The sequence below is a fragment of the Ursus americanus genome, chromosome 16 (genome assembly GCF_024610735.1).
Source record: "Ursus americanus isolate L20-20 chromosome 16, mUrsAme1.1.p, whole genome shotgun sequence".
In the NCBI taxonomy this organism is placed as follows: Eukaryota; Metazoa; Chordata; class Mammalia; order Carnivora; family Ursidae; genus Ursus; species Ursus americanus.
Window position 1 is genome coordinate 19,241,803 of NC_142142.1, and position 250,202 is coordinate 19,492,004.

Sequence of the window (250,202 nt, forward strand, 5' to 3'; positions counted from 1 at the left end):
GAAGCTGGTCTTAAAAAAATCCATGCCCAAGAATGTAGGTTACGGAAGATTACTGACTCAATGAAACGATCCAATGTCAGAATCATCGGCATCCAATGTCAGAATCATCGGCATCAGGGGGTGGAGAAAAACGGAGGTCTAGAGGAGATATTTGAACAAATTGTAGCTGAAAACTTCCCCAATCTAGCGAGGGAAACAAACATTCGTGTCCAAGAGGCAGAGAGGACCCCTCCCAAGCTCAACCACGACAAACCTACGCCACGTCACGTCATAGTACAATTTGCAAATATTAGATCCAAGGATACAGTATTGAAAGCGGCCAGGGCAAAGAAATTTCTCACGTACCAAGGCAAAGGCATCAGAATTACATCAGACCTGTCTACACAGACCTGGAATGAGAGAAAGGGTTGGGGGGGCATTTTTAAAGCTCTTTCAGAGAAAAACATGCAGCCAAGGATCCTTTATCCAGCAAGGCTGTCATTCAGAATTGATGGAGAAATAAAGACATTCCAGAATCACCAGTCATTAACCAATTTCGTAACCACGAAACCAGCCCTACAGGAGATATTAAGGGGGGTTCTATAAAGGTAAAAAGGCCCCAAGAGTGATACAGAACAGAAAGTCACAACCGATACAAACAAAGACTTTACTGGCAACATGGCATCATTAAAATTCTATCTCTCAGTTCTTAGTGTCAATGTAAATGGTTTAAATGCTCCCATAAACGCCACAGGGTTGCAGACTGGATAAAAAGAAATGACCCATCCATTTGCTGTCTACAAGAGACTCATTTCGAACCCAAAGATGCATTCAGACTGAGAGTAAGGGGATGGAGTACCATCTTTCACGCAAATGGACCTCAAAAGAAAGCTGGGGTAGCAATTCTCATATCAGATAGATTGGCTTTTAAATTAGAGACTATAGTTAGAGATGCAGAAGGACACTATATTATTCTTAAGGGAAGTATTCAACAAGTGGATATGACAATTATAAATATATATGCCCCCAACTGGGGAGCAGCAAGATACACAAGCCAACTCTTAACCAAAATAAAGAGACATATAGATAAAAGTACATTAATAGTAGGGGACCTCAACACTCCACTATCAGAAATAGACAGAACACCCTGGCAAAGACTAAGCAAAGAATCAAAGGCTTTGAATGCCATACTCGACGAGTTGGACCTATAGATATATATAGAACACTACACCCCAGAACCAAAGAATACTCATTCTATTCTAATGCCCATGGAACATTCTCAAGAATAGACCATGTTCTGGGACACAAAACAGGTCTCAACTGATACCAAAAGATTGATATTATCCCCTGCATATTCTCAGAACACAATGCTCTGAAATTGGAACTCAACCACAAGGAAGAATTTGGAAAAAACTCAAACACTTGGAGACTAAGAACCATCCTGCTCAGAAATGACTCGATAAACCAGGAAATCAAAAATCAACTTAAACAATTTATGGAGACCAACGAGAATAAAAACACAATGGTCCAAAACCTATGGGATACTGCAAAGGCAGTCCTAAGGGGGAAATACATAGCCATCCAAGTCTCACTTAAAAGAATAGAAAAATCTAAAATGCAGTTTTTATATTCTCACCTCAAGAAGCTGGAACAGCAACAGAGAGACAGGCCTAATCCACTCACGAGGAAGCAGTTGACCAAGATGAGAGCAGAAATCAATGAATTAGAAACCAGAAGTACAGTAGAGCAGATCAACAGGACTAGAAGCTGGTTCTTTGAGAGAATCAATAAAATTGACAGACCACTGGCAAGACTTATCTAAGAGAAAAGAGAAAGGACCCAAATTATTAAAATTATGAATGAAAAAGGAGAGGTCATGACCAACACCAATGAAATTGGAAGGATTATTAGAAACTATTATCAACAGCTATATGCTAAAAAACTGAGCAATCTGGAAGAGATGGAGGCCTTCCTGGAAACCTATAAACTACCAACCTGAAACAGGAAGAAATTGACTTCTTAAACAGGCCAATTAATTATGAAGAGATTGAGTCAGTGATAAACAACCTTCCAAATAACAAAACTCCAGGCCCGGACGGTTTTCCTGGGGAATTCTACCAAACATTCAAAGAAGAAATAATACCTATTCTCCTAAAGCTATTTCAAAAAATAGAAACAGAAGGAAAGCTACCAAGCTCATTCTATGAGGCCAATATTACCTTGATCCCCAAACCAGGCAAAGACCCCCTCTAAAAGGAGAATTACAGACCAATTTCCCTAATGAATATGGACGCCAAAATCCTCAACAAGATCCTTGCTAATAGAATCCAACAGTACATTAAAAGGATTATCCATCATGACCAAGTGGGATTCATACCTGGGATGCAAGCGTGGTTCAACATTCACAAATCGATCAGCGTGATACATCATATCAACAAGAAAAGACTCAGGAACCATATGATCCTCTCAACTGATGCAGAAAAAGCATTTGACAAAATACAGCATCCTTTCCTGATTAAAACCCTTCAGAGTGTAGGAATAGAGGGTACATTTCTCAATCTCATAAAAGCCATCTATGAAAAGCCTACAGCAAATATTATTCTCAACGGGGAAAAGCTGGAAGCCTTTCCCTTAAGATCAGGAACACGACAAGGATGCCCACTCTCGCCACTATTATTCAACATAGTACTAGAAGTCCTTGCAACAGCAATCAGACAACAAAAAGGGATCAAAGGTATCCAAATCGGCAAAGAAGAAGTCAAACTGTCTCTTGGCAGATGACATGATACTCTATATGGAAAACCCAAACGAATCCACTCCCAAATTATTAGAAGTTATAGAGCAATTCAGTAATGTGGCAGGATACAAAATCAATACTCAGAAATCAGTTGCATTTCTATACACGAATAACGAGACTGAAGAAAGAGAAATTAGGGAATCCATCCCATTTACAATAGCACCAAAAACCATACGTTACCTTGGAATTAACTTAACCAGAGACGTAAAGGACCTATATTCTAGAAACTATAAATCACTCTTGAAAGACATTGAGGAAGACATAAAAAGATGGAAAAATATTCCATGCTCATGGATCGGAAGAATTAACATAGTTAAAATGTCCATGCTACCCAGAGCAATCTACACTTTCAATGCTATCCTGATCAAAATACCGAGGACATTTTTCAAAGAACTGGAACAAATACTCCTTAAATTTGTATGGAAACAGAAAAGGCCCTGAATCTCCAAGGAAGTGTTGAAAGGAAAAACAAAGCTGGGGGCATTACAATGCCGGATTTCAAGCTGTACTACAAAGCTGTGATCACAAAGACAGCATGGTACTGGCACAAAAACAGACACATAGACCAATGGAACAGAATAGAGAGCCCAGAAATGGACCCTCAGCTCTTTGGGCAACTAATATTTGATAAAGCAGGAAAAAACATCCAGTGGGAAAAAGACAGTCTCTTCAATAAATGGTGCTGGGAAAATTGGACAGCTACATGCAAAAGAATGAAACTTGACCACTCTCTCACACCATACACAAAAATAAACTCCAAATGGATGAAAGACCTTGATGTGAGACAGGAATCCATCAAAATTCTAGAGGAGAACATAGGCAGCAACCTCTATGACATCGGCCAAAGCAACCTTTTTCATGATACATTCCCAAAGGCAAGAGAAACAAGATAAAATGAATTTACAGTATTTCATCAAGATTAAAAGTTTCTGCACAGCCAAGGAAACAGTCAGAAAAACTAAGAGGCAGCCCACGGAATGGGAGAATATATTTGCAAATGACACTACAGATAAAAGACTGGTATCCAAGATCTACAAAGAACTTCTCAAACTCAATACACGAGAAACAAATAAACAAATCAAAAAATGGGCAGAAGATATGAACAGACACTTTTCCAATGAAGACATACAAATGGCTAACAGACACATGAAAAAATGTTCAAAATCATTAGCCATCAGGGAAATTCAAATCAAAACCACACTGAGATACCACCTTACGCCAGTTAGAATGGCAAAAATAGACAAGGCAAGAAACAACAATTGTTGGAGAGGATGTGGAGAAAGGGGATCCCTCCTACATTGTTGGTGGGAATGCAGGTTGGTACAGCCACTCTGGAAAACAGTGTGGAGGTCCCTTAAAAAGTTAAAAATTGAGCTACCCTATGATCCAGCCATTGCACTACTGGGTGTTTACCCCAAAGATACAGACGTAGTAAAGAGAAGGGCCATATGCACACCAATGTTCATAGCAGCAATGTCCACAATAGCTAAATCGTGGAAGGAGCCGAGATGCCCTTCAACAGATGACTGGATTAAGAAGACACGGTCCATATATACAATGGAATATTACTCAGCTATCAGAAAGAACGAATTCTCAACATTTGCTGCAACATGGACGGCACTGGAAGAGATAATGCTAAGTGAAATAAGTCAAGCAGAGAAAGACAAGTATCATATGATTTCTCTCATCTATGGAACATAAGAACTAGGAAGATCAGTAGGGGAAGAAAGGGATAAAGAAAGGGGGGGTAATCAGAAGGGGGAATGAAACATGAGAGACTATGGACTATGAGAAACAAACTGAGGGCCTCAGAGGGGAGGGTGGTGGGGAATGGGATAGACCGGTGATGGGTAGTAAGGAGGGCACGTATTGCATGGTGCACTGGGTGTTATATGCAACTAATGAATCATCGAGCTTTACATCGGAAACCGGGGATGTACTGTATGGTGACTAACATAATATAATAAAAAATCATTAATTAAAAAAAATAAAAAATAAATAAAATAAAATCTCATTTAAAACTTACAATAATCTTGGGGCACCTGGGTGGCTCAGTCAGTTAAGTGTCTGTCTTCATCTCAGGTTATGATCCCAGGGTCCTGGGATTGAGGCCTGACTCAGGCTCCTTGCTCAGCAGAGAGCCTGCCTCCCCCTCTCCCTCTACCCTAACCCCCACTAATTCTCTCTTTCTCGCTTTGCTTTCTTTCTAATAAATAAAAATCTTAAAATAAAAAAAATAAAACTTACAATAATCTCGTTACATATTGTTAGCTCCATTTTACAGATATGGAAATTGAGGCTCAGAGACATTGAGTGAAGGCTCAAGGTTACACAGCTAGGAAGATGACTTATCTCCAAGTTGATTTAGTAATGTTCGCTTAACCACAGAAATATGCCTTCTACTCTTCAAAAAAGCAAAACACCTTTGCTTAAAAGAGGAACTGCATTAGCAGAACATGCAATGCTCCTGCTTGCAAGCAAGAATACCCACTGGTGCTAGCAAAATTCTACTGTGAATTTTAGAGTCCACTGTAAAAGAGCCATTAGCAGTGGGTGAAAACCTGATTCAGGCAATTTTTAAATGACTTTGAATTATTTACAGCCTAGTAAACCTGAGACCAGGTTTAAGATCAACGTTCAATTTAGAGCTAAGAATTCCTGGATACCAGTTAGAAGGGAAATGTTTGCCATTTTATTGACATTCTGTTTTTAGTCAGAGAATATGCTACACTCTTCATGTATCTTATTTTATATATCCTCAAAACTAACTCTGTAAGTATTACTATCCTCAATTTGCAAATAAAAACTATAGGACTCTGAGAATTCAAGTACCTTGCCTCAAATCACACAGTAAGTGGCAAAGCCAGGATCTAATCTAAAAGTCCATATTCTTTTCCCTATAGCATGCTCAAAGCCCATTCTTCTATTCCTCATTTTAAAACTGCTTTCCTCCAATCTAAAAATGACCTCTTTTTAATGCCCTCCATCAATTAGAATTCTCTAAAGCTCTCTCACGTAATTTTCTTTCATTCATTCATTTATTCACTTATCCTCATTTGTTTAGCCTTTTTATAAAAAGATTATTTATTTATTTATTTGAGAGAGAGAGAGCTTCAGCCAACTCTGCTCAGCACGGAGCCCGATGTGGGGCTTGATCTCAGGACCCTGAGATCACGACCTGAGCTGAAACCAAGAGTCAGATGCTAAACTGACTGTGCCACCCAGGTGCCCCTGTTTAGCCCTTTTACATGCCAGACAGAGCTAGAGAAAAAATGAGTTAGATGAAAACTTCAGGGAAATGACAATCTAGAGGAAGAGAGAGATTTGTGTAATTATAATAAAACGTCATAAATAAGCCCACACAATACTAACATGGAGAATGGACTGTCTAAATTATTTCTCCTTTCCTACCTATAATATCTTTTGGATTAAATATGTATTTCTTGCCTTACCTTTAAGACCTTTAATCCCTCTGCTCACATTTATTTTCCATTCAATATTTATTGAGGACCTGTTGTGGGTATAAAAAGGCTGCATAACATAATGGAAAGAGGATGAACTTGGAGCGAAACAGGCAAGAGTTTCAATCTATTCTCTGTCACTTACTAACTTTGTAAACTTTAGCAAGTAGCTTTACCTCCTTCGGCTTCAATGGGCTTTTTTTTTTTTTTTTTTTTAGAGAGAAAGAGTATGAAGGAGGGGGATGGGAGGGGCGTAGAGGGAGGGAGAGAGAGAGAGAGAGAGAGATAATCCCAAGCAGGCTCTACGCTCAGTGCAAGCCAGATGCAGGACTCAATCCCACGACCCTGAGATCATGACCTGAGCTGAAATCAAGAGTCAGACGCTTAACTGACTGAGCCACCCATGCGCCCTTTCAGTAGGCTTTTTAAATCAATTTTATTGAGGAATAATTTACATGAAATAACATGCTTCCTTTTCAAGTGCATAGTTTGATGACTTCTGGCAAATGTCTACACTCATATAACCAACACAACAACCAAGATATAAAATATTTCCATCACTACAAAAGAGTTGTGCAAAAACATTTATAGCAGCTTCTTCATGGTAGCCCCGAACTGGACCCCAAATATCCATCAGTAGGTGAATGGATTTTGAAAAGTTCCCTTTTGCCAATTCCCAATTTGCACTCCCACCCCAGACTCCAAACCTCAGACAACCACTATTACCTTTCTCTCAAAATAAATCAGGATTGTAATAGAATTTCATAAAATTTCATATAAATAGAATCATATAGTGTGTACTCTTTTGTATTTGGCTTATTTTCTCAGCATGTTTTTTGAGATTCATTTACGTTGTTGCAAGTAGTTTATTCCCCTTTTTTTGTTAGTGTTCCATTATATAAATAACATCAAAATTTGTTTACCTATTCATCTCCTGATGGACATTTGGAATCCAGTTTGGGGCTACTATGAATAAAGCTGCTATAAAAATTCATGCACAATGCTTTATGTGATCAAATATTTTCATTCTTATTTATTTCTCATTCTACAGTTGGTAAGAGTTCTTTATAAATTGTGCTACAAGTCCTCTACCAGATGTTTGTGTTGCAATATTTTCTCTCAGTCTCTGTCTTCCCTTTTCATTTTCTTGATGGTGAGACTTTCGTAGGGCAGAAGTTTTTAACTTTGACGAAGATCAATTCATCAGTTGTTTCTTTTATACTTTCGGGGTCCTAAGAAATCTTCACCTACTTTATGGACAAGGAATTTTTCTTATGTTTTCTTCCAGAGGTTTTATATTTTCACTTCTTTTTTAGGTCTGTGACCCATTTTGAGTTAATTTTTCTGTATGATGTGAAGCTCCAAAGTTCATTTTTTTCTACATAGCTATCTAGTTGTATATCTATCCTATGCCAGTACCACATTGTCTTGATTATGTTAACTTCATAATAGGTTATGTAATTAGGTACTGTAAGTCTTCCAACTTGGATCTTCTTTTTCCAAATTGCTTTGTCTATTCTAGGTTTTCTCATTTCTATATAAATTTTAGAATTAGCTTGCCAATTTCTAAAATATCCTGCTGAGATTTTTATTGAGATTACACTGAATTCATAGAATAGTTTGGGGGGAATTGACATTTTAACAATATTGAGTTTTCCAAGCAAAGAACATGTAACATCCTTCCAGTTATTCAAGTCTTATTTAATTTCTGATAGCTATATTTTATCTTGAAGAGATATCTGTACTCCCATGTTCACTGCAGTATTATTCACAATAGCCAAGATATGAAAACAACCTAAATGTCCATAAGTGGGTGAATGAACCAAGAATATATGTATATATATATATATATATATATATATATATATATATACACATACACACACACAATGGAACATTATTCATCCTTAAAAAACAAGAATACTACATTATATAATTGAAATTTGCTATGAAAGCAGAACTGTTCTCACCAGGAGTAAAAGGGGGTGGGGTAAATAGGTAAGGTGATGGATATATTAATTAGGTCAATGGGAGAATATTTTCACAAATTATATGTATATCAAATCATCACATTGTACACTTTAAATATTTTACAATATTATTTATCAGTTATACCTCAATAAAGCTGAGAAAAATCACTATCAATCCTCCATCAGGAGCCACTTCCAACTAATTCACCCTATAAGGATACAGTTCGGTTTATGTTCTTTTGATTTAAGAAATTGATTTCAGATCTATGATTTCCTATATACAGATCTTCTTTTGATGGAAAGTAAAATTCATAATTCTTTGTCCCAAAAAAAGGTCTTATGCAACAAATTTGCTAAATTTATCCCTAAGGATTTTATATTTTGATACATGGTAAATTATACTGTATTTTTTTAACATCTAATTGTTCACTGCTAGTATACAAAGTACAATTAATTTGTGTATTTTGTATTTTGTGTATTTTGTAATTTGTGTATTTTCTTATATCCGTGATATTTTTTTTTATTTTTTTATTTTTTTAATATTTTTTATTATATTATGTTAGTCACCATACAGTACATCCCTAGTTTTTGATGTAAAGTTCCATGATTCATTACTTATATCTGTGATATTTCTAAACTCATTTATTAGTTCTATGAACATTTTTGTAGATGCCATAGGATTTTCTACAAAATCATATGTCTTCTATGAATAAGACAATTTCACTTCTTCCTTTACAATCTGTATGTCTTTTTTTTTTTTCTTCCTTTAGTACAATGGCTAGGTTTCAGTACAATGAAGGATAGAAATGGTGACAGCAACTATCCTTGTTTTAGGGGAAAAGCTTATAATATTTTATGATTAAGTATAATGTAAATGAGGGGAGAGCAGGGCTGGGGATATAATTCACATAGAGTAAAATTCACCATTATAATCATTTTAAAGCATATATTTCCAATTTTAGTATATTCATAATGTTGAGCAACCATTACAACTATCTGATTCTAGAACATTTTCATCATCCCCCAAAGAAACCCCATATTCTTTAAGTAGTCATTTACCATTCCTCTTTCCCCCAGCCCCTGGCAAACACTAATCTTCTTATCTCTATAGAGTTGCCTACTGCAGACATTTCACTTAACTGAGGTCATATAATATATAACCTTTGATAATTGGTTTCTCTCCTTTAGCATAATGTTTTCTTTTTTTTTAAGATTTTATTTGAATGTGTCAGAGAGAGAGAGAAAGAGAGAACACTAGCAGGGGGAGCTGCAGAAAGAAGGGAGAAGGAGGCTTCCCACTGAGCAGGGAGCCTGATGTGGGGCTCAATCCCAGGACCCTGGGATCATGACCTCAGCCAAAGGCAGATGCTTAAATGACTGGGCCACCCAGATGCCCCTACCATAATGTTTTCAATGTTTACCCATGTTATAGAAATGTATCTATATTTTATTCCTTTATATGGTTGAACAGCATTCCATTCTGTAGATATATCACATTTTAATTCATTCATCAGTTAACTTATTTATAAATAATAAATTATAATAAATCAGCCATATAAATAGATAACAAATATTACATATATTATCATAATAAATCAGTTACTTAGGTTGCTTCTACTTTTTGGCTATTATGAATATCACTGCTATGAACATTCTACAAGTTGTGTAAATGTATATTTTCAATCTCTTGGGTATACACTGTGAAGGAAAATTTTGGGGTCATATAATAACTCTATTTTTAACTTTTTGAGGAAGTCACACTGTTTCTCATAATAGCTGCACCACCTTGTACTCCCACCAGCAATATATGAGGGTTCCAATTTCTCTACATCCTTATCAACAATTGTTGTTTTTTATTTGTTTTTATTACAGTCATACTTATGGGTGTGAAGTGGAATCTCACAGTGCTTCTTATAAAATTTTTTATTATTTAAATATAGTTTGTATATAATATATTAGTTTTAGGTACACAACATAGTGATGATAATTCTATACATTTCGCAAAGCTCATCATAAGCTAACATACAATGTTATTGCAATATTTTTGATTATTTTCCCTATGCTGTATTTTAATCTCCATGACTTATCCATTTTATAACTGAAAGTTTGTACCTCTTAATCCCCTTCATCTATTTCACCCACCCCTCTACACCTTCCCCTCTGGCAACTACTTGTTTATTCTCTGTATTTATGAGTCTGTTTCTATTTTTTGTTGGTTTTTTAGATTCTACATGTAAGTAAAATCATATGGTATTTGCCTTTCTCATTGTGCTTTTGATTTGTATTTCCCTAGTGACTAATGATGTTGAACATCTTTTCACATGTTTACTTAATGTGAATGATTAGTTTTATGTGTCAACTAACTGGCCACAGGACACCCAGATTAAATATTATTTCTGCATATGTCTGAGAAGATATTTCTCTATGAGATTAGCTCAATAAAATATATTGCCCACCCCAGTGTGGGTGGGCATCATCTAATCTGTTAAGGGCCTGAATAGAATTAAAAGCAGAAGAAGGAGGAATTCACCCCTTTTTTCTGCTTCACTGATTGGGACACCTCATCTTCTGCCCTTGAACTGAAATTTACACCATCATTCCTCTGGTTCTCAGGCCTTTGAAATTGGACTGAATTATACCAATTGCTTTCCTGAGATTTCAGTTTAAGGACAACAGATCACGAGACTTCTCAGCCTCCATAAAATCCAATGAAACAATTCTTCATAATAGATCTCCATTTTAATATAAAAATGTTTATATTAAAAATATATAATAATTTATAAAATATATATATATATTTGGGTTGGTTGGCTGAAACACAGACCAAAAGGTGGCCCACAATGAGCAAATTGAAAATGCCAGACATGTCTTGGTTTAATGTTGAAGGGATTCAAAGGTTTAGGAAGACTGAAATGGTAGAGTAGATTAGTCATGTAAAACCTATCATCCACACTGGGAGTGTTCAGAAGACACACCTTTCACCAATACAGGGAGGAATAAATTTGTGATGGGAACCCCTGCATCCTTGATGACCTCTATAATTGTTCTTCTCTGTAGGCCAGACCTCAAAGTGGGAACTGCAGGCACTGAACTGGGAAACCTGAATGCAATGGAAGTAATCAAATCCCCAGGTAGCAGGGGCCAAGTGGCAGGACTCAACCGCCAAAGGCAAGGTGGGCATGGCTACCATAATAGACAGCAGAATGAAAAGCATCAATCAGACCGCTGAGTGGTGCAGATATATGGTGTTGGCCAACTGATCGTGGTGTTCCTAGAGGTGGGATAGATAGGAAGCCTACTAAATTTTTTTTTATATGTAAGCAAAAGAGTTCTAAGTGAACAGAAGTTCAACCTGAATCATAAAAAGAGAGTCATGGCCCCTCAGTCAATTCCCTCAGAATGTCACTATGGCTCAATAGTCAGAGCTAGGGCTTTTGGAAGACAGGTGATCATTTTAAATATTATAATGAAGAAACCATGGAACTTAGGTTCTCTCGCCTACCCAGGATTTGTTGTTTCCATTTGTTATAGTTGTTTCTGTTTGGTTGTTTAGTGACTATCTGGATTAATTTTGTAAAGTCTATATTCTTTGTCATGTGTGGCCTCTGAAGTCTCCATTCCATTTGCTTAGTGGTCAGCTAATGACTGGCCAGAGATTTCGTTAATGACCAGAACCAAAAATTCTCCCAATCTTTTCAAGAGTTATTGAATGCTGGGTTATATCTTCAACATTCAGCCAAGCAGTTTACAAATCTGCATGACCCTTCACTTCCTAATTTTGCAGAGCCTCAAGGTCAACCAGAGGTTAGATCTTAGGGTCTACTCAGATCCTTCCTGAGTATGTGCACAGTCACACACACACACACACACACACACACACACACACACACACATTTTCTAGTTTCCTAGGAATATGTCAGAGCTTTTCAAAGCCCTTCTTATATGAAGTATCTTATTCACCAGGCTTTCCTCTGATGTTTATTCATTACAGTTTGTGCCAACTATTAACCACTGCATTGAATAGCAACAACTAAAATGTTTGCTTATAAACATTTTGACTATAGTCAATTTAGTAATGGGTAGGTTCTGAGTTAGGTGAAATAAAAGTAAGGCTTTTGAGCCAGTATTCCAGGAAGCCACCAGATAGGTCAAAACAAGTTTGTTGTTGTTGTTGTTTTGCAGATGAGGTATATTCTCTTCATTTGTAGTGGGAATGCAGGGTTTTATTTTCAAAGATATTGCTGATTTAGAAACATGGGATGTGACCAGGGTAAGTTTTGAAAAAGGCACATCACTATAAGCTTTTGATTAATTTCCAGAGTTCTGAAGAAGTTGATTTCTGAAAGTTTTTGCCAGTTTTTATTTTTCTTTGTGGAGAAATGAACTTCTATACTGCCTTAACCCACCATTTTTTCACCTGCAGGTTTTTCATCTATGTGTCTATATCTTCACAGATTTTCTCCTTGCTCTAACAATTACTGAAAGTGCATTTTAGAAATCTCTTACTGAGGGGCGCCTGGGTAGCGCAGTCGTTAAGCGTCTGCCTTCGGCTCAGGGCGTGATCCCGGCCTTCCGGGATCGAGTCCAACATCGGGCTCCTCCGCTGGGAGCCTGCTTCTTCCTCTCCCACTCCCCTGCTTGTGTTCCCTCTCTCGCTGGCTGTCTCTCTGTCACATAAATAAATAAATAAATCTTTAAAAAAAAAAAAAAAAAAAAAGAAATCTCTTACTGAAATCATGTATTTGTCAACCTTTCCTTTCAGTTTCTGCTTCGCAAATCTTAAAGCTCTTCTAACAGTTGCCTACATTTAAAGTTATGTTTCCTTGAATTGGCCCATTTATCATTATGAAATACGTGTGTTAACCCCAAGTAATATTCCTTGTCGTGATGCCTTTGTTGTATTGATATAACCATTCTAGCTTTCTTATGATTAGTGTTTGATATTTGTTTTTACTTGCAATCCATCTGTGTCTTTATATTTAAAGTGGATTTCTTGGGGCGCCTGGGTGGCACAGCGGTTAAAGCGTCTGCCTTCGGCTCAGGGCGTGATCCTGGAGTTCCGGGATCGAGCCCCACATCAGGCTCCTCTGCTATGAGCCTGCTTCTTCCTCTCCCACTCCCCCTGCTTGTGTTCCCTCTCTCACTGGCTGTCTCTATCTCTGTCAAATAAATAAATAAAATCTTTAAAAAAAAAAAATAAATAAAGTGGATTTCTTATAGATAGCACATACTAAAGGTTTTCTTTTCTGTCCTGTCTGGCAATCAAATTGTTTGAGTTTAAATCCACCATATTGCTATTCATTTTCTGTTTGGCCTATCTGTTCTCTAAACTTTCTTTTTACCTCTTTTTGATTCCCTAAGTACTTTTTAATATTATACTTTATCTCCACAGTTGGTTTATTAGCTATATCTCTTTGCTTTATTTTTTTAGTGATTATTCTAAGTTTTACAATATAGATCTTTATCATGGTCTACCTTCAAACATTATTATGACCCTTCATGCATTGTATAAACCTTACAATAGTGCACTTCCATTCCCTTCCTTTTGTCTTCCACACTATTATTATTATATATCCCATCATATATCATTATTATTTTTGCTTTAGATAATCGATTATCTTTTTCTTAAGATTTTATTTATTTGAGAGAGAGAGAGAAAGTGGGGAGCAGTTGAGAGTGGCAGAGGGAGAAGCAGACTTACCTGCTGAGCAGGGAGCCCAACACAGGGCTCCATCCCAGGACCCTGGGATCATGACCTGAGCCGAAGGCAGACACTCAACAAACTGAGTCACCCAGGGGCCCCTAGATAATCAATGATCTTTTAAAAATTTGAAAATAGGGGTAATTTTTTTCCTCACTCACTTAATATTCTCATTTTTTAATAGCACACATCCAAATTTCAATCTCATATAACTCGCCTTTCTCTTAAACAATTTTTTTTGACATTTCTTATAGTGCAAGTCTGCCTACAATTAATCCTCCCAAAATTGTTTTTTTTCTGAAGCATATTTTTATTTTTGAATGAAACATGTCATTTTTGAAGGATGCTTCTCTTAGATAGAGAATTCTTGGGTGACGGTTTTTTTTCCTTGCATCAATTTTAAGATGTCATAGCACTGTCTTCCTGCTTACATAGTTCCTAACAAGACATCTGTGTCTTTATTTCTCTGACTACTTTGAGGATTTTCTCTTTATCACTATTTTTCAGCAATTTAATTATAATGTGCCTTGGTGTGATTTTCCTTGTGTTTATCCCGCTGTGGATTCACTAAGCTTCTCAGATTTGGGGTTTTATAGCTTGCATCAAATTTGGAAAATGATAATAATTATTAAACATTGTTATAAGGCTTATCAATAAGTTACAAAAAGAGCTCAAAATAACACCTTGCACATATAACACTCAACTTGGAAATTATTTTGTGATCTGTGCCAGACACAGTAAGAAAAAAAAAAAAAGAACGATAAAATCTGCCCTTTAAGAACTCAAAATGTATCAAATCTTTATTTCTTCAAAAGTCCCACTTCAAAAAAATATTCCCACATTTTTGTAAGTTATGGTTTATTTACTTTCCTTCTTTTGCCTCAATTTCTATCTTTTCCTCCTTGTTCCCTATATATCTAGCTTTCTTTGTATAACCAAGAAGTTATACAAGGTCCTGATCAAGAGTTCCTTTTGGGAAGCTCATCACAATTTTCCCTGCAAGAAACATGAGGAGAATGAAAGAAAGTGCATCCAACTCAACCATGAAATGCATGGTTCTCTTAGAAATACACAAAATGCATATACACACACAACTTGAACATCTGTGAGCTGCCTCAATTCACTGAATGTGTTATGAGTCACATTAATCCACATCTAATATTACAACTTTCTTGTAGAGGCTGTCTTTAGACAACAGGCTTGAGCAGTGGAAAACTTGATCAAGGGAAAAGGGCCCGCAGCGACCCCCTGGTTGAAGACAGAGAGACCCATCAGATGACCCACCTCAAAATATCCATAGGCCCTAACAGACCATGGGCTACCTACAACCCACTTACAAAAAGTAAAAATTCCAGGGACGCCTGGGTGGCTCAGTCAGTTAAGCATCTGCCTTCGGCTCAGGTCATGATCTCAGGGTCTTGGGCTCAAATCCTGCATCAGGCTCCCTTCTCCCTCTGCTTGTCTGCACTCTCTCTGTCTGACAAATAAATAAAATCTTCAAAAAAATAAAAATTAAAAAAAAAATTCCATAGGTCCCTATACCTCTTCACCTTCCCAATTTAAATACAGCACCCCCCCCCCAACTGCCTTGTTACAGATAGTCTCTCCTTCGCTCTCCTGCCCTGCCGCTCCCTTTGAGGTGTACTCAGTAAACTTCTATCTCCTTTGTTCTGCCTTGGGTGAATTTTTTCCCTGCCTGTACCATCTACCCCCACTGATCTCTCTGCCCTGCATTTTAAGAGCCCCCATTGTATCTATGTATAGATGGAGATTTCTGTGATTTGTCCTGCATAACCAACCACCCAACGTGCAGATAGGCAGGCAGATTAAAGAATGTTCTTTGTGAGATTTGTGATGCATGAGTGACCTCGGGAGCCTGGTTAGTTGACATTATCTGGCCTCCACAACAGAACTGGCCCTTCTGGTCTAGATGCTAAGAGCTATAAATTTTGCCTTGCATTACGTCTGGCTCCAGGCTGGGCTGGCTCCCCAGAATGGAATCTGGGAGGAAGGCAAACACACCTAGCCCAGGCTCCTTGAAGATGTAAAGACATGATAAAATAAAAATGCAGCTCGCTCCAAAGCGCACATAGGCAAAAAAAATGTTTAACTTCAGACCCCATCACTTGCCCTATAAATACAGCCCTTATGGGGATAGTCAGTTGGAAGTCTCACTTGAGGGGAGGACACTCTGCCCAGGCCTCTCAAAAGAGGCTCCACCTGGCTGTCTCCACAGCGCATCCCCAGCTAATGAGGTCGGATATTGTTAAGTACCCGATTTGATGTAACTTTCTTATTCTCCTTTACTGCTTACTATTGCCCATCTACGCATAAATTTCCCTTTTCTTCTTTCTGTTTCTAGTAGGATTTTTATAATATCAAGAAAGTGTTTTTCCCCTTCAAAACTGAGACTACAAGCTGCCGTGAATCTTTTGTTTAGAACACCCATCCGATTGGGACAGACACCAGATTTCTGATTTCAGACAGCCCTCCTTATACCATTTCACTCTAACTCACAAGCTGCAATCCTTACAACATTCCTTCCCACAAGCAAACTTCAGGTCTCTTTCAAGGTACTGAGTGCCACAGTAAGAAATAAACCTCTGTCTCTTATCTCAACAATCTACTCTAAATACTTCTGAACTCTAAGTGTGTAGGAGTTCCACCACACCAAAGCAATTCTCCCATTCTCTGTGGATAACAACTGGGTGTCCTACAATTCGATTCCATTCTAACAATATCTACCTAAAGTTAGCATCAGATTCCATCGGTTAAGGGATCAGTTCCACAACACCAGCCACCTGATTTCTGATGTTAATCACAAGTCTAGGTTGTCACCTATGCTTCTGACCAACCAGTTATAAATTAGAGGTTTCTACCCCTTCCTCAGGTTCAACAATTTGCTACAACAGCTCACAGAACTCAGGAAAAGTTTACATAGTAGATTACTGGTTTATTATAAAACAATACAACTCATTGGGTGCCTAGGCAGCTCAGTCATTTAAGCCTCTGACTCTTGATTTCTTCAGCTCAGGTCAGGATCTTAGGGTTGTGAGATCAAGCCCTGCATGCTCCTCCGCTCAGCATGAACTCTGCTTGAGATTTTTCTCCCTCCCTCTCCTTCTGCCCCTCCCCCACTCGCACACACTCTCTAAATAAATAAAATCATTTAAAAAAAACTACAACTCAGCAATAGCCACATGAAACAGATACATAGAGCAACCTTTGGGGAAAGAGGTGCTGAACTCCCATGTCCTCTCCAGACATGCTACCCTCCCAGCACCTCCATGTGGTCACCAACCCAGAAGCTCTCTGAACCCTGTACTTCAGGGTTTTTTACAGAGGCTACTTTTACACAAGCTTGACTGCTTAAATCATTAGCCATTGGTGATTGAACTCAATCTCCAGCCCCTCACCCCTCCTGGAGGTCAAAGGGTGGGACTGAAATTCCCCACCCTCCAATCACTTGGTTGGTTCCCTTGGCAACTAGCTGATCCTGAGGCTATCCAGGAATCCCCAGCCGCCAGTCATCTCATTAGCATACAAAAAGACAATTCTCACTTTGAAGATTCCAGGGATTTTAGAAGCCCTGTTCCAAAAAAGAGGAGGTGGTGGGGGACAAAAAAAATAATAATAATAATTCATGATGAGTACGGTAGAATCTAGAGAGTAAAGCGCAGTGGTAAATGTTAAAGAGCCAGAATCCAGCAGTGTGGTGGCTAGTAGGCACTGGTAATGGCAAAATCGCCAAGATCCTTAGAACTCTCTTCTGTGGAAAAATCTTGACTGGTCTTTTTTGGGTCTTGTCTATTTTCTGAGTCTGATTTCCAGCCTTCTACAGTTTCTAGAAGGTATAATACATTGTCCCACTAAATCCCTCTTCTACTTCAATTACACAGTATTGGTTTATTTTCAGTCAAGAACTTTAAATCCAAGAGTCTTATCTTTCTAGCCTAAATCTCTGTCACATTAGAAATGATCTTGATAATTCAATTCCAGAGGCTTAAAAGTTAAATTTATGTATACTAATAAATCATGTAGATTCTTAAAATGCTTACTTAAGTATGACCTCTTTTAAATTTGAAATTGAATCCCATAATGCCACTGTTTATAAAAATTAGAACTCAGGTCAGTTAAATAAATTTTTTATCTAGTAATTGACACTTTTGATAAGTTAGGAAATAAATTAATTTAAAAAAGGTAGAAGCTAGTAAAAAGCTGTGCTGTATCCAACTAAGTAACTGGTTTCTGTATGAAATTTTAATGCATATTTTGCATAAAATTTGGCAAGAAAATAATTTTAACAGCTCCATTTTGAACATTATCAGCTTCAGAGAATTTAATCAATATTTTAATAGTACTGTGCATGTCATGACCTCTTGCTTCTCCCTCCAGTCTCCTGGTTTTAAAAAACATTAATACTCTAATTTTCCCCAAATTTAAACTTCAATCCTTGATATCTCCCCAGATTTCTATATACAACTATATACTTAACATATCCACATGGCTATCTCAAATTTCATAGTTCCAAAACCGAACGCCTGATCTTCCACCCCAGCACCAAATATACTACTTTCCTAGACTTCCCCATCTCTGAAAATGGGGATGCTAGGGAAAAAAGAAAAAATTAGTCCTCCTTAATTCCTCTATTTTTTCTCATCCTTGACACCCAATTATTAGTAAATCCCATTGGCTATGCCTTCAATATCTAGAATCTAACTACTTCTCATCACTCTCACTACTGTCACACCATTATCTAAACCACAATCATATCCACCTGGAATATTAAAATAAACTTATCTCCTCCATTTTCTTCCTTGCATCCTTTCAGTAGATTCTAATAATGCAGAGTTGATCATTCCCGAATAGGTCGGACCATATCATTCTCAAAATCCTCCAACATATTCCTAGCTCATTCATAACAAAAGTATTTATAATGACCAATAAATCCCTACATAATCTGTCCTCCTATCATAACCAAGCTCATTTCCTGCTACAGTCTCTCAACCAAGAATGACTGAGTCCATTACACTGGATTCCTATTATTCCTGGAGTAACCTAGACATGCTCGTACTTCAGGGCCTTTGCACTTGCTCTTTACTCCACAAATAGTCATATGATTCATTCCTTCAGCTCTCTCAAGTCTTTACTCAAATGTCTTCTTAGACTAGACTGTATAAACTACTCTATTAAAAATCCTTCCCCTCCATAGTACTCTCTATTCCCCGTCCCCACCCTATTTTTCTCCATTCTATGTTTGTATATTGCTGATACCCACTACTTAACTATAAATTCCATGACAGCAGAAATATCCATCTTGTCCACTGATGCATTCCCAGCATCTTTATCAGTGTTTGACACATCATAGCTGCTCCATAAATATCTGTTCAATTAACAAATTAATGAAAAGCTTCAGAAAAGATATCATAAAGAATAAATGTATGAGTAACTACATTTTTTAAGTGGTAGTTTTAAATTTCTCGAAACAGCTGAGATGGAATTAAGAATTTTAAGAGAAAGGTTCAAGTTCATAACAGAAAAAAAGGTATCTAAGAACTCTTCTATATTAAATAATAGAAGCCAAGTCATATTATTAACAAAGATCTATATTTTTATTCTGTTAAATTTTCAAAGTATTGCATATCACAATGTTTTTTCATATTACCAACAGTAACCTCAAAAAGAAGCAGGACTCCTAAACAAGTAAAATTTACATGTTTTAATAGGACTAGCAATTTTAAATGATGCTGTTTTGATCATTTCATAGCGGCAAACTCTAAGAGATTGCTTGGCAATGCAGTAGAATAATTAACCTAATGTACTTTCTTGACCTCATAAATCACGTTCTACGATGCCCTGAGCTCTTGGCACAAAGACCCTGACAACAAATGCAAAATTCCCACTGTATTAACTATAAAACATTGCAAACACAAGAATCCTTTTTTAAATGAATATCTTTTTTTCAACACTGTTCCTCTAAGAATCCAATGATTGTGATTTGATAGAAAAAGCAAAAACAAAGAAAATATTAACATAATTATTTTGCCAAGATCTAAAATTTGACCATCAGTAATAAATTAGCTTTTCCCTCATTCACTAAATTATATTAGCTTCTGTTATATTTCATGAACTCTACTAAGTGCTGGGATTAGAAGAGTGAACAAGACTATCAAGTCCCTGCCCTCAAGAAGATTACATTATAGGTGGGAGGAAAAGACCACAATAAGTAGCACAAGTAAATATATGTTGAAAAGTACAATAAAGAAGAATTAAATAGAGTAAGAAAAAAAGAGTAATGGATGAAGGATGAAGGGTGGTTATTTTGGACAGAGTGACCAGGAAAGGCCTGAGGAGGTGACAACTGGACAGGCACTTGAACAAGTGAGAAAGCTGGTAAACATTTGCAAAGAAAACAGAAATTACAAATGCCTTGAAGTAGAAAGCTAGTTCAAGGAAAAGTCCAAGGCCAACAGTATCGGAGCAGACTGAGCAATGCTGAGAGTGTTAGTAAAACTGGTAGGAGAAATAGCCAGGAGTCACAATACCCAAGGATTTACAACCAGGTGTCTGAGAATTAAACTCAATTCTGACAATATCTACCCAGAGATAATGTCAGATTCCACAGATTAAGGGCTCAGACTGCCACCAACCTCCCCCACCCCAACCCACTTCAGAACCAGTAGCAAAGCCAGGCTGTTACTTGTGCTCTTGACCCACCAATTACAACCTGAAGGTTCTCACATCCTCCTCACATTCCATTAATTTGCTGGAGAGACTCACAGAACTCAGAGAATCTTTTCACTTATTAGATCACAGGTTTATTATAAAAGGATATAATTCAGTCACAGATTAAAAAGATACATAGGGCAAGGTATGGAGACAAGATGCTGAGCTTCCATGCCCTCTCCAGGAACACCGGTCACCCCAAATCTCCACAAGTTCCCCAACCTGGATGATCTAACCCTGTCTTTTTGGGTTTTCATGGAGGCTTCATCATGTAGGCAAGACTGATTAAATCACTGACCACTGGCAATGGAATTCAATCTCTAGGTCCTCTCCCCTCCTCCAGAAGGTGGGGGGAGGGGGAGGTTGTAAATTCCAATCCTCCAATCACATGGTTGGTTCTACCAGCATCAAGCCCTTTAGTCTTAAGCTACCTAAGGGCTTTCCAAAAGTCACCTGATTAACATAACAAAAGATACCTTTATTGCTCTTATTGAAGGAAATTCTAAGGGTTTTAGGCCCTGTGAGTTCAGAACAGTGAAGAAATACCATACATATATGAAAAATACATATTTTCTTATATTTCTTATAAATCACAATATCACAATAACCCGGACAACTACAATCTCTTTAGGGTGGAAAGAAGAGTCTAATCTTGAGTAGCTTCAAGACAAAATGGGAGATGAAGTGTTGACTGGAAATACAAACAATTCTTACAATAAATTTTGCTCTGAAAGGGATTACTGAAATGGGAAAGGGACTACACATAAAAACTGTGTCCTTAAGTAGAAGAATGCAGTCACTGCTAAATCACGGCCCAGAAGAAAGGGTCTCTTTCCTCTCCCTCTTCTGATCTGTTGGTACCTTCCATTGGCCAAACTTGGACAGAAACCAAAAAATAAGGTGAAGGGAAGGGACAGCTGAAGAGAAGAGATTTTAAAGATGACAACAGTAGCAAATACTTACTATGTATCAGGCACTGTTTGAAATGCAATACATGTATTAGCTTATTTATCCTCATAACAACCCTACAACATAGGTACTTTTATTATTATCCTCATTTTATAGACTGAGAAATTGGGGCACAGTATGGTTCTGAAACTTGCCCAGAGCCACACAAATACTAAGTGGCAGAGGAGCCAGGATATAAACCTGACTATCCTCTTAACCCTTACTCTGAACTATTCTTCTAAGAAGAGACGTTTATGTATTAACAAGCATAATTGAATAGGAAGGTAAATTAATTGCAAAGAGAAAAAGAATATTTACAGTAGCCTATTCTTTAAGTAAATGAGGAAAACCAGGATAAAACCTGTCAAGAATCTGGTCCATTTGCCCTTCCAGATCATCTTTTTTCCCTTATCCATGCTGCTCTGAGCCCTAGGAGGCTGACCTCAACAAACTATGTCACCCAGTTCCCTTGCCCTCTGGCTTCCATTTGGGGTCCGCTAATGGGAGGCACCAGCAGAAGAAGATCAGGGGAGAAAGGGGTTGGGATGTTTATTCCCCCAGCTCTCTCCTTTCGGGCCACGGTTTGGCTGTGGCTGGGTTCCTCTTTCTAAAGCCATAGTTTCTATCAGGCGGGCCCTCCACTGGTTAGTTCTCTCTCTGTTACAGTAACATCTTGCCCTCCCTGCTCCTTCAGGATTCCCACTATCCCTAGTTCCCAAGTGTTTCCATCCCTGAATAGTTCCCTTAACTCTGCCGATATCTTTCCTTCATTAAACTCTGACAAGGCTTTCTGTTACATTCTAGGACTCTTGACTCAATACTCTATCCAAAAGGAGGATTTGCCCTTAGATAAAGAGGGACAGTTTATCCACTTTAATAAATGGGAAGGCAGAATATAAGGATACAGATATAAGTAGGTTAGTAGATTAACTGGTTAAAAAAATGGAAATTCTCGGGGCGCCTGGGTGGTGCAGCGGTTAAGCGTCTGCCTTCGGCTCAGGGCGTGATCCCGGCGTTATGGGATCGAGCCCCACATCAGGCTCCTCCGCTATGAGCCTGCTTCCTTCTCTCCCACTCCCCCTGCTTGTGTTCCCTCTCTCGCTGGCTGTCTCTATCTCTGTCAAATAAATAAATAAATAAATAAATAAAAATCTAAAAAAAAAAAAAAGGAAATTCTCTTTTATTTTTATTGTCTCAATAAAATAAGAAGAAAAGTCAGAAGATAATGTTAAAGAATGTGAGGTGTATTGCATATGAGGAGGAAGGAAGGAAGGAAGGAAGGAAGGAAGGAAGGAAGGAAGGAAGGAAGGAAGGAGGGAAGGAAGGAAGGGGAAAGAAGTGGGATCAAGAGAAGGTGATGAGTGGTGGTCAGAGAGTGGAGATTTTAGAGGAGTGTAGCTATTAATAATGATAACATATAGAGTAAAACATAGGAGAAGGTGGCCGACAGGTGGTAGAGGAGGAGATTGTTGCTAAAAAGGAAATCAAAGAACTGACCCAAGACATCATTTGTCCACAAACAAAACCAAAATAATGACAATAATTCAAATTTGAAATACAAAATTATCATGTGGAATATTACTGAAACAGTGCCTCTTAGGGTTAATAAGGTTAGACTAACAGAAAACTTAAAACTCGCTTTTCAGAGACCTCTTTCTCCTTGAACGCCTATTGTTTCTTTTCAGACACTACTAACAAATCCACTAGCTGTCTCTACAGAGGCCTGGCCTGACAGAAATGAAGGCCACTGATATGATTCCAGCCTATGAATAAGCAAGGCTCTGCATTTCTCACCAGAGATAACGAGCCTAAGACCCCATCTACTTTATGTCAGCTCTGAACATGTGCACAGCCCCTCTCCTTGTCCTGCAGATGACCTCCTGATGGCAGGGGCCAAATTCTGCTTCATTTTAATAAGCCTGCACCCCAAAGTGAACATGGGATGTATGTTACATATATTTGCTCAATATGCATATTCCATCTTTCCTTATGAATAGTGATAAATTTCCCTGCCCTTTCCATCAGTATGTATATAATCTCAATCCCTATGATTATAAAAATGTGTTCTAATCTCAGTCAGGGGAAACAAACTTGAGCCAGCCTCCATCTCCTCATTTGACTGCCTCTCAAATAAATCCTGTCCTTGCTGAATACTCAACATCTCAGGGTTTGGTTCTACTGTATACTGGGGCATATGAACTTCAGTTCAGTTACATTACTGTCTGTTTTCCTTCATTCAATATGCAGTGTCACTATTCCTCTCCATAATTATCTATGCTTATAAAGAAAGTCATTCAATTAGTTCATCTCCTTCCATGTTACAATTATAAATACTCAAATTTGGGAAATGGAAGTATCCAGTATCAAATTTGGTTTAGAACTTGCAGAGAGCTGTTAAATATGTTTAATTTTCCATATTTCCAGGGGCTGCCCTTCTAGAAAGTTTTAAAAATTAGATTTTATGAGAAAAATGGCAAGAAGAATGTAAACATGTATCCTGAAAAATGTTAATGGAGCGCTGCACCTAAAATAATCAGGTTTTGTTCATGTATTAATTATCTCAATTAATGGAATCCAAAACTCACCTTTATATTTATAATTATTGTCCTATTTTGATCAGTTGAAGAGCTCCTAAACTCTTCTTCAAAAAACTTTTGCAGCAACTATTTCTAATGCATGAAGCTTATTGCTGAAGTAATTGTTTATATTCAAGTTGTTATTTTTATAACTCAAGTTTTTGTGAAAGTATTATTTAATATTCAGTATAATTTGTTTCTGTGAACTTAAAAGTGCTTTAAACTTCTAGGGATTCATGATTAAGGCATTTCGTAAGAACTGGCATGCCCACAGGAGTTTTGTGGTTCTAGGTACATTTAATGACTCAATTTGTATATATACATACAGCCCTGTAAAGAGAGTGCTAATCTTACGATTTCATGAAGGTTTACCATTTTGACAACCAACTGGAAATTGAATATAAAATAGAACCCAGAGACTCAGAAACTAGAAATCAGGGAAATTTATGCTACATGGTATATCTGTTGGTTATTACTAGAACGTTTGGAATTCCTAACATACTTTAAAAAATTCCAGGGCTGGGCACCTGGGTGGCTCAGCTGGTTAAACATCTCCCTTCAGTTCAGGTCATGATCTCAGGGTCCTGGGATTGAGCCCTGCATTAGGCTCCTTGCTCAGCAGAGGGTCTGCTTCTCCCTCTCCCTATCCCTCTGCCCCTTCCCCCCCATGCACGGTCTCTCTCTCTCATAAATAAATAAAAAGCTATGGAGCTTCTGGCAACAAATGAGGTAGGGGATAAATGTTTTCTTAAGGAACTTTTAGGAGCAACTCATGTAAGTAAACTTAAGTAGATCAATGTTCGTCATTCTCTATCACTTCTATCATTTGCCAGGAACCAGAAGTAACAGGATGAAAAGGAAGCATTTCCTATAAGATACTTGTCAGATAATTCCTTTCCCATTGTCCTTTTTGTGGTTAATCCTTTTCAACATTCAATATCAAATTTGAAAAGAGCATGAAAAAGTTAGAATCTACATTGAGATCTATGCTCAGGATAATGGAGTCACACATAAAACTTACATTACACCATGATCTGCAAGCAAAATGCATAAATCCTTATTTACTGTGTCTGTGGCTTATCCAGCTGCTTCAGAAACCCTAAATTCCTATGGCTTACTCCTCCTCCTGCTTATCTCTGGCTAAAATAATGCCCAGTTATATGGGAGTAGATAATTCTGGAGGTGGGCAGAGGGGACATATGGTTTATCTGCCATCATAGCTATATGTCTTAGGGGCAGAAATCAGTTGGGTTTATTGGATCTAAATGCTGTTCTTCATCTCCTCTGATCCTGGAGCAATGTTCCTGTCCATCTGGTCATTGAGCATACTCATGGGCTCTTATGGAGAAATCTGTTTGGTGGGACCTGGAGTTCATTCTCTTGGCTCAGGGGAAGTTGCCAGGTGCTCTTCCCAGCTGACAACACTTGCCTTGGGCTCTCCAGTCACTATATTCCTACATTCCACCCTAATGACATGTTATAATTTCAATTCAGCGGAGACATTGACCAGAACTTTACTGAGATGCTGACCTAATGCCAGCAACTGCCTACCTTCAGATTTCTTCTTAAGTAGTAAAAAATAAAACCCTACTTGCATAAGCTTTCTATTCCTTTTAAATAAGGACATTTTTAACTTAAGAAGCTAGCACAGTATCAGGCATGCAGCAACACTCACTTATTCATCCATTATTTTAATAAATATTCATTTAGTGGCTATAATGTGATAGGCACTAGGCTAATATAACAGATATAGCAATGAATAAGGCAATATGGTTGCTTTAAGGAATTTACATTCTGGTGGAGAAACTCATGCAAAAAACTCATAAACAAAATTTCCCATAGTGATCCATACGGTCACAGAAAATAAAACAGGAAATGTGATAGATGTGACTTAGGGGTAGAGTGGAAATGGAGAGTGAGACAGAAAGGCACTTTAGAGACACTGGACCTAAATGATGACAGAGACCAATAAGGCAAATTTGGGTAGATTTAGGTAGAAAGGTACTCCAAACAAAAGAAAAGCAAGTGAAAATGTCATTTAGGAACATAAAGAAGGCTATGTGCCTGGAATACAGTGAGTAAGGAAGAGATGAGATGAGAGGTAGGCAGAGGAGATGGGGAACCTTACAGGTGAGAAGTTGAATTTCCAACGATAATAGATACTACTATAAGGTTTCAATAAATACATAGTATTTAAACTTGTTTTTACGACATATCAGATAAAGGGCTGGTATCCAAGATCTATAAAGAACTTAACAAACTCAGCACCCAAAAAACAAATAATCCAGTCAAGAAATGGGCAGAAGACATGAACAGATACTTCTCCAAAGAAGATACACAAATGGCTAACAGATACATGAAAAAATGTTCACCATCGATAGCCATCAGGGAAATACAAATCAAAACCACAATGAGATACCTCCTTACACCAGATAGAATGGCTAAAATTAACAAGTCAGAAAACAACAAGTGTTGGCAAGGATGTGGAGAACGGGGAACCCTCTTACACTGTTGGTGGGAATGCAAGCTGGTACAGCCACTCTGGAAAACAGTCTGGATATTCCTCAAGACATAAAAAATGGAGTTACCCATGACCCAGCAATTGCACTACTACATATTTACCCCAAAGACACAGATGTAGTGAAAAAAAGGGGCACATGCACCCCAATGTTCATAGCAGCAATGTCCACAATAGCCAAACTGTGGAAGGAGCTGAGCTGTCCTTCAACAGATGAATGGATAAAGAAGATGTGGTTCATATATACAATGGAATATTACTCAGCCATGAGCAAGGATGAATACCTACCATCAACATGGGTGGAACTGGAGGGGATTATGCTAAGTGAAATAAGTCAAGCAGAGAAAGACAATTCTCATATGGTTTCACTAATATGTGGAATATAAGGAATAGCACAGAAGACCATAGGGGAAGAGAGGGAAAACTGAATGGGAAGAAATCAGAGAGGGAGACAAACCTCTGGACTCCAGGAATCAAACAGGGTTACAGAAGGAGGGAGTTGGAGGAAGGAGTAACCAGGTGATGGGTATTACAGAAGGCACGTGTTGTGTTGAGCACTGAGTGTTATAAGCAAATAATGAATCATTGAACACTACATCAAAAATTAATGTTGTACTATATGTTGGCTAATTGAACATAATTTTAAAAAACAGTTTAAAAAAATAAAAATAAAGATTTACTTATTTATTTGGGGGAGGGAGAGGCAGAGGGTGAGGGCAAGGGGGAGAGAGAATCCCCAGCAGACTACCCGCTGAGCATGCAGCATGACAAGGGGCTCAATCTCACGACCCTGAGATCATGACCTAAGCTGAAATCAAGAGTCAGACGCTTAACTGACTGAGCTAACCAGGTGCCCAAAATACATAGAATTTAAACATTTTTAATGGGGCACCTGGCCGGCTCAGTCGGTAGGGTATATGAATCTTGATCTCAGGGTCATGAGTTCAAGCACCATGTTGAATGTAGAGATTACTTAAATAAATAAATGGTTTTTTAAAAATAAATAAATAAATAAACAAACATTTTTAAACAAACGCAATACAATAATATAAACTTGGCCAGTTCAAGTAATTCCTTATGATTTTACTGTTTAATCCAAATAACTTTTCTTTTTTTTTTTTTAAGATTTTATTTATTTATTCGACAGAGATAGAGACAGCCAGCTAGAGAGGGAACACAAGCAGGGGGAGCGGGAGAGGAAGAAGCAGGCTCATAGCGGAGGAGCCTGATGTGGGGCTCGATCCCATAACGCTGGGATCACGCCCTGAGCCGAAGGCAGACGCTTTAACCACTGTGCCACCCAGGCGCCCCCCAAATAACTTTTCTAAGTAGTTATCACTATTGTATGTATTTGTTTAATGTTTCTCTCTCTCATAGAGATAATGAACTCCATGAATATAGGTCCACATGTCTCTTGTCACTAAATTCCCAGAGCCTAATACAGTATCTCTTAGATAATAGGAGTTCAAACTATATTTTGTCAAATGAAAGAAATTTAGTGATAGAATATTCTATGACAGACAATGTGCTATACACTTAGAATCAGTCTGACTGAATTAGAATCAGTCCCTGCATTCAGGAAGCTCACAATCTACAAGGGAAACTAACATGTAGTCAATTAACAATAACACAATGTAATAACTGCTACCCACAAATATGAACAAATACAGGAACATAAGGAAGAAAGTGACTAATTCTGCTTAAAGATGAGGAAAGTAGTAAGGAAGTTTTTAACCAAGAAAGTAATAAAAATTCATTTCCTTTAGATGAATGTTTACACTAAGAAAAAACACCTATATCATGTTCTATTAATATTTAGTTCTATAGTTCAAGAGACATATACTCTATTGACAAAAAATTTTTAACATATTATTATCATAATATTTCAAGACATCTTGAAAGGCTATTCTTAAAATAATCTTTTAGAAATTTCTCTGTTTTTATTATTATATATATCAAATCCCTACATCTGAAAGTTACATTCAAGGTTAAAATATTCATAATATTATTATGCCAGCTATAGGAAAACTTAGATGGGGAAACCTATTGTGTTCTGTTTTTTTGCTAGCTGCCATATAGTAGCGACTATGATTATTACCAAACTTTTATTTATTATGTACTTAGCAGAAATTGCCTGATCCTTTCATGTTCCCAATAAACTTTTGGGGTTTTATTACCTTACTCTGTATAGAAGTCTCATATGCCATCAAAATAAATTAATTTTTTCCTAATTCAGCTATAGAACAAATAAAAGCATCTTTCATTTAAAAACAATCAGCCTTGTAAGCATCCAAAATATATAAATTTAGTTAAATGGTGCCATCTGGTGACATAAATCCTGCAGCAAGTATACAAAATCCAGAGCCAAGAATGGCATCCAACCTTTTTGATGGCATCCAATGTAAAGTGTCAAATTTAACTTAAGATACACTCGATCCTATGTGACATGAAACACAACTAATCACACTCAGTATACAACAATTTATAAAAGGGCTATAAGAAGGATTGTGAGGGCCACATTTTATGCTTACTACTCTTGTTTCCCAAGTTTACCTTCAAATATATTTTTTAATTAATTAATTTATTTTTTAAAGATTTTTATTTATTTATTGGACAGAGAGAGACACAGCGAGAGAGGGAACACCAGCAAGGGGAGTGGGAGAGGGAGAAGCAGGCTTCCCACTGAGCAGGGAGCCTGATGCGGGGCTCGATCCCAGGGTTCTGGGATCATGACCTGAACCAAAGGCAGACGCTTAACGACAGAGCCACCCAGGCACCCCTATTTATTTATTTATTTATTTATTTATTTATTTATTTGAGAGAGAAAGTGAGAGCAGAGCAAGAGCACAAGTAGGGGGAAGGGGCAGAGGGGGAGGGAGAAGCAGGTTCCCCGTTGAGCAGGGAGCCCAACACAGGGCTCAATCCCAGGACCCTGGGATCATGACCTGAGGGGAAGGCAGACGCTTAACTGACTGAGTCACCCGGATGCCCCTCAAGTTTACCTTCAAATTTAAACAAGTCTTTGGAAGAGACTTAAGTTTAATGTAATGCCTTATCTAATTCCTATAGGACATTTTAAAAACATAAATATCAAGAACATCTTGAACCCTTGTTCCTGTTGTATCCATTTCCTCACTCTCCTTCTGACCTCTATCAATCAGTATAATTTTTATCACCTGACACTTCCCTAAGAAAGCTTTTCCTGATTCCACTGCGAAGGTTAAGCCTCTTGCTCATAGCACCCTCTCCTTCTCCTTTGTAGCATTTATCACAATTGTAAATATAAACTATTTATGCAATTTTGTTTAATGCTTATTTCCCTATTGTATATCACAATGGCTAGCACGGTGTTCAGTATATATCTTTTGAATCCTCTTGTTACCCAAATCCTATCACTGACAAGACCCAGTTCAAGTTTACATTTTATAGAAAAGCTATCCTAGCAACATCAATCTGCAATTACCTCATGTTTCTCTGAACTCTACAACACTTTGGTCTAGCTTTCTGAGTTTAGTCTTGATTATATCCTGTCTTGTACTTGTTTGTATATACATGAATATTACCTTCCCAATTGACCTTAACCTCCTTAAGGGAAGGGACTTTGTTTCTAGTAACATCCATCTTCATATGTCCATATAAATTAAACATGTCATAAATACTTTATTATTATTACTCAATTGTACTGAGTGAGCCTTGAGTGTGCCAACAGCAACATCTCAGTGTAGCTTTGCTGTTCTCTATCCATAGCCTCATTGGTAGAAACTACCATCAAGTTTCCAAAGGGAAAAAAAATCACTTATGTGTATAAGATATACAATTGTATTTTAAAAAGAAAATTAGATGCCATAATTATATTCTTTAATTTATGGGTTCTTAAAGTGCTCAAGATATATCCCAGAATAATAATGGCTCATTATACTTGTTAAAGATCAAATCAAATCTTTATTAAACTCAAGAATAAAGAAATGCCACTGTCATATCTCACCAAATTTATTAATAATATTCACATACTATATTACTTTCTTTGAGTGGCCAAATATCTAATCATTATGAACACATGTTCTCAAACTTCAGCATGCCTCAGAATCACCTGGAATGCTTATTAAAATGCTATTTGCTGAGCATTCCTTCCAGAGTTTCTGTTTCAGTAGGTCTGGAGTAAGGCCCAAGAATTTACAAGGCTAGCAAGTTTCCAAGTGATGCTGATGCTGCTGGTCCAAGAACCAGACTTTGAGAATGTCTGCATGGAGGATTAGAGCCAAGTTTTCCCAAATTCATAATAACTGTGTGGACTTTCACATTCACTATAATCTATAAAAAAAAAATCCTTTGACTATCTTATTATCAGGTGGCAAAAATTATACATTATGATGAATAATTAAGACCAAAATAGCCATGATGTCTTCACATAAATGTTATTTTGAAATAAAATATTATACTGTAATTACTATATTGGAAAAATATGTAGGGGTTTTTATTATACTCTAACTAAAATGTGATAAAACTTTTAAACACATTGATTTTAGAGAACTTATCAGCATTACATTTAAGTAATTACCTAAATTCATAGCTAATGTCTCTTTGCCCATTTGATTTCTCTCATTTCTCTATAAGGGCAAGGACTATCCTCTCCTCTATATTTTACTGTTGTATCCCCACTGCCTAGCACAATGTCTAATACATACCAGGCATTTTTAAAATAATTATTGACTAAATGAATAAATAATATGTACTGAAGGCCTACTATTATTAAGGTCCATATACTGGGGGTATAAATGTTACTTAGATATAACCTCAACTCTTAAGCTACTCACAGTCTATTGAGGGCACAGAAATATATTCACTGTATCATAAGGCAATAGAATAAACGATTTATAGTAATCTGAAAAAATGTTGTGAGACATAATAAAAGGGTTGGCTAAAGTGACTATCAAGTAGGGACATGGAAGAAGGCTTCAACAAGGAGGTGATAAATCCTAATACAGTAGTATATCTCCTGTATATCCCGATAGCTAATATATTCCACTATACAGTATATCTACTATATCACCCCTTTGAGTCCATACGGTTCTATGTTACGATTTATGGAAATGAAAGTATTCTACTCTAACACAAAGTCTGACATGCAAGGGATAAGCATTTTTCTAACATGTTGCTACTGGCAAGGTTTTAAGGAAAATACCACTTTACTGCCCATTCTGTTCTGAAGCTTTCCCCAAAAGTCCCCCTCAAACACTGCAGTGAAATAAAAAGAAATATGGAAAGAGCCCAGATGTCCATTGACAGATAAATGGATAAAGAAGATGTGGTATATATATATACAATGGAATATTACTCAGCCATCAAAAAAATGAAATCTTGCCATTTGAACCAATATGGATGGAATTAGAGGGTAGTATGCTAAGCGAAATAAGTCAATCAGAGAAAGACAATCATCACATGATTTCACTCATATGTGGAATTTAGAAACAAAACAGGATCACAAGAGAAGGGGGGAAAACAAACTAAGACAAAATCAGAGAGGGAGACAAACCATAAGAGACTCTTAATCATAGGAAACAAACTGAGAGTTGCTGAAGGGGTGGGAGGTGGGGGGATGGGGTAACTGGGTGATGGGTATTAAGAACACGTGATGTAATGAGCACTGGGTGTTACATACAGCTGATGAATCACTGAACTCTACCTCTGAAACTAATGTTTGAAATTAATGTATATGTTAATTGAATTTAAATAAAATAAATTTTAAAAAATAAAAAAAAAGGAAATAAAATCAGATAAACAAGATTAACAAGATTTTGAAAGGAGTTGAAACTCATTAATATATACATAGTTCTGTCCACAATTGTATAAGTAATGAATAAAGAATAAAAAAATTTTCAATAAGGTATAAAAACAAAGAACATTTGTGGTACATATCTGAAAATGAACTAGCCCATTATATTATTAAAACAGCTTTTACAAATAATTATGGTGGTAATATAAGTGTGTAAATATTCAAAAGAGATCTGTAAGAGAAGTATCAAAATAATAAAAACATTTCCATCTTGCTCCTTCACCACATAAATGAAGAATAAATAACCAAATAAAGTACCTTGAAAATCTGAATTTTTAGCCATACTAAATAAGAGAGACCTAATTTAATCTATAAAATATCATGGAATTCCAATTCACTTGTATTCAAAATCTGTACTGTTAATAATGTAATCATATAAAACTGTAATTATCCATCTGACAAAACTTCTTTCTTAGTTACACCACAAGATGTCACCCTAAGCCCAACATCTAAATGTGCAGCTTCTAGTACATTGCTGTTTTAGGTGTTTTTCTTTTTTTGTACATTACTGAACATTAATTACTAACTTTTTTAAAGTTTAAGTGTTTTCTTCCACTGTCAGTTGTCAATAAATGGAAAATTAAAGGATACAGAAACTGTAGAAGCAAGGGGGGAGACAGTTAATCAAACAGTTCATCATTCTCTATGCTTATCATATATCTGCTATTTACCGTAAGAGGAATGTACCTTACCATAAAATTTTATATTCTTCTTTTCCTTTATTTTTAATTTTTAAAGGATGAATATATACTACTTTTGTAATCAGATAAGTTTTTATTTAAAAAATTAAAAAACACAATACCTTAAAGCACTATAATAATGGTCAAAATTATGTAGACAGAATTCTGTCTTCACAGATTACACCACCTAAGACATACTAGTGTTTGGGATTTTTTTTAAGCCTATGATGGAAGGATTACAGAAGGAGGCTGTATTAATTTTTGAAGTGATACTTTCTGTTGATAAAAGGGTTGGTTTCCTGGTGATATATAATTATTACAGTATGTCTTATAATAATAATATTTTACTTTACTATGTATTTGTACTGGGTTTTCTGCATTATGATTCCCTTCTATTTCTAGTTAACTGAGATTCATGCAAAGTATTATTTCAATATACTGGCTATCTGAATATCAGAAAAATGGGTAAAGCCACTATGCTCCATTACTTGTAACAGAAAAAAGGGCAGGTGGTGGGTTAGGAGGTAGTTGGTCCAAACAGAAAGTTATAGACCACAAATAATACTCTAATCAATAGCTCTCTGCTTATCTTTTTATAATGATATAATCCCTTTCATGGTTTTTCTTCTTTTGGGTCCTTAAGGAAGTACACAGTGAGAACACTCAAACATTCAATAATAATAAATTAGTTATCAGTATTTAGCAACACACATAGAATTGAAATGAAAATTCTGTTTTGTTGTATAATGTTGCTCCATTCTTTGCAGTCTAGTTTATCCCAAAATGACTTTTAAAGACTGGCCAGAGTAAATCTATCCATTCAAAGCTGGGCACCAGGATTACTTATATAACAGCTTTTTACAGATTATTGTTGCCTTTCATTTTGTTAGAGAAATTCAAACCTTGCTATAGGCTTTTTGCCAAGATTATTTATAACTCACCCAAAACAATGGCAAAATGCAATTCTCTGTCATTCATTTGCCCTTTTATTCCCCATGTAATGATATTGTGATACCAAACAGCGACATTACCGAAGTACAGTAGAATTATCTAAAGCATCCAACAATACTCTTCCTAAATCAAGTTCTCAAAAATTCAAACTCTCAAAAGACTTGGTCAGTCTCAACTAAGCACATCATACAAATCTACTTAGAGATACTGCCATTCAGTTAATGGCCTTTACTAATTATCAACTAGATGAAACCATTAATTTTTAATTGAGAAACTTGTGGCTTAAAAATGTTCTCTAAAATACTATTCTCTAATGACAGGATTTATTTAAATTCTGTAAGACTCCATTTAGAGTTGTTTTTATTTAATACCAGCTAAGATGATTATAGTTATTTGTGTCATTAATTCTCACCAGCCACAGAAAAATATTTTAAAGAAATTAATCCACAGGCAAAACAATCCTATGAAGCTTTTTACTTCTATTTTTACTCAATAGATGAATTTTTAATTTTCAAAATTTAATGGTTTTTTTCAATTATATTCACACCCTAAGGTTGCAGTTTTTGTCAAGTGTGGACATAATAAAAACACAGACAAAATATTTTCAAAATTAATCCTAAGTTCCCATTTTTAGATTTTATATCCATACCACCAGACCCCAGAAAGTAATAATGTCTAGGAGACTCAGTTATTCTTTAAAATGTACTCTTCAAGCATAGTAAAATATAGTATCATTGAGTGGGGTTTTTAAAATTGTTTAGTTAGTTGACTGTTTTTGTTGAGGGGAGGTGTTTGTTTATATCTTTTGCTAGTTTAACTACTAAAATATTATGTAAAGAATTAAGTTATCTGCATAAATACAAAAGATACACATATAAAGACACACATACATAAGCAAAATCCCTGATTTTCTTCACCATTTTTAATGTTAGAGATTAAACTAAGGTTGACATTACGTGGTTAAATTTAGAACAAACTGACCAAAATTCCAAAGCACTGAGATTTTCATCAATCAACTTTTCAATATGAATCATAACCTTTCACAAGAGAAGCAAAAGATGAAAAAAGTATTTTAATTTTAAGAGGAGTAAAAATAGAACTATGATTCTGAGTAGAAATGACCCATTGTTTTTAATGCTAGCCAATTCCTTCTCTAAAGGAAGGCAAGTTTCTTCTCCAGCATTTGTCCCCAGTTTTTTTGCAACTGACTTTGCAGGTTTCTTCCTGTGTAAACTTTTCTTCCTATATAAAACATTCTTTCAATATTTATTAATTTTTTTAAAGATTCTATTTATTTATTTATTTGACAGAGAGAGAGAGCAAATGCAGAGGGAGCAGCAGGCAGAGGGAGAGGGAGAAACAGGCTCCCTGCTGAGCAGAGGACCAGATGTAGGGCTGAAGGAAGACACTTAACCAACTGAGCCATCCAGGTGCCCCTCAATATTTATATTTTTAATAACCTACACTTTTTTTTCTATTTTATAACAGTTCTTTTTTAGGTTAGCCTTAAAGAAGAAAAGGAAAAGAAAATCTTTCCCTCCACTATCAAGGAAAATTATTCCCGTTTTAAATTTGGTTAACATTAGGTTCTTTGGCCACATTACTCAAACAATTAAGCCCCATTCTGACCATTAATGATAAATAAATTTGTAATACATACCTAGCAAAGCTTGGAATAAGCTGCTCTTAAAAATACCCATCACCTTTTTAACAGCGTTTTTCAACTGCTGTTCCTCTGGTTTCCTTAATTTTTTGCAGTATTCTTCCAGTAATGATAAAGCTCGGTCAGTATCTGAAAAACATGAATTTAAAATTCTATCTTACAATCCTAGAAAAATAGAAACCTAATATGAAACATGAAATGTACAAAAAATAAGATATATAACTTTTCATTATAAATTCCATATAATCAATTGAGTCTCAAGAATATTTTTGTTGATTTTTGCCCAGATCTTATAATAATGGCCAACTTACGGTTGTAATTGATGAATGAGTAGTTCGGACATAACTATTGGTTGATTTTTTTGTTACATTAACACGATGCAAATGAAACAAGATGGCTTATGTGACAAACCTTCACTCATTCCTTCATCAATTTTGTGATTTCTTTGCTGAATCAAATAATTTTTGAATAACGGGCAAATACTTCTTCAATTTTTATGCTAATCACAGTATAACAGCTAGAGACGTAACACAGTTCTTTTGAGAAAGAGAGTGCATGCACACAAAACTGGGGGGAGCAGAGGAAGAGAGAGAGAGAGTCTTTTTTTTTTAAGATTTTCTTTATTTATTAGAGAGAGAGAGAGAGAGCACACATAAGCAGGGAGAGGGAGAAGCAGACTCCCCGCTGAGCAGGGAGCTGGACACAGGGCTCGATCCCAACACCCTGGGATCATGATCTGAGCCAACGGCAGTTGCTTAACCAACTGAGCCACCCAGGCACCCCAGGGAGAGGGAGAATCTTAAGCAGTCTCCATGCCCAGTGCTGACCTGAGGTGGCGTTCGATCCCATGACCCTGAGATCATGACCTGATCCCAAACCAAGAGTTGGATGCTTAACTGACTAAACTATCCAGGTGGCCCAAAATAATATACCTTTAACTTTCACTTACATTATTAACATTTCCTTTATCACATTTTTAGCAAAACAATAAAACAAGCCCTGATTTGTAACATGTGCAGTTTTCAAGGTGTAAATATTCCCATCATGGCCAGTTTCAAGATGCCAACATGACGTCATTGAACACAGAAATGGGAAGAAGCACAGCAGTGCACCATTATTTAGCTTTAACACCATAGATAAAATAGATGCAAATAACCTCAAGAGCATATGTGGTATCAAAATGTAGAAAAATATTAGGAAGTGATAAGTTTCCAGCATTTGTTACTTTTATTTTTAATATAATTTAATGTAAGTTTACATAATTTAATTTTTAAATGGCTGTGTTTAAACCAGCTTACAAATTTGTTGAAAATTTAACAATAGGCTCTGGCAAGCTGGTGTGAGCCCATTCCAGCATGCCACTGCTTCCAAGGCAGCACTCTCTTATAGCTTCTCTTCCTATACTGATACTTCTTAATCACTTTCCCGGTTCCTTCTCATTCCTCAAGCCCCTAAACATCTACAGACTCCTCTCTATTCTTACTATCTAGGTAACTTTAGCTAGTCTCCTGGCTTTAAATATTATCAATCTTTAGGATTCCCAAGTTTATATGTATAGCTCAGATCTTTCCCCTGTATTCAAAACTCATATTCAACCATACACTCAACATTTCCATTTGGGGGCGCCTGGGTGGCTCAGGTGGTAAAGTGTCTGCCTTTGGCTCAGGTCATGATCCCAGGGTCCATAGGGCTCCCTGCTCCACAGAGTCTGCTTCTCCCTCGGACCCTCCTCTCACTCGTTCTCTCAATATCCCTCTCTCCCCCTCTCTCTCAAATAAATAAAATCTTTCAAAAAAAATTTCCATTTGGATGTTTAAGAAGCATCTCAAACTTAACTTGTCAAAACTAAACTACAGATCTTATCTACCTTTACTGTTTCTCCTACAGCGTTCTCTCTCTCTCTCTCTCTCTCTCTCTCTCCCTCCAATTTTTCAGGCCAGAATCCTTGGAGTTATCACTTGTTGTTCTCCCTTTCTAATTTTCTACATCTAACCCATCAGTAAATTCTGTTGCCTCTAACACTAACTACCACCACTATCATTTGTTAGTGCTACTACCCTGGTCCACTCCACCAACATCTACCGCCTGCATTACTGCAATAACCCCATACTAGTCTACAAGCTACCACCTTTGCCATCCTGCAGACTTTTCTAAACACAGCAGTCAGACAGATCATAACCCAGATAATGTCATCCCTAACACAAACCCTCCAGTGATTTCCCAACTCACTCAGCAGAAGACTACCTGTCTAATTTCAGCTATTAGTCCTCTCTTCTTGCCCAGTCTACTCCAACCACAGTGGTCTCTGCTCTTTCTCACATATAACAAGAACTCTCCTACACCAGGACCTCTATTCCCACTCTTCTACCTAAATATTCTTCCTTCAGATAGCCTTTCTGCTCCTACACTAGCGTATCAATGAAGCCTTCTCCAATTTTCCTATATAACATAGCAAACCTCAAGCTTACTCCATTGAAAGAAAGGGGAATATCAATAGGCAATAACAAATGGAGAAGGACATCATGTAATCAATTTTTTACCTCAAGAGGTTATAAACATAAATGAATATGGATGCACAGGGAGCCCTCTCCAATTTTAGAACAAGACATAAACATATGCTAATACATTTGCACAAATGTTTTCATACTTTGCATGATAAAATACTTTATTTAAATATAATAAATTCTTTGAATCAAGAACAAATATTTGAATCCACAGTTTGACAACAGTTAAAAAATCAGCAATTTCCCTGAAATGATAACGGCTACTGGTCTCACTTTTGAACCCGTTCCTAATCACTAATGTAAGCAATCAACGATACCATAATTATAGTATGCCTTCCTCAGTACTTATATGTATCTTTGGGCTCTACATTTCTGATACCCCTAGTGCCTCAAGGTTTAGTATTTCTCATCCCTTCATTTGTTAAGTAGTCTTTTAAAATCTAAGTACAAGTCCTCTTTTTCTTTTATTCTCTTTTTTTTTTACAATTATAATTTTTAAGCTCTTTTTTTACTTCTGTGTCACTTTTGTAGGTATTCACTTACTCTGATCTTTTATACTTGTGAGTGGCAATTCTTAGAAATGTATCAACAGCATTTCCATAATCACATCTATAAATGTAATTTGCTAGATAAGAGGACTTTCACTAATTCATTCAACACATATTTACTTACTAACTACCCAGGGAAGACACCGTATCAATTCAAAGCAGCTAGATGTTCTCCAAACCAACAGAGCTTATCATGCTTCTCATCTCTGTGTAAGAAAAATCTGACACATAGAATAAGACGCTAGAACATAAGAAAAAACAAATGGTCAATACGGTCAAGTCTCTCTTAGACAATTTAGGCTTTTGCATGCCAGCATCTAGTGCTGGAATTATGGCTGCCCTTCTTGCTTCTTTTGATTATCAGTAATGATCACATTCTTGTGTCAAGTCCATTATGCCCTTTCTCTCTCTCTACTTAAATTCTTATTTCTGATTAATGAAAGCTTGAGCTTGAGGCTAATCTAAAACTAGATATCCTTGCAAAGATGAAAAAATAAGCAAAAAAATAAAAAATAAAAAAGACAAGATGACAAGGATCCTGTTGTACAGGACAAAAGTCCCTAGACAAATTATGACAAGCTGAATAAAGTAGAAAGTTGAGATAATTACCTAAGTCAGCACTGATATTTTAATCGATATTCAAATAACCAGTTATAAGTGGAGAATTTTTCACCTAAATTGCAACTATAATGACCTCAGTTCTCCTATTTTCTTTTTTTTAAGGATTTTATTTATTTATTTATTTGAGAGAGAAAGTGACTGAGAGATAGAGAGCATGAGCAGAAGGAGGGAGAGGGAGAAGCAGACTCCCCGCTGAGCAGGGAGCCCAATGTGGGGTTCGATCCTAGGACCCTGGGATCATGACCTGAGCTGAAGGCAGACACTTAACTGGCTCAGGCACCCAGGTGCCCCATCTCCTACTTTCTTTATTCTTAAAAAAAAATCTATCTTCATATGACTCCTCAATCTACTGAAAAAATGAAACTAAATTTGGATTACCTGAACACAGGCACAGGAAGAAATGGGGAGGAGGAGAATAATTTTTTAAAATAAATGTTTTGCAGGAAATATGCAATGCAAAGGATATGGTGACTGTTACATAATTGGAATTTTGGGTAGTCATGTGTCTCTTAATTAAAGTTAAACTCTTTGGTTTAAGAATAGCACTGCAATAAGTTATAAATAATTTGGGACACATAATTAAAATCTGAAACGGTGAATGGCAATAGTGCTAACAAATGAATTTTTAAAAAGAAGGAAAAGATGACACATAAAATTATTTGTCACAACTTAAAAATGGAACAATTACAGAATATATGGTGTTAAGAAAACTAAGATGAAAGTATAGTAGAAGAAAAGGTGGACTTAATACACAAATCTTGGAGAGCAAAGATGTTAGAATAATGAAATTCCTTTACATAAATTTATGCAACATGTCTTAGAGTTAAACTTTTTAAGAAATTCTACATGCATTATCTTCTCTGATTTTCACCAGTAAGAACCCATATCATATCTATTATACATGAAACTGCAATCCATAGTAGCTTGTCCAAGAGTACAGAACTACTAAATAACAGATTTGGAGCTTAATGCTAAAGCTTTTGATTTCAAGTATAGCCCTCTCTCCAAACTACCACTCTTAATCCTCCAGAAATAGAGTTGAGGAAATTGCTATGGAAAAAAAAAAAAAAAGGAACTTGGAATCAGACATAAAATGTATCAGTGAACTTCAGAATCTAAGTGTTAAATGTTGAATTACTAATTTTCACAAGTTTAATTGACATAAAAATTGTATTTATAACATAAAAATAAATAACATAAAAATAGCTCTACCTTTAGAAATCTGGTATATCAAAATAATAAAAATAACAAGTTCTTTCTTTCATTAATCAGCTATTTGAGTACCTAACTACATTCTGATATTGAAAACTCTATATAGGCAATATTCTACACTCTCAGAGATTTCTGAATGAAAGTAAAGGTAATTAAACAGGAAACTTCAACAAAGTAAAATATTAAAATAGAGTGCAATAATGCTATGATGAGGTACCAGGTACCATGAGAGGAGAGAAGCTGATGTCAAGAGAGACCATGTTAAATTTGGTCTTCTACCCAAGGAAGAATAATAAGCCCTGGAAGATTTCTTTTCAAGATTTTATTTATATATTGAGAGACGGCATATGTGTAAGCAGGGGAGAGCCAGGGAGAATCCTCAAGCAGACTCCCTGCTGAGCACGGAGACTGGTGGCTGGATCTTACAACCCTGAGGTCATGACCTGAGCTGAAACCAAAAGTCAGACACTTAACTAACTGAGCCACCCATGTGCCACCTAAGAAATACTATTATGCACATTTTGCAAATGAGAAAACGAGAGAGAAATGAAGTAACTTGCCCAAGGTTATGCTACCAGTAAGTGCTGAAACCAGGACTCAAATCCTGGTCTATCTGGCACCAAAGCCTACTTTTAAATATTATGCCATACTGAAATCTAACTTAGGGAAAAGATCATAGTATTTCTTCTTTCTGTAATTGTTTGTAGTAATTATACTTTACTCCCTCCCCCCCCAAAATTGTTTAATATACTTCAACAAGCGCCTGTTGATATATTTCCCCTGCTGAAACAAAAAGATACTATACAGAGATGTGAATTTTTACTACTACCTTTCAGATAAGCTATGTTTTCAGATTTTCTATAGAATTTTTAAAGAGAACAATGGGGAAATTGCAAGGTTAAATAGTAATAAATAGAAAGGAAGATGATAGCAAATTTCACCTTCAGCTGAACATTGAAATATTCATCCCTCCAGGTGTAGCAAACTAGAAAAAGAAAATGAAAAAAGAGATAAAACTTGGAATTTGAATTGTGGAAAAAATGTCTGACCAGACTTAGAGCAGATCTAAAGATTATAACCATTCTGTAAATATTGGAAGGTTTACTAATTACTTTAGCATCAGTGAGAGAGATAATACTCATAAAAAATGTCACCATAATCTATTTTAAAAACGCACAGTATAGCATTTCCTGTCTGTAAGCAGATGCGTCCTTGCCATATCTGAGCAGGCTTGCTCCAAAAGCTGACCAGGAAGCTGGACCTAGACCACCGAGAGAAGGGGACTGTCTCTGAACACAACTTCCCTCTTCTTTGGACCAAAGGAAAAAAAGTATTCTGATGATAAGCATTTGTGTAGCACTTTCCTACTTAAAACTTTTACATGGGCTAGATATTTTTATTTGGCCATCACAATAATCCTAAGAGATGAATATTATTCGTACAGTCATGTTTTAAGATAAGGAATTTGAAGTTCAATCTGTCAATTTTCTTTAGATAACTTAGCCAGGTAATAGTAAAGACAGGATTCCATCCCTGGGCTCTTCTCCACTGTGCTAGGATGCCATTCATTTGTTCTAAGAACACCATGCTCATACAATGAAAAGAACATTGGATGAGCTTCTGGTCCTAATTCTATCACTAACTGACTTTATAAAAGTGAAGTTCATATACATTATCTTATTTGATATAGAAAAGAAATAACATATTTTAAGAGGAAGGGAACATATTAAACCCCTTTTAGAAAAGGAAACTGAAGTTCAGAAGAACTGATTTTTACAAGGTAACCTGGTGGCATCATCATAAGGAGGCACGTAAACTCTTTTGTACGTGGGGGAGATTATTCCTGAATTCCCTGATTCCTCTAGATGAGGTTGGCACTTTGAGATATTAATTTTTTTCTCTTCCTAAATTTGACCATTGTCTTTCTTCTCATCTAAGCATGTAACTGGTTTTGTATTTTATTTGTATTTTATTACCCAAGGGAGGAATGTGCCGGGACAAAAACAGCAATTTTTAAGTTTTTCCAGTTTTGCTTTCCTAAAGCCTAAACTCTCAGAATAAAAGACTTTGCCATGGAGATGAAAGATTCCCATGTATGTACAGAGAGAGAGAGAGAGATCTCCTAGCACCTCCCCAGTCTAGAAAAAGATTTTCTCAGCTGAAGAAGAGAGGTCTTTGGATTCCAAGGCAGCAGGGATCTAGGCTCTGCTTCTTTACAGCATTGCCTGGAAGACAGAAAGAACCCAGTAAGGAATGGCATCATAATTGCATCTAGGTAAAGAGAAATGCAGAAATTCTGGGGCGGGGAAATCCATGTTTGGGAAGCATCAAATCACTGTCAGACCAGAAAGAACTATCTAGACACAACTCATGTCTTAGAGGTAGCCTATTATATATGGGATGATCAATGACCAGACTATACCACCATTCCAGGTGGAACTCTACCATGATCCCAGAAAAGTAAGGAAAACCTCAAAAGTGATTGGAGTGATTTTGTCCACCACTCAGTGACTGAGTCAAAAATAAAGTTGACCTATAGAAAATGAATGGATATTTCTTAAAAGTCTGAATTTATAGACTGAGGATCCATCTCAATGGTTATCTAATCTTGTCCCTTCTAGAAGCCAGGTCTTCTAACAACTAGTCTAGGTTTTATCCCCACAATATCACTGCTGTTGATGATGGTGATGATGATGATGATGATGATGGTGGTGGTGGTGGTGGTGGTGGTGGTGGTGGTGATAGAGGTCATGATGGTAAGTTGAAGGCAAAGAAAATAAATAATGATATGAAACAGCATCTTACCATCTCCCACATTGGTAAACCTCTACTGGTCTTTTGCATCTCATCTTAAATGTCACTTCTCCAGAAAGAATTCCCTGATTCCTCTAGATGAGGTTGGGTGCTCCTCATCTATGACATGACAGTGTGTTAACCTCACCACAAAACACTGAGATTGCCTGTTTCCACATTTATCTCCTTAATAGTTTTAAGCATCATAAAGGCAGACACTAAATATCATTTCCAACTGGAAAACATGCACCTAGCACAGTGCCTGGTACATAGCAGGCACTCAATAAATCTTTGGTGAGTGGATAAATGATAGAATAAATAAATGGAAGTAAAGCTATTCCCTTAAATACATACATATTTAGCTTTTAAAAGAATTTATAGTTTATTACTTATAAGGGATTTTAAATGGAACAGAACATAATGATTTATTCCAAGTCTTACCACACTGTCACTGATAAAAGATGTCACAGCTCTCCAAAATGACAGGACCCCTACAGAAACTTCAAAATTTTATCTAACAGAGTTATGGTCTCAGTGGCTAGCAAGATGGTATCATGAGAAGAAATAGGATACATAATCTTGCCATACTTATCGATAGTCTTTGAAAGTTTTAACTTAATTCATTTTCATATGACTTTCTAATTTATAATACATCATTCCTCCTGGTCTTAAATTCTAAAACAAATCAGGTCAGGAGAATTGTTTCATAATGTAGGTGATTTGGCCATAATTCTTGAAATAGCTTTGAGAAACTTACTAAAAACTAAACCTATGCAGAAAGCTTACTACTTGGAATTCAGAATGACTGACTGGACAGAAGAGACTGGGTAAAACACATGATCCTTTGCTGACAAAGCAAACTATATTGAGGATACAGAGCCCTCGTGCCTTGACTGATACAAATTCCTGAGCAGGAATTCTAGCTAAAGAACAGGTCCTCCTCCTGCAGTTAATTAAAAAAAAAAAAAAAAAGATTTGATACATCTTAGCCCCATAGTAAAAAATGTTATAATCACTAAAATGATTACATAGTAAATATTAATGAGAGCATATAATGAGAGTATATAATTAAGAAAGAAGGGCATTCTTGTAGTTTAGTGTAGTGTAGTTGATTAGCAAAGGCATGAGTGAATTGAATGCCTTAATTCCATGTTTTAAAAATCCAATATTTTGTGTACATCTTCCCACTAACTAGACTCTTCTACTCAAAAAAGTAACCAATGATAGGCCTAAAGGAGAGAGAAAATATTCTACCATATACGGAACACTTGGGCAGTTTCCAAAAACCTAATGGTTCAAATATTTCATGGTATCAAGTCATTAGCGTATCATTTTCACACTTTCCCAACACATAAGAATTGTGAAACAAATTCAATTAACAGATAATTTTAACACTACGTCTATTGTTTGCTTCATTACACACTCTTAAGCAGTAGTTGAATACAAAAAGTATTCTTCTGTTTCTCTCTCCGGATTGCTCTCTCTTTACGCCTCCTAGATTGATGAGTATTTTCCAACATCGAGAGTCTGCGGCATCATGGTTTCCAATAATTCTCACAACCAAGGTCAATATGACTCTTTTGAGGGATTTTTCAATCTAACAAAATCTTTAGTAAATTATCTATTTTACTTTAACTTACAGAAATTGGGAAAGTTTGAAAACTCTTTCCTATCCCTCTCCAGAAAGACTCAGTTCTTAACACTTTTGAGTTTTATTGGCTGGGAAAAGAAAAAAACACAAAGTTTTGTGAAATGGAAAAAGTCTCTGGATATAATACTGTTATGGCAAATATGAAAGTTCAAACAAATTTAGTAAAATGTATGCAAAAGGAATAAAATAGCCACTCAGGTACAATCAAAACAGGTACACAACTTTGCCTTTAAAGAATCTGAAAAAAAATTATTCTAGGAATTAAAAAAAAAGCTAGAGATGTAAAAATAATATATCCTGATAATGAAAGGCAAATATAAATTACTATAAAAAAAGAAATTAATCCACAAAGTACAGGAAACAGATAATGAAAGAAGAAAGCTTCAAATGAGGAAGGAATGAACAAATGAGTTTCAAGGGGTCCCTTCCCCAAAGCAAGGAAGAAAAAATGAAAAACAAAAGTGTCACTTTTAAAAAGTATGGTCAACCAAAAGGAAAGACTGTGAACCCAAGAAACAACAATCTCAATTTCAAGGGTGTCCATGAGATACATGGCAATATCAAGTCTTAGAATTCTAATTACACAACATTCTTTGGCTCCCTTTAAAAAGAACAATGTCAAAACATATGGAAATGATAGTATTTAACTTTCAGTACTTGGCAAAAAATAATTTTACACACTATTATATCACTGAGAACAGCTGTAAAAAACGAATTTAAAGGAAATAAAGTGTTATGTAAATGAAAAAAGTCAGCTAGACTTCTATATGAATTTAAAAGAAGCTAGGAGGATAATTAATAAGACAGGTTTTTAAACCCAGAGATGAAATGAGCATCAACCTCAAAGTATTAAAAGCAATGATTTCTTACACATATTTAATGACATTACAGAGAAAAAAAAATGCAATATACTAAAAAATTCTGTTGAAGTATATATTACCATTAAAATATCACCTTCCCATTGAAAACATAGAGAAGGACACAACTATCATTAACTTTTATTTCTTACATTAATCCAACATGAAATCAGATTAGAGCAATTCAACAAGTCTTGTTGAAATAGCCCCATCCGATACACCATGATCCTGTATCACATGAGAGAATGCTAATACAATTTATCTTGGATTGGCCCTGAATTCTCACAAATAGGCCAAAGATGTCCTAAAGGTTCAGGTGGGAGCAAATCAAGTTACTACAATAGAAAAGAGAATCCTGAATGAAAAACAACCGTTGGGGTGAAAAAAATCTCTAATGAAGAATCTTCTTTTGAAAAAACTGAAATCTATAAAAACATGGAGAGAGGGGTGGGAGAGATAGGAAATAATGTCTTAAAGCAAAAAAGCAGTGACTATGAGGGTTTCAGCTTATCCAAGACCTAGTCCAAGAACAGAGCCTAAAAATGGACTTAGTGAGATGTCACACTCATTCCCACTTCCCACCACAGTTGTATGTTACTAACTAGACCAATCTCCTCTCTACTTTTACAATAACATACAAAATAAATACCAAATGAAAATCTTCTGAAAATTTCTTGTTTGAATAAGAATATATTCAGCAATGAATAAATACTTGGTTCAAAAGGATAATTACTGTAAAATTATGTTTAATTTAGTTCTTTCATCATATCTACCACATGTAACAATGAAGAAAGAAAAATGATTCAGGATGACAAAAGACACTATTCTCTGCAGAATAAATCTAGGTTATACTTTAAAATATTTGTTTTACTTATATTTTAGATGTAATACAAGTAGTAAGCTTAGCCAATTAAAAATATAATGCGTATGTCATAATTTATTTGGTTAGTTTACTGTAAGATGCAAAAACATGTATCTAGACACTAAGTAGTTTTAAAAGATTAAAAACAACATAAATTGTTTTTCTACGTAGATCAGTTCACAAATTACATAATGCATAGATTTTAGCATAACCAAATATATACTTGCCTTGCTAATTAGAACTTGTTGATTCCTTTAAAAAGTTGACCCATTACCATCAATCATTATTAAAGAAGGAAGGAAGAGTTGGAGGGAGAAAAAGGGAGGAAGAAAAGAGGGAGGAAAGAAGGAAGAAATAAGGAAGGAAATAAATATTAAATTATTTCTCATAATGTATAATTTTCAATCATGTCACTGTAATTTTTATAACTTCCTTCAAAGGTAGGAACTTTTTAAGAAACTCAGCCTATTGTGTTTAGAAACCTTAAGATCAACCTGCTTACTGTTGGTGGGAATGCAAACGGTGCAGTCACTAGGGAAAACAGTATGGAGGTTCCTCAAAAAATTAAAAATAGAAATACTGTATGATCCAGGAATTCCACTACTGGGTATGTACACAAAGAAAACAAAAACACTAATTCAAAAAGATATATGCACCCCTATGTTTACGGCACCGTTATTTACAATACGCAAGATATGGAAGCAATCCAAGTATTCATCAATACATGAAAGGATAGAGAAGATGTGATATATACACAGACACACACACTAGAATACTATGCAGCCATAAAAAGAATGAAATCTTGCCATCTATGATAACATGGATGGATTTAGAGAGTATTATGCTAAGTGAATAAGTTAGAGAAAAGACAAATACCATATGATTTCACTCATATGTGGAATCTAAAAAACAAAACAATTGAATAAACAAACAAAAACCGGAAACAGACCCATAAATACAGAGAACAAACTGATGTTGCCAGACAGGTTGGGGGAAGGGGCGATGGGCAAAATGGGTGAAGGGGAGTAGGAGGTACAAGCTTCCTGGTATGGAATGAATAAGTCACAAGGATAAAAAGTACAGCACAGGGAATATAGTCAATGGTATTGTAATAGGTTTGTATGGTGACTGATGGTAGCTACATTTGTGAACATAGTATAATGTATAGAACTGTCAACTCACTATGTTGTACACCTGAAACTAGTGTAACATTGTGTATCAACTATACTTCAGTAGTATTTTTTAAAGACATCATTAAAAAAAAAGACACCTGCTTAGTTATGTTATACCTAGAACATCAATTCTCGTCTTCTACCTCTTTCCCAGATAACTTTTTATCCAATTCTCTGCCCCACCTCTCTCCTTTCTCTCTCCTCCTCGTCTCCTCTCCCTGTTACATACACACATACACAACGTGTAATTCAATTATTAATCTAAAATAAGGCAGTCCAGAAGGGACAATGTCCAGAGAACAATAAGTGGTAGAGAGAATAAAAACACATGGTAAGTAAGTCAAAGAGCCATGCCATTTATTGGCTATATCACCATAACCATTCTTGTTCCAGATAAACCAATTGTGTCAGGTCTGGACAGATATGGCTCCAAAATCTCAAAGAGAGTTTATTTATCTCGGTGATATTATCGGGGAGAGCAGGAGAAGGAAACAATCCCAGTCTCAAATCCAATGCACAAAGGAACGTTTCTAAGTGTTTCAGGGGTTTTCTATCCATCTGTCCCGTCCATCTCTACAGATACCAGTTGGGTAAAGCATCTCACTGATTTTAAGTTTCCTCAATGCACCTTCCAAATCCATAGGTAGAAGGATTAAACATCATGCAGAGCCAGGTTGCCCTTAAACCTTCACTCTGAACTTTAGTTTCAGTTTGTAGCAACTCACATAACTGGTCAGCACTTGGATCTATGCCAGTCCGGTATATGGAGTGCAAGGGTGTTCGAATAAATTTTGGTTCAAAACTCTTGAGAAAATTCTTTATCATTGATCTGATCTTCCACACCACGTCAAAAAAAAAAAAAAAAAACTGGTTTCATTAGGATCCTTAAGAACAAAGTTAACCTGGGGTAGATCTAGGTTAAAGTGAATTCCATGGCCTGACCTATAATAAACTATACTTTAGAAAGCCACTGGATCCTGATCCATTCTGGGGAGAAAGGAGGGAATCAGAGGTTTACCTCATTTGGGAAACTTGCCAATGGTATTATTAGATGATGCATACATCTGGAAAAGCACGGCAGTTACCAAAGTTGTGCTTTATCACAAAAGTGAGTATTTACCCTAGAGTAAACCCAAATTCATAATTTATTTTTTAATCAAAAGATTAATAAATCTGTAATTGTGTTCTGTACAGCTTTGTTATCTTTTACAACTATGTAATTCACTTGATAGATATTAAGTCTGGAGTGCCTGGGTGGCTCAGTCAGTTAGGTGTCTGCCTTAGGCTCAGGTGATGATCCCAGGGTCTTGGGATTGAGCCCCCAAGTCAGGCTCCTTGCTCAGCAGGGAATCTGCTTCTCCCTCTCCCTCTCCCTCACCCCCACCCTGCTCATGCTCTTTTCTCACTATCTCAAATAAATAAATAAAACATTTAAATAAATAAATAAATAAATAAATAAATATTAAGCTCATGAGGAAGAGCTCCACCTTACAAGTTTCATTTTTAAAGATTGTTCAAAAGTAACCTTTGACAAGCTGAGAAAACAAGCTAAAGAAAAGCTCAAATCTGTAGTATCAAATCTATGCTGATTATAAACAGTAATTTAGACAACCTGAGTTATGAAATCACAAATGTCTATAATTAAATACTATAGTCCTACTTCATTATACTTCAGCAAAATACTACTGAATGAGTACCACAGAAAAGACAGTATTACAATAAATATTTCCCAAAACCCAAGCAAAATTTTACTCTCAAATGGAATACAATTTAAATAGCAAATACCAGAACCAAGAAAAGGGAGAAACATATATAGGAAGCCTCATAGCCCACCTTTCTTCTTGACTGGCATTCTTGGGTCTTTCCACTGCCACAGGATCCAAGATCTCTTTTCAGGTCTCAACTTGATCCAGCTGGACTGAGGCCAAGAGCCAGGTAACTGTTGCAAACCACTTCACTGTTCAATTTTGAAATCCAGGCTGTCTTCTCTTCCAGATAGAGGGAAAATGATGTATTTTTTCCCACAATTAAACTTTTGATACTGCCCACAGAGTTCAGAGAAAAATAATCTTGAGTTTTTCAATTTTTATAAAATATTTATTCTGTTTTAAAAAACTGAGAAAATTTTGTAAGCATAGAAAATGTTATTAAAAATCCTCTTCAGACATCAACATTTTTGGAATTCAATGACTAACTCAATTAAGGCACAAACCAAATTTACACAGCTGTCTCATTACTCAGTACATGATCAAATTCAAAGATGAATGGGTTGATGATAAAGATCTTCAATTCTTTAGAGAAAAATTTAATCCCCTCCCCAACAAAAAATACTTTTAAAAACCTTTTTGACTCTGGTCTCTAAAAAGGGGGGTGAGTTTGAACAGTTTTCTGGGGCAGAACACAGACTGACTGAAAGACCCCTTTTTATTTACTGGACCAGAAGTTCCAGATCTCACCCCCTCAGTAAGACAGGATCCAGCTTGCTGTCACTTTCATTTTTTTCTTCTGTGCTCTCCAAGCCCCTCGGGCTTAATCCTTAATGCCCCTCTGATTCTGATCCTCCCATGTATTAACCGAGAGGATTGAAAAGAAGGAAAGCAATCCCTTGGCATGGAGACATTAAAGTGACAGTGCTACTCAATGGGCACTTGATGCAGGATGAGTTGGCGAAGCAGATTTCTTCACACTGGAGTCATTCACATCATGCCATCTCTTCGCATCCAAGCAGCTCCCTATCCGGCGAGGAAAAACACTGAGACTGTTCGAGATAAGTCAAACCTTCCCCCAAAGGTGTTTTCTGAGACGATGTAGTAGTATTAGGCATGTGAGCACAAGCCGTGCAAACGGTTCGCGATTTCCTAAATCAGAGTTCTGAGGCTTGGCTTCCACATCCACCCTTTCTTTCAATCTCTCTCCAAACTACCCACCTTCCTTTAGCAGAAAAGACAAGAAATCTCTACCGCTGGCCACCCCTGCCCACACCCCGTTCTTATATAGAAGTGCACAGAAATGTCCTGCACCCTCCACGCGATGAAATGTTTCCTCAGGCAGGAGAAACAGCAGCACTAGAAATTATATAACTCTCGAATTTGGCTTCTCTAAGACATGGAGACTGGAGGGTCGGGGGTTGCTGGTCTGGGAGATACTGCTGGGCACTGAACGTGCACAAAAGGGCGCCAGGCTTCCTCGCAGCGCCCCCCACCCCGAAACATCGGCTTGCAAAGGGGGATCTTCTTGGGAAGTGGGGGGAAATTTCTCTCTGGTCCCTTTCCAAGCGGGGTGAAAGGATGGAATATGAGGGGGCTAAAGACTGGGAGAGGAGTCAGACCGGTGCGGGGGGAGGAGGCTTGTCGGGGCTGCTCTGGCGGCCGGTTGGGGGCTCTGGGGAGGAGATGCCCGGGAAGCCGAAGCCTTAACACACGAACCAGGCCAGAGGGGAAAACTCCCTCAAGGAGTGAAAGGGGAGGGCAGGTCGGCCCCAGCTAACGGAGGTGCCCAGAAGAGAGGAAAGCGCGCAGCAACATCCCTGCGCTCGGACCGCCCCACGTAACCCCCTCAGCATGAGAGAAGAGGGAGCTCGGCTAACAAATAGCACGGTAAGGGAATGCATGACTGGCAAGAAGGCGGACCCACGGGCGTCTGGAACTCCTCGAAGCCAATGAGCGGCCCTTATTTCTGGACGCCACGCCCAATCACAGCCAGGATGGAGGGCGCGGCTTTTGACTGGACCGGGGAGGGCCGGGGCTGCAGGCTAGAGGCGTGAGCCGGCACCACTTCCCGCTCCGGGCGTTCTGGGTACCCACCCACCGCTAGTCATGTGAGCCGCCAAAATGGCGGCGCTCGGGCGTGAGGCTGGGGCTGACCTGAAGGATGCAGGTGTGGTACCGCTGAGAGCTGGGGAAGCGCCCAAGGTAGGCGGAAACCCGGGGCCGTATAAGTCGTGATTTCTGCAGCCTCAGTACATTAACGGATTCTTCTGAAATGATGAAATTTCAAAATCTAAAGAGAACAGCCTCCATGTCCATTCAGGGCACAATCAACGAAGCTCCCTGTTGTTATGGAAAGAGGCGGAGGGAAAGGAGACCTGAAGTCCAGTCCCGATTGCTTGCAGTTTCTTTTGTCTTCTTTGCGCCGGCTTTCAACTTGAAGTACTTCCGTGTAACTTCTCCCCACCCCACCCCTACCAAATCCTCCCCTTTCAGGTACTCGTTTAAACGTTACTTACTCTGGGAAACCTTCCTACATTTCCCTGGCTAGGTTAAGTTTGGTTTTTCTTATGCTTATTGTTTGGTTTGGTTTCATTTTTATGGCACACTAATTCTGCCTTTCAATTACCTGCCTTTTTGTCCTGACCTCGGTTGGGTTGTGGATTCCAGAGGACACAACTGCATCTTAATTATCCTGGGGTCTGTCAAATATCAGGCGCTGTGTAAATGATGAGTATTAAATAAAATTCAGAAAAGTCGGGTAAAATAATACACATAAAAGTAATCAAAACTGTAAAATACTTTGCAGACTATAAACCTGAATACATACACTCTTACTAGGATAATCGTGGTGACCAGTTGAGTGGCCTTGGACTAGTCAATTTTTAGATAAAATGATGGTTATATTTGGTGGACAGAGGTGGGTGGGAGATGGGCTAAATAGGTAATGAGTATTAAGGAGGGCAGTTCTTATGAGCACAGGGTGTATTTTGTAAGTGATGAATCACTAAATTCTGAAACCAATATTAGACTATATGTTAACTAACTAGAATTTAAACAAAAAATTTAAAAATTAAAATTAAAAAAAGTTGGTTATCACAAAGTCTTTATATTTCAGTACTTGTTAAAAGTCTATCAAAAAAATTACTAGTCTATTTCTCTGCTTTAATAACAGTGCCTTCCAAAGACTAGGCGCTAAATAAATATTTGCACTCAGTAACTATTTGTCCTGTTTCAGTGTTTTAGAATCATAATATGGGTGTCTGGGTTCTCTGTATGCTGATAGTGTAGACAAGGTAGAAGGTTGGTATAAGGCATTCCCTGAGAGTTTTCTTTGTGCGAAGTAAGGGACTTAAATGAATTGGATGACAGCAAAATAAACATTTATTTTAAATAAACATGATAAATTACCATGTTACTGATATCTGCCTTCATAGTACATTAGATGGATTAGATATAGAATCTCCCTTAGGTATACTGTATCTTCCATTTTCCATTTATATGTCCAAAAGAGCCAAAAGATTAAATCTCATCCATAAGAAATTGTAATTTATAATTTTTTCTCTGTCCTCTCAGATATTTTAAAGAAAAAGATAGTACTGGCTTAGAGTCCAATTCTGCAATGATGCTGGGCAAGAAAATTGTCCATTATTACTCATTGTGTAATAATATATGAAAGTTCAAAGGAGCCCATAGCTTCAGAATGTTGATGCCATGGATGAATTAGCCTTTCATTAGTTACGGTTAAGATTGGTATATATCACTTATTCAGCAAATGAGTATTACAGTGATGTTCAACAATTACAGCATGTGTCCACTGATTACTAGTGTCAGAATCACTTGGTCTATTAAATTGCAGATTTCTAGACTTCACCCTACTCCTATTGAATCCAGGTATCAGGAGGGAGCTCAAGAGACTGCATTTCAAATAAACCCTCCTTGTGATTCTTGTGCAAACTTAAGGTTGAGAATCACTGATTTATTATCTTCTAAGGTCATTATGCTTAATCCACTCTAATTCTCTTGCCCACAACTCCTGAAATTTGAGATCTAGTCTATGCCCTTACTATAAGTGTTAAAATGGAAGTCAGTATACACTGTGAAGGGCCATAATTTTTTTAATCTATTTATCAGCTAATATGGAATCCCATGCCCGAGTGTGGCAAAAGATTTAACAAATGTTATTGTTAAGACTTTTCACAGAGACCCAAGAGTCCTACCCAGAGCAAAACATTCAGAAAGGATCCTTTCTTAGGATCCAATTTTGTTTTGTTTTGTTTTGTTTATCACTGTTTTTTACTTTCTGTTAAGATGCTACTGTACAAACCCTCTTGGTCCCTTGACATTGGCAACTGTGTGTTCATGCATCACACTTGGGACACAGGAACCTTCACATCCTGGAGCCCAGTGCCACAGGTCCAGGCTCCCTGGTATACTACATATAGTTTCCAGCAAAGGCTGTGTTTCTGCCCCAGGTGCTCCTTGAGAGCTGGATATATAATTTATGTAATCCAAGGTATCCATGAGCATTACCTCAATCTAGCCTGGAATAGTGTCCCTCTCTCTGATGTTCTCTCTCATTATTCTCCAAGGCAATCCCTGCTCTCCTCCTTCTCCAGGAAATTCAACATAATCTCTAAAATGAGCTCAGGCTTTCATGAGACAGTTGTCAACAATTAGCTATTGTTTCTACAAAGGACCTGGCTACCTTTGGGGAAAACTGTAAGAAAAACAAAAATTCAGTATCTCAGGAAGTTATCCTTCTACACTAGGTCCTAAGGCAAGTCACCCTTTCTGAACCTCATTTTTCTTATCTATAAAAGTATAAAAGTAGAGATGATCATTATTCTACTGATTTCTCAAAAAGCCATTGTCTAGCAGATAATAAGAGCTACTGAATATTGATTGAATCATTGACGAAGTATGTGAAAGCAGATGACATTTTACTAGGGTCTAAATGGTTTTTAATCTGAATCTAAAATTTATAAGATTTATTATTAATATCATAAGCTATTATGGTTCTGAAATTTTGTGTTTTCCAGGACACCAGAATGGCAGCATACACACATGGTCAGCGCAGTCTTTCTCTAGGAGATGCAAAATTCAGAAGACCAATGGTCATCGAAATCATAGAAAAAAAATTTGAATATCTTAGAAAAGAAAAGTAAGAGACACACCCAGACTGAAAGTCAATAACTTTATTTGCACATCTTCTATGTTACCATTGTTTCTGAGTATCTCAGATCCTATTAACTTTATTGAGTTGGTTTTCCAGAAAGTTTATGAAAAAACTGGAGGGAAACATGGACAGATGAAAATAGTGGTTTGTTGGAATATTGGGACTGTGGATAATTTCTTTTGCTTCTTAAAAAAGAAAATGTCCAAAATTACTGTTGAAATGTTATTTGTACAATAAACATTTTTAAATTAAAAGCAATTAGGAAAATACCATTTTGGGAGCTACTTATATTTAATTGATGTTCAATTGTATTAAATTCAGTTTAGAATTGATTAACTCAGCACAGTGCTGAATTCAGCAAAGAGGAATACAGATTCCATGATGTACATATAGTGTCATATTACCGTTTCAATTTAAATAACAGAGCTCAAGAAGAAAATAAAAGGATGTTAATCTTAGACCTCAGACATTTCTGAATTTAGGTATGAGTCAGAATCAGTAAAACTAGATCTGTCAAATCTCTTTGCATGAAGCTTTAGAAATCCTGTACAAATTATTTGAAATATATCTGCACTAATTAAGAAATAGTTATTTGCTAAAGGGCCTAACCAGATGTAAACAACTTTGTTCATATGACTTAAATTAATCCTTTTAGTAGCAAAAGCAATATTCTTAGATATCTCATAAAATTTGGCTATATTAGAATTATTAATTTTTATTTGTGGCCAAAATTTTATCTCTTAAAAAAGTTCCATTTTAGAACCACTCTAAGTGATTTCAGGAAGAGACTTTTATCCTCTCATTAGAATGCAAGTTCCATGAGAGGTGGGATTTTTTTTCCTTATTCACTGCCCCATCCTCAACACATAGAAAATGTCTTTTGCATAGTAAGTGTTCAAGAAATATTTGATGTTGAGTAAATATGTAATAATAAATGACTACTCAGAAATTGATATATCCATTAAGAGAATATTATGTTGAATGTAATTTTTCTCTTTGTTTTTCCTGTTAGGACTTTAAACATATATGGCACAGTGTTCTTTGGAACAGCAGCTAGTTTCTCTGGAATAATAGCCAACTTCATTTTCAGACACTGCTTCAAGGTTAAACATGATGCTTTGAGGACATATGCATCACTGACTACACTTCCGTTTTTGTCTACTATAGTCACTTATAAGCTCCTTGTAACAGATGCTTTGTATTCGGGTAAATTTAAATTCATTAATGTATAACGTGTTTATGTTTAAGTAAAATTACACATTAACATATACTGTTGCTACTGTTGATAATGATCACAAATGCTTGTATATTGCTTTACCACTTAAAAAGTACCTTCACATATATTGTCCTATTTCATCCCCACAACAGTTGTCCTGATTAGGCAGGGCAAGTAGTATTGTGTCCTCTTTACAGATACACAACCAAAGCTAAGACATGTTCAGGTATGCTAAGAAATGGCATAACATACTGGGGGAAAAAGCAGGCTTTGGCATACTGCACACGTGATTTCAGATTCTGCCTCCCACCACTTAAGTTTTGTGACAATGGGCAAGTCATTTAATCTGAGACTCAGTTGTCTAATTTATAAGTTAGGACTACTAGTTCTTACCTCACAGAACTGTTGTGATGATTAAAATACTGTATGTTAAATGCCAAATGAGGTATCTGGCTGATTGTGGGCTTCTAATGTTATTTCCTGCCTCCTCCCCTTGCCTTAAGTTTCATAACTAGTAATGGTGGAACCTCTGAATCCTATTTATCAGGTCCCTGCTTAAATATCTCTTTCCCAGGGAAACGTTCTCTGATTCCCTCAGGGTAGATTAGGTTTCTAGATACATTCTCTATACATTTTACCTTCAAAGCATTGTGCACACTTAAAATTTTATTTATTTAAATAATATTAAATATTAAATATATTTATTTAAATAAAAATGTCATTCTTTCCTAGTGGGCTCACCTAAAGGTTAGAGATTGGGTCTTTTTTACGCAACATTATATCACCAATACATGCCTGACACAAAGACAATAAAAATGTATTAACCTAGAATCCAGATTTCTGGGTCTGCTGGTTTAGTATTTTTCATTGTCAAATTGCTTTCTGCAACCATTATATATATAAGAGATAACTCTTGGGGCGTGTGCATGGCTCAGCCATTAAGCGTCTGCCTTTGGCTTGGGTCATGGTCCCAGGGTCTTGGGATCAAGCCCCACATCGGGCTCACTGCTCGGCTGGAGGCCTGCTTCTCCCTCTCCCTCTGCTCCTGCTTGTGTTCCCTCTCTCACTGTCTCTCTCTCTCTCTCTGTCATTTATAAAATATTTAAAAATAAAAATAAGCGGTAACTCTCCTTATGTTAAGTATAATAAAAGCATTTTTAAACGTGCATTTAGTCTATCATGTGCCTAGACTGAATTTCTAATATTCTTTCTATTGTTTCACTATGACTGAAGACAGTACAGATAACTACTCTGTAAGGGCACAAGACTGTCTTAATAGTTCTTATCCTGAGTTTTAAAAGGAAATCAAATTTACTTTTGTTTTCCAGGCAACATAAGCCAGGAAAATTGTGTTCTGAGAAGTTCACTGATTGGCATAGTATGTGGTGTTTTATATCCCTGTGGTTTGGCTTTTTCTAAAAATGGACGCCTGGCAGTCAAGTAAGTTTGTCTGTTTGTTCCTTTTCTTCCTTCCATCCTCAATTTTTTTTTAATGTTCATAAACTTTTCTTATTCTTTAGCTGCCAGTGACACATTTTAATTACATTTTAATATAGCTTGGCACTTCAAATAGCTAGCTTTAAACGTTTTTGCTATCTACATGCAAGACCATAGAATAGAAATTATCCATTTAGGAGAAATCCATGAACTTTTCATAGAAAATACATCCAGAAGAAGTTCTTAATTATTTTTCTTTTTTAGGTATCATACTGTTCCACTGCCACCAAAAGGAAGGGTTTTACTTTACTGGGTGCTGCTTTGTCAAACAGAGATAAAAGCAATGATGATTCCTCTAGTCTTTCAGACGGTCTTTGGAATATTTAATGGTCTACAGCATTATGCAAGATTTGAAAGTACACTTGAGAAAACTGTACATGAAGATTAAAGAGTGAATGGATACTAAGTCAGCAGAATGGGTTTTTTTATGATGAGGACTCAGGCATTGCTGAAGCAGTTAAAAGTAACTCTGGACAATTTGTTTCTGTTCCTTTTGCCTGGTATACAGCAGGTTCTCAATAAATATTCAGTAATTCAGTATTTAAATGTACGTTTCATCTTTCTTCATTGTGTGTGGAAATGGGTTTGAGACTTCAAGGTCTGCTCTATTTATCTATTCACTCATGAGACATTTATTAAGCACCCTATGTCTCAGGTACCGTGTAACATGTAATAAGGAATGGTCCTTAACCCAGAAGGAACCCACAATTAGAAGAGAAATTTAAAATGTGAACACATAGCAAGAGAAAGTTTGAGAGGAACGCAAATAATTCTGTGGGCATACTGAGGATATGACTATTAACTACTTGCACAGAAGGGAAAACTAAGGGAAAAAAGTGTCATTTGACGTATATTTTGAAGGAGCAGTTGAAAGTTTGTAAGAAAGCAACACAGTAATTAACATACAGCCCATTCCTCTACCCTACATTCTTATTCTGTATACTTTCTAGCCTCTTATCATTAACAAATGTGCTGTTAAAGGAACTTTTATTGGGTGCCTATTATGCTGTGCATTAATATAGATACTGGGGGTCCAAAGATTCAGTCCCTGCCCTCAAGGAGCTCAAAATTTAAGGAGAGAGATTACAGCATACTTCCTAAAGTCTTCGAGAGCATTCCTTTATCTTAGTTCAGGAAATGAGCACTGTCTAATGAATAAGGCACAGAATGGAGCCCCACGGTTCATTCTCCTTGTCTTAACTATGTGTATCTTGAGATAAGATTTGGTCATCTGAGGCCCCAAGCAATCCAAAGCAAAATGGAAGTCTTATCAAGGTGCTCTATGACATTATAGATAACAAACTGGGATACACCCTAGTGCTAATGAAAAAAATAAAAATAAAACTAGTTAGCTATCCAACTTGGTGTTCTCAGAATAATTCATGATACTTGAAACTGAGGAAAGGGCAGGTGACTAGGGGGGAACAAAGTTAAACTGATAACTGGATCAATGGTATTCATATTTTAACTTTTTAAAAAAATTATTATACAAAGATGATACATGAATACCATCTCAATGTACCATATTCAAATGACCCAGAAATATATAGAGCAAAATTTGAAAGTCTCCCACATCTTCACTCCCACATCCTATTTCTACTCCATTCTCCAGAGGGAACCACTATCAAGTTAGCATGCCTCTTTCCTTGCAGTATTCTTTTGTAACTTAACATATTTTTTTAAAAAATATTATCCACACATAGTATACTGAAAATTAATTTTCACTTCACTATGTGTCTTGGAGGTATTTTCAACTCATTACATATAGGTCTAACATTTTTTTTAGTGACTAACATTCTTGGTGATTCCAGTATTCACGTAGGTGATCTTTCCAACACCCTGGTCTCTCTACCTCACCACTTACGCCCATGGTCATACTCTAGAACTGTGCCATCCAGTATAATAGTCACTAAGCCACATGTGGCTACTGAGCATTTGAAATGTGACTAGTTAAGATGTGTTGTAAGTATAAAATACACAAGTTTTGAAGAATTATGTAAAAAATTTAAATATCTCATTAAAATATTTCATACATGATTTATATATTTTTATTGACTATGTTGCTGTAGCCTGAGTCATTAAGTTCAAATTCTCTACATTCTTAATTTTAAAATTCCATTTTTCTGATCACTACCTCCTGTCCTTCCTGTTCATTCACTCTCCACAACTCGCATTACTATGACCTCACCAGAACCTATAATCCATCAATCCTACTACCTTCTTACTGTCCTGCATGCCCCTCACATCTTTACTGTTGTTCTCCAGGTTCAGCCACATCAATCTTTTTTAAGTGTACCAATCTCAAGGCAAAAAATAAAAAATAAAAATGAATCTAGTTAAGTTTAAATAAAAATACTGGCCTCCTTTTTGAGTTTTCTGTTCATGTCCTTGGCCCATTTGATTTGTAGAAGCTCTATAAATTCTATGTTTTATTTGTTCATATGCTGAGGTAGTAATCTGGGAAATACAGCAAGGTTGACTTAGGTTACCCTCCCCTGCCACCTGAAAGCTGACAAGATTGGTACCATACTCCATGACTTCACTTTGCCTTTTCTACAATAGAAAAAGCTGGGAAGTCTATTGATATTTTCCTCTGGTGATGGAAAGCAGTAACTTGCCAAAGTGGCTTTAAGAGGCCTGAAAGACAAAATTAGGGAAACCTTGATCTAGGCTTGAACCCAAAGGTGATGCTAGGTGAAAGGAAGCAAGGTAACAGAGACAAGATGGGTCAGAGGTGTTAAGTACAGCCTGGGCTCATCTCTCAGGTTCAAATGTCAGCTTTACTACTTACCAACAGGATGACTTTTAACAAGCCATTTCACCTCTCTACACCTCCATTTCCTCATCTGTAAAATAAAGAATAAAGATTTTACTGACTTCATAGTGTTGTTGGGATTAAATGAGTTAATATATGTAAATTGAAACAGTGGCCAACTCACAGGAAGTCTACATGTGTTACTGCTGCTACTGTTATTGTTGCTGGGACTCCATACCAGTCATCACAGCCCTTTCCCTGGCTGCAGTTAATGATTTTAGCATTTTTCTAGGAAAGATTAGAAAGAAGAAGCACAGTGAAGAAAATTCACAAGATATCTCTCATATGAATAAATATGTATTCACTTATTCAGCTAATATTGATTCAAGACCTAGTGTATGAAAGACATTGTATATCACACATTGAACAAGTTAACCTTTCTGACTGTGTTTCCTCAAAATATACTAATAACTCACAAAATATACTAATAACTAATAATCTCACTTTGCAGTGAGATTACAAAGATTAAAGTACACGGAACAATACCATACCATACCTGGCATATAGGTGGTGCTCAATAAATGTGTTTACATTGTCTGTTTTCCCTACTTCGTATATAACAATGACTAAGATATGGTCCCTACTGTGAGAAGTTACCTTCTCTCTTGCCTTTTCTTCTCCATTTCCCCCAACTGCCTAAACCATTTGATTTTTCCCCATTTTTGTATTGGATTGTATTACATTGCATTGCTTGCAATGTATTGTATTGATTTTCTCTCTGCTTTTATCAGTTGCCACCTAAGGTATTGGCACCTGGATTGCCTTGCTCAAAGAGCCAATGGGACTTGCATTCAGTCAGTAGTCCCATAGGATTGTAATAAACAAAGAAGTTCTTAATGAGCTCAAGAGCACCTCCTATGGCTATGTACCCCAGCCCAGTGCCAGTGCCGAGAAAATAGGCGAAAACTCAGAACTACCACTTTCTCCCTGGAGGTAGTCTACACATTTTCCTAGCTCCTGCCTATGGCATCCAGCCTCCAACCAGCCTGCTTTTAGATGCTGACTGAGATCCTCCCCTTTGAGACACTGATGGATTCAACTGCTGGGAACCACCAAGAACAAAGAAGGTGACTTGGACAATCACAGATTTCAGAGACAAACAGAAAAACAAGCCAGGCTAATTGATGAGATTCATCTCCTACATGCGACCATGGAAAGCCACATGCAAAATTGGACCCCTATCTCACACCACATAAAAAAATCAATCCAAATGGATTAAAGACTTAAATTTAAGACCTGAAGTCCTAAAACTCTTAGAAGAAAACACAGGGGGTAAGCTTCATGACATCAGTCTTGGCAATGATTTTTTTCTTTTATTTGACACCTTAAGCAAAGGCAACAAAAGGAAAAATAAACAAATGGGACCATATCAAACTGAAAAGTTTCTGCACAACAAAGTAAACTATCAACAAAATGAAAAGGCAACCTACTGAACAGGAGAAAATATTTGCAAACCATATCTGATTAGAAGCTAACATCCAAAGTATATAAGGAACTCATACAACTCAGAGCAAAAAGCAAACAATGTGATTTTTTAAATGGGCAAAGGAACCTAATAAACACTTTTCCAGAAAAGACATAAATGGCCAGCAAGTATCCAAAAAGGTGGTCAACATCACTAATCATCAGGGAAATGCAAACCCAAATCACAATGAAATAGCAACTCATACCTTTAGGATGGCTACCATCAAAAAGACAAGAGATAAAAAATGTTGGTGAGGATGTAAAAAAAAAAAAAGGGAACCCTTGTGCAGTGCAGGAATGTAAATTGGTGCAGCCACTATGGAAACCAGTATGGAGTTTTCTCAAAAAATTAAAAATAGAACTACCATATAATCCAGCAGTCCCACTCCTAGGTATATATGCAAAACAAATGAAAACATGATATTAAAAAGATCTATATTCCCATGTTTATTGCAGCATTATTCACAAGAGCCAAGATATGGAAACAACTTTAATGTCCATCAATGGATGCATGGATAAAGATGTGAGAGAGATATATACCCCATTGTGTTTATATACATTGTATATATATATGTACAATAATCTATAATATTGTGTGGGGGGATGCCTGGGTGGCTCAGTCCATTAAGCATCCCACTCTTGGTTTTGGCTCAGGTCATGATCTCAGAGTCATGAGATCAAACCTTGCATCAGGCTCCACACTTAGGGAGATTCTCTCTCTCCCTTTCCCTCCACCCCTAACCCCCCACTCATGCTTTCTCTAACAAATAAATCTTTTAAAAAATAATATTGTATATGATAACATATACAATTATAATTGAATGATTATAATATTTTAAGTAATATATAATAATGTATATTATACAAATAATGATATACTGTATCTGCATCTATAGACATATAAATAGCAATATTCTTCAGCCATGAGAAAGAAGGAAATCCTGCTATATGCAACAACATGGGTGGAACTTAAGGGCATTATATTAAGTGAAATAAGACAGAAAAAGGAAAATACTTCATGGTATCATGATATCATTTATAAGTGGAATCTTTAAAAAAAAAAAAGTCAGACTCGTAAAAACATAGAGTAGAAAAGTGTTTGTCAGTTAAGCGTCTGCCTTTGGCTCAGGTCATGATCCCAGAGTCCTGGGATGGAGCCCCACGTTAGGCAGGGGAGAGTCTACTTCCCCCTCTCCCTTAACCCCTTCCCCTGCTCATGTGCACTGGCGCACATGCGCACACACGTGCTCTCTCTCTCTCTCTCTCTCTCTCTCTCTCTCTCTCGTATGCATGCATGGGTGCACTCTCAGATAAATAAATAAAATCTTAAAAAAAGAAAAAGAAAAGTGGTTACCAGGGGCTAGGGTGGAAAATAGGGAGCGGTTTGTAAAAGGGTACAAACTTGCAACTATAAGATAAATAGATCTGATGATCTAATGTAAAACATAGAGACTATAAATGATAATACTGTACTATATAATTGAAATTTGCTAAGTGATTAGAACTTAAATGTTCTCACACTCACAAAGGGTAATTATGTGAGGTGATGGATGTGTCAATTAAATGGATGGAAGAAAATCCTCTTACAACATATACATATATCAAGTCTCCACAATGTACACTTTAAATACGTTATAATTTTATATGTTAATTGAACCACAGAAAAACTGAAATTTTTAAAAACCCCAGATGCAAAAAGCTCAATGAATTCCAACCAAAAGAAATACCAGAAAAAATATTTCCACACTACATCATAATCAAATTGTTTAAAACCAGTAAGAAAAAGAAAATCTTTGTAGGAGCCTGAGAAACACCTACAGAAATAAGAATGACAACAGACTTCTCACTGGTAACAGTGCTAGCCAGAAAACAGTAGAGCAAAACTTTTAAAGTACTACCATTAAGGGGTGCCTGGGTGGCTCAGTCAGTTAAGTGTCTGACTTTGGCTTAAGTCATGATCTCAGGGTCCTAGGATCAAGCCCCACATCACGCTCCCTGCTCAGCAGGGTATCTGCTTGTCCCTCTCCCTCTGCCCCTCCCCCTGTTTGCACTCACACACTCTCTCTCAAATAAATAAATAAAGACTTAAAAAAAAAAATTAAGTACTAACATTAAAAAAAAAAAAAAGTCAGGGCACCTGGCTGGCTCAATTGGTGGAACATGAGACTCTTGGTCTCAGGGTTGTAAGTTCAAGCCCCATGTTGGGCGTAGAGATGGCTTTTTAAAAAGTCAACCTAGAATCCTATACCTAGCAGAAATATTTTTCTAAAACTAAGGCTAAATGGGAGGGTGACATCAGCAAGATGGCAGAATAGAAAGCCATAGACCCCGACCCTTACATGAAGACAGAGATTTAACAAAATACAGTTGAAGTACCTTTATAAGAAATCCAGAAACTGTTACTCCAACACATGTGGCACAATTAGGAGAAAAACCCCAACTCCCTTCTCCCTGGTGAGAGAGAGAAGTGAAACCTATGTCCATCATTCTGACTTTTAGGGGGCTGCACAAGGAACCATTTTCTCTTACCTGAATCCAAATACTGACAGGAATGGTGTGCCAGGATAGGGATGTCTGAGAACAAAGGCCATAAACATGCACTAAAGTTTTCATTACCACAGAAACACTAGGTAAAACTCCAATATTGCAGCCTACCCACAGCACCAAAGACAATACAGTATCACAGAGCAACACCAGCAAGAGCTCTTGAGAAGAAATTGGAAAACTTCTTCAAGCACAGAGAAGATGCATCCCCAGAAAAGGCTGAAGCAATCTCCAGAATCTCTGGCTGGGCTGAGTAGAGAGAATTCTCCCTACAAAAAAGCAAGTTGAAAAACTTGGGAGCATAGAGTGATTCATCAAATGCTGAAATCCCAACAAAAAATAACAACCCATAGTAAGAAACAAGAAAAATGACACATTTAAAGAAACAAATTAAATCTCCAGAAATTAACCCTAAAGAAACAGAGATAAACCAGAAAAAGAGTTCCAAATTATTGTCATAAGGATACTCAATGAATTAAAAGAGAGCACTGACAGACAAAATGAAATCAAGAAAATAATACATGAATATAATGAGAATATCAAAAGAGATAGAAACTATGAAGAAGAGCCAAACAGAAATTCTGAAACTTAGGAATATAATATCTGGATTGAAAAATTCACTAAAGGTACTCAATATCAATCTGAAGAAATAAGCAATGAAGTCAAAGACAAGACTTTTGAAATTATTGTGGCAGAGGAGCAAAAAGAAAAAAGAATGAAGAAAAATGAAGTGAGCTTAAGTCACTTTTGGAGTATCATCAAATGGAACCATATATGTGTTATCTGAGTCCCAGAATGAAAAGAAACTATTTGAAGAAATAATTGCCAAAATCTTTCCAAATCTGAGAAAAGAATGGACACACAAATTCAAGAAGGTCAAGGAACTCCAATTAGGAAAAATCTAAAGGGATTTACAACAAGAGAAATTGTTGAAGGAAGTAATCAAGAAGATGTGATCACAGGTGGACCTGCAACCTGGACCTGGGCAATTGGAGGCTCCTTACCCCCTCCCCTGTCCCTAGAATATACATTCTGTCCACCATTCTCATAGTGGGAGCTTTCTTCAAGGATGCAGCCTTGAAAGAGCAATGTGTTACTGAGACCATCTGGATAGTATATGTGATTGAACCAAATAAGTTTCTGGTGGTTGAGGGCAGAGATCTACTTGTCTTGTGGCCACCCAAGACAAACCTTGTACATACATTCCTTATTAAAACTTCTACCTACCAATCTGGAGTGGTCTGCCTCTTGCTTTGGTCTCTCCTTGCCCTTCAGGTACAGAAGCCAGTTTGCGAACCAACAGACATCATAATCAAACTGTCAAAGTCATAAGCAGAGAATCTTGAAAGCGAGGGAAAGGCGATCATTATGTACAAAAGAGCTACTACTAGATCGTTAGCAGATTTCTCAGTGGAAACCTTGTAAGCTGGATGGGAATACGATGACATATTCAAAGTACTGAAAGAAAAAAAACTGCAACCAAGGATATTATATCTGGAAAACTTGTCCTTCAAAAACAAAGGAGTAATTAAGAATTTCTCAGATAAAAGTTGAAGGAATTCATCACTACTAGACTTGCCTTATAAGATATGCTAAAGGGAATCCTTCAAATTGAAGCAAAAGTACTATAAACAGTAACACAAGGGTGCCTAGGTGGTTCAGTCAGTTAAGTAACCGACTCTTGGGGCACCTGGGTGGCTCAGTCGTTAAGCGTCTGCCTTCGGCTCAGGGCGTGATCCCGGCGTTCTGGGATCGAGTCCCACATGGGGCTCCTCCACTGGGAGCCTGCTTCTTCCTCTCCCACTCCCCCTTCTTGTGTTCCCTCTCTTGCTAGCTGTCTCTCTCTGTGTCAAATAAATAAATAAAATCTTGAAAAAAAATAAGTAACCGACTCTTGATTCTGGCTCAGGTCATGATCTCAGGGTTGTAAGATCGAGCCCTGCAATGGGCTCCATGCTGAGCAGGGAGTCTACTTCAGGATTCTCTCACTCCCTCTCCCTCTACCCCTCATCCTGCTCTTGCTCTCTCTTTCTTCCTTTCTCTCTAAAATAAATAAATCTTTAAAAACAAAAACAAGAAATGAACAGTAACACAAAAATATAAAACTCCCTGGTAAAGGTAAATATTTAGATAAATACAGAACATTTAAGTATGATAATGTGTATATGCAAATCACTTTACAATCTAGTGTAGAATTTAAGAAACACATAAAAAGCTATAAATTTATGTTAATGAATATGAACTATAAAAGGATGTAACTACCTCATCAGTAACACATAATGGGAAAAGTGGAGATGTAAAGGAGTAGATTCTACACACAACTGAAGTGATTATCATACTTCAAGTGATCAGTTTTAAATAGAGTATTATAACTTTAAAATGTTTCATGTTATTGCAGTGGTAATCACAAAGAAAATATTCACATAATATACACAAAAGGAAATGAAAAGAAAATCAAAGTATGGAACATTCCCCCGAGAGAGACATGTTAGACCACAAAACAAGTCTTAAAAATTTAAGAAGATTCAAATCATTCAAAGTATCTTCGCTAACCACAATGAAATTAGAAATAGAAGAAAAACAGGACAATCCACAAATATGTGGAAACTAAACAATGCACTTTTTTTAAATTATTACTCAAATATATATCATTCTTTTTTTTTTTAATAATGATTTTTTATTATGTTAGTCACCATACAGTACATCCCCGGTTTTCGATGTAAGGCTCGATGATTCATTAGTTGTGTATAACACCCAGTGCACCATGCAATATGTGCCCTCCTTACTACCCATCACCGGTCTATCCCATTCCCCCACCCCCCTCCCCTCTGTAGCCCTCAGTTTGTTTCTCATAGTCCATAGTCTCTCATGTTTCATTCCCCCTTCTGATTACCCCCCCTTTCTTTTTTTTTTTTTTTAAGATTTTATTTATTTGACAGAGATAGAGACAGCCAGCGAGAGAGGGAACACAAGCAGGGGGAGTGGGAGAGGAAGAAGCAGGCTCACAACGGAGGAGCCTGATGTGGGGCTCGATCCCATAACGCCAGGATCACGCCCTGAGCCGAAGGCAGACGCTTAACCGCTGTGCCACCCAGGCGCCCCTACCCCCCCTTTCTTTATCCCTTTCTTCCTCTACCGATCATCCTAGTTCTTATGTTCCATAGATGAGAGAAATCATATGATACTTGTCTTTCTCTGCTTGACTTATTTCACTTAGCATTATCTCCTCCAGTGCCATCCATGTTGCAGCAAATGTTGAGAATTCGTTCTTTCTGATTGCTGAGTAATATTCCATTGTATATATGGACCACAACTTCTTAATCCAGTCATCTGTTGAAGGGCATCTCGGCTCCTTCCACGATTTAGCTATTGTGGACATTGCTGCTATGAACATTGGGGTGCATATGGCCCTTCTCTTCACTACGTCTGTATCTTTGGGGTAAACACCCAGTAGTGCAATGGCTGGATCATAGGGTAGCTCAATTTTTAACTTTTTAAGGGACCTCCACACTGTTTTCCAGAGTGGCTGTACCAACTTGCATTCCCACCAACAATGTAGGAGGGATCCCCTTTCTCCACATCCTCTCCAACAATTGTTGTTTCTTGCCTTGTCTATTTTTGCCATTCTAACTGGCGTAAGGTGGTATCTCAGTGTGGTTTTGATTTGAATTTCGTTGATGGCTAATGATTTTGAACATTTTTTCATGTGTCTGTTAGCCATTTGTATGTCTTCTATATATTAAAACTGTTACCTCAAAAGGCATTACTAAAATACCTCAAATTATAGTTCAAATATATTAAATTTGGTTAGTAAAACCAAATCCCTCTTAACTATGTTTAGACTCAATTGACATCTGTGTCAGAAGAGTCAGACCACTATCGGCCCTCCCACACGCACCCCCGTTTGTCTTTGCTGAGTGTGTCAAACTGCAAGCCTTAAGTGTCCTTTGACTCTGCACCCATTCTATAGCAAGTCACACAAATTAATAAGTCAAGTCCACCACAGCTGACTATCATACAACTCCCTCCTTTTTTTCTTTTTCACACCTAAAAAAAGCCTATTTATTTAGATTCTTTTTATAAAAGACAAAGTTTTAATTATTTTTTAAGTATTTATATGTTGGATTTTTAATGAGATATAATTAATATAACATTAGTTTCAGGTGTACAACATAATGATTCAATATATGTGTATATTTCAAAATGATCACAATAAGCTTAATTAACATTTATCACCACACATAATTACAAACATCTTTTTCTTTTGATGAGAACTTTCAAGATTTACTGTCTTAGCAACTTTCAAATATACAATACAGCATTATTAACTGCAGTCACAATGCTGTACATTATATCCCCAGGACTTATTTATATCTAAAAGTTTATACCTTTTGACCACCTTCACCATTTCACCCATCCTTTATCCACCATCTCGGGCAACCACCAATCCATCATCTGTATCTGTGAGTTGTTTTGTTGTTGCTGTTGTTTTGTTTTTAGATACCCCATAAAAGTGAGATCAATGGTATTTGTCTTTCTTTTCTGACTTATTTTGTTTATTAGCATAATGCCCTCAAGGTCCATCCATGTCACAAATGGCAAGATTTCCTTCTTTTTATGGCTGAATAATATTCCATTGTGTATATATATCAGATTTTCTTTATCCATTCATCCATCAATAAACATTTAGGTTGAGTCCATGTCTTGGCTATTATGAAGTGCTGCCATGAACATGGAGATGCATATATCTTTTGGACATAGTGTTTTTGTTTCCTTCAGAAAAATACCCAGAAGTGGAATTGTCAGATCATATGATAGTTCTATTTTTTCCCCAGTTTGTTTTATTGATGCCAATGCTCAGGCCTTGACCAGGTACTTCTGCAGCGGCTATAGCCGCTCCTTCTTGATCTTCAGGTTTTCCTGGTGCTTGTTCAATCACAGCACATGGCACCTGTCTTCTTGGGCTGCAGATCCAGGGGCTTGTACTTCTTATACCTGTAGAATTTCCTGAGGTTCTCTTTCTGAGTCTGGTTGATGATGGTGTTAGATTAACTAAGAAAATAAGAAAGAAGACTCAAATAGCTAAAATTAGAAATGAAAGCAGGTTTTTTATAACTGATGTCCCAGAAATAAAAAGGATCATAAGGGACTACTATCAATAATTATATCCCAACAAACTAGATAACCTAGAAGCAATGGACAAATTCCTAGAAACATCTAACCCAACAAGACTGAATCATGAAGAAATAAAAATCTGAACATACCTGTAACTAGTAAGGAGATTGAAGCTGTAATTAAAAAGCTCCCAACAAAGAAAAGCTTAGAACCAAATGGCTTCACTGACAAATTGTACCAAACATTTAAGGAATTAATACCAATCCCCCTCAAACTCTGCTTATGAATTTAGGAGGATGGAATACTCCCATAGTCACTTTATAAGGCCAGCATTACAGCATTATCCTGATATCAAAACCAAGAAAGTTAAAGATTCCAGAAAAGAAAGCTATAGAGCAATATTCTTGATTAATATTGATACAAAGATCCTAAACAAAATACTAGCAAGCTGAATTCAACAGAACATTAAAAAGATCATATGCAGTGACCAAATGGAATTTATACTTGGAAAGCAAGGATGGTTCAATATAAAAATATCAATGTAATATACTGCATTAACAAAATTAAGGATAAAACCACATGATCATCTCAATTAATATAGAAAACTTAAATACTTTTTATGATAAAAGTTACTCAACAAATTAGAAATAGAAGGAAACTACCTCAGGGTGCCTGAGTGGTTAGTCAGTTGAGTGCCCGATTCTTGGTTTAAACTCCAGTCATGATCTCAGGGTCGTGAGATCAAGCTCTGTGCTCAGTGCAGAGTCTGCTTGGGACTCGCTCTCCTTCTCCTTCTGCCCCTTCCCGCTGTGTTCTCTCATTCTCACTCTCTCAAATAAATAAATAAATCTTAAAAAAAAAAAAAAAAGGAAACTACCTCAATGTAATAAAAGCCACACACGAAAAGCCCATAGCTAATATACTCAATGGTAGAAGACTGAAAGCTTCTTCTCTAAGATGAAGAACAAGGCAACCATGTCCACGCTTGACAATACTAATCAATATAATACTGGAAGTTCTAGAAAAAGTAATTAGATAAGAAAAGAAATTGGAAAAAAAAGTAAAATTATCTCTGTTCTCAAATGACATAATCTTATATATAGAAAACCTAAAAATCCCAGGGGGAAAAAAGTGTTACAACTAAAAACAATTTCAACAAAATGGCAGGATACAAAATCAACACACGAGAATTAGTTGTGTTTCTCTACACTAACAATGCCCAATACAAGAAAGAAATTAAGAATACAATCCCATTTACTATGGCACCAAAAAGGATACAATACTCAGGAATACACTTACCCTGAAAGATTCAGACTCAAAACTACAAAACATTGTTAAAAATAACAAAAAAGATACTGGAAAGACCCCTGTGCTTGTGGATTGGAAGACTCAGTGTTGTTAAAATGTCCATATGACCCAAATTGATCTACAGATTTAATGCAATCACTATCAAAATCTCAATGGCATTTTTTATAGAAATAGAAAAAATATCTTAAGATTCATAGGAATCTCAAGGTACCCTGATTAGCCAAAACATCCTTGGAAAACAAGAACAAAGCTGGAGGCCTCACACTTCCTCATCTCAAAACATAGTACAAAGCAACAGTAATTAAGATGATGTGCTGTTATAAAGATAGATATATCAACCAATGGAACACAACAGATAGTTCAGAAATAAACCCTTGCATATATGCACAAATGATTATTGACAAGGGTGCCAAAACTACGTAGTGGGAAAAGGATGGTCTCTTCAACAAATGGTGTTTGGAAAACTGCATATTCACATACAAAAATAAATAAATAAATAAATAAATAAATAAATAAATAAATAAATAAATAAAGTTGGATTTTTTCCATACTCCATATACACGACTAACTCTAAACGGATTAAAGACCTAATATAAGACCAAAAACTACACAACTCCTAAAAGTAGACATAGAAAAACACTTCAATACATTGTGTTTGGCAATGATTTCTTGGCTATGACATCAAAATCACAGGCAACAAAATAAAAGTAGATAAATGGAAGTACATCAAACTTAAAATCTACATGTCAATGAAGCAATTAACAGAATAAAAAGGCAAACTATGGAATGGGAGAAAATATTTACAAATCATACATGTGATAGGAGGTTAATCCAGAATATATAAGGAACTTCTACAACTCAATAACAACAAATAAATCCAATTAAAATGTGGGCAAATGACTTGAATAGACGTTTTTCTACAGAATATACACAAATGGCCAGGAAGCACAAAAAAAGATGCTCAACATCACTAATCATTAGGGACATGCAAATCAAAATTACTATGAGACGTCCTCTCATACTCATCAGGATGGCAACTATTAAAAGAACAGAAAATAAGTGCTGGTGAGGAAAAGGAGAAGTTGGAACACTTATACCCTGTTCGTAGGAGTGTAAAATGGTGCAGCCATCATGGAAAACAGTATGGAGATTCCTCAAAAAAAGAAAAAAAAAGAAAAAAGAAAAGAAATATCACATGATCCAGCAATCTCACTTCTGGGTATGTATCCAATAGCATTCAAAGGAGAGTCTTGAAATGGTATTTGCACACCCATGTTCATTGCAGCATTACTCACAACAGCTGAGTGATGGAAGCAATCCAAATCTTCATGACTGAATAAACAGATAAAGAAAATGTGATATATACATATATATACATTGGGATATTATGCATTCTTTAAAAAGCAGGAAATCCTGTAATATGCTACAAAATGGATGGAAATCTGCTAAATAAAATAAACCAGTCACAAAAGAACAAATAATGTATGATTTCACTCATATCAGGTGTCTACAGAAGCCAAGCCCATAGAAGCAGAAAGTAAAAAGTTGGTTACCAAAGGCTGGGGGGAGTGGAGAGGAGTAATTAGTATTTAGTGGATAAAGAGTTTCAGTGCTACAAGAAGAAAAGTTATAGAGATCTGTTGCATGACACTATGAATATACTTAACATTACTGAACCATTCATTTAAAAATGGTTAACATGGTAAATTTAATGTGTTTTTTACCACAATTTTAAAACTAAGGCTAAATACTTTGTAGAGTTGGAAAAAGTATGAAAGAATTCACTACCAGAAGATTTGCATTCTAAATGTTAGAGAATACTTCAAGTAGAAAGAAAATGATACCAGATGGGATATCGATCTATAAAAAGAATGAAGAGTACTAGAGATGGAAAATATGTGGATAAATATGAATTTTCTTAGTTCTAAAAATTCTTTCAAAGACGAATGAAATAAAAAATGGTAACTATGTATTGTGTGGTTTATAACATACTTAGAAGTAAATGTATGATAATAATAACATAAAGACCATACACTCTTTTACCATACATAAAATGGTACAATATTACTTGAAGATAGATTATGGTAAGTTAAAGATGTTGCAGGTTTAATTGGGTCCCTCCAAAATATATTTGCAAGTTCTAATCTTCCATACCTGTGAATGTATCCTTATTTGGAAATATGGTTTTTGCAGATGTAATCAAATTAAGATGAGGTATATTGGATTAGGACAAGCCCTTAATGAATAACTAACTGGTGTCCTCATAAGATTACGGAAATTTGGGTACATAGACACAGACAGAGAGAAAATGGCCCTGTGAAAGCACAAAGACACAAGGTTAAATGCCGTGTTAAGACAGAAGAAGATATTGGAGCAATGCATTGACAAGAGACACCAAGTGCCAACAAGGATTGTCAGCTACCACCAGAAGCTAGGAGAGAAGCATGGAACAAATTGTCCTTCAACACCTCCAACAGAAACCAATCCTACCAATACCTTGATTTCAGATTTCTTGCCTCCAAAACAGTGAGCAAATAAATTTGTTGTTGTAAGCCACCCAGTTTCTGGTATTTTCTTACAGTAGCCTGAGGAAACTAAAACAGATGTATATTACACATGCTAAAGCAATCATTGCAATTATTTAAAAGAATTGTAGCTAATAGGCCAGCAAAATGAATAAAATGGAATAAAAAAATTCAATTAGTCAAAACAAACCAAAATAAAAAAAAAGTAGAAGGAAAGGGGAATGTAAAACAGGAGAAACAGAAAAGATATTTCAAGATGATAGATTTTTAACTCTGGGATATAAAAATCATATAAATATAAATGGCCTAAACACCTCCTTCATTAAAAGTCAGAAACTGTCAATTTAGATTTTAAAAATCCAGTTATATACTGCGTATAAGAAGTCTGCATTAAGGTGCCTGGGTGGCTCAGTCAGTTAAGCAGCTGCTTTTGCCTCAGGTCATGATGCCAGGGTCCTGCTCAGCCAGCAGTCTGCTTCTCCCTTGCCCCTCCCTCTCCCCCTGTTCCTGCTGGCTCTCTCGCTCTCTCTCTCACTCTCTCTCTCAAATAAATAAATAACATCTTTTTTTTTAAAGCCTGCATTAAACATAAAGACGCAAACAGGTTAAAAGCAAAAGGATGGGAAAAACTATGTTATGTTAACACTAATCAGAAAAAGCTATTGTAGTGGTTATATTAATATTAGGAAAAGTAAATTGCAAAGCAAAAGATATTACCAAGAAATAAGAAGGTTATTTCATAATCATAGAGGAATCAGTTTATCCTAAATGTTTAATCATTTCATGTGGAGCTTCAAAATACATGAAGCAAGAGCTGTTAGAAATGAAAGGAGAAATAGGAAAATTTCCTTAATAGTTGAAGGTTTCAATAACCTCTCAGTAATTGATAGAACAAGTTCGTAGCAATTGAGAAAGGATAAAAAAGTCTTAAACAATGCTATCAACCAACTTGTGATAACTGATGGTTTAGAACACTTGGCACAACAGCAGCAGCATATACATTCTTTTTGATCATACATGGAGTGTTTATCAACAATGGACCAGAATCTGGGCTATAAACATCAACAAATTTTAAAGGATTCAAATCATACAAACTATATTCTGTGACCACAAGGGAATTTAGAAATTTGTAACAGAAAAGTACCCCCCAAAATTGGAACTATTAGAAAACTAACACACTTCTAAATAACTCATGGGTCAAAGAAAAAAGCAAAGAGAAATTAGAAGGTGTTTTGAACCAAATCAAAATAATAAACATTTCAAAACCTGTGGGACACAGTTAAAACAGTAGCTGGAGGGAAATTCATACCACTAAACACATATGTTAGGGGGGAAAAAAAGATCTCACATCAAATGACCTCAGCTTCATCCTTAAGAAATTACAAATAGAGGGGCAACTTAAATCCCAGGTAGGAAAAAGAAAACAAATAATATAGATCAGAGCAGAAAACAATCAAATTGAAGACAGAAAACAACAGGAAAAAAGCAATGAAAAAAAAAAAACCTAGTTACTTGAGAAAATCAAACCAATAATAAACCATTAGCCAAACTGATCAAACACTAAAAAAAGATACAAATGACAATTATCAAGAGAGATGTGACCTCACTACAGATTCTACAGGTTTTAAAGGCTAATAAGGAACAACCTAAGCTAATAATTTGAGAACTTCAATGAAATGGACATTTCTTCTTGTCTTGTGGAGAACTGATTTTTTAATAAAATCTCAATATACTAAATTGCTTTTATTACTCCAGAATGACATGCTATAGATACTGTACAATGAACATTTATAAATTTCAAAATAAGCTTCAAGCCATTAAAAATTAAATTGGAATAAGATTATAAAATGGAAACAAAGTATTCATATGCTCACGGACACATGTTATAGTTAGCATCTTAATAAACCGGTTTTTCTCAAACTGTCCCTGCATTTACCTCGGAAACTTTCCAGTTGGGGCATATGCTGCCTTTCTTCCTCGGAATCTCAGGATATGTTTTAATTTTCTGGTTTACTGACAAGTGACGATTTGACATTGGATAAATTCCTCGCAGCCAAAGGAGTTTTGGGTGCTCTTCTGCTCACCTCGCCAATGAAAATTTCCCCCTTTACCTGGAATACCACTTTCTCCTTGATAAAGCTCAGTGGTTCCCAAAGTAAACTTGATAAGCACTTTTAGGATCCTCACAACGTTACACAATAATCAAGGTGAGTGTTACCTCCTCCCCGTCCCCCGTTTTATAGATAAGAAGCTGTGGGGATAAGAACTGAGAGGTCTTCAGACGCTTGTTCCAAAACTTTGGTTCTCAATTGTTCTGACTTATGAAGCCACTAGCTCCCTCGCTCTCTAGTTTTTCTTTCACCGCACTCACCCAAACCTGTTTTTATAAGCAGTACTTGGCAGGGCACGAGCGATCCTCAGAAAAAGCTCTTGCTTACTCTTGAGGGGCTCAGAGTGTGGTGAGACAATTAGCCAGATTATAAAATAGCACAGGGAGTTTAAGATGGTAGGGAGAATAAAAAACCGATGGAACCAAGAAACCTCAGCTCCTTTTCGACTTTTTTTTAACTGAGTACCCATCGTATGCCGAGGGCTGTGCAGTTTCCATATACCCCATATGTCAACACATGAGGTAGGCTCTATCGGCCAGGAACTGGGGTAATGCGTCCAAGGTAGGTCTTCCGTGAAAGGGGCAGGAAATAAAAATTTCACAATTTCCACAGGCTCAGTACTGGAAGACAGGGGTAGGATGTAAAGTGTACCCTCCGCGCTCCCCGAAACCCCTCGCCCACCACCCCAGCACTTCCCTCGGCAGGAAGCCCCTACGCAGGAAGTCGCCGGGTTAGGCAATCTACGTCCTGGGAGTCCAATCAGCGGCAGCGCCCCCGCGCCTGCCCGACTCTAGTCACGTGTCAGCCAAAGATGGCTGCGCTCAGGGTAGGAGAGCAAAGGTTGGAGTGAGCCCCGGCGTGGCCGCGGAGGCACCGACTGCTGTGAGGAGAGCATAAGGTACTGGCATCCCGGGAAAAAGAGTAAATGCCCGGGTATCTGGAGAAGCACAGCGCAGTGACATGCTGTTCACCAGCCGCGCGGGGATGAGATCCCGGGACTGGGTCGGAAGAGGGGGAGGGGAGACGGCACCTACTATCTCTTCACTTTCCACCCTAGAAGAAAAGATCTTACATTTAAGTTAATCCAAGAGAAAAAATAAACGTCTGCGCTTGAATTTAACCCAGGTTTTACTGCCAATATCCAGAGTGACCTTGGCCTAACAATTTTCAGAGTCCCCACTTGACTCATTGTCTCATAGTTACCCTGAGGGACGTGAGCTGGCTAATGCAAAAGCCTTTTGAAATGTCTGTAGTATTTAAAAGTGGCATTATCTTGGATTAGGACTTATTATTAATAAGAGACACAACTTACTGCAGGCTGCCGTGTCAAACTTCTACCGAATTAAGGGAGACTTTTAATAGCTACACCTTAGAAATAGTTCACAGAACTCGAAACCTCGCCAATATGCAGAGCATATAACAGAAAACTAGTGATAACATTAGGCAGGACTTTCTGAGGAAATAACTTCTTCTATTTCAGACATATCCACCGTACACTTTCTAATATACTGTATTTATGTGTCTCTACACACACACACACCCCTCTGCCTCTAACATATACACCGTACACTTTCTGAGTATACTGAATTTATGTACACACACCGGCCTGCAACACATAAGCAGAATCATTCACAGCACCTGTAGGGCAGAGATTGTGTTTGTCCTGGAATTGCAACCAAGGCCCTCAAGAAGTTTGAGTCCAGAAAACCTAGATGTAAATTTCTAAGTCTACATTGTACTTACTAATTTTAAGCCTAAGGATATGAAATCTCACTTAACATGTTCCCAATGACCTCTTATATCTAACAGGTACCCAGCAGTAAATCAGTGTTGTAAATTAATCTTGTAGCAAATAGATAACTATGAAAATCTAATTTCATAAAACAATGTTGTATTTTGCAGTTGTGAACTTTTGCTTTTAACTTTGCTACCCTGAAATCTTGTTTAATGAGCTAAATATTGGATTAAAACTCACCATTCACCTTACTCTGCATTGATTCCAACTAGTGCAGGGATCAAGAAACTACTGGCCTATTTGACAAAGACCATGTGTGATCTGCAAAGCCTAAAATATTAACTATGTGGCCCTTCAGAGAAATTTTGCTGATTTCTACTTTAGAGTATACCAATAAGTGAAATTGGTAATATATTTCTTCTACCTACTAAATAATACCAAATTCTTTTCCAAAGTGGTTATACCCAAAGTGGGTACCATGTACACTTCTACCAGCAGCACATGAGAGTTTCAGTTACCCCACATTTTTGCCAGTAACTGAAATTGTCAGGTTTTAATTTAGCTAACCTAGGTATTGCTATCTCACTGTGTTTTAAATTTTTTCCCCTGTTTATAATGAGGTTAAGCGTATTTTCTGTTTATTGGCTGTTTGTTTCCCTCTTTGTGAAAGTACATGTTCAAACCTTTTGCTAGTTTTTCTGTTGGGTTGCCTGCCTTTTTCTTGATGATGTGCACTTTACATTTTCTGGGTACTAAATGCTCCTTTGTCAGTTATATTGCAGATATTTTCTCCCACACTGGCTTATCTTTATAGTATCTATTGATCAACACAAGTTCTTAATTTTAATATTAGTTTTATGTTCAGTGCTATTTGCAAATTAAGAAATATGTTTAAGGGTTATAAAGATACTCTGTATTTCCTAGAAGCTTTATGGGTTGTTTTTCATGTTCTGGTGTCTGTTTCACTTAGAATATATTTTTTTGGTATGGTGAGTATGCACTGATTTTTCAGATTATCATTCAAACTATAGTTAATTTTTTAAATGAAATATTTAATGGTATTTATAAAGCTTTTTATAAGCCTTTTGTTGTTTTTCTGTAGATATATATTATTGAAAAATATTTTAAGGCTCAAGATGGAAAATCATGAACCAGATGATACTGTCAAGGAAGACTTAATTTTCAATATCATAACCAGAAAAATTAACCAACTCCCAGAAGCAGAAAGGTAAGATTGCTTCTTAATTTAAAAATATTTTTTACCAGGTGGATTTTCAGTATTGGTTCATTATCTCACATTTATTTGGTTGAATATAAATAACATAGAACATCAGAAGGAAACTGAGCTTTTTCTTGCCTTATTGAGAAAACCTGAGACCAAGAAAGATTAACCATTTTGCTTGAAGATGAGGCTAGACTTCATCATGTTTTTGGATCTAATTATATGATCATTCCCATTTATTCCATTTGACTTAGAGTACTGTTAAATGTGAACATTTATGGACTCATCTAAATAACAGACCTTTAAGATGGCTTTTAAACTGTCTTGTCAATGCATTTCTATTATTATGTCTAACGGTCCAAGAGAGTGCTATGTAACACATAACTAGACAATGAATACCAGAGAAATGGGATCATGGCTAAAAGATTTTATCATTAAACAGAAAAAGGCTATATGGGAACCATACTGATATTTGAGGACAACACTGAGTCAACTATAGTGCACTTCCTTAGCAAGAAGACCACTCTGACTAGATTCCATTGAAAGAGAAATTATGAGGCCAAAAAGGATAAAAAAAAAGAGGAGCCAGCCTAGGGAGGGGTTGGAGGGACAGTATCTCAGGCAGAGGGGTTGGCATATGCCCACAGGCTAGCAAAGAGTTGATCATATCTGAGGAACCAGTGTTACTGGAAGTACAGGGAAGTAGGCATAAGGTTGAAGGAACGGGAAGAGTTTTAAGCAGGGAGTAATATGATCCAGCTAACATTTCTAAAGAACATTCCAGTTGCTTTTGGGAAATAGATTTAAGGTAGGAGAGAAAAAAAAAAGACGACCAGTAGGAAAACTCATATAGTAATCTTGGTGAAGTGGTGATGGTACGGGTTTGAAGGATTTGAAATACATTTTGGAATTATAATCTTATTGCCCTAAGTAAATTCCAGTCTTGCTGCCACTTACCCTCTCAATGAGAGAGAACCTATAAACCCAGGGCAGCAATAAGAACTTGGTGAGATTTCATAAGCTGTATGTCCTACAGCTCTTCCCCTACCACACACACATTGTACATCCCTTTTGTTATTTTCCTGAGGTAGATAACAAACTTTTCAAGTACAAGAGGGCCTGTGTTGGGGCGCCTGGATGGCTCAGCCGTTAAGCATCTGCCTTCGGCTCAGGTCATGATCCCAGGGTCCTGGGATCGAGCCCCGCATTGAGCTCCCTGCTCGGTGGGAAGCCTGCTTCTCCCTCTCACACTCCCTTGCTTGTGTTCTCTCTCTCACTGTCTCTGTCAAATAAATAAATAAATCTTTTTAAAAAGGTGGGGGGGCCTGTGTCCATGGTTCCAGGTCAGTAAGGTAGAACGCCAGACAGACATAAGGAATAGAGATGGTGGCAGCTTTGAAAAGAGCAGGCTATATCACTGGTACTTTCACCAAATTAGAATGGAGAAGCAGTGGGGAAATAAGCTGGAACTGCAAAGTAAGCTTTAGTTTGGAAGTAATAAATTGCTCTCAAACACTGGCACCTGAACAGAGCAGATGAGTGTCTCCTTATCTTTGCCTTATTCCCTATTTTCCCATGTTCCTATCTTCTTATACTTGTTCTCCTAAGTTTGAATCCTCACCTCTTCTTGCCTTATCATTTGATATGCTTAATAGTTATTTGAAAAGTCCTTAGGTGTAGAAACTTTAATATCAAACATCTCACTTTCTGAACTACAAAATAATTGTATATACCATATATTTCATTGCCACTTGTTAAATATGATCTTATAGTTCATGTGTTTCATTCATGTGTCTAGTTGTATTAAACGTGTGTGTCTTGCCAAACATTCATGAGTTTCCACTTTTTTGGAAAACTGACTTGCAAAGGAGCTGTTAGATAACAATTTTGTACTTACTGAATTAACTAAATAATGTGACTAAGCCACAGGAAATTAAAATTTGGGAGACCATAAACTTTGCTATTCAGATTCTAGTTGCACTCCTTTTTATTTACATATAAGTTTTTAAAATACTTCACATCAGTATATAACTTATATATTCAAAATAATTATATTAATATAGTAATATATAAAAATGTATATGGGCAAACTATTTACCTTTGAGCATTTGGTTGCTAGGACTAAAATGGAGATAATATGTATTTCACAGGATTGTTATAACAATTTCAGAAGTGCTCAAGTTTCCCATTCCCTCAGTGCCCACAAAAATACATAGATCTTTCACATTCATCTGTTTTCTTTTGTTATTGATTGGTAGGTTCTCTAGGCTCTCCTCACTTTTTAAATATTATCTTGTGTACCCGAAGTTTTTCGACTGCCTCTCTCTTGTACTTCCATTACCATTTCAGTAGATTTCTTTTTTATCTCATGCTCACGTGTCTTTCATCCTCCAATAATAAACTATGAAAATACTGAAGGTAGAAGATAATTTTTTGTGACTTCAGCATCAAGTCTGCTGCATGTAGTAGGTGCTGAATGATTGAATGACAAGCACCATTATGATTGTAAAGTGACAGGTAAGAAAAGTAATGCTTTATACAATTAGAAAGCTCTGTTAGGAATTCCTAGAAAAGCTGTTTTAAGATGAGTGTTAACCATAGAAGTTAGGGGGGTATTGTGTGGCTAGTCTGGCTAAATAAATAATGAGGAATTTAAGAGACTGATGCCTGTGTTGTAGATGGCAAGGCAGGTGGTAAAAAAAAAAAAAAAAAAAAGTGGTAGGCTGAAGAGTTTGGAGTACTTTCAGTATCTAGCATTATTATTTTTTCCAAAACTAAAGAAAGCACAGAATGTGCATTTTAAAACTCATATACACCTTGACTAAAAACCAATTCTACCACTTAGTCACTCAGACATTAATTTATTCATTATTTCAGTGGATTGTTGTAAAGTACCTAGCATAGAGTATCCCTTAAACGTTAGTACTCCTCCACCCCCCATCCTGACTCTAATGCTTCAGGGTAAAGTGAAAGTGAAACATAATTTACTCCACCTTACTGAATGCCTTTTAGGTGTCAGGTGCTATTGAAACCAAGATGAATATATCTTTGTATCCACTATCTTCTAGTTACTTACTTGAAGACTAGTGGGGAAGCCTGACATAAATCAGTGATTGTAAGATAGTACCACCTTATCATCTGTTGTGCTAGACAGGTAAGTATTGGGTATTGTGGGCGCCCAAAGGAGAGGCATTCATATCAGACTCTTCAGAAGCTCTGCCCTGTTACAGTTGGGGGAGAAATTTCTATACTGGTATCTTTTGCAGAATTGCAAAATACATTTAGCAAAATCTGAATGTATCACGCTATCCTTAAGTATTGACCAGTTTCCCTTCAGGCTGCAAATCTGTACGTAAAACACTTTAAAAAGATTTTTGTTTTATGGAGCTATAAGGGATAAATGTTGTATCCTGTTATTCCTAATGTCCTATTGAATCCTATAACATATACCAGAAATGTTGCACAGCTCACAGACAAAATATAGTACCTCCCAAAATTTTCTCTTTTTTGTCACCACTCAGGAATCTGTTTGAACATGGATCAACATATGTTGGACTTAATGCTGGTCTCTGTGGTCTAATAGCAAATAGTCTTTTTCGACGCATCTTAAATGTGACACAGGCTCGTATAGCTGCTGGCTTACCAATGGCAGTGATCCCATTTTTGACTGCGCATGTATCTTACAAAGGTTTTGTAAGTTTACCTCTGAATACAGGTAAATTCTATTTCACCATCACCAGAATTTGCTTTACTATATATAATTTGTACCTTACATTAATCCTTAAATATTAACATCAGGTAGCTAGCTATATGCTGTCATTGTAGTCAGTGCAGGGATAAGACTGAAACTTGCTAGCCTGTGTAAAGTGGCGGCTCATATTAGCAAAGTCTTCAGTACAAGTAAAATACACACATACATGGCAGTTCTAAATACTTTCCTTTTTCTAACTTACCTTTCCCACAGTACTTAAAGTAGGAAATATTCACAAACTTAATGCTGCCTTACTTTTAAAAAAAATTTAGAGAAGTCCCTCAAAAGAGAAAACACTTATAGGAAGAAGAGTCTATTTACATAGTGAATCTCTCAAAGCACTAAATGTATGTACAAGAATTATCAAATATATGGAGACTTGACTTTTGATAGTTTACCGTATGTGGAGATATTGCAGATTTGCCAGACTACTGCAATAAAGTGAATATTGCAGTAAAGTCAAATGATTTTTTGGTTTTCCAGTGCATATAAAAGTTATGTTTACAATATGTTATAGTCTGTTTAAAGGGTGCAATAGTATTATGTCTAAAAAAACCAATGTACATACCTTAAAAAATATTGCTAAAAAATGCTAACCATCATTTGAGCTTCCAGTGTATGGTAATCACTGATTACACATCATGATAACAAATATAATAATAATGAAAAAGTTTGAAATATTATGAGAATTAGCAAAATGTGACAGAGACATGAAGTGGGCAAATGCTGCTGGGAAAATGGTGCCTACAGACTTGACCAAAACAGGGTTGCCACAAACCTTCAATTAAAAAAAAAATGCATTATCTGTGAAGGGCAATAAAGGGCAGCACAGTATGGCTATTCACTACTTTCACATAAAAATATTATTACCACAGATGATGGTGGGATGGAAGAAAGACAGTCCATTTAAATTAAGTGCTGTTCCAAATTGGTTTAAACTGGATGAGTATTTTGCTTACTCCCCATGATCAGTATAGAATTTTTATGACCTAGGGAAACCTATCACCCAGTGAACTGAACAGACTGAGTAAAACATGTTATTAACTTAGCTATTTTTAATATAGCTTACACTAACTTGGAAATGAATAAAAAATTTTATAAAAAGTCACACTATAAAATGTAAAAACATAAGATGAAGTACAAATTATTTTTTAAAAATTCCCATGGATTAAAAGTTTTCTACAGACAGAAATACATTAGCTCAGGTTTGCCAATACAAGTGCAGAAAGGTAAAAGCAGTACAAACTGAGATTAAAAATCCGCTGTCATTTATTCCTGGCTATTTTAGGTTATCTGTACATATAATGATACCTTCGAACATGCCTTATAGATTTGTGTTTGCTGCCTAAAAAATTGAGTATCTGTGACACTTTTAAGATGACCTTGTATTCTTTATATCATGTTTGCTTGACTATCATGACCTTCATTTTCAGAACTGATTTATTTCCTAGGTGATTTGAATTGTGAAACCTGTACCATAACACGGGGTGGATTGGTTGGTCTTGTTTTTGGTGGTCTGTACCCTATTATCTTGGCTATACCTATGAATGGTGGCCTAGCAGCCAGGTAAGATTGTTTTCTCATATTCGGTGAAAAACTTAACAATATTTAAGCTATTACCTAGAAAATGCACAAATTAAAATAGCAGATACATTTTCTGCTTTTTAAGGTGATGTTTTTTAATTTGAAAGAGTTAAGACTTTTTTTTCTTGTAAGTAATATTACTTCTCAAGAATTTGAAAACAGTTCTAGAAGTTGATCCCATCATACTTCTTGCATATGTAGTTTAGGTTCTTTAACTTGCGTACTGAATGCCAACCACAGAGCTACAAACAGTACTATGCCTAACATGATAGGTAATTATATGCTCAGTGTTCTTAGAGTTTGAGCAGTTCCACTAAAGGAAAAGTCCATCACAAAATGTTTGGCTGTAAGCCAGTATAATTCAGTTATTTTCTGACAGAACTCATATCAATCTAAGCTGTATGAGCCTTCAGAGGTGAAATGGAGAAAGGGACAAAAGAAAACAAAAATACAGTTTTAAGGACCAATAGACATCAAAGAGAATAACTGAATTAACTTAATCTTTACCTAAACTACTTTTATCTTTTTATCTTAAGACTTCTCGGGTTAATATATATTATACATGGGTTTGCCATTTGATACACTATGTTTTCTAGAGAACTGTCTCAATGTTTTCTTATAGGTATGAGTCAGCCCCGCTACCAGAGAAAGGAAACATCTTAACTTACTGGACGAGGATTTCTAAGCCTGTCTTTAGAAAGATGTTATTTCCCATTTTGCTCCAGACTATGTTTGCAGCATACCTTGGATCTAGACAATATAAACTAATTATAAAGGCCCTTCAGTTACCTGAACCGGGCCTAGAAATTCAGTGACTGTTAAATGTGTACACAAAAATAAAATTGTTAATGTATGAAGAAGTGTTTGGTGTATGAATAAACATAGACTTTTAATCACATGAGGTACAGTTCTGGGACCTATAACGTAAGGCTACACAGAGCAGCAACCAAAGGCTGAATACTAGTAAGGGCTACCCCCTTAAACAAGAGCATAACTTCTCTAGTTTGCCCAATATTCTCTTCTACTTTGCTTGCTCCACTCCTTTACATAAGCATATTTTGGTCTGTTACAGGAAAAATAACCATACAGCAGGTTTTACTGAAGACCTCATAAAGAATCCAAGCAGGAATGAAAATGAGAGGTGGGGATGAGAATTAGTTCACTACAGCAAATGCTCACTTCGTTTTCCCTATTCAGTTTCCATAGGTATTATTAATCCATAGAAATTTATAACATATTTAACAACCTTCCTCCACAGAGGAATCAATGCCAATAGTCTTGAAAGATGGTAGACTCAGCTACAGCTGATACACTGATATAGCGGATACAGTGATACAATGATACAGCTAACTTCTTCAAGAGTCCTCTTATTTGTCTTTGGAAAGCTATATTCTTGGAAGACTGAGGCAAATTCTACCTTTGAAGCTTCCATTTAGTATGGGACACTGTTTTTGGAATCACCTACCCAGGCCTCTTCAGCTGTGTGATGTTAAGCAAGTTAACCTCTCTGGTCCTCAGTTTCTTCAGTAACCTCACTCAAGATTGGTATTTACATAATATATGGAAGTTGACTAACACAGTAGCCAACATAAATGGTAGCACTTAAATGGTAGCCATACTCGTCCTATTGTTCCTAGTTTTGTTTTCTGAAATACCATACTCTAATATTCCTTGTTTCCCAAGATAGATCATTTAAATTTTTGAAGTGACCTTTTGTGTTCCCCTTTGTAAAACTTTTTATCTCAGTTCTTTAAACCATTTTTTTAGGATCTAAATCAGCATTGTCCAACAGAACTTTACGTGATGATGGAAATGTTTTATACATGACTGACAATATTGACTACTAGCCATATGTGGCTGCTGAGCACCTGAAATGTAACTAGTCCAACTGGATAACTGAATTTTTAAACTAATTTAAATTTTTAGCCACATGTGACTAATGGCTATAGTACTGGCAATATAGATGTAGAGACCAACACTTCCTTATGAAATAAGCCAGTCATATGAAATAAAATAAGTGCCATCCCAGATCATATTCACAAGCATCTTAATTATTCCTTTCAAATATAGTGACATATCTGTTAAATACTCATTTATTCATATATTTTATTCTTATATTTATTCATATAATTACTACTTAATTATATGAAAGGAGAATTTAATTTAGCTTGTCACCTAGAAAAGGCAGCCTCGTAAATGAAACAGGCTTTCAGAGAGCAAGCAGTCCAGCTAAAGATTTTAAAATGCAAATGACATTAACAAAATATTTTAAATTTTTCAGAAAGCAAAGCTGATATTCAACAAGTACCTTAAAATGTATTCCCTAGCAAATTTATATATGAAATGATCCCAATTAGGAGGCAAAAAAATCTATATTTTGCTATGACTATTCTCTGGGTTAGAGAATTAGGGGTGATTTTTCTTTTTGTTTTCTTTCTGAATTTTTTGCTTTCTATAATGAATATGCTTTACTTAAAGCTCTCTGACCCAAAATTACACACTTCTATCTACAGTCTATCATTTTTGTTTAAAGGAGAGTTCTACTTACACAGCAGAGAAAAAAATTAGAAGTTAATTCCTGACTTCAAAAATAAGAAACCCAAATTACTAAATTAGACTCCTTAAAAAAGAATGGTGCTATCAACTTGGATAATTCAAAAGCCACTGACATAACTAAATTGGTAATTTAGTACAAATTGTTTTCTTATGTTTCCTAGCATAATACCATCTATAAATAGAAGAGTTTTCAAGGGTTTCTGTAACCAAAAAGGTTTCTTTTCTAGAATCTGTCCTCTGCCACGTATTTTTTAAATCATCTTTTCAATTAGTAAAAATGGGCAACGTATGCAAAAGACCATATTATTTTACATCTATTGCTACAAATCTACTTTACCAAAATTTTTGGTTGGGGGCAGGTAAATACATACAAACTTGCAATGATCTGTGTTACAATTTAGGGAACAGTTATTTGTAGCTAAGACCTAAAGAACACTGCCTCAGTCATTGGAAGACAGTTTTTAATAGTTCAGTCATACTAAACAAACTAAATCAGTCTTACAATTTACTTGGTGTAGTTATCCAGCCTTAAAGAAGAGGTCTCATACTGTACTTCGGATATTAATTTGTAAACCCTAAACTATAGAACATTAAAAGCCAGAGGGGTCTAGGAAACTGACCTCGGTGGGTATACAGCAAAGATGCAAAATTCAGAGGCACAGGGTAAAGAAAAGTTGGGCCACCAATAAAAATCAAATCTGTGCATATTAACACAACTACACGATTTTTCAAAATGCCATTAGATTGAATATTAAGCAAAATAATTTTCAACAAAAATTATTTTGGGTCAACAAAACTACAAAAATTAAAGTCCACTGTAAACTGGTTTCCTTTTAAAAAGTGGGGAAATGGCTCTACGAAATCTTAAATGTCTATAAATCAGGGAAAGTTTGTAAAAAAGGAATAAAAATACTATTATCAGTAACCAAAGCAATGAAAAAGGCAAAGGCAAGTTCACAAGCAACTTTCTATTAACCTATGTATTTTTTTAAAAATCCATTTTTCTCTAATATTGCATGATTTATATTCCTAATGATAGTTACTTACTTTCTGAATAGAACTTAAATTATCTCCGGTTTAATTTTTCTGCATTTCAGAACAAAGTAAATTACCATTTGTAGTCTACGTCAGAACTGAGAGTAGTCTGGTATTGTAAGACAGTAACAAGTGACTGCCAGAGGATTAAGATATTCAACTTCAAATATGTGAAAAATACTGTGCTGGCCACACAAAACACTCTACAAGTTTCTAATGGAAGACCTCCCCTTTTTGATCCCTAGCTTAGATAGTAACTACCTGGTTTCTGAAGAAAACACAAATATAAACATTTGGGAGGGTCTCAAAACTTCGTATTGATAATGAGTGTGGGAAGTATTTTACTGCCTATTCAACTTTCAAGAATAGCTTAAAAATCTGACTAAATTAGTGAGACCTTAAACAAGTGAACTAGGTGATCACATATTTTTAAAGGTGATTACTCATTATCAGTGAATCACTCTATTCTATCAAAGGAGTAATTGTCACCAACTAGTGTTAACACCATATCTTTGGTTGTAGAATTACAACCAGCTGTAGTGTTTGTACTGTAGGAGCATCCATAGTCAGGCATAAGCCACTGGGCATGCTCTTTGCGGCCATGCATCACACTGACTAAATTTAGATTACAAGAAACAGTGGATTTAATAAGTTTTGTATAATATCATACAATAACCAAACTGTATAGTTATGATAAATCATCCTGGGCCGATGATTTATCCTACCCCTCCCACCTCTCTGATCTGCACACTTCCCAATGAGTCAATAAAATAAAATGACTCAGTCTAGACCAGATGAAAGAATGTATTAACATAATCCAACGAAAATGAAATAAAACAATCCAGAGTTGAGTGTTTTTTCACACTTGTAATAAACTGGAAAAATGTTTCAATTAAGTAAAACAACCATATTATGTGGAAAAAAAAAACCACTCCCCATCATCCAGAATACTAAAGCCCTTACATAACACTAGAGACATTTTAATATATAACAACAGAAACTAGGATACCATTCATTAGAAACCTCAAAATAGTCAAAAAAGTGTCAAGTATTCAGAGAAAACTCAAGAAGCCAAAACCTCAGAATGCAAACATCCTATTACCCTGAATTGCAATTAACTACTCACATATTTAACCATAATCAATTTTTTCAAAGATACACAAGACAAATCAATGCATCTATTTTAAAAAGACTACTCTTTATAGTTAAGGACTTTACATTAACTTTTATATTTTACTCAGCAAGGTCTGCCTGTACTTCAGATTAGCTCTCAAATTCCAGGAAGTAAATACAAACTCATGATATGATTTGTGATCCCTGATGGCCTGTTTATGTAATTCTACTCCACTAAATGTAATTCCATAGAATGTGCTGATTATGTAAAGAATCTAATATTCCTTGATGAAATACTATAGTTCTCTTCTCCAAAGGTTACAATTTTTAAAAGGTATGCAAAGAACTGAGTATCACTCCCATGAAAGACAAAAAAAAAAAAAAAAAAAAGTATAATTTTGTTCCAAAATTAACTTAGTCTCATGTATTTCTATTAAGTCTTTCAAGGATTCCAGAGAATCTTTTCATATCTCCATTTCTGGAAAGTGAAATCTGGAAAGTGAAATCAGTATAGAAGTAATTTGGGAACTTGAAAATGGCATTCATTTTTTTCAGCAGATGCCAAATTTTTGACCGACATGGCTCCCACAATTACTTTGTTACCATCAGTCCAGTCAGTTAACAGGTTGTAGGAAAAGATTCGTTTTTGCAGACACTGCTAAGCTGTTTAAAGAGAAGAAAGAGAGATTAATTTAGTGATTACAAAATGCACAAATATTTAAAATATTTTGAACACTTTTTGTCGGATTATATCAGAGGTGTGACTATATTTTAACAAACGTGGACTTTTTAGTTAGGACTGGTCAAGAAAGTGCAGAAACAGTCAATATGATAGAAATAGGAGGTCAATATGATGTGTTAGTTCAATTAATGTATGAATTCCTGTCACCATCAGAAGACAAATATCAAAAAGTTACCTCTTTACACTAATTCTGTATCATTTTGCCATAGAGGCAATGAGGGAAGAAAGAAAAAAAGGTTCCCCAAATACTAAGTTGTTTTCAACCTCTACAGTAAATAGAGCCAAACCTTAAAATTTCAAAACAATCCATATTATATTCCAGAAATCTCCTTTATCCAACTACTAATCATTCAGAACACAATATTCTAAAAATAGTAAGACAACAGTTTCATATTAATCATAACTTTTTTTAATTAACAAGTAGTGAATAGGACACTTTAAGATATTGTTTACTACATACTGAAATAAACAGATCTGTTGTAAATTCAGAAACCCAAACATTTACAGTAAAATGTGCTTACACATAAATATGATCAAATTTATTTAAAGCCCCTGTTAGATAGGTCCTAAATACATGCAATACCATGTAAAAACAAGACCATGAAGTTGATGTAAAAAATGACAAAATCACTAAGTCACCAAAATTAGAAAAAGAAAAAAAAAAAAAAAGAGAATGAAATGGAAACTAAGAAAAGACACTTAAAACATAAGGAGCCTAACAAAGCAGCTTTAAAAATAGGCGATACTAATCTCCATTTTCAAAAGTTCTTAGTCAAGTATTTCCAAAAACTGCCATTTATAAAATGACATCCTAAAAATCTACACTTGGAATTTTCAAAGCATCCCAATTCAGAAAGCTTTGACTACTGTTTCTCCCCAGCCCCAAACTTCAAATAATGCAGGAAAAGCACTGACATTAGAAGAAAATATTCCAAGGGAATGGTATTTTAGAAAAACACTTACTGCTTCCAGAACCTTTTAAGACCCATAGTCAGCATTAACAACAATCATTTTTCCTATTTTCATCCATTATTTTCCAATGTCATGTTAGAGATGAATAAATTCTTTGAGCCCATAACTGAAAGATCAACAAACCTGGTTTTATTATGACACCATATTTTTGTCATTGGTACTGCACAAAATTATATACAAAGAAATATATACAAAATGTTCAAGTATTAATTAAATTTCAATTCAAGGCTTCTTTTTCAAAAAGCTACATTTAACATATTCCATAGAGATAGCACAAATTAGTCATTTCAAATAATTTTTCCAACTACTTTTGGTTTTTTTAATATATATATATATATATAATTCAGTAGGCACTAAAAATCCATGCAGCTGCATTGTGAGGGGCTTGCTCCTGCACTTAGGTATAAGCAGGTTCATCACTCCAGGTTGTGAATTTGGCTACTACCCATTCATGCTCAAGTGCAGTAGATGATTTTACAAAATATGCTGTAATGCACTGGAAACCAGAGACCGAGTTAGGTCTCAAATCGTGTTATCTAGCAACAAAACATTTACAGTTGTGCAAGAACAAGGATTCCATTTTTATAACCAAATAACAACAAAATAAAACATGTGTAAGATAACTTACATCTTTGGACTGCTGGAAAATACTTTTTTAATTATGAACATTGTAAAATAAAAGACAGCAGAAGCCCTGATATTACCTCTTTTTCCTCATTTCTTATACTACCTTTTAAAATAAAGCAGGAAATGTGGCCAGCAGCTGGTCCCGTCTCTTCTGCCCCAACAGCTGTATCCACTTTAGCACAAAGAAAAACAAGGATGCTAAATATGTATATACTTTATCAAACAGTGATGTTTCACAAAGAATTTCTTAATGCCTCTTACACTGAAGGACACTGTAACTCAATCTATACAACTGGACAATGAATAATACAGTACTTCAAGAGAAGAATATGCCCCATCTTTGGAAAAAGTGTCAATCATGTCCTTAAGTAGCCAGAACCACTCAATTTTCAAAATTATTTTTAAATAGGACAAAAACCTTTGAAATAAGGAGAATAAGATTCTTTGTGAAGCCTCACTTTACACGTTTTCATTCACATTTCACAACCTTCAATACTAATCATACATAAATTTAACCTAAAATTTTAATACAACAAAAGTAAGGTGTTCAACAATTTATTTATAATCAGTGATAGGGTAATCACTGTGCTGGTCCTCAAAGAAACATTTCATTAGCCATTCTTATTCCTCCTTCAATTAATTAACACAGAAATGCATGTTAATTTCCAACTTCTTTAAAGGTGAGATATTAAAATTTTTTTACTCTAAATAGATTGTATTTCTAGATCTCCTACTGAAAACTAAAAGGCATACCCAAATATTTAAGATATTTCTGTCATCTCCAGCAAAATAACTATCACATTTGTGCAAGCCCCAAATACTTATTGTCAACCTCTAAAAAGTTGCTCTAAAACTGGAATTCCAATTTGCACCTTGTACAACTCGGAACTTCCATTCAACTTCACCTGTTTCACTGTCTCCAAACTGTATCTCTATTAGCAGCTTTCAGTGTACAGTGGGAACCGATGTCATCCAAGGCCATGTCCACACTGGGGACAGAAGAGCTAGGTACACGCAAGTCTGAACAAGGGGACACATTAACAGCTATTTCAACCAGAAGAAGCATCTTAAAATACATTATTGACCAGCACAAGTCTGTTTCCAGGGTGGACAGGGCCCAAATTAGATTTCCCCTCCCACCTTCCAAAAAAGAAAAAAGAAAAGAAAAAAAAAAAAAAACCCACACACACACACACAAATTGAGATGTTGCCCATTAAAGTAGACTAAGCAGCAGAGCATGAGCGTTACGTGAAGAGATGGATCCTTACCAGGTTGTGAGGCGGGAACGACTGTTCTGTAACCCCTACAACGGAGCCTGGCAGGAAGGAAATCACCTAAAAAAGAAACTGTCAGAGAGATTTAATAGTCACATGTTATTATTAGGAGTTGGTTACAGTGTCACATTCATGCTTTTAGCTAAACACTTAAAGATTCAATATTACTTTTTCCTCCTCTGAAATGTGTCCAGTGAAGATGTCCCACTAAGGTGTTTTACATGGTGTAAGGGAGTTGAAAGGGGTAAACGCGGATAAAGAGCAGATTACTTGACCCTACATTTTAAGAGAAGACGACGCCTTCCGGGCGCACGCCGAGCAGAACTCCACCGACACCTTATCCTTGTCCACATGAAGACACACTCCTCCCGCTGAGTCGTCCTCTTCCAGCAGGTCCTGCTGCTGCTTTCCCACGGGCAGAGCGTAGTCATGGTCACCGGCGGGCGAGTCTCTGAAGAGCGAGGTGGTCAGCCGCAGTCCCACGCCGCTCAGCCGGCTCAGCAAGCGAGCCAGTCCGGTCTCGTTGGCTAAGACGGCCCGTAGGTAGCGACTCTCCTCCTGCAGTGCCTGTACGCGCTTGCCCAGCTCCCGATTCTCGGCCCGCAGCTCCTGGTTCTCGGCTGCCAGACCCCGGACTCGACTTTCCAGCCCCATCACGTACTCCTTCTTCTTCAGCCGATTAAGACGCGCAGCAGCCGCCGCCGCCTTCCGGGGACTCTTTGTCGCCGCCTGGTTGTTGTCGTTGCCGCTGCTGCAGCCGCCGCCTCCTGGGGACTTTCTCCGCCTCTTTTCGCCGCCGCCACTGTCAGTGCCGCTGCTGCAGCCTCCGATGCCATTTAATAGCCTCTGCAGGAGGTCAGAAAAGCGCTGCATCTCGGCAGCCGCGGCCTCGTCGTCGTCGTCCCCTCTCCACAGGCCGCCGCTATCGGAGCCTCCGCCGGACGATGAGAGAGGCCCAGGCGAGCTGAGCCCGGGCTCCAGGTGCCAGTCTGGTTGCCGGGGGTCCAGCAGATCTGCCAGTTCCAGCCCGGACAGAAAGTCCATGTCCTCCGTCTCCTCCCCGGGGACGCTGGCGATCGCCTCCTCCTCCATTTCCTCCGGCGAGGGCGCGCGCACGGCCACGCCGCCGCGGCCCCCCCTCCCGGCCTCCGACTCGCCCTCGTCGCCGCGCGGCTGTTTGCGGCCGGGAGATCCGGCCGCCGCCGTCTCTTCCTCCTCTGCTGCTGCCGCTGCCGCTGCCGCTGCCGCCGCCGCCGCCGCCGCCCGGGTCAGGTCCGGGGGCAGCAAGCAGGTCGCGGCCGGAGCCGGGCTCTCGCTGCGGGTTGGGGAGTCGCTGCCCGAGGCCGCCAGCAGTTTGGTCAGGCTATGCCTCATGGGGCCCAGCGGCGGGCCCACGTAGGCCCCGGCCCCTCAGACCGGGCCTCGCGGGCCCAAAGGACCCCAGACCCCAGCGCGGGGGGCCAGGAAGCTGCCAGAGCGAAACAGAGGGGAAGGTCCGAATCGCCTCCCACCCCACTTGGCTGGTCGACCCCCCGCGCCGGGGCGGGGGGGAGGGATGGGAGACCGAAGCGGTGAGGCCCAGCGATGACTCGACCGCGCCACCCAGACAACGGCCAGGCCGGAAGTCAGTTGATCTCACCCCAGCCCCTCCCACGGCGTTTCGCGCTCCACTGGGCTCTAGTATCGCGAGAGTTCAGTGAGGTCTGGAATGGGAGTAATTTCAGATTTTCCAGTGATGTCATAGTCCGCAAGCGGCAAAAATAACAACAAATCCTGAATTAATTATTGAGAGACGGTCTACTCTCTCCGCCCTCGCTTCTGAAGCGCCCGTATTCAGGTTTGCACTTGAAGTGAAACCACTGTCTCTCAGAATTGATCTTTTAAATACCAAATTTATGAATAATCTTCAAGTTACCCTGCATTTCCCCGGAATTTTACGACTGGTGATCAGATACCGGTTGAAATTGCTCCTTTCCCCTTCCGTTTGTAATGCAAGATCTTTTCACTCAAACACAGAGTGCTGGGGGGGGAAGGTAAATAAGTTAAGTCATTCATACATAACTTAATTTTTCCAAGTTTTTATTACAATAATTTTATTTAAATGTCTAAGCCGTTTCTGTGTATTTTCTAAACAACAACAAAAACATGGTCTTGTCCTTGTCTGATACGATTGCAAACCCATTTTCTGTGTGTGTTCTGTAGTCGGCGTGATCGTGAGTATGCGTGGGTGCGCACATGCGTGCCAGTCTTTTTGTACTGCCGCTACCTCACGGTGTGTACTGCTGGTTGTGTTAACAGAGGACATTTCGTTGAGTGAATCGTGAATGTGACTTTTTCCTGTTTGTTTTATCTGGGGGGGGGAGGAGAGGGCTCACGAAACTGACATGCTTTTTCTGAAAAGGACTATTGCCGGTTTCCAAATAGAATATTTTCTGGTTTTTCCTGAATGAGCCTGATTTTGTTGCTGTTTTTCATCTACCGGGGTAAAAAGAGTACCTTTAAAATCCCTGTGGTCAGGTTGACAGCCCTGTTGTGTTCTTTTCTCTGTTGTGTTGGCCGTCTTATGAACGTGCTTAGTTTTGATAACCACAGGTTAATTTTTTTTTTTTTACATTTTATATTTTGTTTATACTGGTCAATGTTTCAGGGTCATATTTTTTTTGACATCGACTTTACTTGAAATCATAAAACAAATTCTAATTTGAAAAATAGATATTGAAACGGGCTACGTTATAGAGGCAAACTCTTCTTATAACTGTGGGGTTTCAACTAAATTTCTTACAAGTTCTTTAGAAATTTCAGAAGTTTCTTCCCCTTTAAGTCTTGTGACAATGCTGCGGTCTCTTCTCCATACAAAGAGATAATGAGAGATACATCTCTATCAGGTAGAGTATATAATTTCTTGAAATGGTTTTAACATAAGGTTTTATTGATTCATTTTAAAAATGCTATCTGAAACACATTTTCCTAATTTAACCACAATAGTATCTGTGGCAATTTCTAATGGCTTGCATAAGAAAATTGCCATTTGAGGGATACCTGGGCGTCTCAGTTGATTAAAGGTCTGCCTTCAGCTCAGGTGGTGATCCCAGGGTCCTGGGATCAAGTTCTGTGAGGGCTCCTTGCTCAGCAGGGAGCCTGCTTCTCCCTCTCCCTCTGCCCCTTCCCTGCTTGTGCTCACTCATTCTCTATCTCTCTCTGACAAATAAAATCTAAAAAAGAAAATTGCCATTTGAGATGAATATGTTAGGAAGTATAAATACAGAATATGAAATCTGAGATAACGATTCCCAAAATCAGGTGTATGAAATACTACTCAGGGAGTAATGAATATGTAAATTACCCAAAGATTGGTCCGTTGGTCTGTGTAACATTGGATGTTAAAATTCTAGCAATCCCCTCTAGTGATTCTAGTAATAGTTGGACCATAATAATAGGGTCTCTAAATTTAAACCCCATAGAAAATTAAAGTATCAGTCTCTTTCTCTAGAAGCTTTACTGCATAGGAAATTGCTTCACTGAAGTATTCTAATGTTTTTAATAACCACAGTTTTATATCTTTTATCTGTGTATAATAAAAAGATATATATCAACTTTAAAAATTTCCAAATATTTCACAGAATATGTGAAAGAATAGTACAGTATCCACACTAATTCAGCAATGCTACCTAATATCCAGACTCAACAATTCAACAATTAACATTTGCCATATATGCATTACCTTTTGTAAATGTTTGTAAAATATAATTTTTTTTGCTGAATCATCCCAAAGTTGCAGACAAGACACATCACCCCAACATACTTAAGTATATATCTCTAAGAATAAGAACATTCTCTTTCATAATCTTTACACTATTATCAGGTCTTGAGAAAATTAACAATCATTTACTAATATCTATTATCCATGCCATACTCAAATTTCCTCAGCTTTCCTCAAAATAATCTTTTATAGTGGATACTTTCTTTTGAGCCAGGATCCAATCAAGGGTGACTTATTGCATTTGGCTATGTTTTTGTAGTTTTTTTTCCCCCATTTCTCAGTCTAAAATAGTCCCTTCTATTTTTTTTTTTTAGCTTTTCTTAATATTGGCTTTTTGAAGACACAAGGGCAGTTGTCAAAAAATGCACCATATTCTGGATATGTCTGTTTGCTCTTGGTGTTATCTTGTTCCTCTAATCTCAAAAGGTATTTGAGATTTGAAGCAGTTCACAAGTTCATTAGAATACAATGAAACAAAAAAATTCAAATTTTTTAAAAGCAAGACGAGTGAAAATATAGATGAAACAGGAAGATAAGAAGGAGTTCCAAAAAGGGGGGAAAGTTTGTATTGGAATAGGATAGATATAAAATCTTACAGTTACTCAAGTTGAGCTAACAAGAGACTAAGATTCCCTAGCAAATTGAAAGGAGAAACTTTGTTTGCTCATGAGTGAACTTTATATGAATCCCTTAGCCACTTTTCCAGTTCTTAGGTCTTAAGAAACTTCTCTTTGGGATACTGAATAAAGTAGCAGATAGCCTCAAGGAATGTTTATGGTTAGCTATGTATCTTAGATAGAAAGCAAGTGCCAGGAAATTTGGACACTGATAGATCCCAAATATCCAGAACAGTACCTGCCACAGCTTAGGCTTCAATAAATATTTGTTGAATGAATAAATGAAGAAGGTCTCCAATTTCAGCGGAAGGCATAACACAAAGCTCAACTAAAAGAAGACAATTCTGCAAGGGGCAAAAATAAATATGACCTATGGTATCTAGAAGAATAAAGAAAGAACCTTGCAGATAACGTCATACAATTTTCCAAGTTCAAAAAGAGCTGGAATTTTCATGGAAACTGCATTACATTTATTAAGTTTTTTTTCCAAGTTATCTTTATGCATTTTTTTGCTACTGGGCTGGATTATTTCTTCCTTTGTATTTTCTAAATGGTTATTGTTGCTGCATAGGAAAGCTTTTGATGTTTTTTGTTAAATTTTTTGCTGACTATCCCACTGAACTTTCTGAAAGTTTTTTTTATTTTCAGCTTATTCATTCAAATTTTCCTGGTAGACAGTTATGTCATCTTATTATATATAATGACAATTTTGCTTCCTCCTTTGCAATACGTTTTTCATTATTTTGACTACCAATGAAATACTTCCACCTTGATGTTAAATAATACTGTCCATAGCCAATTTCCTTGTCTTATTTCTGTCTTTAACAGGAATATCTCCAGTGTCTCGCTGTTAATTTCAGATGGGTATTTTTTATTAGGTTAAGCTCAGCTGCAGGAAAGAGAAACTAATCTGGCTATTTTAAGCAGAGAGGTTTGTAATACTGAAAATGTGTGCTTATAAAGTCATTGGGAGGACTGGAGGTGTGGGCACTAGGCTGGGTGATGAAGAATGCTTCTCAGTACAAAGTGGCCTAACAGGCCTCATTGGGACCTGCTGTCTTTGCCCCAGTTGGTAAAGTGATAAAATAGAAAACTGAGATTTGGCTGCAAGTGCACGGTTACTGCCCAAACTTTCAACCCCATGTATTAATAATCTTTTGCGGCTTAACAAGTTACCCCAAATCTAAAAGCAACAATAGATATTTGCTTATTGTTGTGGCTTAAACCCACAATAAACATTTATTATCTCTTGAAGTTTCTGTTGGTCAGAAATTTTCAAGTGCATTGGTTATGCAGTCTGACTCTGGAATGTTCGTGGAATTCAATCAGATTTTGGCTGGGGTTGCAGTCATCTGTGGGCTTGACTGGGGCTGGAGATCCACCTCCCAGATGGCTGGAGGAAACTTCAGGTCCCCTTCCATGTAGGCCTAGCCATACGTTGTGTGAATGTCTACACTACACGGTGGCTGGCATCCCCCAGAATGAATGATTCAAGACACCAAAGAAGCAGCAGCAATGTCTTTTATGACTTGGCCTCAGGAGTCACCTACGATCGCTTCTGTAGTACTCTATTGGTCACACAGTCAGACCTTACTGTGAAAGGGAGCTACACAAGGATTGAATACTAGGAGAAAAGAATCATTAGGTGCTATCTTGGGGGCTGGCCATATAGAAAACTATATCCCATAAAACTAGTGAATGAATATAGGGACGTTCTTGCAGAAAACCCTGTGTTTCCAAGAATATACTTGGCAGCAACAACAGCCAAAGCAGGGGGGAAGGGCTCCTGCCTCGTCTGCATCTTCCAGATAGAACTGCAGAGGAGTCTGGCAAATATAGTTTACTCCTATGTTTCTTTTGTTTCAGCTTTTCCATTTTTGTAATGTGGGGAAAAGCACGTTTAAAGAGGGATTGAAATAGATGACAAGTACCAATCTATCAAGTCCTCTACGAAGACCATGACTTTGTGGTACTTCAGCACCAATACATTGGATTTTCTATAGCAGAGGATTAGAGCAGAGATGGTAGGGAACGCGGGTGAATCAGAGTTGGATAATAGCACTACAGAGGCCAAAATGCTCATTTTAATCTAGTTTGCCTATTTGCCCTGAAACTATAATCTGTAAAGAGCAGGAAGTAATACCATGAGAAGCTCTTACTGAGCGCAAATTGAAGACGCAGGAATTGACAGTGTTTGGACACTGTAGGATTATGTTTACAAGCACTGCATTTTTGCATGGATTATGTGCAATTCCCAGTGTGCTAGCTATATTTCCATTCCTTTGTCCTCCTCTCAAGAAAGCACTTCTGAATGCAAATGAATGAAAGTTACACTACTGTGGACTAATCTGGAATCAGATTTCTTTTATTTAAAAATGACCAACATTTGTAATCAACTAAGATAGTAAGAAAGTGCTGGGATGTCGCCTAACTAATCAAGCCCCACAGTTGCTGCCACTGAAGTTGGGAATGACTGTTTTTGGGGGAAGGGACAGCAGGTGTAGAAGTTTCAGGTTAGAGATTTGGAAAGGCAAAAACAGGGCTCTTCATGTGCTGATAGGAAAAACTCCACTTCTTATCTCTCACCCCAGGTATCCCAGAGCTGGAACTTGGCTGAGCTGCCCTAGTTTCCCATTGCCAATTCCAAATTATTTCTCTTCTTCCTTCCTTCAGAAACCTCAACACTTTTTAATTTTTTTTAATATTGAAAATTTGCAATCATACACAAAAGTAAAGAACATACTAAATCCCTGTATACTCCTCATTCAGATTTAAGTAGTATCAAGATTTTGCCACACTTGTTTAATCTCCCTTCCTTTTTTTGCTCAAATATTTTAAGGTAAAAATTCTAGACATCATGTCATTTTATCCTTACATGTGTCACTATGCATTTTTAACTATAAGGTCATTTTTTCCTATGACCACAATGCCATGATTGCAACCAGTAACATTATTATGGATTTCTTGGTATCATTTGAACCCAGTCAATATTCAGTTGTTCCACAAATCTTTATCTACAGATGGCTTGATTGAATCAGGATCCAAACAATTCTATATATTTCATTTGCTTGGTATGTCTCTTAAATCTCTTTTCATCTAGAGCCGCATCTGCTCCACCCCTTTTCCCCAATACCATTTGATTGAACAAACCAGGTTAGTTGTTTTTTTGAATGTCCCATATTCTAGATGTGTTTGTTTGGTTTCGTGTTGGTGCCATTTTACTTCTCCCATTAGTGGAGAAATTAGTTTCAGGCCTAGTTCGCTTCAGGTTCAATATTTATGGCCAGAATTCTTCCTAGAAGGCGTCTCTTTTCATGATGCATCCTATGACACATGAATGTTTAGCTTTCCTGTTTTTAGTGATAGTAAGAATGATGGATGTTTTCATATGCTGACACTCTAATCCCTCCTCCATTGTAAAATTCTACCTTAACCTTTCTCCTAATAGTTTTGTCTAATGATGATCAGTGCCTGAAGAAATTATTTCACTAGGGGTTACAAAATAATGCCTTTTAAATTCTTTTATTCCTTTAATTATCTGCAATTCTCTGAAAAACAACTTTATCTCATCACATATGGGCCATCTTGTCACCCTAAAATATAGGGAACAGACAAAGTAAGATAAATGATCAATTAATTCCTTTTAATAGCCACTTTTCAGTTAGTGACCAATGAGCTTTGCATTTGTTGTTGTTTTCATTATTGCTATTGTGTGTCTTTTTTGGTATATCATAATGAAGTCACAGATTTTAAAATATTCAGTTTGTTTCACTCAATTGCAGTTATTTTTGTACTGATATTACTCATCTTTAGCCATTGGGAACCTCTCCAACTTGGCTCTCATGTCTTGTTAAGAGAACTGTGTTAGTATTTGACACAGTTTGCTTTCTGATACAACTAACCGTATTAGGTTCATTGTGTACATTTCTGACTCCAGATATGGAATTAGCCCTTTCTCCAAAGAGAGAAAGTTCGTTTTAATGGAAAATAGTTTTTGGAGGCCACAAACTGGGCCCGAGAGATGCTCATACCAGACTGTCACTGAATTTAGGCCTTTCATTTGACAGAGCTGGGACATATCTATTTCTTTTTTTAAAGAAAAACTATCCATAGATTTAGACTGATATTTTCGATTCAAATTTAACATCAAATGGGTTACTTTACTTTTTAATATCTTAATGTATACACTGAAAATTTTATCTCTAGCAACATGAACATATTTTAGTTTTGCTTTAGCCTTTTTCTCTCTTATTCTCTCATACACATATCATATATGTATCTCATATATATGATATAGTTTTAAAATGTAGTTTTAAGATAATGCCAATATTACATCTAACCATAAAACTAATAAATAAAATTTACTAAGATTTCATTGTGATTCTGTTTCTCCTCAGAATATTGTCCACTGAGGATATTCATTTAAAAAGCTGTTTTCTAGGGCACCTGGGTGGCTCAGTCAGTGAAGCATCTGCCTTCGGCTCAGGTCATGATCCCAGGGTCCTGGGATCGAGACCCACAGCAGGCTCCCTGCTCAGTGGGGAGTTTGCTTCTCCCTTTCCCTCTTCCTCTGTGCTCTCTCTCTCTCACACACACACACAATAAATAAAAATCTTAAAAGAAAAAGCTGTTTTCTAGATTTGGATCATTCTTTTCTCTCTATGGTTACACCAACGTGAAATTTTTGCCATCTTCTGGTCATAGCTCTAACTCACTGAAAGTTTTAGCTCTCTGGTTTCCTCTTCATCCAGTACGAGGTCCCCCAGTAAATGACAGGATTTGAATCCAGACAGTCTGATGCCAGGGCACTCCTTCACGCACTGCACTAATACCTTGGTAGTTTGCTGATCACAGACCTAGGTTTTCAAAGACTTAGTGGCAGGATTTGAGTGGGGATGGGGAGGGGGGAGGACTGAGCCCGATTATGAAGGCTCGGACTTCTGACAGGGATGGAGGTAAACACGGAAGTGAGTATAATGGGATTAATCCGGCCACAGGGTCTGTGGTAAGAGTCTACTGTGACTGCTTATTCTGCAGCCCTGGATTGTGTGGCTACTGGGAAAGGCCGTTTCTTATCAGGAGGAGGAGGTGCTCTGAAGGCTCTTCTTTTGGGCAATTCTTACACATTTAACAGGCTTTAGCTTAACTGCCACTTCTAGAAAACGCTGTCCCTAACCTCTTCTACATTATGTTGGCAAACTCTGCTATGCATTCCCTTGTCATCCTATCCTTCAGCATTTTCCTCACCCACTAGGAGACAAAATCAGGGGGGATAAGGGTAAGTACCTGGCCAATTAAAGACTCTCAATAAATATTTGTTAAATTAATGAGGTACATTAGATGAATAACTTGTTAAAATGGAAAGGTCAGAATGGCTTAGGCTACCCCACCTCTACCATCTTCTGTTTGTCTGTTAGGGCAAAACCAACACCAGCCTAAAAACTTAAATATATGAGAAAACAGGATTTCTAAGATCTAAAATTCATGTCTCACAAAGACATATGAAAATCCATTCAAATCTTCAAATTCAGGAGAGAAATAGTGATCTTTAGGAGGCGTTCAGGGTAGAAAAAGAAATTGTCATTAGCCGTATGTTGTTGAACATTTGTGAAAGCAGCAGCTTTCACCCGGATGGCCTGACCTAAATCTGTCAGACCATATTTGGCTCCATATAAAATATGTCTTGTCTACTTAATTCTTGGAGAAAGAAAAATCTGCAGGCTTTTTGAGTCATCTACACAGAAATAGAGCTTACTAGGAAGTTAAACAGTTACATGGAAGATTCTTTGTTTTTAATTGTATTGTCTTTTTGAATAGGTAATACTTTCAGATGGCTCAAAAGTCAAATGATATAAAAATGGTATACACTGAGTTTCCTTCCCAGTCCTATCCCTCACCCCTCCATACCACTAATAACCACTTATATTGGTATTTATTATTTTCAATATTTATTTAAGCAGATGGGAGTAAATATGTTTGCATTCTTATTCCCCTCTTCCCCTTATACAGAAGATAGTAAACTACAGGTATTATTCTGTACCCCCGTTTGCTTTTTCCCCTACATTTATCCTGGAGATATTTTCATATCCGTACATAAAGAGTTTCGTTTTTCTTTTCTTTCTTTTTTTTAACAATATATTTGCAATGTATTCCAAAGTATGAAGGGCCCACAGTTTATTTAACCAGTGCCTTACTAATGACATTTAAGCTGTTTCCAGTCTTTTGCTATTACAAACAATGCTGTGATGAACAATCTCAAACATGAAAGGGAAGGTTATTTTAGACTAGTACAAGTAAGAGTGGATTCGAGCATTCAATAGACACAGTCTGGCAAATAACTAAGACGAATACCTTTGTAGAACCGAGGAGTGAGGTGGTTGAGGCAGAGGGCACTATAGTCAGTTGAATGTGTAATGAATGACCAGGGAGGTCTCTCCGAGGGAAAAGTTTTCTTGGATTAGTTTTTTTCCAAGTGAGATAAACAGAAGGTTTAGAGAAAACAGCATCAGGTAGGGAGATTCATCTGGACAGCCTTAAGCCCTTCACTTTAATCAGATGTTTTTAATCTTCGGAAAATAACATCCAGCTTGCCCTTCAGGAGACGGGCAAAGGATTAGAAAAGCCCATTCTTGGCCACCTCCTCAAAATTCCAACATTTTTTTAGGAGACCAAGATAAAAAAGACTCCCTGCCTGATAAGGATCTGTCAGTCTCAGTAGATGTGGAACAGCGGGCATTGTTGATGGCTATCCACCATCCATCCCCCTCTATCCACAGGTATCTGGGTCAACAAGGCCTGGATAGAGCAGCAAGCACCCAGACAGATACTCCTTCAAACACTGTTCTTTAAATAACTATTTAACTTGGGGTGCCTGGGTGGTTCCGTCAGTTGAGCATCCAACCTTTTTTTTTTTTTTTAAAGATTTTATTTATTTATTTGACAGACAGCCAGTGAGAGAGGGAACACAAGCAGGGGGAGTAGGAGAGGAAGAAGCAGGCTCCCAGCAGAGGAGTCCGATGTGGGGCTCTATCCCAGAACTCCGGGATCACTCCCTGAGCCGAAGGCAGATGCTTAACGACTGAGCCACCCAGGCGCCCCTGAGGATCCAACTCTTGATCTCAGGGTCATGAGTTCAAGCCCCACGTTGGGCTCCATGCTGTGTGGAGCCTGCTTAATAAGTAAATAAATAAATAACTGTTTAACTTTACTATAGTGGAGTTGGGAAGACATAGATTTTCTATTAATACCTTACTAGAAACAAATTAACCTGAATGAATTTTCACTAACTGAAGCAGAGTCAGTATTTGTGAAAACATCAGCCCAGTCAGTTCACTTTTTCGGTAGCTCTCCTTCCTTTTCTAGCTCTCTTTCATGATGTTTTTGTTTGTTTTTTTGAACTAGACAAGTTCCTTAGAGGCACACTGAAGGGATTATAAAAACATAACACAAAAGATCACACTATCTACACAGCACTATTCACACATTATTTGTTTTTAGAATCTCTGTTCTGCTGACTTTCATTTTAGGGTTACTACTTGTTGATGTTGCAGAAAAAAATCACTAGGGTTAAAGGTCTGCCTTAGAAAGCAGTTTTGTTGTTTTTCAAATTTCCCCTCGAGGGCAGTAGTTTGGAGACGGCCACTTTATAGTTTATAATTTGTTCTAGTGATAAGCATCATTTTATAGGTCTGCATACAACGTAACTGAGCTGCTCATCCCCGAATGTGGCTGTGGGTCACAGATTAAAACAAGATAAGCACTGAGACAGTGGAATGCAAAGTGCTGTGGAGCACGGAGGGAAAAAAAACAATGCTTTTTTCTGTGGCTGGTTTGAAGGTAGTTCGTATAGCGGGAGAGAGGATGGATTTTTGAGCCAGAAAACAGGCCCAGCCACATGATTTGCAGTGCCCAGCACAAAAGGAAAACGTGGAACTCATTGTCACACAATTATTAAGAATCTTGGGGCACCTGGGTGACTCTGTCGGTTAAGCATCCAACTCTTGATTTTGGCTCAGATCATGATCTCAGGGTCATGAGACTGAGCCCCAGGTCGGACTCTCACTGGGCATAGAGTCTGCTTAAGACTGTCTCCCTCTCCCTCTGTCCCTCCCCCACCCCCACTCGCACTCTCTCTCTCTCTCTCTTAAAAAAAAAAAAATCTCAAGACAGTGACATCAGAGCATTAAACCAAATGTGGGGTCTCTATGCAGGTGACACACCTATGAAGCTGGCCCTGCCAGAGGAGCTTGGGTTCAAACCTTTCTCCTGCCCACCCCCCCACCAAAGCCCCCTGGCTTTGGGCAAGTCACTGCCCTGAGCCTCACTTTTTTCATCTGTAAAACAGGGATAAATAAACCTCTCTCGAAGAGCTGGTATGTGGCTGAAATGAAAAGCACTCAACACATGATAGGTTCACATTCCTCTTACTTTCTTATTCTGTATTGTGGGCTCTGATGTGAAATATTGGGGTTTGGGAATGAACGGTCAAAAAAGGATTCTTGAGATGTCTGGTGCAAAATAGGTGGTTTCATCAAAGCACAGGAACAGGACCGTGGGCGAAAAGCTGCACTGAGATGTTGAGAAGAGACTGATTATATACTTGTAAATTGGGAGTGTGTTAGAGATAGCTTATGTCTCTAAGGAATTTGGAAGCAAGGCTTCCAGGACCTTGAGGGGCTAGCTGCTGTTAGGATAATGTCATTCACTACTGTCTAGTAAAACCTCAATCATGAGATCCTTCAGATGTTTATTAGTGGACCATATGTTTGGAGGATGATTGCTAACATGTATCTTGGAAGGGGGGGGTAGATACAGAGGTTTCCAAACGGATTTTTATATGTTAAAGAAGACTTACAGGATCCTGGAGGTTGGGCTAATGTCAAGCTAAGGTTAACTTTTGCCTCTAGCAAGGTATTGAGGCAGTTGGGTTCCTGGAAGAAAGTCACTCTGCCTGTCCCAAGTACTTGTCAATGGGCTGTAAGTTGTAAGGAAGTTTAGTTTTTCCTACATTTCTTTTACCTTTGTTCGCTACATCAGTCTCTTCCATCAATTCCGTAGGCATCTATCTTTGACCTTCTCTTCTCTTTACCCACTATCCTTTTAATCTTTCAAAGGGGTATTAGAGTGAACATTACAAAATAGTATCGAATCATTTATGACCCACAAAGTAGCAATTTCATATCGTACAACCTAATACAAAAGCCTTAGCATGACTGAACAGCACTGTCCTCAGACCCTGTCACCTGAGACCCTTCCTTTGTGCCCATGTTTTAGGGGACACATGCCCCATCCCATCTTACCCACCCCCGCACTCTTCCTAGACGCACCCTTCCCCATCTAAAGAGGAATACCATGGGCTAAGTCCTCTACTAGACCACACTTCATACCAGGACGCCAGGATTCCCTGCCCAAACTGCCCTCAGCCTGGTTCTAAGACCCACCTTGCCTCTGCCCAGGAGCTGCCTCCTCCACAGAAGTTGGGCATAAAACCTGGGCGAACTACACCACCTCCCCACGGCCTGTGGGGCCCAGTGGGTGGAGCTTGGGCAGGCAGAAAGGGTTGGGAGCCCTGGTGGGAGAAAGGAAGGAAAGCTGGCATGCATGCACCCGGCCCCATGCAAGGCCGCCCAAACCTGGCTGGGAAAAGGAGCGCTGATCTGTGGCTGCGTTTGTACGCTTGCCCCTCTCCTCCCTTTTTACTCTCCATAATAAGGGGTCTGCCTAGCTTTTGAGGCTCCCTGTGTTCTGTCCATAACTTAATCTTCCCGTCTTATTTGTAGATATGCTTCTCCAAGCCTCCTCCCAACTACTTATTATGTCTCCAAATACCCTGTACGTTTTTTTAAAACTCCATGACTTTACACATGACGCTGTCTCAGATCTTTCTCCCTTTTCTACATGGATGAAATTCTAGTTAAGAACCAGCTTACATATCAACTCCTGTGTTAGTCATCCCTGCCGATCAATCCTCTTTACTTTCCTGACCTTTACCCCAGGCAGTTAGCTGCTGTGCGTGTGTGTGTCTGTGTTTTACCTACTATGATCTCATAACACCCTCAGAAAAACACATCACATTGTATGTAATTGCTTTTTTTGCTCCTAGACTAGACTGTGTGGGAGCTCTGCCAGGGTAGAAAAGATGCTTCTTCACACTTATTCTTAGTGCCTAACCCCTGAGCTTGGCACTCAGTAGTCAAGGAATCTTTCAGTGGGGTGTTGTCATCAAAAATCCCAGCACCCCTAGTGATTAAATGGCTTTGGACAAATTGCTGAATCCCAGTTTCCTCTTCCTTGCTATATAAATAAACATAATTACCTTCTCAAGCGGCCCTATGGATTAAATAAATAAAACAAGCCATCCACAGTGCTTCAGCACAATAATAGTATGAGCTCAATAAGGGATAACCATAATAAAATTAGCTCCTATATTCTGATTCTTGAATGTGTAAGAGGAAGTACATGGTCCTTTCAAGCCAACAACATGGTTTCTTGGAATTTGTATGTAATACCACAGTCTTAATAGGACTGTGAGAAAATAGGTTTAAAAAACTGCCTGAGGTAAAGTAACACTCAAAAACTGTTTATTAAAAAGATACCAAGGAAAGTTAATACATCTAAATTATTAGCTAACTCTTGGGACCCTTGGCACTGAATGGGTAAGGAAAAGACTATATTACAATCTATTTTGAGAGATATTTATAATAATGCTTATATATTGACTAAAACTAGGGAAATAGGGAAGCATAAAATATATTTTTTATAACTGCCTCTTTAAGAACTTTCTGTAAATAGATGTAATAACTATTATGTTTTTATATATCTACATATTTAGGTATTCCTACAAACATGCTGTAAGTATACATATGTATTTCATTTAGGTGTTTTCTTAAAAAAGGAAAAAGTTAAAAAAATAAATAAAAAAAGGAAAAGGTAATTGCAAGGAAATACTGTTAAAAGAAACAAAATCATCACTATGCATTGCTTTATGTATCATACCTGGTCTGCTCTGACTTGTTACCGTAAACTGGGGCCTTTTGTCTATTAGCTTAATATGCAATTTTAATGAAACTACAGATACTTGCATCCTTGCACCTATAAATCCTGTTTTTACTAAGGAGAATTTTGCAAGAAAATGGAATGTGATCTAAGCTTGCAGGAAAAATGAAAACTGGTTGATTTCACTTACTTGAATCTTACTGCTCCTATAGAATGACTGTAATACAGTTTGCCTACTCTGGTAAAGAACTCAATGATTTCAATCTTTGTTTTCCAAGCCAGTGCAAGTAAAATAAAATCAAAGGCTACTACTGCTATAAAGCAGGTGAAGCAAGCAATTGTTTGTCAGTTGCAAAATCAGACACTTTCTTCTGCAAGTTCTCTATGCTATTATTATGCTATTAACTGTTACAGTTTGTATCTTCAACTAAGGGAGACCACAGACCTACCTATCTACAAGGGGGAAATATGCAAAACTGTTTTCACAATAGTATATCTCCTTGCACTTTTAAGATTCACCTAAGTCCATAGGAGCTGCTAATTTAAAGTCTCAGGATATTTGAGGATATCTGGCGTTGAGAATGAAAAAGTTATGAGGAAGACGGAGATAATGATAGCAAACGTAGGAGGATTTCAAAGGCACAGAAAGGAATCTCGTAAATCACGTGTATTTTAGGTGGTAGGACTGAAAATTAGTGCTAGCCTTACAACAGTAACAACCACAACATCACAGTAAAGCAGCTTTTGAGTTGCCTTTCATGCTTAAAAGTATAATAAATGGAAAACCAACTTTACTCTTGTCATAATGCTAAGGCACAAATATTTAAATTCTAAATTAGAGGAAAGAGGAAACAAAAGCTTCCTATGGGAAGAGATGGCGGAGTTTGGCGTTGAGTTCTCTCTCCTTGCTTAAAAGATCCAGGCTGTGCTTTTTGAAGGCTTCAGACTGCAGCCTGAGTTCATCATAGGCCTTCTGGATCCCATCCACCCTGCGCTGAAGTTCCCGCACTCTCAAGTTACTGTCCACGGCCACGGCCTCTTGTTCAAACCTCTCCAGTGCGTGCCTCCTGGCCACATCTGCTGTCTCCAGCTTCTCCTCAAGCTGGCGAATCTCCGCTTGCTTGCTCTGAAGCACCCTGCCCCTCTCCATGGACAGCTGCAACAGCTCGTCTTTCTCACGAGTGACTGTCTGCAGCCTGGCCTGCAGCTCTTGGTTCAGGCTGCCATGCGCCCGCTCGGCCTTGGCCATCTGCTCCATGGCCTGCCGGTGCTGCTGCTTAAGGCTCTGCAGCTGGCTGCGCAGCTGCTCCGTCTCCTGGGTGTGGGCGCAGGCCTGCTGGCTCTGCAGCTCCAGCAGCTCCTTCTCTCTGGCCTGAGCCTGGCAGGCCTCCTGAGCACACCTCTGTTTCAGAGTCTCCAGCTCCTTGGACAGGGCCTCGCTGCGGGCGGTGAGCTGCAACACTTTGGCCTCCTGGTCCTTCAGAGCCTGGCTGAAGAGGTTGCTGTTCTCCAGCCTCAGCTTCTCATTCTCCTCCCTGAGCTTCACGTTCTGGCTCTTGTGCTCGTCCTTGAAGCGGATCATCAACTCGTGGTTGGCTGCCAGGGTCATAAAGCGTTCCTCCAGCTTCTGGGCATGCTTGCTCTTGGCCTTCAGCTTCTCTGCCTCCAGCAGCCTCTTCTCCTCCAGCTCTGTGTTGAGCAGCTCCAGGATCTGGCAGCGCTCCAGGGCCTCGTCTGACCTCCGCTTCAGGATGCAGATGAGCTGGGACTGCTCTTGGATGCGGGAGCAAAGCATCGCCTTCTCGCTCTTCTCCTCCTCCGACAGTCCCCGGAGGTTTGCCAAGGCCTCCTTCAGACCATCCAGTTCCTTAAACTCCATCTCCTCTTCCTGCTTTTCTAGTTTTTTGTTTTGCTTATCTAAGGGCTCTTCAGAGGGTGGAGGGTCCATCCTGAGAGGCTTCTCTTCCTGAGGCATAGGCGCTGCTCTGCTCCACCATTGGCTAACTGCAGTCTTTCCCCCTCAGATTCAAAAGCCTCAGAGCGTTGCTAGGGACTCCCAGCACTCTCCAGCAGTTGCTTTTTCCAGTAAGGAGCGCCGTGATTGGTAGACAGGTCTTCAGAATGCTGTGAAGTAACAGGGAGATCTGGGGGAGTCCAGAACCAATCTGGTCGGGTTATGCTTGCCTTTCTAACAAATCATAGCTCTCAGCTCCCAGCTCCCAGCCCGGTGTTGGGCCTGTACTGTACCGAGAGGAGATGCCGACCCCACTGGGTTTCCAGCCAGCATCCGGGGAAGAAAACCGACTCTACCTAATTTCTGGGAGGAGTAAACAAATCAAGCTGCCAGTGACATATTCCTCCTCCCTCTCCCCACTTCAGTTGTCACGAGAATGAATTACTGTCAGTGGAAACAGGTTTGCGCCTTAAAAATTTGCAACCTGTAAGAACAAAATAGCAGCGCTACCGTGGGAGTCAGGATCCTAAGTACCTGTGAGCTGTACCTGTAGTGTTTAACACAGTTCAGTAAAAGAGGAAACCCCAATGAAATTTCTTTCATTTCCCTTATCATTGTCCTCGAATACCTCTTATTGGATATTCAGCATTCCCTGTTTTTACCCATTAGCAAAATAAGGTTACGGAAAGAAGCTTAATGAGCAATACAGATGTGATAAACATTACAGCCGAAAAAAGATCCCAATGAGGCTTACCATCATATACCAAAGTCAATTCCGGGTGAATTAAACAGTTAAATGTCACAAGTAAAATAAAATCGAAGTATTAAAAATGGAAAATAGAAGAAAATAAAGGTAAGTATAAAAACTCTGGGTCAGAAAGGACTTTCTTAGCTTAAACATTGTGTAAAAGATGATTAAGGAAAAGGTTAATTTGACTTCGCTGAACATCTCAAGTTATTTATAATTTTTTAAGTTGTGGGCTCTGAGGTCTCTCCAGCCTCTTGTTCCTCAGGACCTGACATTTTACACCCTAGTCCAACCCAGCTATTGAAGTTCCCTAACCGACCAGCTCTCTGGCCTCATTTGTAGGTGTTCTCTCTGCCTGGAATGCCTTTTCCCACCTTGTCCCTTGTTGCTCCACTAGTTTACTCAGCATCAATACTCACTTCAGAATCGTCTCCTCTGGAAAGCCTTTCCTGGCCCCTACATGAGAATTGAGCACTCAGCTCTCTTAGTGCCTCCTCTGTAGACTGCTCACACTTCTCATGGGAACTGTGAAAGCCTTACTGCTTTTACACTCATTGCTCACCTGCCTGCCTCCCCGTATTAAACCCTGAGATCATTAAGGGCAGGGACTGCGTCTGTGGCATCCTTGATACTTCACAGTGCCAGGCAGTTGGGGGAGGCTTATAGATAAACGTGTGTTGAATGGATGTTGAAAGCAAATTTCAAACTGGGAAAAATATCCACCATAAAAATAACAAACGATAGATTTACACTTTTGAAGAAAGCCTGAACAAATCAATAAAGCATTAACATCTTAGAAGAGAAATGAACAATTAAGCTCACAGATGAGGTGATAAAAATGGCCAAATATTGAACCCTATCAGTGATCCAATAAATTTAAGTTAAAGTTAGATTTCATCTATCAATTTAGAAAAAAATTTTCCCCTATTTTAAGGCTACCCAGGACTGGCAAGGGTACAGTGAAATAGGTACTCTCTCATACTCTTGGTGAAAGTGAGTTGACAGTAGGTGTTGAGGACCTGAAACATTTTGAACTAATGATCGCCCTTCTGCGGAGAGTTTTGCTTAGGAAATAATCCAAAAGAAGAAGTTTTGCTCAAAGCTTTTCAAGGCAGTGCGGTTTCTAACAACTAAAATCCGGAAACCTAAATGTCCAAAAAAGAGAAAATGTTAAGAAATTATATTTTCTTAAAATATTATGCAGCCATTAAACATTATCGTGTTTATAAGTAACTTAATGGGAGGGAAGTTTTTATGCTAGAAAGAGAACTGAAAAAAAGATTAAAAAAATTAAAATTCAGAGTGATCTTAAATGCTGGGAAAATTGAAGCACAGAGTGAAGAATTGACTATTCCTGCAATCACTGTTTCTGATGTTCAGACTTACTATCTGGTCATGATGAGTAGGGAAAAGCCTGGGTGTCTTTATAGATGTTGGATGGATTTTTGAATGCTTCAAATTTCACTGGAAGCAAAACAGATCAGAAAGAAGTTTCAGATTTTCACTTTGGCCTCAAAGATCAGGGTCTCCTGTCTATAAAAGGAAAGCAATGTTGGAAGACTGGAGAAATTTTCTGAACTGAAATTTTAGTAACTACTGAAATTAGAGGATACTGAGATTTTATGAATGTGGATTCCAAAGACTTCAAAAATGTGAGCTAAACTTACTTGTATTTTCCCCTCATTTTTCTTCTTTTCCTTAAATTTCAAGCTCCTATGCTGAAATGGAACTTGCAATGCTGAGACAAGTGACTAGAAAATTAGAACAGTCTTCTTCATTTAAATAAAAGAGTCCCACATATATTGAATGTATTATTTGCTGATGACCACATATGGTTGTCTGATGTAGTAAAGTAAATCCACAGAATATATTTCCCAAGAAAAGAAAAAGATGACAGGAAAAACACTGAAAGTGTTAACAGCCGTTGTTTCTTGAGGGATGAGCTTCAGAATGCTTTCCCCTCTCTCCACCTTTCTATGTCCCTTGTGCAAAATGGATGCTCAATGATATTTGTGGAATAAATAGATTTTCTACATCAAAAAATGTTACATGTACATGTTAAAATTATTTTAACTAACAAAGTCCATAGATTACTTGTCAAGTCTAAGAATCTCACAAGACCCTAATCTCACAAGACCCTAATCAATATTCATTCACTGATTTACACAACAAACAGTTACTATGTGCAACGGAGTGCAAGATGCTAAGTAAACAAATAAATTAGATACCATCTGTCTTCGCAAAGAATTTGCAGTTTAGTAATAATCACTTTGGAATCCTCTCCGCATGGTTGTTCTCCTTGTTTTACCATTTTCTCCCCACCTACTTTTTTTTTTAATTTTTTTTATATTATGTTAGTTACTGTACATTACATCCCTAGTTTTTGATGTAAAGTTTCATGATTCATTAGTTGCGTATAACACCCAGTGTACCATGCAGTACGTGCCCTCCTTACTACCCATCACCAGCCTATCCCATTCCCCCATCCCCCTCCGCTCTGAAGCCTACTTTTGAACCTGAATGTATCCAGTGTATTTCCTCCCCAGAAGTCCAAGGCATAAGACTGGGCCAATGTTCTCCCTAGTGATGACCACAGTCCCCTCCACTTGACTTCGTTGAGTCTTTTGATGTCTCTTTTTTTGAAGCTACTTTTTACAGAGTTCTTCTGTACAACAGTACTAGACATTTCTACATCTTCTCTCATTTAACTCTAACGATATTCTTGAAAGGTAGGCCTTATTATCTACATTTTACACTTTACAGGGAACAAAGAAACGAAGGCACAGAGGGGTTAAGCAAGTTACCCCATGCCACCCAGAGAGTGGTAGAGCCAGAATTCAAGCCCAAATCATTTTGATACCAAAGGTGGTTCTTTTGTTCACTCTGGTGTTTTGAACTTCAGGGATCTGAGAATAGGAGGAGGCAGGCAGTCCCAGGGAGAGACACTAGACCCAGCCTCATTGTTTCAGAGCTGGCTGGATATTGGAAGGTGGCTGAGCAGGTAACTGAAAGAAGGGCTGAGAAAGGAGCTGGTACCTTGAAGTGCAGGAGCTGGAAAGGATTTGCACTTCTGCTACTATTCCTGGCCCACCTGGGAGGTGTGCCTCTTCTCAGCTCACCTGGCTCCTCCCCTGTGGTCAGAGCAGAATTGGGACCTAGAGCTGGACTACACATCTCCCTAAAAGACCGTGAGAGACAATGGGAAGGGCATGTTCTAGGTTAGCCACTGGCAAATGGGTAGAAGATTCTAATATCTTTAGAGGAGGCAAGCACTCTAGTCATTTTCAGTGACATTTGCTAGACACCCGTTGTAAGGTCTCACAACCTGACCACCCAGGCTCCCCCTAAACCTACATTAAAATCAGTGCTTATTTTGAGAAAGGCAAGCAAGTTGGGTCCTAAGGAGGAGTAATTCTTTATATATTAAAATGACCCCAAAAATGTCTCCATGGAAAACTTTCCAAAAATAAATGTTAACTTACCTTCAACGCTTTTCAACTACTTTTTTAAAATAAAAGTTCCACTTTCAATAACATACTCAGAGCTTCTCACTTAGAGGAAATGATGTCCAGAGTTGCAGTAAAGATTCAAGAAATATTAGCTCAGCAGTTCTTTAGCCTTGCTAGGGAATTTAAATTTTAGGATCCCTAACATAAAGTATTTCATTCAAAATAAGAAGTCAGATTAACTTGACAACATGACTAAATCATACAATAATTTACTCTAAGAGTTTTTACAAAATACTTTATGAAAATTATACATACATAAGAAGTACAGTTTACATTCTAACTAAAACTTCATTGCAAAGCATGTCTGTGACCACTCTCATGCCAATTTCATATAGTGGCGTTATAGGAAAAACAGAATCTTGTATATGCAAGGTTTTTGTTTTTGTTTTTTTACACAGTCTATTACAAAATACAGACTTGAGATCTTAGGAGAAAATAAAGCTGAAAGCTGAATTCCACCTATGAGCCAGTGGGTGGCACCAAAGCACATCTGAGACTTGGACACTAGGCAAGGGGGAAGCACTTTCAGGGGCAGAAATGCGTGCAGTAGATGTGGTTTCAAGGCCCTAACCTGGAATTCCATATTTTAATAGGGATTACAGAGTAAATAGTTTTCTTATGGTCAAATTCTTTATTATCACTGATATTCTGCCTCCCCCCCCCTTTTAAGAGTATTTTTCTGTCCCTCTTTTCCAAAAACTACGTGTTTTCAGTTCCTGCGAGGGTTTTCAACCACTGAGTAGCAGGCCCTCCTAACTGTAGCATGACATGTGGTGCAAAACACAGGACGGCAAACTAGAGTATTTTGCTGGTGAAAAGCACCCAACATTTAATATTTTTTGACGGCTTTTTCTTTGAAGCAGAAGCAACCGTTTGATTTTTCTAGCTTTCTCAAATATCTTCTTTAATGTTGAAGCCACAAATAAGTTACACATTTTGTTATTACTTAAATCTCTTGGGGCTTATAACCAAAGAAGCATAAGCAGGTTGACTTTAACATGCTGTGTAGCATCCGTTAGTGGCAAGAGGCAGCGGGTGAGAATCCGTCCACATAGTCAGATTTTCAAGATCAGATTCCACCTGTTGAGTAGTTTTCAGTGGAAGAGCCAGTTGACTTTGGGTTCATTTTGAAATTTTGGCAATCAACAGCATTCTGAGAGGTAGGGTTGCTTCAATCCAAGTGTTGGGGGAATTTACCATTTTTTCCCAGAGAGCAACTTCCTCTGAAGTAGAGTCCATCCAATCCACTTCAGTACCATAGCTTTTACCTGCAAAAGAAAAAAAAAGAAGCTTTGCAGTTAGAAAGGAATAGTTCATTGGGGGGGGGGAGGATCATCCCCTAATTATAATCATCAATGGAAGACAGCAAGGGATAGTTTCAATATCACCAGGAGGGCCTATCTGGGGCTCATTATAAGAAAGAACTGTTTAATCACCTGGAATGTCCAATAACGGGGCACTCCATAATTGGGACTATTCCCTCTACTCACAGAGTAATGATTTCTCGTCGTGTTCATAGAAAAGCTAGCTGACAATCTGTCAGGGACATAGTGGGGTAGTAGGGATAGCGCCCGGCATGGGTTGGAAGTGACACCAGAGGATCTCTAAGGAAGTGTAGTTTGGGGTTTAGTGTCTAACAGACTCAAATTTGAATCTTGGCTCTAATACTTATTAGCTCTGTTACTTCGTTTCTTGGAACGTCAGTTCCTCTGGAGATAAGATTAGTAATTACTCATAGGATTTCTGTGAGGATTAAGTGAAATAATATAAATAAAGCACTCAGGAGACTGACTAGTGCTCCATAAATACTATTTACTATGATTATTTAAAGCACAGTTTTAGTCATGTAAAGACATAAATGTTTTTTTCAGGGAAGAGTAGTGATGAAGACTTTTCTGTACCTCCCACACACAGTAACTTAAGCTCTGTGTGGACAGACACTACATCCTGTTAATCTTCATATCTAGAGCCCTTGGCATACAGCCTGACATTCCTTCACTCATTCATTTCATTACACTTAACAGAAATAGAATAACTGTTTTCATTAGGAAGAAGCAAAACAACAAACAAACCTCTACTGTCCCCAGAAGCACTTGCTCATAGAGGAATTAAAAACATAACAAACATTACCTGTTCCAAAGCCAATCCGAAGACCTCCCAAAAACTGGTTGGTTAATTTGTAATGGTCCCAGACAGTAAGCTCTACACAGGCTTCTGTCAGATCTTCAGGCCTGAACCCGTCATACACCATGGTGTGGTTGAAGACAGGATTGGTGGTTTTCCCTACAGCTCTGGTTTTTTGACGACTTTTCCTACTTGTATCTGGAAGGATGATACTACAAAAGGAATCATTATTATGAAAGCATTTTAATAAGATGGTGAACACTTACGCTTTCAGTGCACGTCAACACAGCTACTGAAGATTGGCAGAAAGAAATGGAAGAAAAAAGAACGTAGAGAGGCAGCGGTGGTGGTGGTGGTGATGGTGATGGTGATGGTGATGGTGATGATGGGGGCAATAATGATGGTTGTGATAGTGGTGGTGGCAGTGATAATGGTGAAATGTTAGTGGTGGTAGCGGTGGTGGTGGTGGTGGTGGTGGCAGCCATGATGGTGATGATGGTGATGGTGATGGTGGTAATGGTGGTGGTGGTGGTGGTGGTGGTGGTGGTGGTAATGGCAGTGGCAGTGGTGGTGGTAGTGGTACTGATGGCGGTGGTGGTGATAATTGTGGTGACACTGGTGATGGTGGTGGCAATGGTGGTAGTGACAGTGGCGGTGGTAGTGATAATGGTGAAGTGGTAGTGGTGGTGGTGATGGTGGCAGTGATGGCAGCCATGATGGTGGTGGTGGCAGCGATGACAGTGGTGGTAATGGTGGTGGTGATGGTGGTAGTGATGATGGTGGTAATGGTGGTGGTGATAATGGCGGTTGTGGTGGTAATGGCAGCATCCTGCTGGAGAGGCTCTGCATTACAGTGAGCAGATTTGCTTTGAATCCTGACTCTGTTACTTATTGGTTATGTATTGTAGCGGAAGTCATGTAATCTCTCAGATACTTGCTTCTTCATCTTTAAAATGAGAATGGTGATGCCTATTTCATAAGGTTAATATTAGAATTACATATGAAGCAAACAACTTAGTTTAGTGCTTTCATTTAGTAAATGCTTACTGTGGTAGAAATTGCTTGAGGATTCCTTTTAAGATTTGGAAGCATTCCTGATTATCTGTTTTCTGTTCTTAACCTACCACACCTCTTATAAACACAAGAAGGTCTGAGAGTTGTCTCAGAATGAGAGACTGACCTGAGCTAAAAAATCTTACCAGCTGATATCTCTATGAATAATATGTATAGGGAAAATCACAGATAATGGCATAAAAACTTAAATAGCTATAACTGGTCTTCTGGAAGAATCTATGTAGATAAAATTAGTCAGGGGGAGCTAAGAGAGTACACACTAATCTCTGTTTAGTTACTACTGACTAGATGCTAGGCATTTATATGTATAACAGAGAAAAAAGTTTGCCACTTAAAAACTCAAATTGTCTTAAGCTCCTATGACAAACTATTAGTAAGGGTCTGTTTAGCAAGTCATTTTCTACATATTTTCAGGATGAGGCAAAAGACCTTTTGCAAATAGTTCACAAAGGTGGGACAAGGGACAGGAGGAAGAATTCTCCCTGCGCCACAAAAGAATCAAGGGGTATGGCATCCTACCATTAGAAATTTGATGAGTTTTTTTTATACTGAATATTACCCTCACCAGCAGATGTATCTCCTAGAAGGCATTCCATATCTGAGTTCATGGTCCGTGGTTTCATTTGTATGTATGCCCTCTTCATGGTTTTAAAACTAAAAAAACCTTTGAGGTTCAATGTCATAGAGCCCTCTAGTTCATGTCGCCATTGTTCCAAGTTGTGTCATTTAAACCATGAATTATGAGTTTCAGCATCACAGATATTGAGACCTGAAAACAACCAGCAAAGGCCAGGCTTTGGTACAACTGAGAGAAGCGGAGTTATCAATGCTATTACCATTTAACAAAAGAATTTAGATGGCTGCCCCTTAGCTGTGGTAGATCAAGACATTCCTTCACCCAGATGTGCACTTCTCCCGTTGTAGGAAGCTTTTTACCTGTAATTGGAAAAGGACAGAAAATGAAATTTCACTGCCATTCCTCTCTTGGCAATACGACATCCAAAGATGCCAACCTAAAAATGGTCTGGCACAGTGATACTAGCTAGGGCTTGAGGATATGATCCTAATTGGTTAAATCCATACATTCCTAACTAAATCTTCCAGTCTTGCTGCACTGAGCTCAGAGAGTTCTATGAAAATAATTCATATTGGGGCACTCGTGTGCCTCAGTTGGTTAAGCATCTGCCTTTGGCTTAGGTCATGATCCCCGGGTCCTAGGCTCGAGCCCCACATCGGGCTCCCTGCTCAGAGAGCCTGCTTCTCCCTCTCCCACTCCCCTTCTTGTGGTCTCTCTCTCTGTTAAATAAATAAAATCTTAAAAAAAAAAAAAGAATGGTAAAAACCCAAAGGAAGTGAATTGAGAGATGGAGAGAGAGGGAGAGAGAAAGGAAATAGGTTTGGGGATATAATTTGAACTCCTGTATCACACAGTACTTAAAGCCAGCCCCGGGATGCCTGGGTGGCTCACTCAACTGAACATCTGACTCTTGATTTTGTCTTAGGTCATGATCTCAGAGTCATGGCACTGGGCTCTGTGCTCAGCGTGGAGTCTGCTTGAGATTCTCTCTCTCCCTGCACCTCTGGCCCTCCCCCTGCTCATGCTGACTTGCTCTCTTAATTAATTAGTTCTTTCAAAAAATTTTTTTAAAAATTAAAAAAAATAATTCATATCGATTCCAAGTACAGAGTGCTATATCATTTTTTTCTAGTTTTGGCTTATTTCAAGACAAGTTAAAGAAATCAGGTATGTAAATCATCCATGTATAGTTACATTCAAAACACCTCAATGAGATGCATATTCCTTTCAAATATTAATACTAATATCAATTGCTGTTAATGGGAGGCAATTGAAACATACTGAGTATAAAGTAATCAGAATAGGTACTGGCTAAGAGTATAACCACTCTTCTTGTTAAATTTGGTTACATACTTTATGGGAATATTGTATACATACACATAGTAACTAATGTTAAGGACAGGGAATTACTGAGAAGTTGGCCTAGTCTTCAGGTGTTGGTTAGACTGGGTACACATGGACAAAGGGCCACTACCATATTTTTCTGAATAGGTTAACCCAGTTAACCAAGCAGAATTTAATGAGCATCTATGATGTGCTCAGGCCTATGCTAGGAATGTCATTGGATATACAAGGAATAAAAGACATCTATGTCCTTGGAAAATGTTTACACTTAAGCCAAAAAGAATAATTCATATAAAAAATATAAAAACGTAATACAGAATGAAATGCCAAGCTATTACTGCAATGTTCTAGATGATGATGCGATCAGTGAGGGTGAAAGAAATAGCCAGGAAAAGCTTTATGGAAAAGATGGGACTTCTTCTCAACCTATCCAAAGACTTGGTGAAGAGGCAGACATTCCAGGGTAGAGAAACTACATGAGCAAGAAGTCAGACAAGGTGGAGCCCATCACAACACATGGTCCCTTTTGCCCCCACCACCAAGAAATGATAGTGGAGGAAAAGAGATTGGCAGAATTTCTATGCATGTGGACCATAAATGATAGGATACAAATTATATATATTAAGAAAATCTGCCTTTTAGGAAGATCTAGAAGTAACAACAAGGTGGTTTGGCAACCATAGGGGCCTAAAGATATGTTTTGCTTGTCCTCCAATTCCTTTTTTTTTTTTTAAACTGAATTAGAATGCCTTTCTCCAGTTCAATCACTGCCCTTACCATCCACTATTTCTTTCATCCCACAAGTTTCACTGCCTGGTTACTGAGAACATTTGAGTTGCAACCTCTGATTTCAGTCATAACATTCATACAGATTCTTAAGGAGTAAAACTTGGGGAACTTCTTGGGAAATGAGAGGGGGCTGGCATTCATTACTTGCTAGTCTCTTGTTCTTTAAGTGGGCTGTAGACCTGAGGCCCTAACATCACAGATGCAATTAGAACCTTGAGGAAAAAGCTTTCTGCCCTGCTGAGGCCTTGGAGAACCAATGAACTCTAATTTCCTAGGGGCTTCATATGCATTCTTTTGATTCTCACCTGTGAAGAACACTCAGGCTCCATTCTTACCATAACACTACCAACAGGTCCAAATTCTGGAATACGGTAAAGGCCATTCCTGTTGTGCAAATACCAACTTTTTGGAGAGTGAGGTGAAAATTAAAACAAGGACTACAAACTAGAGAATTTTGTAAAATGAGGATTTTTTTTCTTCATGGAATCAGAAGGTAGAATGGTAGTTACCAGGGGCTAGGTGAAGGACAATGCAAGGGTATAGTTTAATGGGTACAGAGTTTCATATATGCAAGATGAAAAAGTTCTAGAGCTCTCCTTCATAACAATGTGAATATACGTAACACTACAAATGGTACACTTAAAAATGGCTAAGATGGCAAATTTTATGTTTTGTGTTTTTATGACAATAAAAAAAAAAGAGAATTTGTCTACTGTAAATTATTTGGTCCATACAATTACTAAGTTAATAAATCTGCTTAGGGTTTCACCTTTGAAAATATCATAGAGTCCAAAGAAATCCTTGGGAAGGGGAAGGATCAGGAAGGGCATAAATTTGGATGGAAAATCATTGCATACCAGGAATTGGCTCTGGGACATACTGGAGAGCTAACTTCATTTCACCTCTGTTTTCCGCTTCAAGGGCAACTGGTGCTGTCTGGAAAATGAAGGACTGTCAGTAGGTGTAAGACACAAATGACTTTACTGTTTATTGGTTCTCTGTTATAGGACCATAACTGCTTCAATTCTGAGACTATGTATCATCCATGAGTGCCCAGGATTAAAATTTCCTTCCCCATCAGAGCTGAACTCTTGCTTTTATATCTGGGAAAGCTATATATTGTGTATCTTGAAAAAACTTGCTTGGTACCCAGAAAACATCTCAAGGCCTTTAGTCCAGAGATGGTAGAGAAATCAGAATGCTTTCTTGGAGATAGGAGAAATGTCCTGTGATGCTTTGGTTTTTATAAAAACACACATATTTTTGTTGGTAACCCAGCCAGCACATAAAACTATTTATTTGTATTATTCTCTTTCTTTGAGTAAGAAGAATGTGGGAAAGGAGGGGGAAGAAAAGCCAAACATTACATTTTCAAAGCTGCATTAACCTGATTGTTTCAGATCACATCATGTGAGATCTCTAAGAATAACAAAGACCGGACAATAATTTAAAAATGTATGTCTATTATTTTCAAGTATAAGAAAGATGGTTTTACTTTCAAATTCTGGTCCTTTAGAGTCTTATTGCCAAAGCATGGCTATGCATCAGAAACATAAGGGAAGTTAGTTTAAAATGAAAAGCTCTTGACATCTTCTGAGGAAGACTAGAAATAAGGGCTTCAGGTGATTTTTATTTATTTTTTTTTTCAGTTTCTTTTTTTTTAAATAATCTTTTTTACTATGTTAGTCACCATACAGTACATCCCTAGTTTTTGATGTAAAGTTCGATGATTCATTACTTGCGCATAACACCCAGTGCACCATGCAATACGTGCCCTCCTTAATACCCATCACCGGCCTATCCCATTCCCCCCTCCCCAAAGCCCTCAGTTTGTTTCCCAAAGTCCATAGTCTCTCATGGTTCATTCCCCCTTCTGTTTACCCCCCTTTCTTCTTCCCTTTCTTCTCCTATCAATCTTCCTACTTCTTAAGTTCCATAAATGAGTGAAACCATATGATAATTGTCTTTCTCTGCTTGACTTCAGATGATTTTGATGCACTATTTGGGAACCATTTCTCAAGTGAAAGTGTTGTATTATGTAGATACTAAACAATGATTTGTATTGTTGCTATTTATCACTTCTGGCTGGGATCACACCAACCCTCACACTGAGAACAATAAAAAAAAAACTGGATTAAACGAATTTATTTGAAGGAGCTAAAGAATTATTAATATAGACAGGACTCAAATGGACAAGATCTTTGAGCCTGACATTCTTTGCTTTTCATGTTGAGGCATCAGCTGATTTTTAAGTAGTGCCAAACTAGCACATAAAAGCCTACCTGAAAGAGACTAAGAAGCCTGAGCACGACTTTCGCCAGTCTTGTGGGACAGGGGAGACAAAAATTGGAGTTCACAGCCAGCAAAGATGGAATAGCCTTAGAAAATACCCTAGATCAGTGGTTCTTAAAGTATGGTTCCCCAGGCCATACTCTGCATGAGCAATTAGCAATGCCTAGGAACTTGTTGGAAATGCATATTCTCGGGCCCAGATCTTACTGACTCAGAAACCTTGGGAACAGGGCCCGGAAATGTGTGTTTTAATAAGTCCTTCAGGTGAACTGGATGCATGCTAAAATTTGAGAACTACTTTCCTCGGCTTTCACTTGGAACCTCTGAAGGGTCATAGCCTAGGAATATGGGTAAGCAAAAACTACATCAGACCACGAGAAAACTGAACCCAACTTCTAGTCAGTTCATTCTCAGATTAGATTAAGGTGATCTGTCCCTACCCTGTGTGTCAGAAACAAAAGTAAAACGTCTCAAAGTATCCCTAGAGTTTTTAATATATAATGTCTAATGTGCAATAAAAACCAAACGGGCATACCAGGACAAAGGACCAAATGACCGAACTAAGATAAAAAATTGTTATAAATGTTTAAGATACTAGGTTTTCAGATAGATACCTTAGATAACTTTAATACGTTCATAAAGATAATGTCAAGATAGAGAATTTTAGCAGAGAAGTGGTCTATAAAAAATCAAATGAAAATATAAATCTGAAAAATATAATGTTGAGCACTTGTAAGATGGTTGTTTTAGACATAGCAGATAAGAAAATTATTAAGCTGAAAGATAGGTTAGCAAAAACTAGCCAGCCTGAAATCTAGAGAGGAAAAAAAAAGAATAGCAAATACAGAAAAGAGCATAATAGACATATGGGACAGGCGCACCTGGGTGGCTCGGTCAGTTAAGCATCCCACTCTCGATTTTGGCTCAGGTCATGATCTCAGGGCCGTGAGTTCGAGCCCTGTGTAGGGTTCTACACTGAGCATGGAACCTGCTTAAGATTCCCTCTCTCCCTCTCTCTCAATCTCCCCCCCTACTTGCACAGGCTCTCTCTTTCTAAAAAAACAAATAAAATTAAAAAAAGAGACATATGGTGCTAAGTGAAAAGATGTAATGACCCAAACTATGGATAACCATTATGAATTAAAATGTGATTATAGTAGCTTTCTCTTATACACCAGGCCTCAAACCAACTAACCAACCAACCAACCAACAAGCCAACAAGTCTGCACTTACCTTTCGCTTCAGAGGGTACCACTTCAATTGTTTATTCTGTTTGTTGTCCCAGTCCCAAGTTTCCAAGTCAAGTTCCACTTCTCCTAGAAAACTATTGCGTTTAAATGTATCCCGATGCCAAACAGAGAGGTTCAGCTTTTGTGTTTTTAAGATTTGCTTTTCGATTTTATACTGCAGATCAAAGAAGGAAATTAAAGTGGTAAATAATATTATTTTATACCAAAGTTATGACACAGAGATGAAGAGAAAAGTCATTTGTGCAGATCACGTTTTCTCAACTGTTAACATTTCAAATCTCAGAAATATTGCAAAGTCATCTTATTTTAAGTGTCTTGTTTCAAAGAGCTAAATCCATCTTTCACAAAAGCTGATTTTCTTTCTGCTTCTGGAAAAGCAAACCACAGTTCAAATATCATAGCCAGTAATAGCTCTCTAAAAACAAAAGCCAATTATTCATTTTTTGCTGGATGTTTTTAGTTCAAACTAGATATAAATCCAATTTAGTCTAAAAATACTAATGAAGTTTAATCCTGTGGTCTGTTTTCTACCTAAGGACAAGGTATTTTTTCTAATAGACTCTATTTTTTAGAGCAGTTTCAGATTTATAGCAAAATTGAGCAGAAAGTACAGAGAATTCCCATATATCACTTCCCCCCCCCCATTTACCCAAAACATCTCCCACTATAGATATCCTGCAACAAGATATTTTTCAAGAAAAGATATATTTGTTTTTTCCTGCTTCATATGGTTAAGTGGAAAATATTTGGCATCTTAACAGTTTTTTTCATCTAAAATGCAGTCAATCCTAGATTATATATAATCATGGAAGGGATAATAGTACTTCTAATCTAAAAATAATCTCTATTTGGCCTTATGATGTACTACTTGAATATCCATTTCAGTTGGAGCAGTCTTGCCTTTCTCTGAGTTTACCATTTAAATTAGCTGGCTTTTCCTGAGTATAGGGTTGAAGTAGCTGACCCAGAAATAGCTAGCGTCCTGAGGTATACCATAGTCAAACTGTAATTAAAAAGTGGCTACAGAAAATCCATAAAAAACTGACCCGTGAAGGACTGAAAATTAATTTAATTCTGCTTCTTTCCTCAGAGGAGAATCAAATAGTGGGACAGACTTTTCAGAAAGGGGAAATGAAGAACACTTCTTATATTTTTAGTTTTACATTATCATGACTAAGGCAGCCTTATACAGTCTGGGGGAAAAAAGTCTGGGGTATTTGAGACATGCATATTTTCAACTCATCTGTCCATCCATCTCTCCTTCCAATAAACATTTCTTGAGTACCTATCCAGACATTGTACTAAGAGTCAACATTTATGTGTTTAATGTATACTAATCACTCTGCACATATTAACTCTTAATGTTCACAACTACTGAAGTAGAGAGGCAGGTACTATTATTGCCTCCCTTTTGCAGATCTGAAGAACAGAGAGGTTAAGCCATCTGCCCACAGGCACAGAGCTGATGAATGACATGGGCTTGGTCCCTGCCCTCCTGGAACTTACTTATAATGGGAAACTTATAATGGGAAAGCAAACAATGAAGCCAGTAGTTAAAAGCCCATATAAAACAAGGTGCCTGAGGCAGCAGACCCAGGGGGGACTGAAGTGTTAAGTTCAGCTTCTCATGGGAAGAGGCATTTAAAGCTGGAGGAGATAGTTCAGGATAGGATATGGGAAAGAGAGTACTCTATCCTGATGGAACACCAGGTTCAGCAGTGTGAGAAAATGTGCTTCATTCCTCCAAAGAACAGAAAGCCATCAGGGTGATCTGAACAAAGACTCTGAAAGTGGAAAGATGAGGATGGAGCTTGGGGTGTGAAGAGACTGGTGGCACGGTAAGGATGGACTTGCCTCTAAGGGTAATGGGAATCCTGAAAGATTTTAAGCAGAGAAATAACATGATCAAAATTATGCTTCTGGTAGCGCCTTTGGTTACAATGCTCCATGTTTTCAGGTATGTATCTTTCAGCAAACTCCTTTGTTTCTCTAAGCCTCATGTGTGAGGGGCAGGTAATACCCTCCTGGTGGGGTATGTAGGGAGTGAATGACAGAAGGCATAATACAACATTCATGGTGTATGGTCCCATGCAAAGCAGTTTCTCAGAACATGTTTATCCCTTCCCTTCTCTCTCCATGACTGACTTCATCTGTAGAGATACTACCCAAGAAGACATGGCTATCGACACACAATCACAGTGAAAGCTCATTATTTAGGATTTTCCTAGACAGACAGTTCATAGATACCCGCAGTATCTCATTATACACAGGATTCAAAGTCTTCTTCACTACAAGTGTTTTCTTCTTGCCCATTTTGCCCTTGTCTGGTAACAAATAGGTCTTTACATATCTGAAAAGAAAAGTAGACAGACAAGAAGGTCAGAGAAAATAAAAGATGTTTCCATCTCTGCTTTGAAAAATGCATTGGTAAGTGACAGAAATAATTATTTCATGACACTGAGAAAAGCAGTTAAGTAATGAATATTCTCAACAAACCTTTTATACTTAAATTTTTAAGCACAGTGCAACAGAATTGGCCATTTTATACTGTTTTGAAAAATTTTAAAGGATATTTTCTGAATCCCTTTCTTCCTTTGGCCTTGACAAGGGGGGGGGTGGCAGGGGACACACATCTAATGTAGTTCTTAATTCTACTGGCTTGTTTACTATTTAGAAAAGGCTTTGGTGGTTGCAGAACTTTTTAAAAAAATTGATCTTAGCATACCTAAGCAAGCCATATTCAATGGGGAAAAAAAAAGGATATTGACCCCAGCTGTTTTGATAATAAAAGCATAAAGGATCGGGCTTATGCTAGCAAAATAATTAAGGATCTGACTTCTGCATACCATTCAACTTTTGCAAATAAACTGAAATTCAATTAAGTCTGTGTTTGAAAAGATGAGCTGGTAATTTCCCCTAAAGTTCTTCTGTAAAATATAATTTAAATTTAGAAACGACCTCATTCTAGAATCTTAACTGTTTCTGCACCACTGAACATTCTGAAGTATGGCCCGACATGTCTCTAATTTTAGAGAAGTTTGAGAGTGTCATGGGAAGAGACTGGGATTCAAACCCTCATTCCCCGTTTTGCTGCTGACTCTGAATTTATGTGAATAAGTCACTTATCTTCTCTGGCCCTGGTTTCCTTGTCTGTTAAAAGAACGAATGGGACAAGATGGCTTCAGAGGTCCCTTCCACTTGAAACATTTTCTCCTTCTCTGACATCTTTATAGTTTAATAAGTTTGGCATATTTATAGAGTAAACAAAACACCATTTCCCCCCCAGTTTTTCTTCTCATTTCTTTTTGATACAGTCACACACATATCCTCCCTTCAATTACTTTCCCAATTCCTACAAGATTACGAATAATTAAGAGAAAACAGTGATTCCAAGTTATACTTACGGGTCTGAGCGCTGTTTTTTGACATCCGCTGCTGCTAAGTCTTTACACTGGGCCACAAAGACATGTAACTCCTTCAGTGAGTCCACATAGTCGACTGCAAACTGAATATTTCCTTTCACTTCCAGATTGCCAAAGTCTCCACTGTAAACGCTCATCACACTGCCGCTCACCTGAAGGCATTGGAAACACTCAGTGTTTGTTCCTATCTTGTTTGTGGGCCCAACGCAAGCATCATGAATATAATCTTGGCTTGCCATTATTTCTCTAGTTTGCATTTAAAGCAGTTAATAGGGCATAAAGACAGACCAACACAGACAACCTGACATGATATATGACATGACTAGTGTTTTCAAAAAAAATTGCCTCTAAAAGATACAGATGACAAGTGAAATGCAAAGTTATTTAGATGCTGGCTCATTTCAAAGCAAAGTTATTTAGATGCTGGCTCATTTCAAAGCAGGGGGATTTTATGATAGAGAGCATTCAGAGTTCCATTTTTAGGCAAGCTTAGTATTTAAGATGTTAAAGAAAGAGGATGTGAGAAACCTCAGGCACACAAATCACAGTGACACGTTGCTCTATCAAATTTCCAAGGCACTAAAAAGGAATCTTACTATGTTACCCATCCACTGAATCTAGGAAAATGCTTAGTGAGCCATACGCCTTTAGAGGTCAGGAAGGGTAGAGAATGGATGATTGATGAAGGCAGTTGAAAGCCTTCCTCAGGCCATACTTTTTGAGTATCATCAGCAGAAATTCAATTTAAACAGATTTTTTAAAAGTTTGAAAAATGGAAGGCTAGTAAGAATTTAAGTGCAGCTTTATCATTTGGTTAGCATACCTGGTGAGATAGTGCGTATAACAGAGAACTATCTGGGTAAGTGTATGTGGGTATGTTTCCATATATATACACACATACTCCACGCACACATGATGACCTTACTTTATGAAAGGAGTTCTAGGTAAAGTCACATTTTCGACATGGAACCTGAACAACTACACTTAGGAGATTTCCCTTTAAAAATCCTTCTCTGAATCCTTCTGTAAGGCAAAAAATCACTGCTCCTATTTTATGTGAATCAGTACTTTAATTCACCATGTTTGCTAAAAGACAGGCACAATCCTATACCTGCAAACAGAACTATAAAACATATCCGATACAAGCAGGCTTTACAAAAGTTATCCCATTTTTGCACAGAAAAATGTAGCGGTTCATCTTGTTGGTAATTGAGGTTTATTTTTGAAGCAATTACATTCAAAAAAACCATATTCATTTATAATGGATATGAACTCTTTTTATGCTTAAAAAAAGAAAAACAAAGATTTAGCTAGCCAGAAGCTAATTCTGGGTTAGAGAAAAAGCTTGTGCCCTTGGCATCTGGAGAATACAACAGGAGGCCGTTCTGTAGCAAGCAGGAGCATGATAGAACAAGGTTCACGGAAGCGCAAAGATATTAACACGGAGCCTGTGTTTACATACAGAAGACAGGGACGTCATGCCAGAGGAGCTGCTAAGATTGGTTAAAGAGCTTGGGCTCTTCTTGTGTCTGCTGAGCTGGTAACTGCTTTCTGATGCTGTATCTGTTTCTCTGTCATCACTCTACAAAATATCATATAATATACACAAAATTTAAATTCAGAATGAGTGAAGATCAGCATCTCTATTTAGAAAAACATGACACCTTGGTATCCCAGTGATCTATGAACATTTCTGAAGGTCAAAGGACACTAGTGCTAATCATCAGGGAACAGCAATCAGGATGAAGTGGTGGTGTATCCTGGACCTCACTAAGGAGGACAGCAGTGCTTAGCTACCAACACCAAACAAAGTGATTTGTTTTTTCACCTACAGGTGGGCCTAAGGTGCTTCAAAAGGCAGCACTGCTGTGAGCTTTCTTGTCAATCTCTTAATATCACGTATTTATGGTACGTGGAGAACTTTATTGCTATATATGAGAAATTAACTTTACCCAAACAACAAAAGGTCTAAGATTTACCGTCAAAACATAAAATGTCATGCTCAATTCCTCTCATTATTAACATAGCCTTAACTTCCCTAAAAATCAAATCTTTTACTTGAGACACTATTAAACTAGAAAAAATAAATGCTAGTTTGATCTGTTTAAACTAAAATTTAGATACATACAGATTTTAAGAATTTTAAACCACCTTTTGTGTATTTCCATACTGAGATTGTGTTTATCTTTTTTACTGCTATAGGGAAGTATATATTAAATTATATTTATTAAAGTATATTCAGTTCTACCCACATTAGATTTTAACATTTTTGGAAAAATATTTTAACATATTTTTGGAAAAATAACAAAGATACTTATTTTAAATATGTTCCAGGAAATATTTACTTGGGTCAAAAACAAGTGGCAATAATACATTTAATTATATTTAGAGCTAAAGTTTATTAGATGGTAGCTGTAGAAATTCATGATTCAGAATGAGCTCCTTTGGGGGTTAGAGAGTTTATGGAGCAGTTCAGGGGAGTTAGGGAAACACCTCTGTGGAGCAGTTAGTACACGCCAAGGTATTCCAGGGCCATGCAATTATGTATCATATAACAGATGCCAATTCTAATGCAGATTAAGGAAGGAGTTAAAGAAAAACAAAATTTATCACTTATATGGATAAGAAAAAAAATCCTCCCTCAAGGATTAAAAAAACCCACACCATAGTGTGTCTGTTGTCACCCTCTCTCCACCGTGCCTACAGTCCATTTCCCTCTATTACAGCATGAACTGTGCTCTACCTAGTGTTTCAGGTCACTAGTGAATTACTGAGGATGGGATCCTGTCTTGTTGACCTCGAATGTCAATTTTCATGCAGCAGGTACTCAATGAACATGACTGAGGCTAAGCCTCAAAGGCAAAGTGGACAGAGCAGCAAGGCCTGGTTTCATGTCCACTTCCTTTAACATTCGATCTGACCCACATGCTTTGAGAGGTAAAATTCTATAGCTTCATTTGGCATCTCTGATGCACAAACTCAAACGATTTGGACTCTCTCTTGTGTGGAGCTATGAGGTGGCACATTAAACTGATGGAGGAGAAAAATGAATGGTGTCACTTGCCTCTTAAGTTATTATATAGCTTATTCATATGACCAACCAAGACCAAAGCGTATTTACAAAGGTGTAAAAGCAGGAAATCCATGAGCTTGCCTACTGTTGGCTTCCAACTAATGACTGAGTTCCAAAGAATGAGTGATTCTTTTCAAAGGAACTGTAATGTGGGCTGTTAAGCATATGCAAGGGTGTGTATTTGCAGACACAGTTCATCTAAGGCCCAAGAATAGACAGAGGGGTGCCCGGGAGGCTGGGGAGGAGGTACGTTATTTATATGCTATCTAGAATTTTCCTCACATTTCATCTACTAAGAGAATGCTTGAGGATAATGCTTTTTATTTCACTATAAAATATCAGAGCCAAACAGCTAATAGTAACAGTTAGCATTTACTGGTATTCACTGTGTGTCAAGCACTCTGCCATAGGTTTCCCCCATATTCTCTCCCTGACTCCCCACCACCTAATGAGGTAGGACTAGGAAGCCAGACTCAGGGAAGTTAAGGAACTTGCCTGGAGTCACACACCAAATTAGCAGCACACCCAGCACTAGGAACACCTGACTCCATGCTCCTAATTATCTTGGATAGAACAGGGAATCTTTTTTTTTTTCTTTTAATTCCGGTTAGTTAATACATGGTGTTATATTAGTTTCAGGTGTACAATATAGTGATTCAACAATTCCATACATCACCCAGTGCTCATCACAAGTGCAATCCTTAACCCCCCCATCACCTACTTAACCCATCCCTCCATCCACAACATGGGATCTTAATTAAGTCAAAGGACCTGAGTTAAAGTCCTACATCTACTTTTTAGCAGCAGATGGATTTGAGGAAAGTGATTTAACCTCTCTCAAGTACTTTCCTCTTTTGTAAAATGGACAACATAGTACCTACCTCATTTAGTTGGTGAGAGTTAGGTATCAGAATGAATATTAAGTGCCTGGTATTTACAAAGTACTGAGTGAATAGCAAGAATAATCCTGTTCTGACCTGAGACAGCAGGTATAATGGCTAACCACCATAATCAGATCCGAGCTCCAGACCTGGCTCGACCCCCTTCTAGCTGAGTGAGGTTACTCACCTCTCCCAGCGTTTCCTTATCTGTAATACCTGGTAATAATGATGGTGCCTGCCTTCCAGGCATGTTGGATGATTAAATGAGATAATATATGTCAACTGCCTACACCCAGTAGGTATCGTTAAAGTCTGCTGTGTCATTGTCACCTTACTATTTAACAAATGCTTTCAAGCTATTCATGCTACCTGGACAAAGCTTTCACAGATCATCTCTACTGGAAACTATAGAGTGGTTAGCTCATGCCAACATATTTCTGCCTGGATTTCTTATTTTGTACCCACTTTGAAACAAAAGTCACATTCCAAAAATCAATGCAACTTGACTTCACCACCAAAATGAGTTACTGTTTGAGTCGAATGAGACATGCCTTGCCTTGTTCCAGGATCAACAACACTACCTCTATTGATAGGAAAGGCAGGGGTCAGTCTTTGCTGACCTCTTTGGCCTCTGCCACCACTGAATACAAACACACCAACCTTGGCATAGCAAAGCCACCTATTTGGTTCCATTTTTCTGAAGTTACAGAAGACAAACTTGCCTCATCTTGGAGAAATGCTGGAACGGACTTGCTCATCCTTTTGAGTTTGTCAGGGTGGGAAAATGGATTATCAGGTTGTGAAGGCACTGTGGAAACTAAACGGCAGCATTTCCATTCAAAATTATCCTCACATTAACAGACAAACATAAAGCATAAGTTGAAAACACATTTTTCTTTCATCTATGAACGAGATATTTTTGCAAAAAGGTTAAAGGCACAGTAGTTCACATGCACGGGATCATATGCAACATGCAGTTTTCATAAATTATACAGAGAGAAATGGCAAGGAGTTGAACCAATGGAAAATAACAATTAAAGACTGTTAGTTTTTATTAATCTGGAGCTGGATTTGAACTATATTGAAACATACCGCCATTGTAAATTGGTGCTCACTTATCCTTCACATCAGAAATTTGAACCACAAGATGTGTGATTTATTGGTTCATCTCCTTGGGATGTATTTTTAAAACATGCTGCAGACTGAAAAACTATTTCATTGGACAGCAAGGATCTCTGTACACAACTCAATCATAATAGTGTCCTGGCTATTAAGTGTCTAAAGGAAGGGCTTGTTTGTTCAATGATTGTGGGGATTACTTCTCTGATAGTGTTTCTCACTCAGAATTATGAAAAACATGAGTTCAAACTAATTATTTTTTAAAGCAAATTATTTAGATACTTTTCTGATAGAAAGGTATCAGACACCTTATTTAGACACCTTTCAATACAGTAAGTATATGTGTGGAAGTCACAATGAGATGATGAATTCTATTCCTCATTTGTGTAACTCTAGTTAGAAACCTATTTCCTTCCTTACGAATTGGTGTCTAAGCTTTGGTGAAGCAGAGCTTGCATACTGAATGAGCTAATATGTTTCAAAGACCTTAGAACAGTGCCCTGGCACATAGTATCCTCTCTATAAGTATTTGCTAAAAAGTAAATATTATCTGATAATCTTTAAATTACCTTTTCGATGTGATACAAATATACTGACTACAAATACACCGGTTTTTACCGGTAAAAGAGATATCAGGAAAACAGATAAAAATAAAATTATATTTCCACATATAACTCAAAAAGCTCAAATTCAGCCCTAAGCATTAGCTAAATTCATCTTTAGTTAAAAGAAAATTAATGAAGGAAAACTGAAAATTGAACTATATATAATAAATATTTGCTTATTCACATAGTAGCTTTCATTTAGTCTTTGGCTCACAAAAGTATCAAAATACATTTACACTGACTCGCAAGATGACACCTGCTTTAATCACTACCCATTAAACAATAATGTGTATGTGGGTATATTTTGTGACTTACACCGCAGTAGTGTAAGGTTAGGTCCCATGAGGACACAGTAGAGCCTAATGAGTATGCAAAAACTTTTATCATAATACTGCTCCCTGTTATTTTCAAAATTTATATCTGCTACTCAAAGGTAGTCAGTTTTACATTTATTAAGCTTTAGTAATTTATGTTTTGATCATGTATTTCAATTTTGTTTTGTGGTAAGAATACATTCTTCACTAGAGTAAAGAAATAATCTCAGCCCATACATTAAGAGGCATCTTGGAAAATACCAGACAGAGAATTAATTCATCCAGAATTCAGCACGTGATTAGCCTATTTGACTTGACCGCACTAAGCTAGGTCATGAACAAAGACACAGACACATTGGCATATACGTCCATGTCTATGCTTTGTTTTCATTCCTCGGGCTAAATGTTGAACAAAACATAACAAGATGAAACAAGGGGACCAAACTTAAGCATCTGCCAGTTCAAAAGCACCTGGAGAAACCTCTTCACCCAACACCCCTGAGGGACAGAAGTCTTGGTTCCTCTGCAGCCGCTGGACAGAGAACATGCATCAGGGGCCAAAACCTGGATTGTCTTGTTGCCTAGGGACGTCTTAAGAATTGGTCAGGTCATGTGCTCAGCACCTTCATCTCCGGAAGGAGGACCTCATGAGCAAAGTTTCGGATTTCAGACTATATGTCACGGCCTTCTAGCGTCAGCACTTTGTTTCTCTATCAAATGGCTCCTTCATTTAGCCGCTCTTCTCGTTAAGACTTATTAGCACATCCAGACTATTGGGAAACTGTTAATAAAAATCTTGTGCACTCCTAAGGGCAGACATGTGTATCATTATCTTCATACCTCCAGCGCCTAGCGTTATGCAACTGGCTGAAACTGGGAAGCTAAGAAGACACACACGCTATCTGCATGCTTTGCTAGGCCCCACAAACACCTTTTTAACGTGCTACTTGTCCTCAAGACAGTAGTTGGAGTTAAGTACAGCAATCTTCAGATTGAACAGAAAAGAGTAAACAATCATTATCTTTGATTGGTGGTGGACATTAATTAGCGGATGGACATTAGCCACCACACATATACACTTATTTCTGAAGATTGAGATGTTCACTTGCTTTATATATTGAATATATACTGAGTCTAGTTTTGAACCTCAGAGCTTAAACTGTGGACATAATAAAATTAGCTTCCATCGGTATGTAGAGAGGCATATATATATATATATATACAACCATAATGCATACTAACTGTAAAAGTACGATACTTTCTTAGGTCCAAATAAACTATAAATTGTTTCATGCCTACAGTCTTGTGCAAAGGCCACAAGAGATCCAATACTCAAGACCATACTGCAACATAAAGCCAAGCGATAACAGAAGATGTCACCTTCATCCTAAGAAAAGACTCAAAGAGCAGAGAGACTTTCAGAAGTATAATACTCAGCAATAACATACATATATATTTATATATTGTACATATATATGTCTACATAAAAATTTGTAAAATATATAACCTCCTCCAGCGGAACCACGAATTAATCTTTCAGCACTGGCAGCAATAAAATGTTTTTAATAAAACCCTTGTCAGAATGAAATAGTTTTGTAAGCTGCAAGAGTTTAGTACCAATAATAAATACTGCGTGATTAATAGTGTTAGTTATTTCAGTATATTTAACACCATGTAAAGTGGCAACATTTAGTCATTTGTGAGAAAATTCCTGCTACTCACTTCCTGGTATACTTTCATTTGTATCTGGTTCCTGATCTGGTTTTTGATCTACTCAGAAGAGCAATATTGAGAATAAATAGCATTTTCCAAGAAGGATTAAAGAGACATGAAAGTAAAGCTCACATGTCAGTTTCACAATGGAGACTGCAGAATACAGCTGACAGGTTTTCAGCTTGCTTTTATGTGTTCCCCAGAGTGACTCTTCAGTAGCCCCTTTAGGGGTCTCCTAGTCAACTGAAAATCCAACATCCAGCATAGGAGACGTTCGGCATCTTTCTACTAAGTCACTGAGCCACACACAGCTTGGGAGATGGAAGGAGCACTGCACTAGGAGTAATGAAGCCAAGCTTCTAGTTGCCACCTCCCCCCCACCCCACTGACCAACTAGCTACAGGATCTTGGACAAGTCACCTCATTTCTCTGAGCTTTTCTTATCTGTAAATGAAAATGAAAATCCCTGCCCCGCCTACTTCCACGAAGTTGTAATCATTCAATGAGAAAGACAAAACTATGACACAAAAGTAAGGAATGACCTTTGAGGATTTCTGATGCTACATTTTATGGGGAAAGCTCAGTTAATATACATTTTTATTATTATAGTAAAGGCAATTTAGAAAACACAATTCCAGTGTACAAATATAAATTACATATTTGCATAAATGCTGAACTATAAAAATCAGACTCATTTCCATCCCTTCCCCCACCAAGGCACTATTACCCTGTACATTTTATCAGTGAACCACGTAGTACTCAATCCATTGACAAACTTCAATATCTTCTGGCTCCTTAACATTCAGAACCAGTTCATTTTACCTCAGTATATTTTTAGCTATTTAAATGAGCCAAGGCAGGATCCTGACTCTGGTTCTGGGACTCTTCCCTTTGAAGTTAAAGCTTTACCAGCTGTACCCAGAGAGATCCAAATGCTGAGACATGAGACAAATACACGACTAACTTAACCCAGGAACCCACCCGACGCTTCCTGCCCTCACAAGGAGTTCTGCAAGTCAGAGTAGCAAAAATCAGCTCATACCCATAGAAACACAATTTCCTATTTATAGAAACCCTTGCTTCCCAAGGGTCTCTGATGCGATCCTCACAACGGTATCACCAGCAGAAGCCTTGAGAATACAAACAGTTAGTATTAAATGCACTGAGTCAGAACCATTTTATAACAACTTAGGCACCATTCATCACATAGTGGCAAATGACGTTCTTCTATTTATCCAACAGCTGTGTCCCGATGACTGCCCAAACCGCCCCAGAACCTAATACACAGACAGACATGCAAATACATAAAGATATTTACCATCTTCAGCACTACGTACTAATTCTTCTGGCAGATTATCTACTTTTGCTTGATCTGTTCAGGAGAAATTAACAAATGGTTAACTCGGCTGACCCTTGGCGAGAGAGAACAATGAGACTGTCCCTGGAAGCCCCCGGAGTTGGAAGCAATTAGTCAAGATGCAGTGAGGGGTGCAACCAAGATGTCTTCCCCAAAATACTTTCTCTTTAGATTAGCTACTTGAACCAGTGCCATAGCGGGAGCTCCCATTTCAGCCCCGATGCAGCTTACATCAGCACACTGCTGCACACGGACTCCCCAGGGTTAGACGGTTAGCTAAGAGCAAGCAATCGGCCAGCAGCAGGAGAAAACACAGGGCGGCAACAGCCTCTCTATTCTTCTGGAAAGGGTAAGATGCTAGCCATGACTAACACCTTCTCAAACCCATGGTCATTAACAAATATTTCTGTGCATGCATCATCATTTGTGTATGCCTCTGGGAGCCTTGCTTGGGAAGTCAACTGAAGAGATGTAACTGGGGACCAGCTGCTAAGTGGAATCTTGGCAGGCTAGTGTGAGAGTGGGTATCGGTATTTGGAAGGGAGCGTGCAGGAATACCCGTCAGCTGATGGTGATTTTTTTTTTTAACCCTGTACATTCCTGAGTGCTTTAAAGCTGCACCATGGAAATAGCCCCATGCTTCACAGGCAAGAGGTTTGCCAAACTGGACAATTGTTGCTGAGTTTTTTGTTTTTTTTGTCTTTCTCCTCAGGACCTATCACCAAAATCAGTTGAACAATTTGGGCGGTCCAACAAAGGACTGGACTCGCTTTCTGTGGGAGCATTCAGGCGGATGTGGGGGGGTCGGCCACCTGTTGGGGAGGCTTTATAGGGAATTCCTGCATTGGGGGGGGTGTTTAAAATGGGTGACCTTCAAGGTCACTTCCAACCCTGAGATTCCAAGATCTCTGGTAGGGATAGAACTGTATTCCAAAATAGGAATACTGTCCTCAGAGCCCTGAAAATCTCTGATTTTTAGGGATTACTTAATGGAGTGGCTTTTCCCTTTTCCTTTTTAAGTTCTGGCTTTTTAGTCTCAATTGCAGATGCCTAAAGCATATTCTAAACATGACAATGTTCAACTCTCAAGCATATGAGTTTGGCAGTGGTTAACTTTCATTCAGTAGCTTTTCTCATGACCCTCTGTGCTCCCAGGGGTGCCTCTTAGCTTAAAAACAATTAAGAGCAAACCCCCTAGAAGTCAGGATTTCTAAGTCCACTTGTCTGGCCCACAAGTCTCTCTCTCCCTCTCTCTCTCTCTCTCTATATATATATCTTATATATATATATCTCATATATATACATTTATATATATACATTATATAATGTATATAATGTGTATATATACATTTATGTTAGTATATACATTTATATATAGTATATATACATTTATATGTATGTATACATATATGCATAACATAAAGCTAACATGTATATATATATATATATACATGTTAGCTTTATGTTAGTACTCAAGAAGTCCTTCACCAATTAAAGCAGCAGCTGGGGGAACAGTGTGCCTAACGTATTGCAGGTCAGGTAGTCTTTGGGCTTCTAGTTCCAGTATCCAAAAGAAATGTGTGAAAAGAAAGGATAAAAGAGAAAGGACAGTCCTTGAAGTTAGGGACCAACTCATCTCCATATCATGCCAAATTCATCAGACATCCAACACTGTCATATATACCATGGTCACTTCATAAATGCTCTCAATAGTCATCTGTTCAGATTCACAGCTCTGCAGCATGACACTAAACAAGGTACTTTACCTCTCTGAGCTTCATTTTCCTCATCTGTAAAATGGGAATAACCATCATCTCTCGCAGGGTTCCGTACGCCAGTTAGATGAAATGATGCATGTGAAATGCTTAGCCACATCTTGGCACACGGTGCTCAATAAATGTTAGCTATTCTTACTAGAACCGCCAGCTACTCCAATCTTTTAAAACTCACTGGACTTGAATAAACACTCAAACTGGGGTTCTTCAATTCAAGGAAACCTAGTGTTCTAGTAACCAAGCCTCATGCACTATTTTAAGAGTTCCAGCCACTTTAGGATGAGCTTCTTCCTCTCACTTTGGGAAGGTTACCGTCATCTGTTGACCACCACTTTAGGGGCTTCAGTGCACAACAGCATGCAGTGAGGCCACAGAAAAGCATATGAGCATTTTTAAGCTTAGACGGGGGGCATGGACAATGGGGCAACCTTTATTCTCACTTGGTGAATCTGATGAAATGTCTTCTAGACTTTTGGAAGGCATTTTCCTAGCAGCACTCCTTTCCAATGTTTTCAAGACAGGACTGGGTTCTTCTTCTGAACCTGTTACGAGATAAAATTGATGAACACTGCACAAGACAAAAAAGATCCAAAAATCCTAACTCTTAATAACCAATGGACATTGGTATCTGGTATCCTAGGTTGAGAGGAGGCATTATGTCAGAAGCCTCTATACTTTTATTTACTTAATGAAGCACTTCTCAGAAAAAAAGTAAAATCTCTCCACTCTTTGTAAGTCCTTTAAAAACCATTTTCCTTGTCAAGAAGTATTTGCAAGCATAAATCATAAAGGAACAAGATAACCACATAAATAGAAAAGTGATCTCTTAGTCGTCTACACCTCTATTTTCGGCACATGATTTGTTCTGTGCCAGACTTTGAATCTTTCCACTTCACTTATAGCTTTTGAAGACAACCACAAAGTGGTTTTAGGAGCATTAAAACAATTAGCTGAAAACCATAGAAGGCAGGATTCAGATGTTTAACATCTGTGTATAATCAGGTACACAGATGGGCGAATTCTCCAGATCAACGACTACAGGCTTTTGGGGATTCATGACCTAGCAAAATTGCCAGCAAAATGTTGGGAAATGACATGAAGTAGTCAATTTTTTATTTTATTAAGTCATTTTAAAGTGTGTGTGCACTTTATCATGTACTAATAACTTTACTTACTTTTTTTAAAAGGCATGTTAGGACCAAAAGAAAAAAGAAAAAGGGCATAACCTCAAAATAAGTGTTGTAAATTAAATATATCTAATGTTACAAAAAAATATCTCTAGACGGTTCTTAACTTATGTATTAGCTCTGGTCTGAATATGGTCATTCATCACTGCTGTATTATTAGTGCCTAGAACAGTGGCTGCAATAGGCACTACAAAAATGTTTGCTAGGGGCGCCTGGCTGGCTCAGCTGGTATAGCATGTGACTCTTGATCTCAGGGTCATGAGTTCAAGCCCCACATTGGGCATGGAGCCTACTCTAAAAAAAAAAAAAAAAAAAAAGAAAGAAAAGAAAAGTTTGCTAAATCAATGAATGATTCCATTAATGAGTCAATGAATTTGGGAAACACTTCTCTACACAATACATTCCTGAAATGCATCTCAGTTCTCCCCAATGTTAATACATATTCCAGAGCAAATGTATTCTAAGATGAATTACATTTGGGATGCTCTGTGTTCAAATTTAAAGGTTTCTTACTACAGATCTCCTTGGAGACTTTAATATGCAAATAATGTGCATTATTTCCCAGCATTTCCAAAAGTATTTGTCCATGGAGCCTTTTTTTTTTTTTAATTTTTAAGCAACATACTGAAGTATTGGTTGATTAAGAGCTCAGCCACAAGTCAAACATGTTAGGTTTGGGGCACCTGGGTGGTTCAGTCGGTTAAGCATCTGCCTTCAGCTCAGGTCATGATCCCAGGTGTCAAGGTCCCTGCTGGGTGGGGGGGGGGCGCTGCTACTCCCTCTCCCTCTGCCTCTCCCTTTGCCTCTGCTTCTGCCTCTCCCTCTCCCGCTCCCCCTGCCTGTGCTCTCCTGCTCACTTTCTGTCAAATAAATAAATAAAATTTAAACAAACATGTTAGGTTGCTCACCAAAATTGTGGTGCCACTGTAGACAGGTTCCTCCCTCCACCAGCCCACCCCCAGTCATTTGTTTAAAAACAAAAATTTAGGTTAGAGTATATAAAACTACAATTGTACCATTTTATACCTCTTATTGGCTTATAACTTTTAAATATCTTCTCTGGGCTCTGTCTGGGTGGTTATTTAATATTGATTATTTCATTTTTAGACAGGCTTTTTGCTGTTCAGGGGGTCATGCTGATACACTATAAACAAAGCTATATATATTAGGGCCAATAGTCTCCAGAGTAGGTAGAAATTTATAAGCTGTCCTACGGGTCAGTCGACCCTCCTCACTCACGGGGTAGTTTAGTAAACGTCTACTTTAGCAAGCTGAGCATGCTGATGTATATTCCTGTGTACGTCTGGTTTCAGAGACTGGTATTCCACTTTCCTTTTCTTACCAGCAACCTTTGTAACAGGGCCTTCAACTTGATTAATTAGGATTAAAGGTGGATCCTTTGGTCAGTTTTCAAGAAGAGGCCGCACAAGTTACTTGCAAAGGAAACCAAACCTCACGAGTCATCCACTCAGTAAAGCTTATTCATTCTCATCAATGCTGAGTGGAGCTAGAAAATGACAAATTTTCTAAACTGCTAGGAGGGTGACCGTACCAGCTGTTGTGCAACTGTGGTTAAAATGTCCTAGCCAGAGAGCATCCTTTATCATTTCATTGCTATACTCAGGTAGTTTCACATTCCTATTTGCTTCTGGGTTTCTCTGCTAAAATGCCCACGTTGATGATCATAGCAAACTGAGACAAGGCCTGTATCTCTCAGCCTGGCTAAAGCCAGTACCCCCAAGCCCACTTAGATGAATGTGGTAATTGATTAAGATCTTCATTCACTTAGCCAAGGCTGGAGCCAAAGAAATGCAGCAGGCCAGGCAATGCCCTCAGGTGGAATCAGGCAAAGTCATCTGACCAAAGTCATACACTAGAGAAGGGGAAGATTCTGCAGGTCATTGAAAACAAGAGGAAAAGAGTAGCAACAAAACACCACAGCAAAAGGTATCCGAGAGAAAGAAAGTTCCAGCCGTGCCCTCTTCCTGGTATATTCAGCCACTACTGTGGTAAAATATTCATCCTAAAAGGGAAATTTGTGGCAATTTGTGTGTGGCATTTCTTGCCACGAATCTTACTAGAGACTTCTGTGTGGATTGCCAATTAACAGGAGGAAAACTAGCTTGAATGTTTCAGAAGTACTTTCTAAACCCAAAAATTTATTTAAAAAATACTTTAAAACCTAACAACTCTATTGTTAGTGAGAATAAAGTCAGCTTCTGAAACACTGCTTCGTGGGTAAAATTGTCTCTATGTAACTCATTTGATTAAAGAATATAAAGGGAAATGTAGCTTTTTATTAAGAAAGCCTAGGTAGAACTGAAGTGATAAGAATTTACCACCATTTCCATGTGTCAAATTAATCCCAATTTTAAAAATTGTATCATCGTTTATATCAGCATTCCCTAACTCATTAACCAATAGGTTAAAAAATTCAGAATGCTCACTGGAAGTTTTTCTCCAGCTTTCTGCATTGGAACTCAAGTTTCCACCTGAAATATCAGAGTCAGAGAAACCTTCTTTTTCTTCAGTTTTCTCTATTCTCTTACATGGTGATGCCAGAATCAATTCGATGTTACTTGTTTCTGTAGGGTTTTCTGTGTTTGTCAGGAGAGAAATGGGTTGCCTATTTCTGGACACACTAATTGCTTTAGGAGCCTCTTCCAAGCCAGGCTCCTGAGAAGCCCCTTCTCGAACCCCTGCACCCTCACTTTCACTATCCCTGTCCTCTGTAGGGTTTCTAGTGTCAGTGATCCCTATTTTATGTTCCACATAGAACTGCGGTGTTCCAGGGATCTCAACCCCACTTTCAGAACCACAAAGATCTACTGATAAATCAGTCACAGCTTTGTCACCTCCCAACACTTCATCACACTGGTTCACTTGCGATTTGAAAACATTACTCGTAAGCTTCATTTCAGAGGCCTCTGAGGCTGTCGAGTCAAAATGGGGTACTGTCCTCAAGAAACTGGCCTGCTCTGACTGGGAAGTCTCCCTCTCAGGAGTTTCTTCTTTCACTGACACCTGGAGCTGGTAAGAAGGAGCCTCAGATGTTTCTCTAAAAAGTCTGTCAAAACCAATATTGAAAGCACTCTCAGTTATTGATGGAGCCTCAGACTTTTTTACTGTTTCTTTGATTTCCTCACGATGGAATTCAGAAGCAGCTTGCCTGGACACCTCAGCCGTACCTGTTAACTTTGATGGCGAAAGAGTCCCTGTATCACTTTCATATTTTGAGGAGGGGGTTTCAATTGCTTCCTTCAGTAGTTTCTCTAAGCCAGCACTGAATTCTAGGAACTCTGATTTAGGTTGAATAACTGTTTCCCTCACAATTTCTGCCACTTCCTGAGGTAACTCTTTGCCACACTGAGTAACAGCGGGATCACATGAGCAACAGGTTTGTTCTGATGGAGGTACTCGGGCAGCTAAATAAGATCCAAAGTTATGAGTTTTATCAGGGGCTACGTTGGAGGAATAAAAATCATTTCTGTCTGGAACTGTAGTGTCCATTGTAGCCCATGGTGGAGAATTTTGGGGGCTACCCGCTGCCTGTACTCCTTCAGGAAATTCTGCTTTTACTTCCCCAGGCACTACTTCCCTCCCAGCTGGATAACAAGCTTCTCTCAGTAGCTTTTGTAATACAGCATTTACATCATTCAAGGCAGGTTTAGGTGGAAGAATGACTTTTTCTACAGTCTCTGAAATTTCCCTTTGTGAAGATAATGCCTTATCCTGGGGAGCAAGATGAGCATCCCTGGAAGAAGGCATCTCTTGGGGAGAGTTGGCCACATCCCCAAAATAATCTTTTCTGTAAAGATGGGAAGGTTGACCCGATGGGTGAGCACCTTCTGCGGCCACCTGACATACGTCCTCCATGCTTAGTTGGCACTGACCACTTTCAGCTTTCTGGGAGACAGCTGTATTTACCAAAGTTTTGTTCCCCTTTGGAAAAAGAGCTACTATGTCTTTCTGATAGGCTGAGGTGCTATTCCATTCTATCCCTTTTTCATTAACTCTACCCTCTTCAGGTTCAGAGTTGATCCTAGTGGTCGCAGGTTTCAACACGATTGGCAAGGGACAGGATGAAGTTCCAGTTGCTTCCTTTAGGAGTTTATCGAGACTAGCAGTCAAGGTGTTCAGCTTAACCTTTGGAGGAGCTACTGTTTTGTCTACGTGCTCATTAATGGTCTCCTTATGTCCTTTGTCTTCTTCCTCAGTATCAGCAAAATCTGCGTCTTGAGGCCATGTTTTATTTCCAGAAATACCTGGTTCAGACATTTGTTTTTCATGAACTTTCCCACCAGAAGGATGCATGGCTAGTGATGAAGCTTCTGAAAGTAGCTTCTGTAAGTTGTCATTAAAAGTGTCTTTGTGGTCTTTAGACAAAACACTTGTTTTAACTATGGATTCTTGAATCTCTTGGTCTGAGTAATCCTTTTCCTCCTTGAACACTGGCGTAACAAACCATTTGGTATTCTTTTCCACATTTTCCTCTGATGACTCATTTCCTGGCAAATGATGAGTAGATTTTCTGGATGGTCCCAGTGGAAATGTGGTTTCATCTGGTAACACCTGGAGTGTGCACTTTGAATTTAATTTCTCTATTTCCTCACTTGCCAGAATTTCTTTTTTACCTGGAAGCGTCCCTATCTCATGGATAGTCTTTCCTGATGATACAATGTCACTGAATTCTTTGTGTTTCTGACTATTAAAAGACACCAAATATTTTTGGCTTACTGTGATAGTATTCTTCTCAACATTCTCTTGACGGTTTGGATTGGCTCCTGAGTCCCAAAACTTTCTCAAATGCTCAAATTGAGAGTGATTATAAACCTGTTCTGTATTGGATTCATCCATTCTTTGTTTTAGGGACGTAACTTTAAAGTTGGGATTTGATTCACCAATTAGAGATTTGTCTTTCTCCAAAGGAGTATGCGTTGCATTTCCAATATTTGAAGGATGTTGCCAAGCCGGTAAAGTAATGTCCTTTTTATAATGCCAACTCTCTGCCACAGGCAATCTTTTTATAGGCTCATTTATCTTATTCTGAAATGGAGGCACTTCACCTGGTTGGTTACCTGAAGGATAATTTTTGGATGAACCTGGTATCTGGGGCCTGTTCTCTTTAGGCTTATTTGAGGAACAAAAACTGGAGAGATGAGCTGTGTGGCCATTCTTATCTAGGACCACTTGTTTACTAGTGACTTGATTATATTCACTCTGGCCTGTAGATAAACTGTGCATGGACTTCACAGGCTGATATGCTTTAGCAGAAGGCTGCCCTTGACTGCATGATGATGTCGGTTCTTTATGAGTTAACTTAGCAGTGGCTTTTTCACCTTCCCAGAAAGATATTCTTTCACTTACTCTTTTGTATTTTTCTCTTTGCACTTGGTTTTTGGGAACCTCACCAGCTTCTTGTAATTGGACCTCAGGCTTCTTCCAAGATTTGTTTTTGGTAGCCCCATGTAGTGACTCAATATTATCTGGCTCTAAAGAAGCTTTCAGAAAGTATGTATCCCCTCCTTTGCTCTCTCTCTCTGCCTCCATGTTGTCTTTCAAAGTTGGTTCTTTGACAAGTGTTGAGTCAAAATTCACTTCTGAGTTTCCTCTATTTTTTCCATAAACATGAAGCTTAGGCTCTTCTTCACCTAAGCTGTCAACATCCCTAATATTGCATGGAATTTGGTCTTCTGCATCAGGTCCTTTGAGAGCACTGTAGGAATAGTTACTGATTGGGGGAAGTACCCGATTTCCTTCTCCTCGGTGTTTTGAACTTTGGCTATAGTCCATAGTTTTACTCCCTTGATTTTGGCCATAGATTTCACATGGTTGCAATATGCCTGGACTTTCCTTGCCTTGTTGGGACAAATTAATGGATTTGGGTTTGATATTCACATTATTTTGGCAAGTTCTAGAAGGCATTGTATTTCCCTCTCCCTGAAACGTTGAATCAGATTCCGCAGGCATCAATTTAACTTTGGTGGGTAATAGAGCCTTTGAGCCCTTTTCTTTCAGACTGGTGTCATCTCTCTCCAAGGCAGTAGCAGTCAGTGATTCTGAGTTTGTTTCTTCTTTCAGCTCTATTCCTTGGGGATGTTGGAGAGGTGACTTATTGTCTTCTGAATGAGAACTTCGATTAAACCAGTCTAGGACTTTAGATATGGAATCATCAGTTGTCTTCCTTATCTCAGTGTCAAATGGATCAGAGTGTGAGGACGTCCTAGCTTTTAGGGCCTTGAGAAGAGGGGGCTTACCTTGCTGACGGTCTCTAGAACTGTGATCTGGCACCTGAAATGGCTCAGGCTCAACACAAGACAGTCCATCTGCAACACAGAAATGTTTTTCTAAATAAGGAAAGAGAATGTTTAAAGAATTATTATTCAATCACTCACATTATCTTTTAAAGTGTCACTTTGTATTTATACTTTCCACACCACTAGCTGTTTCTATCAGCATTTTTCAGGGGCTGTAATACAAACCATCCTAATTAAGGTATTCTACCAGAGCTGCTCTGACAGTAAAGGAAGGTAAATGTAGACTCCTGAGGTATGGGGTATAGGCCCAATTGAGAAATTCCTTTGAAGTCTCTGATTTATTCTGAGAATTAATATGGGGGCGTCTGGCTGGCTTTGTCAGTAGAGCATGCAACTCTTGATCTCGGGGTCATGAGTTCAAGCCCCACATGGGGTGTAGAGATTACTTTTTAAAAAATTCATTTATGATGTACTATATGTTGGCTAACTGAACATAATGAAATTTTTTTTCAATTAAATAAAAAATTCCTGTGGATTTTGTATTCTGATCCATGTTACATTTTTTAAAAAGATTTATTTGAAAGAGAGCGAGCATAGGTGCGAGGAGTAACAGGGAGAGGGGCAGAGGGAAAGGGAGAGAGAATCCCAAGCAGACCCCCTGCTGAGTACGAAGCCCAACATGGAACTGGATCTCATGAGCCTGAGATCATGACCTCAGCAGAAACCAAGAGTTTGATGCTTAATCGACTGAGTCACCCAAGCGCCTGTGATCCATGTTACATTTTAAATATTACTTTTCTTCTACTCTCAAATCTATACATAAAACTTGACACTCAAGGAAAATACACCATGTTGATTTTATGACTGTGCCCATCCACAGGCATATCATAAACACTAGAGGGGGCTTATCCCAAGTTTGAGGAAGACAGACAAAGAGGAATTTCAGGAGTTGGGAAAACAACTTTCTGGAGCTCCCTCCAGAACATTAGAATGGTACAATGAGGATATTTGTATTCCCGGGCCTTCCTCCTGATAGATTAAACTAGAATCTCTGAAGAGGGGCCCAGGAAACTTTATGAACACCTAGCCCAGTGATTGTTCAGTATACTGGAGTTTGAGGACCATCATCTCAAGAGGCTCCTCTGTTATCCCCTATCTTAGTTCTACAGTTTGTGAGTTTCTAAGTCATTTCTGTGAGCCAAATAAATGAAACAAGACTGGTGCAGAATGTGATCTTCACCCGTTCCCTGATGTTGGCTGACCAATGGCTAAGAGGCTAGAGAAGGTTATTTAAGCTCTAAGCTATCAAGAAAGCAGAGAGGATCCTCTCTGAGCCTTAATCAAAGGGCACATGGAACACTTAGATAAGGGAGCTCAGGCACTCTTCCCTTCAGTTAAGACCCAAGTGTTTCACTAGAAGCTGGTTCTTTGAAAGAATTAATAAGATTGATAAACCACTGGCCAGACTTATCCAAAAGAAATGAGAAAGGTCCCAAATCAATAAAATTATGAATGAAAGGGGAGAGATCACAACTAACACCAAGGAAATAGAAGCAATTATTAGAAATTATTATCAACAACTATATGCCAATAAATTAAGCAACCTGGAAGAAATGGATGCCTTCCTGGAAACCTATAAACTACTAAGACTGAAACAGAAAGAAATTGACCACCTGAATAGACCAATAACCAGTAACGAGATTGAAGCAGTGATCAAAAACCTCCCAAAAAACAAGAGTCCAGGGCCTGATGGATTCCCTGGGGAATTCTATCAAACATTCAAAGAAAAAAAAAAAAACCTATTCTCCTGAAGCTGTCTCAAAAAACAGAAACAGAAGGAAAACTTCCAAACTTATTCTATGAGGCCAGCATTACCTCGATCTCAAAACCAGGCAAAGACCCCATCAAAAAGGAGAATTACAGATTGATATCCCTGATGAATATGAACGCTAAAATTCTCAACAAGATCCTAGCTAATAGGATCCAACAGGACATTAAAAGGATTATCCGTCATGACCAGGTGGGATTTGTCTCTGGGATGCAAGGGTGGTTCAACATTCACAAATCAATCAGTGTGATAGAACACATTAATAAGAGAAGAGACAAGAACCATATGGTCCTCTCAATTGATACAGAAAAAGCATTTGACAAAATACAGCATCCTTTTCTGATTAAAACTTCAGAGTGTAGGGATAGAGAGTACATTCCTCAATTTCATAAAAACCATCTATGAAAAGCCCACAGCATATATCATTCTCAATGGGGAAAAGCTGAGAGCCTTTCCCTTAAGATCAGAAACACAACAAGGATGCCCACTCTCACCACTATTGTTCAACATAGTACTACAAGTCCAAGCAACAGCAATCAGACAACAAAAAGAAATAAAATGTATTCAAATTGGCAAAGAAGAAGTCAAACGCTCTCTCTTCACAGATGACATGATACTTTATGTGGGAAACCCAAAAGACTCCACCTCCAAATTACTAAAACTCATACAGCAATTCAGTAATGTGTCAGGATACAAAATCAATGCACAGAAATCAGTTACTTTCCTATACACTAACAATGTAACTGTAGAAAGAGAAATTAGGTAATTGATTCCATTTACAATAGCACCAAAAACTATAAGATGCTGTGGAATAAACCTAACCAAAGAGGTAAAGGATCTATACTCAAGAAACTACAGAACACTTATGAAGGAAATTGAAGAAGACACAAAAAGATGGAAAAATATTCAATGCTCATGGATCGGAAAATAAGCACTGTTAAAATATCTATGCTACCCAGAACAATCTATATTTTCAATGCCATTCCGATCAAAATACAAATGCCATTCTTCAAAGTGCTGGAACAAACAATCCTAAAATTTGTATGGAACCAGAAAAGACCCCGAATCATCAAAGAAATGTTGAAAAAGAAAAACAAAGCTGGGGGCATCACATTGCCTGATTTCAAGCTATAGTACAAAGCTGTGATCACCAAGACAGCATGGTACTGGCACAAAATCAGACACATAGATCAATAGAACAGAATAGAAAGCCCAGATATGGACCCTCAACTCTGTGGTCAACTAATCTTTGACAAAACAGGAACAAATATTCAATGGAAAAAAGACAGTCTCTTCAATAGATGGTGCTGGGGAAATTGGATAGCTAAATACAGAAGAATGAAACTCAACCATTCTCTTACACCATACACAAAGATAACTTTAAATGGATGAAAGGCCTTAATGTGAGACAGGAATCTATCAAAGTCATAGAGGAGAACATAGGTAATAACCTCTTCAACATCGGCCACAGCAAATTCTTTGAAGATACGTGTCCAAAGGCAAGGGAAACAAAAGCAAAAATGAACTTTTGGGACTTCATCAAGATAAAAAGCTTCTGCACAGCAAAGGAAACAGTCAACAAAACAAAGAGGAAACCCATGAAATGGGAGAAGATATTTGCAAATAACACTACAGATAAAGGGCTGGTGTCCAAGATCTATAAAGAACTTCTCAAACTCAACACCCAAAAAACAAATAATCAAGTCAAAAAATGGGGAGAAGACATGAACAGATACTTCTCCAAAGAAGACATACGAATGGCTAACAGACACATGAAAAACTGTCCTATATCATTAGCCATCAGGGAAATTCAAATCGAAACCACACTGAGATACCACCTTACACCAGTTAGAATGGCAAAAATTGACAAGGCAAGAAACAACAAATGTTGGAGAGGATGTGGAGAAAGGGGAACCTGGAAGAAGGGAACCTCTTACATCATTGGTGGGAATGCAAGTTGGTACAGCCACTTTGGAAAACAGTGTGGAGGTTCTTCAAAAAGTTAAAAATAGAGCTACCCTATGACCCAGCAATTGCACTACTGGGTATTTACCCCAAAGATACAGATGTAGTGAAAAGAAGGGCCATATGCACCCCAGTGTTCATACCAGCACTGTCCACAATAGCCAAACTGTGGAAGGAGCCAAGATGCCCTTCACCAGATGAATGAATAAAGAAGATGTGGTTCATATATACAACGGAATATTACTCAGCCATCGGAAAGGACGATTACCCAGCATTTGCATCAACATGGATAGGACTGGAGAAGATTACACTAAGTGAAATAAGTCAAGCAGAGAAAAACAATTATCATATGGTTTCACTTAGATGTGGAACATAAGGAATAACATGGAGGACATTAGGAAAAGGAAAGGAAAAATGAAGGGGCGGAATCAGAGGGGGAGATGAACCATGAGAGACTATGGACTCCAGGAAACAATCTGAGGGTTTTAGAGGGAATTTAGGGGGAATGGGTTAGCCCAGTGATGGGTATTAAGGAGGGCACGTGTTGTGATGAGCACTGAGTGTTATACGCAAACAATGAATCATGGAACACTACATCAAAAACTAATGATGTACTGTATGGTGACTAACATCACATTTAAAAAAAAAAAAAAGACCCAGGTGTTTCAGCATTCCTCCTTCTTCCTTACAAATGCTAAGCCATGCAATGCATGTTCCTGAAAATCATGTCAGCTGAATTTTTATGAAGTCACCTACATTTCAAATGTACTAGAGGACATATCAGTTAATAGAATTCTATCTGGCTAAGTGTGAAAACAACAAAGTGTTATACAATAATTGGCACATGGTAGAACTTGGTTTCCTTAACTACACATTGTGCTAATGAATATATGTCAATAATTGTGAAGTTCTTTTAAGAAATCTTGAAGAATTCCGTGTTCATTTGTTTAACAGAAGACAATGATGAAAAAATGCTTATAATATACTATTTGTTAAAAAAAAGGAGTCTGGCAGTATAAACATAATTTAAAATCATATTCATGCTTGAAAATTATTGAAAGGCTCTACAATGAAATGTTGGCAATACTGTAGTTAGTGCTGGATGATGGCATCACAGATGGTTTGTTTTATTCTGTGTACATTTCTTCTTTTCAAATGTTTTACAATGGAAGTGTATTACTTTTAAAATAAGAATAGTTATTTTAAAGATTTGATGCCAGGTAATGTTCCATTTTCTCTGAGGAATTCTTCTGTATTTTGCAGTGTAGTAATGAATGTGATATTGACTGTCCTGAAGGTCAGAGCTAAAGTCAAACGCTTATCATTCACATAATTTGTGTTTACCATTTTTGGGGCCTGATTTTCTTTTTATGTTCATTATTTACTTGTATATGTTCTTGTGGTAAGCAAGATGTTAATAAGTAAGGAGAACTCTGTATATAAGCTCTAAGGCCAGGAGGCCTGTACTCAAAATAGGTGTAGCTGGGAATGCCTAAGTGGCTCAATCAGTTGAGTGTCTACCTCGGGCTCTGGTCATGATCCTGGGGTCCTGGGATTGAGCCCCATGTTGGGCTCCCTGATCAGCAGGGAGTCTGCTTTTCCCTCTGCGCCTGCTCTCTTTCTCTCTCAAAAAAAAAAATCTTAAAAAAAATGGGTGTAGCTGATGATGCTTTCCTCCCAAATTTAATGGTCAGCTGGGACTTAAAAATCAGAAAGCACAGGGGTGCCTGGGTGGCGCAGCGGTTGGGCGTCTGCCTTCGGCTCAGGGCGTGATCCCGGCGTGATGGGATCGAGCCCCACGTCAGGCTCCTCTGCTATGAGGCTGCTTCTTCCTCTCCCACTCCCCCCTGCTTGTGTTCCCTCTCTCGCTGGCTGTCTCTATCTCTGTCGAATAAATAACTAAAATCTTAAAAAAAAAAAATCAGAAAGCACAGGGTGGCTCAGGTGGCTAAATGTCCCACTCTTGATTTCTCCTCAGGTCAAGATCTCAGGGTCATGGGATCGAGCCCCATGTTGGGTTCAGCACTTAGTGCGGAGTCTGTCTGAGAGTCTCTCCCTCTCCCTCTGACCCTCCCCCACACATGTTCATGCTATCCCTCGTAAAAGAAATAAATCTTTAATAATAAAAATCAGAAGGCACAAATAAGTAGTTAATATAAAATTATAAAGATAGTCTGTAGTCTGTGGGAAAGCAGGTGCAATTTGAAAAAGAGAAAAGGTTTACCAAATCTTTTCTGTGGATAATAATAAAGGAAAACATTATTAATTTTTTTTCATCTTTTGAATAAACATTTAGATAACCACCATCCAATTATTTGCCAATGTTAATCAAACTTCAGTAATTTCCTTTAATATAAGGGTTTTTTTTAATTGAGGAAGCACCTGATACTTTTTTATTTAAAAAAATATTCCTTTGTGTTCAAATGATTAAAATGTCTGGGGCACAGGGGGGTAATTGAAAGTGCTTTGCTCTTTAAGAATTAGATTGATCTGAGCAAGTATAAAACTGTAGGACCGAGTAAAAGTAACCCAGTGTTAACTTAATATTGACTAATAAGAAGGAGGAGAGCAAGTGCATCAGACATATGACTGCTGCCATTGTAAATTTTCCTGACTATAAAGAAATTATCATAGGGCTGGAGGAAGACTTACTGAAGATGGGAGAGAATACACAGCATGATTTTTTCCCATTGTTTCTGTTTTTTAAAACATAAGAATTACAAAATAATCGTATGGGTATGGGAAAACAGTGTCTCATCCCTTGAGAGGTGTAAGATCTTCAAGACAGGGCTAGTTAGCTAGGTAGGAGGGAAAAGCAGTATTCTCTTGGCCTCTCAGCTCAAAGCAGCTGAAGGAGAAAGTTCCTTCAGCACTTTTAACATCTAAGAACAAATGGCTAAGAAAATGAAGGTTCAGGGCATCTAGCTGGCTCAGTTGGTTAAGCATCTGACTTTGGCTCAGATCATGATCTCAGGATCCTGGGTTGGAGCCCTACATTGGGCTCTCTGCTCAGCAGGGAGTCTGCTTGTCTTTTCCCTCTGCCCCTCCCCCCACTCATGTTCTGTCTCTCTCTCAAATTAAAAAAAAAAATGAAGGTTCTTCTGAGATTAAAAAAAAATCTGGGGGGCCTGGCTAGCCAGCTGGTGGAGCGTGCAACTCTTGATCTCGGGGTTGTGAATCCCAGCCTCACGTTGGGTATAGAGATTTACTTAAAAATAAAATCTTTTTAAAAAAATCAAATTTTGATTAAATGGTAATCGATAAATATGCATTCGGTAAATAATATATTCTGTGCAAAGGTATTAGCATATATTTAATTCTTACTCTATATACACACCTTGATTTAATTCAAAACACTGTAATTTGTTCAGTTAAATAATTGATAGTTAAATTTTTTAGGGAAAAGCATAATGGGCCAGAAACGATGTTATCCTGGTTTTAGTGTTAGTTATCACTTTAGTTACTGATGATTGAGGAAAACCTCCAAACCCATTAAGAGGTAGTATAATCATTCCCCAGTGGCACCTGTCTAAATTATAGCTGGAATGTCTATGAGGCAAAATGGGGCTTCTACAGGGCTGGCCTGGCCATTCCAAGCCCACTGGGTTGGTTTTTATAGTCTGGTAGTCACAACTCTCTTACCAGCAGGGCTTTTGGACAATTCTCCTTCAAGGCTTGATAATTCTGATGGTTTAGCTTTGTGTTCATTGATGGTGGGTGAATTTTCAATGGACTCTGGTCTTGGAGTTAAACCTTCCGAGGGAGAATGGTGCCCATTCATTGAAAAAGAACCAGAAGTCATTGGCTGATGTGCTTTGTTGTTTGATGCACTTGGGCTGGAGGCTGACTGATGTAAAGGAAAAGAATTCCTGTTTTGGGAAGGCTTAGGGTCATTCCAAAGCTCATCGACATCCGCAATATCTTCCGTTCCATTCTTCAACCTGTCAGACTCTAAAATACTAAATTCCCCTACTTCCCGGCCATGGCTTAGCCCAGGACTCTGGGGGAGTTCATCCTTCACTGCAGAGAATCTCACATGCTTTAATGGCTCCAGGGAGTTTGAAGAGGAGTCATCATCTAAACAATGCTCCTTCTCAGAAATTCTTTCATGGATGGTGAGGCCAGGGGACACGATTTTGCTTTTGGGTTCCAAGTTCTGATGAAAACGAACTGTTTCTGAGTCTGTGCTGCTGGAACTGGAGTTGCGTTTCAGGATCCCTCTGGGAGCCCCCCTTGCACTCAGGGAGTCTGTCCTTTGTCGAGGAAAAGACTGGTTATCATCTTGCTTCAACTCATGTGGTTTGGGGAGCATTTTCCTGGCTTTCGGGATTGGAGGTTTGACCTGAGATCCATTCTCGGGGCCTGGAAATCTCGGCTTTAGTTTCTCTAAATTTTGGCTTGAAGTATCTGGGACAGATGACTTTTCTTTTGACTCTGACAATTCACCTGTAAATTAAAACACATTAGGTGACATGTCAAATGGAGAATAGCTCTATAATTTAAAACACCTAACATGAATTAATCTACATGCAGCAAAAGTAGTAAAATATTAAAGACAATAAAGTATTATCGTAAGTGCAGATCTAATTAAAAAGCATTTAAAAATTCAGGCATGAACTTCATGAACTGCCCATTTAAGATTACTGTGCTTTACATACATACTTTGTGGTATTTTTATACTCAATAAATAGTTTTTAGAAAAGATTTTTAAAATTCCTTAAGGAAGCTAAGAAAAAACATAGAAGTCACTTTAAAAATTTACATATGGAAACCAGAAAAAGGAATTCAATTTTCCTTTTTTTTCTTTTTTACGATTTTATTTATTTTGTTGAGAAAAAGAGAGGGCACGAGCAGGGGGAGGGGTAGCGGAAGAGGGAGGAGCAGGTTCCCCGCTGAGCAGGGAGCCCCACATGGGGCTCGATCCCAGGACCCCAGGATCATGGCCAGAGCTGAAGGTGTATGCTTAACCAACCGAGCCACCCAGGCACCCCAAGGAACTCAATTTTCTAAAAAAAAAAAAAAAAAAAAAAAATTAATTTTTTAAAAAGAAAATCTCTAAAACAAAACTTAATTTTTTCAGGGACTCCTGGGTGGCACAGTCAGTTAAGTGTCCAACTCTTGGTTTCAGCTCTGGTCATAATCTCTGGTGGTGAGATCAAACCCCAATGTGGGGCTCCGTGCTCAGCATGGAGTCTGTTTGAGACTCTGTCTCCCTTTTCCTCTGCCCCTCCCCTCCTGCTCTCTTTCTCTCTCTCTCAAATAAATAAATCTTTAAAATAAAAACAAAAATGAATTTTTTCCAGAAAGTTAAAAAAAAAAAGGTAACATGTCCCAGCCCCTTTTTTTCTGTAAAATATTTTACATAATATAATGTGTATCCAATAGAGAGGGGAAAATACACTAATATTAAAACAGGATAACTGAAACTCCACCTCCACAATTCAGTGTTAATTTTCTACCCCTTGTCCAATCTTTAATGCCTGTGGAATCTTCCTACAGTTGCTTTTGAAGAGACTGAATTGTCTAGTGTTTTCTTCTTAGTGGCATGGAAGAATGGTAAAATTCCATAAGAGGCAGACTTAAATCAATTAAGCCACAAACCTGATCAAATGCCTCCTCAGGGACTAGTCTGATAATTACAGATTAGAGGATCGCAACATTGTCAAGTAGCTTTTTTTTTTCCTTGAGGCCAAGTCTTAATTTTACACGAACTATGTCTGCATGTGGTAGACCTCCAATACATGTCGTTACATGAGTGACTGAATGCCTCCAGTCAAAAAATTCCCTAGTTCACTGAGGGAGATCCCAAGGTCGGGAGGTCAAACAACAAGTGTCAGGTCCAAGACTGGAATGCATGAACTTCCAGTTTCTAAAATTTCTGCTTCCTTCCCTCAGGCAGGAAACCAGTGGGCACAGTAAAATAAGAAAACCGTCAGTACTTTTCACTTTCTCTTGAAAGTTATTCGAGTTAAAGGAACTCTGAGAATTTCCCTTAGTCCACAGATAACAAAGATTAAAAATATCTAGTCCATAAAAATAATATTTACCTTCTTTTGAAGTCTGAAAGAAACCAGCCTTTCCATTTTTTGACGGCTCACTTTTGGTTTGTTGAGATAAGTGATCTTCTGGCAACTTGGAGCTATTAAATGGATTCTTCCTTTGCTGGGGAAAAATATTGTTTATTAAACTCATTTTAAATGTCATAGCAGCAACTCAGTGTTAGCAAATGCTGATTATCTCCAGCATTGATAGTTTTATCCAGTAAACTCTATCTGGCCTGTTTAACACATTACTGTCCTCGTTAATGTGGCTGACATAGAATTCCCAGATATTCGAAAGAAAAATTAAACTGTATAAAATATGCTCAATCCGGAGTCCTACAAAGTCAGTCATTTGAATCTAAACCTCATATTTTACAAAGGTGAGAAAATTTGGGCCTGGTCAAGGTTAGGGTCAACCTGAGACGAATCAGGGCAGATTCCCCGTGCTCTTTCTACCATATGAGACTTTTGCTGTGCTAGATTAAAGCTGAACTAAATATAATTGTAAATGACCTTTCCTATAAGAATTAAAAGACACTTATCAAGGTGTTCGAAGTGCTTCATTATCACTATTATGATCATCAATTTCGAAGACAGAAAGGGGATCAGTAAATAGAATTTTTTATTAATATAAACTGCATATCAATGTTTACTGTCTAGAGTTTCATAAATTAGCAATCCCCTCCCACAAGCAGATCTCTAACAGAGATTCAGGAAGCTAAGAACAGCAATATGGACTGATATGGAACTAACAAGTCACATTCCGAATGCTTAAAAAGCAGCAGTCCCCAATAGCTTGAGACTTTTTATTCTCTAGGGCAAGAAATCAGAGTCTCCAGCAATGCAGAAACATGGCATCATCAATGTTTTCACCACAAGAGCGACTTCTTACATTAAATAGTAAAAATCATCTATATTTGGTACAAAAAAAATCCTCTTTATTTCACGGTGCTTTGCTAAAATGAGAAAAATGGTATTCTTGCCAAAAATGAGATATTCAGGGTCTGAGCTCAATGTACCTTAGCCGGAGACACAGCTGTCTTCCTTGTGTTTTCCTGGGACGTATCAATCATGGTGGAAGCTGGATTTACCACGCTAGAACTGCAAAAGAAACAATAATTCAGAGAATAAACCCTCACCCTTTGAGGAAGCATAAATCGTGCCTTGAAGCTAAAAGATATTAAGGCAGGACAGCAGAGGAAGTTTGTAAAATCAAACTGCCAGGAAGGGAGAGGGAGTTGGGGCCTAGAGATGATCACGCGGTGAAGCAAAGGCAGGGGCAGAACAGAAATGAAAGACAGGCGTGAGACAAGTGAAACTATCCAGCAGAAGCCATCAAGTTTTTATTATGGTACCAAGCACACAAGAGGTTCACAATGTACATTTGTAGAAATGGACTCATCTCCAAGTCAGAAGCTACCATCAGATGCAGATGACAGGGAGCAACTCATCGCAAGGTGGTAGGGGCGTGTACAACAGTGGATGTCATTGCTGAAATAAAGCCCCAGAGAGCTTTAGGGCTTGATTTCATGGAAGGGCAGTGCTTACTCTAAGTCGGGGAGGAAATAACTGAAGAAGAGATTCAGGTGAGACCAGTGACTTGACAGCAGATCTAAGGGATGCTGTGCAGGGAGGCTGGTGCGTTCCGGCAACTTGCTGAGGACCCTCAACCGAACTCTCCAGGCTGGTCAGTGAGTTTTTGTTCAAATGCAAGAGATAATGCCAAGCACAGCAGCCAGAAGATGATGGGAGAATGGAGGTCTTGAGCCGGCTCAGAAGAAGGTTCTCTACCCAAAGGACAGGACAGCCCCAGGATGAGAGCAAGGTGAGAGTAAATGGAGAAAAGTGAGTTTAGTAGGGCTCCCTCCTGAAAAGTCACTCCCATGGCTATTGAGGAAGAAGGGACAAAGAGAGTCAGAGTGGCCCTAGAGGGGGAGGAAAACCACCTGCTCAGACTTCCTGCTCCAGTGGCCTTGCCTCAGGCATGAAAGGTGAGGTCACTATTGGCTGAAACCACTGCACCCGCTTAGACTCACCTGTTCTCTTAGTGACATCACAGAGTCAACAACTTGGAAAATACCTAGGAAGGCCCTGGCTTTCCACCACGCAGCAAAGGAATTGGAGGCTGGGGAGAGAGAGCAATCTGTCCCAAGGCCACAGAGCCCGGCCCAAGAATACAGTGGCTCCAATCGTGAGCTACATATTCCTGCGGCTTTGTTTCCTTTCCTTCCTTCTGCACCTCAAGTGTTCTTTTTACACAGACTTAGTCCCAGGAAGAGACTGAACTTCCGAGGAAGCCGTTCTTCCTTTCATTACCCTCCACACTGTTCCAGAAAGGAATTACAGCAGATGAGGCAGATGCATATACAATATGTCTTGATCACGTGGATGTAACAAAGAGGGGAAAAAGGATGGGGAGGAGAAGGGCAGGGAACAAGAATGGGGATTTATAAAGGAGACAGAATTAAGGCTAATAGAAAAACACATTATAGGAGGCAACTTTTAAAACAGGTGGGCACACACTTTATCAAGTTATCTAGCACCAATGTAAAAAAGGACCTGGTCACTAAGAGAACTCACAGTGTCCATACAATAAAAACTGCCAATTGCCCAGGACTAGAAAGCCATTTCTCTTGACCGCCATCTTAAGAAACCATGGAGTGACATGAGGAAACTTATAGCACATGCCAGGCTCCATTTCTTAGAACATTTTATATCATCTCCTTATAAATAAAGCAGTCACATGATCAGAGGACCTGAACCAAGTGTTGCTGGTCGGGGCTGTCCGTGGAACACCCATCTCTCCTGCCACCTTCCTCCTTTCCCCTCCCACTCACCGAGAACGAAGGATGAGGAGGGACGCGAGACTTTGCCATCTCTGCTCCTTGGAAGCCCAGTTCCCGTGCCTCCCAGGCCCCGGCTCTGAGTACGTATATGCCACATCATAAAACCAGACATGAAACCAGTCTCTCTCTTACTAAACTCTATCCGGCAATGTGCTTCCCGACTACTGTGCAACCTCATTCTGTGCGTACATAGCTTTTCTCTCGCAGGAAATGGGAGGTCCCCAGGAATGCCATCTTGAGCATCTTTATAACCCCCTGTGATGCCATGTAGAGCAGCTGGTACACAACTGGTGAACAACTGAAGAGACACAGGCCACTGAGCCAGCGCCGGGGAAGTGGCAGCAGATAGGAAACCATGATTTTTCCTTTAAAAATCCATGTTATTTGCCAAACAACAAGGAGGCACATTATTTAGGTTAAAAAAAATGCCTTTGTTCCTATTAGCTCAGAAAGCAAAAGAAAGGAAGAAACAACACATTCAGAGCACATGGTCAGCCACTAAAATACAGAAACACACAGTATTCACCCGGTTACCGTGTGGTTGGGAGAGGGGAAAATGAGATGGGGGTGGGACATGTGGTTAGCTACTTGGTCTGCTTACTTAGACAAAATGAAAACAAGAGTCTTAGACCTCAAAGTTTGTCTGTGAAAATTACAGCGACTTCTTAGATGAAGCTCTGGCTTTACTTCTCTTGAGGAATACAACGATGTTTTGCATGCCTGCCTGTTATTTGGCAACCATTGATCTTCAACTGATTTTTGCAACATCCCTGTGAGGTATGTACCCTTCTCCCCATTTTACTCATGAGAAAACCGAGGCTTGGGGAGGCTAAGGAACCTGTTCAATGACACGAAATGAGTTAATGAAGAGCTGGGGATTTGAGCCAGGTGTCTGACCCTGACCCCAAAGACAGTCACACTCATGGCTAGTCTATCCTGCCTCTGACTTCTCACATTAGTAAAGCAGTGGTTCACAGCAAGAGGACTGAGGTCGAGGTGATTCCTCCTTCTCAGTGACTCTCATATCTGTCACTTCCTTTCCACCTGTACTGTCACCTCCCGAATTTGACAGCCCAATTAGCTTCACATCTGACCTCCTGATTCTCAAGTTCCACTCCTCTCATCCATACAGCATTCCGCCTCTAAGCTGGGATGGTCTCAAAGACAACTTTGACCATGTTGCTTTTCTGCTCATTTCCTTTCCCTGGATCCCCAAGACCTGTGGAATGAAGTCTGAACTTGTCAGGAAGGAACTGGAGGTCCTCCACCATCTACCTATTTTCCCACTCTTCCTTCCTGTGGACCCTTCATGCCAAACAAAGGCATCTGTCTACTCACTATCCCCAAAACTCCTTTGACTGGTTACTATCTGCACTCAGCCTATCCCCCAGCCCTGTCCTAGCACGTTTTCTGTGCTCTCTGCCCAAATCCTTGCTGTCATCCCCAGGCCCAGGCCAAATCTCACCACCCTGGGATGCTATTACTCTATCAGCCCAGCTGGAAGTGGGTCTCCTTGTCTCCAATCTTAGGGCACATTTCCTTGGTACTTTGGATTAGGAATTTGCTCTCTGCCTGGCACTATTTATCATGTGATCAGATATTTACATACAGATGCATAATTTTTCCTAAGAGAGTATAGTCTCTTTATAGCCAGATACTGTGTCTTTGTTTCTTGGAATCCCTGTTGGGGGCAGTAGATTGTGTCCTGCATATAAAAGATATTCAGTACATTCCAGAAGATGAGCTTTTTAAACTGTAGCAAGCCAAATTCCACACTCTGTGCTTGTACTTCTTCCCTCAGGAACCCTTCAAAAACTACCTGCAATACCAGAAGGAACACTTGGACAAAATGTGTTTACTTTGTTAAAAGAATTATTAAAGTATTAAATTATGATATTGGCATTAGGGTTCAAAGTATCTGCATTTTAACACGAGTCTCTGAAGACTGAACTCTAAAGAATAGTCATGTTAGGTCCTGTTGCAGGGACACTGCAGAAAGAGGTGGGGCTTCCGATCACACCACACAGGCAGCTGGACGCTCCATTGGCTTCTGCGTCCAGCCCTAAAGTGCTCCTAAGCACACGAAAGCAGCTTTTAAAAGCTTTTGAATCTTCACTGGCCTTTCTCTTGAAAAAAGTTAAAAATAACAGCAGATATCTTATGCCTTCTTTTGAGGCATTTTGCAGCTTAAATATTAACAGTGCTGAATGAGAAGCAAATTCTGCAAGTGCCTTTTTTCACGTGTTGTTGTTGTTGTTGACCTCTCCCTTTGGACAGTGCGTTCCTTGGAAGCGAATGTTGTATCATACCCCCGGCGCCCAACACCGTGCTGGCCTATGTTACACTCAGTGAAGCTCCAACACATGAATAAACAAGAAAAATGACTCGGGGATAAAGTGAGGGAAGTAAATTAGAAAATATGCGGGACCAAGCCTTTCAAGTCAGTATTTTCTTAAGTAAAACATGACTTCTCTGGGGCCACCACACTGCACACGATAATTTTTCTCACACGCACATACTCAGCCAAGTGTAAGACACTCTGATGTCACAATGAAACTATTTCCACCATAAGTGATCTGGGTAAATCCAAGATCCTATAGGATTAAGAAAGATTGTTTTAAAGAGCTCCACAGAAGTCGTTCTTTGGGGCAGGCCTCTAAGAAATGAAATGGTCACATCACTGGATATGCAATGTATCCAAGGACAAAAGAGCAAATGCACTGTCCATAGATCTGCTCCTCTCTACCTTGCCTTTGGGAGGAAGCCAAGTGCTTCACATTGATTTTATTATTGAGGGGATAGAAATAAAAAGCTAATCCTTTGCAATATACAGATGGGGTGGGGGGGGAGAAAGAAAAAGAGAGAGATTGAGATTGAGATTGAGAGAGAGAAACAAAAGCCTTCCAGGAAAAAGAACATTAGCAGAAAAAATACTACTACTTCAGAATTAAAGACATGGTTTTAATTGCTTGGTCTCCATTCAGCAGGGGTAAGAGGGAGATCGGTGGCACAAGTATCACTGAAGCACAGGCAGTGAAGCTTAAAGACTAGTGTTTTTGTTCATTACAACAACTTTTAGAACAAAACAGTGTTTTAATTCCACCAAAACCAAAGTGAAGTGAGGATGCACGGCTTCCCTTGTAAGAAAACTCATTCCTTCCTTCCACGTCATCAGAGAAGTGTGGATGCCATGGAAAGAAATACTGCCACAAAGACTTTACCTTGTTCTCCCTGAACTCATTTTGGAGACATTCGTTCTCTAGGGATGTTTTTGACTAATGGACATTACAAACCTCTGGAGCAGCCAAGCTCCCTCCTGCCTCCGTGCCTTCCAGTTCTCTATCCTGAGTGCCCCTCCCGGTCTTGTAGTTGTCCAACTGTGAGACTAGCCCTCCTGTTCTCTTCCACCTCTGTGATCACTGGAGCTCACAGTGGTACTGCTGAACTGGGAGATTCTCAGTAACGCACCGCAGTGAAGTCTGCAGGTTGTCAGTCCTGTTCTTGGAGTTTAAATTTCCCCCTTCTCCTCTTTCTACTCATGTCCTGAGTTGCAAACCACTTCATTCAATCATTCATTTACTCATTCGTTTGTTCATTAACCCTCATTCACTGTTATTCTTTATTTCATAATTATCTCATCAACTATTTTCATTCAATTGGTTGAACTCTCATTCTCCATCTAGTTTTCATTCATTCATTCATTCATTCATTCCACAAGACACTTGTTGGGTACTGTTGTAGGTGTTAGGAATAGTGCAGTGAACCAAACAAAATATGGCAATAAACAAAAAGTCCTTTTCCTCATGGATCTGGGGGGAAGGGACAATACATACACACAATAAATATAGAACATGATGTCACATAATGAGAAGTGTGCTGAAGGACAGTAAGACAGGGTGCTGCATTCATTCATTCATTCATTTCACGGGTACTTGTTCCTGAGTACCTACCATGTGTTAGATGCTTGGGACATGGTGGCGAATAATATCCACGTCCTAGACATTGAGAAAGAAATGCATGGACACTCAGCCCTGGGAATCTGGATTTTTAGAAGTCCCTCAGGCAGTTCTGACCTACAGGTCGCAGATGAGAACTTCTCATCAAGTGACCCACGTATCCTTTATAGATTATCAGGTATCTATGTCCTACCAACCCTTCAAATTTCTTCTAATTTCATCTCTAAAACTCCACCATATTTCTTTTTTCTGCATTTCCTTCATTAGGTTCTTACCATCTCTCACCTAAGCTTCTGTTACAATGTTCTAATTGAACTATTTCACCCCATCTTTCACAAAGTTAGCAGAATGATCACTCCAAAAAGTAAACCTGATCAAAAAGTCATGTAATGCCTTCTGGTGACTTAAGGAAAAAGTCCAGCCCTTTGTCCAACACTCAAAGCCCTTGACAATCCGGGCCCAGCCTCTTCCTCCAGCCTGACTGCCCACCACTCACACAGCATACCCACCAGACTAGACCCCTTCCACGTCTCCAACATGCCAGACCCCCATGTCATCCCCTCTGACTGTACTGTCCACTCCCCATGTCTACCTGCCATAATCCTTCTCATCTTTCAAGAACTGCCCTACATACAACTATCTCTAGAAGCTTTCCTGACAATCCTTCCCATTGACCCTGGACACGGTCAGTGCTCTGCCTCTGTGTTCCCACAGCTTTTTAATTATACTTATCATACCACATCACAAGTCATGATTATACATGCCAGCCCCTTTTGCAAACGGTAAGTTCCCTAAGGACAGGAACCATATGTTGTTCATTTTTGAATTCCTAGCTACCATCTTGTATACAATAAACACGTCATAATTACTGACTGACTGAATAAATGGTTGAATGAAAAATGAATTAGTAACCCAACAGAATGATTTATTTTATTGGGTGCTAGCAAGATATTAAACCAGTGTTTCCATTCAACTGCAAACAAAGACATTTAAACACTTTATTTCCAAGAAGTAGCCTGAGTTGCCCAATCAACCTATGGGTTAATCGTTCCATTCTAACAATTCACACCTATTTCTCTTTCTTATTTTTCTCCACATCCCACTCTTGCAACTGCCTTTCTTCTGGCCTTTCTGAACACTTCTGCCTGTGGCTCAGGCTGGCTCATATCACCCCCTGCTAATTTTGTTCCAGCAGCAGTGGTCACTGACCTTTGACTAATGACATCTATCACCGGGGCAGGTCTGTATAGAGTCAGAGTACACGACCACCTCCCTGGTGTGATACCAGGGCACTGAGATGCCCACTGCCCTTAACATAGTCCTCTCTGCACCAAACACCTTGCTTCCCTTGGTTGAAGGCTCTGACCTTTCTGTATTAGAAATGTAATTCTTTAATCTTTAGAAACCATCAGGAACCCTAAGTCCTCTTAGCAGAAAGTCTGCACATTGTGGAAGACAGGCACATGACAGACCTCTGATTCCTTTCATTGAAATGCCTTTGTCCATATTACACACCAGATGGGCTGTGTGTTAGGATGCCTTAAACATGCTCAGACTCATGTTCAATAGGGTGACCATTGAGAAAAGACAAGAAGCTCAACATTGTCATCCATACAGGCTTAAGTTATTAAGAAGTCAAGTGTTTCTTAAAGTGGAATGCATGTTAGACCCTTTAAAGGAGAAACAAGGGGCTATCGGGCAACTGAGGGATGTGGGAGAGGAGAGGGCATGGGAAGAGGAACCAGAAGGAGGAAATTGGGAAGCTCGGAACACACTTGAGAAACTATCATTTTTTTTAGAGTTCTGGCCCCGTGTGAGGCTACAGAGCTAAGACAATATAAGCTACCACAGAGACCAGTCCTCAGAGAGGCAGTCTTCAAGGAAGAAGTTAGAGAGAGGCAGAGAAACTACAAGGCCAGTCCGCTTCCACGCTCCTTCAGACCAAAAAAGCACCAACACTGGGGACATCCAAGGCCCTTGTCAGTAGAGAGGCTACTAGACTGTCAGTGTTGCCCAGGGTGCCTAATCTTGTTTCACAAAACATGTGATCTCAAGTAACAAAGGAACTACCCTACATACAACTATCTCTTGCTCCTCATCCCAGAGCAGGTCTCCCTCTACAGTCAAGACATGTTATACCTCCCTTATAGGCAGGGTCCTGACCCCCATGGGAAAAGCTTCTCCCACCTTTACTGTGTATTCCCCACCTTGGTTCAGCCATGCCCTATGGATTATTGTGAAAAGGACACAATGTGCTACAAGGCGTGGTTCATGGACCAGTGCCAGTCTGAGAATTGCTTGTTACTGGCTCATAATGAGCTAAATACAGAAATCAAGATTATGTATTTAGAATCACTTATAGCAATTTGCTGAGACATCTCAGCACATGATCAGGGGTTTATATTTTGCATGCCTTTGTTGTTTTCTATATTTCATTTTTGTTATATTTTTTAAAAGGTACCAATCTGTGATGACTAGAAATACACATTTTTTAAGGAAACCAAAACCCCAGTCTTTTACCACAGTTTGTGCCAACACAGCCCAGTTAAAATTTAGCAACCAGCACTGGAACTGTGAGCATTTGGAGTTTTCTCTTTTCACTCTAAAGAAAACCTCACTCTCTGCTCCTTTGTTCATCAAACCTCTCTCTGCTTCCTCATGTGACAGGTGCAAACAAAGATGAGTTGTGAAAGAACGCAGGTACAGGACGGTGGTTGAGTTCATGCCGGGCATCACAGCATTTCAATTCTTCCCAGGCAGGACCGTACAGAATTGTACGTACAGAAAGAAGAAATCTTGCCACAGAGCCTAACAGAAAAACTCCTTCATATATTCTACATATAAGTGAAACCATATGATAATTATCTTTCTCTGATTGACTTATTTCACTTAGCATAATACCTTTCAGTTCCAGTGCAGAGGATCATAAGGGAAGGGGGGAAAAACTGAGTGGGAAGTCATCAGAGAGGGAGGAAAACTTAACGAGAGACTCTTAATGATGAGAAACAAACTGAGGGTTGCTGGAGAGGAAGTGGGTGGGGGTTGGGGTAACTGGGTGATGGGCATTAAAGAGGGTGTGTGATATAATGAGCAATGGGTTGTTATAACCAACTGATGAATTATTGAGCACTACAACTGAAACTAACAATGTACTATATGTTGGCTAATTGAATTTAAATTTTAAAAAAAGGAAGAAAGAAAAACTCTTTCAGAAACTGCAATATCTAGGGGTGCCTGGGTGGCTCAGTCGTTGAGCGTCTGCCTTCGGCCCAGGGAGTGATCCCAGAGTCCTGGGATTGAGTCCCACATCAGGCTTCTCCGTTGGGAGCCTGCTTCTTCCTCTCCCACTCCCCCTGCTTGTGTTCCTTCTCTCTCTGTCAAATAAATAAATAAAATCTTTTTTTAAAAAAAAGTACATTTAAAAAAAAAAGAAGAAGAAAAAGAAACTGCAATATCTAGTTACTGTTGCCTCACAACACTCCCGGACACCTGACTCCGGGCTAAGAAAATATTGACAGGTACTGAGTCATTCTATTGAAGTTCAATTCCTCTAAAAGCACAGGCCCCAAAATACACTTAACACACCCAGTTCCCAAAGGTTAAAGTATAGGTGAGAAACACCGTAAGAACCTGATACTGAGTCAAGTGGTAGTTTCTGACATGGGAAGGAGGAAGCATACAACAGCGCCTTCCGCAGTTCTGGATGATTACCACCCAGGTCACGTAATGAGCGAAGCCGACTAGACACATCTGACATTTTTATTCTTGCCTTCTCGACTGGACCTCATCTATGTTACAATAACATAATTATAAAGCCACTGGAAATTGCCAATTTTCTTTCTTCCTGTGAAATGCTAAGTGGTTCCCACATCTCATTTCATTTAATCTCATCATATCCTGGTGAGGCAGCTCTGCTCTGATTTACAGATGAGACCAGAAAGACTCGTCTGAGGTCACACAAGGAATGCAGGAAATAATGGAGACATGAATTGTGGAAGCTGTATTAGTAGCCTCAAATTGAGGAAGAGGGGAGATACAGCCACCAGCCTGCCTGAGGTCATGAAGAAAATGAGCTGGACTAGGAGGGCAGGGGTGCCTCTGTCCCCCAGGCCCTTTGAGATGAAATGAGTTCTTGGGAGAAGGACAGGAAGTCTGACCCAGAGAAAACTGTGCAGTGAGCTAAGTTGGTCTTCTGATACCCCCAAATCTCCTTTCCCCTTCTATGGGACTTGTACCCACCTCCCCTAGTCAGTCAGTGTTCTGGTGTCCCTCTCCGCTATCAAACTAGCTCTTAGGAACTGCTGTCAGCTCCTTGATGGTGATTCTAAATGACTGCGTTCTCACTCTCATCTTTCCCTATGGAAGGCAATCCTTTATCCCATTACGGGTACTGCTGGTGAATGAGGAGTCACCAAGGGGAGACGGTAGGGCTAGGCTCTCACTCTCTGTGAGAGCCCCTACTTCCATTCACTGAATGCCTACTATGTGCTATGGACCATGGTAAGAATTCTACATTTACTACCTAATTAAATTCTCTATAATTCTGCTGGCAAATCATTATCATGCCATTTTACAATTGAGGAACCAAAGGCCCAAGAATTTAAGTCACTTCTAGTGCAAGGTCACAAAATCAATTTAGTGGCTACTTATTGTTTAACTTCTAACCAACATGGCCTCTACAGACTTAACAGAACATTACAAATCATCCCAGAGGGGAAGCAGTCCAGTCTACCACCCATGGAAAACAAAGTGAGTCCTCTACAATAGGGAAATAGATAATGGGTACCTTAATAGAATCAGTATGCCACTATCCATGTGATATAACTTTACTCATATTTGGCTCTGAAATTCCTATTCATGCCTATATTACAGACCTTCTCCCTCACCTGTAAGCTATGCTGGAAACATCACTGTTCTGCAGGTGCCTCAGACTTGGCACCTGACTTGGTGATTGTGCCATCAGCAAATTTGTCAACTTCAGCCCTGTTGGAGACTCTGAATTAAATTGTCTTCACCGAGGAGCTACAGATAAAAGGCAACTGCCTTCCCGCCAAAGGGTAGCAACTACACTTCTAAGGGATGAACACCAATGGGAAGATACTTAAATACCTAAAAGCAAACCATCAAAACATCTGTGACAGTATAGCTCCACAATCAGGTATTTCTTAGGAAGAACACACAAATGTACTCTTTGGTCAGATGGTAACAGGTATGGAAAACACCAACAAAATCAAGACTGAAATATTGAGGACAACCTACATCCTGAAGAGGCATTTACTAAGCACTTACTATGTGTCAGGTATTCTGCATATGTTATCACTAATTCTCACTACAGCCCTTCCAGGTATATATTATCATTTTTATCTATAGTTAAAAAAAGAGACTCAGAGAGGTTAAATGACTTCCCCATCATCAAATGGCTAATAAACGGCATGTTTAGGATTTGAATTCATGTCTAGTGCCCATGCTTGAGCCTCTTCCATCATACCAATTTATGACAATTTGGTCATAATTCACCTCTCCCCTGAAGTGACTATATTTATTTTGAAGTACCTCTTCATTCTACTCTAAGATAAAATCATTAATACAAATAAAAACCAGCTATTATTGGTGCTGGAAGAAATCTCCACTTAACATTTTAGTTTTACTTAACACTCAGATTTATTAGAAATTCTGGAAGCTGGGAAAGAGTATTTTTCAGGCTCTGTCCACGTCAGGGCCCAGAATTCTCTCATACATATTTCACAGTGCCTGTGAGACTAGTCTGGTGTTTGTGCTCATAGCACACCAAGCCATTAATCCCACATGCAGTGACTGTCCCTGTGAGCTGTCTTACCTTGGGCTTGTTGGGGCTACATCTTCTGGCTCTTCCACAGCACTAGTTAGCTCTGGGGGGAGGAAAGCATGTTTGTTGACGTTATTCACCCAACTTTCCTTTGCCTCGTTTGCTCTGTCCTTACTCTGCTCTGCTGAAAGAAGAAACAGTCAAGATAGGAAGGTCATCTCTCACCTCCATGACCTCTAAGTCTCCTAGTAGCTCTTATCACTGAAGCTCAGACCTGAACTTCAGGTCTTCCTAGATTGCCAAGGCAGTCACTCATGAGTCTGAGTCCCCAGGGTCAGAATTATATCTGCAAAATTATATCTGATGTTAGCTTCCCCCAAGCAGAATCTCCTGAGAGTATGAGTGGACCTTTAAATGTCCAGGTAACTCCAGAGACCACTCCAGCGAAATAGTGACCACCTCTAGGTGAATTTCACCTGAATTGGGGTCAGGACTAAATATGTATGGCCGGGAGACACTCAGGACAGCTAGTTCTCATTGGGACAGAGACACCATCATTACAAAGCATTTACTGAATGTCAACAATGTGCCCGACTTGAGGCTGGGCTCCGGGATCCAAAGGGGAACAAATGCTTCTAGTCTGGAATGTTCCTCTCCACTGCCTCTTCCTTCCCACAGTCTCTACACATCCAAATTCTACATACTCCTCAATACCCAGCTCAGATGCCAAGGCCCCCCATAAAACTTCCATGCTCCCTCTTTAGAAAATCACTTCTTTTTGCCTCTGAACACCCAGGATTCTTTACCAGCACCTCTCAAATAATTAGCATTAAGTAATTATGCTAAGTGCTGGGCACAGTGTTGTTTTTTATATGCATTACCTTGTGAGGAAGGTGCTATATTCCAAGTTTAGAGATTTGGAAATTGAGGATCAAAAAGTTCAGGAAACTTGCTTTCGACCCCAGTGCCAGTAATTGCCAGGAATGCTTATACATCGATGTTAAGATGAAGCAACACAAGGACTCCCGGTTTCCAAATACTTAAATTCCAGGGTGGTATTCCCCACAGGTCTCTTTACATAGAAGTCTACTTTCTTCAATTGCAAAATAGAATCCACAATACTAACCCATACCTCCCAAGATTTCTGAAGGCCTGGATGGTTTTGAAAATCAAGAGGGATGTGAGCAGTGCACGGCACACACTAAACATTACCCCTTATTTGCAAGGGGTGTGTCAGAAAGAACAAAATCCCAGCTCTGCCATTTGCCAATGATACAACCTTGGACAAATAACTTCACTTCTCTGATTTTACATGTCTCATATGTAGAACAGGGATAAGAATACCTACCTTACAAGATTGCTGCTATAGTTGCAAATAATAGAGAACAAATACCTATCATGTATGAAACGTTCAAAAGGTGACAGTTATTTTCCTTATTGGGTACAGGCTAGATCTAGACAGGGACTGTTCTCAGGGGTAAAAGTTTATACTGCCTAGATCAGAGTGAAAGCAAAGGCACACCACACATATTTAATAAACCCAACAGAATTCTAAAGAAGCCCTCAAAATACTGTCTTTACAGTCCCTTAAGTGATATACTTGGATGATTAAAGACATACCAGATGTTGAAAGGGAAGCTAATCTCTTCCTGTCACTCTCCTCAGAGGAAATGGTTCTGAATCTTCAGAGTTAAAAGCCAAAGGAATGAAGGGGGTAAATGCCTTATAAACCCCAACTGTCTATACTACTACAACTCAACACAGTATCTAAAGGGCTTCCTATGTTTTTCTAGATTACCCTGAGTCCCTTGGCCCTGCCTTATCTGAATCCAGGACAAGAAGATTTTGAGCTGGAGGACTACACATTATGCAAAGAGCACCTCTTTCCCTCAGCAGATTGCAGTACTGATTCTAACATCCTTCCTGTCTCCTGGCAACGCCTTCCCAAACAAATGCTGGTTCAAAATGTCCTAGTCAAATCAACTCACCTTCTACCTGGAGCTTCTTCTTTCTCATGGACGCTCTGATGATATCTGCACCATGAATTCTGTCTCTGTGCCTTTTTGCCTTGGCTTCATAAAACCATTGACCACTCATATTCTTCAACTGTTGGTCATCCTTAATTTTTTCAGGCAAATGTCTACAAAAGGAAAAGAGCTTTACTTTCCTGAGAGCCCACAGTAAATAAATGAGTTCACTGGGACAGTGCATAAGGAAATTGATAAACATACAAATAAAGCTCTCAATATTTTAGAAGACGCCACAAGCCTCCTAGATGACCAAGAAATTCCTCTTTGATTGAAAAGTCAGGAAAGACAAGGCTAACATTTTTTTAAAAATCAAAGACTTCATCCATGACCTCCACATGGTGCCTGGAATTTCTCAAAACCAGATTCACTTTTTGGCTGCAGTCTTCTGTGTCCACTGTTTAAATGCAAATATCCCAGGGAAAGATGGTCTATTAAGTGTCTCTAAGCTTCGGTCCTTTTATCTGTAAAAAGAGGTTCATCATAGTAATCTACTCCATGGGATTGCTTTGAAGATTAAATTAGCAATGCTTGTAAAACTGCCCTTTGCCAATTCCTAGCACCTAAAACCCAATGAATATCTGTGGAGGAGTTATAAGTTCATCAGACCTCTCCGTTTTGGTGAAATGCATTTATCAGAGACTTTCTGGGGGTGGGGGAGTGAATGATATCCCTAGTTCTTAATGCCAGGGAAGTGAGTACTGAAAAAGCAGGCTGGAGGCAAGCAAGATCAAATTTATGCAAGTAGGGGGATGGGGAGTAGAGGCAGAGGCAAATTCCGATTGTACAATTACTGCTTGCAAGCATTCCACAACCAGTCGTGCTCACTGAAAAGCTAACACCTGTAGAACAAAACAAATACAGCCCTAAAATCTCCCTATTTTACACTCACTTAAAAAGCACTGTTCTACTTGACTAGTGTTGTTGTTGTTTTTTTTCTCTTCCCCATCATGATAAGTGTACACTTCAATCCCCATCCCCTATTTTCACCATCCCTCCCACACCCCCTCTGGTAACCATCAATTTGTTCTCTATAGTTAAGAGTTTGTGTCTTGGTTTCTCTCTCTTTTTTCTCTGCTCATTTCATTTGTTTATAAATTCCACATGCGAGTGAGAACATATGGCATTTTTTTCTCTGACTTAATCCACTTAGCGTTATACTCTCTAGCTCTTCATGTTGCAAATGGCAAGATTTCATTCTTTTTATGGCTGAATAATATTCCATTGTATATATTTACCACTTCTTCTGTATCCATTCATCTACCAATGGATACCTGGGCTGCTCCATAGCTTAGCTATTGTAAATAATGCTGTAACAAACATAGGGATACACATATCCTTTTGATTTAGTGTTTTTGTACTTTTTGGGTAAATATTTAGTAATGCAATTACTGGGTTGTAGGGTAGTTCTATTTTTAATTTTTTGAGGAACCTCCATACTGTTTTCCATAGTGTCTGTACCAGTTGCATTTCCACCAACAGTACAAGAGGATTTCTTTTTCTCCATAACTTCACCAATACTTGATGTTTCTTGTGTTTTAATTTTCACCATTCAGACAGGTGTGAGGTGATATCTCATTGTAGGTTTGATTTGCATTTCCCTGATGATGAGTGATGTTGAACATCTTTTCATGTGTCTGTTGCCCATCTGTATGTCTTCTTTGGAGAAATGTCTGTTCATGTCTTTTGCCCGTTTTTAAATTGGAGTATTTGTTTTTTGAGGTGTTGAGTTGTATCAGTTCTTTATATATTTTGGATACTAATCCTTTATGTCATTTGCAAATACCTTCTCTCATTTCATAGGTTGCCTTTTAGTTTTGTTGTTTCCTTCGCTGTGTATAAACTTTTTTTTTTAATGTAGTCCCAACAGTTTATTTTTGCTCTTATTTCTTTCACCTCAGGAAACATACCTAGAAAAATGCTGCTATGGCCAATGTCAGAGATATTACTGCCCGTGCTCTCTTCAAGGATTTTGATGATTTCAGGTCTCACATTCAGGTCTTTTAATCCATTTTGAGTTTATTTTTGTGTATGGTGTAAGAAAGTGGTAGTGTCATTACTTTGCTTGTGGTTGTCTAGTTTTCCCAACACCATTTGCTGAAAAGTCTTTTTCCCATTGGATATTCATTTTTCCTTTGTTGAAGATTAATTAACCATATAACTGTGAGTTTGGTTTTGGATTTCTGTTCTATTCCACTGATTTAGGTGTCTATTTTTATGACAGTATCATACTGTTTAAATTATTACTACTTTGTAATATAACTCGAAATCTGGAATTGTGATACCGCCAGTTCTGTTTTTCTTTTTCAAGATTGCTTTGCCTAGGTGAGGTCTTTTGTGGTTCCATACAAATTTTAGGATTGTTTGTTCTAGTTTTGTGAAAAATGCTGTTGTATTTTAGAGGGATTACATTAAATATGTAGATTGCTTTGAGTAGTATAGACATTTTAACAATCTTTATTCTTCCAACCCATGAGCATGGAACATCTTTCCATTTCTTTGAGTTGTCTTGAATTTCTTTCATCAGGGTTTTATAGTTCTCAGAGTACAGGTCTTTCACCTGTTTGGTTAAATTTATTCCTAGCTATTTTATTGTTTTTGGTGGAACTGTAAATGGGATTTTCTTAATTTCTCTTTCTGCTGCTTCATTATTAGTGTATAGGAAGCAACAGATTTCTGTATATTGATTTTGTGTCCTATGACTTTACTGAACTCATTTATCAATTCTAGCAGTTTTGTATATACAGTATCATGTCATTTGCAAATAGTGACAGTTTTACTTATTCCTTACCAACGTGGATGCCTTTATATTGTCTAATTGCTGTGGTTAGGACATCCAGAACTATGTTAAATAACAAATACTGATAGTGGGCATGCTTGTCTTGTTCCTGACCTTAGGGAAAAAGTTCTCAGTTTTTCACCATTGAGAATGATGTTGGCTGTGGGTTTTTCATATAAGGCCTTTATTATGTTGAGGTATGTTCCCTCTAGACCTATGTCACAGTTGTTTTTATCATGAATGGATGTTATACTTTCTCTAATGCTTTTTCTGCATCTACTGAAATTATATGGGTTTTATCCTTTCTCTTTTTGATGTGACATATCATGTTGATTGTTTTGTGAACAGTGAACCATGCTTGCATCCCAGGAATAAATTTCACTTGATTATGGTGTATGATTTTTTTAATGTATTGTTGGATTTTGTTTGTTACTATTTTGTTGAGGTTTTTTGCATCTATATTCATGAGACATATTGCCCTGTAGTTCTCTTTTTTGTGGTGTTCTTATTTTTTTAAAAAAGATTTTATTTATTTATTTATTTATTTATTTATTTATTTATTTATTTGGGAGAGATCACAAGTAGGGGGCAGAGGGAGAAGCAGACTCCCCACTGAGTAGGGACCCCGATGCGGGGCTCAATCCCAGGACCCTGAGATCATGACCTGAGCCAAAGACAGTTGCTTAACCAACTGAGCCACCCAGGCATCCCTTTTGGTGGTGTTCTTATCTGGTTTGATATGAAGGTGATACTGGCCTCACAGAATAAATTTGGAAGTTTCCCTTCCTCTTATATTTTTTGGAACAGTTTGAGAAGAAAAGGCTTTAACTTTTCTTTAAATGTTTGGTAGAATTCACCTGTGAAGCCATCTGGTCCTGGACTTTTCTTTTTTGGGAGGTTTTTGATTACTGATTCAATTTCATTGCTGGTAACTGGTCTGTTCAAATTTTCTATTTCTTCCTGCTTTAGTTTTGGTAGGTTATATGTTTCTAGGAATTTATCCATTTCTTCTAAGTTGTCCAATTTGTTGGCATATAGGTTTTCATAATATTCTTTTTTTTTTTTTTTGAAAGAGAGAGAGAGAAAGAACGAGTGAGCAGAGGGCAGGAGAGAGAAAATCCTAAGCAGACCCCAAGGCCAGTATGGAGCTGACACAGGCCTCAATCTCACAACCCTGAGATCATGACCTGAGCCAAAATCAAGAGTCAGATGCTTAACCAACCAAGCCAACAAGGCACCCCAAGTTTTCGTAATATTCTGTTAAAATTGTTTGTATACCTGTGGTGTTGTTATTTCTTTTTTCATTAGTGATTTTGTTTATTTGGGTCTTTTTTTTTTTTTTTTGAGGCGTCTGACTAGAGGTTTATCAATTTTGTTTTACTCTTTTCAAAGAACTAGCACCTGGTTTCATTGATTTGTTCTACTGGTTTTTTTAGTTTCTATGTCTTTATTTCTGCTCTAATCTTTATTATTTCCTTCCATTTGTTGAGTTTGAGTTTTATTTGTTCTTTTTCTATCCCCTTTAGGTGTAAGTTTAGGTTGTTTGAGATTTTTGTTGCTTCTGGAAGTAGGCCTGTTTTGCTATAAACTTTCCTCTTAGAACCACTTTTGCTGCATCCCAAAGATTTTAGACCATTGTGTTTTCATTTTCATTTGTCTCCATGTAATTTTTTTTATTTCTTTGATTTCTTGGTTGACCCATTCATTGTTTAGTAGCATGTTATTTATTTATTATTATTTTTTTAGTAGGATGCTATTTAACCTTCATGTATTTGTACTCTTTCCAGATTTTTTTCTTGTGGTTGATTTCTAGTTTTGTGGCATTGGGGTCAGAAAAGATGCATGGTAGGACCCTGATTTTTAAAAATTTGTTGAGATTTGTTCTGTGGCTTAATATGTGATCTAGTCTGGAAAGAATGTGTATTCTGTTCCATGTGCACCTGAAAAGAATGTGTATTCTACTGTTTTTAGGATGGCATGTTCTGAATACACCTGTTAAATCCATCTGGTCCACTGTGTCATCCAAAGCCACTGTTTCCTTGTTGATTTTCTGTTTGGATCATCTGCCCATCAATGTAAGTAGGGTGTTAAAATCCCCTACTAATATTATGTTTCTACTGATTAGTTCCTTTACTTTTGTTATAACTGTTTTATGTATTTGTGTGCTCCCACATTGGGTGCATAAATATTTACTATTATTGGGGCGCCTGGGTGGCACAGCAGTTAAGCATCTGCCTTCGGCTCAGGGCGTGATCCCAGCGTTATGGGATCAAGCCCCACATCAGGCTCCTCTGCTATGAGCCTGCTTCTTCCTTTCCCACTCCACCTGCTTGTGTTCCCGCTCTCGCTGGCTGTCTCTATCTCTGTCCGATAAATAAATAAAATCTTTAAAAATAAATAAATAAATATTTACTATTATCATATCCTCTTTTTAAAAATATTTTAAGTAACTTCTACACCCAATGTGGGGCTCAAATTTACAACCCTGAGATCAAGACTTGCATGCTCCACTAACTGAACCAGCGAGGTGCCTCTACAATTGTTATATCCTCTTGTTGGATTGTCCTCTTTATTAAGATATAGTGTTCTTCTTTGTCTCTTTTTACGGTCTTTGTTTTAAAGTCTATTTTGTCCAATATAAGTATTGGTACCCTGGCTTTCTTTTGATATCTATTTGCATGATAAAGTTTTCTCCATCCCCTCACTTCCAAACTGCAGATGTCTTTCAGTCTGAAATGAGTCACCGGTAGGTAGCATATAAATGGGTTTTGTTTTTCTCTCCACTCTGTCACCCTGTGTTTTTTTTATTGGAGTGGTTAGTCCATTTACACTCGAAGAAATTATTGATAGATATGTATCTATTGCCTTTTGTTAGTGGTTTTGTGGTTGTTTCTATAGATTTTCTCTGATCTTTCTTCTCTTGCTCTCTTTCATAGTTGGCTTTCCTTAGGGATATACTTGGATTCCTTTCTCTTCTTTGCATATCTATTACTGGTTTTTGATTTGTGGTTACTGTTAAGTTTGTATGTAACATCTTCTGCATCTAGCAGTCTATATTAAGTTGATGGTCACTTAAGCTTAAACCCATTCTTTACTCCTCTTTCTGTGGTGTTTTAGGTATATGGTATCATATTTTACATCCTTTTATGAATCCTTTGACTAGTTTTTACAGAAATATTTATTTTTAACACTTTTGTGTTTTTTACTTTTCATACTCTCACTTATGGTCTTTCCTTTCCACTCAAAGAGCTCCCTTTAATATTTCTTGTAGGACTGGTTTAATGATCATGAACTCCTCTAGTTTGTTTGTCTGAGAAACTCTTTATCTCTCCTTCTCTTCTGAATGACAGCCTTGCCGGATAGAGCATTCTTGGCTGCAGATTTTTCCCTTTCCTCACTTTGAATATATCTTACCACTTTGTTCTGCCCTGCAAAGTTTCTGCTGAAAAATCTACTGGTAGCTTTATGGAATTCCCCTTGTATGTGACTGTCATCTTTTCTCTTGCTGCTTTTAACATTTTTTATCACTACTTTTTGCCATTTTAATTACTATGTGTCTTAGTGTGGGCCTCCTTGGGTTGAAATTTTTTGGGGGATTTCTGTGCCTCCTGGATCTGGATATCTCTTTCCTTCCCCAGATTAGGGAAGTTTCAGATATTTCTTCAAATAAATTTTCTGCCTCCTTCTCTCTTCTTCTGAGATCCCTATCATGTGAATGTTATTACACTTGGTGGAGTGACTGAGGTCCCTAAGACTATTCTTGATTTGTATAACTTTCTTTCCTCTCCTTTGCTCAGCTTGATGACTTTCCATTACTCTGTGTACCCAGTCATTAATTCATTCCTCTGCTTCATCAACCTGTTATTTATTCCATCAAATGTATTTTTAATTTCATTTATTGTTTTCTTGATCTCTGATTCTTTATCTCTGTGTTGAGTTGCACTGATGTCCTCCACTCTTTTCTCAAGTCCAGTGAGTATCTTTATGATTATTAATTTAAATTTTCTATCAGGCGTATTACTTATATCCATTTCACGTTGGTCTCTTGCTGTGGTTTGGTCCTGTTCTTTCATTTGAGAGATATCTCTCTGTCTCATTTTGACTGACTTTCTATGCCTATTTCTCTGTGTTAGGAAAGCCAGCTACTTCTCTTGCTCTTAATAATGATAGCCTAATGAAGAAGATGTCCTCTAGTGCCCTGCAGTGCATGTCCCATTCCCCAGGGTCCAGCAAAGGGAATGTCTCCTAGTTGTGTTAGTGTCCTCTGCTATTCACTCTTGACCTCTTTTTCCTTCAGTCCAGTTGTCTGCAGAGGTTCTCTTTGCCTATCGTGGGCAATGCTTGGTCCCCAGCAGGAGTGGGGCACATTTTACAAGGTGTGTGGTGGTCTGCTTGCGAGATGAGACTTGCCCTCACTGCAGCTGGAACTGATGTCCCACACAATGCCTGGGTGGGGAGACATGGTGTTGACAGGATTTGTGCTGGTCTTCTTGCTGAAGGGTCCACAGTGCTGAGACTAAGGCAAGTGTGACTGAAAAGGGAGGATCCAGCAAAGCGTGGGGTGGTGTGTCTTTGTGTAAGCAAGTGAGGTAAGCAAGTGTCAGGTTGGTTCCTGCAGGTGGCCGTTGTTTATGTGGGGGAGGGAAATGGCACCTGCCAGCTCCTTTGTTTCTGGAGGGGTTGCCCCAGGATTCTTGTCTCTCCTAGCCATAAGCCACAAGTCACACTCTGAGATGAGCAAATCACTCCCTCCTGTCTTCCCTCAGTGTTTTCAAACTGCTGATTCTAGCTGTATGTTTGGGCTGTTTGTGTGCTGTGTCTTTAAAGGTAGGGACTCAGTTTCCTAATGCCCTCCAGGCTCTCCCAGAGCCGAGCCCCTGATTTAAGTCTGACTGGTTTTAAAGAACTCACAAATTCAGCTCCTCTCACTTTCAAAGGCAAATATTATGGGGATTCATCCTTCAGTTTTTCACCCTCTACCACTGGGGTCCTCAGTGTGAAAGTCTGTTTTTCACCCTTTTCTGTGCCACCAGCTTCCTCTGCACTGCAGATGGCCCCAGTGGACCCACTCCCAGACTGGGTCTTCTACCCTTTCTACCTTTTTTTGTTGCAGCCTCTTCTCCACTATTTAGTTGTGGAATTTGTTCTGCCAGTTCAGATTGTCTTCTAGGTTATTTATGCAGACATGAGTGTTATCTAGTTGTATCTGTGGGATGAGGTGGGCTTAGGGTCCTCATAGTCTGCCATCTTTCCAGCCAACCCTCTACTTGACAAGTCTTTTAAACTTCAGATCTCTCCATCCATCTCAATAAAATGAGAACCACAAACTCTAGAAGATAGTCATAGAATAAGGGAGTATAAAAGCCTTAATCCAACTTTGAACTTTTGGAAGGTAATGAAATCCACAAGGGTTTCATGATTGTCATTCAAGCTAATATGCACCCTTCCTAAGTAGCAAATCTACGTGTCTTAGGCAGAGAACATGTATGATGGCCACATCAAGGTGGTGGCAGGGCCATGTGTGAGGGTTGCACACCAGCATACCTGGGAGTGGGGAAAACAGTAGGGATTCTGGCAAGTACATTTCCTCTCTCCTAAGTGAGTCTGGGGAGTATCTTTTTACTCAGAGTCCAACTCTCTGCTGGAACTTTCTCTCCTCTTCCAATTACCTAGGAAGAAGTGACTCCATCCCAAACATATCCAATCACAACACTTTGACACAGAGTGTCATGACAAAATATCACCAAATCCTGACAAAGACAGTTATCACTTCATGGTTTTGAATCACCAGAGAAGGTCACGGTTCTTATTAAACATTTCTAATGGTTTCCAATTGCCTAAGGCTTTCTGCAGGGCAAACAATCCCCTATGGGCTGCTGATGGAGCTTTTGCCTTCTCCTCCCAAAGGACCAAGTTTGAGTCCAATTCCAGAAGAGAGAAGTCCTTCCAGCATTCCCTGATTAGAAAGTGAGCCCCTAGGGGCAGAGCCTCTACTCCATATATCCTTGCTTGGTGTCTCTGGAAAATGGTGGATTTTTATTCAGTGCTTGTGGAGTGAAAGAGTTTCATATGAGGCCCCTGACCACCTAACTTCAGGTTGCCTTTTCAGGTTCATTTTCCAGCACTTAACTCCAGACTCTACTAGCCAATACTCTAGACTTCTTACTATTCTCCAAACTGCTCTTTCTGACCTCCCTAAACATTAGAAGCAGAAAGGCCTGGCAGAAAGACTATGAGCTTTAGACTCTCCCAAACAGGTTCAAACCCCAGTTCTGACCCTTCCTATATGTTACCTGGGCAGGTTACTGAACCCTTCGAAGCTTCAGTCTCTTTGTTTGTAAAGACAGGGGAAAATCAGACCTACTCTGCAGCACTTCTGAGGTGATTAAATAAGGTGTTTACTTGAAAGCACCTAACAGCACCTGGATCTTGGTAAGAGGCCAATAAATGTGAAGTTTCTCGGGATCTCTCTGCTCACTTCTCTGTGCAGCACATTGTTCCTTATCCTTCAGATCCAGCACGTGCACCACCGCCCAGGGGAAGCCTTCCCTGATTGCCAAGGCACAGGTCAGCAGTTTGCCCTTCCCCAGCCTCCCACAGCACTGACCACACCATATTCCAATGATCTATTTGCACATCTGTCTCACCCAGCAATCTGTCAACTCTGCAAACTCCCTGAAGGTGAGGACTACATCTTAATCACCTTTGTCATGCCAGCACCCAGCACCAAGCCTGGCACAGAGGTGATACCCAACAACTGTTTGGCGAGTGAGTAAAGTAAAGAACAAATAAATGCTCCACAGCCACCCCAGTCTGAGTCAGGCAAGAGAGAAAAGTGATCCTGTCACTGCTGGGGTTCAGTGAACCATACCCAGTCACAATGGCAGCGACTTCTCCTGATGAGGCAGCACACCTCACTCTTGGCAGAACAGGAACAAACATAATGAAATCTGGCATCAGCCATCACCTTGTTGAAAGCACCCTCCTAGCTTAACAAGTCTCAATTTCTCTTCAGGAGGTTGTTTATTTACTTATTTTTGGTGTTTGGCTGAAATGCATTTTGTAGGTGCCCCTGTGCAACTCTGGATCTGCTCCTGTCTAAACGACTATCCGAATGCCCTGATCAAGCTAAGCTTTCAGTGCACCATAAGCACACAAAACACATGGCCCCTTGAAAGGCTGGTAGCCATTATAGTACAGAATTAGGAGGGGGTTTCTGGCTTATCATTTAAGTGGCAAAAAATAAGAAATTACTCAAATTCATTAAGTGCCATTTTTCTCTTTCCTGACACAATAATCCTGCTATGTTTAATTAATCAATTTCTTTTTTGATCTTAGTCATTTGGAATATTTCATAGATGAATACATACATGTGACATTAAAACCCAGGTTTTATAAAGTTGTAGGATCATTAAAAAAAAAAATCCCACCATCTAGATGTTGCTCTTAAAATCTTCTCCACCAGCCCAGGTTGATGTCCCATTTTTCATCAACTCTAATTGTACCAATAAAAATGGCATTTGATTCTCTCATTCTTATACCATTTAGTTGAAGTGAGAAAAAGGTATTTCTTGAGATCACAGTTTTCATCCCTTATCATCCTCTGCCCATAGGCAAATTGTGCGTAGGAGAGAGCTGAGGATAGAGAAGATGCCCACTAAACACCCGTGGTCTGGTGGGCTTAAGTGAAGGTAGAAGAAGAGCACTCAGCCCAGACAGGACACTGTCCTGCTGGCCCTCCAGGCAGGCCATGCCCCCATTCCTTTGGCTAATACATACAAAGCATGTGTTCTGTACTGGCCCCATGCTAGTCACCTAACATGCATCATCTCATTTAATACTTACAATTTCACCATCACGTACAAAGAATTTAGTCAATTGTAAAAGAGAGCCATCTTGCCTTCTCTGCATGCTAAAGGCCGTATCTATTCATTTGTTCATTAATTCATTAATCTCCTATCATGTACCAGCCATATACTCAGAATTGTGCATAAAAATTTCAATATTGGGACACCTGGGTGGCTCACTCAGTTAAGCATCTGCTTCGGCTCAGGTCACGATCCCAGGGTCCTGGATCAAGTCCCACATTAGGCTTCTTGCTCAGTGGGGAGCCTGCATCTCCCTCTGCCTGTTGCTCCCCCTGCTTATGCATGCATGCTCTTTCTCTGACAGATAAATAAAATCTTTTTAAAAAATCCAATATTTTAGACAGCCCTAGTGCCTGTCTCAATTCCTGTGTTGCAGAGAGAGAGCGTAAGCACTCGCAGAGGAAAGCCAGAAGATCAGGGACGCCCTCCGGGCTGGCCTCAACACTTTTCCCTCAGCCTAGTCTCTTTTCCCCTTTTATTCACACAACACACCCCAGCTTCCCACTATTCATCATGATTAGACAAAGGCCTACCTGGTTGATGTTATCTAGTCAACTAGGTAAGAACCAGCAGGCTGTCCAGAGAGACTGACTGGCCCATTCCCCAGTCTTTTTTTTGTTTTGTTTTTTGTTTTTTTTTTACCCCTCAGTATATCCTGAACAAAATGGTTAGACTATGTGATTTGAAAGTACTCTGGGGCCAAAGAAGTTAGGAGATTTGCCCAAAGTCACACAGAGCCAGGACCAGAAGCCATCCAGACCCCTGGTCAACTCCATCCTACCTGAGAGGGCCAAACATGATTTTGGTGTCTAAGATGGTCATCACACTTCACTCTACAAAAGAATTCAACTGAATCTGAAAACCAACACATGTGAAAATGAAATAAATTGCAAATGCTCCTTACAGTGGAAAATGAAAGTTAATGTGTCATGGACACATCGTAAATCCCCACCATCTGCTGAGAGGCTGCCCAGCATGAGGAAAGCACAGGCTTTGTAGGGTGATGAGCAAGGCTTCAATCTTGCAGGGAGCTTAACCTCTCCTCCCTCCTTTCCTCAGTGTTAAGCAGGTTCAGCTACACTGCTATGTAGATGAAAGGGGAAAATGTACGTGGAGCTCTGAATGCAATATAGTTCCTTGACAAATGTTGGTTCCTGTCCTCTTTGCTTTGACAGAAAACACACCAGAGGTCCTGGAAAGCAGTTCTTCAGTGTCAACTGCCTTCACTTAAAAAAAAACAAAAAACAAAAAACTTAGGTCTTAGGGAGACAGCTAAGAATCATAAGATGTGGTCACGGTTGAGATGTTATCTATGGCAAGAATGCCCGTCACGTCAATGTGGTTCTCTGTGCACGGGGGTGGGAGGCGTAGTGCTGGTGGTGTACAGGCACACACACGGGCAAGGACTTCCTGCTGACAGTATGACGCAAAGCACAGGAAACACCACCTTTAGAGTGTCTCATTTTCAAACCATAAAAGACTAAAATTACATATGTATATGCAGAATAGTGTTTCTTAAAAAGAAGAGGGAGTAGTAAGAGGGAAATAATCTATCCTGATGTCTGCCTCATTGCTGGTCTGTGAAGTGTTTCTAGCCAGTAGTTAGGAAAGCAAGCTGAATATACATGCGTGGTAATGACCGGGCCCAGCACTTGGGGCTGCAGGCAGACAGGCAGCGTGAAACACAGCTGCGGGGCAACAGTGACCTGGAACGGTTATCTTCTAGCTGCCTCCTGAGACACCGCAGTGGCTATTCCCTTGAGTTCAAGTCCCTGTTCTACCACAAACAGGTAGGACAGATTTGGGAACTGAACACTTACTTCTCCTGTATGACGCTCATCTTTCTCATTCATGAAATCAGACCGGAGGTAACATAGAGATTAAATCATCTCCACAATGTCTCACATGAGCTTGCATGTGAACAATTCAAAGCCCTGGATATATCAGGAAAGGCAAACAGATTTCAGCGTGAATGTGAAATCTCCCCTACAGCCATGCTGAGAAGGATTCAAAGGCAGCATCTGGTCTTAGTGCGTTAGCGAGACCCTCTCATATCTGTAGGAAGGTTATGCTCCAAAGTCCATAGTAAATCAGCATTCCAAAGATCAGTCTGATTTATAGTGGCAGGTTTGCCTTTCTAATGATGTTTTGCTTAGGCCAATGTTAGAATTATATGATTTTTTTTTAAGATTTATTTATTTATTTATTCGACAGGATAGAGACAGCCAGCGAGAGAGGGAACACAAGCAGGGGGAGTGGGAGAGGAAGAAGCAGGCTCACAGTGGAGGAGCCTGATGTGGGGCTCGATCCCACAACACCGGGATCACGCCCTGAGCCGAAGGCAGACGCTCAACCGCTGTGCCACCCAGGCGCCCCAGAATCATATGATTTGTGTTTCTAAAACCACATACCAACTAGAAGGACAGGGAAACTAAAATCATGTTAGGGAAACAAAGTTGAGATTTTAAATTTGCAATTGGTAATCCATTAAATGGATAAAGGTCAGTTTCCTTGGGGGGGGACCATATTTTAATTACCATAGAATTCTCTTCATATCATTGTCCAGAGAAGTTCCCTATACTTACTAGAAGCTCAATTAAATTTCTTGCATTAAATAATTGAGAGTTTTAGGAGTAATTTCTTCCTAAGGAGTCAGACCATCAAGCATAGAATTCTGCCCTTTTTTAGAGGCAAAGGTAGAGAAGAAAATAAGGGAATTAAAATATATCCATCATCTCTTACGTGCTAAGAAGATTAATAATTATTTTACTTAATCCTGACTCTAATCCTTTGTATTTGGTATTATGGTCATTCTCAGTCTCTGGGTTAACACTCAGAGAGGTTAAGTAACTTGTCCAATGAACCACAGTTGATTAGTGGTGAGGAGGGGATTCAAACTCATGTCAGGTTTGACTCCCAAGTTTAAGCAGGGGACTTCTTCCCTAGTCGTCTTCTTTTTTTTTTTTTTAAGATTTTATTTATTTGACAGAGATAGAGACAGCCAGCGAGAGAGGGAACACAAGCAGGGGGAGTGGGAGAGGAAGAAGCAGGCTCATAGTGGAGGAGCCTGATGTGGGGCTCGATCCTGTAACGCCGGGATCACGCCCTGAGCCAAAGGCAGACGCTTAACTGCTGTGCCACCCAGGCGCCCCTTCCCTAGTCTTCTGAAGGAATAATATCAATGATTTTGACCCTAATTGAATGTGGATGCTTTATGAACATACTGAAATTCACTTCAAGCACTCTGGAGTATCTGATAACGGCTACTAATAATAACTCATAGATAGACAGTGCTTCACAAATTAACAAATGATTAACAAATGACAGCTTGCAGCTTGACAAATTGCAAAGGGCAAAATAGCAGCATGGGGGAAAGGGACTAGCACTGGACCAAGAGCTTTTCTTACCACAGCTCTGGCAGTGATTATCTGTGTGGCCCTGGGCTAGTCACTTCCCCTCTCTGGGCTTTACCTTCTTTATCTGTAAAATGACTGACAGGGACCAAAAAATCTTTCTAGAGCTGTCAGGCTATATGGAAAGCTGACAGAAGAGTCAAAGACAAACAGCTGGAGGATGGCAAAGGGGCTGAAATCAAAAGCCCATGGAACAGCACTTTCAGAGACCAGAGATCTAGTTCTACAAGCCCAGGAGCAGAACAGCCTCAGCCCCATACCCACAAGTCCCTTCAGTCCTGAATCAAAGAGGGGGTCAGAGCACAATTCTCTTTATGTGAAGTAGGCCAGGCCATGGGCGGGAACTCTTTGTGTCCACCGGCTATGAGCCCCACACCCATCGGCCACCCCATCGCCCACCCAGCGTGCACCATCACTCCTCCCCAAGACCAGAGTCCTAAACCTGTCTGTGGCTGAGTCAACATCAGGTGCTTGTTGTCTAACTAACAACTCCCCCAGCATGGTGGTAGTACACAGGGCTTGACTGACACTTGATTTTTTGCCACCCCATGACTTCTTGCTATCAGTTTACAGAAGCAGCAGCTGGTGGGGCACCCTGAGAAACAGTGAATGGAAGGGGAGTCTGCAAACCCACTGCTACTAAGGGACTCATTGCTGCTGCGACTGCAGCCAGGCTGGTACCAGAGGCTATATGCTAACACCCCTTACAAAACCCAGGTCCAGCCAGAACTTTGCATTTTTGTAGGATTTTTCCATCAGCCACTGCAGATGCCCATGAAACACCTCCACTCCCCTCACACGGAAACACACAACTACAGGGAAGACTCAGCAGCCTGCAGTCCCAGGGGCCAAGGACGTTTAGAGGAAGGACATTTGGGGGGGGGGGGGACAAATGTCTCTTCCTAACCCAGCTCGATAGAGGGCGTAGAATTGCAGCCCACACATAACTCCTGATAAATGGAGGAACTGAAGGTATTCAGCAATCCAATAGTCACAGTCCCCACATCCTGACGTAGGAAGAGGGGCCCAGTGCCATCTTTGCTCCACTGCTTTCTTTCCAAGTCTCCCTGTCTTGTCTTCTGAGAGGATAAGGGAATTCCCACTATGCTTTAAGAATCAGTGAGTATTTTCTCTGTGTTGCCCTCACTCCTTATTTTTAAAATGGGTGTACCAGTCCTGCCCCACCAAATCTCAGGGTGGTTGTGAGGAAACGTAGGACAACATTCATGAAACGGCTTTATAAACTGTACGTGGGTAAAGGATCAATGCTACCAAAAGACTCTGAGGGAAGATTGCTCCCACCCCTCTTGGATAAAATGCTCAAGGCACCCCACTGGCTGAGAATGGAGAATAGCCCCCCATCCCAGTACACAGAGCACTACAGGTGACTTGTAGGGAGGTGCATGACAAGTAAAGAGCCCCATTCTCAGGCTCTCCAGTACCTGTCACCATCACAGCTCAGTGTCCTACCTCTTACCAAGCAGCAGCCCCCTTCTCCATGGCCAGGTGCTCAGATGGCCTGTCTGCTATTACTTTCTCAGAAAAAGGAAGTAGCATTAGTGCATGAGTACCTGAAGACCAGGATCTGACTCTCAATTCTTACACCTACGGGTTGGATGAGCTTGAGCAAGTCACCTGACCTGTCTCAAAGCCAACTTCCTCACACATCAAGGAGGCATAATTATATCCCACCCCGAGCCCCTACCAACTGCACAAGAGTGTTTGAGCTCAGAAAAATGCCCTTTGCAATGTGCTCATCACTGTCACTTGGGAATCATTTGTTGGTTTGTTAAGCACTGTCTCTATGAGCTATTATTAATAGCCTTAACCAGATGCTCTGGAGTGCTTGGAGTGCATTTCAGCATGTTCACAAAGCATCCGTGTTCGATTGGGGTCAAAATATGGGAAATGGTGCCAATAAATCCATTACTCATGATCCTGTGTCCCAGGAAATAAGAACTGGCTTATGCTCCTTTTAGTTAACTCCTGGGATGGGGATTATGCAGTTAATACTACTAACGTACATTCCAGAAGCCTTTCACTGTCTTCAAAGCCCAAGATTACACAGGTAATAGATGGCAAGGCCTGAACTCAAGCCCACTTCTTCGGCATCCTTCTCTCATGCTCAGTGAATGCACCAACCCCGCGGGAGAGTGGAGAGTGGAGGGAAGGTTGATGTGGAACATGTGGGTTCCTCTCAGCAAAAAAACGTGTCAAAGCTGCCACTCCTTCTTGTGAGACACAAATGATAAAGTGGCTCAGTCAGAGCCAATATCAGTTGCTGTTGAAACTAATTCAAACATTTCTCAAAGTATGCAGAAATGTGAGCTACTTCCCAATTTATTTTCTTTTAAAAATCTTAGGAATTAAAAAAATTTCAACTTAGTGATTCAGTTTTTTAAAAAGTGGATATAAATAGGCACACATTCACATACATGTATGTAGATGTATATATGTGTTTGCATAGGCTTCATCCTTAATTCAGTATTTAATAAATTAAAGGGGTTTAGTTTATCAAGACTATTTCTGGAAGGAGTCCTCAGGGATAAATTACTAAAAAGAAAAAAAAAATCCCATCCAGGAAGTAACCTAAAACCCATAAGTTCAGGCTCCACGTCAGAATTACCACTTATGGCTGAGAAAAGAAGGTGTCCCATCTTCTTACAGACTGTGCCTCCTTCCCCCATGCCTGAGGACCTCCTGGCCCCTTACCTGACTCTCTCCTCTTCAACCCTCTTCAGGGCAGCGTCCCGTTGCAGAACCTTCATGATGGCTTCTTGCTCCTCCTCTGTCAGGAAGCTCAAGTCAATCATTTTGAAAATCATACACAAAAATAAGAGCAACCAATCTGGCTGACAGTTCTCAAAGCAAAACAAGTATGACTGTTGCTCAATGATTAGAAGATGCAAAAAGTAAATGAAGTAATATCTCGTTCAGTTCTGCAGCAAAAGTCTTATGTTTGCTTGGCAAAAGTTTTAGGTAGCTGATTGCAAAGTCCTCCGCACCTCTTCCAGTGAGGGAGTGGTGGTCTGGGGGACCACGTGGAGAGAAGGCTCTCAGAAGGACGCTGCATTCCTTGCCAGACAGGTCACCTGTTCCCACAGTGGCACTCCTACTCACACTCCCACTCTGGACCAGTCTTAGACTCAGTTTATTCTCCTTGTGTCTGGGTCATCAACTCAAGCAGAGGCAGCAGCACCCGAGCATCTCGCGATACCTGGGGAATCACAAGACAGTAAACACGAGACAGTGTGAGGCAGTTCCATAAGCATTGCTCATTACTACAAATTTTAAACGTGCCTGGGGAAAGAGAATGACCAGCGAGATGGTCTCTGAGATCAGGGAAACCAGTTTGGCCAGCTTCCTGAGCAAATGGGTCATGAAACATGCTTCTACTCAATTCCAGACTGCCAAGATGGAAAGCACACAAAATGCCTGTTGATGTTTGACAACCCACTGAGGAAAGGGATGGCTGCTAAAAGGAGCCAGTTCTCTCTCTCTAAACTCATGAAATGCTAGGCTAAAAAGTCACACTCAAGGTCAATAAGACCAGGAAGACGTGATTCCAGTCATCAAGTGATCATGGGTAAGAAACTAGAAATAAAAATTCACAAGTGCCCACGTCGCCGTGAGTTGGAACGTTGCATGGGAACATATCTGTGCTCTGTAATGACAGGCGATGAGCTGGTATTATGTAAAGGTAGGGTGCACAAGAGGGGGAACAGTTATTCTTCATCCAGTCCCACCTCTAACCCTTGCTGGGTCTAGAGCAACTTACCAAGCTTGCTCCCTTCATTTCTGAGGAGAAAGAACACTACTGGTGTGTATATATAAACTGGGGGAAAGGAAGAGGCAGAATTTCAACCTCCCCCATCCAAAGTGAGAATTTTAAGTAGGACTTTGGGCAAGAATCTCATTATCTTTGAGGCCACTCAATCACATGTGCAATGAGAAGGTGACATGAAGAATTTCACAGCTGTTTGGGACTTCAGAGGTCGCCTACTCCAGGATGGGGGCCTTTTAACAAACACAGTGCTACAAAGACAGTAGACACTAAAAACCAAGAATTCGGTAAGTTTTAGTCAGTCTCACTTAAGAATAAAACAGTACAGGGGCGCCTGGGTGGCACAGTCATTAAGCGTCTGCCTTTGGCTCAGGGCGTGATCCCAGCATTCTGGGATCAAGCTCCACATCAGTCTCTTCCTCTGGGAGCCTGCTTCTTCCTCTCCCACTCCCCCTGCTTGTGTTCCCTCTCTCGCTGGCTGTCTCTGTCAAATAAATAAATAAAATCTTAAAAAAAAAAAAAGAATAAAACAGTACATACACTACTGAGTACTTTTTATGAATAAGTTCTTTGTTTTGGCAAAATAGAACCACTGGGAAGTATCCCCTCTGCCACGTTAGCAAGTGTCCCCCAACTCTGAGGCTCAGTTTTCTCATTTGTACTTACCTGCCAGTAGGATGTCCCTCACAGGTTGTAAAGACGAAGAGAAATAATGAAAATCAAACAGCACATATCTTGCATCATCTACCAAAAATAGCTGCTAAAAATATATTCTAGCTTCCTTTGTGAGTTCACACTTTTGTTCTATCCCTCCAAATAAGAGTGTACTTGGTAATGTCGTTTCCTTTTCTCTTTTGTGTTATGTTTCCTTCCCATCTCACCCATGAAGTATGGACTTCAAGAACAGGTACTCTGATGACCTTTGTTTTATATTCCTGTAGCTCTCTGCATATAGCTCACGGGGACTACTCAAATAAATATTAAGACACTACTTTATTCTCTCTCTTCAATATATGCTACATTTGTATATGTTTGTGCCTGTTCATCTTGAAAAATACACATCCTTCAACGCCTCCAGGAAGTCTTCCCTAACTACCTCAGGTAGAATTAAAAGTAGATTCACTTACTGCTCCTAACTCTTCACTCCCTCCCTGAAACAGCTATGCAACCATGTTGCCACTAGAGTAAGCAGAGTATTCATCCCTGCCTTCCTGTTGGGCTTGACCTGTGACCCTGGCCAATGGAATGCTACAAAGGTGATACAAGCATAGTCTTGTGTGGGCTGGCTTGGCTGCATATACTCCTGCCACTGGCCACAAGAAGAGCCTGCCCTAGGTAGCTCCTGCCTTTCCAGTCTGGGTCCCAGAAAAGGAGTTATAGGGTCAGACCAGAACCTGAGCCACCCAAAGTAAGGCCACCCCAGCTGACCTGGAGATTATGGGAAGAAATAAATATTTGGTGTTGGAAGCCACTGAAGTTTGGGGTTGTTCTAACACTTCTGTCACAGGAGCTTGCCTAACACAAAAATTTTCTTCTCCGTACATACACCTCCACCGCTGTCATTATTTCTCTTCCTCCAGTCACTCCCATTTGTGCGTCTCTGAATGCGAATAAGTCGGTAAGTAAATGAATGAACCTAATCCAAGTATACAAGTCTACCAGGGGACGGCTGTCTTTTCTTTCATGCAGAAGAGCTTCCTTAGATCTCAGAGGCTGGCATGGAAATGAATTGAGGCCACATTTGGAGAACCATGGATGCCGCCATATGTGAGAGACTGCTTGAAAGTCAAGGAGTGCAGGACAGGAAGAGAACAAAGGAGAAAAACAGCTCAGGTTGTCCAGCAGTGGTAGCTGGGAGCATTGCTAAAGGAGGAAATGCTGGTTTCTACACCTCCAAGTACAACCACAAGCTGACCAGTGCTTCTGCATAAGAGCTTCTAAGGGTTAAAGGTTTTTCCTAAAAATCAGTGAGACAAAGGGCAATGTCTTTGTTTTACAGAGAAAGGAGGGGAAGGGCTGGAACCTTTGACTCCTAATTGGGAGAGACTGCAGCAGAGCCCTTGTATAGCAATCAACACTGTTCAATACCTGGTGCTTTCCCAATTCTCAATACTCTGCATGCTATCTGTCATGGGAGCTAATCAAACATTTCATTCAGCAAACATTTATTGAGAGCCTATTATGTGCCTGGCACTGTTGTAAGCACTGGAGATACAGTGCTACATAAGACAGAAAAAAAGTCCTGTCCCTGTGGAGCCTACATGCCCCTCAGAAGAAACATCATACTAAATAATAATAATAATAATGCCTAAATAATTATGTAATTTGCCAGAAGATGATAACAGAGCACAGAAGGGAAGGGGGGAGTTGGGAGTTTTAAAGGGATGGCTAGGGTAGGTCTCGTTGAGAAGATGACATTTGAACAAATTTGACAGTGGTGAGTTAACAAGCCACACTGGTATCTGGGGCTTCTGCAGTGGAAGAGTGTCTGGCGTGTTCAAAGAACATCAAAGAAGTCAGTGCTAGAACAGCAGAGTGTGCCAGGAGGAGGACAGGGTACAGCAGGTCAGAAAGAAGTAGACTGTCCTGTATTAGGCTGTGCATTAGCACTGTACAATTTCTGGCTTTTACTCTGAGATGGAGCCGCATTAAGGAAAGGCAGAAAAAAAGAGAAGTAAATATTTACTGGGCACCTCCTACATGCCTGGCACTTAACATGGTCTCATAGGATCCTCACAAAGACCTGAGGCAAGTGTTTTATGATCTGTGTTTTTCAAATGAGGAGAGTAGGGCTCAGGGAGGTGTCTGCCACCACGCTTGTGCGGTAGGGTTGGTACTTGCCAGTTTTTTTTTTTAAGATTTTATTTATTTTAGAGAGATAGTGAGAGAGAGAGAGAGAGAGAGAGAGAGCACACACACAAGCAGGGGGAGGGGGAGGAGGAGAGGGAGAAGCAGACTCCCCGCTGAGCAGGGAGCCCAACATGGAGCTCAATCATGACCTGAGCAGAAGCAGACACTTAACTGACTGAGCCACCCAGGCACCCCTTGCCAGCAGCTTTGTCAGATTAAGCCACCCCAATGCTGACCTCTCCTTTAATTCTCCCCTCACAGATTCCTCAAACAGGGAAACAGAACAAAACTCTTCTGACTGTGGATCTTCATTCTCTGCTTAAGCATAGAAAAATCACTGGCCCGCAGCTGGCAGTCAGCAATCAGGGCAATTTTGGGAGGGATACAAAGATACAGACGTAGTGAAGAGAAGGGCCATATGCACCCCAATGTTCATAGCAGCATTGTCCACAATAGCTAAATCGTGGAAGGAGCCGAGATGCCCTTCAATGGATGACTGGATTAAGAAGACGTGGTCCATATATACAATGGAATATTACTCAGCCATCAAAAAGAACGATTTCACAACATTTGCAGCAACATGGACAGGACTGGAGGAGATTATGCTAAGTGAAATAAGTCAAGCAGAGAAAGACAATTATTATATGGTTTCACTCATTTATGGAACATAAGAAATAGGAAGATCGGTAGGAGAAGGAAGGGAAGAATGAAGGGGGGTAAACAGAAGGGGGAATGAACCACGAGAGACTATGGACTCTGGGAAACAAACTGAGGGCTTCAGAGGGGAGGGGGACGGGGGACTGGGATAGGCCAGTGATGGGTAGTAAGGAGGGCACGAATTGCATGGTGCACTGGGTGTTATACGCAAGTAATGAATCATGGAACATTACATCAAAAACTAGGGATGTACTGTATGGTGACTAACATAATATAATAAGAAATCATTATAAAAAAAATTGGGAGGGATAAATTTTGGCCACAGGGATTCCTGATGTGTTCACAGAAGGAGTAGCTCTCAGGGTGAGCAAAAACTTCTCCTAAGCTACAGCCTCCCTCCCACCCATTCTCATCATGCTGCTGAGTGACTTTCCTAAAAGTGAGATCTGACTAAGCCATATTCCCAGGTTTAAAACCCTTCACCACTTCCCACTGCCCATTGGCTAACGCTCAAACTCCTCACCATGGCCTGTGGGATCACGTGAACTGGCACCAGCTTTCTTCCCCAAGTGCTTTTCCTTAGGCTCCCCACACACGGCTCTGCAGTTACTTTTGCCCCCAGGCCTCTGTATATGCTATTCCTTCTTCTTGGAATACCTTTCCTGGGCTGATACCTCTTGGATCTCAAGTTAGATATCACTTTTTGCTCAGAAGCCTTTCCTAATCTCTCAAGGCCTGGTCAGCCGTCCCTCCAGTGTGTTCCGTTAGCACCTGACTTTCTGAGTCAGGCTATTCATCACGGTGTCTCAAATCCCTATCTACTCAGGTTTATCCTCCACTCGTTTATGAGCATGGCCTGGGCACCTGAGTGCTTTGGGACCCCACTACCTGTCACTGTGCCTTGCATCTACAGGGCACTCACATATTTAATACATGAATACAGATGGAAGAAGACCGAGCTTCCATTTCTTCCTTCACATGAAGCTGGCTCTAGGGCCATACTGAAAAACCAGGTCCATATTATTCAAGGACATCCAGCCCCCAGTCCTTCACATGACATCCCCCCATCTCAGTTTTCTCATCTATGGGATGGGTGTTTTTAGTCCTACTTTCCCCTTTCTTACAGAGATTATTGTAAAGAGCTGGTGAGAAGGCAGGACACTGTGGAGAACAAATAAGGAGTGAGCAGCAGCGGGGGGAGTAGTAGCATGAAAGGGAAACCTACAGGCTCCAAATGCAGATTGTGCTGAATTCGAGGATTCCATGTGACAGCCCTGCTACGCCACATCTACGAAAGCCAATACTCCTCTCCTTGCCAAGTGTCCAAAGTTAAGCTAGAGAGGGAAACCAAGGCCCCAAACGGTTGGTGCTCGCTGGTGATCACAACTAGAAGAGCTAGACTTACAGGCCTAATTCCGATCATTCTGCCAGACCAAACCCCGGTTAGAGCCTGATTAACAACAGCATTTGCTCCCCCACTGTGCTCTGCTGCACGGGCAGGCCCACAGAGCACCTCTTCCTTTCCCAGATGACTGTTGTTGTACCAAAGCCTGCAGACCCAAGCAAGGGGAGGAAACCTCAAGTATGTAGTGACTCTCACATGATGAGGTTTTGAGAAGAGAAGCAAATTATGCTGACAGTCCCATGACATCAAGAATGAAGACTGGAAAGAAAAATCTGGAAGGTAGAAGGAGAGCAGGAATAAATATGCCAAAGTCAGTGTGGGGTTGGGGAGAACAGCACTGGACAGAAACAGCCCTGATCAATTAAGGGACTCACTTCCAGCGGTGACAAACCATCAGGCATCAAACCAAGTGTTTTGTAAGCTTCCTTAGATCATAGTGGCATCAGGGGATAAATGGAATAACCCACTGGGGATGGCTAGGAAGGAACAAGTGGAGTGGAGTAATCGGAGAACCTTTGCTCACCTCCCTCCCAGCGCAAATCTCCCCGCTTCATACTCAACTGGGGTGATCAGACCCGCAGGCCACCCTGCCAGGGCACCCATGCCCAAAGCCCTAATTCCCCTGCGGGGCTGCTCCACTTCTCAGACTTAGTTTGCACTAAGGTTGAACTTGCCCGTAATTTTTTACACCTTGCCTTCAATTTGCCCTGGCCCCGTCAGCTCACTCTCCTTTTCTTTCTTTCTTTTTTTTTTTTTTAAGATTTTATGTATTTATTTGAGACAGACAGAGATAGTGACAGAGATAGCAAGAGAGAGCAAGAGCAGGGAGGAGAGGGAGAAGCAGGCTCCCCACTGAGCAGGGAGCCCAATGCAGGGCTCTATCCCAGGACCGTGGGATCACGACCTGAGCCGAAGGCAGACGCTTAGCCGCTTAGCTGACTGAGCCACCCAGGCACCCCTCACTTTCCCTTTCAAACAGCAGTTTAAAAGGAAGACAGCTTTCTTGTTCTCCCTGAGTCTCCTTTGTTGAGGGGAAGATGAGCTTCCTTCCTCCCTAAGCTGTTCCTCACATGATGTTGTCTAAGCTTTTCATGATCTTGCTCATTTTTCAGTTCAGAGAAAAATGAGCAGGTGGTACTAAGTGCTTTACCTATGTGATCCTACCTAATCTCTCTGCCCCCCAGTGGGGCAGGTATTCTCCACACTGTGCAGATAACATTGGGCTCAAGGAGTGAAATAACTCACCTACAGGCACTCAAGAAGAACGTGATTTGAAGCCAGGGCTGGAAGTTTCTACAGGTTTTTCATCTTTCACTACATGACCACCCCCTTATTCTGAGAGACATCATGCAGCTAGGGAGGGACAAAGATGAGACTAGACCCCAGTTTCCTGATCCCCAGGCCAGGGCTGTTTTCACCCTGCTTTCCTCTTTCTATACACCCTACTTTCTTCTTTGTCATTTGCTATGAGCAACATGCATTTGCCCTCAAAGCAGGGCAGGCTCCTCTATGTACAACTTGTAGAAATAGGAAAATGACTGGGCCCTTTCTATTTGTTTTATGGGCAGACATGGAAAGGAGCACAGGATAGAGGGGAAAGACACCTGTGTCAACATGCAGGAGTTTCTAACATGGTCCTGAGCCTCTTTAGAATAGTGGAGACCCTGGGAACCAGAAATTGTTACTAAAAGAACCTACCTTTATGTGTTTAAACTCAGTCAGAGCGTGTTGTCATAATACTTACATAGAGATATGTTTATATGAAAAGCACTGTCCACGGCACTGTCCAGAAACAATGCTACATGAATATTTTCTTGTTTCTGTGTGCTCAGGGCTTTTATCACGCTATTTAAAAATATGCGAATTACACAACCTAATATGTTGCTTAAATTGGGCTTCTTGAGGGGAAAGCGTAATTCATTGTCTTAAAACGGGCTCAGGGTAACTGCTCAAAAATTTGAACTGAATGAATAAATGAGTAAATGAAATGAGCCTCTGAATAAACAAACAAAGGGAAGGATATAGATGGAATAAGTATATGTTAGTTTGTTATCCAATAATAAATTTATTTTTTCTTAGAGGAACAACTGAAAAATCAAAACTGACAGGCACCTTCAAGCTACAAAGCTTTCACTTTCGTGAGGATTATTTCAAAGGTGGAAGCCATTTTTCTACTTCATTCTTCTCCTCCAGCTCCAGGCTGATGTGGCTGACAGCTCGCATTTCCCACAGACTATCTTGGTGACCCCATATTAAGAATGTAGGAGACAGAGAGAAGGAAAGACTCCTTCTATGTGACAATTCCCCACCTCTTGATCTCACATTCAAACCTAATAATAATGTCCCCGGATTTCTGAAGAACTCACCTTTGCCATTCCTAGACAAGTTTGGACTCGTGGTACCCACAGGAACAAAATATTTTCATCAAGCCCCAACCACGGACAAAATAATGGGCCATGTGAGGAAGACAGGGTCATACACAACTAACCTTTATCCAAGTACTAATAATGGAGGCCCAACCAAGTATCAGGGGCCACAGGGATTTAGGAAGGAAATAAAGTGAGGTAAACCTTGAAGGCTGAATTAGAGATGAGAGTAGGAATTCTGGGCCAGTGTACTGGGCCACAAAACCATGAAGGGATTTAAAAATAAGGCTGGTAACCAGAGTATAGGGTATGAACAGGGAAACAGTACCCAGGGTCAGACCCTGCAAGGCCTGAAATGCCAGAGAAGAGAAACTTGAACCCGAATTTTTCGCATTTTCCAATCTTGGTAAGTGTGCCAGAACCACCCTCTAAATCTGTATTTTCTTGGTATATCAGGATTCCAAAAGTTGAAAACAGTGAAGAAAGAAAGGAGCTGGGAAAATGGGCAGCTGAAATTCATTTTAAACTACATATCTGGGGGCACCCGGGTGGCTGAGTCAGTTAAGTGCCTGTTTTCGGCTCAGGTCATGATCCCAGGGTCCTGGGATCGAACCCTGCATCGGGCTCCCTGCCTTCTTCCTCTGCCCCCTCACAGCTCAGGTTCTCTCTCACTCTCTCTCTCAAATAAATAAATAAAATCTTTTTTAAAAAATAAACTTCATATTTGGTCAGAAAACTCAAATTGTTACAAAAGGATGACAATCTACAGAAGGGATGATTGACCTTTGACAACCTATCCACAAGGAGATTTAAGATACAGAAAAAGCTTCCTCTGACACTGCACAGACCTGCTGTAAAAGCAACATATCCATGAGTTTCCAGCTTGGGAAGCACCAGGAGCCTGGCCTAAGTTCAAAATGCCAGAGACACATCCTCTCCCCTTGAAAGGGCAGCATCCACCACAGTCCCAGGTGTCAGTTCTGGAAGAGGCTAAATCGTGTGCTCTCAAAGTTCTGATAGTATACCCAGTCCCTGCCCTCGGAGAGTCGATATTCTGGAAAGGAGGGCAGACGTTGAACAAGCTGGAGAAGTCCTACAAAGCAGAAGAGCAGGGTGCTATAAAACTCTTCACCAGGGGGCTTAATGTAGTTGTGGGGGCCAGGGCAGGCCTCCATGAAGAAAAACAATCTCTATCAAAACTTTAAGCTCTATAGCGACATCTAAATTGGGAGTTCTGTCACTTTAATTAAATTCATCATTGTTTGTACCCAGATGTGGCGGAGCAGTAGCAGAATCCTAGACTTAGCTCAAGACCTACTGAATCAAAATCTTCAGGGTTGAGGCCCAGGAATCTGCATTTTCTAAAATGTTCCCACATCATGATGCCAGATGCTTGGCCAGGTCTGGGGATCAGAGCTGTGAAGGATTCCTGATAGGTCAGAAACTGCCTATGACTGGTTGAAGAGCACAGCAACTAGTCAAAGTGAAACATGTTCATTGTACATCAATTGTTTTCCGTCTGTAACAACAGCAAACCAAAAATGGGAGTAATAGCCGAATCCTCGTCATCACTAGTTCTCTGTGCAGACGAGGAAGCTGAGCTGCAGAGGTTAGACCAACTGCCTTCAGTCACACAGCTACCCAGTGTGAGAGCTGGGACACCCCCGCGGGGGCCTCCCTTATCCTCCAGGACATAGGCATCTTCAGCCTGAATAAGAATTTGCAAATGGACTAAGAAGTGGATTGAGCCGCAGTTCAGAGTACCCCTGAAACCAGCACACTGATAACAGCAGACATTCCAGGTGAATTCTAAATTTAATTATTTTCTAGGTTTCAAATGCAGAGGAAAGGAGTGCAGCAACCAGCTGATTTATTAACTAGGCTGGAATTAAACCAGGCTCATAAAGTTAACCGAACTGGAGCAATCAGCAATTCAGACTTTAAGAAGGGCTGCATAAAGCCTCACTTTTGGTACAATGCTGTACATTCCTCCTTGGGAATGTGAGGGACTCTCTCCAAATGTCCTAACTTGGGGATTCCCAAACCTGGCTATACATTAGCATCAACTTGAAAAGCTTTAAAAAAAAAAAAAAAACTAGCTATGTCCAGTCTCTTCCTCTTTTCTTTTCTTTTTTTTTTTTTTTAAGATTTTTTATTTATTCATTTGACAGAGATAGAGACAGCCAGCGAGAGAGGGAACACAAGCAGGGGGAGTGGGAGAGGAAGAAGCAGGCTCCCAGCAGAGGAGCCCGATGTGGGTCTCGATCCCAGGACCCCAGGATCATGCCCTGAGCCGAAGGCAGACGCTTAACGACTGAGCCATCCAGGCGCCCCCAGTCTCTTCCTCTTTTAACTCCCCATGACACTGATGTAATTGATGTGGGGTCACACCCCAGCTGCCCAGGGGATTCTAAGGTGCAGCCAGGGATGAGACCCTTGAACTAATGAGGTCTCCATCTCTCTGGCCCCTGCTCAACTCCAAGACCTCGGAGAGAGGCGAACAAGAGACCCAGGGCACAAAATTTAAGGAGGCAAGTTTGTGTGAGCACAGCACTCCGCCCCTGCTGCCCGCCAAGAGTGAGGCCTCCTTATCAGTGAGGCACCAAGGGCACAAACTGTAAGAAGACACTTCACTCTCAGGGGCCACATATCCAGCATCGGTACTTTCATGAGGTGTACATAGGTCCATGGTTGTGTGCCTGGACGCCTCACTTGCCTCACCCCAGTCCCGGGACCTGTTCACATCCCTCTGGTCAGGCTTAGTTATCCCATCAAAGATACATCAAGTTCCCACCACGTGCAAGGTCTTCCTCGCTCCTCTCCATTCTCGACAGAGACACTTATTTTGCAACTGTGAATAATGCCTACCACGTCCATTTACTATGGATGTTCATCTACCCAACACCAGAGGTTGCTGTGACCGAGTGGGACCCACTGGTCTGGGGATCAAGAGATGCCTGGAAGGAGACTGATCTTTGATTAGCTCCTTGGCAGCTCCCTGAGAACTCTGTCTAATGCTCGATCTGTACCATGTGTCAGCAAGACCCACCTTACAGGATCACTGCAAGGCTGACATTAGGCTGTAAGTGAAACAGTCTGGGACCCAGTACGTGCCCCATAAATACCTGCTGACAATAAACTCCACGTTTCATCGACTCAGTCACCTTTCCATGCTCCCTTGAGGTTGGAGTGTTACTGCTGCTGTTTTTCTCTTCTCCTCATTAGACTGTCTCCCATCTTCTGACTTCTCACCTCTTGTTAAGGAGTCAAATTCCTGGTTTCCACAAGCCCTCCCTCTGAGGGGGGCCTCGAAGAAGATAAAAAATCTTCTATATTTGGGATGGGGGTTGGCAGTAGAGAAGGTAGGTGGGAGGATCTCATTTTTCAATTACCAAAAATTCTTCAAAATCTTCTCATCTTAGGCCTGTGCCTCAGCTTTAGAAAAGTCTGACATCTTGGTCTCTGGGTCTGCCTTTACATCCCTCATCTAATAATTCTGCTTCTTCTGGTAGTGAGCAAAGAGGTGCTTTGGCATCCCTGTGCCCCAGCACCTAGCATGGTCCCTGGCACAAAACAGGTGCCCCATTTATTGGATGAAGAAAAGAAAAAACACATTAGAAGGAAAAAAAGCAAGACGATTCAAAGGCATAGAGAAAAAGCCAAGAAAGTTTACAAGAGTGGGACAAGAAAACTGTGACAAGTTATCGTCTATGGATGTATTTGTTAACTCTCTGTGGTTGGCAAAATCATGGTCCTTCAAAGATGTTCACATCCTACTTCCTGGAACTCATGAATTGGGGACATGGTGAAAGGGACTTCATGGATATGTTTAAATGAAGGATTTTGTGATAGGGAGATGATCCTGAATCATCTAAACAGACCCGGTGCATACACAAGATCCTCATGAGGAGGAAGCAGGATGGTCAGAAGAGAGGGAGCAGCTGTGAGAATGAAGACAGGTTGGAGTGACATGCTCTGAAGGTGGAGGCAGGAGCCATAAAGCAAGGCACGAAGGCAGCCTCTGATAGCTGGAATAGGCAAGGAAACAGACTCTCCCCTGGAGCCTCCAGCAGCAGTTCACTTCTGCCAACTCCTTGATTTTGCCCTTTAAGACCCATTTCAGACTTCTGACCTCCAAGACTGTGAGATAATAAATTTGTGTTGCTTCAACCCACTGAGTTTGTGGTGACTTGTTACAGCAGTAATAGGGAACTAAGACACAGGAGGAGGACAGATAATGTCCTCGTTTGTCTCTGAATCTCCGGCTTGTTGCCTGGAGCTCTGCTGACTGCATACATTCTCATCAACAACACAGAGAGGATGCTTTCTCTCCTTGGCCTCCAGCCAATCAGTTACCAGGTTCTGTTCACCTCCAGCCAATCAGTTACCAGGTTCTGTTCACGGAACCTCTACAATCTGCCTTCAGTTTGACCCTTTCTCTCCTTTTCTATCACTCACTGAGAAAGCTGCAATGGTCTCTGAACATGGCTTCTCTCATTCCTGGTTCTCCCTCACTTGGATCTGTTATTAGACATGATCCAGCTGGATTCATAATGCAAAGCCCCACTCTGAGCATGCCATACTCAACCTAAAAACTTTCCCCAGCTCTTCCCTGATGGCAGAGTAGTCCATGTTCCTTCTCATTCCCAGCTCCCTATCAACCTAATTTCACATGGAGCCTTTCCTCCCGCATGAATCCCAGCCAAAGCATTCCTCAATAACACCTCAACACCACCATCACCAGACCTCTATTCCTTCTGGTCTCTCTACCACTCAGAATGTCATTCCTTTATATCTGCCCACATCCAAACCTCAGCCCTCACCCACGTCCCAGCTTAAATGACAGACATCTCTTCCATAAAGCTGCTCCTACAGCCCCCTTCCACTTCACAAATATCCCTTCCACAAGGTGGCAATAATTATTCTCATGAGTTCTTGTGGCACTTACTTGTACATCTCCCATCTGAAGTTGGAAAGAGCACAGGCTCTAGAGTGAGAAAGACCTAGGTACAGTGTGACCCTCTCCTGCAAGTTACTCAATCTCTCTAAGCCTTGGGTTTCTCATCTATAAAATGGGTATCATACCTATCTCACTTGGTTTTTGAGATTAAAATTCATATCTAGGTGCCCAGCACAGTTAAGTACTCAGTAATTACATCAACATTATAGTACTTTTTATACATATCAAATTCCCATCAACTCTTAGAGAGAAAGATGTATGTCTACTTCATTTTGTAGCCTTGCATGTACCAGTGAAGAAACTTTTAAATACTGAGTAAGTCACTGAAGCATTAGGAGCATCTCTGCAGTCTTCCTGTTCTGGGGATAGTAAGGATGGCCTCCTTTTTCTCCATTTTAGAGAGAACCAGTCTACTGGTTCTCTTTCTGATCATCAGTGTTAGACTTAAGATGGAAACTTTGTGAGACCCACTCTCTTTAGTTAATGCCTCTAAACTACTATTCATCCCAACCAACAACATTCAATGAGCATTTTTAAAAAATATTTTTATTTTTTTATTTGACAGAGAGAGAGAGATCACAAGTAGAGGGAGCACTGTTTTCATTAGCGTTAAGTTATACCCTGTTATTTTAATGTCCTTGAATTCTAGCTCAGGAAACAGCTGTTGTTCCAAGCTAGTGGGACAGAGCTCATGTTTACTCCATCATGTTCAGATAGCTCATGCTGGAGATGGTCCTTCCTTCCTCAGCTGGGTATGCAACAGAACCATGTTCCTTTAATGGCATCCCTTAAACCACTTTTATAGAGGAGAAACTTGGCCCTTTATTTCTCAACCTAGTTGGCAGCATCATGAAGGGGAAAGAACATGAGATTTAAAGTCATAAGATCTGGTTTGAAATCTAGTTTCCTACTTAATAGCTTGGTAGCCATAAACATGGCACTTACTTGAGTCTCAGTTTCCTCATTTCTAAAATTGAAACTAACCACTGTCCATCTCCCTCACTGAATCACGACAGAGGACCAATGACACCATATATAGAAAGACATTTTATCAACTGCAAAATGCTATACCGTTGTATTTATCCACTCACTGTCTAACACAGCATGAGCTCCTTCAGACCCCATTAGACTAGAGAAGAGGAAGGGTGGATAGTGCAGTCTAGAAGAAATGAAGCATGTTTTCACTCTGCCTGTCTTCATATAGACAGTTCACCTGCCCAGAGAGTAGTGTTGTAACTAGATGCCAAATAACTACAGGCAAGCTCCCCTCACAGGAATCCTAAGAAATATCTGTCTTGATATCTGTAAAGTGTTTCAAGATGATATTACTGAAAGAAAAGGGCTATTTAGTGTAACTATCATGTAATCAGTATCACCTCTGCCCAGGCATTGTGCCAGACTCTTTACATATATGACATCCCAAAATCATCAAAATCTTCCAAATCCAACCATCCTTCAAGGTAGTTGCTATAATCCAGAAGGACCTTCACTATGATTGAGAAGGCGTGAGAGATGAGCAACCACATCTAAGAGAGCACTTCACATTAAAAAGGACAGCAACTATCCTAATCCCCAAACTCTAGTCCCTTTACTTATTTCCCAGGACAGCCTGACTCAGATGCAGTACAATGCCTCGCAGAAGAATAAAAACTTTAATGAGCAAATCTCGTGAAAAATTCAGCTGGTCTTTTGGAGAAAAACAGCTGGAGCTGACCTTAGGAATTCCACTAATTCCCCCTACCACACAGCCTAAAAATAGCCAAAGAGCATTTCTAGCTAGTGATGGCCTTTCCTTTAAAGGACATAATATGCAAAAAGGCATACTGGGGTCATTAGCCCAAACCATACAGTCCCCATGATAGATCCTTGGCCAAATGTTCCTATGAGAATCTGCTTTACAAGGTCAACACTGAAATTTCATTAGCAAGGCTCCCCCTTCTCTACTCCCCAGGTACAACCAAGTCTGTATAAAGATGACCACTATCGGCCACTAACTACCTCTGTGGCCATGAGTAAGACACTTCCCCTTCCTTGGCCTCAGTATCCAGAGCTGTGAAATAAAATGTTAGACTAAGACCTCTAAGGCCTTTTCCTGGTGTAAGACTCCCTGGAAGGTACATTCCATGGCTCATCATTCACACCCCTCAGTGTTACATGGACCTCTACAGATCTGCCCCCTGCTTCCTCTCCACTTTCCCCTACACCATACCTTGATGTTTCTTAAATTTACCTTTGTGTCTTCAGAACACGAACCCCTCTCTGCTTTAATGCTTTTCCCCAGCTCCATAAATTCCTACTCATCTTTCAAGTCATAGTCCAGGTATCACCTCCTCCAGGAAGGTGAGTCTAGCCCCTTCCTCAGAAGCTGGGTTAGAGTCTTGGCCTCTGTGGTCTCACAAAACTCCGCATTATATAGCAATTGTCTATTTACTTATCTACCTCCCTTACAAGCCTCGGTGCCTCTTGAAAGTAGAAATTCCATGTCCCTCTCCTCCATATTCCCACTATCTGACCCTGTGACTGCCTGTTTGCTGAGACCATACTGCATTCCACCAGAGTACCACATGATTTTATAGTGTTAGTCCGAAAGACCAGACTGATTTTTTTAAGTATTGTTTTCTCTATTCAAAAAGCAAGAAAATAATCTATCTCTAAACCTTTGCCTTATTAGGAAAAAATATATACAGCTGTTAGGAATTGTGATATCATCTATGCAGAGTAGAAAAATATACATTACATTTTCCCTGAGAAACCTCTCTTTTAACCATCTGAACCATAATTTAAAAAAAAAAGGAGATTTAAATTTAGAAATGATATGCAACTTGGTGGGTTTTGGGGTTTTGTGTGGTTTTTTTAACCAAGAGAAAGGAAAATTTCCAAAAGGGATAAATTATACACTAAGCTTTCTGAAAATTCTCAGCCAAGCTCTGGAAAATCAGATGAAAAGCAGCAAGAAAGAATGTGATCTTGTATCAGAAAAGCAAAATACCTTTACCGCTAATGACATTAAAAGGCATGTATATGTGCATGTATTACAGAAAATTAAAAAACTAAGTTAATTAATGCAATTAATAGGTAGCAGTCAGGCTTGATGAGAGAGTAGAAGAAACAGACATTTTATCCTCCTCCAATACCTTCTTACCTCCTTATAAATGTTATATCTATAGCATTAGGAAACCAGCAAAGTAGGCAATGTCATCTGTGTTTTGCAGATGAGGAAACTGAAGTTCCTGGAGGTTAAGGGACTTGCCTCTAAGCTACAGTGTTGGGATTTGAACCCAGGTCTGCCTAGCTCTGAGTTCTGGCCAATACACCCCGAAGAGCTCTGGCAAAAGTGAAAAAAGGAAGGGTCAGGCACATATTGCCCTGAGAAGGAAACCAAAGATGCAAAGAAGAGCCAGGGTTTCCCTCCAACTCCTGCACACACAAAACATGAGCTTTGCAGACCAGAATGTTGTTAAATTTGATGTGTGAAGCCACCAGTTTCAAAAGGATTTTTATTCTTTATATGATCCCAATTTATCACCATAAAACAAACTCCTGAAGTGTGGAGAGCAGGCAGGGAGTATGATGTTGCAGCAACAGCAAATCTATTTTCCTAAACCCTCTTGAGCAACAAAAATCCTTGCACTGATCTAGGAAAGAGCTTTACAGGATTAGCCAAAGTCAAAAGATGATTATCGATGCTTTGTTAGTTGGGGTCAGCCTGTGCTCTGCCTGGAAGAACAGCCAAAGACCAGGATTCGGGTCCTTGTTCCACCACAAGTAGCTGAAACCCTTTGGTGTCGCTCCCCTCTCACAGTGCCGTCACCTGGAAAATGAGGCCTGTGGCCTCTGATCACTCAGACACCTTCCAAATGTATAATTTCCCCCCCTCATACGGCATAAAAGCAAACTGCCAGAATGAATTCCAACACCACGACCCAGCTAGCTGAGGGAGAAGGAGATGCAGAAGAAGACAACAAGGGGGGAAAAAGTTATTCTGCTTCCAGTCAAATGTCTTTTAGAAACTAAACATTTTGAATGGGATAGGCTGGTGATGGGTATTAAGGAGGGCACGTATTGCATGGCGCACTGGGCGTTATACACAAGTAATGAATCATGGAACTTTACATCAAAAACTAGGGGTGTACTGTATGGTGATTAACGTAATATAATAAAAAAATATTAAAAAAAGAAGAAACTAAACATTTTGAGTAAGATAGAGCCATATTGAGGGAGGGAAGGTTAATGAGGAAAATAAGATACAAAAACTGACAAAAGTCTTCCTTCCCTTCTTTCTGCCCCGCCCTCCTTCCCTTTCTTTCTCACTGAGAGTGTCTCCTGTTGGGGACTGGGCTAGGCACTATTGAGACAACTATTAGGTAGTAAGATCTGGCTTGTGTTGTCAAAAAGACTTTGGCTCACAGCAATAATAATGGCTCCCATTTGCACCACGTTGGGGGTTTACACTATACTCCGTCACATGCGCTCTTCACAGCAACCTAGGCAGGTAGGAGTAAGCATCCTCATATCCCCCTTTCATTGATGTGAAAACTGAGGTTACGTGAGGTAAAGTGCCTTGTCCAAGGTCACAAGCTGCTAAGTGACAGAGCTGGGAAGAGAATACTTTCCCAAAAGGGAAAAGGGACTACGGACAAAGGGGGCATACTTCAGCATCAATTATGTGATAAGTGGGGAAGTGAAGAGATCAGAGGAAGAACTGGGAAGAAGTGAGACTTGAGGTGACCTTTGAACATGAGGGAAGATTTAGACAATTCACACCCTACGCTCACTAACTTCAATGCAGAGGACAACACAGTAATACTTTAGAGGGTGGAGTGCAGAAAAACATAAGGATGTCTATATTTATACACACACAGAAGCACATTGTCTTTCATTTAAGAAGTGGTCATTCTTTAGCTGTCATCAGTAATTAGCATGTGTGTGCTCTGAGTATTTTTCCCAGGAGCAGAAATGGGTGGCTCTAAGCCTTTTCCTTTGGCACTCATAGTGGGGTATCAGGGAGAGGGCCACATGGTGTTAGGGATATGTGATCTGTATCCACTGAGCTAGGGTGAAAAATCCCTGACCTTGGCACTCTTGGCCATTACTGTAGCTACCTGAGCTAACTGGCCTTCTCAGTCAAGTATTTTTCTCTGTGGGTGTGATTAATCACATGCTTGTATAGCAAGCCGGCGTTCCCAGACTGCATTCATTGCTACCAAGGCTCAAGAATGTAATTAATGACCAACTTGGACCCGTTCCTAAGGTGGGAAGAGAAGGAGGAAAATGGCTGGGAAAGATTTCAAGGTGATGATAGAGCCTCAAAATTACAGAAGGACTTAACAAAGCAGGCCCAGGCTCTGTACATGATACAGAATGGGATTTAATACGAAAACCAGGAATTGGGGAGACTGTGGAATCATGTTGAAGGTCCTTCAAGGGGAAGCCTCAGGCACAAAGATGACTGAGATTCGAGTTAAACCACAGACCTGCAGGTAGGGAATTTAGGTGACAGGAATTCAAAGGGTTACTCCTAGCAGAATTATAGGTCTGACTAGGGAGACTTCAGTCAACCCTTCAAAATTCTGGTTCCTCTTTTTTTTTTAATCAGGTAACATTTCAAACAATATCTATTTCATCAAGAGTTCCGAGATGAAATTCACAGGATACAGGGTATGATGAGATTAACCAATCCTGTCTCACCCCCAACCCCAAGTAACTGACAAGCAGTAGGCATGGGGTGAAAGCAGGGACTGTTTGATGGCAGTACCCAGGAAGTGGTTTTGGAGGTTGGACTCGAAGCTGGAAGTGACTCCACCAAAGGGAATTTATTTTTTTTTAAAGATTTTATTTATCTATTTGAGAGACAGAGCACTCACATGAGCAGGGGGCAAGGGCAGAGGAAGAGGGAGAAGCAGGCTCCCAGCCGAGCAGGGAGCCACACATGGGGCTCAATCCCAGGACCCTGGGATCACCCCGTGAGCCAAAGGCAGACACTTAACCGACTGAGGCACTCCAGCGCCCCCATCAAAGGGAATTTAAACCTTCTCTTCTATCACATCAGAACCCAGTACCGTTTGCAGAGCAAATACAATGACCAAAGAGAAAGAGCTACCAAGTTAGACAGAAGATCCTTTTCCAGCGTCTTTTCAGCTTTTCTGGCATCTTGAGGAGCTCATCACAAGGCAGCAAAACTTTCCATAGACACCCACCAATGGAGACTTGAAGACTTGTCCTTGGGCAAGTGCTTAATGATGACTAAGTGAAGAGGAACAGGATAGACACACACACACTCTACCCGTCACTATATATATTCTAGACACTGAAGACATAGATACATACACATACAGGGGTATATGGAATATATATAATACATATTGAGTTCTCAGTCATTTGCAATCAATTTATGAAATTCTGAGAACTCTTTGCTCTGAAGTTACATAGAGAAAGCTAAGCAGGGTGGTTGCTAAGTGACTGACTATAAAACCAGGATTCTGGTGTCCAAGTAGTGGGTAAAATCAGGCACCCTCCCCCATAAAAGATGTCCTAAAAAGGCCTGTCTTGGTTCAGATGTAGTTGTTTATTGGGAGGGAGTAGCAAGATTATATGCAAAGTCACTGCTCTTGCTGTTATCTCTATGCAGATCCCCCATGCTGGAAGGCTTCCATAGCTATCACACCAAACCCTCGGGTCCACGCTGGAAGGAAGGTTCCGTTATCATTTTCTTTTATAGAAGAGGAACTGGGCTCAGAGAAGTGGCATAACATTACCCCTGTCCGTCTTCTTAAATACTATGTCATATATGTGTATATGTGTATATTATAGGTAGCGATCACAAACTGAGATAATGGAATTTCAAGTTTTCCTTTCAAAAACTAAAAACAGATGGGTCAGGTAATAACTGTAAAATCTCATTATTCTTTTTTTCTCCTAGCAGAGGTAAATCTTAAATTGCCAAGCTATAACAGAAAACTGGAAATATTTAGGTAAAACAATTTATCCATAACTTTGATTTCGGAACAAGGTAAACTCTCAAATTTTTCATCAACAGAGGTCAATAGTAAATGCCTCCTAAAGACATGCTGTGTGAGAGAGAATCGTCAAGTACATCACACCGCACAGGGGCCGTGATGAGGGGAAACCTGTGTGTGTTGGAGAAAGAACCTCCTGGGACTTAGGCAGGGTCAGTTTTACTCCCGGACCAGTTGCTCCTTCGCGATGTGATGCTGGGCAAATCACTTAACCTTGTAGAGCTTTGTTCTCCTCATTTGCAAAATGAGGGTGAAGAAGACGAGCTTTCAGACCCCTGCCAGTAATACAATGCTCAGGTTCATATTGGTGAAAGATCAAAATTCAGACCACAGCAGAATTTGGCTACAATGGACCATGTCCATTTGGCTACGGGGACCATGGCCCAGTAACTCATGAATACGACTTTCGTTTCACCTCAAAGCCTGGATAATTCCATCCCAACCCTGCAAGAGCAAGTTAACAGAGCCAGTCCTTCAGTAGTGCTCAAAATCCTCTAAAGAGTGTGGTATTTAACAATCAAAATTAAGTATCCCAATTCTTGACAGTAAACAGCAAACTGGGAGAAATTAGTTATTATTAGTTAGTCATAACAATATCAAAGTTTTACATAGCACTTACAATATATGCTAGGCACTGTTCTAAGTAGTTTATATCATTAACTCGATGATTTCTCACAACAACATGGGAAGGTAAGCATTGTACAGCTAAGGAAATAGGCAGAGAAAAACAAAATAATTAGTAAGTGGCAGTGCAGGACTCTACAAAGGCAGCCCAGCTCCAGGGTCCACGCTCTGGACCTCCACACCACCCTGCCTCTCTTGGATAATGGTGTCACAAATCACAGGGTCATTCCCTAGATGGCCTCAGTGGTAACTTTATTTTTAAGTCTCTGGCTCTTACTACTTCTTTCTCTCTGACTCTCCCAGACTCTCTGGCTTCGCTCATTTTCTAATCTCTGGCAGATTCAGCCCACAGATTTCTTCAGAATGAACTCCTCAAATACTCCAAGGAGAGGAGGCCCCTGAAGCCTCCAGCCTTCTGATGGGCACTGCTCAGCCTCAACAGCCTTGTGCCCCTGGGCAAACTTCTTGGTGTGGCCTGAGACAATGTCCTACAACCAACCCTCACAAAGTAAACAAAAATTCATCTTTTTTAAACCCAGGGAGAACTCTGAGGCAGCCAAAGGAGAAAAGAAACATTTCCCCAAGAAAAACATTTGATGAAGTCAGATAAATTGAGATTAAGCTTCTGTAAAAGTTTGATGGCAGAAATGGTGCAACACAATGGTCTGAAAATAGGACTTGGGCTTTGTGAGCTGCTTAACCACTAAACTTCACATTCCTTCTGCTTTACTCTTCTGTTAGGATAGCCAAAGCCACCAAGAGGAAAAAGAAGAGTGTGGTGAACCTCACAATTGTATTGAAAAAAGGAGTAAGTAAATCAACAGAAATGTGAAGACAAAAACCTTCTCTAAAAATATGATATTCTCTGCCTTGCTCATTTTTATTTTTTTATCTTAGGTACAAGAGAAGTGGGGGGGGGGGAGTGAAAGAAAACACCAAGAAGATCAAGGAAAACTCATCAGCCTGCAATGCTTTTTCACTTCCAATTCTGGGCCCATAATTATATTCTTCCCCCAAAATAATGGCTTTCAAATGCCACTACTACCTAGGCTGAGAGTCAAGGGAAATAAATGATATCATCATGGGGCTTAACTTTATTACATGTTCATTTTATTAAATTTACGCACATCAGAAGCATAGAAAATTAACCAGACTTCAACATTCATTTAAAAAGAAAAGAATTACACAAGAAAACCCCATCATCTTAAATCTTAGTTTTAATTTCTTCCTACGATCCCACAGAGCTGGTAAGGAAAACCATGTTTCCATCATCTGGATTTATAAACTAGCTCCGATCAGCCGTGGGATGACGAGTTACTCACACCGCAGCCCTCTGCCTGCTGCAACACGCAGCATTTGGATGTATGGAAGGCAGGATCTTCTTATTTGGGTGTTACTTCTTATTTGAGCCAATCAGAAGTCCAGGTAGGTTGGGAAGAAGGGGGAGGTGAGGAAAAGGCAATTGAAGCCAGGAGGAATCTCACACCCACGCCACACTGCAGTCACTGCACTGCCTGCTCCCCGACACAGGGAAAAACACATGAGTGCCCCTGCAAGCTGGAAGACAAAACACCCAAGAGGTCTATTCTATGGACTCAGTCTCACCTGAGGATAGAGGTTTTTGTAATTCTAAACAAGATGAAAACAAAAAGACATGTACTAAATACCAGAGTGGACAGGACAGAGTTTCTTATGAGCTCAAGCAAACAACACAGCTTGTTTGAGGGCAGCTAGAAATAAAAAACCCTCTTTAGGGACAGAAAATAGAAGGAAAAGTGGGATTTCAGTTCTTCCTTAAATGGGCATTATCTGGCAAATGTCGAGTATCCTCCTAGGAGTAAAAGTCTTTGTCTACCATTTTTATAAAAAGAAAAGCAGATCTTTAAACAATTTTTGCAGAAACTTCTTCCATTCTTCTGTTTCTGAAATAATGCAAAAGACTGATTTTTTAAGATTTTTTTTTTAAGTAGGCTCCACACCCAGCATGGACCCCAATGTGGGGCTTGAACTTACAACCCTGAGATCAGGACCTGAACTGAGATCTAGACCTGAGCTGAGATCAAGAGTCAGACACTAAACCAACTGAGCCACGCAGACATTCCTAATTTTTAAGATTTTAAGTAAGATCTTTAATGATCACGCAAAGTTACAGGAAGCCTGAACTGGTCCAGGAGAATTAAAGAGAGTAAACATTCAAATTTTAATTTTTGAGGTTTATCAGAGGCCACAGGAGCTTAAATGAGGTCTGGACTTCTAGTTTTTCTCCGAAGTGGTTTTATACTAAGAGCTCCAGGCCACTGAAGTCTAGGAGCCAAAGGTAATTTTCATTTATCTATTTGTTAGTAGAATATAAGTAGTGCAATGCCTAGCTCAAAACATACCTGCTGAATGAGGAGGGCTAAATGAAAAAATAAAATTTGCCTCGAGGAGGGCCAAATGTTGGACACAACTATGCTACATAAATAACAAGAAAAAAATCCTATTAATATTAGTTTGGCTTGTAATAGGCAGAAATTAGAAATAACCCTGATGCCCTTCAACAGGTGAACAGTGAAACTGTGGTATATCCATATCATTAGACATTACTAAGCAATAAAAAGGAACAAATTATAGCTACATGCAGCAAGTTGGGTGAATCTCAAGGAAATTATGCTGAATGTAAAAAGCCAATCCCCAAAGGTTAAACACTGTATTGTTCCATCTATAGGACATTCTTGAAATGGCAAACTATAGAAATGGAGAACAGATTAGTGGTTGCCAAGGGGTTAGGGATGCAGATAGGGGAGGTAAGAGGGAGGTGGATATGGTTATAAAAGAAAAATGGGAGTGATCCCCGTGGGGATGGAACCAACGAGTATCTCCGTAATGGCGTTGGATACCTGCAATAAAATTGTATAGAACTTAATACGCACGGGCACACATGATATTGTGCACACATGATATTAATGTCAATACCCTGCACTATAGCTGTCCAAGATGTTACTACCACTGAAGAAAACTGGGTTAAGGGTACACAGATCTCTCTGTATTATTTCTTATAATAGCATAAGAATCTACAATTATCTCAAAATAAAAAGTTTAATTTAAAAAAATATCTTCAGGCAATCTCTCCTCTGCCACCATCGGAACCACTAATTTGAGGCTGTGTGTGTGTGTGTGTGTGTGTGTGTGTGTGTGTGGTTAACACATGAAACCTTTCCTAACCACCTACAGAGATTCCTCTCACCTCTAAACTCCCAATGTACCAATTGTTTTTATCACCCAATCTAACTACTGTTCTTTCATTAAGGATAACTATTTCAGGACTCTGAATGTCCTAAACCTTTTTGATACCCTCTCAGTGCCTAGTACAATGCTGAGTCTAGAGACTGAATAAAAGTGCTTTTAATAAATGAGTAAGTGAATGAAAGAATGTATAAATTTTCTACTCCCTATAGTAAAGCTGGATAAACCAGAAATTCACAATGCTGCCACTCCAATTTTCTGAACTTCAAGAGGTCAGGAACAGCTGTGCCCACTGCCTTACAGGCCTATTGCAAAATTAAAGTCATCTGCATCTGGGCTACAGTAGCAGTAAGACACATAGATTTTGTCAGAGCTGCACCGATTATTTGCTGTGTGACCTTGTGGCAGCTCATTTCTCTGAACCTCAGTTTTCCCATAGTAAAATGGAGGATAATACTTATTTTTGCAAGGTGACTATGTGAATGAGACATGGTGTACATAAACAGCCAAGCTCAATGCCAACCTACATAGAAGCTCAAGAAATGTTTATATCCTTCCACGGTTACTTCTAGACACTAATGTTCACTTCATAATTCAAAATGGTAGCCAATTCTAAATTTATGTCTTTTTAAATAATAAGCAGAGTTCCCTCCATGTAGCACCTTTCTCTGAAAATCAGACTTTGCTTCCATTTACAATGGCAGAAGTCACATGGAGAAAGTAAATGGAGCTAGAGGGTGGACTAAATAGGAAGAGACCAGTTTGAGTGGAATCTAATCAGGGCACTTATGGGTAGCTGTTATTGTACTGCAAGCCCCTCTTCCCGTAAATCACTACAGAGGGCTTGTCTTGGACTGGCTCCCCTCCCCCACAGTTCCATGCAATGGTCCTGCCCAAAGGCAACTTAGATATAGGGGAAGACACCCACAAAGCCTACTGAGCCCAAAAATGGTAGGCTGGTGGTCCTGAAGGGAAGAAGGGACTACCTATGTTTATTTTCTCTGCTAGGGAAGTATTTGTTTTCAGAGTAAGTCTACTGCTTCCTTCTTAGGGCTGGGAGTGCCTTGATCCATTCTTACCCTGAAGGTGATAACTTTTCCCCTAAGTGTGCAGCTGTCTGAAAACATATTTGCTCTGGATGTGTCACGGGGTCATGAGGAGTTCTCTGAGAAATACTTTACACATGGGTGTCTCCAAGCCCAGGCAGTAGAGATATTTGCTGATCCATGAGGCAGAGATAGACAAACACTGGATATGGTTCCAGGGTCCAGGTTTTAAAAGAATATACTAGCTCAACTGGTCAGTCAACAGCATTTTGAGCCTCGATTATATATTTGGCCTCTGCTAGAAACTGAGGAAGAAACATGCATGACCATGACAGAAAAGGTCCCCTTCCTTTAGGGAGCTCATATCTAATTTCACATACTCACATGTGTTTGCTTAACTTTCACCATAATGATCTTGCATGACACAACAGCACATTTTGTCAAAGCAAAGGTCTTAAAAATAGGTAGAACATCATTCCAAGCATATCCTCTATAACTAACAGAAGCATATGAAATAAAATACAAAGATATGTATATAAAGGTGTGTCCATCTTAAACAATGAAGGTATGACGTATCCCATAGATTTCAGAAAAGATGAATGGCTGTTCAGAAGGATTATAAATTTTAAAGCTTTATGAGTTTTATTCTTTTCCTTATTTATACAAGGAATGGTAGCATATACTTACTAATTAATTACTATGGGCCAGGCACTATACTAAGCCCTTCAAAGAATCAGCTCATTTAACCTTCAAAACAATTAAAAGTGATGTACCTAACATTTTTTCTATTTTGTAGACAAGGAAACTTCAGCTTTTAAACACCAAGGATATAAAACCAGAATCATCTGATTCAGGACCAGTATTTTTGACCTTCACAATAAGCTCCACTATTATAGGCTTTCTTGTTGTAGAGATGGACAAGGTTATTATTGCTATTACTGAACTAAGAAAGTATACAGTTTTGATCTTTCAAACATATTTAGGTTGCACCACACAAACTGTCAATATACAAATATTTTGTCCCACAGAAATGGCAATTTTACTTGGTTCAACCTAATATAATATGAAGACACAGAATGGCATGTGCCTAGCCCCGGCACAGACCCTAACTAGCTGTATGACTTTGGGCAAATCATATAAGATTTGTATCTTCACTTGCTTGACCACGTAAAATGAAGACATTGAGCTGAATGCATCTTTAGTCCCTTTCCATTCTATAATTACAAGGGAAAAGGGGGAGAAGCACCATAATTCATCTGCCCGACAATTATTTATTAAGTGACTACTACCTAACACTGCTTTCTCTTTCTTTCTAAATTCATCTGCATTGCAAGGACAGACTCCCAGCAGCTTCCTCTGATTCCTGGGTTCCCAAATGTTAGAGAGAAAGAACAGTTTGGAGATCCTGCTAGTCCGCTATTTAGGGAAACTGAGGTGTGCCCTATGGTGTTGGCAGCTCCTGCCCCATCACACTTTCACAGCAGATGAGAAAACCAAAGGACCCAGAAATCACTTTAGGATAAAGAGGTGAAGTATGGTGTGGAAGAAGAAATGGCGAACAAATGTGTATCTTCCAAGGCAAAGAACTCTCAGTAAATATTCTGGCTCACAGTGACTTCCAAAAAATATTCCACTCCTTTCTGAACTTCATTTGCACCTCTTCAGGAAGACATTTAAGTTTATTTTAGTTTAAGTTTAAACTAAGTTTAAATTTAAAACAAAAGAACAAACAAACAAAAACTCCAGAAAAGAAGAACCCTCAGCTTTGCTGGATAGAGCACTTGAGAACCTAGTCCCAACCTTTGTAATGATTGAGGACTGGGAGTGGAGGGTTTCAGAAACACCTACTGCAGGCCTGGGGACTGATTCCATACCTGGCTGTGCTATGTACTAGCCTGGACTTATTATTCAACTTGCCTCTGCCTCAGTTTCCTCATCTGTAGAAGAAAAACTGGGATAAATGATCTCTACACAGCCCTTTATCTATGTTTTTACCATCTAATCTGCCATCTGCTCCTTTTGCCCTGCCCACTGTGAACACAGCAAACAGCTGTTTTTCACCACGCCTACAATAGCTCTTTAAATACATACTTGAATACTCGTAAGAGTGCCCACTTCATTGCCTCTCCTCTGGCCTAAATCAAAATCCTGGATGAAATGGGGTTAGCAAGATATTGAGAGTAACTCATGTGGGGTCACATGCCTACACTTTTGAGCTCATAAGGCAGAGAATACATGCAGCAAATACTGTTTGCTTTCTCAACTTCTTCAAACTGAGACCCAATACTCTCAACCTGATTCCCTGGGAGTTCTACCAGCTGTTGTAGAAATACAAAAGCTGCAAGAAAAGGGGATTAATAACTCTGACATGCTGACAGTCTAGTTGAGATCAAATGTACACACAGTATGTAACTGGTGAATTCTATAGGACAGATTATTGTCATGTGCTAAATTTAGGTGGATATCCAGTAGGATTCAAAGAAAGCCAGATGAACAAGGTCAGATGATGGGTAAAGTCTGCTCCAGGGAAAGCCTATTGTTCTGTAGAAGATTAAACTCTTTGAATCATCGAAAATGACTTAACTTGCCAGGGAAACTGTGACACCAACCCAGCCTCTAGTGGGGAGTGGTGTTCAAATTAGTGGTGACGCTGGGCTCTACCAATAGAGCTCCCTCAACCCACTCTTTTGGAATAGTTCAGAATCAGCTCTCTCACAGAGCAGTGAAGGCAGCTGATGGCCTAATGTCCTTTGCCCTTCTGTCTTCTATTCCAAGTCAGGGTTGCTCATTTCTCTCTTAACCTATAGCTTAATCTTCTAGTCCATTTAAAGCAAACCATCTTTAAATGGGGCTCATATGAAATGTGTCACTCTAAGTCCTTCAAGTCTCCAGAAGGATTTTTTTTCCTCTTCAAACAAATACCTTTTAGAAACAATAAACCAAAGAGACAAAATGATTTCACAAGAAAAATAATCATAAAAGCAAACTGTTTGTTAATAAACTGTATCCCCCCAACCCAGATTCTTAGTTTCAGAGTTTGTTTGTTTGTTTTTTACCTTTCCTCTTCATTACAAAATATAAATACTTAGAAGGGAGGAAGTCATTTGACAATTGTTATTAATCAAAGTCTATGTTTTCGGGATGAGTCGTTTTATTTTGAGACTGAATTTAAAACCTTCTCCAATAGACAGACATGAAGAAAAGTTTCAGCCACCTCAAATTTTGATAACATTCATGAAATGTAAACTGATATATCTCATAACCAGTGTTTTATAAACTTGTCCTTAAAAATCAAGGGCATGTTCTCAACACTTTCTGTCATGGAAATTGTTCCAACAGGCAAATAAATAGGCATTTCCGTGGATAAGGGCTCACAGCTGTCACATTATTTAGTTCTGCACAAATGAAAAGTCCTATTACCAAAAAAAGGCTGGAGAATCTATGGCTGGAAGCTGGAAGCAATTTCATTTCACATTGTTTTAGTCAGTATGCTCCCTCAATACAGATATGAATCCTGCAAAATATTTAATTAAAAATAACTATGTGGTCTAAAAAACAAGTCCAGCATAACTGGAAACATGTCAAAATGAGAAGTTATGCTCTGCCATCTTTAAGCGATGATGCTATACAATTCATTAGAGAATAGAGCTTACAGTTCCTCAATCCCCATGCTCCAAAGACTCAACATTGCAGATTCAAACTCTAAAGGACAATAGAACAAGTAGTAAACCTCCTACTTCCTCAAGGTCACAGAGTAGACTTTCATAGCCCCAAACTCAAAAGAACCCAAATTCCCAAATAGACATCATGTATCTCTATGAACTGGCTCCCCATTGAGGGAACTTGAGTTTACAAAGTCTAATCTGCTTATGTGGGCTTGATTTCTACTATTTGGTAACTTGAGGAAAGGAAAAAAAAATCACATTATTAGGGAGGAGGACAAGACTCAAATTTGAGTTCTCATTTCTTTCTGATAAAAATTTAAATAATTATTTGAGGTTTACATAGAAGCAAAAGAAAAAACAGAATTTCTAGAAATTGCTCCAGGAATTCATGAAAAGTGGAGTTCTTCATCCGTATTTTCCTTTTAATAAAAAAATCAAGAAATACCAAGAAATAGATGGCCTTTAAAAATGCCGTTTCCCAGCAGAGAAAAACAACTATCATATGATTTCTCTCATCTATGGAACATAAGAACTAGGATGATCGGTAGGGGAAGAAAGGGATAAAGAAAGGGGGGGTAATCAGAAGGGGGAATGAAACATGAGAGACTACGGACTATGAGAAACAAACTGAGGGCCTCAGAGGGGAGAGGGGTGGGGGAATGGGATAGACCGGTGATGGGTAGTAAGGAGGGCACGTATTGCATGGTGCACTGGGTGTTATACAGAACTAATGAATCATCGAGCTTTACATCAGAAACCGGGGATGTACTGTATGGTGACTAACATAATATAATAAAAAATCATTTAAAAAAAATGCCGTTTCCCTCTAATGATTTTTGACATGAGCACCAAGACCATTCAGTATCAAAAGGACAGACTTCTCAACAAAGGATCTTGGGAAAACAGGATAACCACGTGCAAAAGAATGAAGTTGGGCCCTTACCTAACACCATATACGAAAATTAACTCAAAATAAATCAAAGACCTAAATGTAAGACAAAAAACTAAAAAACTCTTGAAGAAAACACAGGGGAAAACTTCATAATATTGGATTTGGCAGGGATCTCTTGGCTATGACACCAAAGGGCAGCAACAAAAGATAAAAAAAAATAGACAAATTGGATTTCATGAAAATAAAAAATTTTGTGCATCAAAAGACACTATCAACAGAGTAAAAAGGCAACCCACAGAATGGGAGAAAATACTGAAAATCATGTATCTGATAGGGGATTAATATCCAGGATATATAGATAACTCCTAAAATTCAACAACAACAAACAACCCCAATTCAAAGTGGGCAAAGGACTTGAAGGGACATTTCTCCAAACAAGACCTACAAATGGCCAATAAGCACATGAAAAATATTCAACATCACTAAACACTTGAGAAAGTTTAAATTAAAACTACAGCAAGTTATCACCTCACATCCATTTGAATGGCTACTATCAGAAAACCCAGAAAATAACAAAGTGTTGACAAGGATGTGGAGAAACTGAAACCTCTGCGTACTGTTGGTGGGAGTCTAAAATAGTAGAGCTGCTATAGAACACAGTATGGCAGATCCCCCAAAAAATTAAAAACGGAATTACTATAAGATCCAGTAATTCCATTTCCAGGTACATACCCCAAAAAATTGAAAGCAGGGTCTCAAAGATGTATGTGTACACCCATGTGCATAATATTATTCACAACAGCTAACACATGAAAGCAACCCAAGTGTCCATTGATGGATGAATGGATAAGCAAAATGTGGTATATACATACAACTGAATATTATTGAGCCTTAAAAAGGAAGGAAATTTTGGTATATGCTACAACTTAGATGAATTTGCGGACATTATACTAAGTGAAATAAGCTAGTCACAAAAACAGAAATACTGTATGATTCCACTTATATGAGGTACTTTGTCAAATCAGAAAGAGAGAAAGGAGAATGGTGGTTGCCGGGGGCTGGGGGTAGGAGAGAACAGGGAATTATTATTTTGTGGTTATAGAATTTCAGTGCAAATGTGACTTAACCAATGTGAGTTCACTCCTTGGTGAGTCACAGAGACTATACCAGGTGAGTTGTCACACAAAGAAAAAAATTTTATTTGCAGGGGCGCCTGGGTGGCACAGCGGTTGAGTGTCTGCCTTCGGCTCAGGGCGTGATCCCCGCGTTGTGGGATCGAGCCCCACATCAGGCTCCTCTGCTATGAGCCTGCTTCTTCCTCTCCTACTCCCCCTGCTTGTGTTCCCTCTCTCGCTGGCTGTCTCTATCTCTGTCGAATAAATAAATAAAATCTTTAAAAAAAAATTTTATTTGCAACAAATAAGGAGATCACGTGGAATAGCTTCCAAAGCCGTGACTCTGAGAGTGAAAGAGAGAAAGAGAATGGGTACCTTTGGTTCAGGGTTAGGATGAATATTCAGATAGGAAAGCTCTGTCATCGTATGTAGAGGCAGGCATAAGGGCGTACCTGTGACTTAAGGAAACATGCCTATACATATATTGTATGTTATGTAAATGAGACGGGGGCTCCTCTTTGGGCAGAGATTTTAGTATTACAATGAGGTAAAGGCAACTGCCGGTCATTCCAGGGGTCACTCCCCTGGAGTCAGGGGTTTGGCTCAAAAGGTCTGGGTGGGGACGCCTGGGTGGCACAGCGGTTAAGCGTCTGCCTTCGGCTCAGGGCGTGATCCCGGCGTTATGGGATCGAGCCCCACATCAGGCTCTTCTGCTAGGAGCCTGCTTCTTCCTCTCCCACTCCCCCTGCTTGTGTTCCCTCTCTCGCTGGCTGTCTCTATCTCTGTCAAATAAATAAATTAAATTAAAAAAAAAAAAGGTCTGGGTGGTCTGGGTCAGCAGGTGTCATCAAGGCAGTCGGCATCACCTGAAGGGTGGTTTCAGGTTTCATTTGCCTGAGGTAAGAGGAAAACTGTAAAGAAGAGTTGAAGGAAAAACGTTAAGACAAAGGTTAGTGAGTACAAGCAGGTGGTCAGTAAAGATGAGGTGACAGAAAGAGTTATGGAAATGGATGGTGGCGATGGCTGCACAACACTGTGAATGTGATGCCACTGTACACGTAGGAAAGGTTAGAATGGTAAACTTTGTATATTTTACCAAAATGTAGAAGAATGCGGAAAATGCCTACATTCCTATTTCCTTATAATACCACTAAGAAGAGGTTAAGTGGCTGTCAGGTATCCACGTTTACATTTCCAAATTACCACTCACGCAAGCGACTTAGCCTCTCAGTTCCTCATCGGTAAAATATTTATGTGAAAGTGTGAGGTGCCGATGAGATGAGTCTGCATGTTAAAGCACTTAGTCTAGCGGAGTAAACACTACATATTCGCTGTTTGTGTCTATCACCACCACTAAATCTATTCTCTGTAATCTAAATAAAATTGCATCCTACCAAGGAGAAACCATTTGCATTTCATTCTCTGAAAGATGGTGGATCGCCCGCCCCCAGGTTCAACACCTGATCGAACAATAACTGAATATTCTCTTCCTTGGCCAGAGCACACTCATGGCAACTGCGCCCCTTGGGCAGCAAGAGAAGTAAGATACTTACACCCGATCACATTCATTCAGCAAACATTAACCGAGCACCTAGTCTGTGCCGAGCTTCGTACCAGGGCTGATTTTATTTGTTCATGGTCAGCACTGGACACTGCCGTCTCTGGAACCCCAGCCCTTGTTTCTTTACTGAAGTGTGCTCATCATCTAAAAGAAATGTATGAAAGCATTTCCCAGGATGAAATTAACAAGAATACCAGAGGGCACCCCCAACTGCCCGTTTCTATTTTCCTCCCTATAGTTCTATTAATAAAAAAAAACAAAAACAAAAAACTCCCCATTTACTTTCAAATTTAATGAAGCCAATTGTTTCCGGATAAGTTTTTGCCCAAAATCTGTCAAGAAGAGAGACTTCAGGCCAACTTGGCAAAACCACAGAGCAGACCCTCTCCAGCCTTCCCTGGGCAGGCACAAGAACAGAGGCAAGAAGGCCGCTGGTGCTGTGCAGGGAGACCCGGGACCAGTTAGGAAGGGCACACATGTGTACAGAGCGTGCACAAAAGCTACCCTCCTCTCAAACTTCCGGCTGGGCACCAGCAGCGAACACTTCTTAAAACTTAACATTGACGGAGGCCCAGATAAGATTCAGCCACTTGTTAAAGTGATAGGGTGATGAAGTGATACGATGATTAATTATTATTTTATGAAGTCACACCATGTGTTCAGGCAGCACAGAGGTAAAAAAAAACAAAAACAAAAACAAAAAGCACTGCTTTGGGAGTCAGACCTGGGCTTGAGCTCCAGGGCTATTTCATAGCTGTGTGACTCTGGGAAAATATTAACTTCCCTAAGTTTCATTTGTATATGGCTTAAAATTCCTGCCTTTGAGGGTCTTTGTGGGGATTAAAGGAAATGATTCACACCACACACCTAGCTGAAGTCTGACACAACAGAAACCCAACAGGAAGGACACTCTGCCCACCCTTTATTTTCAGGCAGGAAACATGTCACAAGGAACTCAAATCTAGATTTAGAGGAATAATGAGAATCAATCCCAGGCAAATATTGCCCCTAATTTTTCTAAGACTCTAGTTCTGACAGCTGATGTTTTGGGGACTCTGACAGTACTTGAGATATTAAAAAAAAAAAATCCAAAAAAAATCTTCTCCAGTAGCTCTTTCTCACCCAAATTTTATAGTGGGCAATCAAGAAGCCTTCAGCTTTATTCCACAGAGCACCATATAGATTCGCAAGGCTATGTACATACTGATCTTATAAACTGGGCTCCTCTTATATGTAAAAACCAATAAGCTGAGTCTTTCATATCTCTGAAGTCTTGGCGAAAGAAAAGAAAAGAAAAGAAAAGAAAAGAAAAGAAAAGAGAAAAGAAAGAACAGAAAGAGAAAAGAAAAGGATTGGCTCTGCATCTGTGGCATTTTGTTAGGAGTTAGTTGGACAGTTAGGTGGTCAGGGTCCCCAACAAGAAAATACAGAGTCGGGACAGCTAAGATAAAACAGCACTGACATCCTGTTTTGCAGCTTAGACAGGACCGCACTGACATTCTGCTTTGCAGCCTTTGCAGAAATGACTTCTGCAAAACATCCTAAAATAAGACAATTTACCACAAAAGCATTTGTCGATATCATGGGCAAGGAGCAGGTAAGACCTAAGCCTCCAGATATCAGCAAAAAAAGACCTTCAGCACGTGGACATTAACCCAATAGGTAGACAGATAGGTGATCAAAGCCGTGATTGGCACAACTCAGCACACCCTGATTGCTTAAGAAAGTTCCTCGAAAGAGCTCATAAAAACCCCTAAACTTAGAAACTCCAGGGGTAACCCACTGGGGCCCCGCTCCCTCTCCAGGAACTTTATACTCTTGCTCAGTAAACTTTGCTTTGCTGCCCACCACTCTTCATCTGGTCTACCTCTTCATTCTTTGAAGTGGCACGACCAAGAAACCAGGCGCTACAGGGACAAAAATCCCGTACCAATTTCATAGTATGTTGAGGGGATCCCCAAGAGCTACCTCAGGTTTTGATGCTTTACTAAGAGGACTCATAAGGCAGCATACAGCCATACTCACAGCTATGAGTTGTTACACTGAAAGGATACAAAGCATAATCAGCAAAGAAAAAAGTTGGTTGGGGCGAAGCCTGGGGAAAACCAAGCATAAGCTTCAAAGATTCCTCTCCCAGAAGAGTCACCCAGGACACACAAGTTCTGACAGCATGTGTGAAATGTTACCAATCAGGGATCTCATTAGAGATTTGTGCCCAGGATTTTTATTGGAGACTGGTCAGGTAGACACTATCTGCCTGGCATGTACCCAAATTCCAGACTCCCCGAAGGAAAGCAGGTGCTCGGCATCAAGTGCACTGTTTGCACAAACCATGTAGGTAGAGTGAGCTACTCTTACCATTTAGAGGCTGCAAACCCTTCTCAAATCCAATTTCCCAGACACCAGTAAAGGACCAAGCGTGCAAGCAGGCCTTTCTAAGGATAAGTAGTCTCAGGTTTGCTGTGGGAATTCTTTCCTGCACACAGGGGAACAAAAATCTAAATATTTAATTAATACCTGCCCACTGACCACTAAATTCTCAGAACCAATTGATGTATTGAAATCCTTAAACACACACACACACACACACACACACACACACACACACACACATAGTGAGCGTAATTCAGTGCTTCAAAATATATGCATTCAGCATATTTGTACTGTGCCAGCCTGTGCCCCAGGCATTAAGGAAATAAGTCCCTTAGTCCCCTTCCTTTAAGAACTTTCAGACCAATAGGAAAGATAAGAGGAGTACGTAAAGAGTGAAAGCACAGGTTGGCATGCTATGATGGCCATAAAAGAGGTATAAACTGGGTCAGGTAGTGAAGGGAAAAGAAACTTCCTGCTGTGATGAACCAGGAAGATTCTGGTAAGAATTGCCGTAGAGCTGCAGTTTTAAGGACAGATAGGATTTGGGAGTAAGTAACAGGTTAGGAAGAGCTCAACGAGGAGAATAAAAGTATCACTCCAGCCACAGGAAGCTCCATGAACAAAGTACAGAGGCCACTAGAAGGAAAAGGGAATATGATTTGAACAGAAGACAAGGTTGAAAGAAAGAGGTAATAGATGATAAGAGTTAAAAACAGAGACTGGAGGGGCCTGAGTGGCTCAATCAGTTAAGCGTCTGCCTTTGGCTCAGGCTATGATCTCAGAGTCCTGGGACTGAGCCCCGCATCAGGCTCCCTGCTCAGCAGGGAGTCTGCTTCTCCCTCTGTCCTTTCTCCCACTTATGTTCTCTCGCTCTCTCTCAAATAAATAAATAAATAAAATCTTAAAAAAAAAAAGATTTTCCCTCTCCCTCTGCCCCTCCACCTGGTCACGTGCTGTCTCACTCTCTCTCAAAATAAATAAAATCTTTAAATAAATAAATAAATAAAAACAGAGGCTGTATCAGATCAGTGAAGGTCTCAAATGTCAGACTGAAATTGTCCTTAATGTGGTAGGTAATGAGGAGCATGTGTGTGTGTATGTGTGTGTGTGTGTGTGTGTGTGTTTTTACTTTTTTAATCATGCTACTTTAGCATGAATGGAGGAAAGGAATGATAGCCAAAGGGCCAAGACTTTCTTAGTAAACTTCACAACAGCCAACGAAGGCTAGAAGTAGCAGAGGTGGTGAAATAGAAATATCATAAGGGAAGAACACTGGGAAGGAAGCTGTAACAATGTGCCTCAGGAAATGCATGAATCAAACAAGACTCGAGGTTCTTAAACTGAGTTAATTTGTGCACCAAACCAAGAATGCCTGGAAAGACAGGCAGGTTAAAGGTAAAAACTAATACCATGGCAGAAAATTCAGTGGACTTCTCCGATGGAGATGAGGAACCAGTGCTCAGGAGAGAGGCTGTGGCTGGAACTAGAAACATGGCAGTTGCCAGCCTAGAGTCTCAACTGCGGGTGGTTGAACTCAGCAAGGGAAAGACTGCAATGAAAAAGTACAGAGAAGAAAGCAGGTGATATTGTACTTGTCAAGGGAAAAGAGAAAGAGAAGTCAGGTTGGAAAAACAAAACAGTAGTGTGTCACAAAGCTGGGGAAAGAATTTCAGGGGAGAGGAAGCTGTCCACCTAGTCAACTGCCGCAAGGAGCAGAGGAGAGTGGGGCAGAGAAAAGGGCGCTCGGCTTGTAACGGGCATGTCACCAGTGACCTTTGCCAATCAAAGACAGGGTGGGACAGAAAACTGTCCCACAGAAAACTGTGTGTGAGCCAAGGCCTCTTGTCACTGTGAAAAAGAAGGTGAGATGAAGTTCTGGAGGCTAGAGAAAGTAGTAGGAAGAGTAAAGAGAGTAGTAGAAAGAGGGGACCCAGCCTTCAAAAGAAGAGATGGTGGTAGAGACACAGTGTCTGAACAACAGTGGCATTGGCTGAGGTGCTAGGAATGGCTGCCTGCCCCTTCTCTTCAGGTGGGCAGAAATGAGGAGACGCACGGGGAATCAAAGGTGTTCCTCACAATCCAAAGGACAGTGATGATTGTGCAAAGCAGCCACTTCCTCAGCCAGCCACGGTGGATCATGGCAGAATGAAGGAGGAAACGAAGTGCAGAACAGCCTAGGCCCTTCCAATGGAACATTGGTGGGAAAGTGGTGGAGCCTCCATCTTCAGTAACAGATGTGTCAACAGAAAAACCTCCCTGTCAGAGGCAGAGGGTTCACTTCACTCCAGAATTAGTCATTTGTGGGTCACTAATGTTCCTTTTGAGGAAAGGTGATCCTGTCCACTGCTGGAAGCTTACCTGTCGGATATCTACCAGCAGGCACAATATTTTTCCCAGGACACACAGACCCACTGGTAACAGATATTTTGGAGAAGCCAAATACTATGCATGCTAAGTCCACAGCTCTGCATTTCTTTTGCTTCAAGCCAACAGAACTTGGCTCTTGAGCTTGACAGAGAGTTAGCTCTATAAACACATAGATACACACACACTGAGAAGTTCTCTTTAGACAGACTACTTCAGTTCAAGTCCTGATGCCACCACTTAATAGCTTTATGATCTGAGACGTCACTTAATCTCTGTTTTCTCATCTATAAAACGGGCTTAACAATAGTATCTATCTCATAAAGTTGTGGTGAGGATTAAGTGAGCTAATTTGTGTAAATGTTCAATAACTGTTAGCTATTACTATCTCTTTTGAGTCTCACTATAATTCCATGAAATAAAGTCAGGTAATCATTAACATCTCCTATTACTAATAAGGACACTGAGGCTCAGAGAGGAAATTTCATACAGAACAGGACACAAGGCAGGATCTTAAAATAGTCCAGTCTCCTCAGCGAGCTGCACAAAGCTCTCCTTGATCGGCCGACTGCCTACCTCTCCGGCCTCAGCAACTTCCAGTCTTGCTTTGAACATAAAATTGTGCCCACCACACAATTTCCTGCCCCTCTTAACTTTCTGATCCCTATTTATCCATCAATCTCCTCTCAAGTGCTGTCTCTTCCAGGAAGCCCTTGGCACTTGATCCCCCTTCCCCTCACAACCCCATCTCCTTCCTCTATGCTCACATCTATTAACATCACATTGCATGGTAATCACAGAGGTCTGTCTTCCCCGCTGATTTCTGAGCCTAAAAGAATTTCTGGCACATAATAAACACTCAACAAGTGTTTCTCCAATGAACTCTTGTCTCCAAACCTGATATTCTTCCCACAAGAGCACGCTTCCCCTTTTATCAACAAATGTTCACTGTTTAGTAATAGTCTAAAAAGAGAGACAAAAATCAACCAATCATACTGTATTTATATATTAAAACTAACACTTCGTCATTGTAACTAGAAATAGTGAAACACAAATACATCAAAGACCTGACCCCTCCCACCCACAGTTCATGTGCCTCTGGTCTCCAAGGAAAGAGACCAAACCCAGGTCTATCAAAGGACTCTGCCTAGGCTCCATTAACCCAGTGAGAAGGACCTGCACTTGGTGCAGGAAGAAGACAGGTTCAAAGATCTCATACCCTAACACTCCCAGGGGAGATGCCTTCCTGAGCTCCTCATGTCAGCCCAAGACTTGTTTTCAGTTCTTGACTGCTCAGAGAGTGATACAGGGAAAAGCTTATCAGAGAAGGAAAAAGCAAGCACATCCACTCCATCCTCACTTCCTCACACACCAAGCAAACACTGGTGCTCAGCTCCAGGGTAGGCTCACATGTGTCCCCGCAGAATCTGGCAGCTGGAGCCACATCTCCCCACACCCTTGGTTCCCAGCTACCACCCAGATCATGTAGGGAAGCAAGTGTCTTCTCTACATCTAGGTATCTCTAGTAACCAAGGCGAATCTCCCCAACGGCTCTCCCCGAGGAACTCTGGGTATATATCAGGTTTTCCCTCTGGTCTGGATAAAGCAGACAACACTCAAGAAAACATAAACACAGACCTGGAAACACACACAGTTCGTGTACTTGTGTTTGACCCTGACTACTGAAGGAAAAAGGCCACCTAGTTTCTTGCAATTGCCCATAAATGATCATTTTGTGGCTCAAGCCTCCCTTCTGTCCCCTGAAGAAATTCAGGGACCTCTAACCACAGCAGCACATGCTGAGCACAAGACATTCAACAAATCACTACCCAAATTCAGCATGCAGTGGGTGTCAACTACTCCCAGAATCTTAAGTCAATTCTGGAGATTTGAAAATAAAAATGTCTTAGTATCTTTCTGGATCCAAGCCTCAATCATTTACCAAAAGCATACCTGGTCCTTCACTGAGAAATGGTTAGTTAATATGCTTAGCTCCAAAGCAGGGCATATTTATCCTCTTGGAATACTATGGCTCCAAGCGGTCCAGTCCATAAATTAGTATACGGAATCACTATTTTCCTATACATATGTAGAAGTCTTGAATTAAATAGCAGCCCCATTTCTACAAGTATCTTTTGCAAAAAGCTTTTAAAATATATATATTTTTTTACCTGTAGCCATAAGTCCAAAGAAATGTGCCTTCCATCAAATCCATCTTCCATAACTTGGGGAGTGTTAATCATTTCCATAATTTAGGCTGTTTGTCCTAAAGATAAACCCAGTTATCTCACTCACAAGATTGAGACACTTCCATTAGTTCCTTGCAGCCTCCAAGGCAAAGAGCAAGTTTTTGGCCTGGTTTCACCGCTGGGCTTCAGCCCACCACATGAGCAGCCCCTCCAGTAACAAATTATAGGCCCTATATGCCAACACCATGGTCTCTCCCCTGGTATCCCATGCCCTTCCTACCTCTGTGCCACTGAACATGAAAGTCTGTGAACCTATTCTTTCTACGTCATCCCCTTCTCAGTCTAGCAAACTCCTCCTGGGCCATGGTTCCACCTCATTTGTTACCTCCCAATGTTCCCAGGCAGTGCTCTCTGCAATCTCACGACGAGCTGTGTGTGTTTCCACTGGGACATTTACACGGAACTCTAAGTACTCTTTACCATTGTTACCCTTATCATGGGCACTTTCTTGTTCTTTTTTTAATCCCCCGAGTCTGGTTGTCAACTTAATGATTAGATAAAAACTCTATAAAAGAGTGAGGCAAATATCATCAGCCCCTGTTTTCTACAGGTAGAAACTGAAGCATCTGTAAAATTAAGGGATTTGATGAAGTACAGTTGGATAATGGCAATGCTTGTATAGCAGGAACTCTCGAGAGCCAACAGAGGCATCCAAGAGGAAGGGATGAAGAGAAGAGAGAGGGAAGGGAACGGACACTGAACAGCGACCCAATGCAAGACACAATGTTAGACACTTTAATATATCCATTATCTCATTGATTCCTTACAATCACTTTGTGAGAGATGGAAGATGGATGCAATTTTTCAGAGAAGAAAACTCAGATTCAGAGAGGTTAATTTACCTGTTCAATTACACAATTAATAAATCGATCCGAGGTTTAAACTCAATACTGTCTGACTGTAAAGCCAAGTTGATTCCATGACAATGACCTCTATAGGGAACATGCTCTTCCAGACTCACACTTGCCCATGGACACAATCCAGAAACACTTTCCTTGCTATAGCCACTCCCCTATAACCTTGCCAGCCACTGTGCTCCACAAGATTCCGGCTTCTGACTTTCCACCTATGACTGCACCTCACAACCACCTGTTACTAACCATCAGACGGCAACGTATCCCCAGGATTCTAGCAAGAACACAGGGATTATATTTGCAGAAAGGTGGTATGATGTTATTTCAAAAACATCTACGTGTGCATGCTATAAGAGTGAAGTGCTCTGAGTAGGGTAACTGGTACAAAGAATTCTTTAATAAATCCCTTCAACACATGCAATATGAAGACTAACTTTGTTTTTACTCAAGTTCTTCACATATTCTTCTCATTTATCAAGTTGTGATACCCCAAAATAAAATGTAATTGGAGTGTTCCAGAAATTAAGCATAAGGAAAGAATTACTTGCCAGTTCTCTAGATCATATTTCACTTATTCTGGTCCCAGACAATCCTGCTTCTTAATTGCCAAGTAGGCACCTGTCTCCTTGGCCTGTGGCATGTTGGGAAAACCAGACTTTTCTCCTGAAAGACTTACATCAAGTCCATCATTACTGTTTCTATGGTAACAGAAATGTTCCAGGTTTCCTAGAACAGTCCCAGTTTCAAATAGAATAATCTGTTATGAGCCCCATGCCAAGCAATATGCTTCAACACAGGATTCGGCAAATGTGGATATAACATCTTTCCTCTAAAGAACCCCCAGAAAGAGGCAGTACTTGCTAGGGGACAGAGCACAGGCTTTTGATTCACGATAAGTAACCGGAATTCAAATGTTTGTTTTGCCATTCACTAACTGTTAACCTTGGGCAATGTACTTAACTTCCCTGCTTCCATTTCCTCATCAGTAAAATGGGTAATCATCATCTAGTTCAGAGAACTGTCCTTCCAATTAGATGAGCAATGGCCTAGCAAGGGACTGACACATACTAGTATGTACTCAATAGATAGTAAGCATTCTTCTTACCACCATGTTCTTGTTCTTATTCATAACATCCCTAAAAGGAATGGAAAAGAAAGATACAATTTTGCTCTTCTAAGCAAAGACCATAACTGATGTGATTTACCTAATGTAAACAGAGCTACTACTTTACTTCCTAAAACACAGCACTTCAGTTACTATATTACAGCCCAGTATTGATACTGAAAAGGGGCGTTAAGTTGCTGACTCATCACTTTGTGATCAAGTCTCACCCCCAGATATTTCCTGCAAGACTTAAACTTAATTACTGCTGTCTCTAGGTAATAAATTTCATGAATTTCATGCGACAAGCTCTTTTTCAAGTATTATCTTGTATGGTCAAAACATTTGCCAACCTATGCATCCTCATTCTGCATCTAGAACTGTTTTCAGCTTCTTCCTTCCATGAACAACAGAGTGGAATGCTATGAGGGTGCAGGCAGACACTCTGTGGGTGAATGTGACTTTCTCATACTTTACAGACAATAAAAGTGACATTTTTGCTTGGAAAGATTATCCTCTGATGATCCAAAGCATGGGCTCTAGAAGCAGACTGCCTGGGTTCAAATCCCTGTTCCTCCTCTGATTAGCTATGTCATCTTGGGTAACTTATTTAAGTTATCTGTGCCTTAATTTCATCATCATCAAAGGGGAAAAATAATAGTACTCAAAATAGTATCAATAGTAGACTACTGTGTGGATTAAATAAATGGATGTACATAAAGTGCTTAGAACAGTGTCTAGTACATAGTAACTGCTCAAATATCATCATCATCATTTACCTGCCTCACAAGGTTTAAAAAAGCAATCTGAAGCAACTAGATATAGTGAAATATGTTACATTAGCAACAAAGGGCATACCAGATCAGACAAAAATACTTTTGAAATAACTTTTGAGGAAGATGAATTACCTGGGGTACAGGGGCTGTCCATGCAGTAGGCCCATAGCATTTGCCCCTGAATGCCTGTGGTTTCCACTATTCATAAGGCACGTTGAATACATGTCACATAGAAACTGTAGTTACAGCAAAAATGGCACCAGACAGGTATGAGGTGGTGAGTCCTTGGCTGATGAGTCTTTGGCCAACCACCCAGCAATAGCATCTCAATTCGTTTTTGCTGGTTTCATTGATTAAACGTGACCTCATTTAATCCTCAGAGCAACTTTATGAGGCAGGTATGATCATTCCCATTTTAGACACACTGAAGAGATGATATGCCACGGTGACAGCTGCAGACCTGGGGCAGCAGAGGTCTCAGGATGCAGACTGAGCAAGTGCGAAGATGGGAAACCTGAAACCACCCTAGAATCCGCTCCAATAAGAATCAAAGAAGTAGACTGAAAACCCAGACCCCTTACTCCTAAAAAACTCAAATGACTCATCTAAAACAAGCAATGGTAAGGAATCTTCCCTAATAAATCTAACATGCCATAGTTGAGTCTTTCTCCCAGTACAGATGGCTGGTGGAAGGGGTGGGAGTGGCTGAGGCACAGATCTGACTGAGCCACTTGGCTTGGCCTGGGATCCAGCCCCTGCCCTCAGCCTCGCAGCCCTATGTTTTAGTCAGCTGACTCAGCCAGTGGCAGGAGAGCCCAGGCGCCTGTGGCCGTGAGTAATGGTGGCACAAAACACATCTGTCTAATCAAGCTGATGGCATCAGTTCCATCAAGACGTATGGTAAAACAATGCTTTTGCAAGGGAAAAAAGAAATGTCTAGTCACCCAGAAGTTAAACAATGCCAGTCTTTCTCCCTCTGACTTGGAATACAAATTCATGGAACTGTTTACTGGGTCTTATGCTCCCACCCCTCAAGGATTTATTGGTGCTTTTACAGAAAGACAACTTATCTAGAAATAATAAACCAAATCCATTTCTACTAGTAGTAGCTGTGAAGTGTCTAGAAAGTATGGCATTAGGAAATACTTTTATTTTGGCCTTTAAAAAAAACCTCTCGTCATTATGCAGGATAACACACAGGAAAGTGTTTCATAGGGTGTAAGTACACATTTCACATACATAAAGACCTGAAGATCACTGTACCATATTTCAGCAAAAATTTCATTTCAGAAGAAGCATTCTTTCATTTGTGCATTTATTAATCCATTAAAAATACTTTACTAAGTTCCCATCGAGTGTTAAGCAATGTAGATGCAGAAGGAAACCAAAAAGTCCAAGTCTGTGGGGGCTCAGTCTTTTCCCAAATTGGTCTTCTCATCTCCATCATATTCCAACCACACCTGGTACTCTCTGCTCAATCCTCTCTCCCTCTCCCTCCTTGTCTCTCCCTCCCTCCTTCTCCTCATCCCTTCCTCCTGTATCTCCCTCTGCTTGAGCTCTGAGCCACTCAAGAGTGTGCTTCTCCCACATTCTGCAAAAATCATAGCACAAGGTCAAGTACCCAGTACATAGTGACACACATAGCCTTATTACCAGAAATAACCTGCTTTTACTATACACTTCTGTCAACCAACCTTCCCCAAAGTTACTGAAAGCAGTTCTCCCGCCCAAAAATCTAAGGAGGTTCTAGATTAATAGTAACAAATAGACAAGCAGAACAATTCACCTCTTAATGATCTATGGATCGTGTGTTCTGCTTGAGGGTGTCAGCTGGGGAGACCAAAAGCTGGAAGCAACAGGAAGTGGAAACATTTTCCCACACCTGATTTATCTGGATGTGTTAATTCTCTACCAAAGTTCCATCTGGGCAAATGTAGATGAAAGAACAACCAGAATCATAGATTTTTAAGACTCGAAGTTACCTCCTTTGGTCCTAACCCCTCACTTTATAAAGAAACCAAGGCTCAAGGCGAAGATACGACTAAGATTACACAGCTTGTCTTTGGGGTAGGAACAGAAGCTGAGGCACTGCCTCCCAGTGCAGGGCCCATTCCAGAACTGCCAGGAGCTGAGTGCATGCGTGTCTGGGAGCAGCCCTTGAGGCGGTGGCTTCCGGTATTCGGCCATGTCCCCACTGCCCCGTGTCCCCACATGTCCTACTGCCTTTCCAGTTACTCTCCCTGCTTCTTCCTTGTGCACCTCTGCCTTGCTTAAGGCAACTAGAGACAGCCCTGGGGCTCTAGGACCCTGTGCCAATGAACAGCTGTCTTGAATGGCAAGCCTACGTTTATTCTGTAAAATGGGACTATTTCCTGTCCTTTTCTTCAGTTCAGAATTGTGACGAAGATCACCCAGATGCTGGACATCAAGGAATCATATTCTTCAAAGAAAACTTAGAGTAGGAATCCAATAGAGCATTTGCACTGTAGTTAAGTCCTACTGAAATGTTAAGCCCATGAGTTAGATTCCAGATTTTATAAAGACCTACAATACTTTTGATCTTTCTACATTTAAACATCTTTTTTAAAATAGCATACACACTTGCATGCAATTCAAGTAACAATCACACCTGACACTTGGTCCTCAATAGTGACTCTAGTAGGGGAAGGTAGAGTAGGTGTCGTTATTCCCAATTTACAGAAGGGAAAACCGGTTCAGAGAAGCTACCTGTCTTGCCCAAAGTCACACAGGTAGTAAAATACGACGCAGGAGCAGTGATCTTATCTAAGGCTCCTCCCCGTGCACTTTAGCTATAGAATTCTCCGCTCTCGTTCTGCACTTCAACAACACTGATGAGCTACCTTTTCGGTTACATTTGAGACATTTAAGACACGTGAGTCATTTCACAAGAAACACAGCCTGATCCTGACCGCGAGCAACAGCCCCACAGCAGGCACTTCCCTCTGCTGGAAACTCTGTGACACCGGGGAATTAATTATGGGGCGGGGTAGACTTTGGGGTTCACAAACAAGATTAACCTTTATGATGATCTTAATTATTTTGTAAGTTCTTTTTTTTAAAAAAAGATTTTATTTATTTGTCAGAGAGAGAGGGAGAGAGAGAGAGCACAAGCTGGGGGAGCAGCAGGCAGAGAGAGAAGCAGGCTCCCCACTGAGGGGGAGCCAGATGTAAGACTTGATCCCAGGACACTGGGATCATGACGTGAGCCAAAGGCAGAGGCTTAACTGACTGAGCAACCCAGGTGCCTGAGTTTCTTTTGTTTGTTTGTTAGCAATCTCTAATAACGTGGGGCTTGACCTCACAACCCCAAGATCAAGAGTCACATGCTCTTCTGACTGAGCCAGCCAGGAGCCCCATCATTTGTTCTTTTTTTTTTTTAATTTACTCATATAGACACAGAGGAAAAGATTTGGAGGGCTATCTCCCAAGTTTTGCCTTGGTTATTTCTGAGTTTGTATGTATGTATGTATTATTATTATTATTAATCTGTATTTTGTCTTTTTCTACAATGAATATATGTATAAGTCTGGTAATAAGAAAACAAATAATGAACTCACTTGTAACTTTCACGTGTAATCTAAAAGGAGCTGAACTCACAGAAAGAGGGAATTGATTGGTGGTTGCCAGGGACTGGGGAGTGGGAGAAATGGGGAGATGTTGGTTAAAGGGTATGAACTTCCAGTTATAAGATGACTTAAGTTCTGAGAATCTAATATACAACTCAGCAACTATAGCTAAAAAAGCTGTATTGTATATTTGAAAATCGCTAAGAGAATAATTCTTAAATGTTCTCACTACAAAAAAATAGTAGCAATACATACACATATGAAATCATCATGGACTTACACATGTTATATTCCACTTCTATCTTAACAGAGCTGGTGGGGGAATCAAACAATAAAGATTTTTTAAAATTTTTTAAAACACATTCTTCATTCAGATAAAGAGGAAAGGGGTTATCTTCACAACGGGTTGGGAAGCTCTATTACTGTAAACTAAGTGCATGAAAAACGTAAATAATACCCAAACCCCCAGACCAGAACCTTTGCCCTACTTCTCCATTTGGATACTCTCAGCCCCCAAGAATATAAAACAATATGCCAGAACACCACTTTTATACAAATATTTTGGGGAAAAACTTATTTTATATATTGAAGCCAAGTTCAACATATGAAGTCACATTTTAAAAATCACATAAATTCTCGGGGTGCCTGGGTGGTGCAGTCGTTAAGCATCTGCCTTCAGCTCAGGGTGTGATCCCAGCGTTCTGGGATCGAGCCCCACACCAGGCTCCTCCGCTAGGAAACTGCTTCTTCCTCTCCCACTCCCCCTGCTTGTGTTCCCTCTCTCGCTGGCTGTCTCTGTCAAATAAATAAAATAAAATCTTTTTAAAAAATCACATAAATTCTTAAAACAATTTTTCAAGCTTGCTGGAGTCCATCTGAACCATACCCCAACCCCTAGAAGGGCTTGTCAGTTTCGTTATTGGAGATTCTTCTAGGGAGAAGTTTGGGAAGCCCTAAGGCAAACACTACCATCTTATTCACCCCCCTTTTGAGAGACACTAAGTCACTGTTCCTGTCAGTTTAAAAAAAAAAATCAATTTTTTTCTTCATCTGCTATAACTTTAAAATTCCTTATAAAACAGGTGGTAGGAAATATATTACCAGGCAAATCTGGGAGCCCACAGGGGCATAGTTCACTCTACCTCCCTTTCCCAGAATGGGAAACTGCCTGGCCTGGCACCCTGGGTTCTGAGGATGGTGGGGCCCAAGCTGCCCCGATTCGGCAGGACAGCAGACCACTCTGTACAAGGTGCTAATTCATTCATTCCACAAATGTTTATTGAGCAAAGGCTGCAAAGGCCTCTTAGGGGACAGTGGGAACATTCACAAGCCAACGGTCAGGTCTAACGGATCAGCTGTGGACAATCAATCTTTCATTAGACCTCAAACCACCTCTAGGATAAAGCAAACAGGGCTCCTGACCCACGCACTTACTAGCAGCTGGGGGGAATCAGGCAGGCGTTCTGGAACAGGATTGCTGCTTGAGAGAGGCTAAGGCAGTCACTTATCCCCACCAGAATGACTGAAACTCCTGCACCATTAATGGTGTAACTCCTCTAAAATGCTTTGAACAGTGTCTGGCACCTACTGAGAACTCAGTAAGAGTCATTTTTGCTGCTACAATTCCAGCTTGTCCTTACTCAAGCAGCACCAAAAAAGGTGGAAAGAACACAGGTTTTAGAATCAGAGAGACTAGATTTGAATCCCAACAATGTTGCTTACTAGCTATGTGACTAAGGGAAGCAATCTTTCTGAGCCCCAGTTTCTCATTTGTAAAATGGGGTAAATGCCAGTATACCTTTCCTCATGTGGCTTTGTGAGAACTAAAGACACATGATATGCAAAGAATATCTGGCCCATAAATGCCCAATAAAGACAGCCAATATCGTCACTGCCCTGCCTCCTTCTCCACCACTCTCAACAGGCCCTGGCATCCGATTTCACCCAGACACCACACTAAGGGGCAGAAGGACTACAGGGGTAAAGGGGGGGGGAGGGCACCTGGAGACCTTCCACAGACCACCACCACCACCACCACCACCACCACCACCACCACCACCCCCCCCCCCGCCCCCATCAAAGTCCTCCATTCCTTTCAATCGTCCTCTGCCTGCTGCACCCAACTGATGGCTGGGGCCACAATTCCCTCACTGGGAATGGCTGCCAAGAAGGGGACAGGAAGCTGGACAGCAGTTTGAATCATTCCACCCTCCAATGCCTGTCTGTCTGAAGCCCACTGGGCTTCCTCTGCACATCGCTGCCAGGCCCTATGGGACGGGAGGCTGACGGTATGATCCACAGTCTGTTCCTATCCAGGCTTCCATCTCAACCCAAAGCTCTAGAGGCCGCTGGTCACAAACCAGCACTAAATGAAAACGAGGACTTTTCGTTCAGACAGAAAATGGAGCCCCTCAAAGTCCAAGGGGATTTATAAAGGCAGGAGGGAGGAACGGGAAGAGGGAGGAAACAGGATGGGTGCGGAGAGAGAGGCCCACTGCTGATGGAACTCTATGTCCTGGTTGCTGAAGCAGTTGGTTTTCCGTCCTGCACGATGATAAATCCCATTCCTGTGATTTAGAACTCACGACGGGACGAGGTCTGGGTGTAGGAAAATAATTCCAAAACAAAAACTGCTTGTTTTCCAAGTAAAAATCATCAGCCTCCGGCTCCCCCTTCCCAACACCCCACCTGTAGATAGGTCCTAACGCCCGACTGCACCTCACCTGAGCAATCTGGGGGCAGTTCCTCTGCAGTCAGGTCCCGCCAACAGCCAGCCAAAAGCCCAGATCAGTCCTCAAAAACCCCAGGAAACGCTACAGCCCAGCAGAACCTCCGTCTAGCCGGTACCTGGGCTTCCTGAAGACTCGGCTCCCGGGGCAGCGGAGCTGGCTCTTACAGGCGGGGATTTGAGGAAGGGGGTTTGCCGGATGCCAAAACGCTGCTCGCGTCTCAGAACTCAGAACACTACAAAGCATCAGTCAACACCAACACCTCCCTCATTTAACAGAGACCCGGAGAGGGAAAGAAAGTTGCCCGAGATAACATCTCGAGTGGGCAGAGAAATAGAGACTAGAACCCTACTGCTGTGAGTCGCAGCCGGGCCGGGAGAGCGTCTCGCCGTCTCCCGCGTCCTCGAGTCCGCAGACCCATCGCGGTGGTGCAAACCCCGAAACCCTCGGCGCGGCGCGTTACCTTCCTCCGGACGGGGCTCGGCGAGGCTCCTGTCCCCAGAAAGCGCGCCAGCGGCTATGCCCCGCATCGGTCCAGGTGCTGCCCCGCCGCTGTCAGCGCCGGGCTGCGGGTGCAGGCTCCCCCCTGCGGGCGACGGGCGGGCGCGCAGGGGCGTCTCCCGGGCACGCGCGGGCCAATGGCGTGGCGCCCGGGCCTCGCCCCGCCCCGCCCCGCCCCCGGCGCGGGGCGCTCGGGCCGGATCCCCTGCCCTTCTTCAGCTTCCCTGCGCCCCTCCTGTTTCTTCTCTCCCCTTGGCCCTCCCCGCCTGGGCCTCCTCAAGTGCACCTTGCCCTCAAACAACTTTTTTTACTGCGCAGATAAAGAGTGCAGCAGTTATTTTTTGACCACTGTGCGTTAGGAGTCCCCGAAGCCCAAAAAGGTGGCGTGCTCTCCGCTCAGAGAGCGAGGTCAGCCGTCCCTCCCGGGAAGCGGGTGAGATCAAGATGCTTTAACTGCTCTGAACGTATAAAGTAGATAAAAATACTTAACAAGTTGTTAAGAAAATTAAATGAAGTAGTGCTTTAAAAGTATCCAATAATACCTGGGTAAGTTGTGAGCCTGATGTGCGCCGCCTGAGCCACCCCATGGGTGTGCAATGAAGACGGGGTTACGCTGCTGGAAGGTGCTGGAAGGTACTGTATCAGAGCCAATTTAAAAATGTTACCAATGATGGGGCCAGCCCAAGCAAACTTCTGGAAGAGGTAAACCTGAAGGCCCTCTCCTTTCTCCTCATCTCCCCTATTTGTGTTGTCCATCCAACTGAGGGTGGCCCAGGTCTGCCTTCGGTTCTTCCAAAAAATCTTCCTTTTCTCAAACAATGCAGATCCGCAAGGACTTCATTCAGGGGTGCTGGGCTGCTCACCTGGCCCGGGAATCCTTGCTCTGGGTTATGTGTGCATTCTGGCTTTCACCCGAGCTTTGAGAGTCTCCTCTGTCCCTGTGCTGGGTGGGCACTGGGGATGCAAAAGAGGAATAACCACTCATCTTGCCTTTGAAGAGACATATTTGCAAATAATTTCAATTTCGTGTAATAACAGCTAGAATGGGTGTGCAAAGTGTCGTAGAGTCACAAACACTGGGAGAGGAGGGCAATACAGATTTTAATACAGATGTGACCAAAATAAGTCTTGAAGGAAGGCTGCAAGTTAGATCAGATGGAAGGGCTGCAGAGAAGCAGGCAGGCAGAGATGAAGGTAAAGTGGCAGATGCAGAAGAGAGGCCATACCTGCCTTGCTGAGGGAAGCAGACTGTGTCCTGTTGGTGGGGGCTGCTGGTGAATGACTTTAAGCAGGGGAGTGGTCTGACCTCATTTGTCTGCTATCTCGTTTTCAGTGTTATTTGTGTGTGCCTTGGTAATCCCCTTCCCGCCCCTCTCCAACGGGAAAGGCAGGCACTGGACCTTGCTCGCCTTTGGGGGCCCTGCATTCTTGCTACAAGGCTTTGAAGGAACTCAATTCTCCCTATTCCAAGTGTCACTCCTCCCAGAAGAGAAATAGCAATGCCTGCTAGGGAGGGTGTGAAGTCTCACTTCAGGCTCTGGGCAAGAGCGGTGGGGGAGAAATTGAGGAAGAGTCTTGCTGGGGCCCTCATCCCAAAAAGTCAGAAAGCTCAGAGGTTAAAAGCTAGAGCCCTGATGTTAAATGGCCAACGTTCAAATACTGCCCCCGCTCCACTTCCTAACAGGACCTTCAGCCAGTTACTTAACCTCTCTGTGCCTCATTTGGCTCATTTGTAAAAGAGATGATGATAATGCTCCTCTCAAGGCTACTGTGCAGGTTAAAATGAGAAAGTGCATGTGTATAGCCGAGTGCCTTGCACAAAGGAAGTACTGAATAAATCTTAGTTAACATGATCATATCAAGTCAGCAGAAAGAAGCTTGTTCCTCTTAACCTATTGTAGTAGATTGTCATTCTTCAAAATAGTTTGCATGTAAATGACATGCTAATTTCACAAAAAATTCTCTGTTGATACTGGAGGGAAAAGCAAGGCGATAGGGATAATGCAGTGCAGGGTTTAGTGTACAGAGTGGTGTTTGTCCCAACTCTATCAGTGGACTCCACCGCTGAGCTAGCTAGCTGGTTGATTTAGGACAAGTCACTTGACCTGTTTAGGCCTCTGTTCCTCTCTAAAACAACATGGTTTTGAACTGCACAGGTTCACTAATACATAGATTTTTTAAAAATAAATACAGTACTGTATATGTATTTTCTCTTCCTTACAATTTTCTCAATAACATTTTCTTTTCTCTAGCTTACTTTACTGTAAGAATACAGTATATAATGCATGTACAAAATGTGTGTTAAATGTTTATGTTGTTGGTAAGGCTCTCAATCAATACAGACTACTAATAGTAGTAGTGGGGGAATCAAAAGTTATAGGTGGATTTTTGACTATGCAGGGAGGGGTGGGGAGGATAGGCACCTTAATCCCTGAGTTGTTCAAGGGTCAGCTGTAGTCATATTTCCTGCCCCATGTAAGGGAGATGCTGCCATTTACATAGCACATTGCCTGGCCCTAAGTAAGATCTCAATAAATGTTAGCTAATGATATGATAATGGTTAGAAGAGTGGTCTTAGGGAAAGGGAAAGGGAAAAATAATCTAATAGTAATGTACTAGAAAGGGAAAATGTAATCCCAGAAAAAAACAGAACCTAAACGGAAAGATTGATGCTGGATCTGTGAAAACTGGGACAGGAGTAGAAGTGAGCTTAGAAACCTGCAGGTAGATAGAACACTGGCCTGGAAGAGTTTTCTAGCTGGACATAGGGTGTTTAAATCTGGAACCCCTGCCTGGTCAATTTTTACAACTCTGTGGAGCTGAAATAAAAGGGAGTGCTGTTTGCCAGGGTGTGTGTGACTGCTCTCCGAGCAGTCCTCCTGGACTGGACGGTGGAATGCCACCAGGCCGGTGCTTTCAAATGAGACTCTGGGACTTCACCCCTAAAACCACCTAGCTGTGATTTTGTAGAGTCACAGGCACATCACCCACGTTGTTTTGTTTTATCAGCCAGTTAGTAGATGAGTATATATCTGTCATACTAGGTATGGCTCCTTCAGGCTTGAAATATCTCCCCTCTATTTCAGAACCAACGAATCCTTCTCAGGCATCAGGACCTAGGACAAATGTCATGAAGTTCTGCCTTCCTAGGTTGAATGAATTAATCCTCCGACACTTTGGAAATCCCACAGTGTAGTCTTCAAAGCTTTTCTTGGCATTGATTTCATTTTCCTTCTAGTCGTCGCAGAATATGCCACTCCCAATCAGGATAAAATCTGATAAATCTCACCCAATTCAGGGATACCCCTTGTCTCTTCATATTTTTCCTCACTACCTCCATCCTTCCCCTGACACCATCTCTACCGCAAATGCCTTGCACACTATAGGCACCAATAAATGCTTGTTCAATCGCATTGCAGGCCGGTCTCCCATAGAGGATACGTTATAGAGAGCAGCACTGTTGCCACCATGGAAAAGTGAAAAAACAGAAACAACTTCCTGTGGAGACATGACTTTATCTTTAAGCTATGTGGATTTAGAACTTCTTACCCACCAAAAATTGAAGATACTGCTGAAATGCTGTACAATTCCATCTAGTGTGGCAATGTGGTTAGATGACGTGGAGCAGTGGGTATCAAATGTACAGCATTGACAACACAATTCAGTCATGGTACTGGGTCACCAAAGCAGGAACTTGGTTTTCTAAATAATTTGCAAATACTGAATATCTTTTTAACTTTTGGAAGTACAAAACTTTGGCCTTGAATCAAATTGTGTTAGCAATCTCTCCACAGTCTTTAATAATGCCCTGCATATCTACAGGGCTTCATATTTTTCAAAGCCCTTTCACTTTAATTATCTTGTTTGATCTTCCCATCAACTCTGTGATGTAGGAAGGGCTGCTCTTAGTAGGATCTGCATTTTACAGATGAAGATAGCAGGGGCTTAAGAGGACCAGGCACTAAGCCCAGGCCAAATGGCAAGCTACTGACAAAGTCAAGGCTCTACTATACTAGAGAGATTTCTGATATTTATGAAAATTTTGGCATCATTATTTACGACCTTTATGAGCAGTAATCTTATACAGACATGTTTTCATTTATATTCATGTACATACATTTTCATACAGAGTTCTTTTTACAAAGTGAAGAAAAACCTTTGTAGTGATCATTTCCCTCAGATATGTATGTATAATAATTGTGATTTATTTCTTCAGTGCATTTCATCTCCACATATCAACATGCATTCCAACATTAATTATTCTTTTTAAAAACCTCTAGGTTTATGTCAGTGTTTTTAAACAAATTTTCTTATTTTAATGTTGAAAGAACAAAGGTTACTTCAAAAAACAGAAGACCACCATTTAGATGAGATTCCTACAATAGCCAAATACAAAGAGACAGAAAGTAGAATAGTGTTTACCAGGGGCTGTGGGAAGGGGGTGATAGGGCTAGTGGGGAGTTACTGGGTACAGAGTTTCATTGTTGGATGTTAGAAAGGTCCTGGAGATGGATGATGGTGATGGTTGGAGAACAATGTGAATGTACTTAATGACACAAAACTGCACATGTAAAAATGGTTAAAGTGGTAAATTTTATGTTATGAATATTTCATCACAATAAAAGAGTAGAAGACCATGTGGTTTTATTAATATGAGATTCCCCCAGTAGAAGAAGGCTAGTTACAATGTAACTCATGACCTTTTTTGTTTTACTTTGTCTTCTTGAAATTTACCGTACCTAAGATCCCCTTTACACTTGCTGTAGCAGAAAAGATAGTGATCTGTAGGGAGTCCTACCAACTTTTTTTTTTTTTTAAATCCAAAATGGGGTTGAGGTTTGTGTGATAAAGTGAGATCCTAGTGGATTATCAGACCTCTGTTAATCAAGTGCCTCCTACCTGCTCGTATTGAGCAAACGCTTTTTCCTATTATTTCATGTAACCGTGGGAGCAGCTCTAAACGGTAACAGATGGGAAACCAAGTTATACAAAGACTAGGTTACTTACTCAGGGCTACACAGCCAAACATCTTCCCAAAAGGCTGTCAAAACTCTGAAGCTGACCTCCCAGGGCGTAGTAGACTCTCCCTTCGAGTTACAGTGGTCTGGGTTAGGCGGGGAAATTTCCTCAAGTATTCCTTAAAAACACTTCTACTTCCTCTGGGCTGTAATTACTGTTACCTTCTCTTCACAAAATTACTGTGTCCTATGCGCTGTCCAAAATGGTAGCCACTAGCCACATGTGGCTATTGAGCACTAGAAGTGTGGCTAGTCTGGATTGAGATGTACTATGAGTGTAAAACACCCACTTAAAAAAAGAAAGAAAGAAAAGTAAAATATCTCATCAACAATTTTTGTACTGATTACATTTGAAAGATAATATTTTGGACATACTGAATTAAGTACAACATATCAAAATGAATTTCATCTGTTTCTTCTTACTTTTTTTATTGTGGCTACTAGAACATTGTAAATTAAATATGTGGCTCTCATTGTATTTCTACTGGACAAGGCTGCTCAAGGCTGCCTGAGTCACTTTCTCTACCTCAGTTTCCCTTTGGAAGAAGGGGCAAGTAACTTTTGAGTTAGTACATACAGGATAGGAGACACATATTGATAGACCTTGCCTTTGTATTCATCACTCTGCTTTCGAAGCTCAGTAATAAAAAAATGTCATTACTACTGAGTGGCATTTTTATCAGGTTCAGAGGAATCTTGATTAACCATACACTTCAAGAATGGAATGCCTGATAAAAATAAAATATAACCTTGTTCTATCCCTTGTTTGTTCAGTTATTCATTCATGTATTCATTTCATATTACAAATATTTATTGAATGACACATTGTGTACCTGATACACGGCTATGAGAAATTCAGAGATGAACCAGATTAGTGTCTACTGCTGATTCTCTTTCAAAAATATATTAGTTTATTTCCTTGTTTTTCATGCTGAACATCACAGGCAGCCTGATATAATGAAAAAGCCCTTGCCCAAGAGACATAAGACCCATAGTCTAGTCCCGGTTTTATGAGTTATGTGAAATAAGCAGGTCTCTATGTGAAATAAGCAGCACCCACAAAATTAGAAAGGATAAAAATATCCACTTCGCCTATTGCAAAAATAAAATAATGGAGATGATAATCTACAAATTGCTATATCTTACTTATTAGAAGACACTATATCAGAAGTCAGAAGATTTGGTTTCCCTTCTGGACCCTACTAACAAAATAGCTTTAAAGCTGTAGCTTTAACCTCTCACGCCTTGGTGTCCTTATCTCTCAAATGAAGATGTTAGGGGTGCCTGGCTGGCTTAGTCAGAAGAGCATGTGACTCTTGATCTCGGGGTCATGAGTTTGAGCCCCACGATGGGTGTAGAGATTACTAAAAAAGATAAACAAACTTAAAAATCAAATGAAGTTAAGACGTTAGGGTGCATACATTCCAAGATCTCGTCCAGCTGAAGAATTTATGATTTTAAAGTAATCATTCTCTGAAAATCAGCATTTCAATTTACTAGAGTCATAATTATGTCAGTTTTCTAGCCGTAGATCTTAAAAGATTTAAATATATGAGACACTGGAAGCTTCTCTGGAAATCATGCTTATTTGTTTGCAGAAGAATCTCTGCATTGGCTTATTTCGCAGGGTGTTTTGCCCTCTGTATTTTAAAAAACCAAACAGAAGAGGAAAAATTGTAAAGAAATAAAAACAGCCATTTGAGAGTTACCGACTGCTGTGTAGCAAACCACTCTAAAACAGTGGTGGAAACAATTTATTATTTCCCATGTTTCCGTGGGTTGGTGGTTCTGCTGCTTCTCACCCACTGACTGGGGTTCCTTACACCGTTGCTCTCAGCTGAGTGCTCAGCTGAGGCTAGAACATCGGAGATGGCCTCTCATTCTCCAGGGCTGTGGTCCACATGCCCTCTCCTCTTCAGTCATCTAAGCCCAGACTCCTTGCATGGCAGCCGAAGCCCAAGCATTGCAAGAGGCAAGCCCCATGTGCAAATATTTGTGTCAAGATGGCTCTTGTTCCTTTGACCAAACCAAGATTTGTGGCCAAGTTCAGAGTCAATATGGGGGAGCCTAAGGATCTGGAGGTGTGTTTCATGGGGACCACCGGTGTCATAGTCTACCCTCACAACTTCCATTCAACTGAGGTCTAATTCACAGAGCTCTTACCCCCATTTCTCATGCTCCTGCATATACCATTCCATTCTTTTCTTCTGTGCTTTGTGCATTCTTCCCTTTCTGCATATACCACACTCCACTTAAATTATCAGTTTATATTTCGATCTTCCCTCACCCAAATGGGACATTTGTGAATTAGGGAAGAGAAAATGTCCTATTCCTCTCTGAATATCGAGCATCTATCACAGTGTCTCCACAGAGAAGGCATTTAGTTAATAACACTGAACGACACAGACTTGAATTCTTTGGAAATTCGCCCAGGGCTATGGGTGGAGTATCTCATTCAGATTGCACCAGGGCAAGGATTCCCAACGGAGACCCTCTATTTTCACTAACGTCTGTCTGCAGTGTGTCACTTCCTTCAGTTATAAGTGTTAGCAACAACCACAGGAGTGTTATCAGTAGGCGTGTGAGCTACCACCAGTGGAAACCACACGTGTTTCATATCACAATACAGATGACTTGTAGATACTGTAAATATTACAATTACAAAACAATTTCAAAATAATTTGAACAATCCGTTTTAATACGATTGCTTTTCTTTGTAGTCTTAGGTATTTTATTTTATTCCATTTAGAAAAATTCTTCTGAGGAGTACATGGGCTTTACCACACCACCCAGGCCGTCTGTCGCAAGGAAAAGGAATAAGCACCTGACTTGGGAGACATTTAATACTCTTGGGAAGACCCTCCCTCCCCATCTCACTAGAACCACATCAACGTTACCTTGTTTGAAAAGCAAATTCTCAGGCTCTACTGCAGACCTTCTGAATCAGGAAGTCCAGGGGTGGGGCCCAGCAATCTGTGTTTCTACAAGCCTTGTAGGTGATTCTGAGGCAGAAGAGAATTTGAGAATCATTGAGCCAGGATAAACAGGAGTGAAATGAAACTGAGCTATGCAAAGCTGCCTGAAGACCATTTAATCAATCAATGAGTATAGATAAATACTAATGGATATCTCCTATTTCCTCAGCACTGGGGAAAGTACCATAGGGAAATGCTCTATATCTTAATTTCAGTGATTATAATGTAGATATATACATATATAAAAAGACTTTAGTCTGTACACTTGAGATTAGTGCGCTTTACTATATGTATGTTACATGTCAATTTTAAAAATAACTATACATAAGCACGTAATACATAATCCCTGCCTTCGAGGAACTTCCATTCATGTTAGGAGTCCATTCATTCAGTCATTTATTTAGGACCAGACAGTGTGCTGGATGGTTAGGGCTGCAACAGTGAATGAGCCAGGTGTGAACTCTGTCCTCATGAAGTACACATTCTAGTCAGAAAATACACAGGCAACTATGAAACAGTGGTAATGTCCATCATAATTACGAATAATATGTAGCCCTAAATAATTACAGCATTTCACTGAGCCTAAGACAAACTTTTTCACAGCTTAACCTTTCTGAAATAAGGATGTGTCTTACATTCTATAGTTGCCAGTTTTATTCGAAGGTTTTCCTAATAGTACAGAAAATAACAGTGCCTCTTCAGGTGATGGCGTCTTAGAGTTTGTGAAATTTGATATATTTTGAACTCTTAAGCATCATAGGATTTCAGGGATATGGAGATCTGTAAGCATTCCAAGAGTCAAACAGGGCTTCCCGGGTAAGGTGAGACCTGAGACAGGTGGAAGAAAGAGTAGGATTTGTAAGAGAGGAAGAACAAAAGGAGCAAGTGGAGGAGAAGCATCCAAAGGGAAGGAAAAGCTGTAACAGAGAGACAGCCCTGGGGCGGGGGGGACAGAGGGGGCGATGTTAAGAAGCAAGGGAGCTGAGCGACTAATAACCTGAAATCAGATTATAAAAGGCCTAGAAAATTAAGCAAATGGTGCAATTAAAAATAAGGAACAATGAAAGGTTTCTGCACAGAAGAATGAAAGGTTAAGTCCAAAGTTGGTCTGTGGAATGGATTCAGCAACAGGGGAGATAGATTATCTATATATCTACATCTGTATCTATAGATACACATACATACATATATATATATATATATATATATATATATATATATATATATATATATATATGTTTTTTCAATTTTTGGTGATCACTGCTTGAGCTTGAAGGAAGGAGATGCTCTGACTCGGAACTCAGAGACGATGAGCTCCTGGCAGAGCCATGGCAAGTACGAGAACTATATACACAAGAGCATGTGGCAGAGACAAATGAGCCAACGCCCAGCCACTCCCCCAGACCTGGTGGGAGAGCACACCCACTGGCTGTTACTGCTCTCTAGCTGCCAAACCTCAATGATTCCTGCAGCCCCAGAGGCAGCCACACCAGCGCTGAGCTGTGGACCATTGCCCCCTCTCCCCTTGGGCCTCCTAGAGCCCTAGCTGCTCAAAGACTTGTCTTCTTTTTGGAAAAAGTCTCAAAGTCCTCCCAAAGTCCCCACTAAATCCTCACCACATCCAGGTGGAGTAGCTGTTACCAACCCCATTTTACAAGTAAGGAGACTAGGGCCCAGAGGTGAAGCAGTTTGCCCAAGGTCACAGAGTTAGGAAGTAGCAGAGTTGGGATCCGCGCCCTCTTCTGTCTCCTTGCAAGGTCTGCTCTCTGAACCCGTATTCTCTATGAGTCTTGGCCCTAACCAGACCTCCACACAGTGTTTCAGACCCCCAGTTATAGATTCTGGAATTAGCACTAATATAGCTTGGGTGTGGTGTGCACCCATGTGCCCACCAAATTACAGCCTTGTCCTTAACCCTTTGTCAGGAACATGCTTGCCTTTCCGTAAGACCGGAACTTCCCTTAACTCCTTGCTTTACCCTTTAGTTACTCTGCCACACAGAGAGCCTACCCTGAATCCCTGACCCCTCGACCCTCTCCTGCCAGTCTCTTCCTCCCAATCATGGTCCTGATGTGAACTAGATAAATTCTGTAACCTCAACCTGTTGCCTGCCTGGTTTTGAGCATCACCCCAGTCTGCAAATTCCTGCTACTACACCCCAATCCCCAAGATTCGATTTGCCAGTTAGGTCAGTGGGTGTCTAAGGCTCCAACTTAGAAACTAGGCTCAGATTGAAGTAGAGCTGGCCCATAGCTTGGGATGTGGAGGTAAGAAGAAATCTGAGGAGAGAAACTAGGAAGCAAGGCAGGGAGCAGGACCAACAGCCAGACTCAAAAGCCTCAATCCAAAGGAGCCTGGCAGAGAGGGGGAACCAGCCAAGAGGCAAGAAGGCTGTAACTGGAGCCGACAGTAAGGAGCAAGTGGGTGTAGAAGTGAGGATGGAGGTGCAAGCAGCACTGACTTCCCAAGCACCTGAATGCAGGACAGGGCTTCTTATAGGGTCTATGAGTATGGATAGAATGGGCAGGCTCACCAAGCTGGTTCAGACCTGGCACTGACCTCCCCCTGGCTCCATCTAAGCCCTCGGGCATTACCAGGATTGCTGGGTGCTCCGACCACCATCCAGCCCAACCCCAGCCTCCTTCCTTGCTGCGCCCACATTCATTCCTTTAGTTATTCAATTAACAAACATTTGAGCCACCACTAGGATATGAGCTCCACGTAGGCAGAAATATTGTCTATCTTTTTCACCATTTTAAGATCTACAACCCAGAACAATTTCTGGCACATAGTAAGCACTAGATATATATTGGTTGAATGAATGAATAACTGATGAATGATCAGAAAATGTTTAGTGTCCTAGAATATCTTCCAAGTTGTGGCAGTAACCTTCAATAGAGTGCCAGGCATATGTTGTCTGCTTGTATTCACCAACAATAAAATACGATTTCATCTGTCAGCATGTAAAGTTTGTAATCAGACATATCCTATACTCATTTAAAGTTTTCTAAGACAAGAAATAGCACATAAACTTAAGAGAAAGTAAAAATACAGCTAAGTCAGGTTTCGGAACACTAACTAATTTATTTTTTCCTTTTATTAAATTTCCAAACTAATCTTTGGTCAATGCTATCAATGCTACTAAGCATTTGTCACTGGTTTCAAAAGAATTTGCAACAAAGAATGCCTGAAGATTGCCAAAAATTACACAGTCACCGTTGGAGGTAAAAAATTATGGTGTTTGATCACAAAATTTCTAGACCCAAAAGGAAAATATTGATGCCCAGCTTTGAAATTTTACTTTGGCATACTTCTTAAGGCACTAGATCAAATAGCACTCAAAGGTTCTCAAGATGCACGTAAACTCTACATGCCGACTCCAGGATGCTGTGGTTAGTCCACTAAAGCTCCGACTGCCTTCTGCGTGCTCAGAGTAAACAAAAAACAACTCTGGGACTTGCACAGAAAACATGGCAAACCCTGAGGGGGACTCGAACTTTGAATTAAAGGAAACCGCAAGTTACCACACCGCTGACCATGAACATGTTTACATTTTGTCTGATTGGGGGCGAGGGCAGAAGGAGTTTGGGTGACTTACAGAGCTGCTGCGGGAGGTGTGGTTAAAGTTGCCACATAGTGTCGAGGGAAAGAGGACTGGGGAATATGGGTCAGAGGACCCAGCTACACGCAGTCAGAGGGTCAGAAGGCCTCTGACAAACTTGGGCTTGGATTGGGTAGGAACTGCCATCGGCTGGGTATGGGGCGGAGGGAAGGAACACTTAAACAAGTAACAGATGTCACTTAAAATGATATAGGGCCGACAGAAGATTGCCTAAAGCCTGGTTTATGATCATCAAAAGTGTCAGTCTGAGCACGGGGAATGGTTTACAAAATTCTGTTCAAGATTTTTCACTAAAAGTCATAGTGTCTTGGGGTAGAATGGGTTACACTGAGTAACAAAGAGAGAAAACATTGCATTAGTCAGTGAGAACGGACCTTGACATCATTCAATTTCTAATTCTTGGTAAATTCTGCCACTCTAAGTAAGCAAAAGCAGTTGAAGCGATAGCAGATATTTCCCCTCCCCCTGGACAGGGTAATTAAATGGGAGTAAATGAGCCAATAGGAAATAAGCTCCTAGTTTAAACCTGGCCGGGCTAAGAGGGGTAGGTGGGGAGCAAGTGAGGAGCCCTAGGAGAAGTCAAAGTCATGACCACAGGCCAGAGTTTCTGCGGTCTATGTAACATCCATCCCGTGCAGACAACTCTCCCAGACTCTACCCCACTCTTTCTGCTCGCCCCAGAGCCTCAGCAGAACAGAGACAGGGTTTGGGACAAGTCAAATCCTGAGCTCTACTAGCTGCTACACCTATCCCTAGAAGGAGGCCCGGATCATTAGGAATACCGCCCTGGGCTTAAGAGGTCAGAGAACGAAATTTGCATAAATTAGTGCCACTTCCTCCTTTCTTCACTGTGTCTGTTTTGCAGCTTATTTACTTTCTGAAGCGCTTGATGCCGAGTGTGAAACTTCAAAGCACCACGAGGGTTAGTTATGAAGGAAACGAAACATTCTAGTTCCTAGAAGCTATTTTGCAACTTGGAGCAATGCTTAGTGTTTCCAGGCGACTGGACTGTCTACAGCTGAATCCCAACTAACAGATGGGCTGGTGAGGAGGGCCTGGGAAATGCTGGATGCGCCATCACTAGCCAAGCTGGCCGGGGCCTGGAGCAGGGCTCAGCCTAAGCCAGAAACGAAAGTGCTAGGCAAGGAAGCAGAGGCAGAAGCCCAACTGTATGGATTTTGGCAACACAAGAAAATTAAGGAAGAGATGCTTGAGATATTCCAGAAAGCAAGAAGCCTCAGAGCCAGAGAAGTAAGCTGGAATCCAGACTGTCATTTCCCAGTAGCGCAACCTTTGACAAGTTTCTTAACTTCTCTAAGACACAGGTTCCTCAGGTATAAAACAGGAATCATACGGGGACGTGGTAAGAATTAAGCTTTATAAAGTATAGAGACCCCAGATACATAGGCTTTCGTTCTATCTTTGAAAGCAAAGAAAAGATCTTAGCAGCACAGCAAGGACCACAAAGAGAGAGGGTGTTTGATAAACACGTGCTAACAAATGGGGGCAAAAATTGCGTTCCAGACCCCATCTCCAGGTGGGGCTGAGGTTGCTAGCCTACACATTCTCATTCTACTACTCAAAGCGAAGTTCATGAACCACTGACGTGACCTGGGAAGTTCTTTGAAATGTAGGCTCTCTGACCCCACCCCAGACCCAAATATCAGATATCCACTTTGGCCTGATTCCCAGGTGGTTTGTCTGCATGTTAAACTTTAAGAAGCACTACTCAGTCAAGACTGACTGGAGGAATGAGGAAGTCTGAGTCTCCTGGTGGTAGCTTCTCGTGGCTCCAGCTGGGGGGCGGGGGGGGGGGGGCGGCCCGTCAGCAAGTATCTAAACGGATTCCTTAAATTGTGACCACCTTCTCTCAGGGTTTGAGCAGAAGGCCAGTCTGCTTTGCTGCAAAGGAGCTGGGAGCCCAATCTGGTCGGCAGGGGTAGTGTACAGATTCCACAGATGGGTGAGCAAAGGTTGACTTTCAGAGCCTCAGCCTGGACTCAAAGGCAAGAGGACAAGGAGGCAAGAAGCCAAGTCCTGGGGACTCAGATAAGTGAGAAGCTGAAATAGGTTATGTTGGTCTATAGAGCCAAAGTCTAAAGAATAAGTCTGGAAGAAAAAGAAAGCAGACAATTCAACCAGTACTTACGGTGCCACTTACGGGTAAGACGGGGAGTGAGTTCTCGTTTTAGGAGATGTTGGTCCTCCTTCTTGGGCTCACGTTCTTTCACATGTAGGTGAATGTGTCCTTCTGCGGGGTAGTCTGAGGGGACTCAGCATCACAACACACTTGCTCCTTAGGAAGGCAGGTAAGAGGCTTGCTGGAAGATTCCTCTGACCTGCCAATGGAAAGAGACATCAGTCAAGGTGGGAAAGTGGAAATCTCAGGGACCGTTTTTGGAAAGTTCTGTGAAAAAGTGAACAGGAAGTCCCAGAACCAGGATTGCCCACACCACAATCCTGTGTGTTTTCAGTAAGGAATGGGCCACTCCTCGGGAGACAATACACCCACACCCCTACTAACCTGGATAGCCTTCTCTCAAGGGGAGCAGCACAGAATCCTATTATCCAAGGACGTGAGATCTAGGGGGGACTTGGTAGTTTTCAATCACTTTTTAATCCATGGAACCCTATTTTCTAACACTACTGGATCCCCCACATTTGAAATGGATATGAATGCAGCTGTTCTTACTGAAGCAGAAGCTGGAGCCCAGAGCCATTCCCTTCCACCTCCTACACCCCTAGGCCCTCTGGGCTCCTGGGTGGAACCCCCTCGGTTCCACAGGGCAGTCTGAGAAGCACTGCCGTGCACCAGTCCTACTGTTACACAGGTGAGGAGAGGGAGGCCCATGCTGACAGATCTTCCTCAACCTGGCACTGGCTCCCATCACTCTCCATGTGACTCACTGTGGTTTACCCACTGTGGACATTCTTCAGTCCTCAGAACATGCCATGCTCTCTCTTCTGGGCCTTTCTTTATACTCTTCTCTCTGCTTGAAACACTCTCTGCTCCTCTTCACGTCTCCTTGTCTTCCCACTCTACCCCTGCCTGCCTGACTCCTCAGTAACCTGCAGATCCCAGCAAAGGCCTGTTTGTTCTACTCACTGTGCCCAGCACAATGCCTGGTCAGTAGTCAGTACTGCACGTCTCTTTGTCCGAGAAGTAAATGAGCACACATGCAGCAGCCTCGCTCCACGGCTGCTTCTCCAGCTCAAAGGTGCAGGAATGCTGACAGCCCCTCCACCCAAATATGGGGTGGCTGTGAGCAAATCCTTGTCCAGTCCATGCTGATTCCTTCTCAGGGAGTTTTGATTGGTGTACAACAATGTGAGGCTGAAGATCCAAGTAATGGGAAAAATGTGAAGGAAATGCAAAGTGAGACACACTTAGAAAATGTTGGTAGGTCCATGTAATCGCAGCCTTCCAAGTGGCCATACAGAGTTATTGGCAGGTATCTGTTTCTTATGATGACAGTTTTCAGATATCATCCTGACCTGCCACCCTGAAGGTTTAGGGGAAAAAAAAT

At 39.8% G+C, this 250,202-nt stretch overlaps 5 protein-coding genes across 46 annotated transcripts; 2 read left to right on the forward strand and 3 right to left on the reverse strand.

Annotated features, from left to right (window-relative positions):
- The first annotated feature begins 51,786 nt into the window (after nt 1-51,786).
- On the forward strand, nt 51,787-58,161 carry TMEM126B (transmembrane protein 126B). 4 transcript variants are annotated; one of them, XM_045815625.2, is made up of 6 exons: nt 51,844-51,934; nt 54,322-54,509; nt 54,772-54,893; nt 55,921-56,114; nt 57,453-57,564; nt 57,826-58,161. In XM_045815625.2, the coding sequence occupies exons 3-6, from the start codon at nt 54,781-54,783 to the stop codon at nt 58,007-58,009; spliced, it is 603 nt and encodes a 200-aa protein (XP_045671581.1). In that variant the 5' UTR covers nt 51,844-51,934; nt 54,322-54,509; nt 54,772-54,780; the 3' UTR covers nt 58,010-58,161. The 4 variants fall into 4 exon arrangements, with proteins under 4 accessions (XP_045671580.1, XP_045671581.1, XP_045671582.1 ...); XM_045815626.2 differs by having other exon boundaries at nt 51,852-51,934; nt 54,349-54,509; XM_045815624.2 differs by lacking the exon at nt 54,322-54,509 and having other exon boundaries at nt 51,787-51,934.
- Nucleotides 58,162-78,346: 20,185 nt separating this feature from the next.
- TMEM126A (transmembrane protein 126A) lies at nt 78,347-89,920 on the forward strand. Its single transcript, XM_087868203.1, has 4 exons — nt 78,347-78,466; nt 81,982-82,175; nt 83,663-83,777; nt 84,418-89,920. Exons 1-4 carry the CDS (start codon nt 78,375-78,377, stop codon nt 84,608-84,610), a joined length of 594 nt encoding a protein of 197 aa, XP_087724329.1. The 5' UTR covers nt 78,347-78,374; the 3' UTR covers nt 84,611-89,920.
- CREBZF (CREB/ATF bZIP transcription factor) lies at nt 88,171-93,758 on the reverse strand. 11 transcript variants are annotated; one of them, XM_045815575.2, is made up of 4 exons: nt 92,396-93,757; nt 92,110-92,187; nt 90,944-91,012; nt 88,171-89,162 (listed from the first exon to the last, which is right to left on the reverse strand). In XM_045815575.2, the coding sequence occupies exons 1-2, from the start codon at nt 93,487-93,489 to the stop codon at nt 92,172-92,174; spliced, it is 1,110 nt and encodes a 369-aa protein (XP_045671531.1). In that variant the 5' UTR covers nt 93,490-93,757; the 3' UTR covers nt 88,171-89,162; nt 90,944-91,012; nt 92,110-92,171. The 11 variants fall into 11 exon arrangements, with proteins under 11 accessions (XP_045671531.1, XP_045671527.1, XP_045671530.1 ...); XM_045815571.2 differs by adding an exon at nt 90,205-90,319 and having other exon boundaries at nt 90,944-92,187; XM_045815569.2 differs by lacking the exon at nt 88,171-89,162 and adding an exon at nt 89,896-90,319.
- A 13,598-nt stretch (nt 93,759-107,356) lies between these two features.
- On the reverse strand, nt 107,357-113,841 carry CCDC89 (coiled-coil domain containing 89). The gene has a single exon (XM_045815637.2). It carries the CDS (start codon nt 109,460-109,462, stop codon nt 108,350-108,352), a length of 1,113 nt encoding a protein of 370 aa, XP_045671593.1. The 5' UTR covers nt 109,463-113,841; the 3' UTR covers nt 107,357-108,349.
- Nucleotides 113,842-113,918: 77 nt separating this feature from the next.
- On the reverse strand, nt 113,919-235,140 carry SYTL2 (synaptotagmin like 2). Of its 29 annotated transcripts, none has more exons than XM_045815618.2 (20): nt 235,023-235,140; nt 186,072-186,576; nt 169,261-169,412; nt 167,324-167,375; nt 155,705-155,786; nt 154,692-154,806; nt 152,287-153,090; nt 144,852-144,920; nt 137,848-137,949; nt 135,594-135,647; nt 134,285-134,332; nt 131,247-131,341; nt 128,033-128,152; nt 126,553-126,722; nt 125,396-125,498; nt 123,132-123,302; nt 120,464-120,542; nt 117,733-117,832; nt 115,829-116,034; nt 113,919-114,966 (listed from the first exon to the last, which is right to left on the reverse strand). In XM_045815618.2, exons 2-20 carry the CDS (start codon nt 186,182-186,184, stop codon nt 114,821-114,823), a joined length of 2,781 nt encoding a protein of 926 aa, XP_045671574.1. In that variant the 5' UTR covers nt 186,185-186,576; nt 235,023-235,140; the 3' UTR covers nt 113,919-114,820. The 29 variants fall into 29 exon arrangements, with proteins under 29 accessions (XP_045671574.1, XP_045671561.2, XP_045671560.2 ...); XM_045815605.2 differs by having other exon boundaries at nt 141,042-144,920; XM_045815604.2 differs by having other exon boundaries at nt 137,836-137,949; nt 141,042-144,941.
- Nucleotides 235,141-250,202: the final 15,062 nt, after the last annotated feature.

Excerpts from the sequence above, each read along its gene's own strand:
- SYTL2 (XM_045815594.2), bottom strand. The coding sequence starts at position 186,184 with ATGATTTTCAAAATGATTGACTTGAGCTTCCTGACAGAGGAGGAGCAA. Across the intron at positions 167,457-169,260 it reads GAAGAAGCTCCAGGTAGAAG|CAGAGCAGAGTAAGGACAGA; the intron begins GTGAGTTGATTT and ends TTCTTCTTTCAG. Across the intron at positions 155,787-167,323 it reads GTAGCCCCAACAAGCCCAAG|TTCTAGCGTGGTAAATCCAG; the intron begins GTAAGACAGCTC and ends TTTCTTTTGCAG.
- CCDC89 (XM_045815637.2), bottom strand. The coding sequence starts at position 109,462 with ATGCCTCAGGAAGAGAAGCCTCTCAGGATGGACCCTCCACCCTCTGAA.
- CREBZF (XM_045815575.2), bottom strand. The coding sequence starts at position 93,489 with ATGAGGCATAGCCTGACCAAACTGCTGGCGGCCTCGGGCAGCGACTCC.
- TMEM126B (XM_045815624.2), top strand. The coding sequence starts at position 51,854 with ATGGCGGCGCTCGGGCGTGAGGCTGGGGCTGACCTGAAGGATGCAGGT. Across the intron at positions 54,894-55,920 it reads GAATATCTTAGAAAAGAAAA|GACTTTAAACATATATGGCA; the intron begins GTAAGAGACACA and ends TTTTCCTGTTAG. Across the intron at positions 57,565-57,825 it reads AATGGACGCCTGGCAGTCAA|GTATCATACTGTTCCACTGC; the intron begins GTAAGTTTGTCT and ends TTTCTTTTTTAG.
- TMEM126A (XM_087868203.1), top strand. The coding sequence starts at position 78,375 with ATGGAAAATCATGAACCAGATGATACTGTCAAGGAAGACTTAATTTTC. Across the intron at positions 82,176-83,662 it reads AAGTTTACCTCTGAATACAG|GTGATTTGAATTGTGAAACC; the intron begins GTAAATTCTATT and ends TTTATTTCCTAG. Across the intron at positions 83,778-84,417 it reads AATGGTGGCCTAGCAGCCAG|GTATGAGTCAGCCCCGCTAC; the intron begins GTAAGATTGTTT and ends GTTTTCTTATAG.